The sequence below is a fragment of the Carassius gibelio genome, chromosome B23 (genome assembly GCF_023724105.1).
Source record: "Carassius gibelio isolate Cgi1373 ecotype wild population from Czech Republic chromosome B23, carGib1.2-hapl.c, whole genome shotgun sequence".
Lineage (NCBI taxonomy): Eukaryota > Metazoa > Chordata > Actinopteri > Cypriniformes > Cyprinidae > Carassius > Carassius gibelio.
In genome coordinates, this window is record NC_068418.1 from 16,223,640 (window position 1) to 16,511,997 (window position 288,358).

At 37.0% G+C, this 288,358-nt stretch overlaps 14 protein-coding genes and 1 long non-coding RNA gene across 31 annotated transcripts in view; 5 read left to right on the forward strand and 10 right to left on the reverse strand.

Moving 5' to 3' along the window:
• The window catches only part of agrn (agrin), a 242,698-nt gene extending 206,022 nt beyond the window's left edge, over nucleotides 1-36,676 (forward strand). For 6 of the 8 annotated variants that reach the window (XM_052593910.1, XM_052593918.1, XM_052593913.1 and 3 more), the window contains 19 exons: nucleotides 500-625; nucleotides 4,302-4,429; nucleotides 8,543-8,657; nucleotides 10,578-10,697; nucleotides 10,929-11,273; nucleotides 12,652-12,844; nucleotides 12,948-13,163; nucleotides 13,591-13,820; nucleotides 16,069-16,203; nucleotides 19,686-19,776; nucleotides 20,423-20,587; nucleotides 20,755-20,866; nucleotides 24,860-24,976; nucleotides 25,371-25,554; nucleotides 26,027-26,114; nucleotides 29,222-29,254; nucleotides 31,214-31,438; nucleotides 32,578-32,681; nucleotides 34,257-36,676. In XM_052593910.1, the coding sequence (XP_052449870.1) occupies nucleotides 500-625; nucleotides 4,302-4,429; nucleotides 8,543-8,657; nucleotides 10,578-10,697; nucleotides 10,929-11,273; nucleotides 12,652-12,844; nucleotides 12,948-13,163; nucleotides 13,591-13,820; nucleotides 16,069-16,203; nucleotides 19,686-19,776; nucleotides 20,423-20,587; nucleotides 20,755-20,866; nucleotides 24,860-24,976; nucleotides 25,371-25,554; nucleotides 26,027-26,114; nucleotides 29,222-29,254; nucleotides 31,214-31,438; nucleotides 32,578-32,681; nucleotides 34,257-34,414 (2,885 nt within the window). In that variant the 3' untranslated portion in view covers nucleotides 34,415-36,676. The remainder of the gene's footprint in view (nucleotides 1-499; nucleotides 626-4,301; nucleotides 4,430-8,542; nucleotides 8,658-10,577; nucleotides 10,698-10,928; nucleotides 11,274-12,651; nucleotides 12,845-12,947; nucleotides 13,164-13,590; nucleotides 13,821-16,068; nucleotides 16,204-19,685; nucleotides 19,777-20,422; nucleotides 20,588-20,754; nucleotides 20,867-24,859; nucleotides 24,977-25,370; nucleotides 25,555-26,026; nucleotides 26,115-29,221; nucleotides 29,255-31,213; nucleotides 31,439-32,577; nucleotides 32,682-34,256) is intronic. The other 2 variants (XM_052593914.1, XM_052593917.1) reach the window with 1 other exon arrangement.
• A 3,007-nt stretch (nucleotides 36,677-39,683) lies between these two features.
• On the forward strand, nucleotides 39,684-69,265 carry ptpn11b (protein tyrosine phosphatase non-receptor type 11b). Of its 5 annotated transcripts, XR_008182562.1 has the most exons (17): nucleotides 46,793-46,981; nucleotides 53,010-53,132; nucleotides 59,433-59,627; nucleotides 60,438-60,630; nucleotides 60,716-60,832; nucleotides 61,438-61,551; nucleotides 61,899-61,995; nucleotides 62,461-62,540; nucleotides 62,693-62,848; nucleotides 63,218-63,349; nucleotides 63,555-63,709; nucleotides 63,856-63,923; nucleotides 64,008-64,159; nucleotides 64,768-64,868; nucleotides 64,964-65,002; nucleotides 65,234-65,348; nucleotides 66,577-69,265. XR_008182562.1 is itself a non-coding variant. In XM_052593929.1 (16 exons), exons 1-15 carry the CDS (start codon nucleotides 39,837-39,839, stop codon nucleotides 65,313-65,315), a joined length of 1,779 nt encoding a protein of 592 aa, XP_052449889.1. In that variant the 5' UTR covers nucleotides 39,684-39,836; the 3' UTR covers nucleotides 65,316-65,348; nucleotides 66,577-69,265. The 5 variants fall into 5 exon arrangements, 4 of the variants coding, with proteins under 4 accessions (XP_052449889.1, XP_052449887.1, XP_052449888.1 ...); XM_052593929.1 differs by lacking the exons at nucleotides 46,793-46,981; nucleotides 64,964-65,002 and adding an exon at nucleotides 39,684-39,850; XM_052593927.1 differs by lacking the exon at nucleotides 64,964-65,002.
• A 540-nt stretch (nucleotides 69,266-69,805) lies between these two features.
• Nucleotides 69,806-73,993, reverse strand: LOC128011474 (RING finger protein 223). The gene is made up of 2 exons (XM_052593937.1): nucleotides 73,620-73,993; nucleotides 69,806-70,984 (listed from the first exon to the last, which is right to left on the reverse strand). The coding sequence occupies exon 2, from the start codon at nucleotides 70,938-70,940 to the stop codon at nucleotides 70,296-70,298; it is 645 nt and encodes a 214-aa protein (XP_052449897.1). The 5' UTR covers nucleotides 70,941-70,984; nucleotides 73,620-73,993; the 3' UTR covers nucleotides 69,806-70,295.
• A 36,478-nt stretch (nucleotides 73,994-110,471) lies between these two features.
• Nucleotides 110,472-113,659, forward strand: ttll10 (tubulin tyrosine ligase-like family, member 10). The gene is made up of 4 exons (XM_052593938.1): nucleotides 110,472-110,787; nucleotides 111,838-111,944; nucleotides 112,830-112,968; nucleotides 113,384-113,659. The coding sequence occupies exons 1-3, from the start codon at nucleotides 110,508-110,510 to the stop codon at nucleotides 112,941-112,943; spliced, it is 501 nt and encodes a 166-aa protein (XP_052449898.1). The 5' UTR covers nucleotides 110,472-110,507; the 3' UTR covers nucleotides 112,944-112,968; nucleotides 113,384-113,659.
• A 14,826-nt stretch (nucleotides 113,660-128,485) lies between these two features.
• On the forward strand, nucleotides 128,486-136,519 carry LOC128011472 (uncharacterized). Its single transcript, XM_052593934.1, has 12 exons — nucleotides 128,486-128,844; nucleotides 130,438-130,537; nucleotides 130,836-130,892; nucleotides 131,018-131,161; nucleotides 131,303-131,389; nucleotides 131,467-131,548; nucleotides 131,649-131,785; nucleotides 131,878-132,024; nucleotides 132,104-132,205; nucleotides 132,528-132,603; nucleotides 135,952-136,028; nucleotides 136,180-136,519. Exons 1-12 carry the CDS (start codon nucleotides 128,756-128,758, stop codon nucleotides 136,249-136,251), a joined length of 1,170 nt encoding a protein of 389 aa, XP_052449894.1. The 5' UTR covers nucleotides 128,486-128,755; the 3' UTR covers nucleotides 136,252-136,519.
• A 4,783-nt stretch (nucleotides 136,520-141,302) lies between these two features.
• On the reverse strand, nucleotides 141,303-163,131 carry arhgef19 (Rho guanine nucleotide exchange factor (GEF) 19). Of its 2 annotated transcripts, none has more exons than XM_052595231.1 (16): nucleotides 162,621-163,131; nucleotides 151,411-152,062; nucleotides 150,328-150,852; nucleotides 150,052-150,184; nucleotides 149,883-149,962; nucleotides 149,555-149,793; nucleotides 149,267-149,427; nucleotides 149,023-149,175; nucleotides 148,789-148,918; nucleotides 148,545-148,619; nucleotides 148,381-148,470; nucleotides 147,812-147,975; nucleotides 146,083-146,241; nucleotides 145,844-145,923; nucleotides 144,938-145,042; nucleotides 141,303-144,824 (listed from the first exon to the last, which is right to left on the reverse strand). In XM_052595231.1, the coding sequence occupies exons 2-16, from the start codon at nucleotides 152,039-152,041 to the stop codon at nucleotides 144,667-144,669; spliced, it is 2,883 nt and encodes a 960-aa protein (XP_052451191.1). In that variant the 5' UTR covers nucleotides 152,042-152,062; nucleotides 162,621-163,131; the 3' UTR covers nucleotides 141,303-144,666. The 2 variants fall into 2 exon arrangements, with proteins under 2 accessions (XP_052451191.1, XP_052451192.1); XM_052595232.1 differs by lacking the exon at nucleotides 162,621-163,131 and adding an exon at nucleotides 155,916-156,024.
• Nucleotides 163,132-164,674: 1,543 nt separating this feature from the next.
• On the reverse strand, nucleotides 164,675-179,932 carry ano11 (anoctamin 11). Its single transcript, XM_052593403.1, has 23 exons — nucleotides 179,514-179,932; nucleotides 177,350-177,467; nucleotides 177,071-177,264; nucleotides 176,877-176,984; nucleotides 176,631-176,767; nucleotides 176,463-176,520; nucleotides 175,777-175,887; nucleotides 175,497-175,662; nucleotides 175,139-175,229; nucleotides 174,497-174,593; nucleotides 174,126-174,269; nucleotides 171,940-172,077; nucleotides 171,710-171,808; nucleotides 171,470-171,572; nucleotides 171,084-171,195; nucleotides 170,932-170,986; nucleotides 170,223-170,320; nucleotides 169,275-169,411; nucleotides 168,625-168,830; nucleotides 168,209-168,351; nucleotides 167,845-167,935; nucleotides 167,125-167,256; nucleotides 164,675-165,854 (listed from the first exon to the last, which is right to left on the reverse strand). Exons 1-23 carry the CDS (start codon nucleotides 179,643-179,645, stop codon nucleotides 165,831-165,833), a joined length of 2,694 nt encoding a protein of 897 aa, XP_052449363.1. The 5' UTR covers nucleotides 179,646-179,932; the 3' UTR covers nucleotides 164,675-165,830.
• Nucleotides 179,933-181,567: 1,635 nt separating this feature from the next.
• plekhm2 (pleckstrin homology domain containing, family M (with RUN domain) member 2) lies at nucleotides 181,568-197,465 on the reverse strand. Of its 2 annotated transcripts, XM_052594811.1 has the most exons (20): nucleotides 197,334-197,465; nucleotides 196,360-196,466; nucleotides 196,154-196,263; nucleotides 195,667-195,766; nucleotides 195,458-195,545; nucleotides 194,778-194,952; nucleotides 194,281-194,340; nucleotides 192,831-193,101; nucleotides 191,832-192,593; nucleotides 191,660-191,729; nucleotides 190,060-190,150; nucleotides 189,906-189,970; nucleotides 189,743-189,831; nucleotides 189,524-189,656; nucleotides 184,916-185,106; nucleotides 184,767-184,832; nucleotides 184,502-184,661; nucleotides 183,868-184,047; nucleotides 183,636-183,752; nucleotides 181,568-183,172 (listed from the first exon to the last, which is right to left on the reverse strand). In XM_052594811.1, exons 1-20 carry the CDS (start codon nucleotides 197,391-197,393, stop codon nucleotides 183,035-183,037), a joined length of 3,033 nt encoding a protein of 1,010 aa, XP_052450771.1. In that variant the 5' UTR covers nucleotides 197,394-197,465; the 3' UTR covers nucleotides 181,568-183,034. The 2 variants fall into 2 exon arrangements, with proteins under 2 accessions (XP_052450771.1, XP_052450772.1); XM_052594812.1 differs by lacking the exon at nucleotides 194,281-194,340.
• Nucleotides 197,466-198,337: 872 nt separating this feature from the next.
• On the reverse strand, nucleotides 198,338-202,663 carry ddost (dolichyl-diphosphooligosaccharide--protein glycosyltransferase subunit (non-catalytic)). Its single transcript, XM_052595132.1, has 11 exons — nucleotides 202,396-202,663; nucleotides 202,079-202,189; nucleotides 201,904-201,990; nucleotides 201,714-201,817; nucleotides 200,978-201,072; nucleotides 200,800-200,893; nucleotides 200,564-200,712; nucleotides 200,226-200,373; nucleotides 199,971-200,091; nucleotides 198,969-199,075; nucleotides 198,338-198,879 (listed from the first exon to the last, which is right to left on the reverse strand). The coding sequence occupies exons 1-11, from the start codon at nucleotides 202,628-202,630 to the stop codon at nucleotides 198,730-198,732; spliced, it is 1,401 nt and encodes a 466-aa protein (XP_052451092.1). The 5' UTR covers nucleotides 202,631-202,663; the 3' UTR covers nucleotides 198,338-198,729.
• Nucleotides 202,664-203,911: 1,248 nt separating this feature from the next.
• Nucleotides 203,912-213,650, reverse strand: zbtb17 (zinc finger and BTB domain containing 17). 4 transcript variants are annotated; one of them, XM_052594736.1, is made up of 15 exons: nucleotides 213,500-213,650; nucleotides 211,979-212,233; nucleotides 211,476-211,637; nucleotides 211,025-211,369; nucleotides 210,851-210,940; nucleotides 210,542-210,762; nucleotides 208,615-208,757; nucleotides 208,154-208,454; nucleotides 207,244-207,331; nucleotides 207,050-207,166; nucleotides 206,852-206,972; nucleotides 206,012-206,142; nucleotides 205,668-205,937; nucleotides 205,437-205,526; nucleotides 203,912-204,797 (listed from the first exon to the last, which is right to left on the reverse strand). In XM_052594736.1, the coding sequence occupies exons 2-15, from the start codon at nucleotides 212,181-212,183 to the stop codon at nucleotides 204,451-204,453; spliced, it is 2,631 nt and encodes an 876-aa protein (XP_052450696.1). In that variant the 5' UTR covers nucleotides 212,184-212,233; nucleotides 213,500-213,650; the 3' UTR covers nucleotides 203,912-204,450. The 4 variants fall into 4 exon arrangements, with proteins under 4 accessions (XP_052450696.1, XP_052450695.1, XP_052450697.1 ...); XM_052594735.1 differs by having other exon boundaries at nucleotides 211,025-211,372; XM_052594737.1 differs by lacking the exon at nucleotides 213,500-213,650 and adding an exon at nucleotides 211,763-211,848 and having other exon boundaries at nucleotides 211,025-211,372; nucleotides 211,979-212,125.
• Nucleotides 213,651-214,674: 1,024 nt separating this feature from the next.
• Nucleotides 214,675-217,402, reverse strand: hspb7 (heat shock protein family, member 7 (cardiovascular)). Its single transcript, XM_052594739.1, has 3 exons — nucleotides 217,027-217,402; nucleotides 215,423-215,556; nucleotides 214,675-215,341 (listed from the first exon to the last, which is right to left on the reverse strand). Exons 1-3 carry the CDS (start codon nucleotides 217,193-217,195, stop codon nucleotides 215,162-215,164), a joined length of 483 nt encoding a protein of 160 aa, XP_052450699.1. The 5' UTR covers nucleotides 217,196-217,402; the 3' UTR covers nucleotides 214,675-215,161.
• A 4,589-nt stretch (nucleotides 217,403-221,991) lies between these two features.
• On the forward strand, nucleotides 221,992-229,593 carry clcnk (chloride channel K). Its single transcript, XM_052593252.1, has 20 exons — nucleotides 221,992-222,193; nucleotides 222,675-222,834; nucleotides 222,943-223,074; nucleotides 223,265-223,393; nucleotides 224,121-224,260; nucleotides 224,363-224,440; nucleotides 224,556-224,631; nucleotides 224,765-224,890; nucleotides 225,108-225,192; nucleotides 225,327-225,428; nucleotides 225,737-225,821; nucleotides 225,920-226,084; nucleotides 226,197-226,266; nucleotides 226,862-226,966; nucleotides 227,096-227,312; nucleotides 227,470-227,603; nucleotides 227,861-227,931; nucleotides 229,009-229,089; nucleotides 229,168-229,254; nucleotides 229,395-229,593. Exons 2-20 carry the CDS (start codon nucleotides 222,678-222,680, stop codon nucleotides 229,431-229,433), a joined length of 2,079 nt encoding a protein of 692 aa, XP_052449212.1. The 5' UTR covers nucleotides 221,992-222,193; nucleotides 222,675-222,677; the 3' UTR covers nucleotides 229,434-229,593.
• On the reverse strand, nucleotides 222,332-224,841 carry LOC128011132 (uncharacterized). The gene is made up of 3 exons (XR_008182472.1): nucleotides 224,534-224,841; nucleotides 223,270-223,417; nucleotides 222,332-222,536 (listed from the first exon to the last, which is right to left on the reverse strand). It is a non-coding gene; the product is annotated as an uncharacterized LOC128011132 (long non-coding RNA).
• A 464-nt stretch (nucleotides 229,594-230,057) lies between the features above and the next one.
• On the reverse strand, nucleotides 230,058-241,931 carry fam131c (family with sequence similarity 131 member C). The gene is made up of 6 exons (XM_052593253.1): nucleotides 241,764-241,931; nucleotides 238,511-238,581; nucleotides 238,205-238,295; nucleotides 236,492-236,713; nucleotides 235,139-235,237; nucleotides 230,058-232,009 (listed from the first exon to the last, which is right to left on the reverse strand). The coding sequence occupies exons 1-6, from the start codon at nucleotides 241,792-241,794 to the stop codon at nucleotides 231,750-231,752; spliced, it is 774 nt and encodes a 257-aa protein (XP_052449213.1). The 5' UTR covers nucleotides 241,795-241,931; the 3' UTR covers nucleotides 230,058-231,749.
• Nucleotides 241,932-251,965: 10,034 nt separating this feature from the next.
• epha2b (eph receptor A2 b) lies at nucleotides 251,966-277,471 on the reverse strand. The gene is made up of 17 exons (XM_052594462.1): nucleotides 277,305-277,471; nucleotides 276,615-276,682; nucleotides 274,777-275,425; nucleotides 263,643-263,798; nucleotides 263,162-263,497; nucleotides 262,120-262,244; nucleotides 261,830-262,016; nucleotides 260,895-260,994; nucleotides 260,379-260,434; nucleotides 260,169-260,294; nucleotides 259,229-259,414; nucleotides 258,455-258,516; nucleotides 258,103-258,312; nucleotides 257,787-257,936; nucleotides 257,512-257,705; nucleotides 256,962-257,117; nucleotides 251,966-253,753 (listed from the first exon to the last, which is right to left on the reverse strand). The coding sequence occupies exons 1-17, from the start codon at nucleotides 277,384-277,386 to the stop codon at nucleotides 253,645-253,647; spliced, it is 2,952 nt and encodes a 983-aa protein (XP_052450422.1). The 5' UTR covers nucleotides 277,387-277,471; the 3' UTR covers nucleotides 251,966-253,644.
• Between the last annotated feature and the right edge of the window lie 10,887 nt (nucleotides 277,472-288,358).

Here is a 288,358-nt window from a genome sequence, read left to right on the forward strand (position 1 = left end):
GATGCTTTCCAGCTCTACGCCAAAAGTCATTTTCCACCACTCACTACTTTCACACGCTGCCTCTCTCATACTCACAGAGCCCTCGAACATCTAACGGCTTTATGGCTTGTTTGGCAAGCAGGAGATATTTTGCTCTAACCCACAGTGCTAATCTTCTGTATATATCCTTGTAGGTGTGAGGTTGGCTCTATAACTAAGACAGTTTTTGCTATTGTTAGGATTTGACTAAATGTGAGTTTAAAAAGTAGGAATGCATCTAGAAAGATGTAAAAGTAATTTCGCAGCTACTCGCAGATTGTTTACTGCAAATCAAAGAGTCAACCATAGAGCTGTCTGCCTCTGTAATTATTTACACCATAATTTTCCTTCTCCACAACTTGACATGTTAATTCTTTTTGCAATTATACAAACATAGAGATATCAGCTTAAAGTAGTTGCTGCCTAGAAGCATCAAATTCTAGAAATCCTGCTTGTGTGACGTCTTCATCTCTCTCTTCAGGTACAACAGTAGCAACTACCACTCTTCCCACAGCCGAAGAACGGTCTTCCTGTGACAACACACCTTTCGGCTGCTGTCCTGATGGAAAGACGGCCGCTGTTAGCTCTGAGAATACAAACTGCCCCTGTAAGTTCCCGCCAGTCACTCTTAAATAACAGCACGGGTTCGTTTGTTAACTGTATGACTACCTCTATGACTAAGTCACCAACAGCAATTATTCTTTTTATTCTGGAAGACTGAGAGGATGATGAGGAGGAGGGGGCCAGAGTTGTTCATTAAACAGGGAAAACTACTGTCTATGAGCATGTATTATCTTAGACATGTCATATGGAGGTTGATTTTGTGTGCTCATGGATGTAGATTTTTTGTGTGCTTGGAAAAATAGTGAGTTGGCAGGTGACTTTATAATACATTGTTGAATTGAATTTTGTGTTCATTTACAGTATACATAGACTGTAGGTTTAATTTTAAGCAGCCATCACTTGAGTATTGAATGTTACTGTACATGATCCTTCATAAATCATTTGAATATGCTGATTTGGTGCTCAAGAAACATTATTATTAATGTTGAAAACAGTACTGCTGCTTAATATTTTTGTGGAAAACATAATTCTTTTTTTTTTTATAGCATTAACTTTTTTACGGATTAATTAATTTTGTTTTGACTTAACAGTTAATATTAATTATTTCTTTCCAAAAGGAAACAAACTTAAACACAGTTAATTTTTGGACCCTGTTTATGCCAGATCCAGGGGGAGCAGGTTCAGTGTCAGTAGCTGTAGCAAATGGATAAACCAATTCTCCAAAATGTGTTCTGACTGGCATTAGACCAGATGCGTCCCTACACACACAAACCTTTTTCTCGCACCAGCCCCATCTGTTTTATAAGAGCAGAAATTACACACAATGGAGACTAATCAATACAGGACAGACAGCCAGTAGCAGGCAGATGTTTGGTGCTCTCTGTATGGGAACACTAGGTCAAGTGCTCACGTCTCTTCTCATATCCATCAGCCAGGTCTCGTAACTCCCCACCATTTATTGGGGATGTGTCACAGCGGCCGGGAGCAAGGGCCCTAATCTCCATTGCGTTCAGTCTCTGCTGTCAGCTCGAGCTCTCCCCATGTCTCTCAAGCACTAAGGAGAACTCCCCCTCGTATCAAACTGTTTTATTGAAAGGCTGAAGACAGCGCAGTTTACCCCCTGCTGCCTGAATGCAATGTAATCTGTTTTTTTTTCAGCCCTCAGAATATAAATCAATTATCGATTTCTTTATTTATATATATGAACAAATCCTTGTTTAAAATATGTATTTCTTTGCATGTACAGTTCTGTGAGAAAGTTTGCATATGTCACACTTGAATGATTCAGATCATCAAAATAAATTAAATATTACACAAAGATAACCTGAGTAAATACAAAATGCAGTTTTGAAATAATGATTTCATTTATTAAGGGGAAAAAAGCTGTCCAAACCTGCCTGGCAGTATGTGAAAAAGTAATTGCCCCCTAAATCTAATAACTGGTTGTGCCACCCTTGTGCAACAACTGCAATGAGACGATTGGGATAATAACTGGCAATGAGTCTTTCACATCGCTGTGGAGGAATTTTGGCCCACTTATCTTTGCAGGATTGTTTTAATTCAGCAACATTGAAGGGTTTTCAGTTTTTTTTTTAACTGTTTAAGGTCATGCCACAGCATCTCAGTCGGATTTGACTTGGCTACTCAAAAACCTTAATTTTGTTTTTCTTGAGTCATTTAGAGGTGGACTTGCTGGTGTGTTTGGGATCATTGTCCTGCTGCATAACCCAAGTGTGCTTGAGCTTGAGGTCACAAACGGCCGGACATTGTCCTTCAGGATTTTCTGATAGAGTGCAGAATTCTTGGCTCCATTAGTTATGGGAAGTCGTCCAGGTCCTAAAGCTGCAAAGCAGCCGCAGAACATCACAGTGCCACCATAATGTTTGACTGTTGGTATGATGTTCTTTTTATGAAATGCTGTGTTGGTTTTACGCCAGATGTAATGGAGCACACACCTTCCAAAAGTTCAACATTTGTCACAATTGTCCACAGAATATTTGCCTAAAAGTATTGGGGATAATCAAGGGGAACCTTGGAACTCTCCCATGGATGCCGTTTTTGCCCAGTCTCTTTCTTATTATTGAATCATGAACACTGATCTTAATTTAGGCAAGTGAGGGCTGCAGTTCTTTAGACGTTTTTCTGGGTTCTTTTAGGACCTCCTTTATGAGTCTTCATTGCACTTTTGGAGTAATTTCGGTAGGCCAGCCACTCCTGGGAAGGTTCACCACTGTTCCAAGTTTTCTCCATTTGCGGATAATGGCTCTGAGCGTGGTTTGTTGGAGTCCCAAAGCCTTAGAAATAGCTTTATAACTCATTGCAGACGGATGCATGTCAACTATTTTGACATGTAAATAATTATTTAATAACTGCTTTTTGTATTTACTTCCAATATCTTTGTGTAATAAAAAAATCTGAATTTTCTATGTTTGACAAATATACAAAAAAAAAAAGAAAAAAACCTTAAGGGGACAAAAACCTTTTCACTGCACTGTATGTGTTTTTATATGTATATGTGTTTATTCTCCTCTGTTTCCTCTATGGACCAATTCTGAGCCTATGATTTAAACTTAGATGCCTCTGCCCTACCCCTCTGCATAAAATTTAAAATGTTAGTTAAGAATTAATTTAAATATCTTTAAATGTAAATTAAAATTATATAGCTCATTGTACAACAGGAAGCCATCTGGACTCTTTGTAACCAAAGATAAGGACAGTTTAATGACTAGACGCCAGAAACGATGGACTATAACCGTATTGTGGTGGAGAATTCAGGACTTTAATTTTAATCCACATCTAAAGCCCGATTTCTCCACATGTCTTTGCGCTCCATGGGAAATTCCTGTCCTCAGATGTTTCCGATTTAGAATCCGATCGCTGTTTCCCTCCATCTCTCTTCACATTCAAATCTCCCCCATTTGCTCCTTTTTAAAAGTCCCATCAGATACGAGGTGATGTGTGTCTGTGCAAAAAGACCCTTATCGTGCAGTTTTAACCAGCTTCTGTCACTCACCCGTTCCTGGGATTAGAAGACAATTACGGCTATCTTTCACGATAATCATACAAGTGCTTATCCCGGTCCCAGCCAAGCTGGAGCCTGGCCGGCATGATTGATTTGGGCAATTTGTTCAGCTGATTACATGCTGCACAGAACACAGCATCGGGCCCGCTCCCCGCTCTCCTTCAGTCGTTTATTCATTATTTATTTATTTCTGTCATGTAAAAACGGGCCTCTGATCCTCTCTCGCTCTTTCTGCTTATTAGTGTCAATGAGAAAGGTCAGCAATAATCTTAAAGGAATGTTTAATGATGACCTCGACACTAGTCGGGACATATGAAAGTGTCTTTTAACCTATTATCTGTGATATACTGTGTAATGTATGTGGTGTCGCTGTCTAACCGATCTCTCTCCACTCAGTCCTCCATGCCAGCTTTTGGGAAGAGTCTCGGTCTGGTAAACTCCAGTCCATCCTTCCTTCCAGACCTTTTCCCTTTATCCATATTCTCACATACTTCCCTATACCTCCACCTCCACTGCAAACAAATCTCTCTATCCTCACTCGATGAACCCCACGACTAACCTCACAGAAGCTCCATCACTAACTTACAGACAGCCATTGCACCAACCACAAGTGTTTGTAGCTAAGAGTGGACTGGCACTGTGTGTCATCGAAGTGTCTTTTATATAACCATACATGCTTCCCTGCATTGCCCCACAGCCACCATGCGTTTCAGTGGCTTCCTGCACCTGGATAAGGTAGAGGGTCAGGAGGTCTTCTACACGCCTGAGATGGAGGACCCCAAGTCAGAGCTGTTCGGCGAAACGGCCCGGAGCATCGAAAGCGCTGTGAGTTATACTGCTCAAACTTATGCTTGAGTTCACTTGCAGTTCATCTTTGAAAAGAAGTTCAGATTTTGGTTACAGTTTCATTTTTATAAAAAAGAAACTACAAAAAGTACATAAAGTTTATGCTGCTTTAGTGATGCTTTATTTTTCAGTTGTGTGGCAATAGCTTAGTTGTTTCAAAACACTGTAGCTGTTCTAAAAAGTTTGTGGAATAACTGACTTGATTGAAGATTAGCTTCTTGTTTATCACCCATTCTTTTCTTGTTCGCTTCAACCCTTTACGTCTCCATCTAGTCTCTTTTCTTTTCAAGATGGCCCCTTGGGAATTAATGTGGAATGCATTGTGATAATTGATGGAATTATCCAACGAAACAGGTTGAATATGCCTTTTGAAGAAATTTGTCTGGTGATCTGTTAGTGTCTGGAAAGCAGAGCAGTCTCAAAAATAAAATACAGACACTTGATTTTTTTTTTTTATGTTTGTGATCAACACGAATCCCATTTTAGAAACCAGCTCCAGATGCTAAATATAGTCTGCTAGCACTAGTCACGATACCAACATATCAGTAGCACATACCAATTCTAGTGAAATTTCTAGTGAATATTAGTTAAATATAAACAAATTTAATTAATTAAACATTTCTTTAAATTTTAAACGTTAAATTCAGTGACAGTTTAATTTTTTTCTTTTTTAACCCTCTGGGGACGGATTAGGCGGTACCGCCCAAAATGGCATACTTTTACAAATGTGTAGTTATCTCAAAAACTATTAATGCTAGAGAGATGCGGGTTTTTTTGCCGTCTTCCTCAGATTCCGCTGAAAACAGCGGTGTCCAGTTTGTATATTAAACACTTCCCTTATTGCGCAATACCACTGCGTAAACAGGCCAATGAAAACGATTGTGCTAGGCAGATTCAACACGCAACAGCCAATGGAAAAATTGCCGCTGGGAGGAGTCTTTTTCTAACCCAATCAGAGGAAGGTTATGTCTTCTAGCGATTCAGAGGACTCTGTAGCTCTGCTGTAGCCTTGTAAAAGCTGGCTGGACTAAAGTAAAAGACATGTAATCAATAAGCGTTCAGAGAATCAGCATTAGGGTGGAGAAAGCAGAACGCGATCGGAGTATTAGCGAGCACAAAGAGCTAAATTCGAGCGATCGGAGAATCAGCATCACGTGGAGAAAGCAGAAATTGATCGGAGTGTTAGCGAGCACAAAGAGATAAATTCGAGAGAGATACAGCATTATTACAGAATTGTTTTATCAAAATGGCAAGCAGTAAAAGATTTACGGCAGAACAAGCTCTGGAACAATTACTGGAAAGGCCTGGAGAGGCCTTGCTTTGCTCACTGGCATGCCTAGGACTGTTTTAAAAAAAAGTTAATTATTTAATTGTTCTTTACACATTTGATTAAACAATAACACATTTCTGTCAAGCAAAGAGTTTGAAAAAATATATTTTCTTTGTTCAAAAACTGTTCTATATTGTGTGTTTTTCAGTAATAAATGACAAAAATCTAATTTTCGTTTTTGAAATTCTCTAGTTTATTGTAAAATTTTTCACTCATACTTCCTTTATATAAACATATTGCATGCATGCTTATGGTAGCTTAGGGTCTTCTGAATCCATAGATACCAAACACAGGGTGTTTCATCTCCTTTACATATGATTTATAAGCCCAAATATAAAAATAGAGAAAACAGACCAAAAAGGGCTTAGTCCCAAAAATAAAAAAAAACGCCTAGGACTGTTTGTAAATAAAGTTAATTATTTAATTGATCTTTACACATTTGATTGAACATTAACCCATTTCTGTCAAGGAAAGAGTTTGAAAAATATATTTTTGGGTCAAAAACTTTTAACTATTGTTGTGTGATGTAGGATTTTCAGTAATAAATGACAAAAATCTCATTTTCGTCTTTGAAATTCTCTAGTTTATTGTAAAATTTTTCACTCATACTTCCTTTATAGACATATTGCATGCATGCTTATGGTAGCTTAGGGTCTTCTGAATCCATTGATGCCAAATACATGGTGGTCCATCCTCATTACATATGGTTTATAAGCCGAAATGTAAAAATAGAGAAAACGGACCAAAAAGGGCTTAGTCCCCTAAGGGTTAATATATATATTTTCAAATATCTATTTTTCTTGTTAATACTTTGCCAAAAACTACCCTTTGTTTTTCTTTGTTAAGGTACATTACAAAGACAAAAAAGCAGTAATGGAATATAGGAACAATACAAAAAAAAAAATATGTTAATTCAATTCAAGTTTATTTATTTTTTTGTATAGCGCTTTTTACAAAATAAATCGTTACAAAGCAACTTTACAGAAAATTATGTTTCTACAATATTTAGTAGTAGCTAGTAGTTTGTGCACATTTGACAGGATTTTAGAAAAAATAAAAATAATAATAATAATACAAGACGTAGTCAGCTAGACGATGAACTATCAATATTATTAATTAAGTTAATTAACTTACAGACAGCCATTGCACCAACCACAAGTGTTTGTAGCTAAGAGTGGACTGGCACTGTGTGTCATCGAAGTGTCTTTTATATAACTCAAATTAAGATAATTATAGTTAAAGTGAACAATTACAAAGAAGTTAGTTAAATAAACAAACATTTGGCTTGTGCTATTGATATTTATACGTTTAATATGTTAGTTTATTTTGGTTTAGCTTTATTTAATTTCCAAAAAGTGATTATTTATCATTTTAGTAGTATTTCTCAGTTTCAACACTGGCTGGTATCTTGGCCTCATCGCGCTAATGCTTTTGACATACTAATAGCCTAGCTTCCTTCACTGAGTTTTTCTTGCATTCTTCAGCTGACACTGCAAACTACCTGCCGGCATCTGCCGAATAAGCTGGCGATTTGTTCTCAGCTTGTTAACCCATTTTGGGTGTGTCTGGGAATGAAGGGCAGTACGGTAATGAGTTCCACTTATCACTCTAATGTTAGCTAGTGCTGTGACCGAGATTCCCGACAGGGACTAAGCGAGGATGTAATCAGCGTTTCTCTAAGACTGCTCTACCTGACACAGAAAGCTAATCCCCCATACTTCACTCTCTCGCTTGGTGAGGTCCAAATCTCAAATGGGGCCATGGGAGGTACAGAATGGCTTCACTTGCCTTGAGCATGTCCTAATCCCACTTCTTCATGATGTTCATGATGCCCCCAGGTTCAGTGGAGCACTCCCTCCCTTTCAAGCCTCGATATCTCCACCTTGTCTTTCCCTTCACTTAATTTCAACACCGTCCACTAAACTCTGTGTAAGCAGCTTCTGAGGATAAAGACCAGTTTCTGGGTCAGCGTTTCCATCCGACTATGCTGGGCAGCCTGGTTTTGTTGGGGGTCTCTCCAGTGAGGCCTGAAGGAAAAGAGTGAGCATCTCCTTTCATTTCTTGCCCAGCACGGAGCCAAAAGTACAATGAACTTGCACAGGGTCAGCCTAGAGGCAAAAGCTATTATGTCTGCGACAACTGTGTGCTTTTCCAAATTCAAGTGCAGCTGTGTATGAAAGGAGCGGAGAAGGAAAACACAAGGCCTTTGGGTGACTTGAATGGGGTACTGGATGGACCTCCTGCTGAGGCACTCTTACAGAATGTGCACACATTTCAGAAAATGCTATAACAACTCACAACGTAGTTTGTTTGTCGATTGAGGACATCCTAATTGGAAACCACGCTCTAGTTTTAAACAATTAGGTGCACTGAAATGAATTTGGTTTTGGTGAAATGGTCTTTGTATTCAGGGAACCAGCAGCGACTAATCTCGTCTTACTTTATTCCAAATCGGTGACAGAACTCTCCTACGTGTATCGATGTGGAAACCGAGCCGATTCTAAACAGTCAGCATTGTAATGTGACATTTACCGCTGACTTCGAAACATGTTCATGTAATTACTTCTGCGCTGTAGTTAAATGTCAATTTGTGCACAGAGACCCGATGGGGTTCACTAGAGTTTTTCCACTGACACACTTTCTCATCCTGTGAAGGAATTTGGTGTTAACAAGAACTGGATCAGCATATCGAGGTTATTACCAGTTCACACACTCTGTCTTTTTCCTCTGTCTTATTTTCTTTCTGCTTTTATTTTCTCTAGCTGAATGAGTTGTTCCGCAAGTCAGATGTCCAGAAAGACTTCCGGAGTGTCCGTGTGAAGAATCTGGCCCCCAGCAACTCCATAATTTCCTTTATCGAGGTTCACTTTATCCCAGGTAAAGTTACACCAAAGGTTTTTCTTAAAGATTGTTTACTCAAAAAGATCTGAATTGTGGCCAGTGATAATGTTTTATGTACACATGCTGTTTGTACCATTTTAGTGGCCAACTCACTATTACCAAATAATCTAACGCAGGTGTGCCAAATTTATCTTTTTTAGGGCAAAACTCAAAACAGAGTTTGGTTCCAACCCTGCTCCATCACACATACCTGTAGTTTTCAAATAGTCCTGAAGGACTTTATTAGCTGGATCAGGTGCTTTTACTTTCAAGCTAATCTCAGCAGGACTGTAGCTCTTTATGAACTGAGTTTGGCAGCCCTGATCTAACTGCTCAAACTCCCTCACAAAATTAACACTGAACACATCTTGTGTAACTGAGGACAGCTAGTGGCTGTGAAGAGGTGAAAACATGCCTGTCTCCCATGCCGGTTGATGTTGAACCCCATTCCAAGCAATGCGCATAGGACCAGTTACATTGGTGCCGTGACCCGGATGGTATTGAGGTTTAGGTGGGTGCGTGTTACAAAGGTCAGCTAGTAGGAAGTGTACAGAAAGCTCACTCACCTGTCCTCAAGAGGCACGTTTGTGACTGTTGCTAGAGACTGCTGTTCAGAGCATCCTTGTTAATGCAGCTTTCTCCCATGCCAATTGACACTGGTTCAAATCTTGCACTACAACTGGTAACACTTGACTTGAAAGTTTCAACTGAGCCATGTATAGCATGCTATGCCACAATAGTGCAGTACCACTACACAATCCAGGCTCTTTAAAATGCACATAAGTGTACTTAACTACAGTGTACATACAAGGACATATGCCCAATTATGATGCTTTTCTTCATCATTTGATCAACATTGATTAATAACAGTTGCCATTACAACAGACATCTCTTACATAAAATTACATTTACTGCCAAATTTCCATGAAAGTGCAACATTTAATAAAATTGAAAAAAAAAATAGCATAATTCGCATAGACAACGACAATGTGTTGCACTGACAAGAATATTTGTAACTTATTATAAATATTTCATTGCATTGATTAAACTGCATTGCATGTGCTTAGTGCTTATAGTGAAGACTTTTTTTGTGCTATAATAAGCTACAGTTTAGTGAATTTACGCCTCAATGTTCTTTATTATCTGTCTCCCCCAGTCGTTCTGTTTTTCGTTATCCTGTTTTTATTTACTTTCTTTTTTCAAGCTGCTTCTAATTTATTTCTAAAGCAGCTCTAGCACACAAAGCACACAGTCCGACTCATACCCTCCTCTCACATCAAAATTCCCCCAGTCTGCGCTCCTTTAGAAACGTGCCCGTGGCAAGAAATAAAAAGCACATAAAAACTCCCTTGTATGTTTGAAGAAAATAATAATTCAACACAGCAGAATGAGGCGTATAAGTTAAGTAAAAGAATCTCTGAAGATACGACTATCGTCTTTTCTGTCTGCCGGAGCGGTCAGAGAGCGTGGCCTTTTTAAGCGAGGTAATTTATCAACTAGGGCTTCTGAAAAGGTCCTTTATTTCAGTTTCCATCGCTTCTCATGCTTTTAAGACCCTGAGCATCAAACTAGCTGATAAAAATCTCCTTCGCTATTCTCTTTTTATTGGTCCTCTTCAGCGGCACAAGAGCACAATTCTAGCACAAACGCCTGTCATAAAGGTGGTCTGTGGTGGCCAGTAACAGGGCCATCTGTGGAAGCGTTATTAGAGTGTTTCATCCCAACATCCCTGAAATGCATGGTGGTTCAAGAACAGATTCTCCCAAGGGCCTATTACACGCAGGCTTTTCTGTATATATTTGCAGTATGTTATGTCAAGTGCAAGGGTGGTGGGGCTGGTTAGTGCCGGTTCTCCACACTCTGCTGTGCAATATGTTCACCTCTGGCTCTGTTTAATGTTGTGTTCTCGTGCTACAGAGACAAGGTTCAGTGTGGAGGATATTGAGGGGGCCCTTCTCAAACAGCTCAAGGCATCTAAAGACACTGGTATCGTTGTGAAGAAACCTGAGGAAGAAAACATCCGCATCACCACCTATGGTAACCTGCTTGAAATTGCTTTTCTGTCCTTTTTCTTTTACTCTCGCTGCCTTTTGTTAAATGTGATTGCTCTTCAAGTTGGCATTTGATAACCATGGGTGCCGCAGGACTCAAATATCTCAAAAAGATACAGCTTATTGAACATGAGACTGTATGTTTAATTTAAGAATTAAACATGTCTACCGTGACTAAGACCTGTTGACCTACTTTTTCCGTCTCCCAATTTTTTAGGTCTTTCAGCTGTTCCTTTCTTCACCACCACCACCACCACCACCGTAGCGTCAGTCACAACTCCCACCACCACTACGCTGTCTCCCACTTCTGCATTTACCACGCTCCGCCCAACCACCACCAGGCGGCCCTTCACCAGCCGCAGGACCACCACAGTTGCACCAGCCACCACCACTCCATCCAAGGCCCCCACAACCACAGTCTCCCTGAAGAACAGAGTGGCAGTCCACAGCAACAGGCCGTGTGACTCCCAGCCCTGCCGTCACGGTGGAACCTGCGAGGAGGAGGACAATGACTTCACCTGCATCTGCCCTGCAGGAAGAGGAGGAGCTGTGTGCGAGAAAGGTAAGGAGAACTACAAAAACGTAAAAAGAAAATGTGTGCATTGCAGGGACAACTGGGTAAAATCATAGCCAGGTCATATTTGAATGACCCCACAATCAACCGATTTGCATAATACAACAAAAACTAATTTTTAGGATCATTTAAGATTTATTTGTTGCATTATTATGTTATTTTCATGAAAATTAAAGACATTTTTCATATCCATTTTTTCTTTTACATCTCATTACTGCAATGTGTCTGGACAATTACATTTTGGTTTTTTTTTTCTGGATATTGTAATAATGTTCTCAGAGGTCATTTTTATTAAAATGCTTTAATACTGTATGTTGTTTTTAATCAACATAAAAGGCTGTACAACAAATTAATAAAATGTCTAATATATACTATGTTTTTAATTTAGATAAAATAAATATATACTTTTTTTGCATTATGCTAATTTGACTTGTTTTTTAGGAATTGTGTTTTATTATAATGAAAATAATATCATAATGCAGAAAAACTATCATTTCATTTGATTCTAATTATTTTCTTCAAGCAAAGTATTGCTTCCTATTTCTTATGATCTTTCTTTTGGTGTGAAATAAAAACCACAACAGAAGTCCACTTGAATATTTCAGATATGTTTGAATATTAATTATTTTTAATAATTGATTGCAATTAAATATGCATTTTTTTATAACTGTTGTTATTTTTTAGTAATATTTCGGCATATTTGAATCATATGTGGGAAGTATTCAATAAGGATTGAATTTAAAAGTGTAGCCCTGTGGTTACCCTGAAGAAATTTGAGCTCAATTCATTGTCTCCGTTGGTGGTATTGGGATATGAAACTACATTTTGCAGCTGTGTCAGGTTATAATTGACACTAATTACATCGATGAACTTTAGTAAGTATCAAACCGCTGTGAGGTGAAAAAAGCCACTAATTAAAGGCTTGTAAGCAGCCCTCAAACACTTCCTCTGATCAATGGGGCCATTAAAGAGTGATGAAGAGAGAAGGCTTCATCAGCCTTGCATTCTCCTGAGAAAAGGGTGAGAGACAGCCGAGAGAGAAAGAGAGAGAGGTGTTGATACATTTCTGAGCATGGGGATTCTCTGTCTGGAATGTAAATGTCTAACGGAAAAAGGTCCAGAGAGAACTACAGTACTCACCGTTGCAGGTCTATGTTTTTTCACACTATAGGGAATAAAGCAAACACAACATTAACTGCACATAACTGTATTGACAGGGGTATCTGCGTTATCTGAGGGAGACACGCTTAAGCAGACTTTTGTTTATCGCTCGATTAGTAAAGAGCAGACTGTTAAGGGATTGAAGGCCTGGTTGAGAGCCTCTGATGACCTGCTTTATCTGTCTTCTACCTTTTGCCCTTCTCAGTTATAAAGTACTTCATCCCATCCTTTGGTGGCAAGTCTTACCTGGCTTTCCAAACCATGAGGGCCTACCACACCGTGCGAATTGCCATGGAGTTCAGAGCTTCAGAAATGACAGGGATATTGCTGTATAATGGCCAAAAGGGCAAAAAGGACTTCTTGTCTCTGGCACTGGTTGAGGGACACGTGGAGCTCAGGTAAGTGACCCACATTTGTTATATACTCTAGGGATCAGAAATCAGATCTTATGACCATTACAGATCCATTAACTATTTAAAATTGTGATTTTCCTCCATGAAGGTTTAACACTGGTTCTGGGACGGCTTCAGTGATCAGTAACGTCCTGGTAAGACCGGGACGCTGGCATCAGCTCGTTGTAGTGCGTAACAGGCGAAATGCCATGCTGAGCGTGGACAATGAGCCGAGCGTCGAAGGACAAAGTCCCCCAGGAACAGATGGACTCAACTTGGACACAGATCTTTTCATAGGAGGAGTGCTTGAAGACATGATACCAGAGTAAGAGAAGCTCCAGAACGCCTCCAAATAACACTAACAAGAGCCTCTTTAGTCTTGTTAGAAGCCATAATGAAACAATATGGAGAATAATAACCTAAACCACTGACTGTCTGAGATTGTCTGCTCACGTTTGAAGAAACCTGCCAGAACAGCTAATAATGTACGACTTAATAAGATTGAGCAGAAATAGCCAAATCAAATTAGCATCAATCAGAGATGTTGTGAAACACCACTTGAGTTCTTGTGGGTCTAATTGAATGTTTTTCCATCTGTTCTCAGTCAGGCAGAGAGTGTCTTTTCTCAATTGAGAAGAAGACATCTTTGTTTTTTTAGTTAATCATTCCATGCTTTTTTTTTACATTTTCCGTGCCATTTACCAATTAAGACGAGTATTAAGGAACTGACAAGAACTGACTTGTTCTTGCAGTGTGAAGGAGAGGACGTCAGTTTCCACAGGCCTGGTGGGCTGCATCCGCATGCTGGATGTCAACAACTTGTTCTATAACCTGCAAGAGAATGGCGACAGCGTTTTGTATGGCTCAGGCGTGGGTGAGTGCGGCAACAATCCATGCATGCCGAACCCCTGCAAGAACGGAGCCTCCTGCCAGGTCAAAGAAGCCGAGATGTTCCACTGCAAATGTATCAATGGTTTCTCTGGTAAGTGCACCTTTTGACTTTAACATATTTTCTATGAACACTTTCACTGGTTATGCTAGTGTTGTCTCAAAAAACAGATTGCTGTTCCATTTGGCGCCAACAGTGATGCAGGAATGACAACCTTCACCTTTAACTATACACTACTGAATTATAAAAGGTTCTGCAGTCACTCTCTGTTGAGTTCTGAATATCTGGACTTGTCTGTATTGATGGAAAATTCAACAAGGCAGAGGATGCTTGTCTAATCAGTTTTTAGCCTTATGAGTATGTAAGAAAGATGAGTGTTTGCCCAATAGTATGAAGGCAGCAAGGACAAATGTGCAGCGAATACAAAAACAGTTCTGAATATACACACCATAGATAGAAAGTGAAACTATTATATAAAACAAAATCAAACATTATTCAGTGAATTCAGAGCAACTTTTGAAGCTCCAAACTTTTAAGCGAATCTGTCTCTCATCGACAGGCAGGGCTTTTCTTTTGTCTCTATTTATTTATTTTGAATAAATGTGTTTAAATTAAATAAAACCTAGCAATATATAAAACAAAGTGAAGCAATATCTTGGATCTCATTGGGCATTTTTTTTTTTTTTTTTTGTTCAAAGGCTAAATATATAATGTTACCAAAAATTATATAATGAATAATAAAAATAGTTTACAACATTACAGTTTTTATTGTATTTTTGAACGAATTAATGCAGCCTTGGTGAGCATAAAAAGAAGTCTTCTTTCAAAACATCAAGAAACCATACCAGCTGCAAACTTGTGAACGGTAGTATATATTCCACTGGTGTGCTTGGCCCTGTAATTACAGCTTGAAGCTGTGTGTTGGACTGTTTCTGGCTTTCTCCGGTATGCCCATCTTTGCTTTCTCACAGCATAAAGAACGGTAGGAATCATCCACACTGTAGAAGTTACTGTGTTCTCTTTGTTCACTTTGAAGAAGCTTTTTTCTCTCTCTCTCTCTCTCTCTCTCTCTCCATCTTGCAGTGTTGCTCCAGACATTTGAAATATTGCCCAGAGTAAATTGCTCTGTTGTTCTGCTCACACGCCTTTATTGAACAACCTTTATAATAATACAGTTCAATATCTTCCACTTTATTTCAGTGCTGCAGAATGGCTGCAATGAGGTGTGTAGGAAAATGAAGACCCTTTGAAGTAGAAGTGTACACAAAGAAATTGGCTAGAGGGATAAATATGTGGGATAACCTTTAATGTTTAAAGAGCAGGATTGTAAGTTGGAGGGTTGCCGCACTGTCTCCGTGATAGAGCGGCCTTATAGTGAGAGTAAAAGAGAGAGCCACCTAGCAGAGCGTCTCAGAACGCGGCGGGGGCTTTCATTACAGCAAGCAGCAGCTGCCGCCCATGGCGTGATCTCCTACTATGTTCTTTGTGATGATGGGAGTGTTCTGATGAGGCTAGAAGCACCGACCTGAAGGAGTTTCAGTCTCAAACCAGGAGGGCACACAAGCACACCATGTGGCATGGCAGCTTAATTTAAATTAAGTAAATAATTAAGTAATTCAATAATTCAAAATAGATTCCTATTAGAAAGCCTATACACTCTTAAAGACAAAACATATTTATTGCAATCTATGGTTCCAAGGAGAACATTAACATCCATGCAATCTTTCCATTGAACAAAAAGTTCTAAATAGTGGAAAAAAATGTCTTATTAAAAACATGTTTCACACTAAGAAAAAATTGTTAATTTAGGAACTGAAAGGTTCTTTTGGGAACCCAAAATTGTTCTTCTATTGTGTCATTGGGGAATGCCATTTTGTAAACTTTGTTTTTAAGAGCATGTTTAAGTGGAAATTCAAGTCAGCTCATTCAAAGGCAATCTTTGTAACACTTCTAGGCAGATCAAATTCAGACTGTTTGTCAAAATCATGTTTTAATAACATTTCATATTAGCAATAAAATGCGATAACAGTGGTATCATCAGTTTAGCTTCTTTAGCTCAAATCATACTTAAAAACTGATATTTATCGCAGTAATGCTATCTTTCAGCTAATGGCTAGTAAACAAACTCCATCAAAAAGGTGATTGCCTCTTTTTGATTTGTAAGGCAGTACTGATTGCCACCGTATTCATTTATCTTATTCATTTCAGATCATCTCTTCCTTCTTACACTGTGACTTAACTAGTCAGTTTGAATGAGGATTGACATTGAAGTTGTTTGATTTCTCCCCAAGTGGCTTCTTATCATCTTTTGTTTAACAAAAATATACATTTCTTTTAACAGGTCCAACCTGTGCTGACGCCCACAACCCTTGCGAGCCCAGTAAATGCCACCCGTTATCACGGTGCCAGGTCCTTCCAGAGGGAGGTTACAAATGTGAATGTCCAATGGGACGTGAAGGCAAGCACTGTGAAAAAGGTACAGTACTACATCATAGTAAAAGTACATTAAATGAGCGTATCGACTCTTCTGAGGACTGAAATAACTGCTACATCTCAGTTGTAATTTCAGTATTGATTTTTGTCAGGATCGGTTGGTCTGACTTGGATATTGGCGGTAGAATTATCAAAGGGGAAAAAAGGAAAAAAGGTTATGGTGGGGTGGTAAAAGTGAGATTCTCCAGTTGGCATCTCCAGTACTGTAAAATAGGTTCTACCAGCTAATATAATGGAGAGTCAGCATCTGGGAGGTGATTTAAAATTGTTTTCCTTATTACACTATGTCTGAGCTGCCATCCTGAACTGGAAGATCAAACAGATGGTGGGTTGAGGGGGGGTGGATTACTCTCCTATGGGAGCTGGACCCTAACCAGGGAAGAGATGCTTCGTTCTTTTGCCATTTCGAAGCTTTCATTAGCACTCTCACTCTGTTGCGTTTCCCTCTCTCACCTCATTAAAATTCCTACAGATGTTTTAGACTGCAAGCATTCGAAAAGGGGAAACCAAATGAAAGGTTTAGGAACACACATGTCCGCAGGTGTATTGGACACCACCTGTGGTGCAGAGGGAGTCCCGCCCTATGCATTAGGCCATGAACCAGTTAAATTAAGGTTATATTAGCCTATATAGTGCAATAGTGACTGCCCACTTTTTTCAGCTCCATTGGTTCTTAAAAAAAAACTTCAAAGGAATTTTAAAAATGTCTACATGAAAATGGGTGTTTTGGGGTGAACTGTTCCTTTAATGAGAAAAAGAAGGACTGGTGGAGATTTCTTACAGAATTATGGGTAATGTAGTCTCTCATAAGGATTCCTGGTGTTAAACAATACAAAATAAGTTGAAATACTTCGGGCTTATTCAACAAAAGCATGTAAAGTTTACTGACATAAAATCTTTATAAACTATTGTTAAAAATTCCCTATGAATAAAATGAAAAGGACTTTATCTTTTGGAACCTGATTGTCGCACATTATATGGTTTCTGTCTCATTTCTGTCGCCATTAAGTTTTTATTGATTGGTTTTAAACTTAATTTTCAGGACTATCAGGACTGTCTGTATCAGCGATACTATTTCAGTATTTTTATTAACAATATGATGTCACTATTAGTGGGCGGGCCAGTTTTTATCATTCACAAGGTACCCCAGGATTGTAGCATGTCATTGCTAGGGTTGGGAATCATTAGAAATTTTCCGGTTCCGATTCCGGTTCCGGTTCTGATTCCGGTTCCATTAAAATCATTAAACAATTATTAAGAAATAGTGGTAAGGAAAAATACACAATACTCAACTACTCAATGCTCAATACTGTTTATTACTTACTGTCAACTTAATTTAAAGGTTGGCAATGTCAAAATGCAACATATACTACAGTGTACAGATCTTCATAAGTAGGGTGGGGAAATCTTCTTGTTCAGCTTCTGGTTTCACTTAAATGAACTATGTTGCTGGAAGGTAGGAAGTAATGTTGAGTAAAGCTAGTCCATCAATCAGTATGTGTTCCTAAGCTGATTTTTTTTATACTATCAATAATATTTTGCTTTTCAAGCAGGAATAAGCTTGTTGGCCAAATAGTCCCTTGAGGGCTGAGACACTCGTTAATTTCCCTTAATTAATGAAATATAAACGGTTAAACTTACCATGTATACACACTCTCCATAAAGTCCCTATTTTACAAATTATAATGCAGTCAGGAGATGGTGTGATGCAATGAGTGGTTTCCACATTTTTAAACATTAAAAATGCATTAAAATAAACATTTTCTATCACTTTGTTTATCACTCTTGAAATGACCTGTACACTAAATAATCTAAACCTCATACTTGCATAACAATAGAAGTCTATTTATTTAGTGGTCCAAGTTGAAGCCAGTATGTATACAGTATGTATACAGTATGTATGACAATATGGGACAAATATAATGTAATTTAGTGGCAGCAGGTCTAGCACGCTGCTGTTAGATGTACAGTCAGACAAAACGATGTGCACAGTTATCAAAGGCGCGAGTGCACATACAGTAGTGGGAAACAATGTGTTCGGCAATTAAAGATGCGACAGCGCATTGAGTTTGTGGATGCGCGTCATTGGAATCAATGTGGTCAGTAATTAAAGAGGCAGGGAGGCATGTCTGTTATTCAGTTTGTGACATCCTTTACGTACGGGAAACGCCGAATATTCAGAACAATATTATTTCCAAAGAACAAAACTGAATAAGAACCGGTTTTCGGTTCCCATCCCTAGTCATTGCACACAAATGCAAGCACCTGTTCAACCCAGAACTGTCAAACGAGAGGCACTATAGAGTCACCTTTTCGTCTAAGAAAGTCTCCATTAGCGAGTGATTAAAATAAATTGAGGTGAACCAGAATCAATGAGTTGAGGACATCCATCAGGCAGAGTGTTTTTTATTTTATTTCTTGAATCAATGAGATGAGTAATTCTATCAGTCAGCTGCACATCATGATTAATGGGGAGTCAGTCGGGCAAAGTGTCCAGGCAGAGTGGCTCTCTCAGATAAGAGACTGTCCAGCCCCGTTTGGCTCTTCTGAAATGAGTCAGAAACAGGAGAGTGCTCCCTTCTGGATGAGGACAGAAGGTAAATACTGTACATGCAGCATGCTGAAAGAAGGAAATTTACATTACGTAACAGTCTAGTCAGGAACACTTGACTCAGGAGATACAATACGCTATTGTCTCTGAAGCACTGCAGTAATGCGTGATTCATTCATTAGCTGCCATTTGGAAATGAAGATTTTTATAATCAGTGAATAGTGTTTGAAAAATCAATGTGGTGTATTTCAGAGTAATAAATATGTTCTCCTAATATATAAGAAAAGTGTCCTAGTTTGATAAACAAATGCTTAATTCTAATGCTAATTTACAATACGTTTGTGCATTACAAAAGGGTCAATACTTTACAATTTATATTCTACTAGATTTGTGAAAGTGGATTGTTTAATATAAAAATTTTGTATTTTAGTTGAATATTTCAAAATAAATACTATAAATTGTTGTAGTTTTATGGAATACTTCTAAATAAACAGTTAAAAACAAAAAAGGACTGTTCAGTTGTCCTGTACTATTGGATGTTGCCAAGTCTTAAGCTGATTGCAGTACAGAAATAAAGGCATCGCCTTTGTCACTTTCCATTTTGACTCCTCACTTCCTTGGGGTGTCTGCAAGTGTTGTGTCTTGTTGTACAATAGCGAAGCTGCTGCTGTGTTAAACAATAGCTAATTAGCTTTTTAATCTCAGTCTACCCTTCCAGACTGAGCATGCGCTCATCCTGTGTAATTACTGCAGGATGCATGCTGGGCTGTAGGCAGCACTATGTGTTGATGGGTGTGAGTGTATGTGTGATCGGGTAAGCTATACGCTTTCACTGTCTGGTCTCATAATTGGAGGAACATCACAAACACATTAAGTGATCTGCAAAGCATAATGGACTTTTTCATATTTCTCAGTGTCAAACCAGGGAGGCGCCTACATTCCTTACTTTACTGGAGATTCTTTCCTGGAGCTCAAGGGCCTTCATCTCTATGGCCAGGATCTGAGGTATTGCATTACATACATTACATTATTTTTTGCATTTATTATTATGATGCACATGGTAGTGTTATATTAGTAGTGTTCTTCTGAATTGAGGACAAAGGACAAAGTCCTCTCCGTTTGTGTTTTTAATTCATTTATGTTAGTTATATTCAGCTGTGTTGTATATGAATAATATAATAATTATAATCATCATCTTCATCATAAAATTTATAATTTAATATATATTGTGTATTTGTTACTGTTACTAATTATTGTTGTTGATAATATTTTAACAGTTAGTAAACATCTTGTTAATAATACCTTTTTTTTCAGACTAAATATCTTATTAATAATGCTTTCTTCTTAGACCATTACTCTAAAAAAAATACTTGGTAAACACCACTGGTTTAATTATGCTCCATCTCACTCATTTTATTTCATGGTTCAAGTCATTTCAAGTTCATTTAGATTCGGACATGTTGAATTTGATTCAGAAATTATGTTCAGTTGGTTGAGCTGTTAACTCAGTAATTAGTCCATCCATTTTCACCAATTTTGATGCATATTTGCCGACTGAATGCGAACACTGTTTCTCACAATATTTTTGGGCCGTCTCAAGGAAGAAAACCTCTTTTATGTGTCAAATCAAGCTATCCTCATTTGTTCATAGGCAAAAGTTCAGCATGAGTGTGGTTCTGTTGGCCAATGACTCCAAAGGCATGATCTTCTACAACGGTCAAAAGACTGACGGCAAAGGAGATTTCATCTCTCTCTCCCTGAACGATGGTATCTTGGAGTTTAGATATGACCTGGGCAAAGGACCAGCTGTCATTAGGTAAACATCACTCTCTATAGTTATATTGAAATGGAATTCAATAAAAATTACTCGGCTGTGTTGTGTTCTGTTTCAATTTATCTAACTGTAGCTTTTGGGTTTATTTTCATATTGCTATTAAAAGGGGCAAATAAACAGTTCCTAATCTTTTTGTGTGTGTGCAACAGGAGTAAAGAAAAAATCAAGCTGAACGAATGGAGCACAGTGAATCTGGAGAGGGCCAGCAGAAAAGGAGAGATCAGCATTAATGGCAAAGACCCCGTCAGAGGAGAAGCGCCGGTATAGAAACCCTCTTACGCTTCTAATCCTGCCTTGTAAAGGCCAAAAACATCACTGTTCTTTAAAAGAACAAGTCAAACTAGCTGTTCCGTCCCTTTCCAGAAATTACTGTGATGGTAGTTCGATATACTGTATACAGTGGAGTCCAAAAGCAAAAATAGTTTTTGGACTGAAAATTGTAGAGCCCCGCACATGACATGCAAGAAAAAATAAATAAATTGTGCACACAATTTACTATTGCGTTCCCTCGAAATCAAGGGAACGAATTAGTAAATCGAAAAGTTTCATTCAGTTCATACAAAAGAAAGGCAAACAAATACCAAGTTCTAAACTTTTTTTCAAATAAACTTTTACTCAGACTGCCATGCTGAGAATGTCAACTGTGTTAAAATATATTAAACTAAGAGTGTAAGATACAAGCATTTTAAAAAGACTTTTAGACCCCACTGTCCAACATGGTATTGCATGATTACCATATTCATGTACTGACATTTCAGATAATGCTATGGTATTATCATGGTATATTTCAAAGGAACCATGATATTACCATGACGCTAATTGATATTGTCCGGGAAGTCATGCTTTGTTTGGTGCATCCTTTGAAGTTTAGTTGGCTGCTTTTCACGCAGGGTCTGGGGTGCATGTGTGGGAAGCTTTCGAAACTTCCCTCTTTTACATCCCGTACTTGTGGTCTTTTGTCTGTGGCCTCCGTTTGCTTTTAATTGCCATGTGGAAATGACTCTATCTGTTGTGCTACGGATTCGCACCCACTCAGATCAATCCCAGCAGCTTCGTGTCAAAGCCGAAGTACGACGGCAGAACAATGAGGCCATGTAATAATCTGGAAACTCTCTCATCCTCCAGTTATTCTAAATAGTGTAATTTGTGATTAGCTTCATGTAGTCTTACGCGTAGGCACTTAAGTGTGCCTTTTTTCGTCATTAAACCATCCTACGTATGATAATTGTGTTACATTTCAGCAGTAGAGTCTAGAAAATCTTATTAAAGCGAAAGCGTGAGAGGATGAGAGAGGGGAAAAAATGCGAAGAAACCAGAAGGGTCTTGTTCCAAAGGGGCTGTCTGCAGCGAAACCCCAAGAGAAATACTTTCCCATTGCCTCGATGGCCTCGGTCGTTCCACTAAACAGACTCTAACAACACCGCCGTATCACAAAGCAAATATAAATAATGCGGGTGCAGTAGTGTAAAACATAGCGCAACTTTAATGCCATTTCTGATTTACTCTGAACATTTGTTTCCGAGGCAGTGTACGCAAACATATATATTTATTTACGTGCGACCTGCATGCTAAGTGACTTGCTCGAGCTACGCGTGTGAATATTGTATTCCTCAGGCTTACCGTTTACTGCATGGGTTCTGTTCTGCATGTACTGACATTCTCTGTGTTTTCTACACTGGTAACATTTTTTTTCTTCCTTCCCCTGTGCTCTTTTTGTGTGCTGTCTGGATATAAGAAATCACGCAAGGTAATGACTGAAGTCTGAAATCGCTTTCTCGATTCAACATCCTCATTCCCACCAAAAGCAACTGTCCATTTCAGCTTCATTGTCCATTAGTCGAGATCTGGTAGAGGATCAAACGAAACGAAGGGGAGGCTTTTTTCCCCTCCTCTTCAAACCATTCCATATGCTGAAAGGAACGAGGCAGAGAGAGATTTGGCTTTCAACTCAGACCAGCTGGTATGGGGGCGACGAGGGAGAGAGTTATCATTTGACCACCATTGTTTCATCACCCTTCCAACAACAATGAAATGTCTTCATTAGTCTCGCGTGGGAGGGCCATTAAACCGCCTCACTGTGGATGTAGACTGTGAAAGAAATGCTGCTGGCGTGGGAGAGAAAGGGAGTGTTATCAAGAGAAGAAAGAGATGTGAGAGGAATAGCGCGTGGTACAGAGCTAGGAGTTGGACCCTTCATGGGCGTCAGAAAGATTTTTTTTTTTTTGTTTGTTTGTTTGAGGTGGTACCAATGACAGTCCTGGCTCACTTGCTGCTCTAGGCAACACAAGACATGACCAAAGAGAAAGACATTCTATAAATAAGTGCGAGACATGATAGTCTGGTGAGAGAGTTTCTTTTTAGAATCCAAGGCGACTTAGATGATCAGATGTGTAACTTTTGAACCCAAAACTTTTTAAACTTTCGAGTTAGGGTTAGAAGTCTTTTATGTTCCCCAGTGCTGCATTTATTTGATCAAAAATACAGTAAAAACAGTAATATTGTAAATTATGATAGCAATTTAAAATAACTCTATTCTATTTCTAATTGAATATAGTATTATAGCTAGTATTATAGCTACCAATTTAGGTCAACCAGTTACCAAGCAATGCTTCATTTTTTTCAGTCTGGTGTAAAAAGGTCGCATTAGCAATTAAAGAAAAAACACTTAAGCAAAACATGGTCAGGTCAAAGAGTCTGAATAATTTTGGTCCCAAATTTTTAGCAGGTTTATTGGTAGTCATTGTATGAAGAATTTTTGGGTATAATATGTCACTTTACTTACTTTTGCTATCCTCACTTACATAAATTAATAATAAGTTCTTGCTCCCACTAGTAAAAAAAAATATTTGTATAAGTGAAAAATGTCTTTACTGTTACTTTTGATCAATTTAATTCATTCTTGAAAAAAAAATTCTGACCCTAACCTTTTTTCTGACCCTAGTATATCATTAATAAAGATACATTTATATATTTTTTTAATTAATGTTTAATATTATTGGTGATTATATGACAGTTAGTGATGATTTTCATCAACTTTTTTTGTTTAAAACGAATGATTTGTGCAACTGTCTGCATTTCTGCCAATGTGTTTTAAACAAACACCTTTTTTTTTTTACCTACAACAATCGTGCAACTTAATTATCGAAGATACTCATTTTTCTTGGAAATTGCATTTCAGATTCTTGGCTCAGAAATCGGAGGGGGCACGTGCCAGTTTGAGTGGGCATGATGCTTCAAGGGCCCTTGGGGAAGCTTCCTAAATAACACCGGCAGTTAGCTATTCACTTCACCTGCTCAGTCTTAGCCTCAGTCTCAGCTCGTGTTGGCAGGGATCGGGAGAGTGAAAATGTCTCTCCCAGCCTGTGGCTGTCAGTGCATTGCAGCTTTGTGTCAAGACTTCTCATTGCACACGTCTCTGACCACATGAAACAGCAGCTGGGTGAAAACATTCCTGGCTATGCTGTCTTGGCCCAACCACATGCTTGGATTGGCCTCCGGGTCGGTAGCCAGAGCTTTTCAAGCCCTCGCCTGTATCCATACTTAGCTATTCTTCTTTTTATATCGCTGGAATGAGAGCTGGACCACACGTCAGAAATTAGCATTACTGTTGATGTCCCATCTTTTTTTTTTTCCCGGCAATTAACTTGCCTTTCCCCCAAGGCAATTATTGGCCTACATAAAATAAAGATTTTTAAGTAGAGCCTCATCCAGAAAAATCCCGCTGTAACCAAAGCGATTTTCACACAGGTTGGAGAAACGCTCATTTCATGGTCATCTGCGTTGTGAGCGATACACCAATTAGAGTTTACAGCTCAAGATTTTAAAGGTCCGAGGAACAATCAGGCATCCATTACATTATTTCATTTAAAAACCATCCATATCAATTGTCCTCATTTCAATCTCTGCAGTTTTCTCTCTCACTTTTTTCTTACTCTTTTCCTCCTGTCTTATACGTTAGAGTCATTTACCATTCAGGGAACTGAGCTTGAATCAATTATGGTTTTATAATACAACACTCACATTGATGTGGATAAGGATTAGGTGTAAAAGTTGAATCAATAAACCTGCTGATGTACAGTAAACATCAACTCTTATACTGATTGCTTTTACTGCAGTTGCTCTCCTAGATGACCCATAAAAATGTATAGCCATTTTGTTTGCATGAAAGGATGTGACTTTTATTAAGTCTGAAGTGCGAGTAGAGGATAAGGAACAGTTTGTGTGGTTTCTCACGCTCATCTTTGTGGTCTCCAGAATCAGCACACAGATCTTAATCTGAAGGAGTCGCTCTTTGTGGGCGGAGCCCCTGATTTCCGCAAAGTAGCCAGATCTGCTGCGATCAAAGATGGCTTCAAAGGGGCCATTCAGAAGGTAAGAGCTATTATAGATGCATTAAAGTCATGAATTCTCATTAACATACCATTTTACTTCAATCAACTGATATATTTTTGGAGAGAAACAGGATTTTCAGAGAGAATATATTTGAATTTACCCATTGGGAATAAAATGGATAGTAAAAAATGGATGTTACTTACTAGAATAATGCCAGAGCCAAATGTGGTTTGCTATATGTTTGGGCAACATTGTCCAATAGCCTGTTAGGCCTTAATGACATCAGAGGAAAAACAACATTGTTTCAGAAGAAGCATGAGTTACTATATTTGGGTACAAAATCACAAAGAGAACCCATTTTTCATGCTTTCTACTTTAAAATAGGAATACGTCTAAAAACATGCATTAAACATGAACATTTTTGACTCAATAGATTACTCTGATGGGAATTCCAATCCTGAAATCTGATAACGCCCTTCAATCCAGTGATGTGTCCATGTATCCCTACCACCCCTGCTCCAAAGATGTTTGTGAGAACGGAGGCCGCTGCAACCCTCTTTTGGACAACTACGAGTGTGTCTGCCGCCACGGATTCACTGGACATCACTGCCAGGATGGTTAGTGCCTTATTTCATCACTTTTTTAATGCAGAATCGTATTACCCAGTGCGGCCTCTCCTCCAACTCCCTCACACTCCTTTAAGGCAAGATTTGCATACATCTTTGCATACATCAACATGCGACTCTCTTAAAAGGAAACGCTCATGGCAGCTTTAGCCAATCATATGCTCCATATGTAGATTTAGCTAAATCCACACCTCCAAACTTCCACAAATAATACCAGCCATCGTCCTTCGTTCCATTTGTATGCTCGTCACAAACACACATTGGCACTGTTGCAAGAAACCCAAGAACTTGTGATCACCTCATTAACCTTGCTGGGCCCTACTGTTGTATTTTTAACCTTAATTAAGGCACACAAGCATTAAACCTGCGATATATCAGGCTTTCCTTCTTTGTTTTAATTAAACAGTGCTGTGTCTCACATCAATTGGTGTAATTTCATTCTGTCTTCTCTCCTCCCTTCCAGCAATAATCGAGAAATCCGCTGGGGACGCCGAGGCCATTGCGTTCGATGGTCATACATTCATTGAATATCACAATGGAGTCACCAAGAGGTAATGTCAATGGCCTCCCCGATGATCACGGTCCACCCTGAGCATCCCATCTCTATATTAGCAGTCAATGAGGGGTGATGACAAGCTAGATTACTCTGGCCCAATTTAAGGTCCAACGTGCTTCTTCGTTTTAGCTAAGGCTTTGATCTCATCAATTACCACTTCTACTGGCCTGTCTCTTTGGTTTCCCATGAACCCTGCCTGGTTCTAATTAGTGTAGCACCCGAAGGAGTCTCATGACTCCACTACGACGTACCACACTTATGCGCTGCAATGAACCTTCCTCCGCCATTACCGGGATCTCAAAACCACACATCTCAACTATCACACATATCCTAAAGCCCCATGGTTGGTCAAGTCTTGATAATTGCTTCCTTCTTCACTTATCAGATGATTTCTCTTCCTTTGGTTGGTCTGATGTGTCAGCGGGCCAGCAAGCGCCAATTACGTCAACATGTTCTTGGTTTCTAGGAGAAAGAATCCATTTATCACAAGTTTTATATATTCTATTGCAAAATCTATTCTAAAACATGATGAACAGCAGAACTATTTGACTAGATTAACTTTAAATTGTTTTTTTGAACAGATTCATTTACATGAGGCATCCATTTGAAATGAATCAGTCCTTCCAGTGCTACAGGGAATCTTTTTTTGACCTAGATGAACTGATTCACATGAGAGTCCGCATTAGAAAAATGTTTGTACAGCTGAGAAATGCAGCTCGTAGCACTTATTTCAAAACTAGTATTCTGAAAAGGGGTGAATCTCAAAGTGAGCCATACAGTTAGGCACTCATCTCTGATATGTGTTGTGTGTGTTTGTGTCAATCTGTCTGTCTCTATACACAGCTTTTGTTGTCTTTGCTCTTGTCTGTCTGTCTCATGTGAGTGTACTCTGTTGTCTTCTTTCTGCTCTCAAGCCAACTGACCAATGAGATCCCAGAGTAAGTAACCCGGATACATTCTGGGATGGATTTGATTAAGCGAAACTAACCTTTTTTAAGAAAACCATTGACTTACCCCAACATAAGACATTCGTTTTTTTCCTTGTATTCCCATTTACATAAGAATCAGGAAAAATACAGGGCTCATCTATTATACATAAATTTATATATTTTTCCAGGAAAGGTTGCATTTTCATCAGTTTCAGGAATGCATGCTTGGCATGAATGATGATGAGCATTGTGATACTCTGATAGATTCCCACAGGATTCATGCATGGAAATACCTAAACTGACTTTGGAAATATGTCTGCGTGTATTCTTGTGTTAAAAAAGAATGAGACCCCTTTTAACTGCAAGTATTATTTGACTTTTTAAAGCTTGATATACATCAATATTTAGTTGGTATTTACAGCTGGGTTTAAATGGCATTTTGCCGCCCCATTAGGGAAATGTTCAATCTGTTATAGTGTTCCTTTTAGTGATTCTTATTTTAAATTATTTGTTTCCTTCTGAATGTAATTAAGTGTCTAAGTGGCTGCACTGAGCCCTTAAAAAGCTGGCAGCTTGATTAAATGGAATTATGTTATGTATTATGCTCATGAAAAGTTCCTGCCCGGCTTTTAAGCCACGTCACTTTGTTTGTCAAATCGCTCCCAGTGATTTCTAATAATTGTGCCCAAGGATGAAAGCAAAAGTGGCACATTAATCAAGGATTTGTCTCTCAGAAAACTGGACGCAATTAAAGATGCTCTGTCCAGTAGAGAGAGCGAGCCACCGCTGACATCAATAACAGTTAGGGACAAGGCCCTCTTCATTGACTTTCACTCTTCTTGGGGTTTAATATGTGTCACTTCCTGTACAAATGAAGTGCCAGATTAAAATTAATCTCAACCAAGAAAGCTGACCGGCCCTTCAAAATGAGTGTCATCAATTTAGTTTGATCTGGTTTTGAACAGAGCCCTTAAAGTTAATGAATTCCTCAGAGGACGCCGGCATAGTGGCACCGTATCTCTGGGAGTAGAGTAATATTTCTGTTAGTATTTACTGTGCTCTTCATCTGTCTTTATTCTCTCTCTTTAGCTCAGCAGCCTTGGATCAATTTACCCATTTTAAACATTTAAGTGTCCTGTTCCTTAATGCCTTTTTTATATAATTGGTCTTTTGACAAAAATAAGTATCTTGTATTTAGCTTATTCAAAACTTAGTGAGTTATCTTGCTCCCTTCTTAGGAAGCATAATTACCCTCATTGAACTCTTTAAATGACCAATTTGTAATGCTTTACATAAGCAGAAAATCACATTATATAAATAGAATCTTGACTTGCAGTTGATTTTAGTAGAACTTGACATTAGCCTGTTGCTAAGCTAACAACACACTACTAGCCTAACAACATAAAAAACAACAAAGTCAAAGTATTTCTGATAGTTTTCAGTACTCAATGTAAATTGTCTAATCCATCATCTTGAGTTCTGTCCACTTCAAACATATAATGCTAATATTTTACCCTTAAACTGACTATGGGTTTTTTTTAAGTTATGTGTAGTAACTGTGTTTTTTTGTGTTTTGATTACCATTTGTATAACCACAGTTTTACTACAAATGCCATGGTTAAACTGGTTAGTGTAGCAAAAACATGGTTAATTTGGGGTTACCATAATTAAACAATAGTAACCATGGTTTTTTGGTTTTATTTGTAGTAAAACCATGGTTAACTTTCATGAGGGTAGCAAACCAAGTAATTGAGTGGACCTAAAAAGCCTTAAAATGCTGGCTCCATAGGCAGCTCACTGGGTTTTGGAATTTGCTCGAAAGCAACCAGTCTTTCAAACATATGCTCACTTAGTTGCTCTTTTTCTCACTTTCTTGCTCTCTTGACTGGTGGAGAATGATGGAATTGTTGATAAATTGCAGTAACTCAACCATGTGACAGCGCAGAACAATAAAACAGCATGTCAGTATACCACTGGTACCACAGATACAGTCTTCCAGTGTTATTTCTTTGCCTAGGCTGGCATAACAACTGAAAGACTAGAATAATTTAGTGAGGTCAGTCCATCTTCTTGGCGCAGGTCTTCTTGTCTGTATGTTATGCGATTCTTGTTCTTCCCCTCTGCCCTTTTGCGCTTATTGCATGCCTATCATTTCTTCCCTTGCTCCTCTAAGCCCTGAGTCACTGGAGAACCCATCTGACCAGAGGTGAGTCCCCTCTGCCTGAACTGTTTCCAATGGCATGCCGTCCTCCCACACTCAGCCACCTTGCAGAGGCCAAAGGCCAGGGCTTTTGTCAGGTAGCACGTCGCAGCTTGCACTCTGACATCATTTGTAATACACAAGCCTTGATAGAATATGTGGGGTTTTTCCATTTTCTATGCCGATTTTGGGGCAAAACATGCAGAATTCTGCATGATTACTTTTAATATATGACATGCTCTATCAGTTTGAGTTGTAAGTTGCAGTAAATGTACATGATTAAAAACCTAAAATCCTAGAAAGGAGTAGGTTTCCACAAGTTCCAATGTTAAGCAGCACAACTATTTTCAACATTAATGAATTCTTTGTGGACCTGCTAAGATGTTAGAAACAGGTACAGTATTTAATGACTATTCCCATGTGATCCACTGCCACCTATGGGTGAACAGCATACACCACGCTAATCACTTACATTATGAAGAAATGATGCACCACCCTATTACACAAGCTGCTGCTCTCAAGCAAAATACTCAAAAGAGATCCGTTTCTTTGTAAATGGAATCCAGCTTTAATGGGTTAAGCCCTACTTCTCTTTAGAATGTTCTAGATGCTTGAGATCCTAATGGGACGTGAGCAATAATGAGCTCAGCAGAGTGGTGTATAATCACAGTTAGCTGCCCTGATGCCATAGCTCTGGCCTAGGGCCGTGCGAAGGGAAGGCCTGTGGAGAGAGTCCAGTCAGCACAATACACGTGTCTCATCGGGAAAGAATTCAATTACAGCAAATCATTTTTCAGCTTTACGCCGTCACAGGCTCATCAACAGCATTAGCATAATGAAATTCTTGAAAGTCTTTTTAATCAAACTAATTAAGATATGTTATTTCCAATTCCAAAGTCGTAAGTATGGCTGCTAATATTGTGATTTGAAATTTGACTTGTCACTCAGGCAAAGCGTCTGTCTTCAGATGAATCGTTCCACGAGACAACACGTATTGTTGGACTGGACTCTTTCTACGTTATATTACTGAATAAAAACGAATGCACCTGCGGCTTATTTTTTCACTTTGATCGGAAACACAAATAAAAAACAATCTCACAAATAAACAACATCGCAGTTTGCACACCGTGGAGAAAGTGTTTCTTTTTGCCGCGACGTGGCGTAAAGATGCGAGCGCAGTCGCCATCTGCTTTCTTTTCTTCTGTGTATCGTGTCCGTTGTCTTGTTCCTCTCCGTTTTGTCTTTGTCTTGTCTGTGTCTTTTTTCGTGGTGTTGTCACTTGTCTTACTCCTGTTTACACGTTACCTGATTTAGAAAACAAGCCCCCACGCTCTCACTATTCTGTCTCGCAAATGGCTCTCTTGATGCCACGACTGCAGGTATACCACTGAGAACAAAGAAATTGTTGTAAAAATAGCCAGGTTTTTTTTTCTTCTGTGGTGTATCTGTCTGTACTTGCAAAAGGGGGCAGAACAGGAGGTGTGTTGGTTTCAGTCAGCTCCCCGATGACCTGAACAAATAGCTCACTCCGAGTGACTCTGTCCTCCCTGAGGACGGGCAGATGTCACCTTCTTTATGCCGCATCCGGGGAACCAGATCAAAACACACATTTGATGGCAGCTGATATGGGCATTCTTCCTTAGCGCTCCCTGCACAGGAAGAGAAAATCTAGACCTTGAAGGCAAAGTAGGAAGTGTTAACATGGAGATAACCTAAAGTGTGTCACACATACGCCCTTCCCCCATCAGCGTGGCCTAGTTGACCTAGTTTCAGTCTGCTCATTAGTTTATCAAACCCTCACTGGGTTTTTGACTGTATCCAAGTTATGTTTTCACCCATAATTCCATCACTGTTGTTGTTAAAGTAGCAGGTAAGTCAGGGCTTCATGCACGTCCTGCGGTTTACACGGCGTCTCTGAAACGGCAATGGATTTGTGATAGCATTTCCTGTCTCTCTTTGATCTAGTGAGAAGGCCCTGCTGGTGAATAAATTTGAACTGAGCATCAGGACTGAGGCTACTCACGGGCTGATTTTGTGGAGCGGCAAGGGATTGGAGCGATCCGATTACATCGCCCTCGCCATTGTGGACGGCCATGTGCAGATGACCTATGATCTTGGCTCCAAGCCTGTGGTGCTGCGCTCCTCTGTACGGGTCAACACCAACCGCTGGATACGAATTAAGGCCAGCAGGTAAAACTCTGAGAGTTATTCCATCATCGCCGCAGGTTTGACATAGAGTAGTTGCAGACATTTACTGGGCTCAAGAGAAAGGATTTTTACCTTGTGCTTGTCCTTTCAAGCTAGTATTTCAGATCTCTACTTGACCTGCCAACAGCTTTATTGTGTGTATATACAATATATATATATATATATATATATATATATATATATATATATATATATATATATATATATATATATATATATTCTAAAATTGGTCATTTAATTTCATGTTTGTGATTTAAATGTTTTTATTTAATATTTTTTATAAAACTATAAAAAAAAAATAGAGAATCATTCAGAAAAGTTGGTGTTGGTGGGAATTTTTTTAATGTTTTTGACAGTTTTCTTATTCTCACTAGGGCTGCATCTATTTGATCAAAAATACAGTAAAATTGTGAAATACTATTACAATTTACAACTTAATAATTTTCTGTTTTAATATATTTTAAAATCTAATTCTTGTGATGGCAAAGCTGATTTTTCAGCAGTTATTACTCATTACTCAGAAATAATTTTAATATACTGATTTGATTTCTTCTAAATGTCTAAATCTAAATGTTGAAAGCAGTTTCTGCTTAAACTTCAACAAAGCTTCATTTATAAACAATAATTTTACTTAGCTGACATATTTATGCAAGGCATGCAATTAATACAAATTTTGAAGTTTTGTCAACTTTCCCAAAACTCTGGCCATCCTTATGATTCAGCCCTTCTTTACAGTGTATATATATGACACGGTTTGCCATAGAACTGTTTGCTAGCAATGATGAACATTTATATTTATCGCAGTTTTGCCATAGAAATGTTTACTAGCAGTGGCAGTCATTCATATTTGCCTCAGGCGTGCCAGACAATTATGTTTACCACAAATTTGCTGTAGACATTTCCCATTGGTGGCATGTTATTCAAAGCGTGCTGCAGGTTTATGACTGCAAGTGAAACGCTGCAATCTTTTATTTTTTCACATTACTACAATTTCATTTGCCACAAATGTATTAAATATTAACCGCAGGCCAATCTTCCAGAAATGTGTAGAAACATCCAATTTTCAATGTTAATGCAGAGCTGTGACTCACTATCTTGCTGTACTTCTCTGCTCTCCACAGAGCGCTCCGAGACGGCTCACTGCAGGTTGGTAATGAGGCAGCTGTCACTGGGTCATCACCCTTGGCTGCCACGCAGCTGGACACAGACGGCGCTCTCTGGTTGGGTAAGTCTTTGCACAATCATAGCTAATTTACAAACTTTCTACGTACACCTGCTCCGACCCACCAAATATCAACAGTCCCCACTTAGCTTGTGATATCTAATTGGATCTTCCCCCACAGCGAGTGCTTTTGAAGAGCTGACCCCAGAGCATCTCTCAAAAACATCCACGTTAAAACACAATATTGCCTTGTTATGGTTAATCAATAATTCCAGGATGAGCTTTTACTGTAGGGTGTTTTAAAAAGTGTTTGCCTTCTCTTTCTCTTTTGACAAACCTATAAAGATTAAAAAGAAGGATTTATTCAATTTTAAGGATGCAAAATCTTCTTATAAGGTTTGTGTAAAGTATTTCAGCACAGGCCAGCCAGTATAACAGGTGCTGTGGATGCCCGGTGGCTAGAATACATTATCCTCAGACAGCCCGAACATCAAGAGCTCCCTCCGAAAATCCCTTCTTTCAAATGTCATTATTTATTTGCTTATTCAGATGTAATTCACTTGAAATTAGCCCTGTCAGTCCTCCCGTCGCTAAGCATACAATCCGATTAAAGGGGAAACATGCGGGGAGGCGAAAGGAAGAGAGAAACGTGAGTGAACTGCAACAGGGGAGACATTTTTCGCCGTGCTCAAAGAGCAAGAGACGGAGCTGGGTTTTCAACAGTGTCAGATCCCCGAGGGAGGCGAGCGTAACTCTCATTCGGAAAGCTGTCAGGGAACATCCCCAGAGCCTGGCCTCCCAAAAACACTGTTTGATCTTCTCACCTGTTCCTGAGTGTTGTGTCTCTATCTTTCTTTATTCTGACACCCCCACATTACACCTTCAGAGTCTCAGGCGTGATTAAGTTTTTAACAGTCTTCTACACAGGTTTTCCATAAGCCACAGACTGCTCATCGGCCTTTAATAATATATAGTGCTGTAGCTCGCCTGCGTGGCTGGTAATATCTCAGGTTACACAAAGATGTGCGTTTATAATATGGGTCATTAACATACATGGTTTTTAAAAAAAAAAGTAGAAATAGGTGTAATTGTACAGTTTTGTGATCTCTTGCTGAAAAAAAGGCATTTATTTGTATTTACTGTATGTTTCATGAAGTTTTAAATATTATAAATAATGGTCAAATATTTATATGTGTGTGTGTGTGTGATGCACGACATAAAATGTATGTCCACCAAATTAAAGTCATATAAGAAATAATAAAATATTATGCTAAATTGCTAAAGCTTTTCATTATACCATTTCATTCATGTAGACTTTTTTGATATCAGAATAGTCCAAAAATAACAAAATTAAATGATAATAATAATTCAGAAATTAAAATCATGCTTCTGATAGAAGACATGCATTTATGTAGGGAAAAAAGATCATCATCACCTTATATGCAATGTGATAGCATGCATTTCTGACAACCTCTTGAGTATGTTTTAAGTGATTGGATGGCTTTTTAAATCAATTGTATATACACTTGTACTTGAATCAGTTGAAATGGTTTCAGTCTGTCTATTGTGTGAACATGAAGTGCTGTGCAGTATATCATGTACACTTGATCTGATCTTGTCCATTCCTCTTGTCTTCAGGAGGTCTGGAGGAGCTGTCCATTACTCGCCGGTTGCCCAAGGCTTACAGCACAGGCTTTGTCGGCTGCGTGAAAGACGTGATAGTCGCAGGGGTGGAACTACATCTGGTTGAGGACGCCTTAAACAGTCCCAAAATTTTACACTGTTCTGCCAAATAGTCTGGCACCACGTTCCTCCCAACACCATGTCTACTGCTGTAATTATTTTTCTATTTTTTGTATGCTTTTCTTTGCCTTTTATATTGGAAAAATTACATCGTTTTAATTATAAATTAGTTTTTCAGTTCGTTTCTTTTTCTCCCCATCATTGCGTCCAAAAATAATCAAGTCACCAGTCAGCGAACCATGGTGTCACAAGACGAGCAAAAAGTCGCATTACATCTGTCCTCTTTCTATGACATACGACCGAACATGTACTTGCTCATTACTTGAACAGTGGCAGATGAGGCTGGTGCTGTTTGTGCCGTCTGGATTGCCTTTTCTCGGTGCCATAGCTAGCTGTCCAGCATTCACTATACATTCCTCTGAGCTGTTGCTGTGGTCCATTACTACATTTAATAGGGTCTATAACATGACATTCCGCTTTATCGACACGACAGCATCTGGTAAAATCACTGAGCAAGACCATGCATGATATTCCTCATTTATGATACCACTAACAAGGACGAAAGCTCGAAACTTGGCAGTACTGATAGTAGCTGACATAACATTTAGCATTCCTCAAAAATCACCATTGTTTTTTTTGTTTTTTTATGCAAACATCATTGACCTGTGAGATGTAATAAATAGTAACGAAATACATGAGACTGTGAATTTTGAAGATGCTATTTTTTGTTGCAATCATTCGTCTCATGTGTTGTGCATATCTAAAGAGCAATTACATATATATATAAATATACTATATGACCACTTGTTGCATGCATCTTTTAAAGTGTTGCGTTGATTTTGCCTTGGTTCTCTTGATCTTCATCATTCCATTTAGGGCAGAAATGTAGCTGACTACATTGCAATCTTGACATCTGATGATTCAAGTTGGGAGATTTTGAAATTTTATATATATATAGATCTGCTATTTGTCAATCTGGAATTCTTGTGTGTGCGTGCGTTGGGAAAAAATGGTTGTTGCAACAACTCAACATTGGGAGGCGCTGTAACACAGGAAGAGATGAGAGACTCAGAACACATCAGGGGGACAAAAACAGCATTTACATTCTTGGCATGTTCCATCATCGAACAAAAATCATGTATTCACGGCATTTTTTGTTTCTTTTTTTTTCTATCGTATATCAAATGAAAATGTCGCTTTAAAATGCTGCCAGCACTTGCTATAAAAAAGGGATGATGTATGTAGACCCCTTGCATCCTATGACTGTGGCCCCCATAACAAATGTTTATGTTCTACGGTAACCAGTGAAAATAGTAATGCATGGGTTTGTCAAGTCAAAATGGTTTTTGTAACCTGTTCCAAGACGAATGCAATGCTGTGGTGCTGTTTCGGTGTAAGAAATATGAGTTTGATACCAGATGCTTTGCAATATTCCACTACAAATATGCCTGTTCAGGGTAAAGCATCATCTCTTTTTTTTTTTTCTTTTTTTTTTTTTACAAACCCTGGAAAACGCAAGATCGTAATCATGTGATTTTTCAAGTGTAAATTTGTTACTGAGGTTTTGTTTTAGTATTATACACTGGAAGCGAGTCTGGGGAAAATCAATCATTTATGTGTCTAGGGTTTGATCAGACCGAGACCGGGAGCCCTTCATTACTGCACGAGCTGAATGGACCATCTGCCCCTTTTAGTATAGTGCCCTCACCTTCACTTTTCCAGCGGACTGGATTTTTGATCTCTTTTATATTAATGGGAGTTATTTTTTGACATCCTCCTCTAGTAGCTTTGCTCTCAAGGGACGAGGCTCACAGTGAGAACCGACCATGGAAATCTGCTGTGTGAATGGAAACTGAGAAATGCCTTAAATTCATACACCGTTCATGGGTGACAGAAGTTCATGTCCATATTGTTCTGTGCTCTCACCTTAGCCGGTATATTAGCCTCATTCCCATCATGTAAATGACTTCATAAATGTTAATAATTATATTAATAATGCTTATGAGAATTTCCAGAAGGCCTCGATAATAGTGGTTCTGGACTCTACAAAAAATACTATTTACTGTACAAATACTATTTTCAGTATCTTATTTATGTCTTAAAAGGATTCTCAGTCTGGCATTTGTAAACTAGTGTTTTGATTGAACTAGATCTGATGGGCAGTGCACAGAATGAGAGGCATGATGTTACCATTACTAACTTTATTACTTGTGTCTTGTGTTCAAACCACCATAAAATAAAATGTAAAACTGACCTGACTTTCTGTAACATTTACTCCTGAAAATGTCTGTGAATAAATCCCTCCAGTTCCCAAATGTTTCTAATCCAGTGTCTCCCTAGTGTTTAAAGTTTGGCAGTGGTAAAATGGTATAACTGCTTTCTATTTAAATACATTTTCAATTGAAATGTATTCCTCTGGTGACAAAACGGCTTTACTTTCCTTGCTGAATAAAAGTATTTATCTAACTATATATATATATATATGTATGTATGTATGTATGTATATACAGCATAGTTACATACAGTATATAACTATATGTATATAGTTATATATATTAAATGCACAGCCTTTTATGTCCGCAACATATGGAATGTTTCTGAAGTGTTTCTCACTCTTAAAAGTTCATAAGATTTTGGTATCTGTACTATTTATTGTTATAACATCAAAGTGTCCTGAAATAACACTAAGTAAGAAAATGTGATTGTGTTCTTACAGTAGTGTCTTAATTTATAAGACAGAGAGTGTATTATTCAGTTATGTAACAGTCATTCTCTTAAGGGGATATAAAATGTCATCAGACATGACAGGCTCTGGGTTGCCTGGAGACGTTAGAGAAATAGATCTTGTCAAAGAACTCTGGCGCTGGGGGTAAAAATGGTAACTGGAAAAAATCCATTGGATTTGTCTGAATAGGCAAAAGCATATGAATGATCCCTGCTAGACGAGCAGAGGGTTCCTTCAGTACACATGCTCACAGCAGTGCAATAAAGAGGCTTTTACTGCATGTAACAAGGCTTCAGCTGTCTGGCTACATCAGGGGATCTGTGGCTCCCATTGTTCCTCCTCATGGGGTTTTAGTTTGGACTGAAGAGTCCCCGGGCTGTAAGGTCAAGGGGTGTCTTGGAACAGAGCTTGTCTGCAGCACTGGCTCTTCCTTTAGTGAATGATTTCCTTGAGGGAAAATTCACACAAAAATGAAAATAGTTCCAAACTAAGTTAACCACGTCATTTTCAACAGCATAATCATCAACCACGTCTCGTTTTGTTACTAAATGCATACCAGTTTTGAATGAATCGTTAAGTGATTGAATCAGTGACTCACGCATGAATACAGTCACTTGTTTCATTCCAGTGTTTTTGAATGAATCAGCTGAGCAATTGATTCAATAAATATAGATTGTAATAATATATATTAAATAACTATAATTAACATATATAACGATATATTATGGAAGTCCATTTTCATTCAAAATGTTATGATAGTTTTTGTTAATATTTTAAAATAAATATTTTTCATTTAATATTTCTATTTTCATTTTATTGCAGATAACTGTTTTATGTCTATGTGATTTTATTAAGTTTTAGATGTCATTTATTTAGTTCTAGTTATTTTAGTATTTCAACTCAAACTAAACATGACTAATAAAATAAGTTTTATATTTTATGTTAGTTCAGTTAATGTTTATTTTCTATTACAGTACTGAATTTTTTTTTATCATAACTCTGATACTAATTATGATAAAAAGTCAAAATGCCAAGTTATAATTATGACGTACTGAGTGTTATTATGAAAGCAAAAGTTACAGTTCTGACCTAATATATCATATGACTTAAAAAGTTGAAATCTTGAGATGAGGATTATTAATTATTTACTATTAATTTGACTTTTTATGTCATATCTCATAATTCACCAAAGCATACTTTTTACTTAATAAACGTAATATATAATATATAACACATTATGAATATTGTAGTGTTATTGATGCTCCCCAATAGGCCTTCATATGGGTGAAAGGTATGAAAACTGTTGCACACTGTCCTCGAGTATGAAATTACTGACACTTTGTTTGCATTGGCTCCTATACTGCTTAGAGAATGCCCGGTCAGACTCTCTGTCTAAAGAGAGAAATCCATAGATAAAGACCTGCATTTCTGAAAATTGCATAACCACGTCCCTGGCAGATTAATCTTCCTTAGGGCCAGTGACGTCATGGCAGTCATGGCACTGCTGCAGTCCCCACAGCTGCCACCTTCAAATCACCCCAATGCAAATGGGTCAGGCCCAAATGGAAACTGCTGAAATGAAAGCAGAGACAACATTGCTGTTGTGTATCTTCTATCTCCTGACAGATATAGCAGCATTACAGCAAACAGAGTAATAATAAACACGCCTGGAAATTAAATAACAGGGATAATTTCAAGGAAGGAACTGCTAAAATAAGACTGGAGGAAAATAAATCAATGTATACATCACTTCATTATTTTTGGGCCTCTCAGAGGTGTGTTTAGCTCTAAATGTCTGACACCGCCGCCAGAGAATAATTCAGGTGCCAATAGGTCCTAAAACATCGCTTACATAAGATCACATTATAATATTTCATATGCAATATTCATATGTAACATTCTTAGTTTTCATATATTTGGTTTTATTTGTTTAGTACTTAAACTATGCAAAAAATAAAAATGTTCTGAAATCAAGTTTTTATAGTTTAGTTAATGTTTATTTTATACATTAAAGTTAATATTTATATTACAGTAATTTTTTATTAATAATAATAATTTTGTCATTAAGTCATAATTATGAGAGTAAAAATATGACATATTACATCGCATGAGTTGAAAGACAAAATAACAGTGACTTGATTTACCAATTAATTTATTTCATGGCAGAAATTGGTTTTCATTATATAATACATTGTTTTGTTAAGTGACCTACCAATTTTGAGAAACATTTTCCTGGACTGTAATTTTTTAATGTGTAATTATATTTAATTTTATTTTGTTAATTTTAAGAGCGCCATTTACCAATGTTTTACTTAAAGCAACAAAACTCCAGTTTTGGCTTCATGGAGTCAGCATATAGGCCTAGACCAAAGATAGATTATTATGATTTCACCTTTGTAGCTCGGTTACAAATGTTAAACCAAGGTAGTTAGAGCCCAACCCGTCCGGTCTTTATACACTGAGAAAATAAAATATTGTCGTTGTTATGTGCTGTCACATGGTCCTGGGCAATTGTACGAGCTTGATAATAACGGACTCGGTTTGAACCGTCTGGATAAAGTTTTTCCAGTCTTTGTGAGCGGTGTGTGAGTGAGAGGCGGAGAGAGTGAATGAGAGCTGGGCGCTGTGTGACGCCCCTCGCTCGCGCTCAGCTCTGCGGCAGTGACTCGGCGGAGGCAGAATCGGTTTATTACTCTTTCCCCCTCAGTCAGCTCATACACTTTTGACATCTGACAGCTCACAGGACCGCCATGACGTCTCGAAGGTAAGCTGAAGGCTACATTAAAACTGCAAGAGCGGGTGCTGAGTGTTACTGTTACTGTATTTACTGTATGAATGAATCGAGCACGACACGCAGCTCAATGAGTCGACTCGGTCTTTACTCCAGGATCCTGATCCTGTCTGGCCCATTGTACTGTTCGTTTAACGATTTTATACCATAGACTGTTTAGGTATAGTTTGTCTTATTTCCCCACCTTTTTTTATTTTTCCTTGATTTCAGTAGCATGTAGATTGTAGCCTGTGTCGCTCTCGCTACCGGATGCTGAATATGATTTATCAGCGTAAATTCACTGTAACAGTTCTCCCTCTAATGCAGTATTTAAACTGTGCTTTGTTAGTTTATTGAGTCGTTATATTAGAATACTTATGGTAATTACCTCCTACTTTATTTACTACGCCGTTGCTAAAATGATCACTTAAAACATTAAATACAGAGAATTGAGATAGTAGATTGAAAAAAATTGAGAAATGTGCACACAAGTTTTAATATAGTCATTATGTGGGCCAAATGTAGCTGCAAAAAAAATGTATTACTTTAAAATTTCACATTTGAAATTGTTTTCCTTGATTATCTTGTGACATGTTTCCCACTATTCACACTTTATCCCGGGTTAGTCATTATTTATAGATTTCACTCTGCATGTTTGAAACTTCGGGTTAACGTCCTTATTTGCATATATGAGGTCAGTCAAATTGATTGGACAAATACAGCAAGCGGTTTTAATAACTGCTTGTCTAATAATCTTTTAAAACACAACAAAACAACTGTGACTATTGTACAATGAACATTAATATTTAGTAAGATAAGCCCTGAGGCATTTTATAATTGTATGTTGGAGCAGAGTTTTAAATTTAGGCAGGGTTAGAAGTGAACAGGCCCTTTAGTCGGTGTCAAAAAGGCATTAATGCAAGGATGAGTGGGGTGTGATGCTGTTTTGTTTCCTAAAGTTTGACATATGATTTGTATTTCATTCTGAGTGTCATATCTGCATAAACAGAGATCTAGAGATTCCCTGGGTTAATGCACCTACACAAAGAGCTGAAGCACACATCAGTTATTGTGAGTTTGCACAGGTGGCCTTGGGTAAATAACATAGAGCACGGGAACAACACTCAGTGTTGCTTTAAGCTTGCATTATCTACTGTATGCACTAACCGTTAACACAATATGTTTCAGGATTCAGTGCTGGTTATGTCTTTACCGGCAGCTTTTATTTGTCTGAGTAATAGTCTGTGATACTTTGGCCTTTACTGTGCCTCTACATCATCTGTTATATAAATAGTAATACTGCAAACAATTACCATTGACTATTATTAGCATCATTAGATTATCATTACTGATGTCCTTCTCATCTCATTAAAGGAATAGTTCACTGTCATCCTTTACTCTTCCAGACTTGTATGACTGTTTCTTCAGTGGAGAGCAGAAAGAGATGGTAGGGAATGTCAGCCTTAGCATCTTTTTCCATTCAATGAAAGTAAATGTTGACTTAAACCTTCATCTGCTTTTGTGCATGTTACACTGAAGAAAAAAAGTCATGCAGGTTTAGAAGAACATGAGGGTGAGTAAATGTTGACATGTCCCTTTTAACTGGTGTGAAAACTGATTTCACTTAACAGTACATAACAGAGGACAATCTGTCTAATATGCAAAAGTGCAGGGACCTATACTGTGCATTTTGCTGATTTGCAGTTATCTGTGCTAAACAAACAGGAAACTGAAAAATTATTTAAATATAGGATTTACATATATTAAGCGTACAAATGTTTTATTGTTCACAAGAGGTTTTGCATAGAGGAGGCTAACAAAGTTACTTAGCTCGGTGTTCATGCATATTTAACATGTTGCCGTAAAGAACATTTATACTGCTAATAGTTTTGGAAAGACCTAAAGAGATGTATTTTTATTATCCTTAAGTAATGTGGAATCATTTTTCTTGGTCACTTATCCCACCTGATCCTTTTTTTTTTGGCTATTATTGTTATTTCTTTCTTTCTAGATCATAAAGCATCTTTTGTGTGCATGTGAGTAAGCGTGTACAGGAAAGAGGAAAAAGGAAGAGATGGCTCATTGCGTGGTTATTTTCGTGGGGTCATGAAAATATGGGGTCATGAATATTTTGGTTGCATGAAAATAGTCGGCAGTTGTAAAAATTTCCACACTTAGAGATTCACTCATGTTGAAAGGTTTGGTGTCAGTAAGATGTTTTTAATGTTTTTGAAAGAAGTCTCTTATGCCCACCTGAAGCAAAAATACAATAAAGACATTGTGAAACGGTATTTTTAATTTAAAGTATAAGTTTTCTGTAATTTAAAATGTGATTTATTCCTGTGATGCTACACTGAATTTTCAGCAGCTCTTCCCCAAGTTTCAGTGTCACATGATCCTTTAGAGATCGTTCTAATGATATACTGATTTTCTGCTCAAGAAACATTGTATCATCAATGTTAAAAACAGTTGTGCTGCTTACTGTAACATATTTGTTGTAACTGTGATACTTTTCCCCTAAAATTCTTTGATGAATAGAAATTCATTTGAACAGCATCTATTTGATATAGAAACTTTATTATTTTAATGCATCCATGCTAAATAAATGTATTAATTTCTTTCAACCAAACAGTATATCGGTATTTGGGGTCAGTATGTCTGACAGTTTCACTTGTCTGAAAGCAGAAGGGACAGGATCGGTGGTATAGTACTCAAAAAAGCTGCCTTCAGTGTGGTGAAATGAAATGAGATGAGAATTCCCCAAATTTCCAGGAATTCTGTTAGTTTTGACCAAAGATTTGCTAAGAATTATATATTTTTTTAATCACAGTCATCTATTTTTAAAATCGAAAGTGTGACATTTGCATAATTTGTGGGTATTTTACATCATGGATGGCTTTATGATTTTCATTTACCATTTTATAAATGAACCCTTAAAACCAGGCCAGCAGACTCACAGCATGCCTCTAAACCCACAGTATTTAGTATGTAAGGAATTATGTCTCATCAGATCAAATGAAGCGTAGATTATACAGATTAATGTCTCCATAATCATGATATAGTTATTGGAGATGGTGTGTTGAAGTATACAGATGTTGTGCATTTCTTTGTTCATATCATAAATCACCACCTTTTGTTATTTTTCTCCTAGACTCTCCTTTTAGGACGCAAAGCCAGGTCTTGATCCCAATCCAGGAGGCTATTTCTGTTGGAAGGGTTGTTATCAGCTGTCGAGAATTTGAATATGATCGTTGACGTTAGATTTTGTTTCACATGTCCTTGGGCTGGCTAACCCAGGGTGAGTTCAAAAATGGCAACATATTTCTCCCTCAAGGGGGGAGAGAGGCTGCTACCGCGTCTAGCCTTGAATGTAGCATTCTAGTTATGTGAACTGAATTGAATTGATTTGACCTTACACATATGTGCTTGGGGACTTGCGGTTAATCAGTTAACTTGGGGTTGGGGGTTAATAAATTAACACTTTCAGATTTGCTGGCATAATGTCCCGTAGCTATAACTGGGCGGGCGGCATCCATAGCATACAGTATATATTATATATATGACGGGCATCACATACAAAACTAAAGTTTTTGTTTAAATAATATATGTATGTGTTTATTATTATATGTAATACACACACATACAGCGTGTATATATATATATATATATATATATATATATATATATATATATATATATATATATATATTACATGTATATACATTTATATATTTATATTCTCAGATTTTATATTATACATAAACATATTTAATATATAAACATATGTATATATACATGTGTTTATATACATATATATATACACACACAGTATTCACACATATCATGTAAACAAAAACATTGATTTTGGATGTGATTAATCGTTTGACAGCACTTATTATATATATATATATATATATATATATATATATATATATATATATATATATATATATACACACACACACACACACACACATACGTATATACATATAGATTTGCTCCGGTAATGACCCATAACTGACTAGACGGCACCCATATACCCATATCTGACACTATGTATATCTCTACACACTACTGGTCAAAAAAGTTTGGAATAAGTTTGGAAAATATTATTTAAAATATTTTCTATTATGCTTACCATTGCTACATTTATTTGATCAAAAGTACAGTAAAACCAGTAATATGAATAAGTATTACTTTAAATGTTTCAACAGTATATTAAAATATTTTCAAATGAACTGTATTCATGTGATGACAAAGCTACAGTTTCATCAACTGTTATTACAGTGTGCAGTGTCACATGATCCTTCAGATATCATTCTCAAATTCTATTATCAGTTATTATCAGTTATAGGAATTTAATTAAAACATTTTTTTAGCAATGATGCATTAAATTGAACAGAAGTGACAATAAAGATATTTATAATGTTTAAAATAAAACAAAAACTACATATAAATAAAATTAAGCTGATGAACAGATGAAGTAAAATGAGGCAAACTACAAGGCCGTGTGTTTAAACTGACTCACCACGTCACCGCTAGACTGACATGTGGCAGCATAATCAGCTTTTCTAAAAATATCAGTAACGGTACCAAAATCCAGCCACAGGGACCTGTCTGCCCCCAATATAGACGCGAGAGGGTCTTTGAAGCTGATTTGGGGGTACTATATATATCACTTTTTGTCACCTAGCCTGCTTCTTTAAATAGCCAACAAATAGTGTTGAACTTGAGACATTATGTAAGAGCGAAGAAGCAGCTCACTGTGTGCACGTGGGTCTGTGTGTTTCCCGTCAGAACACTGCTGCAGCACTTTCCGCCTGATATCTCTCTCTCTCTGGCCCTCACTGTACAGCCCATTTGTGCCCCCGCATTATCATGAGCAAGAGGGTCTCTGGTGTCACTCAACAGTATGTGCCAATATGGATGTAACAACAGAGGATTGTGTGGCTATTCCTGTTTTAGATATTTTGAATCTTATTTGCACGTTGGTTTTATTATTACTAAAATTGTTACATTATTTTTTTAAACATTATTTATTTTATCGTATTTATTTATTTATATCAGGCTGCAAGCTACTAGACAACGGCTGTTAATTATTAAACCAGAGGAGAAAGTCATGCATTTATTTTATCTAAGAGGAAGCTGAAAGAACAGAAGCGCTCTTCCTTTGCATTCATTAATCTGACCATTATAACACTAATGGCCTCAGATTACATTTATAGTGTCCTTATGAGATTTTATAAGGTTTAAAGGGAAGTTGCAGGTCAATATTACTTCCATGATGAAGCATGAAAGAGAAGTGATAAGACTTAAAGCAGAAGCGTACCATTTTTTGACCTTAAAATAGTTTGTGCCCAAGTTAAAGATGTGGAGATGGCCAAAAGTGAGGAATTTGTACAGTAGGCTAATTCCTTGGAAGTCTAAACACTGACTCTTTGGCAGAAAACACTGGCATTTTTTTTTTTTTTTTTGAGCGTCCTGGCAGAGCAACATTGGCTCAAACAGTGAGCCTGAACTGTCTGTTTGTCCAACCAATGGCAGATGGCAGGGAAACATTTCAAAATGATTCTTTGCAATTAGGAAATGACACACTTGAGCTTTAACTAAAGCTTAAGGTTTAAACTCTAAACATGATATTGTGTCCAGCTCCGTTCTGGGGAAATCCGTTTTTTTTCCTGGCGATCAGTTTTGACCTAATTCTCTCCGTCCCATAGTGACTCATGCCAAAGTTTGTCTGTTATTAGAAAAAAGCTTTGTAAGCCAGAGCAGTACATTTTATTCAAATGCATACTCTGTCTCTTTTAAAATCAATTACTTCATTACTTGGCAAGCATTTTTCACTTATGCAACCTACAGTAGCTGTGCATACTGTTTGCATAAGCTGGCAAGTGCGCACTAAAAGTGCTTGAGCACAGGCACAAACCATTCTTCAAACTTCAACATGTTTAAAAAAGAAGTCACTGTTGTTTTAAAGTAGCATTATTTCATAATAAAAATATGTTTTTTTTAAACTTTGTTTTGTTTACCAGTAAAAATATTGAGCCATAAATAAAACACGATAACTTTACTTGAGAATCAAAATTGTGAGAGTTTGAATATGCTTGAATTATATTTATTTGTATTAGTCAATTGCTAATTAAATTAGCAAATGCATAATTCTTGTTACATTTTTTTAGATGTATGCATAAAACAAGAAAACAAGTTTCATACCATTTAGAATAATGTGTTGTAAGATAAGACTTTTTAGTTTTTTTTAGCTTTTATTAAAAAAAGGACATATTCAATTGGTAAAAAATTCCAAAAAATATTTGTATGATGTTACAAAATCTTTCTATTACAAATAAATGCTATTCACTTTATATATATATATATATATATATATATATATATATATATATATATATATATATATATATATATATATATATATATATATATACATATTCTAATACTGTAATTTGTAGAAAAAAAATACTTACTGTATTACTGTATAATGCTTGGTGAGCATAAAAACCTTCTTTCAAAAGCATAAAAACTTTTACTTATCCCAGAGTATATGTGTACCTTGTTTTTAAGTCCAAAATTCCTATTATCTGATGTCATAATATACAAATATGAAAATATCTATAGTTTGTCAGGATGCTTTAGTAACCAAGCTGCTTTGAATGTAATCTTGTTCTGTACAGCTTCATTATTTTTTTTTATTTTGCTGCCTTCAATGGTGAGTGCAGTGCTGTTTTTTCCAGAAGCTGCCATTCTCCATTTAAACCTAATGTTAGCACAGATAAAGATAAGGGGTGTAAGAGTGTGTCAGGCAGCATGGCAACGCTGCGTCACGTTCAGAGAGAGAGAGAGAGAGAGAGCACGAGGGGGGGGGGGGGGGGGGGGCTTGGGGCAGGAGGGATGGACAGTTGCTCAAAAGCTGATTGTACTGGCTGGCTTTCCTATCAGGGCAGCTCACATGCATCCAAATCCCAGATTAAACACCCCCCATCTCTCTTTCCAACCAGCAGCACTCCTACAAGTCCCTGCCCCCTCTCTTCCTCCTTGTGTAACTGTACTGAGCGTGGATTACCAAACTCTGAAGCAAAGCAGGGGCTCTGACAGCCTCCGAACAGAATGGTGAGGTAGGAACATGAGGCATTAGTTGCTGTTATCATTCTGTAACCAGACTATGCCGTTTTCATGGCCGAAATCACATGCAATAGCGCTGCACATTTCTTTCGGTGCTGCTGCTTGTGCAGGAGTGTGTGCGCACTTTGCCGGATGGTTTGTGGTTTGTTGTGGCTGTGTGTGTTGTCCTGGAGAGCTGCTGGGAGCTCACTGAGGCTTAGAAGTGACCTGGAGCTGTTTGTTCCTGAATGTCTGCGTCTGTACAGACCTGTTCCAGTAAAGGACCAGACGGTCTCCATCACTAGAGAAACACATCCAGCTGCTGTATTTTATTTTTTATTTTATTTATTTTTTGCTACATGCAATCTTTATTTTTTATTATCATGAAACTGGGAAGTTGTTGTCATCTGTTCCTATAGTTTCAGATAAAAAAAAATTGTCAAGAGCTGAGAGCAGTTTGGGGAACTGAAAAGAAGGTTAAGGGGTCAGACTAAGCCCACTATCATTGTTTTATGAAAATACATAAAAGCTTAGCTGGGATTAGTGTCACCTGCTGTTTAACAGAAAGCAAAATGAAGATTTCATACAGTATATGTATTTTCTGTTGATCCCTAAATCCCACAATTATCTACTAAGATGATTACCAAACATGGAGCAAACATAAGGAGCAGTATTTCTTCAATCAAATTTTATTTTATATATTTTATTTTATATTTTTTTCCATATCGTAATGAAGTACTTGAAGTCTCAGTTAAATATTCTAAAACGGAATATTCTGGTCTTTCGCTTTAATGTTTCAGAAATGATGTAGAGCCCATGTATTATCAGCTAATGTATGATGACATGTTTATCTATACCGCACAGACCTCGTTTTATGCTATATCTCTCTTTCAGTTCTTCATGGCATTTAGGGCATGTTTATAAAACAGGGCAATTTATAGATATTAAAATATCTCTTTTCTTGTATGCCCTTTACACTGTAAAAAAAAAGGTTGCCTGAATTGATCAGACATTCCCTCAAAACATAAACTCAAACAGGGTGGAAATAAATGCAATAAGATGTCCTTTTCTATATATAAATGTATTACTTTTTTTACGAGGAATATCATTGTGGTAATTTAATTTCATTGTGGTAAACTAAAACAGTTTCATTTCCAAAAACAAGAACTAATAAACATTTATAGACTGTGCACATTGTCTCACACACACACACACACAATACCAAAAAACATGACTAGTACTATTTTAATTTAAACATTCATATCTTGTCTTGTTGAATATTATACATATTTTAGCATAATTTATAAGTTATTTCAGGCATTTTACTTCCAAAGCCTTTTGTTCATTCAGTGTTTTACAGTATAGTTGTGGATTTTCTTATTGTTAAATATGTTAAATATTAATATATAATAAAATGTTTCCTTGTATATGGTATGGGAAATCATTTACGTGTTTTTACATTCTTTTCTTTTACAATACTTTCATTTGTGTACAAATTAGTTTCTAGGATATAGTTGCTTGGACTAGCTTTTCTGAAAGTCACTGTCAGGAGGAAAAGTGCTGACAGAAATGTCAATGAATTATTAATCCACATACATTTGAATATTTTTGCTTTAGTGGCAAACTCTACAAAAGACTGGGAAGTTAGAGACTATGCATAATGATGATGTGACAGGAGAGGAAAATATAGACCTTCTGACAAACATAGAATCATAAGCAGTGAGTCATGACGAGGAGTGATGGGGAGTGATTACTAATGCTCACAGGTAGCCTCCACGATAAGAGACAACGTCAAGGGTGCTACAACACTTCCTCTGCTGTGAAGAACTGGAGGAAGTGAGTGATGCTTACTTGCTTTGCATGGAAAGATGGAGGGAGAATAATGAGTTAGAGTTTAAACTCACAGTATCAGGGTAAGACGCATACAGTACTAACATCTGTTCATTAAGACCTCTGCTTTTCAATACAAGTTAATCTTTAGAAAATATGTGAGGCATTCTGTAGAACATTTTGACTTGTTTAAAGCAATACACAAGGATTAGGTTGAAAACTGTGCATTGTCACTTAATCTTAAATGTTTTTGTCATGCACGTTTGTTTATACATGCATAGGTTTTGTTTTTTGCCTAAATTTATATCTATAATATATGGGTCGTTCCATCTAAAGTGCTCCAAAATTACACACCAAATCAGCATATTAGAGTGATTTTTAAAGGATCATTTGGCACTGAAGACTGGAATAATTATGCAGAAAATTCTGTGATAAAGTAATCCATATGGAATAAATTACAAAAATAAATTACATTTTCAAATGTATTAAAAGTAGAGAATACTTTTCTATTATTATAATATTTCACAATAATACTCTTTTTGCTATATTTTCGATCAAAAAAATTCTGCCTTGGTGTGCAGAAGAGGCTTCTTGAAAATCTTTCTTACCCCAAACCTTTGAACAGTAATGTGTATATAATAGCAATCATACAATGTGGTCAGGATTTGCACAGTTCTGTCAAGATGAAAGTAAGGTACCCACGTGCGGTCACTTAAAGTGAGATTAAGAGATGGGGCCCCTAGCAGGCAACCACTCTTAGAAACAGCACACCCATAAAATTACTCCTGACCCCTGGACGGCCATTCACAAAGCCTTCTCACGTGAGGGAGCCGGTGTATGAACAGACTGGCTGACAGACAGCTGGGGCCCAACATCAGGCCAGATTACATATGACCCCCATCAACCCCGAAGGATTAGGAAATAACTTTTCAAACACTGCAATCATCACTGATTAGATCTAGCATTCGCCATGAAATTGGACACAAGTATACATACTGTATGCAGGGTTCCCACGGGTCCTTGAAATCCTTGAAAGCTTGTGAATCTGAAAAAAAAAATTCAAGGCCCTGGAAAGTTTTTGAAAATAAACATACATTGATGCAGGTCCTTGAAAGTGCTTGAATTTATTTTGTGCAAGAAGTTTTCTAAAAAAAAAAAAAAAAAGAAAAATCCATATTATTTCCTCTGGTCTGCTAATGTGTTATTTCACGGCCAATGCATAGAAGCTTGCTTGATTTACATTAGTGATGCACATTTACGTGTTACGTTAAGTGTTTCACGTGTGAGGTACTTTGTGTTTTACATTGCCATGACGTTAGAGTAACCATATTTCCTCTTTTTCCCGGACATGTCCTCTTTTTGCACTAAAAAAAATTCTGGATCGCCCAAAAATGTCAGGAATTCAGTTTTTACTTTCTACAGTCGCCAGTGCGTTTTTATATTAAAATGCTTTTTGTATTAAAATGCCGCTCCCACTAAATTTCTGAGCATTATTGCCTGCTCCCGTGATTTTTGTGTCCCTGCAAACATTCTAATATTGCATAATTTTCGAGCATCAGGGAGCCGCTATCAATACACAGAGTATTTAAATCTCTTCTGAATCAGCCATCTCTCTCTCCTCAACCCGTGATCAGTCAAATCTGACTCCTGCAGCTCGTGTTGAATGCAGGGTTGCCAAGTCCTCTTTTTTTCTCTCCTATGGCTGCATTTAAACTGTTAATGGGTTGATTTTCCCCGTGGATTAAAGGTTTGAAATGTTGCTTAATTAAATTTGACTAAAATGCTTGTATTGAAACATTTAGTATTTTGCATATGATAAAACTGTGCTAGATGTTAAGTTTTGTGAAGGAGGGCCACTGGTAGGAAGCTTTTTTTGCTGTGTTTATGATCAATATGCATAACAGTGACTGTAAAATATGTATTTTAGGTATGGAAATTACATATTTTCAGTTTTGATATTTGGGATATGGTCATTGCACTACTTTGGGCACTACTTTAACCCTATGGAGTCTAAGGGTATTTTTGGGGCCTGGAGTAGTTTTGTCATGCCCTGACATTTGTGCTTTTTTCAGTTAGTTATAAACATCTAAATGGCTAAAGTCTAATCTCACTGTAATCAGCACAAACTGGGCTATAACAATATGTGAGCAGCATGTATGTACATGATTGTGTTTTTGAGAAAAAAAAATGTTATGCGTTAAATTTTCTAAGACACTTTTTGTTGGTAAAAGTCATATGCGAGTAGGCGTCAACTATCATGAAAATCCTTGTGATTTACACCTGAGAAGACAAAGAAATAAAATATTTTTATTTTTTATAAAAATAAATCTAATTTTATGTTTGTAGTTTATTTAGAATATATTTAATTATCCCACAACATAATTTTATATTCACTTGTGAGTGCAGTTAAACAGTTTATCAGGAACAATCAAAGCTGACTTTCAAACTTAATTTTTTTGCATCATTACTCCAGTCACACAATCCTTCAGAAATCCTTTTAACAATCTGATTTTCTACAAAAAAAATATTATTATTATTATTGAATATTTTTTCAGTTTTTTTTGGTATAAATTGAAAGAACAGCATTGTTTGTTACATTTCTTGCAGTTACATGTATTTGTTTTTATTTATATTATTTACATCAAGTTTTTGAATGGTATAGTATTGGATATTGTTATTGAAACTTTATAATGTTTTACTTGATTACACATTTAGTCAGGAATAGTATAGTTTGGAAAAAGCATTAGTACAAGTATATAAATAAATAAAATGAGACTTACTCATGTTTTTTATCTCTGCTAAATAAAGTGCTTCTTTCTTTTTTTTTCTGAGGAAATCCAAATCTCAAATCCTGAGGTAATCCACATCGCATCTTTTTGTGGTGAATTATTTCTTATTCCTCTCATCGCGAAACAAAGAGTAAAAAAAAACAAATTGAACAGTCTCGCTGTATTGTCTTCTGTTGCGTGGTAGTATTCAAGCTGCGCGATTCAGTGAAACATTAGAATGTGAATAGCGTGTTCAGCGCGGGGGCGTGGTCACATTAGAAGATAATGAAGGGAGACGTGAAAAACGGACATTGCGTTGTTTCCATATGGATTACTTTATCACAGAATATTTGTTTTCGGCAGCACTTGTTTAAAAAGTAGTTTAAAAGTAGACATGTCAGGCTTTCTATAAATATCTCGGTTGCACTTTATTTTACAGTACGTGTACTAACATGTACTTATAGTGTACTTACAGTGTATTTATCTAAGAAAGTTCTGGTAACACAAGGTAACTACATGGGCTGAGTTAGGTTTAGGGGTAGGTTCAGGGTTAGTACCTAGTTATTACATAGTTATTGTAATTACTTTAATAAGTACATAGTATGTACATGAGGAACAGGACTGTAAAATAAAGTGCTACCGATATCTCTCTCATGTTTCTTCATTGAGTATTCACTGAGTTACAATTCATTTTAATAACGCGTTTTTAAATGAAGATCAGCACAGACAAGGACTACAGACAGCACACCTTGTTTGTTATCTTTATTTTATAAATGCACAAAGTTTTATTGTTATTTTGACTGTATACAAAAAAGTAGACCCTTTACAGATTCGATTGATGTACGATCAAAACTGAAAGTGTAATTTAAGTTATTTTTGGGGTTATCAGGAGAAAATGACTCATAACGCGTATACGCATTAATCGACTCGAAAGGGTTAACCACCAACCAAACACACCCCAGCTGCCTGCCCCAACCTACACCCACTGTCCTCTTTTTGGAAAACTAAAATATGATCAGCCTACATGCGTTCACGCATGCACAAAACTACTAGGATGGTATGTTTCACAGACACACCTGGAAATTAATGTTGAATTACTTATTAAGAGAATGTAAATCCATGAGGCAAGAAAAATTTCTGGTTACATGAGCCTAAGCTCTTTTAAATAAAATCCATGCAAAAGTTAATATTTTTTTTTTTTTAATTGAGATTTATACATCATTTGAAACTGAATAAATAAACTTTCCATCGATGTATGGTTTATTAGGATCGGACAATATTTGGCTGAGATACAACTATTTGAAAATTTTACCTCCCAGTGTATGTTTACAAGAAGTGTTCACTTATTTTTCTGAGTTTTGATCATGAGATGTTTTCTTAACTTTTAAGCATCAAGTCTTGATGTCTTTGCTGAGCATGTCATTTTACTTTCATTTCAGGTGGTTTCATCCCAACATCACTGGGATCGAGGCAGAACACCTGCTCCTGACACGGGGCGTCCATGGCAGCTTTCTAGCGAGACCCAGCAAGAGCAATCCAGGAGACTTCACTCTCTCTGTCAGGTCGGCATATTTACTGTCCTGTCGTGTACACTCCTCCACATCTGCCCCACTGCGCTTCTGCTCTTAAATTATGCTTTTTTTATCACTGGACTCTCATGTCGTTTGTGAAGTTGAGCATGAATTGCATCTCTCTTGTTAAATGTTTATCTGTGTGTTACTGATTTCATAGAAGTCTACTTGTTAGTCTAGCTGGCTGTTTCTATGCTTGGTAAAGCATTAAATTGCTTGTTTGTGTCACAGAATTCTATGTCAAGTCCATGTTTATTTCATGCAGTGAAAACTCAAGAGATTACTTTATAAAACACAAACACAATAGGGAATATTCACCATGCAATACAGTGCAATGTGTCAGAGCATATCGAGGATTACATCTGTATTTTTATTGGTTGAGATCAGTATTAGATGCTTAAACATGGATGACGATTATAGGCAGCACTTTCCCTCCCATTTTCTAGAACCTCTGGGCTTTTAAGTTACCCCTGGGCTGGTGCTTAAGGATAACAGTGTCAGCTTGTGGACAGGTCTTTGAGCCATTGCAACTGCTTGTCCGATGAGTTATTTAAGAGTTGATGGACAGGGAGAGAGAGAAAAGCAGGCTTTCAAAATAGCGTTAAGATGTGGAGGCCGTGGAGCCCCAGACCTGTTGTTTGTGGTTATGGTGGTAAGATCTCTCACCGTACAGTATCTAATGTTCTCCAGAACCCAGGCCACGTGGCTCAGCTCCACCACAAGCCTTTGGCGCTGGGGCCCAGCTGCCTGTAGACTGATTTATCTGGCCAGCTTTGAAGCGATGAGGTCAGCTTATTCTGATTAGGTAATAGTGAAGGCTGAAGATTAGTGTATTGATGGACATATGTTTTGTGCTTTTCAGCAGCATATTACTGGAATATACACAGACATAGCTCTGGTTCTAATTCATAATGCTGCTTTCGTAACTACTGGATCTTGAAACCTCTTGAGTGGACTATTTGGAATGCACTGCATAGGTCGCAACTCTGTGCGGCATTCAGATAATGCTCCACAACTCTCATTTGGGTTAATTACAGTTTGATGTCCGCAGACTTTGAGCTAATTTTATTTATATTTACCAGTATTAAATCCAATCACCCACCATCCTGGATTTTATTTATTTATGTATTTTTTAGAACTGTTGCAGCACATTCTAAAATTGCCAACAACTTAAAAAAACAAACAAACAAACAAAAAATTCAAACAATGAAATGGTATTATATTTGAAATTCCTCTTGCAGAATTCATGCAGAATTTATAAGATTTTTTGATTGAATTTTTTGATTTTTGCATAATATCTTATACTGTTTTTAGGCTTCATTCATATTTATAAAGAGATGTCCAAAAGTCGATTGCTTGATCTTTTTTTTAGTTTATTTTTTATTCACAGTGATTAACTCTATTGCAAAACCACCCATTTTTACTTTTATTTTACTTTTTGCTTTATAAAAGTGGTTTTACTATACTACTAGAGATGTTCCGATACCCTTTTTCTCTTCCCGATACCGATTCCGATACCTGGGCTCAGGGTATCGGCCGATACCGAGTACTGATCCGATACCTGGGTGTGTATCTGTATATACAGCTGTATATACTACTAGCCCTGTGTAAATTGCTAGAATTCTTTTTATGGTGTGCTTCAGACAGATCCCTCAATAAAACATGAACAAATACATGGTGAACTACTGTATTTATTACAGTATTTTTATTATCTAACATGAATTTGACAGTATTATTTATTTTCATATGCAAAAAAGAACTTCAAATGCAGCCAAAAATCTAACACCGCAAACTAAAAAAGGTATTTAAGTTTTACAATATAACTGTATAAAAAAACTGCAACAAATAAGTCTAGGAATATAAAAAAAGATCTATTAATCAGATAATCTCTTTACAACAAAACAAGTAAAAAACAAGCAACCATCTAGGCATAATTATTATTATTATAGAGACGTATTATTATTACTGTAGGCTACAACAGTAGCTTTATATATTGTCAATTTACTCATGTAAACCAAACATTTATTTTAATGGGCTGCCATGAAGATCTTTGAGTGTCTGTGTTTATGATATGACAGTATTCTCAAATGAAACGGTAAATTCTCATGAAGTGACGGTTTATGCGTTCGTGTCCTCATGACACACAGCAGAGACTACAAAACAGCGAGCTCTCGCGCATCTGTGCCAGTCACCCACAGAGATGTAGATTTTGCGGGAGTAATATTTAAAAAGTATTTTGCAGTTTAATATTCAAAGACACTAGTATATATTCGGCTACTGTCTGGAGCCCTGCGCTTTGACTTACACGGAAGCGACTGAACGCAGCTGCCGGTACTGAATATACTTGAGAGTCTGTAACTACCGGTACTACAGAGACATACTGCTAACCACTGATCTATAATATAGAAGCGGCTTCACTGTCTTTTGGCAGTTTAGAATGTGATGAGTGATCCAGTCATATATAGATAAGGGCTGCTAACGCGTTTTCATTTCTTCTTCGCTGCTCTAAACAGGGGTTGCTTGTGGCAACACAGCACAACTTCCTGTGTTTTCAATGCATTTTGAGCAGCGAAGAAGAACCGTGCAGCAGTTAGGCAAAGCTTGCGGTCATAACTAGGTATTTTTTAAGAAAATGGTATCGGATCGGTATATGGGTTCATGTACTCGCCGATGCCGATGCCAGAATTTGTTGTGGTATCGGAGATATTTCCGATACTAGTATCGGAATCGGAACAACTCTATATACTACATGCATAAATGTAATCAAAAATGTAATTTTAGGAAAAAAACTAAATTATCAAGAAACAGCTGAGATGACTGACCCATATTTATTACATGGCATGGCACATAGAAATACTTGATTATGATTGGTCAGCTGCATCATTCTGAATTTGAATGTTTTTGTACAATTACTGCTAGACATTATATTTGACTGTTGTCCAAATGACCAGTTCATTATGTGGTTTTATTTTTCTCTGTATTGTCGCATATAATATAAAAATGTATATTCATGTCAGAGTCCAAAATTTATTGAGGAATAATTACGAGTAGACTCCGTAAAGCAAATAAATACATAACATAATTTCAAATAACATTTCATAGCAAGTGTGTTTGGAATATAGTGAGCAAATCTGACGAAACAAAGAAGCACAAAATTGAGCTAATGCGTTAGTACACAAGTTATGCAGATATCAACTGTCTGCCTCTCAAGCCTAATGTAGGCAGATAAGACTGTAATTACAAAGTTAGGAGGAAAAGTCTTCCCTTAAAATGCGTTATGAGATAAAGGGAGGAGTCATATGGCCAAATGGACACCTAGGGACTCCATCGCATTATCTTCCCCTCCTCCATTCTGTTTCTCTTATCTGTCTCGCACCATTTTTCCTGAGTGGAAACTATTGCTCAGCGTCTGCTCTATTGTTAACCGTTAAGTAGCAGACAGAATGCTGGGAGCCGAGTCACTCCACTGCAGTGTAACATTCGATGTGTCCTGCCCAGGTGAAATGTGTCAGGCAATGTTTCCTGTCCAGCTGTTATGACTATCAGGCGAAAGGAAGTGACCCTCTGAAACTGTTTTCACATTCACGATGCACTACACTGAGTTCAACTTTCACTGTGACTGTTCATCTTGTAACAATCAATCCAGACCCAGTGTGATGAGAATGTGAACTGAAAATTAAAGTGAAAGTCTATGGAATTGTATAGCATTGTATTGTATAACCTGAGGCAGCCTTGGAGAAGATTGTTTTGCAGCCAAATGTCTCTTTCACAATCCACTGGTGGCAAATGCACGTTTGACAGTCTGAACACTGTTGTAATGTGAACACAACTGGTAATCCAATTCCTTTTATTTCATTTTGTCTCCAACCCAGCAGCACAAACATTGAAACATTTGAAGAATCACATGATTTTGTCTATTTTATTTATTTATTTTGGGAGCCTAATGTGAAAAATTGTCCACATATGTGCCTCCACAAGTAGTAGTTCTGGAGAACAAAAATATAAGACACTCATTTCATTCAATTTTACTTTCATTTGGCAATTGGTAAGTGTTATTTTTAGGCCCTGTGTGCAACACTTGATTGTGTTATGGAAGGGCATGTAATATGGTAGAAAAATAGCTTAACACCAATGCCGAATTCGTCTTTGAGTTTCTCTAATGAAGAAGAATCATCATAGACACAATCATGTTCTTCATTCGTAAGCATTTGTTGCTCTAGTGATTTTACAGTGACAGACTGCACCTTTAAGCGTGGACATGAAGAGGAGCTCAATAGCTGCATTGTGTTTCTCTCTTGGTTTCTGCAGAGGCTGGCTTTTTAGCAGGAAAATCAATGATGGACTCATGCTCGAAGATAAAATTAGTCAGCAGGCGTCCTTGAATCTGACTGTAGCCAGAGCTCAGTCATTGTACTCTGACTCTGAACATGTTACAGCCTCGTGCAAATGACTCAATCATATTCACACATTCCCAACATTTACATTTGACTTGAAGGAATCTGACAGGGTGCTATCAGCCTTTTATAAAAATACCAGAAGAACAGCAAGTTGGCAGTTACATTGACTATATTGTAATTATTGCACCTGCGTTATGCAGCACCAAATAAGAAAGAAAGTTGTGTTTCCTGATTTGCATATTTGATATCTATCAAATTCAGAAAGGAGTTCAGTTGTCTCCACAATTGTCCAGAGATGTCTCAATTCTAAAAATGATTCATAAAATATTTTTTTAAGTAATTGTCTGAATTTTATATTTAAAAAAATATATTTGTATTTCCTTTCATATTTAATTGACATATTTGTAAACTTCATTTAGATATAGTTTTCCAGTTTTTTAAATATTATATAATTTAATTTAATTTTAATTTATTTTGTATTCGTAGATTTATTATCATTATTATTATGAAAAACAACGGAAGTGTACAGTATGACTTTATTCTGATATTGATGTAGACAAATGTGTGTGTGTGATTGCATTAGTAGCCCGAGCGGACCCAGAGCACAGAGCCGCTCATCTGCTGCAGTCAGCAGCCATTAGCTCCGCACTGCTCTGCCTCCTCTGTTACCTCCATAATGCAATTACACAGTGGAGAGTGCAATTTCATGAGCCAGGCCTGTGATGGATAGAGCGATGAATTCCTAGAGAAAGCCAGAGAAATTAAATGGGAGAGGAATCATGGTCTCATATTAGATCGGTTGCTGTTTTTTAGCTTGATTTTGTTTTTCTGTAGTTTTATGTGTATATGTGTGTTTGTGTGTGTGTGTGAGAGAGCTTGATTGCTGTAGGTATGATGTGCTCACAAAGCGTTAAGTTGTGGTTTTGTGCCTGAGCACAGCTAATTATATCTATGCAGGTGTTCTTTTCTACTTTTTCCATATGCTGCCGTTTAAAGCTGCAGTGCAGTTTTTGACAGTTTTGATGATAGCATACCTGAAGTCTACTGACAGTCATTTTCCATCAAGTCTATTGTGTTTATAATTTTGGTTGCTCCAAAACACTTTGTTTTTTCCTTTTTAACTTTTTTCCCCCTCGCCAATTATCTAAGTTCACTTGTCTAAGCAGATAAGAATATCTTCAATCTCAGTGTCTTAGCATTTTTCTCAAATGTAAATTGGGCATCTTTACTGTCTGATTAATAAAAACGTTTTTTTTTATTTGGTTTTATTTCTTAATATCAGTTTTTGCAAAGATCCCTCAACGCCAAACCATAACTGTGTTCCCATTAACTTGTATTTTTCATTTAAAAGGAAATGAATATGATATTCACTGCAAAAGATCATGAGATTAATTGTGGTTAATTATTTTAACATTTTGTCAACCAAACAAAAGTTAAAAGAGAGAGAGAATCTGCACAGTATATACCACAAGACAAAATGCTCAAAAAGTTTTTTTTTTTTAATAATTACACATTGTTGTAGTTAAAAAATAATGATAATAATAATAAAACTAAAACACTTTACAAAAATTAATTTGCAATAACAGCTGCATATTTTACAGCTATTACAGCTATATTACAAAATTTCATTTTATGATGGCTATAAAATCAGTTATAATAGATGCTGTTATTAGTCACTATTTTATTAAAACCTCATTTATGTCTGCTAAAACTCGACCATTGTTGGATATTTCCCTCAGCATTTGCCCTGGTTTAAAGCGGGAGTTTTTAATGCCAACCTCCTAACTGTTATCTCTCTTTTCCATCTTTTCCTGTCTGTCGTCCTGTCTGTCATCCCTCATGTCCTCCCTTCCTGCATTTTCCCTGTTGTGTCCCATCTGTTTGTTCTGGGCAGGAGGAACGATGAGGTCACCCATATTAAAATCCAGAACTCAGGGGACTATTATGACCTGTACGGAGGGGAGAAGTTCGCCACGCTGGCTGAATTGGTCCAGTACTACACCGAGCAACACGACCTCCTTCGGGAACGCAATGGAGATGTTATCGAGCTGAAATACCCCCTCAACTGCAAAGACCCCACGTCTGAGAGGTACAGTAGCTCCAGATCCACCCGGAGCACATCAGTGTGGACAGACAAATTCCTGCCCCCTAGTGTTCAAACCCTGCAGAGGGCTGATCGTTAGAAAGGAAGAGTAGCAGACTGATGGCACAGCTAGACTGATTTCATGACTAACAGTTTGTTTAGTGCTGTGGAACAGGTCCTTACTTGATTCTGTTTGTGTCTGATGTGTATGCGTAAGAGGTCCAGTCTCATTTTAGTGAACTTTGTAACTTCCTTCACCTCAACATATTTGGGTTTGGTGTTTATATGGTGCAACGTCCTCTAGGTTGTGAAATCGAAGTAAAATATTTCATTGAAAAACATTGTATTTACATTCAAAGATGATATGTGGTTCGTTTTTGTGGTTTTTCCAGTTTATGAGCGAGTGCCTCCCACACATATCCTCATTTCATGACAGCTCAAGTCGTCTTTACATTTGCAAGGTCTCTACGAACACCCCCGCCTATTTTCTGACCACAAACTATAGGTTACACTATAGTTTCTATAGTGAAAGTAGGAAATGTGCATTGCAAGTAAAAAACGTGCGCATGTGTGGGGGCACTTGCATTACGATAAGGTTTGCATATGAAACATTGCAGGAAACATATGTGTTCAGATGCAGAGATTATGATTCTTGAGTTTTTAAATGTAGTTTTCAAAACACATCATTTATTCACGATTTCTGAACGATCATGTGCCACTGAAGACTGGAGTAGTGGCTGCTGACAATTCAGATTTGCCATTACAAGAAAGAATCATCTTAATGTTTGTGCCTCGTTGTGTTTTACCTGTTCTCAGGTGGTATCATGGACATCTCTCAGGGAGAGATGCTGAAAAGCTCCTGACGGAGAAAGGTAAATCCGGCAGCTTCCTGGTGAGAGAAAGCCAAAGTAAACCAGGAGACTTTGTGCTTTCTGTCCTCACTAATGAAGAAAAGCATGAAAATTTAGACCGCAAGACTAAAGTTACCCATGTCATGATCCGTTATCAGGTAAATATGGAATAAAACTTCAGCAGTTTCTCAAGAAAAGACAGCTCAGCCTTTCTATTGAGACATTTCTGATCTGTTTCACCAGGATGGAAAATATGATGTAGGAGGAGGGGAGAGGTTTGACACTTTGGCAGATTTAGTAGAGCATTATAAGAAAAACCCCATGGTCGAGAAGAGTGGAATTGTTGTACACCTTAAACAGGTGAGTAAATCAAGCCTAAAGGGAATATATATTTTCCACACAAACAGTGAATTCAAAAAACAAGTACATAACATAATACTTGGGGTCAGTATGCTTATTATTTATCTAACTTTCTATTCATCAAAAAATCCTGGAAAAAAACATGGTTTTTACAAAAATATTAAGCGGCACAACAGTTTTCAACACTGATAAATATTTCTTGAGCAGCATATTAGAATGATTTCTAAAAGATAATATGAATCTGAAGACATTAAAATATTATATCAATATATTAAAATAGCAAACAGTTATTTTAAATGGTAATATTTCATTATATAATAACAAATAAATCCAGCCTTGGTGAGCACAAGAGAATTCTGTCAAAACATCAAAAAACAACATTTTTGAAAAGTGTAAATATTTATTGCATAGTTTTTTTGTTTTTAAACCTAACAAATAACATTTCAGTATAAATATTTTGTTTTAAATGTTCAGCTTGTAGTGTTTTTTGCTTTAATCCTTTTAATTCATTGGCAGTCTTTTATCCCTCATAATTACATAATTACAATTATGAGTTCCTTTTTACATTTTCTTGTTGTTTTTATATTTCTTTCTCTATGTACAAGCCTTTCAATGCCACAAGGATAAATGCAGCAAACATTGAAAACAGGGTACGAGAATTAAATAAAGTGGCGGACAACTCAGAGAAACCCAAGCAAGGCTTCTGGGAAGAATTTGAGGTATTTCTGGCCATATTCATTCTTCTACTCATATTTTCTGTTCATCATGGGACGTGATGATTCAGTCCAGGTTTTCTTTCCGCTGCAGTACACTCATTAAACCTCAGAGGAGCGTATGATATGAGAGTTGTTTATAAAAAGACTCTGCTCACTGACCTCTTAAACTGCAGTTCCTGTTTGGCGGTAACTGTCCAGATTAATGGGACATTCCTGCAGGGGGTGCTGACTTAACACAACATCTCATTACACAGCAAACTTAGAACGGATACTTTCCAGGGTTCATTACTTGATACATGGAACCATGTTCCAATCTTACTTGCTTTATCTTGTCCCTCGTGGTTCTGTAGGTTTTACAGCAGCAAGAATGTAAACTCCTTTACCCCAGGAAAGAGGGGCAGAGACCAGAAAATAAAAACAAGAACAGATATAAGAACATTCTACCATGTGAGAAACTCTCTTTTCTGTACATTATTTGGCCCCACTTTATATTAGGTGGCCTTAACTACTATGCACTTACATAAAAAAATAAGTACAATGTACTTATTGTGTTCATATTGTATTGTAAAACACTTTTGCTGCTATTGAGGTGGGATAGGGGTAAGGTTAGGGAGAGGGTTGGAGGTATGGGTAAGTTTAAGGGTGGGTTAAGGTGTAAAGTATGGGTCAACAGTGTAATTATAAATGCAATTACAGAAATTAAATACAGATGTAATTACATGTAGGTTTTTTTTAAATATAAGTACAATGTAAAAACATGTATGTACACAATAAGTACATTGTACTAAATTATTAATTAAAATGTAAGTACGTAGTAGTTAAGGCCACTTAATATAAAGTGGGTCCCATTATTTTTTTTAGGTTTAATAATGGCAGCTGATCTGCTTTGATCATCATTTTTCTCTGTTGCAGTTGACACCACTCGAGTGCAAATCAAGGAGGCGGATGCTGACGTGCCAGGCTCCGATTACATCAATGCTAACTATATCCGAGTAATCCCCTCTCTTTGCTCGTAATACTTACATGTCAATCTAAATGTCCAGCTTTTGCTGGGTTACTGGAACTGTGATCAAAATTGTACACGCTGCATGTTCTTTATAATCCTGAGCATCATCTTTATCGTTGTTGTTTTTTTTTCATTTAGAGCATGAATGAAGAAGGTCGCCATATGGATGAAGGTAAAGTGTTCATCGCCACTCAGGGTTGCCTTCAGAACACCGTCCTAGACTTCTGGAAAATGGTGTACCAGGAAAACACTCATGTTATTGTGATGACAACCAAGGAGATGGAGAGAGGACGGGTGAGGTCCAGCACTGGATGAAACTATTTTATTTATTTTTGCTTTTTTTTTGTAGATTTGTCGGTTATAAGATTCAATTCACAAGATCAAAAAACGCACAGCGCGTATATTGCGAAATGCAAAAAAAAAAAAATTATTATTATATTGTCTTAATTTGTTCATGTAACATTTTTGCTTTATTAATTATTTAAAATAAAACAGGTGAAACATAAATGTAATAAAAATGTATATACGCATCAATGCTTAATTTGAGAAGTACTCCATTTTAAAATAACAACAAAATATTTAAATTCAGAACACCACTATTTAACTAAATGTACAACATAATTTTTCGGGAGGGGGACTAAAAACGTAAATTTATTTCTGTAGAATAAGTGTGTGCGGTACTGGCCGGACTTAAATTCAACAAAGGAGTTTGGGAAGGTGTGTGTGAAGAACATTGAGGAACACACAGCTCAGGACTACATACGGCGAGAGCTTGAAGTCACGCGTCTAGACAGGGTAAGATCACACACTTGTGACAGTTGAGATGACGGTACTGGAGGGAAGTCATGACCTTTGACCTTTTTGTTAATAGTAGCAGAGAACCTTCTACATCACTTTAGTGACGTGTTGCGGTACATTTGTGTACAAATGCAGTTAAGATGCAGTCTTTTTTCTTAATTTCGTTTAATCTAATGAGTTTTATTTTTCATCTGTAATAAAGAGAGAGTCTCCGAGGTGTATCTGGCACTATCAGTACCTGAGCTGGCCCGATCACGGTGTTCCCAATGAACCTGGAGGAGTCTTGAGCTTCCTGGAGCAAGTCAACAGAACCCAGAGCGCTATTCCAGAGAGTGGACCGATAGTTGTTCACTGCAGGTATAGCACACCTCACACAGTGTGGTTTTGAGAGTGCCATACTGATAAAGAATCGCTTAACTGAGTTGATTATATAAGATGTCAACATAGTTGTTTAAAAATATAACATTTCCCCCCATAATCTAAATTTCCATTTGTCATATCAGTGCAGGGATTGGAAGAACAGGCACAATTATTGTGATTGACATCCTTATCGACATCATAAACAGACAAGGTAACTGTTTTATACGAAATTATCTCTGCTATGAATGTCATGCCTTAATGATAAAAAATAACACAACTTAACTGACTCTCTAAGGGTTGGATTGTGACATCGACATCCCAAAGACCATCCAGAGAGTCCGCCAGCAACGATCCGGGATGGTTCAGACCGAGGCCCAGTACAAGTTCATCTACATGGCTGTTCAGCAATACATTGACACGGCTCAGAAGAGACTGGAAGAGGAGCAGGTGCTTACACACTTAATTTCACCTGATAATAATGTGACAAATTCACTGACGGAATGAAATCTCAAGGCTTCTTTTTGAGAAAACATTAAAACTTTTTTGTGCAACTTCTGCTTAAAATTAAGATTTCTCCATTGCTGTTTGATAGATAAAGTAAGCATATACACCACCATTCAAGATTTATGGGTCAGTAAGACTTTTTAAATCTCTTATGCCCACCAATCTGCATTAATTTATAAAAAAAATACAGTAATACTGTGAAATATTGGTGCAGTTTAAAATAAAAATGTTGTATTTGAATATATTTTGAAATGGAATTTATTTATGTGATGGCAACGCTGAATTTTTAGCATCTTTAGTGCCATATGATCCTTCAGAAATCATTCTAATATGCTGATTTGGTGCAAATCAACAACATTTCTTATTATTATCATTGGTGAATTGGTAGCTGCCTTATTTTTTTGTGGAAAGCATTAAAAAAAAATTAGGACTTTTTGTTGAATAGAAGGTTAAGTATTAAGTAATTTAAATGCATCAGTTTTATATTTTACATATTTATAATATTATTATTATTATTATTATTATTTATTTATTTTTTATTTTTTTTGCAGAGGAATAAAACAAAGGAGAGAGAGTACTCTAACATCAAGTACCCACAGATGTCAAATGCCAGAGCCAAGCCGAACATGAGCTCGTCTCGCTCTTCATCTGTGTAAGTGCTGGTTTCCTGTGTTGCACCCTAACACACACTTTTAAAAATGGCCCACACAGTTTTGTTACAGGAAAACATTAACTGAGTTTCTTTAGGTTAACTCTACTATCTCCTACACTTCCTCAATTCTAAAGGTATTTATTGCTAAGTGAATCATTTTCCGTCAAAAGGATTCTGACGCTGTTGTGAGTCAGGTTGAATAAAATTAACAAAATCTGCAACTTCATATAGTATACCAAGACATAAAATATGTTTCTATATAACTGTGTCAGTTTCGATTTTGTAGCATCCTAATCGAATGGATTCGAATAGTATTTCCATTCCTGTTTATTTCAGCAACATGCTTCTATTTAACTCTTCCACAGAATGAACGATGACTCTGGTGTTTATGAGAATTTGAACATCAAAAATCCAAAGGGCTCCACCAGCAGCAATACCAGGAGATAAGCCGTGTGGGCTGCTTTCTCAGGGACTCTGGGAGTATGTTTTTCCACCCTCGCTCTCACAGTGTTACACATTGCTGCAGCCATGCTTATGTGCACACACACACACACACACACACACACACCTGCATCAAGGCTGTTGGAGTAGAAAGACAGAAACAGAATGAGTAGGAGAAAGACAGTAAGGAACAGATGGGGGTGAGAGTTGTGTCTTTGTTGCAGCCCACCATCAGAAAAAGTATAATCTTACAGAACAGCTCTGTTTACCAAATGGCCTTGAAAATAACACCATACTTCAAAGAATATGCACAACTATCGATGTTTTCAAAGGTTAGCATACTTCTATAAACGAAGTAATACATCAAATAAAATCTATATAATAATATAGTAAAACAATAGTAAATTATAATAATATAAATTATAATAATAATAATTTAGTTTTTAATATAGTTTTAGTTTGTTTGTTTTAAATAAAATTATATAATTTCTGTTATTTTGACATTTCTATTCATCAAACAAATCCTTATAATAATAAATATTTCTTGAGCACTAAATCGGCATATTTGAAGGATTTCTGAATGATCATGTGTCACTGAAAACCGGAGTAATGATGCTGAAAATTGCAGAATTGCCAACACAGGAATTTATGACATTTTAAAATATATATTAAATGTGTTATTTTAAATTGTAATAATTTTTCACATTATTACTCTTTTTGCTGTATTTTTAATCAAATAAATGCAGCCATTACTTTTTTGTGACTGATGACTGTTGGGTATTTAAATAAGTACCTTTTTTTTAAATAGATTTTTACTTTGGTCCCACAATTCACAGGATTAGGAACTATTCATAATATTTATGTTATCTATGGCTTTGTTTACGCTGACAGCAAAAATCCAAATGTAGGCACAGAATGAAAAAAAATGAGTTAGTTATGGACTGAATAGTAAAGTCATATCTACATAGTCATATCTAAAACACTCACTTGTCCATAAAGTGGTCCGATCTTTCTCCTCTTTCCATACTGACAACTTGGCAATCAGCCTTTGTAAAAAAAAAAAAAGAAAAGTCATTTGCAATCTTGCTGACGTCTACATCATTAACTATAACAACCAGTGTACAGAAGATACACCAGATAATGACTCCACTGCCTGAACCAATGCATCAGATTTGACCATTTGCAAAAGAACCAAGACATATGAGTAAAAGTGGAACCCCTTATTTAAAGAATGCATCTCTAAATGTTCTCGTTCTTCCCTTTGCAGTTCCAGCAGAGGTACTGTGTAGAAGCACCTGATTACAGCACTGGGGAGTGGGGGGGCACCAGCAGCACCTACGCTGAGACGAAGCCCCCAGCCGCTCAGCTAGAGAATCCACCGAAATCTCCAACAGCTCTCTTCATTTCCTGACTGACTACGTCTGAGAAACTCACACTCCAAAACCAAGTGCCTCGACAGCAGCCGAAATTGTTCCCGCAAAGGACGTGTGACTTGGTGCTTTCTCCCCACTTCTAGTCTAACAAGCCTCTCTACACTGCACTAAGCTACATGATGGTTTGTACATGTGTGAAATATATATGAAATATGAATATTTACACTCAGTGACGTAACTTTGGATGAAGCTGCGCTCTTTCCATGCTGTCTATGGCTGTTTCCAGACCTTGCTTTGTCTACTGGATGTCGTCTACTGTAACCAAAGACCTTTGATATGTATCTCACAAGCAGTGGTTATTTGCGCTCTGCTGAGTGATGCTCGTGGCACGGTGTTATAAGAAGAAGAAAGTTACACCGTCCTGCCTCAAGGATCCCCTCTTTTCTTTTCAGAGCACATGGGAGGTGATTGGTCAAAGTTCGACCAATGATTTGGATACCTTATGTAAGTAGGTGTTTTAAATGGGCTGTTTTGGTACAGTGTGGTAGAATCTATACAGTATGTGCCAATTAGCAGCCTGTGCATCATATTCATAAGAGCTTCTGCTTTGATGCTTTTTTTTATTGAGCATTGCCTCCAGGCAAATGAACTGTTGGAGGAAGTCAAGTGCTACTGTCAATCAAAGGCTTATCAACCAATCAGGCTGCCTCTTCATCAGCGGGCTCCTCCCTTGTATGGCTATAGGCTTTATTGTTCTGAAAGCATCAGGTTAGCCTTTATAAGATAGGGTTTTGTTTGTTTGTTACTAGTCGTTTTGTTTCCAACTATGATTCCTTTAGTGCTATTTTATCGTGGGATATTTGTGAATGTGTTTATGAAATCTAGGCCTGGCATTTTTTTGGTATAATGCATTTTTGACTATATTATTCCACATTTTTCACCTAAAAGACACATTAAGCTCTTTTATCACATATAAACAGGGTATGTGTTTATTGCTGTGTTATAAATAGCCCGATAAAGCTCTTTACGTCAATAGCGGGTTGTGATTGCACCGAGGCCTTCGAATGAAAAACGTCAATTGAAAAACTTGGTGTTATTGAACATCTACAATGGAAGGGATACGTCAGGATGTCGAGCGAGCTGTGGACATGAGTGGCATTTCGCTGGAGACTTTAGCTAAAACGGAGACAGGCCAGATGGCCCACTGCTAAGATTAAAGAAATAGATTTGTTTAGGGCGAAAAAAGTAATTTAAAACATGGCCGTAATCCACACATAGCTATTATTAGGTGAGGTCAGCAGTGATGTCATAAGACGTTATACGTACACTACCAGGTCAGAAAGGGTTTATTTTTTGGTTAAGAAATTAATACTTTTATTCACCAGGGTTGCATTCATTTATCAAAAGTGATACTAAGATGTTTATTTGAAAAGTTTTCTATTTTAAATGCTGTTATGCTGAAAAATTAAGGAGCACAAACTTTTTTAACATTATGTGATGATTAAAAAATTTCTTGAGCAGCCTGGAATGTTTTCTGAAGCATCATGTGATACTGAAGACTGAAGTAATGGCTGCTGTGCAATTACATGAAGGAGGTCATATATGCAGCCTACAGTATGTCTGGTCAAATATTCAGCCTTGGTGAAAAAGCGTAAAAAAATCTTACAGACCGAAAACATAAAAGTAGTGTACATCTTGGCTTAGATAAAGCAGGGCATAATGTACAGTATGTGATTAATCAGCCTCTGACTGTGAATTTGGTGTTAGTTTCGGCCACATGAGGGGATCTGTGATGTCACGATCTGAAGGGCTACCGTACATGTTCAGAGGGAGGCCTGGGTCTGCTTTTTTTGCACTTGAATGGATGAGATGTTTGGGTTTTATACTAGAGAACCAGTTTGCCAGACCGTCCATGAAGTAAAAGCTATGTCACTGCATATGATAATCATTGTCCTTGGAATGACTGACTGGCTGATTGAATGAATTTGGGATTTATGTACCTGATCATGTGACATTAATGTACTACTGGCATCTGAAAGCTGTTTGTCTGCTGTTTAAATTGGTTTTATTTTTACCTCTGTAAAAATAGGTCAAAAATCGAATGGCATATTAAGACTTGAAATTCAATTTGAACTGCTGCAAGGTATAGTGTCTATGGCTGTCAGAATGTCCTTTTGTTTGGAGGTATATATATAATGGATATTTTTTGTTGATTTGCCATCAGTGTGGTGTTTTGCGTTATAGATCAGTTATTTCTTTTTTTTTTTTTTATTGGGTCAGTTGTTGATTTGTTGCAAACTGTACATTTCATTTGTTCGTTAATACATTGATGGAAATATTCACAGCCGTTTAGCATTTGACGATGTTAAAATGTTTTATTATTATTATTACTTCTACTATTATACAAAATATCAACAGTTATAAAGCTATCTGCTTGCATTATCACAGTTTTCAAGTCTTCTTTTTAAATTTACTTGAATACTGTATTGATGGGCTTTTATAATCTCAGTTGGTGATCAGTCGGTTTGATCTGAGTTGTGTCGTGCTGATTGTCCTTGTGTGATAAAGACTGTGTTCCCTATTGCACTGGTTCTGCCTCAAATGCCTTTTGCCCTGAAAGATAAAGCTGATGTTAAGACTTGCATCTCAAATAACAATACAGGACTAGTTACTGCATAATAAAGTATACACTGGGAACTTTCTACTAATTGTCTTTGACTCATTTCACCTTGCTCCAAACAAACATTTTATTTTTTTTACTTCATTCCCTCTTTATCAATTCCTTATCTCTTTAGGCTTTAATAACATGTTTTTTTTTTATTTATTTTTTTTATAAATACACCTGGAAGTAGGAAACTGATAATGCATCCCTAAGAAACACACACAGTGCAGGAGTTTACATTGGTGTGAGTGTTTTCAGAGCACTCGTCGCCGCAGGGTTTAGGTTTCAGGCGGTTATTCTTTGAGGCGTGTCCGTTTAACCGTCCCAGAGCAGGAAGTGATAAATTAGGGCCACGTGAACCTGTTTGCTTTTCCTTCCCTTTGTCTGAGTTATCAGCAATATCATGAATATTGCACCTATTAAAACTGAAAAATATTTCATGACACCATTCCTTGAACTTCCTCATGCGGTTCACAGCAACGATGATTTATTTTTTGTAAACAGGATACTCTTCATGAAATGTAATACAATCAGATAAAATATATACATCAATGTACAAGTAAATTGGATGGAGTTGCGGCCACATTTACTGTTTCTCATGGGCAAAGTCCAATCATTTCATTAGGACAATTTACAAGTTACTTTCAATGACATCATTACACTACAGACTGCAAATCTGCACCAGAACTTCCCTAATGTGTCTGCACTTTGTATCGGTTTTGCTTTTGTTTTGTAAAGATTTGTTTTGATCAATGTTGATCATCGATCAGTTTTGTCACGCTCCTTCACATGATCCCAATAACAGTTCTTCAGTCTTCACCACAGTCCAGCTGCATGCTTGCCTTTAGTCCTTTAGCACCCAGCAGGCTTTGCACAAAGGTATGGATGTAAACTGACACCATTCATCTTGATTTAGCAAGTCCAATATCCATCTAGACGTGTCTGTCTGACTTATACATTGACTGTAGTAGAAGAAGGTGTGGTCGTAGATATCTGCAAGTTCTGGGGCGCACAACGCATGGAGCCCGTCGTGACGATGCACTGCAGGGGCCACAGAATGATCCCCAGCAGCAGCATCATGAGGAATATAAAGAGAAGCAAACGCTTCCAATCCATCAGCCGTTCCAGAAGCCCAAGTCGCGGTCGAGTTTGGGAAGAAGAGATGGCGCTTTGTCCACTGGCCCCAATATCGACACAGATGCAGAATGCTGGCACGCCTGGAACACCTATTGGTTGTTGGTAGCACAGTCTATCCCCATCCAGCCACACAGGCTCCTCTTGCTGCTGGTGGACGGGCAGGCGACACAGCACCTCCTGGCTGGTGGTCAAAGCCGGAGGCCCCCTTTTTGGGATGGTAGTGGGCTGGCGGCAGAAGGGGCAGGAGATTTTAGAGTTTTGGGGGTCCATGGAGGTGGTCATAATGCGGGAGAGGCATTCGAGGCAGAAGGTGTGAGTGCAGTCCAACTGTTTTGGCGTTTTGAAGACGTTGTCGTAGGTGTTGAAGCAGATGGAGCACTCGGGATGAGAGCTCACCCTGTCCAGGTCTGTTTCTAGTGGGACCACCTGGGTATGCCACAACACATGGCTCGGCTCCATTTCCCAGGAATATGGCCTTCCACGCTCTTCCTCTTGTGGATTCACTGGAACAAGCAAGACAAACATCTCAAAATTGCTCCTAGATTAATTCCATAGGCTCTAATGCAAAACTAGGGCACAGCTTATGAAGCACACATTTACTGCCAGGGGATTTATGATTGTTTGCATGCGGACCGCACTGAGAATACACATTTGTATGGACATTACAGTGCAAACAGAAATGGGCCACAGAACAAGTCCAAGCAAGAAAGATGGATTATTCATCATGCCTTTGTATGATGCCCTTTAAAAAAAAAAAAACTAACTGGGACTTTGAGTTGGTCATCGGTTCGACACGGAAACTTGTTACAGTGTATATTCACTGTTACAAATTGTATTGTGTTGATTTGTTTCACACCATTTGCCCTGCTGCATTTCCTTGCTTTAGACCATACCCTCTTAAATATAAAGGTGAATAAATGGTTTTTGTAACCTTTTAATCAGTTTTATTGTTAATATTATTATTATTGCTGTTCTGTTCTTTGGAGTTTAGTTCCTAAAAGCTTTTCAGACCAATATACTGGTTTCTAAATATACTTGTGTTTTCTTAAGATGAGAAAAAACTTTAAAAACCTTGGAACCTTTTTTTTTTTCAAGAGTGTATAGGGTTCTTGATTTGCAATGTGGTTCTTTAGAGATCAAGCGTGTTTTTTAATGTTGCATTATTGGTTCCTCAGATTTTTTTTTATTTATAATTTTTTTTAGCTTTTTAAAACAGCAGTACATAGATATTTTTTCTGAAGAACTAAATAATAAAAAAGTTCTTAAAATGGTTTAGTAAAGAAGTGTCTTATCAATAGCCATTTTCTATTTTTTTTCTTTTCTTTTTTTGCTAGAGAATAAATGTTTGTAAGGCTCTGTGGCATTAAGCTGTAAAAACTTTTTGCTTCTTATTATAATCTACTTTAGGGATGTACAGAAGTTTAGTAAAGGTCAAACACCCGTGCTTACAATGTTAGTAAGACACAGACTGCTTTGTAGTCCTTTTTCTGCCAACGTCAGCACCACTGTCCTTCAAAAACCCTTTCAGCACACTAAGGCTCTCTAAAAGTCATCGCTCCACTAGTCTTGCCATTTGGAGCCAAGAAGAATTTTATCAACAAGGTGACTCTACATTGTATAATACAGTGAAGTATTTCACACAGCCCATCCTGAGCTTAATAATATGTGCTTCCAATCCAGCCTCTCTTTCAAGTGGTTTTGTGCCTGCACAGGTTCAGGTGGGGGTTTGGTTGAGAGCAGATGGCCTGTTCACAAACCCTGCAGGGCAGACCTATTTGTATGTGTGTGTGTGTGTGTGTGTGTGTTTCTTTCTGCATCCCTGCACTGCACAATGCTCCTGTTTGTTCTCCATTATATTGGTCTGGCTTTGGCATTCCTGGACAACAGGCCGGTGCCCAGGCAGCCAGTCTCTCAGCACTGTGTAAAACCCCCCAGACTCCGAGCCATGGCCTCGAGAGCACCTGCGGCCCGAGTCCTTTCTGTCTATCTCCTTTCATGATCTCCTCTTCAACGCAAAACTGTTTGACCACCATTAGTGCACGAGTTAATGGTTATTCATTAACTCAACCGCCTCCGTTGATCCCCAGGCAAAACAAACTAAGGGCTGACAATGTTCTTGACCTGATTCTCCTTCCCCTTGCACAGCAGGCCCTGATGATTGAACTTTCACATGGCACTCTTAAATCTACAGACCCTCTGTTTGATAACAAGAGCCATTAGGGAAGATAGGGAGGGGTTTAATTTGATTTAATGTCTAGGTGGAAGCCCAAGGACAAAACTGCAGTTAGCAAGCTAATGCACAGCCTATGTGCTTTTGTCTGGGAAAGGTCATAAACGGTTTAAGTGAAGCCCTGTTGACCCCTAGGTTTTGGTCTCTCTAATTTCATTTGCATGTCTGTTTTGACATCAGTACTGAAAATGACCCTGAGAAATTAACATTTGAAATGCATTTTTAATCTATTGATATATGCATTATACTTTAAACACTTAAACACTGCAAACATTTAAGTGTGCACAATATATTGCTACCACACTAGTCATCAGTCAATTTCTTTTAATATATATATTTATTAGTCTACATCGGATATGCAATTGCTCATGCACTTTAAAAATGCTAATAGTTTAATGGTAGACGTTTAAGACTCACACCTGATGTTTTTCGCAAAAATCTAATTGAATATCCATTTTCTGCAATGTGCATTATAATACTGAGATGCGTAAATTCGCTTGTATTTAAAGCTATTTGATTTTTTTTTTATTGTATTTATTTTTAATTTCAGATCCCTAACTTTTTTTTATTTTAGTCTGGTTTTATAATAAAAAAAATTTATTGTATTGTTATGCATTTTATGAACTGTACACTCTACCAGAACTCTGAGAACAATTTGTGTGCTCCACTTTGACTTGCAGTAACTTCACTTTGCTCTCCAATATTGTAAATCCTCCTCTACATCATTCTCCCGTCTTCTCAAACAAGATTAGAATCACACAATAGGCAGTTAAAGTTAACATCCCTTTGGGCATTGAGTAACCCATCCAGTTTTTCTTCACTTCAGTTCTATTTCCAAACGGCTGCCCTTCCGTATATCAGCCGAAGAACTGCCACATGTGGCCGACAACTACTGCACATGTTCTTACCTGTTCTGATAACTTGAGCTCTAGTTTTCTCCCTGTTCCAGTGTTCCCTCTTTTATCTTCTCATCACTTCGCCTCCCTAAGGACACAAATGCATTATCAGTACTGGAGCTGTCAGCAATCCTCTTGATAATGTAGTGTCCTCCTCTCAGGAGCCTGTTAAAAGTGGAGCTGAACGCAGGTGGGCTGCCTGTGCCTGCCGCGCTCCTTCTGAGTGTCTCCTGTCCACTCTCACCTGCCTCAATCTATCCACTCTCTTTCAGCACTCACTATGGAAATGACACTGATAGGCAGGAACAATAACACGGCCTTGAGGGAGTGCCAGAGACGGGGGAGGCGGAGGGTTGGGATGAAGGCAAGAATATTCATAGTGTAACATTTTCATTCTGTTCATCTGCACATTCTCTTTTTTTCTTTCTCTGTTGTTCAGTCTTCCACCGATCATTTCCCAGCATGCTGCATACTTTTATGTAATCTGATTGGTTTGTATCATCATTAGACTTCCAGGAATTTCAGAAATACCAAAACTTAGATACAATTCAGCAATTTACATTTTCATTTAGCATTTTATCTTTAGTAAACCGGCATGCCTTCATGTCTATAACTCGGGTTGCTCAGTAAAATATATCAATCTATTTGGTAAGTAGTTTTAAATGTTGGTCTAGTCAGAGAAAGCTAATATAACAGCAAAAGAAAGATTGTAGCCTTAGCGAGGGTTGACAAATGAATGGTTATATCCTAACATTGTCTCATTTTTATATGTGGGTTATCGTGATAATTATTATATGAACTCCTCTATAAGATATTGTATTCATGAACTGAGCTAGTGCTTCTTTATTTGAGTCTTTAAAGATTTTTGTTACTCGTTAGCATTAGATAAACAAACAATGCCAACCATAAAATCACAAGGTGTCATTTACTTTTACTGTGATTTGCCACTCTAGTTTTGGTCACATTGTTACGAGGAAGAAATGAAGAAATTAATAAAGCATCATTAAACTGAGTTAAACTGGCTTTATGACTTAATGAGATGGGAATATTTAGGAATACTTGCAACCGATGACTCTCTTGTACTGGTTATTGAGCAATACTATGGCAAAAAGAGCAGGTTGAGTTCATGTTTAGTCAGGCATGCCACATAATAAAACATTTAGTTTACACCATACGGAAGCCAGACAGCTGTCAATAACAAGCCAAACGCACAGAGAGCAAAAGAATAATCAATACATCAACTATCTGTTCATACTATCATGTGAGTCGATCCGTAGGAAGTAAACAGACAACGACAACAAAGTACTTAGAATGAGCCAAACTGATGGTAATCTGTTCATCTAATATAACCTAATCCCCAATATATCGAGTCCTCCACTTTCAGACTCTTGTCATTCCTCTGCATCTCATTCCGCAGGAATGTGGAGAATGCATGACCGATACTTCTCTGATGGACGCATGATCACACAACAATGCTTGCCCAATTACCTGTGAAACACTGATGGAGCTAAATAAAGGCTCCGTAGCTGACTTCAAATCAGTGGTGAGGAACATCAACGCCCTCTAATGCAAGAAAATCCATTTATTTCTCAGAATTGTTGGCAGTAACATCTTGTTGTTTAAATCTTCAGTCACCTGAAACCACCCATCTAAACTTGTTTCGGATTCAATCCTGTGTTTAATTATTACATCTCCTTCAAAAATCATTATGTATTTGCCTCCAAATTTAATTACATGATACAGGTGATGAGATATGATGCAGTTGCCTGGACCTGAATCTAAAAATAGTCTGAAAATAGCAATCAGCTGCTGTTAACATTCAGTGCACTTTTTTTTTTAATGAAACAAAAAAAAAAAACTCTCTCACTAATGAGGATAAATGATCCATTCCTTGTAGTCATTCATTTCACAATTTATTACCTAAATTAATTACACTTGTGAAATATTTCCCTTGGGGTTCAAAGTTAAGAGCTCTGTTCTCCAAATGTGTTTCAGTGAGTGAGAGCCAAGGTGCATGTTTGGCATGTCTTGTGATCCACTGATCCACATAATAATACAGTAGGCCAATCTCATAATGGAGAAAATGTTATATGGACCGCATGTGTCAACCACACAAACTCTGCTTTGGACTTGTTCTAACCAATCTAACTAATAACAGCATGTGGATCGACAACTTCAGAGTCGAGGGGGAGTGTGTGTTTGTGGACATTTGCATGATGTTTCTGAAACAGATTCTAGCCTGAGTCTTTACTGGAACAATAAAACAAACGGCTGTCACCCTGCCCCACACTATAACGGAAACTCCACATAATTATAGACGTCATTAAGATTTCCGTTGAGATGCCCTTGAGTTCCTGACAGCAGAGGACAGGTGGAACTGCTTTTATCATCAGCTCAGACCAGTGCCTCACTGGGATATTTACTAGAGATGGGGTTTAAATTGGATGTTATTAAAACACTTTCATAAAAAGTAGGCCAAGGTCAGGTTTAAAAAAAAATCATAACATGCTAGCTAGAAATCATAATTTATTGTGATATGCACTTTGACCTATATCTGGTGTATCTCATGGCCAATTAAGCCATAAATGTCTGTTTACTTCTAATCTGTAAGTATGTTGTTCATTTATTAATGTATGTCATTCTTATTTAAAGTTAAATAATTGTTTGGTCCACAAAGATTAAAGGGTTTGCACAGATTGGTCATAACCTGGAGGACTGATACACTGCATACAACCATACCATAAGTGTTCATTTTAAAGTAGTTATGTTTATTTTTTTAAACGTTTGTACTAACTAACTAGTGTTTTTGATGTGTGCATGTACAGTTTTTGGTCATACAGGTCATACCTACACCCCTCTGTTATGACTCTCCATATCCACATGTGCACCTGGAGCACTGTCAGCATTAACCAGCCTTACACCCAAAGCTCATTAACATAAACAAAACCATACTGGTCTGAGGTAAAAGGGCAGATTAAAGCAACACCTTTCTGCCATGAAGTTTTCTTCAACAGAAGGACCTCCAGATGGTATCCATTTCTGGCACAGATCTAAAACAACAAAGAAAGTACAGTTTTGTCAGTTTTGGAAAAATTCCCCCCAAACTGGTCTAGTAGCTAGACCTGCACAGGGACAGACACCACAAACACAGGTATGGCCTGTAAAGGGGTGGCATAACCTGAATATCTGGACTAGTAACCAAACGGTTGTGGGTTTTAAACCCTCTAATGGATGCCTTATTATCTATTGTATCCCAATGACTCTATGTTCCTGGGGAAAACTTTGATGAGTGGCCCTTTAAGAAGTGGACACAAGCAGAATTAGACAGAATTAATTTGTTTATGAAGGCAGATTTGGTACCCTTGATATTGATTTTCAATGCAAACCTGTTCAATAAAGGTTTTACTATCCCCAAAATGTACCATAAACAAGAAAACACACACACACACACACACACACATATATATATATATATATATATATATATATATATACAACACTCTGTATACTGTCAACCTTTTCAGTACATTTTAGTTTCTTTCAATTTTGCAGTTGCACATACAGGTGGGGTATTTACAGAGTGTCACTTTTTATCTAAATATTGCTCATAACACTGGTTCATTTATAACCCTTAGTCAGAAATCACTTTGCATAAAATATTCTTAAGTAGTAATGGAGACCTTTTTGTGTGAGCTGTGCACATCTTTCACAAGCTTTAATGCATGTTGAAATGTAAAGATTCCCCTCTCTTGCAGCTGAGCTGTGCTGACAATCCAGCTTACATTTACAGAAGTCTGGCTAACATCATAAATGCAGTGTTCAACCAGAGTGTTCAGAGAACATTCAAAAGCAACATTTCCATTATGTTTGATTATGAAATGATGCAATAGAGCATTCCCTTTATGCCTTCAAACACATTAAAAACTGGGTGTTTTGAACTTTCAGCGCACATTCAGAAATAACGTTTTCAAAACTTACTGGGAACATTAGTGAATCATTCTTAGAATATGTTTGCACATTACACAGGCCTAATTGTTTTTTTGTTTTTTTATGTTCAGTTTTCACAAGATCTCATACTGCCTGGTGCTACATTAAAGCCAGGCTCATGAAAACAAGATGAACCGGTTTGAGTGCAGGTGTCGTTCGGTCATCTCTGAAAAGAGCAATCCAGGGCTCTGGGAATTAGTTTAGCATCACTATCATGCATTAACCTGCCATGTAAATATTTTATATTTAATCAGATTATCACGTGACAAGAGGCCAACCATGTAAGGATAACCAAATTGTACAAAAATGTATCATCGTCCACAAGTCAGCAGTAAGATCGCCACCTCACCTGAGAGCACTAACAGAGCGCCCTCTTTCGGTGATGGAGCATTGATGCAGTCAAGGACTAACACTACTGTGCCATTTAAACGTATTCATAACTTTGATTTGACTGTAGCAGTTCGGGTTATTGTAATAAAGTAGTCTACTGGAAACTAATAGGCTATTTCGTTTCTACACGACTCTCTATATTTTTGAGAGGTTGTAATAATGTTCCGTTATCACGTTTGACTACTGGTCCTGAAAGAGTATTTGTCTGACTAATTTAGCTTTCCAATTAATATGAGAATTTTCAAATATTTCTGTAATCACAAACGCACTGAGAATGTGCTAAACACACATTCTCAAACAGAGGTAGCCTACAGTAGGTTTTAGGTAACCATAGCAACAGAAGGTGCGCTTTTTCAATGATCAGTGAATAGGACATCGACAAAACATAAGGTACATTGTCATTTAAACTTGACCTGTTTTATATATATATATATATATATATATATATATATATATATATATATATATATATATATATATATATATATATATATATATATATATATATATATATATATATATATATAATTTGTAGGATTTAAACTGCAGCAAAGACTATTAAAAACACTGTCCAACTTTTAAGTTATATGTGCTTTAATGTATTAACATTTTGGAAAGTTGGAGCCTCATAAAAACTCAAATCCTGTGAGTAAAGATTTGGTCTTCTCTAATGGATCTTATGTGTGTGTGTTTTTTTTTTTTTTTTTTTTTTTTTTTTAAAGTCAAAGAAATAGCTTATACAGTTATTCATTTTAACCTATTTATTTGTTTGTTTGTAAATGTAAATGTTTTTTTTTTTTTGTCTGAAACTGAGGTCTCTTTTTGGATAAGGCTAATGTTTTTGGAGTACCTTGATTGTCCAGAATGTTTTTTGTGACTTTAATTTCTTTAATATAGGCATATTATTTTTGGATTAAACTATTTTTGGAAAAACCCAAGTTTCTGCATAAACATACGGAGAAATTTACATTTCATAAATATAAATACATAAAAAGTAAACCCCACTGTAATGTCTTCAAGCAAGAATGTGGGTACACGCTATACGTACAATTTCAATGTCTATTAATATGAAAGTGATCAAAACACATTTAAAATATATTTGATATATTAGGAAAACAGAATATCACCTTAAAGCATCATTTAGAATTGTATTATTTAGAATTCTGAATACACAATATTTGAATTTATATATATATATATATATATATATATATATATATATATATATATATATATATAACATTTGATATTTGTGGTTGTTGGTGACATGCAGATACCAGACCTGGCAGATACTAAAGAGTCAATGTAACTGAAGTACACACTGTACATATTAGCTGTTATGCCAATAATTTCCCGAAGGAGGCGCTGTTGGTGAGTAAAGACAACGGCGCGAGGAGCTCGCCTCGAACAGGCTGATGGAGTGGCGTCATGTCCGCCCTGATTCACCCTCATCTGAAAAAGTCATCGAGACTCTGGTACAGTAAACCATCTGGTACACAAGTCATCTGATGCCTGTACCAGCCCTCAGTTATGTGAGTCACAGCATTCAAAGTGTTGATATGCATACACAAATCTTATTTAGCATTAGAGTAAAATAAATAAACAAATACTAAACCCTGCAGCAGCACTTGATGAATGAGACCAGAGATCTCTAAATGTCACCGAAGTGGATCGAATGGTCATAAAGTTCTAGGATTGTTTTCAAATGTGATTTGCTTGTGAGTTAGGGTGATGTTAGGAAAAAAAAAAAAACTTTTGTGACAGATACGTTAATATAACCTCCATATAAGTCCAACCTCCATTTAAGTCATAGGAATACTTTGATTCTATTAGGTGCATAACATTTAAAGGCTAAAAGAAAAGGTACATTCTCATGGACCATTTATTTACTCATGATTGTAGGTTTAAATCTGCATGCCCAATGTATAAGGGAAAGTGCAGGGCTTTTGTACTTATTTTTATTATTATTATTATTATTATTATTATTATATATATATATATATTTTAAGTTGTAGTACTGGCTAACTTGAGGCCTAGATGAAACATTGTTGTTTGTAGGGCACAGTTTTGTAGTTTTCATATAGCCCTGGGGCTCAAACTTAGACCTAATATATTTTTTTAATTAACCAAGCAAACTTGCAGTAAACTTGACGGATCACCCTGCATTTTTATTGCATGGAAATGAGCCTCTTTGACATTTTGTTCCACTGAATAAAAGTCATATAGAGTTTCAGGCCACATGAGGGAGGATGGATTGCAGAATTTATAGTATCGAGCAAATTATCTACGGGAGTTGTGACTATATTAAACTGCCTAAATGTAGATGTGTAAATGAGTGATTTTTGCCACAGGCTTTATGAAAACATTTTCTAATTAGCCTAATTAATGATAGACGATTTTGTTGTTGATGTTGTAAGTTGTATTGAAATCCAAATGCATCAGAAACATTTGAAAGATCATATTGCTTCTGGAAAAGTGGTTGTTTTAGATTCTGTGATTAGTAATTCAGCTGTACTATAATTTGTCTCTGAGATAAATAATATAGTCCTTCAGTGACCAAAAAGTAATTTATATGATTCTCAATATCAGATCATTAAATAACTGCATTCAAACTAATTATAAAAGAATGAGGAAAATGTTGTTTAAAATAGTTTTCAACAATGCTTAAGATCCCACACTGCAGGTTAGTGCTGGCACTGCTTGATATGTCATGTCTGCAGGCTTCTAATAAGTCCAGTTTAACATGGTTTAATGGTGTTGTGTAGTAGTCACTCGTGTTTGTGTGTGCATTGCTCAATAGAGCGAGCCAGAGAGGCCTGGTTTCCATAGCACAGAACCGACTGATGCAATGACTCTTGCTGTCTGAAAGCCCTTTTGGGATTGACTCCCAGGACGGGTGCTTATTTTATCTTCTGCTGCTCTCCCCTGATATGTCACTCCATTGTTTCCATGTACTGTGCAGAGTGCCACTTATGTCATGATGCTGAATGTAAAAGAAATATGAATTTGTGAGGGCTGTGTTTTATCCCTGAAGTAAAGTGGAACTGAAGCTTATTGCCATTCACATAAGGCAGAAATCTCCCTCGACTGCTCAAACACCTGTTCAACATCATATGGATTTTGTGGTAAATCTGGGGTAGGTGTTTTCTTTACCTCAGTGTACACTATAATTGAGCAGTGTACACTATAATTGAGATGTCCTCCTATGGACCATCTGTGCTGTTGTACTGATGCAGATGGGCCTCGTTAACTCGGTCCACTAATAATCACATTCTAAATGAGTCTGTAGATTAGGAGCCATTCGGGGAATCAAGCAGAAGCTCGGAGCAATCTGTGGTCGGCATTGCCGTTAATTTTTTATTGTTGCCTCACAGACCTGGTACATATTAGCGGCGTGAGTAAGAAAAAAAAAAAAAATATTATATATATATATATATATATATATATATATATATATATATATATATATATATATATATATATATATATATATAAATAAATACCTCTGATTCTCAACTGGGTTGTAGGTCTGTTCAGCAGGTAAAAATAATGTAAAATGCAACTATGTGACAAGATATATATATATATCTTCACGTATATATACAGTGCCACTTAAAAGTTTGTGTACCCCTTGCAGAATCTGTGAAAGTGTGAGTAATTTTAACAAAATAAGAGAGATCATACAAAATGCATGTACTATCTTTAGTAAGGACATTTGAGGGACTCAAACACAGCTATTAAAAAAGGTTCAAACATTCAATGATGCTCCAGAAGTAAATACTATGCATTAAGAGTAGAAGAGAATAGAATGAAGATGTCCTAATGTTTCTTATTTTGTAGAAATATATATATATATTCCATTTAGTACTGCACTTCAGAAGCAACAGAAGATACTTGCATGTTTCCCGGATAACAAATTAAGTACAATTTACCTTGACCTTTAAATTCCAAAAGTTTTCGCAGGCAGTTTAACTGTTAAGAACAAACAAGGGATTCATGAACAACCATCACAAAACAAAACCATTGTGGATCATCCAGGAAACCACACACAGTATTAAGAACCAAAGATTCACAAACTTTTGAATGAGGTTAATTTTTGTCTTGTAAACTAAATGTAAACATATTTTATGTTAAATATCTTACTCAGGACTGTAAATAAAAAATAACATGTATTTTGTATGATCACTCTTATTTTGTTAAAATGACTCACATTTTCACAGATTCTGCAAGGGGTTAACAAACTTTCAAGTGGCACTGTATATACATTCCCATGAATTTAAGGTGTAAGGAAATATGTGACCCTGGAGCACAGTGTTAAGTCACTGTGGTATATTTTAGCAATAGCCAAAAAAAAAAACATTGAATGGGTCAAAATTATAGATTTTTCTTTTATGCCAAAAATCATTAGGATATTAAGTAAAGATCATGTTCCGTGAAGATATTTTGTACATTTCCTACTGTAAGTATATCAAAACTTAATTTTTGAATTTTCAAATAGTTGTATCTCCCAAATATTGTTTGATCCTAATAAACCATACATCAATTGAAAGCTTATTTATTATATATAATTGACACTTAAGACTAAGTATTACTTCTGTATGGTTGATGAGTCATTAAACATTTCTTAAAAATGGCACAAATATTTTTTTAAACCATATTAAATTAAGAAGAATCCAGAAATACATTTCTGAAAACTTGTCTCATGTTTTAAACAATTTATTTTCCCCTTTTTTTCTCATGGACACTCTTATGTTACTTTTTGTATAATATTAATAATGCTAATAATGCAATTAAATTTAATTTATATTAATAGTTTTTATGTATATTATTATTTATTATTATTTATATTTATTTTATTATTTATAACTAGGGATGCACGATAATATCGGCACAACATCGGTATCGGCCGATAAAAGCTTAAAATGACCATTATCGGTATCGGCCGATATGAATATTTCTGCCGATGAGCCAAACCGATATTCTCCAAGTGAAATAATTGACCTGTTTTTCAGATGTGAATGTCTGTCTACATTTGTAAAATAATAAATTTATGGTAGAATCAGTACAGAAGAGATACATGGATTTCTCTTCAGTAAAATTAAAGTTTAAATATATCAGTATATATTTGTAAATATTTCAGTATATATTTGTATATATATCGATATCGGTATCGGCATCGGCCAAAATTATTTAGAAAATATCGGCATATCGAATATCGGCCAAAATCCAATATCGTGCATCCCTATTTATAACATTTTTAATTGTATTTATTTTAACTTTGTTTTCTCTTTTATGATAAATTATAGTGGTGCTGCATTGCGAACTACTGCTCTAACATCTGATAGTCAGGGCTGTGTTAGTGGCAGGGAAGCCAAACAGTCATGAGCAGGTGGTACAGATATATGACCTTGGTTGTCAGTGCAAGTACACTCCTGTACATGGAGCTAGTGCTCTGTTCTGTTGAAGCGAGCTTTGCATGTTGGTTTGGTTACACACAGGGAATCAGAAAAGCATCAGTCAGGCAAAGACAGCTCAGACCAAACACCCTGCACTTAGACAACCTATGCAAATGTTTTTGAATAGGAAAATAAAAGCGCAAGCTCTACTCCTGATAAAGTTTGCCTAAGTCTTTCACTTTCTGACCTAATTCCTGTCTAACTTTGAGTTTTAGTGTGCATTTTTGGGAGGTACTGGAAGTAACACACTTAGAAAGAAAAGAATAAATAACTAGACATTTAATCTTATTCTCCCTTTTTTTTTTTTTGCCCACAGTATGTGTTTGACTCTGACTACGCTAATGGTTTTATGCAGATAATTGGTGAAATAAGGGCATTTTTTTATACTAAATGACCACACAAAAGTGATTTGCTTGTGATGCAAATGTTAACTGAAGATTTGTTGAGGCTTATGCATCAGGAAGACACACACACACACACACATACACGTCCGAGGGAAATATTTGAATTTTAACAAGCGAATGGGAAATGCAGTTGGGGGATGGCTGGGCCACCTCTGGGCGTGAGTCTTGCATGTCACCTGTTGACATATGACCCCAGTGTTTACTTTGTCAATGATTTCTCGACATTTCTTCCTTTTTTAAAGACATAAATTGGTATAGGCGACTATTTCCAGTGATAACAAAAGGCTGATATTGATGCATGTAGTGTATTTTTAAATCAAAATAGTTTTTACTTCAGATTCATACGGATACTGAGCCTGATAAATGTTGATTTGGTACAGTCTTTGGGCGAGCTCAGGGCTTCTCTGAGCCTTGTGTGTGAAGCTAATGACAGAGTTATGGAGTAGAGTCTACCACACCGCAGCAGTTTGTGTCTCTATAGACTTTGAAGTGTGTGGTGTGTGTGTTTCTGTGCCTCAGGATACTGCGTCTGTCTCGCCCTACAGATGAATAGGACCTAAGCCCTGTGCAGTCAGCAGCTGCTTCCTTTGAACACACGGAAACAAAAAGGCTCTAAATCTGCTCTGCCTCTTTCATCTGAGTATTTGATACTCGTCTTCCTCACCTTACCACCATTCAGTGTAACCCACCCCCACCCCTTGACACGGAGGTGTTCAGAGTCACTGCGTGTATTTCATTGTGTAATTCCGATTTATTTTACTTTTATTGAATGTGTATGTGCAGCTAAAGAAAACGGTTTTCTTTTTTCTAAATGTCTGCAAAGTTTCTTCTGAAAGTTTTTGTTTTGGAAGAAAAGATTTTTACTTCATTTCTGCAGATTTGACCCAAAATACTTAAAATATTTTTCATATTTTCCAGTTTAAATGGGGTAAAAGGTTATAAATTCTTCACATACTTCTCTATTATATATATATATATATATATATATATATATATATATAGAGAGAGAGAGAGAGAGAGAGAGGGAGAGAGAGAGAGAGAGAGAGAGATAGATATATATATATATATATATATATATATATATATATATATATATATATATATATATAGATATAGATATAGATATATATACATTTTTTATTTTATTTTTTTCAATATAAAGAAACTGCATCCTACATCCTTTTATGTCCTTTAACACCTCCCCTCAGCTGGTGACCTCAGACTCAGGGAGGGGAATTAGTTCAAAACTAAAAATAGTACAAAAAAAGAAGCTTGTGTGATAACCTAAGTGGTGCATCCTGGGTGAGCCTGGCACATTCCTGCTCAGCAAGGGCAATTAGGAATTTTCAGGGCAGGATTCCTTGGCCGCGTGCAGCAGGGGCCCAGCTCTGTACCAGGCAAAGGTTTCCACCAAACTATTCTTGCATAACCTCCGGTGATAACACTCGTGCATTCTTCAAACCAGCCACCCTAGACGAACAACATCATTTCCCCCGCTTGAGTCCACGTGCACATGTGGTACACCCTCTTGTACAGAGAGTAGATATGTTGGCTGAGTAGAAAACGGTTAACATGTTCAGAAATTTCAGAGCAGTCACCATATAGCTTTCTGGATTTTTATGTACTGTATGTATTTTTGTAGTACATTGTGGTGAAGTATCATGCGGCTAATGATCCAAGCTTGGAAGGCCTTGAGTTGGAGGGTTCTGGAGTTTCTTCTGAGGTAGGTCACCTGGGGTTAAGATTTAGAAAGTTCTCGAGGTGCTCAACAATATGGTAGTGCTTCATCTTTTTGGTGTCAATATAGCTGTCTGTGGTTATCTACTTTATTGTATTGCTTTTTGTTTCATATTAGCAACCTTAAATCTTAAATTATTCTTAAATCTTAAATTTAAGTGAATCTTAAATTATTAAATGCCTAGAAATAGTTTTCTTCTGGTTGGTATTATCTCATTATTTATGCATATGTTTGAAAAATGTAAAATGTTAATTTGACCCTGAAGTTGGAAAATTTTATATAGAAAAATGGTTTTAGTTTATTAGTTTTAATAATGTAGAATGAATAAATCCAGTGGAATAGCCTACATTGTGTAAATAAATTCTACTGCTTATGTAAATGTAGTTTTTCATAGCCATAAACTGGGATTTTATGGTGCTGTCACGATATTCTTACACCTTGAGAACTTGCACCTGCCTGTGCTTTGCATCTGAACAGGTCATGTTGTTTTTGCTCACAGGTGTTGATGAACCTGGACCAGAATGTCCTTTTAAACTTTTGTCTACGTGGTGTCTTTCTGCATTTAGGATCCTTTCCCTTGTAAAAATGTTTATTCCATTGTACAGACATCTGGTCATCTCTCTTTTTATTTTCAGATGCCCTTTTATGTTTCTTTTCAGTACTGCCACAGTCCGTGCAATCTAGGGGTTGCACAGACTAATCCACTAGTCGACTTCAATGCTCTGCCATGACGCTTTAAGCTTGATGTCGACTAGTCGCTGGTCCTATAGAGGGCGTAACAGGATAATAAATATTTGAAGGACTTCACACCAAATTTACGCTCCATTTCCAAACAGTTAAAATGACAAATAAATGTATACTCCGATAGCTCCACAAGACGTGTGATTATATTACTGGATGCTCAATATTGAACAGGAGAATGTACATTCTAAACAGCTTATTGTACAGGTAAATTAATCGCCGTTCTAATCGAATGCGCTGCTGCACTGTAACGCACACACATAGGCTACAGACAGTAGCTCGTACATCATGAACAGAATAATTGTGCGCGGAAATGTACTGTCAACACTGTTCAATGATTTTTCAATAAAATAGCTTAGAAAACTAAAAAGTTTAAGCATATATTTCTTAATAACTAAATCCCACAGCGTTACTACAACTGGAGAGATTCTGCCATGTAGAAATAATTCACACATGCAATCGCTCTCACTAATTCATTCATATAAATGTAATCTTTACTGTGCTACTTTATCTACTTCTGATTCTTAACGAGCAGAAATCTGTTAGAAATAAAACGACCCTAAGGCAAAAGAACATATACAAAAAATAGCTCTTATAGGAGTAGGAATATGCCAGTATAAAATGTTCCTATTGCGATTAATTGCTAATGCTATTATCACATATACGGTATTATAACAGTATTTTAATTTAGTTTAAAAAAGTGGTCATAATACAATATAACAGGTTAAATAACTTTTTTCTTATAACAAAAATAACTGAACATTTAAATACAATAAAGCAATACATAAAAATATAGAAAGTTTTACACAGCTTAAAGTGCAAAAGAACTATGAAGACCAATCAGTATCACTTTACAATAAGATCTCATTGGTTAACCATTAACATTCAATGAGCAATAGCTACATTTGCTACAGAAGTTATTAATCTTTGTTAAAGCAAATACAAATCTTAGTTCATGATAGCTCATTAAATAACACAGCTGCAACTTTCAAATTTAACAAAGTATTATTAAATATTGGAATACCTAAGATTTAATAAATGTTCAGAAGAATTTTTCCATTGGCTGTTTATGTTAACTAATGAATTAACTAATGTCAACTAATTAAGCCCTAATATAAAGTGTGAATTAAAAATAAAAAATAAAAACACTTTCAAACAATATCTAGGTCATGTTGTAGTCCAGATTAAAATGGGAAAAAAAACGTTTGAAAATAAATAGCCTATTAAGTCTAAATATTTAAGCACTCTGTGATAAACACCATAGTGAATCCACAATTGAATGGCAATTTAAAATTGTTTAAATATATTTTAGAAAGTAGCATAGCTGCTTTATCTATGGGGTTTCCAGGGTAAAGGGCTGCATTTTCTGCAGTTTAGCGCCATCTGTTGTCAGAGAGTGAATGTACTTTCATTCATCGCATCTCTCACTTGTTCCCCCATGCTTCTCATGCACTTGTTTACATCAGAGCGGTACACGAGTCTTTCAAGCAGCATACAGCTGTGTTTGGCATTTTGACCAGTTGATGGGAAAATGATTCTTAAAATGCATTCCAATTTCGGAATAATTAGTAATATATAATTATTCACTGTATTTAGAAGTATCCACGATAACAATATCATGCATATCCTTTACCGTGATATATTGCATTACCGAATACCGGCACATGTGTATATAGGAGCAATAGCCATGCATGCTTTTCTGTGTCCTATGCCATAGCTGTGCATAAGGGGTTTATCACAGCTCCAGAATTATTTGTTCATTAATGATGTCATCAGCGAGTCGACTTTGACTTGACTTTCATCATATAAAAGTCAACTTTAAAAAATCAGAAGTCGGTCAACCCCTAGTGCAATCCCAGCATAACATAGTCATGCCATCATAATTTTTACATTCAGAAATGTGAAACTTGATTAAAACTGATAGTAGCATTTCTTTGATCTGATTTTTGACATGATGTATACGTAGGTATAGGGATGTTGCTGGTCTGGCACGTTGGGGTGGGTGTGTGTGTATCATTAGATTATATGCTGTGCTATTGTGATAATAGTTCAAATATCCTCATCCACATACAGCTGCTTGCTCATATGGAGAGTTTAAAAGCTAAAAGCTATGTCAACAACATGTAGGCACACCTTGTAAAGGTGGTCATGGCAGGGTTGTTCAACGGGAATTTGCTGTGTTGTTAGTGAAGATTAAATTTGATCAGTGTACCAAGTCTATATTACTGTCATTAAAAACACAGTCTCAATCCTTGTGGTTTGGTTCCATAACACTGAGCCATAAAACTGCACGCAAAGCATTCTGATAAAACATTAATTAACCAATAACTGCATTGTGGATTGTTTGGATCATACTGCATTACTTGGAAATTAGATTGTTCAATTGTTTTAAATTGCAAAAAAAAAAAAAAAAAAAAAATTATGTCAAGCACTCTAGTTTTCTAAAATATCTAAGGTTTAAAGGTGCTGAAGAAGCTTGAATTTCTCTCTCTTTTGCTTTTTGTTGCATAAGCAGACTCTTTATTGACAGACTGGCCTGCTGGGCTGTATTTGTACAGCAATAAAACTACCCAGCCCTCTGATAGTGCTGTGTTATTAACATGGGCAAATGTGCTGCAGTGTAGCTCTCCCGTAGAGACAGTATTTGGAGAATGGTGTCAGATGGTGCTTAGAGCATTGGACTTTGATTCCTCACCATTCACCAAAAAAAAAAAAAAAAAAAAAGATTTGCATGATGTAAAGCAGGTGAACATAAAGTATGCCGTTTGGAAAATATACTTAAGAAAAGTGATAAAAATGATTTTGGTGAAGTAAATACTGTATTAAAAAAAACAAACGTAATTTCTACATTAAATCATTTAGTTCAGGCAAGAATTAAAAAAAAGAGTAACATCTATATTATTAGTACTCAATTTAAGCTTGTAGAAATTAAATTTGAACTTATAAGTATATTTTATTTTGAATTGTTTGTTGTGTTTTTTTTAAAGTACATATCAAAGTTATGTTCCTGTTTTTCCCATCATGCACTCTGGCATGAATAATTAAAAATGTTAAATTTTTCACTGTTTTCGAGTTGCATTTACACTGTTTCATGGTTGCTTTCGAAGTTAGGTTTAGTAACTTACTACTTTCTGACATCTGGAGTTCATTTTGTACTCTAAATGACCCATTAACACTCAAACAGTATCTACTGATTGTTACTGTCACTGTGTATGGTGTACAAAGTATTGTGGTCTCTGTGTTCATTTGGGTAATAATTACTTACAATGTACTTATTGTGTTCATTTTGTATTGTAAAACACTTTTGCTGCTATTGAGGTGGGATGGGGTAAGGTCAGGGAGAGGGTTGGAGGTATGGGTAAGTTTAAGGGTGGGTTAAGGTGCAAAGTATGGGTCAACAGTGTAATTATAAATGTAATTACAGAAATTAAATACAGATGTAATTACATATGTAGTTTTTTTTTATATAAGTACAATGTAATAACATGTATGTACACAATAAGTACATTGTACTAAATTATTAATTAAAATGTAAGTACATAGTAGTTAAGGCCACTTAATATAAAGTGGGTCCATAACAAGTTGTCTGCTTGTTTAATTATGTTTATAAGTGAGCCACATGTCATAATAGCATGTTTATTTCACTGCTACTAAGTAAAGTTTATAATCCATAAATGAAACCAGAATGTACTTGAGATTTGCAGATTTAACTTAAAATAATAAAGTAGAAATTAACTCTAACTGGCCATGTTAAATTAACTTATTTTCTTTGATAATTTTAGCATACTTAAGTAGATTTTACTTAATTCAGTACTTAAATTGTAAACTTGCAAAATAAAAATTAAGTAAATCTTACTTATAGTTTTTTCAGTGAACAGCATGAGAAGAACTTTGAATCTTTGCTTGTTTTTTTGTGTTTTCTGTGGATGAATACACTATTGGTAATATTTCTTTTTTGTGTGTGTGTGTGTGTGTGTGTGTGTGTGTGTGTGTACATAACTCATACAGAATGTATAACTTACTGCTGGAGAAAAAGTACTTTGCACTAATTCCACTTCATATTTTCAGTTAATTAGTCAAATAGGCACTGCACTGACGTCCATCTTTCATTTGCTAAAGCTATTTCTGTGTGGACAACTCAAGTTCAGAGACATCCGTGCTAATTGGTTGCTCACCCATTTCCACTGAATTTTCAAAGTTTCTTTCCTAGATCACATCTATAAATCACTTTTAATTGGGCCCTTCGGTTCCCTGCTCTTTTGAACTGTCTTAATCACAGGCGATAAAGGGCTGGTTGAGCTGTATGAATTTCCTACACATGAAAATGACTCATCCGGTATTCTTTTTAAAAACCCGAGGCATGCTTTAGCTTTGCAGTTGTATAATCCGTATGTAAATCAAGTTTGCCTTGGAGAGATTGTGTATGTTACATTCATCACATACACATAAGAGTCAAAGGCACTCCCCTGCGATTTGATTCATCAGTGACTCATGCTGAGATTCATAATAACAGTCATTTATACAACAGATTTGGAGGCTGATCTGAATGGCATCAGAAAATTGTGGGAAAATCTGATTCGCCATCTGTCTGTAATGGGAATCCATGTGTCAGGAGTTGTTTCTCACTGCTGTGAATATTGCTATCACCCGGAGGAAAGCGGCAGCACCTCTTGGGATTTCCCTCCACGCTCTGAGATCCAGCCCTGATTAAAGAGATCACCTTTTGCGATGCCATACAAATTCTGTTCGCAGAAAAATTATAAAGCCATGCTACATACTCCTGAAAATATCTAAGGGGTTTTATGAACAAGGATGCCTTCAAGATACTCATCACTTTCATTTGGAGACTGTTTCTTGACACCTGCCTTAGTGTGGATTAATGATGTTCTCTCAAGTTTTCACAATTTCTGGTACTTGAAATCCTTCGAAATCGCATTTTGCCATTTTATTCTCAACTTTGAAATGTCTCTGAGCTTCTTTTGATCTGGGTAGGATTGATGAAACATAACTGTGGCCCGTACATCCAGCTCCCTCCGTGGTAACGGGTCCGGAGGGGCCTGTGGATGATTCTGTCTCCCCATGATCAGAGCTCCCTGTGGGCAGACAGTCTCGCAAACAGATCTTGCATCATTATCAGCCCTTCTGTTGCTCTTCCATCTGTGCCCACAAGCTCTTTTCAAGTTGAAACAAAGGATAAAGGAACATGGACGTTTTTGTGACATTGACATTCACATAGCATGAACCCTGAAATCCGATTGATCCCTTATCATTATAAAAATGGAGACCTACACGCAGGATCAATGGGCTCTGATGTTGCCCACAACGTTCTGTGATAATGTAATAAGCAAACACTCTCTTAAAAGGATTGTGCCTGCAGGTGTGTAATAGTAGGAGTTGTTTTAATGGTTGCTTGTAGCATCGGCTCCTGAAAAGCATATATTGCCTGACAATGCAGTCTGTGTCTAAAAGCTGAGCGAGCAGACGAGGCTTTTAGCCGAAACAATGGAAGAAGAGACCTGTGGGACAACAGCCAGCCTCGTTTTCCAAACAAACTCCTTCGCTCTTGTTTTTCCCTCATTATGTTAGTTGACATAAAACAGGCCCAGCACAGGTGTGTTTGATGGTCTGTTGAGGGTCATACCAGGAAAGAGAGGTTTTTTGTTGGATGTGTGTGTGCAGAGTCAATATAATATGGACTAGGGTTGCTTTGAATCTAAATGGGATTTTTTTTGATCTGATATTGATTTGACATTAACCAGTGCATTGCAGTTGTAAAAGATAGCCTGGACTGTTTGTTTTGTCTTGTGTGTTTGAGTCTAAAGACAAATTCTGCATTATTGTGGCATCGTCTGGTAAATAAACCCAAAATAACTTAGGTTGGTATGTTGTTTTTTTACTGTTTTTGAAAAAAGTATTTTATCTTCACCAAGGCTGCAATTATTAGATCTAAAATACAGTTAAAATAGTAATATTGCGAGGAATTTTATATTTTAGTGTATTGTAAAATGTGAATGATTCCTGTGTTGCCCGACTGAATTTTCAGCAGCCATTATTTACATCTTCAGTGTCACATGATCCTTCAGAAATTTGGTGATCAAGATACATTTCAACTCTGAAAACAATTTTGCTGCTTCACAATTTTGTGGAAACCCTACCATGATATTTTTTAGAGGATTCTTTCATGATTACAATGTTCAAAAGCCCTTTTTCTTTCTTAGTATTATTGTAACATAATAAATGCAATTATATTCACTTTTGATTAATTTAATGCATTGATTAAATTATTGGAAAAACATTGAACTTTTGTATACTATGGTTTCTTACAACTGAGGGAACAATAGTTGCTCATTGTGTGTGTGTGTGTGTGACAGATTTGTCTTTTATGCTTCTTACCGCCATTCACACATCAGGACAAAAATGACATTACATTTGTGATATCAGATGCTTGCTATATTTAAACAGTTATGCTGGAAGTCTGCTAATTTTCTGTTTCAATAAACTGTCAACTTAAACTTGTGAACCAATTTTGATGAATATCCATTTGGATGGAGAGAAGTGCTTCCGTTTCTGTTTCATCTGTCTAAAATTACAACATTTCTTTTGAAACGTTGATCACAAACACAACGAAATGAGGCAGAATAATTGCATCAGCTCCTTCAGAAATTTCTGTTTGCCTCAAACACTTTTGACTGCAGACTTCTTGTGTCACTGCATCATAGCCTTGTACATGCTCAACTAACAATTTATGTGAAAGAGTTGAATAAACTAATGCTGATGTTAATGATAAACTCTCATGCCCTTTTTCCTGAAATATTTGTAGTCATTTTGTCAGTCCTGAATTATCAAGCAGGGGCCAGTTTGATGTGTTAACTACTGTAGTGTGTTGTGGTGAAACGGACAGTGCATCATTAATTGGTAGGTCTGACTCTTTTCCCTTCACCTATGGCAACTTCTCCTCGGGGACACACAGACGGACTCGGTGACACACATGCACTACACCCACGGTCCCCAGAGGCCAATTACCCAATGAAGGTAATGCTTGGCAAGTCAGAGCAAGGCTGTGGTTGCTTATTCGTTTATGCCTTCCCTCAAAACCTCCATCCCGTGGTGAATTTCCACAGGTGAAGAAGCTTTTCAAAATGCAGGAAGGGAAGTTATAGAGATTTGTGACATTATGGTAGGTTTTGTTTTCATAGCAGTTTTATATTATGAACTGTGTAAAAAAAAAAAAAAAAAAAAAAAAAAAAGATTTAGTGAACAAGAGTCCATCTGGACTAAGCTCTCATTTCCTGCTAAGACAACACACACAACTCTATAATTACACAGGAGTTGGTCTGACCAAAAACAAAAGCAAAGCAAATAGAGCGAGAGACACAAAGAGATAAAAACATACAACAGGTGTTGATAGACATGGACTGGTAAAATACACAATCACTTTGCAGCACTGCGCTTTTTCATATTATTAGTTTTATTCATGCTACTTTTTTGGTTTTTGACATTTATTATTTATAAAGACTCATAAAGTGCACTGAAAAGGATTGGCAGGATAGACAAATGATGCGAGCCAGACTCAAACTCGCAACACAGCGCCTTAGGTTAATGTACTGTATCCCAAAACATAGCAGTTACCACAAGTACCTTTGCACAAAGGAATTTATATGGAAAATTTCGAAGGTCATCTAAAGACTGGGATTTAGCTGAAATGTATTTTTTCAAAAATCAGATGCTTTAAACATTTGAAAATATTCGAATACTCACTGTTTCAAAAATATAGCCAAAAGACATTAACAGTATGTATGCTAACATGATTTAGCTTAACCATAACCTCCAGGTTTTTTATTTTATTTAATTGTTTTTGATTGATTGAGTTTAGCTTGTACCCATGTTATTTTAGTATTATTCCTTTTACAACTTTTTTATTTTATTTTTATTATTTTTTTGGAATTAGCTTTTATTTTTATATTTTCGGTTTTAATTTGAATTTAAGTTCTTTTGTCATTTTTTAAATTTTTATATATATATTTCTGTTTAGGTATACTAATTTCAGTTACCATGCCAATTACAATTTTAGTAGCCTGATACATTTTTCATGTAATATTTATTTTTTATATTATTTATTTATTAGTAAAGAATAACAAAATGATGTTCAGTTGTCGTGAACATGGAATGTTTGATTTGTATAAATGAGATATTCAAGTTGTATCAAGAGAATGAAAGAAGTTAATCCAAGTGAGTCATTTGTTTGCCTCCAGTGAGGAGTGACTCATCCCCAGTGTTCGTTCTGGTTCCCAAATGCAAACCAATATGGAAAACAGCACATGACTATTCATTTACATTGTTTATTTTCATCTGTTGTCGATCAGGCACAGAACATGTGTAAGTAAATAAGTGAATGTGCTTCTGCCAATGCTTACGTTTTACTATGAGAAGTTATTGACGAGCAGTTGAAAAAGATATGAAATAGTGGCATAGATGAACATACAGTATCATCGTGATTGCTCTCTTCTTGTCGAAGGGCAGGGCCTGCAGCCTGCTGCATGGATCTCTTGCAAAGGGAGCTGATGTCTGTCCCCTCCACTAGCCTTGCGTGACAGCCAGGGCTGATATCTATCTCTACCCAAATGAGTTTTGGTTGTACCTGGCCAGTTCACTCTCAAACCTCATTTGGAATGCAAATGAAAGAATGCTAAACAAAGCAAACCTTTTAGACAGGACAATTTCCTTCAAGTCATACCGGGGGGGGGGGGGGGGGGGGGTCTTTGCCACTGGACAGCCAGGGGAGAGAAGCACTGAGCAGTCGGCCGCTTAATGGATATGGCCCTTTGTCCCCATTTATCTTAGTGCAGCACTTCTCTGCTCCACTGATCAAGAAATACTGTATCAAACGGAACATCGTATGGGAATCAATGAGTAACTAGTTACATTGAATCTATTTTCTTTCAGTGAATTACTGGTAACAGTACTTTGAATTTGTAGTTGCATCTAAAATATATATGATTCACTATTTATATTTTGCATGTAGCTTGGCATGTTCATTTTAGTTTCTTTTTAATATACAGTGAAAACTAAAAGTCTAAGACCACTATTAAAAATGCTTATATTTATTTTAGTTATTTATTTATTTATTTTTTAAGTTTAATGCAATTTAGAATTATAGATCATATTGTCAATATAGCAATTGGAGTGAAAATGTTACATTCAATGTCAGATTTTCTTTATTTATTTTTTATTCTACAAGTGCAGATCCTAATGATCATGTTCTCCTGCATGATTTATGAATGATCGAAATAGCATCTTTCACTTGTGCAATAGTGCAGATTCTTAAATATGTCATAAAATTAACCGCATTGTGTTCCTCACAAGTAAAAGTTTTATGCTTTTAGTTCTAGTTAGGATTGGTCTTACGAGATTAATGTGTCCTTGATGGCAAAGGTGGCAGGTCAACATGGTCCACACCTTGAAGTATCGGGTTATCATGGGAAAAACCTCAGACTTTTGTTCCGGCATGATGCTCACAGACAATCAGTGATGGCTGAGGAGTCACTTGCCCATTAAACCCCCTTAACAACATCATTAAGATGTGCTCCTTTGTGCCCCTGACAGTTCCTATGTCGGTAATGTTCTCATTATCCATTATATGATTACCTGAAAGACAGGTCGGCTCATAGTCATGCAACTGATCGTGTAGGTCATGATAATATAATATCTAGTGTTTTTAGCTTTGCTTGTGTTTTTTATATAAACAAGTTTATTATTTAGTTTTTATTATTTTTAAGTTTATTATGTGCATTAGGTAAATAAATGTTAGTTTGCACAGTTGAAAATTTCCTACTAACTTCCCAAAAATCACAATAACGCTAAATGCTATGAATTCTGAAGAATGGGCCCATATTAGCCCAATACGATATCTTTTCCTGACGTTCTTTGACAGTTTGTTAGACATAGGATTAGTATCAAGTCAGTCTGTATTGTTTAAACTAATCCAGCTATTACGCTGGGCCCCAGTGTGTAGTCAGGCCCACCAGCCTGCAGTAGACGGTGGATTAGAGCAGATGCCTCAAGGCCTGATGACATACAGCCACAACCCTGAGTTTACCTGGGTCCCCTCGGCTCACAATGTCTAACTCGTTGTCTTTGTGCTTTATATGACAGAGGTTACAGTTCAGATGGGTGTGGGAATATGAAACGAGCAAAGGGCACTTGCTTCTTAGTTTTACTTCTGTGATTGTACAGGCCATGTTTTCATATTTGTAATTTCTCCCTGGTTTTTTTGAATCAGGTGTGTCTGTTTTAGAGTAGACATGAATGGAGTATTTCTGTTGAAATAGGAAAAGAAGGTGCAATCATGCAAAACTGGAGATGACATCATAAACAAAAAGCAGGTTGGGCGGGGGCAGGTGGTAGGAGAGGGCTCTCCGGGGCGGGACTGACCTATCATGGAGTTTGGGACACACCTGCAAGCGCTAGAGGCTAAGGAGATTGGCTGTGGCATGAAAATTACACCTGTGGGAGTGGAGGGGGCCTGTTACATGTAAAGCAAGCTCTTTACAAATTCTGTCTCTCTTCTCAAAGAGGTTAAACAGGTAGCATCACCTCGAGCTCCCGGCAACGAGCGTCTTTGTGGAGACAAAGACTCGTTCGTTTCTACGCCCAGCGTTATGTTGGGAATCCAATTTCCTATCTAAAGATGGTCTCCTTCCTGGCTTTCGGGTTGCAAAAATCTAAAGGGCGTCTAAAGCGGCGAAACTGACGCAGCGTGGTGTGTCTGGTATCTAGTGGATGGGTTCGAGGACGGAACGGGTAACTTTTTTCCTTCTCAAATTATTCATGTCTTTTTGTATCGCATGGTTTGCACGAGTTTATGTTTGCGCTCGTTGTACCCACCCTTAGTTTTGTTCCTGTTTGCTAACAGACCATGTCATGTTAGCCACATAGTGGTATTTACAGTTTGTACAGTACCAAGTAAAGAACTCATAGGTGACACGGGAACAGGAAGGGGTTGTTTTTTTAAAGTTGGTTGGGGCTCTGATAATCTGTATCATATTCCAATCCATTTAAATAGAAAAGAAAAAGGGAACACAATAGACACAAACCGTCATTCCTTGACTGGATAGACCAGTTTGGGCAGGTAGAGGCAAACCGCCAGACTTCTCATAGGGGATAAAGAGGGGGCTTAGGAGCCCTCTCTACTTTTGTGAAAATACAGCATTAGAAGAACGCTCGCTGATGTCTAATGACTGACAAGAAGGCCTTTGTTGATATAGAAGGGTGTTGTGAATTATTTTTCTAATTATTAAAAATATTTTCATATTTTGAAGTGGAAAAATAGCAGCATTTAGTTTGTATTTTCTTCATTCTATAAGCATGTGAAGATTCATGGTATTTTGCTCACCTGACTGTTTGTAGTAAGACTTGTCTTTGCGTGTTTTTTGGCATGATTTCAGAGGAAGCGAGATGATGATTGCTGTTTTGTCGGCTTCTGATGCGAAACGCAAACAAGTGTCTATTAGCTTATACACACTATGCTGTCGTCTGCTCTTTTATCCTTCTTTTTTTATAGTCACGATCGCTGCTTTAGATTAATAATAACTTCTTCTTTTGACGTGACAGTCTAGATATCGAATCTGAAGGCAGGCTTATGTCATCTTTCATTTCTTTATTGCTGATAAATGACTTGTCTGCAATGGAAAGAAAATGTCGGCTAGGCTGCACAATGGATGCACAGTGAGGTGGAGGGTTTTGATTGGTGGGTGGAGGAAAATGAGTCCGTTTCATTCCCTCGTCTGAATGAGTCGTTTGTCACAGTTCTATAACCCAGCCGAAGCATTATGAGAGTTAAGCTCTCCCCCGGACAATGTGGAAAGGTAACAGATCTCCATGTTTGGAGGCCGATGAAGCCTTTATCACAGAGCCGTTAGTGCTGGAAGCGGGCAGGGGTTCGTGCCGTAGTATTTGTTCCTCCGTGTGAGAGAAGAAAATGGCGTATTAATTACCATGCATGGGTGAGAGGTCACGGAAGTGCGGCACATTGAACTTGTGTACTTAAGAGCAGCAATCTGGCTCAGTGCACATTAAGCGTGTTCATGTAACACGTTCTATAAGCAGCTTTGCATTTTTTTTTTCTTTTCAGTTTTATTTAATTTACATTTTTTCATTTTAAAACATTTAATTTAGTTAAAAAAATAAATTTAGCATAATTATTCTGAAATATTAAAAGGGATTCTCTGGAAACTCTGGAAAAAATAATGCCACAAATGCTGCGTATGCAAATAACCCATATCCACTTCCTATTCCTATCAGGAAAAATTATTTTGAGCAAGCAAATATACTAGTTTTGCATGACCTCAGGGTGAATTTAAACTCAGAAACCAGGGAAAATATCGACTACTTATTTCCTATATGTAGGAAACAACACATCCATTTAAACCTGAAGCACAATTAGAGTCCTCCTAGCAAGGCCCGCCTTTAAGTAAGGTTTAGGGTTTCCTCGTCTTTGTTCTTCACAAACTATTGATTAAGGCCAAGCCTAGTTTACCCCTCAGGTTGTCCATTTCAGCATGGAGTCACATTCCAACCAGGAGGGCAGGGTTACCTGATCACACCTCACTCTCAACCCAGAGACCCGTGCAGACAGCCAGGAAAGGTTAAACCTGCACCTGACGGCAGCTGAAATGTGAGGGAAAGAGAGAGAAAAACAGAACAGGGGAGACCTATTCTAACAGACGGACATTGACGATAGACGAGAACCCTCAAGTATGTGCTTAAAACATTTTTCTGCTTCTGACTTGTTCTTGTTTTCTTCTCTTCCTCTTTTTCTTTCTTTCTCAGAAGGCCTGCTGCACTGGTTTATAATGCTGATGATTAACCAAATAGAGGCTGCGGTCTGGGAGAGCAGGTCTGCTTGGGCTTTTAATTTCATGGGTCCTGACTGAGCAAGGGGAAGCAGAAGCCTTTTCAAGCACTTGCTGGAAATTTGAGAATTTTTTTGTCTTTATTTCCACCCTTACTTGCTTTTTTTGTTATTTTACCAGGGTCCCTTTCATGACGGTAAGGTTACAGGCGCTCTATCTCTCTACCCTTACGTTTGCACTCTCTTTCTCTCTTTCCCTCCCATTCTCTCTTCTTCTGCTCCCTCTAACAACTCTCCTCATTCCTCATTTTCTCACGAGATCTATAAATTCAGTTCTTTGTCACTTTTTTTGCTTGTGGGAATTGTTTTAAAGAATTAGCATGATTTTGAGTTTGTTTTTCCCACTTAAGGCATTTGATAATTATCATCGTAACAACTACTACTACTACACATTCGCTCAAAAAGTCTGATCTACTTTTATTTCATCATTAAAATCAGGTCATTGAGTAATTTGACCAGTTCTCTCCAATATTTAGCCATTATGCTAACATTTGTGAAAAAATATTCGACTGTCAGTGTGCCAAAGATGGATTTTCTCACTTTGTGCACTGCAGACGTTACTCAGTAAACAGGAAGGACTTTCTCAATGCCGAATTTGGTCGCAGGTCAGTCTGGAATAACATTCCTACACGCTGTTATCACCACACAATGCGTCAACTATTATTAGCATCCATTAACCCTTCCCACACTCGCAGTAATACCGTTTCTCTCACACTTACTAAGACACCTGGGATTTTTGGTTTGTGAGGATGAGCGAATCTTTCGATGCCACCCAGCAAGGCCTTTGTTGCTTTCAGAACCAAAGGGGTTGGGTTTGAGGGGCGCCGTTTAGCAGAAATGCATATTTTGTTGTCTCAACATTATATTGTTAAGGGCAAACAGCCCTCCCAGCCTGGCCATGATGTAAAATCAGACCAGTCAGAACAGGTTTGGGCAATTATTAACTGTCTCTGTGGCCCACTCTGCACCTCAGATGCAGTTTTCAAACGAACAAAGCCATGTGCAGTACTAGCTCTACCTGTTTTTAAGCAGGTTATTTTGCTGGCATACCCTTTGTCTGGGACAGTTGGCAGACTGAGTCAGAGCCCTGTTGATTCTAAGTGTAGTTTCTGTGGTTGACTCCCCAAATGATGCCGTTACCAATCCAACTTTAAACAAGGAATTAGTCGTTTTTAATTCTGTTAGTACTAAGTTCCAGCAATGTGTTTTAGTGTTGCACTTGATATATTTCACCACACTAAGATTATCCCTGCTTATCAAGAATGATTTGGGTAGTCTTCTCCATCTTACGAGGCAGCATTGGATTTCATTATTTTCTCTAATACTGCCTGGTAATGATGATGATGGCTGTCCTCGAACGTCAGATCCAGATCTTTCTGTGTCAGTGTCCTGGAAATATCAACCCTCTCCGCTGGCGCTTAGCAGTCATCTTACCTGACAGTGCTGGACTGTGTATCTGTTTTCTAACACTGTCTGGTAACGATGTTTGTTGGGTGACCTCATTGCTTCATGGGTAAGTCCTCATGTTGGTTCACTCAAGTGTGTAATGTCATAATGCTAGTCTACTTGCAACTTACTGTACATGTCCTCTTATGTGATATGATATGGGAAAGACTCTACCATGCTGTTGTCATGGTAGCAATTCTTATCACCCATTGCTTTGACAGCAATTGTTTTGTCTTTGTTTCCACCGTTGGGATGAGAAAGCCACATCAGAGCGTGTGTTTGTTTGGCAATTAGGTAAATAGTGAATGCATAAGCCATGTTTCCACAGAAACCACAACGGCCTCTCTGCACTTCCTGATGTAGTCTAGAACTGACGTAGGATATACCTTTATATGTGACGGGAAACCATTTAGAAAACAATGTGGTAGTAGTTCGAAAGTTCATAATTGTGACATGCTGCTTTAGATGAAAGCCTTTAGAAATTATCTGAGAAGAGACTCGAAGGGCTTTGTTTCTTTCATGTCCTTGTCCCATTTTGTGTTTCAGACGTCTGAACCCCACCCAGCCTTAGTTAAAGAATACCAGTCGGTTGACTGTTAAACCAGACCTGCTGAAAGTTCCTTGTCCCCTCCCCCTCTTATGTTCAGTGTGGCTTTTGTGATAGCAGGTGAGCTGTGATTGGTCCAGCTCGTTTTACCTGCGTGGCACATCCTGCAACTGACACATGAGCTCATCATAACCCTCCTGTTAAAAATAGACATAATGACATCCTCAACTCCTCCTCTTCCCATTTTCCCCCTCCGTCTTTTATCCCTGACTATATATTTTCCCACAGAAAACCATATTGGCAGATGTCCATGTTAAACATGTCATTTTAGCAGTAGATTATCTTTATGATAGCAGGTCTTTGATGCTATTTTTTATGAGCTTTACCTGATTTAACATGTGAATCTGAATAATTATGTCCTTTGCCACTTGTGAATTTATTTAGGAAACAAAAAATACTGTTTTTTTATTTATGTTATAACTTAAAGCATGATGTGTGGGTTGAAGCAATGATTGTAAAGTCATTTAGGCACTGAATGTTTGTTTAAGGTGGGTGAATTGAACCACACCCATGTTTGCTCATATGGGGTAATTTTTTATTCTTTGCTTGTGTATGAAATGGACTCATTTGTCACTCACCATCTCCCTTTATTTTATTGCCCACATTTACATAACCACGTAATCTAGGTCCCTTTTGAAATCCTAGCAGGTTCATTTTTTGGCTGTGAACTCAAACCTCAGCAAATGTTTGCTCTGAACAAAATAGTTTTATGGCATAAACCAAACAGCACATTTTTCAGATGATTTTAATTTGGTGAGTCATTCATTTCCTCTTTATCAGGTGTGAGGTCACTGAGCCAGGCCTGTTGATGGGCGTCTTACCAGACATGGTTAGATCTAATAATTTGTGTCTAATACTGTCTGGTAATGCCGTCCGTTACATGCTAATGTCCTCTCAACCAACCGAATGAAAGAAGAACTTCAGTGTGTTTGATAGAAGGATATAGAAAATGTCATTTTCCTATCAACATATTCAAATCAAGCTCCTGTCATGCTAACTTTTATCAAGAAAGGTGTCATTAGGATGCAAACGTCGGCTATAACTCCCAACAGTGTTCACTTATGTTGTTATTGGGTCGTATTTTTATATGTATAGAGAAACTGTGAATCCTGCACTGGAAGATTGATATTTTGCAATTCTCTTCCATGTGTTATGAGTCAAAGTTTCTGCAAAAAACCCGCAAGAAAAGTAATTTGGCCTTGGCAAGAAAGACATCTGGGACATGCACTTGTATGTATATTTTATGTTTTTGCACACTGTATTTTGTTTCAAGGAATTACATCATAATTCTTCTGGTTGCACTTTATTTTACAGTACGTGTACTAACATGTACTTATAGTGTACTTACAGTGAATTTATCTAAGAAAGTTCTGGTAATACAAGGTAACTACATGGGCTGAGTTAGGTTTAGGGGTAGGTTCAGGGTTAGTACCTAGTTATTACATAGTTATTGTAATTACTATAATAAGTACATAGTATGTACATGAGGAACAGGACTGTAAAATAAAGTGCTACCATTCTTCTGATATGTACTGAAAAATGAGGCCTCTACAATATGCACATTAATACACAGAGTCTATTCGGGTCCCAAGTAAAAAGCTAGATCAGAAATGGGCACGATAAAAGGATTTTTGTCACATGCTGATTACCCAACACTACGATCCTCCATTGTTACCATGGTAACTAAATTTCACATGGAAAAAAACCCCACAGGGTTCACTTTGTAGCAGTATGTTTTGAATAGTTTCTCTCCAACTAACTGCTGATTTGCAAATATGCGGATTGGAGCAACGAAAGTGAACATAACATAAATTGTGGCGCTTGAAAGGTGCAGACTTTAACTGAGTGTGTCTGAGACATTTCTTTCGATTGTATCGGGTCAGTCAGGCATGTTTTCAGCGGTCAGGTAAGGTGTATGTTAATGGCTGTCAGTAAATCTGGCCTGGTCATTGTGTTCATGTGACTCCTCGGTGGGTCGACCGGAATGCCTGGCCTCAGAGCAAAGCAAGATCCAGTTACATGTGAACAGAGCTCCTTTTTAACTACCTCAATTTGCCCTGTTCTGCCAGGACCTCATTGTGTTGCTGTGGAAAGCACACTGCCAGTGAGGCCCCTGTCATAGTGAGGTGCAAGGACAGCAGGACAATGATACATAAAAGAGCTTTCTACCTTTATGTACTCAAACGCAAACTGCTGTGAATGGTCATATGAATGATTCATTTGAAGTTGAAATGTAAAATGGCACAATGGCTCAATAAAGTTCTGATACAAAACCTACACAATGGCCCTTTATTTGACGTTTCTGTTATCTCTGAAATATTAAGTCTGTCACAGAGGGTTTTGTCTGCAGCTATAATGCAGCATTTGGCACCCTACTTTAAACTATAGCATAGAAGGACCTTTAAATCTCTTTTGTCAATGGTTGGAGTAGATTTAAAGAAACTATAAGTAACCATGTTTAGGATTACAAAGGATCTTTTATTCATTTTCTGAATGTACATTTCTAATGTTTAGGTAACGAAGTCTCTTATACCACAAAGATTGCATTTATTTGATCAAAAATACAGTTAAAACGGTAATCCTGTGAAATAGTGTTACAAGTTAAAACTGTTTTGTTTTTGTGTATTTATCTTAAAATGTTATTTATTCTATACAGGAGCCATTATTTCAGGTTTAGTGTCACATGATCCTTCAGAAATTATACTAATAAGCTGATCTGATGCATTAGAGACGTTTTTTATTATCTACTCTCAAAACAAAAATTATTCAGTCATTTAAGCAAGCATAGCAAAATAAAATAAACTGTGAAATATTGTACCCAAAAATTCTTCATACAGTGGACTAACAGTAAAATTGATAAAAATTTGGGAGCAAATATTATTCATACACTTTGACCTGACCATGTTTTGCTTAAGTTTATTTCTTTAATTGCTAATGTGACCTTTTTACACCGCAGACTGAACACCATTGTAAGCATTGCTACGGCTGGCCCAACAAAGTATTGATAAAATAATAAATAATAATAAATAATAAAAATAATAAATAATGAATAATGTCATACAAACAGTTTTCTGGATAATTTTTGGTTGATTGTAATCCATTACATATCTTTCTATCAAAGTTATCTGACATTATCAAGTTCTTCTCATATTTTATCAATATTTTCTAAACTATAGTGAATAAACTGTTATAATATGAGAAATGTTTATCTAATTTAAATTTTGGTATGTTGAAAACAGTTTTTTTTTGCAGTTATTTTTGCAGTTCAATATATGTTATATATTACTGCCATTTTTGGTGAATCAAATGTATTTGTGCGGAATAAGATATTAATTTAGTTCGTGTGCCAGGTGTTTTCCAATGATCATAGTTTAAGTTACCCCTTCAGAACCATTACTTCTATGATACATTACATCAGAACATCAGATAAAAAAAATTAGGTCAATTATAAAATCGACTTAATGTTTTTGAGCATTAAAATGAGTTGAATAAGTTGAAGTGAAGGCAGCAGAAGAGCTTTCCATCGCGTGACATCACAAGAGAATTCCACATTGCCGGAAACACGGTGGAGAATTCCAGCACTGGTCTGTGCTTGCTCAGATGTAGTCAAACTAGATTCCAACCAACAGAGGGTGAGGTTAACCTAGGATTGCTTATGAAGTAGAACAGGCTGTCAAGATGAACACGTGTTTAAACGGCTGTGACATAGCTTTAGGCTGGATAAGAAGTAGTCATACTGATAGGGAACTCCCCTTTTAGTTTGCAAAGGGTTTTAATCACAACTCCTAACCACAGTTTCTTGATTATTGAGGACATTCTTAGCAATTGCAAACAAATTAAGATAATCCTTAGTGATACTTTTTTTGTATCTGTAACTGAATTTATAAGTGCCTCGTATTCCTTATCTCATTAATGCTCCTCCTTGTACAAAATAACCACGTCACCCCTCATTTACTTCACTAATACGCCGGTTGATCAAGTTCTGATGACTGAGAAACAAGTCATTGTTGGCATAACACGATGACATCACTCTTTCACCAACTGTTAAGGGCATAACAATGCATTGTTTCTCCTGTCCAGTCCTCCACACTCTTCTCTTTTCCACTCCTCATGTCTCAAAATAACGGTGAGTTTTAGAAGGATTTTAAAAAAAGTGCACAATGGTTTACTGTATGTAAACGATTCAGTACTTCCTGGTTGGTGGCAATGATGAGGAATAGGTCAGTCCTCCAAAAACAAATATACAGTCTCTCTCTCTCTCTCTCTCTCTCTCTCTCTCTCTCACACACACACACACACACGCACATGTACATACTCATAAGCAGATGGTGAGCCAGGGGAGTTACATGGCTGTAAAACAAACCTGTTTTCTTTGTCCCCCTACACAGCACTCTGTACACAGCGTCTATCAGATTGCAGCCTACTGGCAAGGTGTGGCTGAAACCAGCAATGTACTAACATAACTACATGAAGCTACTGCATTAAGAGCTTGTTGCCTGAAGTAAAAGACAGTTGAAAACATATTTACGGGATACAAAATGTAATGTCTATTTCTTTACTTTATACAATGAAATAGTTTGTATGCGTTTATAAAGAATTAGGAAATATAATTTTTTATTCACTGACCCTCATAATGAGAACGTATTCTGCTAATAAGTATAACTATATATTTCTTGAACTGAGTGTAGTCAGTTCTTCCCTCCAGGAGTTCTTGATCACACTGGATCAATTGAGCAAGACCTAGCAGAAACTATTGGAAGCCGTGAAACGTCAAATGAGTGTCAGGAGTGGGATTACAGTTAACTGCCACTGGTGTCTGGGTGTGTCTGCCAAAGTTGGTTGTTTTAAAGAACAGTCATTTTCGCACTTTCTGGGAGGCACCCTGAAATGTGCAGTATGCTTAGCACGTCTAAATATAAAACATTAATAAATCTTTATCTGCATTCGCAGGATCTAAGTATGCACAATAAGGTTAACATCTCTGTCCCTGCTGCAAACTCAAATTTTAACCTGGAAATAAAAAGTTTTTAGAATTTTAAAACTATATATAATCATTACACATTATTACTTAAGAAAATGTTAATAATTACAAAGGAGTTTACATCTGAATATTTTCACACACATATAGATGTGATTGATTTCTTTCCCAAATGTCATTGCTTTAAAATATGAGACGCCATTGATTCAGGAGTTTAGGACACATGCTTAACTTGTTTCCTATTTCATATGCTTTATGTTTTAAGATGAACTATTTTCTTTGTTAGATGCCAGTGTTTCCTGTCACAGATATGCAAAGATTTCAAAAACAGTATCATAGCTACAGTATTAATATATGTTATGATTTAAATCTGTATTTAACCTTAGAATCATCTCAAAGTAAAAAGAGGTGTTAAAGTCTGATTTTGTGGTGACTGTGCTTTAAAATTAAATTAAATTAATACAATCCTAATTCAAGCAAAGAAGGGTTCTGAAAGTCTGACAGCAAAGAGTGTTGAGTACTGTAAGGTTAAACCTGCCTGCTTTAAATCTTTCAAAATGATTAACAGTTGAAAACATTCATTAGAAATTTAGAAAAGTTATCAGATGTAGTCATTTAAATTTAATTTAATAAGTATGTGTAATAATTACTTTACTTTTTACATTTTAAATATTAATTGTAGTAGTAATAGTAATCTGTAATCTAATACATTTCCCTTCCCAAAACTGATGCCAATAATATGTTTTTAAAGCTAAAACTGTATTAAATTAGAGAAAAGTTAAAAAGCAAACACTTGATTAGAATGTAAATGAAGATCTGCATGTTTAGCGTCTTTCTAAGAGTAATTGCATAGAGACAGGTGTGTTTGGGTTTGATATTTATTGAAGGTTTGTTCTTTGTTTGATGGTTTACCTTTGTGCTTTGCTCATGACAACACAACCCTGAAGAAAAAAAAAACATGAAGAGATGAATAAGCCTTTATACAAGCCAAGAAATGAATTTCACTGCCTATGAATTTTTTATAGGACACCCATGCATGTTGAAATTAAGATATTTGATGATACAGAACAAAATAAGAAAAGAAGAACCAGTAAGGATTGAGTGTGTTTTGTTTTAACCCGCAATAAATCGAATTTCCCCATGGCTAATATGTTTTTACAACTAATTAAACACAATAGCTTAAGAGAGATAAAACAAACGGCATCCATGTGCCCAATTCATTACATTCTCACATTACTGTAATGCCAAAACAGTGATCTGCAGGACAATTAATAATGAATGGTGTTAGGTTGGAAACGCTGGGAATCATTTCTTGGAGTGATTCTTTTGTTCTGAGATTCTAGCCTTTAGCTGCTAAGACACCTGTTTCCTAGGTAACAAGCAGTTGTTTACATTGGCCTGGCTAGTTTGGTGAGCATTGAATTAGCATGCTCCAAAAGTCTAGCTACATGGACTGAATAAACTGTAACCAATGATAGACTGCCATATCGTACAAATACGGCTGGTTTAGTTGTTCCCAGAGGAGACAGGAACTTTTAAAAAGAGAAACGGACAAATAAACAAATTTTTTGTGACCTCCAAAATCAGTGTAAGTTTAATACAATTTGTATTTCCTAAATTGATAGTTGCTGTTTAGCTAATCTCATTCTTCCTGGTTTTGAATAGTTACGGTCCTCCGTAAATTCTCTCTGAATGACTAGTTCATCTAGTCTATGCTGTTTAAAACTCCTCATATGAGTGTTTGCATGTTTAATTCACTTTAGACAGTTTTTTGCAAGAATGTTAGGAGTCCGTGGTATAAACTGATCGCTGCGAGACGCTGGTGGGGCCTCCGCCAGGTTGCCAGATCCAGCTATTATTAACATCTTTGGACTTACCTTTGAGTGAGTGAGTGACGTGACATTCAGCCAAGTATGGTGACCCATACTCAGAATTCGTGCTCTGCATTTAACCCATCCAAAGTGTACACACACAGGAGTGAACACACATCCGGAGCAGTGGGCAGCACATTTATGCTGCGGCGCCCGGGGAGCAGTTGGGGGTTCGGTGCCTTGTTCAAGGACACCTAAGTCATGGTATTGAGGGTGGAGAGAGCACTGTACATGCACTCCCCCCACCCACAATTCCTGCCAGCCCGAGACTCGAACTCACAGCCCTTCAATTGCGAGTCTGACTCTCTAACCACACTGAAAAAAATGTTATGTTGAATTTACTTAATTTTATTACGTCAAGGGGTTGCAGGAAATAAATTTATCTAAATCCAGATATATTTTTTAAGTTGAGTGAACTTATATTTTATAAGTTGAGTTTACTTATATTTTATAAATTGGTTGTACTTACATTTTATACATTCAGTTTATTAATCTCTTTCAGTAGTTTCAGATTAATTATATTCATAATTTTAGCTAAACTATTTTGAGTAGAATTTTCTCGAATTAATTGTGCAACCAAATCAATTTAATCATTTAATTTCTACATATTAAAATTAATTTTAATCCATTATTTTTTTTATCTATTGTATCTTTCAATAATATCCAGACAAATAAAGCAAATCCAATATTTTCAACTCTAACTTTATTTTTCTTTTCCAAGAGATTTTTGCTCTCCCAAACAAGAGTGTCTGTAATGTAACTCAATTTTCACCATTTCTCAGAGACCTCAATACATGGTACACCACACACAATGACGGTAACAATCAGTGAATAGTGTTTGAGTATAAATGGGTCATTTTGAGTAGAAAATGAACTTCAGGCGTCACAAAAATGAATGTCACTAAAAGTAACATCAAAAGTAACCATAAAACTGTGTAAATACAACTCGAAAACTGTGAAAAGTTTAACATTTTCAATTATTCATGCCCCAGTGCATGATGGGAAATACACTGAAAAAAATGATTCATTTAATTTACTTAAAAAAATTAATTAAATATAGCTAAAATAAATTGATTGCAACCACTTACCATAATTTTTTTAAGTAAATTCAATGAATCATACCATCATAATCATAATTTGTTTAAAACCAACTAATAATTATTAATTAAAATCAAAAACTAAATTTAAATGGATTAAACTAGCAAAATTTAATTATGCTTAATTTAATTGGGGCCATAATAATTTTTTTCAGTGCATTAGGCCATGACTTCCCCTTTGCTAAGTTAGGCCTACTTAATTTGATACATAAGAAAGTTAATAAAGCAATTCATATTATATATTGCATATTTACTGTATGTATTGCAATTTAGGGCTAGCGATATCTTTATCTTATCTTATTTCCAAAAGATTATAACTAATGTTGGTTTATTTTTTTAAAAAAAAAATTTTCGTTTTTGATTTTTATTTTTACATTTTTTACGTAACATAGCAATATCAGGCACTTAAACTGACTATCAAAAGTAATCAAAAAAGCCGGACAGGACAACACTTGCGGTAAGGAAAATGGAAAAAGAAACATTTACACGTTTTGTATCATCAACTCTTATCAAAAAAGTAGCGTCTGACACTAGTACACAGATCTGTAGAACAATAACAAAAACTAGACATGAAGAAGCCTATGCGATTTAATTCAGAATAGCAGTTCCATTTTCACAAAATCATGCAAAAAAAAAAACTTAATAAAAGCACTGGACAAACTGGACAATGGTTATTAATGAATGCCATAGGCTAACAGTAATATTTATTATTACATGAATAATAATCAGAATGTAAAATTATCCAACCTTACCTATAGTAAATTATACATTTATTTTTGATGTAATAAATATGGTATAATTTAACAATGTTCATCTCTCTAAAACAGAGAAGACATCTTTCACAAACATCTATGTCTGTCTTGTTTAAACTGTTAGTGTATATAATGAGTTGTGTTTGTAGGGGTTATTATAGCACAATTCTTAACCCCACCCCAGACCTCAAAGTAATGTGTACAGTGTACTATTTTGTCTTTAATCATGCATTTTAAATTGTAATCATTTACCATAAATCCAATGTATTATTTGTTTAAAATGTGTGCTAGAGCTCAGATAATTGTTTTGATACTGCAGTTTCAAGGTTATTTTCTCAAGCAACTCCCCTGTTTTATTGTAGGCACCACAATAAAAACCAAGCTGTAATGTAGCCATGCATACCTGATGTTGCTTTTTTTCTGGATCACTGGCTTTACAGTGGTCAGTCGGGCACTGCTGCTGGAAAATCTGTTTTTTTTTTTTTTTCTGTATATCTGGGCTGTTTGGTGGGGAGTGACTGTGATGTCATGTGAGAGCAGGGTTGAGCCCCGTCAGCACGGAGAAGAGCCAGGTGCTGGACAGAGACAGGACACACCGCATGTCCGTGGAGACTCACAGCAGACGATGTACGACCCGGGCCAATCAGACGAAGAGGAGAAGGCCAGTCTGCTGAATGCTGGGGTCAAGGTTATGGTGCTACAACATGTGAATGAAGCTGAAATGGAGAAGGAGAAGATCAAGGAGACACAGAGGAGGAGGCGGGTCACTCACAGAGTAAAACATACAGGGGGAGCCCTGCCAGGTGTGTAAGAGTGCCTGTGTTGTGGATGGGGAGACAATCATGGACTCTGTACTGTAGTATAAAAGTGTATAGGGATGAGAAAATGAGAAAGGCACAGCAATGAAAAAAGGTGTCCATTTATTAGGGGATAGGCTTATTAGTGAGTATTTGAATGATCTGAATTTCAATTGAATTGAATTGATTACAATTTTTTTATTCAATTATTATTATTATTATTATTATTATGTTGGTAAATATTATTATTGTTTTGTTGTTACGTTTGTAGAATATCTTGTTTAAGAAAAAAATTGATACTTCTGTTTAATAACTGATATAAAATCTATTTGAATATATTGTAGTATTGGTAGTATCGATATGTTTTAAAGCTAAAATGCCACAGTAATTGTAGAATGATTTTAATTCTGTAAGAGTTAAGTGTAGTCGGGCGTGCACTCATGGATCAGGAAGAGGAGGTGAGAGTAATTAAACACCTTCTCAGATCAGGTGTCTCCCACAACTACAACTTCAGTCTGCCCTAGCCAACTCAAGTAACGACATTCATCATTTTTGTAAGGATCATTACCAATTTTTCAACCAATTTTGTCTCAATATATAATTATTTGTATGTATTAAGAAAGTGAAGTTTACTTTTTATTTCTTGTGTGTACATGATCAGTAAGTGTCTCACTTGTTGAGAGGCACAGAGACAAGTGGCCTTAAGATGCAAAGGGCTCTGGACCCTTCTTCTACATTGGGGGAAGCAATGGGGCCTCCAAAACAAACTTTTGTTCTTGTGGTGGGATGTTGATCATTTTTTTAACATTATGATTTGTAATGTTTTATAATTGTTGACACACTGCAGTTTTGGTTAGATTTTAATTTAGATTTTAAAGTATAATATATATATATATATAAAGTATAAATAGATTCCTAACTTTGGAAATAAACACAGTACTGCATCTAATGAATGCAAAATTGATGTGGCCTTCAGGAATATGCAATGGTAAATCCAGCATGTGGATCCGCAAGCCCGCAGATCTTAACCAAGGCCATGTTATTTTTCTTCTGCAGACACCAGAAGACACAACTGCATACAGAGAACGACTGCAGAACACAAAAGAGCAGCAGTCCAACAGGAAGTCACCTTTCAATTTGCCACAAGCTCGGACTGTTCAGCAGTGAGTAAAGCTGACAATTTCAAAAGGTCACATACTCCAATTATATGTAATCATGCTGTGAATCATGCTTACAGTGTCCTATAATCCTGTCGAATCCATGTCCAATTAATCAAAAAGATGTCTATTATTATAAACTTTTCAATCAGAAATCAGTCAGCATTACAAAATACAGTAGCTATGCCACAGAGCAAGCCAACAGGCATCTCCGGCTCTGCAGTGATCAGATCATGAGCGAGTTTCTGCAAAACTACAAAGATTTTCCTTTTAATTTTGAGGATGTTAGAACAGCTTGGCAAGCAATTCACAGAAATCGACAGTATCAAAGAGTACACAAAATTAACACGACAATTAGTAAAAAAAAAAAAACTAAATACTAGTTAAATTAATACTAATTAATAATAAAAAAATATTAGCAAATTTTTATATAATGATAATATTTATTAAATATAAAATTAATATATTACTAAATAATAATATTTAACATATAATTTTTTTATTAAAATTCCTGATAAACATTCATGTTAAATTAATTTAAATAGGCTACATATATATACTGTATATATAATCAGTACTAAAGATTTTTTTTTTTTCTGTGCTCTTCTCACTCTTTAAGGTACATAAAAAATATTTGCTTCTAAAAGGCCAGCAATTTTATTTGCTTCATATTGTCTAATCGCTTGCACCTTGCCATACATTGTGTTTTTTGTCATGGTTACATTCAATTGACATGTAACCTTTATGACCCAAACTCAGACAATATTACAGCCCACCTGACCAATCAAGTAAGTTAATATATATATACATATATATATATATATATATATATATATAGCTTTTATATATTTCTTTTTTCAGGCTGTAAGATATTACAATTTCTTGTTTCAGTACAAGCTGAAGAAAAATCCTGTCCACGGCCTACTAAAAGAGGAGACCGTTTGGTCCATGGATCGCTTCAATACATACATTAATGAGACGCATGCTACCGAAGAGTCTGACTAAAGATTAGGCTCTAGGTCCTTTTGCAGTGAGTTTGAGAACTATTTTAATTATGTAAATAATTTGTATAGGTTTATATGATAAGTTAAAATCAATAGTAATTAACTGATAATCTCTGTAAATCTGACTTAGTAGGGATGTCTACATGTATCTTTTAAAGTAATAACTGCATGTAGATTTATTCACATTGCTTGAAAGGATGCAGCTGTACTGTTGTCATGGTAACAATGGTTTTGGGCGTATATGAAATATTAAAAGCAAAGCTCATCAAATATATTGAGAAGGATGAAATTGAACAGGAAAATAAAAATGTGCTAAATGAAGGGCAGCATTTTATTTTGGAGCTTGAAACATACCAATTTTCTTTTTTTTTGACAGGCAAATGTCAACTCTTAAACAGATCAATAATCTGCATCCTAACCAAATGTTTTGTCATTCTGCAGAAAAGGATGCAGCACATCATCATCATGTGCTTTCAAGCTGTCACAGCCAAGCTGGACTGCAAACGTGGTTACTTTGACCTAATTGGTTGTGACTTCTTTATTGATGAGGATTTCAAGGAGAGACACAAAAGAGTGTTTATAAGAAGTGTATTTGAAGCCCCGAAAGGCTTACAGAGTCAGACACAGCAGATTAGTTTCAGAATTATCCTCTGAATGCAGTAAGATGCATTACAAATAGAAAGTCTTTATTTATCTCTTCTGTAATCTCCTTAGTTTCTTCAAGACAATTATGATACCGTTTTCTACTGCTGGCATGATTCTCTGCAAACATGATGTTCAGAGGCCGGTTGTCCCCTATGGAGCATCCTAAATTCAATCCCTGCCAAGCAGTTTCCAGGCAACCTGAGTACTGTCAGGGTAAACATGCGTCCCCAGGCCAGGAACATTCTGGTCTCTAGGTTACCAGACCATTATGGATTCGCACATAACAACCAACAACATTTACATTGTACAGCATTAACTAGATGATACTTGACACATCAAACTATAATAGTGCTTCACGAGTCTTGCATTAGAAATATTCAGTACTTGACATCCTTCTTCACTGAAATGTGAAATGTCATCTCGTCATGTGTTTACACTGTCATCTCCACAGGAACAGCAAAAATTAGTATGATAAACATATTTATAATTTAGGCAATATGTATACGTGATTAGCCTAGGGTAAAATAAACAGCAATTTGAATAGGGTAAGACTGCCATCTGCTGGCGAAAGTCAGTTTTTTTTTGTTTTTTTTTTTTTGCTGATACTTATATACAGTAGAAACGAATTCTCAAAGTTTTGAATAGTAATGTTTATTGTAACAATTTACATTTTATCAAATAATCATTGGGAAAAGTGAAGTGACATCTCAGAATTTGTGCTCTGCATTTAACCCATCCAAAGTGAACTAGAACAACTAGACTTCCGACTCAGGAGAAAACAATTAATCAAATACACTAAACAGAGTTATACTACAGCCAGATTTGAGACAGCATTCCTAAATTATCAGTACACAATACTCAGTTGACAGGCAATTGTAACTTAATCTCCACCTTCAATACCACGACTTAGGGGCCCTTGAGCAAGGCATCGAACCCCCAACTGCTCCCCGGGCGCCGCAGCATAAATGGCTGCCCACTGCTCCGGGTGTGTGTTCACAGTGTGTGTGTGTGTTCACTGCTCTGTGTGTGTGCACTTCGGATGGGTTAAATGCAGAGCACAAATTCTGAGTATGGGTCACCATACTTGGCTGAATGTCACGTCACTTTTTTTTTTTTTTAATAAAAAGAAAAAGAAACACAAAACAGAGTTTGTGAAAGTAAACTACACTGTTACGTGTTAGAACGTAATTGTGGTGTTAAAAGTGTTAACCTGTGAGCAGTGTGTATTTTCTTGTGTGTCTCTCTCTCTCTCTTTCGCTCCCTGCTCATTAGAGCAACAGGTGCAGCTGCTAAGTGGGCGCAGCTGAAGCATGTCAACGTGTGGATATAAGCAGTGAGGATTGTCTGTTTGTCGAGCTCACCCTCCTGCTTCCTTGGTGTAGATCGTGTGTGGAAGACTGCTGCTTAAAAGATCGGTGTTGTGCTAACCCCGAGAGAGCTGTGCTGTGTCCCGGTTCATGTAAAACTCCTGGTGAGGAGTTAGAACTGGTAGTGGTATTAGGCCGGTAATTGTATTGTCAAACTAACCATTGTTTGTTTAAAATAACCTGTGAGAGAGGTTTTTTTGGCCTTTTTATTTCCTTTATAATTTTCTCCTGTTTAATGGTCAGAAAGGGAGGTAAGGATTTGTATTTTATTTATTGTTTAATTCCAGGGAAGAGGACTTAAAACTTAGTTAGAAAACTCCCTTTTGTTTATTGTTTTGGCCATTTTGAAGCCCTCTCAGCTTAAGTTATTTCTCGAGTCTCATCCCAATGTAAACAAATAAATACCACTTTTCTTGACTTCTGGGTTGTGTGCCGGCGTGTTTGTGGAAGCAGGAGATTGAACTCCGGGCGGCACCCCTTTTCTTTGGTGTCGCTCTCGATGTGCGTGCATGTGGCATGTAACATAATGGGGGCTCGTCTTTAAATTCATAATTCTTCGATTACGGAAACAAAGGGAAAACCTCAAAGTCGGTGAGTAAGAATCTAATCTTACCATATATCAAAAATATTTTTGGTGGGGGAGGAAATATGGAGAGTGAGGTTGAAGCCTTTATTAGCTCTCCGTCTGTAGAGCAGTTAGATCGTTTTCAAAAAAAAGAGTTACTGCAAATTGCGGAGAGTCTTAAAATATCAGTTTCATCTTCGGCATTAAAAGCTGATGTCAGAAAAGAAATCCTGTCGGAGATGATTTCTCTTGGTAGGTTGCCTAAAGAATCTGTACCACCTGCACGTGAGTTTGATCCTGAGGTGGCACTAAAATTAAAAGAATTAGACTTGCAAATTAAGCGTCAAGAACATGAGACACGTTTGCTAGGGTTACGTGAACTAGAACTTGTTCGTTTAACGAAGCAGGAGGAACGTGCGCAGCCTGTTGTTGAGCCACAGGGGGGCCATGGGTTAAGTCAGTTTGATCCTACTCGTTACATGAAGCTTGTTCCCCAGTTTAGGGAAACGGAAGTAGATGCCTACTTTACAGCTTTTGAGAGGGTAGCTGGAAAACTGTGCTGGCCTAAAGATATGTGGGCGGTGATGTTACAGAGTAGCTTCGTGGGCAAAGCACAAGAGGTTTGCTCTGCTTTGCCCATTGAAGACTCTCTTGATTACGATGAAGTCAAAACAGCGGTTCTTAGAGCGTATGAACTCGTGCCAGAGGCGTACAGGCAGAAGTTCAGAAGTCATACGAAGACGTCTAGACAGACCTTTGTAGAATTCGCGCATGATAAAAAGGCAATGTTAGAGAAGTGGTGTATTGCGTCGGATGCTACAACGTTTGAACGCCTACAGGAATTAATATTATTGGAGGACTTCAAGGGTTGCCTCCCTGAAAATTTGGTGTTACATCTAAATGAACAGAAGGTTTCTACTTTGTCTGAAGCTGCAGTATTTGCTGATGAGTACGTGTTGACTCACCGTACTGTTTTTGCCTCGCCCTGTCCTAGTCAAAACATTAGAGCGTATACTGAGCGGAATTCTGCAGGTGTGCGTTCCCCAAAGTCTGATTCTCGTGCGAGAGTGCCTGGGGGAAGTATGTTTAGACCCACCGATTCAAAACGCGTGTGCTTCTTCTGTCTTGATCCCAGTCATTTAATTGCAGACTGCAAGGCGTGGAAGCAAAAGAATGTGGCTGCTAAAGCTAAAGGAGTTGCACATTTAGTACTTGAACCACAGGTAGGAATGGCTGAGACTTTTTCACCTGGAACGGAGTTGTTTAAACCTTTCCTGATGAATGGTTCAGTTTCTATTTCTCCTGGAGACACGGCAAAACCTATTTCCATTCTGCGCGACACTGGTGCCGCCCACTCGTTTATTCTTGAAAACGTACTTCCACTATCTGCAGACACTTACACAGGGACTGATATATTGGTCCGTGGAATTGAGCTAGGGTGCATTAAAGTTCCTGTTCATTCTGTGTTCCTGAAGTCCGAGCTAGTCACTAGCTTAGTAAACGTGGGAGTATGCGTTAAGCTACCAGTTGAAGGTGTCAATTTCATCTTAGGGAACGATCTGGCCGGAGGCAATGTTTTCCCTTTTCCGTTAGTGTCTGAGTGTCCTACGAGAGATTCAGATGTGCTGGCTGTTTCTCCTCCTTTATTTCCAGCGTGTGCGGTAACGCGTGCACAGTCACAAAAATTTGCAGACACCGTTGATCTGTCTGACTCTTTTCTACTAAGTTCGAAACCAACAGAGTTGTCGTTGTCGGTGAATGACGATGTGTTTGAGACAAGCTCTGATGAGTGTAATCAAAGGCAAACTGCTACTATAGGACGAAAGCAGCTTAGTGCCGCACAAAAGTCAGACTCTACTTTGTCGCGCTGTATTGAATCCGCCGTAAAATCCAAAGATGAACTTGCTCATGTGAGGATGGGATATTATTGGGACGGGGAGGTATTAAGGCGCAAGTGGCTTCCAATATCTGGGGACAAGACTGACTTAGACCATGCCGACCAAATTGTTGTGCCAACCTGTTATCGTCCTGTAGTGCTCGAATTGGCTCACGATCACCAAATGGCAGGCCACTTTGGAGTCAATAAAACCTATAAGCGTGTTACAAAATATTTTTATTGGCCCGGAATAAAAGCCTGTGTCGTGAAATATTGCCGGTCCTGTCATGCGTGTCAGATTGCAGGAAAACCTAACCAGATTGTGCACCCTGCGCCCCTACACCCAATTCCTGTGGTGGGGGAGCCGTTCGAAAGATTAATACTAGACTGTGTTGGCCCGCTCCCGAAATCGAAAAGCGGACATCAGTATGTTCTCACGCTGATGTGTGCAACCACTCGGTTTCCCGAGGCGGTCCCTCTTCGTAATATAAAAGCAAAGACTATTGCGAAAGAACTAATCAAATTCTGCTCTCTTTTTGGCTTACCTCGAGTAATTCAAACAGACCGTGGAACTAACTTTACATCGAAGCTTTTCAAGCAGGTGCTAAATAGAATTTCGGTGTCGCATCAGATGTCCAGTGCCTATCATCCGGAGTCTCAGGGAGCGTTGGAGCGGTTCCATCAAACGCTCAAAACCATGTTGCGTATCTACTGCATTGAGGAGGGAAAAGACTGGGCTGACAGTTTGCCCTTGTTACTTTTCGCTGTACGAGAAACCGTGCAAGACTCTCTAGGCTTCAGCCCAGCGCAGTTAGTGTTTGGACACTCCATTCGTGGCCCCCTCAGGCTTCTTAGTGAGCAAATGCTTGAGGAAGAGGTTGCACTTGTGCCAGTGGTTGAGTATGTTGATACTCTCCGTAAGAGGTTGAACCGCGCTTGTGTTCTCGCCAAGTCTAATCTAGCAGGTTCACAGGATGTTATGAAAGATTACTACGATCGCAAAAGTGTTGTCCGTTCGTTTGCTCCGGGTGAGTCGGTGCTGGCATTATTACCAGTTCCTGGGTCTCCTTTGCAATCCCGATTTACTGGTCCTTACGTTGTTGAGAAAAAACTGAGTGAAACTAACTATGTACTGAGAACACCAGATCGTAGGAAGAAAATGCGAATGTGTCACATTAATATGCTGAAGCCGTATCATGCTAGAGATCAAGTTGTAGCATCAGTTAAGGACGTGACGTTGGTGGCTCCTGTTCTCCAGAACTCCGTCGAGGATGAAGTTGGAGTAAATATTCCAGGGCTGGGCGAAAGCTTGCAAAACTCGAACGTGCTCAACAATTTGCGTACCTTTCTTGGTCACTTACCAGATTACCAAAGAAAAAATATTACAGCATTGATTGACAGTTTTCCCAGTATTTTCTCTGATCTCCCGTCTTGTACTGATGTGTTGTTCCATGACATTGACGTTGGAGATGCGGCTCCTATTAAACAACATCCGTATAGAGTTAATCCTTATAAGCGTGGTATCATGAAAACTGAGGTTGAATACATGTTACGAAACAGTTTAGCAAAACCAAGTCAAAGCGCGTGGAGTTCGCCCTGCCTGTTGGTTCCTAAAAGTGATTCATCATTTCGATTCTGTACGGACTTCCGAAAGGTTAATTCAGTTACTAAACCTGACTGTTTTCCCCTTCCAAGAATAGATGATTGCATTGATAGAGTCGGACCAGCAAAGTTTGTTTCGAAGCTTGACCTGCTGAAGGGCTACTGGCAGGTGCCCCTTACTCCGCGCGCTTCTGAAATCTCAGCATTTGTCACACCAGACTACTTCTGTCAATATTCCGTGATGGCCTTCGGTATGCGGAACGCCCCGTCCACGTTCCAACGCCTAATGCAGTTGGTACTGCGTGATGTACAGAATTGTACTGCTTACCTTGATGATATTGTTGTGTATTCTTCCACGTGGGAAGAACATGTTGAATCATTACGTGAGGTATTCTCCCGACTAGCTGGTGCATCACTAACTGTGAACCTGACAAAATGCGAATTCGCCAAAGCCTACGTCACCTATCTTGGTAAACGTGTGGGTCAAGGTCAGGTTTGCCCAATAGATGCCAAGGTAGTGGCCATAACTGAATTTCCTACACCCACAAATAAACGCGAGTTACGCCGCTTCATCGGAATGGCTGGTTATTACCGGGGGTTTTGTCGCAATTTTGCCACTCTTATTGCACCCCTAACTGACCTTCTCCGACCGACATCAGGTTTTAATTGGACTCCTAATTGTGAACGTGCTTTCTCTGGAACGAAAGACCTTTTGTGTAATGCCCCAGTCCTGGCCGCCCCTGACTTTGAACGGCCTTTCCAACTGGAGGTTGACGCGAGTATGGTAGGGGCAGGAGCTGTTCTTCTGCAGACGTCAGAAATGAACATCAAGAAACCTGTGTGTTATTTCTCGAAAAAGTTTAATCGCTGTCAATACAAGTATAGCACTATTGAAAAAGAGGCTCTCGCATTATTAATGGCATTGAAACATTTCGAGGTTTATCTGGGTGGGTCCACGTTCCCTGTCAAAGTTTTTACGGACCATAATCCGTTGGTTTTTCTCAATCGCATGTACAATTCAAACCAACGCTTAATGCGTTGGTCCCTTGCTCTTCAGGAGTTTAATTTGGAGATTGTCCATAAGTGCGGTACTGAAAATCTGATTGCTGATGCGCTATCCAGAGCGCACACTGCTGAAAATGCAGAGTAAGATAAAAGATCAATGTGATGTGGCCATTAATCTTTTGGGGAGGGGAGGAGTGTTACGTGTTAGAACGTAATTGTGGTGTTAAAAGTGTTAACCTGTGAGCAGTGTGTATTTTCTTGTGTGTCTCTCTCTCTCTCTTTCGCTCCCTGCTCATTAGAGCAACAGGTGCAGCTGCTAAGTGGGCGCAGCTGAAGCATGTCAACGTGTGGATATAAGCAGTGAGGATTGTCTGTTTGTCGAGCTCACCCTCCTGCTTCCTTGGTGTAGATCGTGTGTGGAAGACTGCTGCTTAAAAGATCGGTGTTGTGCTAACCCCGAGAGAGCTGTGCTGTGTCCCGGTTCATGTAAAACTCCTGGTGAGGAGTTAGAACTGGTAGTGGTATTAGGCCGGTAATTGTATTGTCAAACTAACCATTGTTTGTTTAAAATAACCTGTGAGAGAGGTTTTTTTGGCCTTTTTATTTCCTTTATAATTTTCTCCTGTTTAATGGTCAGAAAGGGAGGTAAGGATTTGTATTTTATTTATTGTTTAATTCCAGGGAAGAGGACTTAAAACTTAGTTAGAAAACTCCCTTTTGTTTATTGTTTTGGCCATTTTGAAGCCCTCTCAGCTTAAGTTATTTCTCGAGTCTCATCCCAATGTAAACAAATAAATACCACTTTTCTTGACTTCTGGGTTGTGTGCCGGCGTGTTTGTGGAAGCAGGAGATTGAACTCCGGGCGGCACCCCTTTTCTTTGGTGTCGCTCTCGATGTGCGTGCATGTGGCATGTAACATGAATAACCAAAAATCAAACTGTGCAAGAAACAAATCAATAAAGAAAACATACAATAAACAAAAATCATACAATGGCACAACTAAACAAACTAAATAAACAATATAAAAGGACAAACTCCAAAACCAAAGAAACCAGACCAACACACTTACACAAAGCTGGTAATTCTTGGACTGGGTGGATAGATTTAAATGTGATTCTAAATGAGATGGAACCTTGTAGTTTGTTTGAATAATGCATGTGTGTGAAAGCTGTGAAAATGTGTCAGCACTTGATAAAATGAGGTGTGACAACAATATGACACCCTTTCATTTCAGACCTTACTTTTGAAATCTTCAATAAGTCTTGTTGTTGACTGAAACTGTTGCCGCTAAACAGTCAAACAGATTTTCTATTGCTTTATAGTGGTGAGACTGTGGCGATAACCAAAAAGAGGCACAAAACCACCAGGCCTTCCTCAATCCTTCACCAAAAGAGCAGCTCCACCCACATTAACCCCAAAAAACTGTAGCCAATACAACACAAACAGGGAAATCAACCAATAGGGCCAGCAAATATTCTGAAACTCAAGCCAAATGTCCCGTCCCTTCCACCGTCATCCTCTCTTTCTCTGCTTTGACCAATACCAACCCACTTCAGCAGACTGTGGAGTTACCAATGAAAGCACCTTCACATAGTTCCCAGAAGCTGCTGATATCCAAAGCTCAAGAGACACATCAGCCTCAACCATTTCAGTCCAAACCCCTCGTTCTCATGTTGAGCTTCAGCAAGTGCACCTGGCAACATCTTGCAGTGATATACAACCTCAACATGCTTCCACAACCAGTAAGAATTGCTATCAGGTCATTGTCTACACCAGCCCGGAGCAAAGGCTTAAACTCCACACAAAGACTTGGAGCTCAAGGCTGCCAGACAGACAAAATGGACCACATGAGCTGCAACCTAAAAACATCCAAGATTCATTTGGCTGAGCCATACTCCATCCACACTGTGGGCACAGTAATGAAAGAGAACAAAGAAAAGGAACAGGAAGATGATGGATGATTGATGACAAATATAGTCCAATTGTTATTATAAGGGCTTTTTCTGCTTCTGCTTATGACTAATGTTGTTCCTCATCAACAGAAGCATAATTTCCATTCAAATGGATGCTCCTTCAAAGTTAACATTTTATTCATTTTAGGTTTAACATGACTTTCAAAAAAAAAAAAATATTTTATGTTTATTAGTAAAAAAGAAAAAAAGAAAAAATTAAAATGTTATATATATATATATATATATATATATATATATATATATATATATATATATATATATATATATATATATTATTTGCATGTCACCCTCTTGTATATCTTAATAACGTCCAATTGATTCACAACTTTTTCATCCATTGTGTACTCATGTTGATCAAAACTTTACCAAATGAGTTTAGCTTGGTTTCTTACAAAGGATGCATTTTTCTTTAAACAAACAGTCACTAATATTGTGTAAAATACTATGCATATAATGTGTGTGGGTGGTTGTGTGTGTGTGAGTGTAGTGCCTTGTAAAAGTATTCATATACTTTAATTTTTTTTCCAGATTTTTTTATGTTGCTAGCTCATGTTAAACTGCTTTTTTTCCAAAAAAAAAAAAAAAAAAAAGAAAGGATTTAGTAGTTAGCTGAAGCACTCTTTTTAGGTATGAGGCAACAAGCTTTGCACATCAGCATTTGCCAGTTATTTGTCATTCTTCTCTTCACCTCTTCACCTCTCAAGCTCTGTCAGGTCGGATGGGGGCAGATGCAAATTTTCAGGTTTCTCCAGAAATATTTGAATTGGGTTCAGTCCCAGGCTGTGGCTGGGCCAAACAAGGACATTCACAGAGTTGTTTATAAGCCACTCTTGCTATGTGCTTAGGGTCATTGTCCTGTTACAAGGTGAACCTTCTTCCCAGTCTGAGGTTTTGAATGCTCTGGACCAGGTTTTCATTAAGGCTATCTAGATATGTTGGTGCCCAGAGCTTTTCTTCTACTTAGATGAGTCTCTCAGTCCCTGCCGCCGAAAAACAGCCCAACAACATGAGGCTGCTACCAGCACACTTTACTCTTGGAATGGTATTCTGCAAGTGATGAGCAGTGCCTGGTTTCCTTCTAACATAATGCTTAGAATTAGGTTAATGCTTAAGTTCATAAGACCAGAGAATCTTGTTTCTCACAGTCACAGGTTCCTTTAGGTGCATTTTTGCAAATGCCAAGTGTGTTTTTATGTATCTTCACTGAGGAGAGCATTGAGTCTTGACCCTTGCCACACGGCCATCATTCCTGGATCAGCGGAGAATTTGAGTGATGTTTGTCCTTCTGTAGGTTTCTCCTATCTCCACATATGATCATGGAGCTCAACTAGAGTGACTATCAGGTTCTTGGTCACCACACTAACCAAAGCCCTTCTCCATCAGTTGCTCAGTTTGGCTTGGAGGCCAGCTCTAGGAAGAGTCCTGGTTGTTTCAAACTTCTTCAATTAAGGGTAATGGAGACTACATGCTTTTTTGATTATTTGATCATTTTTTTAAGTTTCCATAATATTTAGATTGGTGTTCATTAATTTTTTTATATTTTGTATGGCATTTAATTGCATTTGTGTTATGGTAATCAAGGTTTTTTTATTTTGACGGTCATTGGCGTGAGCGAGTACACGCCAAACATTTCAGTATGGAAGGAGACCCAAACGCACAGGGTCGTGGTATTAAAGATTTACTTTTTGCAAGAAATTAAAAGGATTTTGCTCCTGGGTTAAATGGACAAAAAGGTATAATTAGACTTCTTGTTACCTGTTATGAATCTGAATCAGAATGAGCTTTATTGCTAGTTTATTAGGGGTGTAACGGTATGCAAAAATCACAGTTCGGTAAGTACCTTGGTTTTAAAGTCACGGTTCGGTTCATTTTCGGTACAGTAAGGGAAAGAAATGCAAACATTAAACTGCAGGTTGTTTATTACTATAAACTTTTTTAACAATTTGTTTACACTTTTTTATACTTTTTAATAAAATATCTATAAAATAAAAAAAGAATAAGAAATAAAATACTGCTGCAAAGTTCTCCACTAAATAAAATACTCTCAGTCTCAAACCAATATCATATAATAAAATATAAATAAATAACTATGATTACAGTACAGCATTACCAATCCCAGCTTGTAGGCCTGCTCATATTTAAAAAATATATATAACTTTTCCAAAGTGTAAAGTGCAGCATCAACAGTTTCAGAGTTTTTAGACCTGCTCAGATTTCGTTATTGAGTTGGAACGATCGGAATTAAGAGCAAAGGTCTGTTTAAATGCCGACAGGAGCTGCGTTTGAATTACAATAGTTTTTTTTCCAAGTTGTAGGGATGTTCACACTCGCGTGATGCCTTTTGAAAACCTTAGGCCGGTGACACACTGGCATATTGCACCTGTCAAACATAGTCTATTTTGCCGTCAATACTGTTGACATTGTCCTTTATCAGTAAGCTTTATATTTATGCTCAACTTGAAGTATAGATATTGTTGTCGTGAAGACAAGATCCTGGTCTGTCGGCGGTCTCCCTCTATGTCACCTACAGTAGCGCCAGCACCGCGTCAGGCACGATTCTGGTGTGTAAAAGACACAGAAAACGCGAAGCAGCCGTCACGCAACTGACACGCAGCAGAAATGCCACGCTCACGCCACGCAGCCAGTGTGTCGCCGGCATTAGAATCAGCTGCAGGGTGGGTTTGCGCTGAACGCGGAGACTTCCGCCACTTAATATGTTCGTTTGGAAAAAAATGAACCTATGTTCCGCACACAAAATATTGCATTCGGTCATTCGGTACACAGGTGCAACGTACCGAAAGCCCTGTACCGAAATGATCAGGTACGAATACATGTAATGTTACACCCCTACAGTTTAAACATACAAGGAATTTGTTTCCATTACAGAAGCTTCTGCATTGCAACCGAATGACTGCAACAGAACAAAAACACATATGAAAAATAAAATAAGTAATAACAATATTCAAATTGACAAATGTATGTGCAGGTATATTACAATAGACAGTTTTGTATGTACAGGTATATTATGTGCAAATTTGAAATGTAGACTCATTCCCAATTCTACCCCAACCCCTTTCCCCTACCCCTCAGTTTTGCGCTTTCACATAGTCTCGCATAGCCAGACCTTCAGACTGATGGCTGAAGGTCTGGAATCTATTGCAGCTTTCATCGGCCAAGGCTTTGAAGCTGTTTGACCAAGATGTCAAACAACCAATCACAGTTTGTTTTGTTCAGCATCATGTTTCGGGGCATGGAAATGTAGCCACTTTTGTGTCCCATATGCAACAGACATTTAGCCAACGGTCCATGAGCATTATGTCTGAGGTTGAGACTAGCATTCATGTGAAAGGGTAGGGGTGTCTCGATTCTTTTTTTAGTTGGAGGGGTAGGGGTAGGGGAAGGCCCAGACAGCCCTTCAAATTAAGATTTTTCAGGACCACACTTCAAACGAAGAGGTATGAATTATCTCGGCAACATGGCTGCCAGAGCAAACAAAAAGACACGCAAATGTAAGCTTTTTTGCCATTAATAAAGATTTTAACAAAGAGTTATCATTTCTTTTATGTTACATTCAACCGTGAGTTCATATTAACGGTCATTTTACTCCAAGAAGAGTCCAGACTATCCTTTGTAGTCAGATTTGTTAGCTGAGCTGAAGCAGACAGTTATTGAAGTGCATAGGACGGATTCATTTATGGCAGAGTAGAACTGTTTCAGTAGCTCCTTTGGCAGGTTAAACTTCCTCAGCTGGCAGAAGTACAACCTCTGCTGGGCCTTTTTAACAGTGGTCTATGTGTATGTCCCACTTCAGGTCCTAGAGATAGTGGTGCCCACGAACCTGAATGACTCCACTGCAGTCACAGTGCTGTCGATGATGGTGAGTGAGGGGAGTGCAGGGTGGGTTTCTCCTGAAGTCCATGGTCATCTCCAGTGTTTTGAGTGTGTTAATCATCAGATTGTTCAGACTCTACCAGACAGCCAGCCAGCTTCTTAACCTCCTGTCTGTAGGCAGATTCGCCACCTTCTTGAATTAGGCCGATGAGTGTGGTGTCGTCTGCAAACTTTAGGAGCTTGACAGAGGGGTCTTTAGATGTGCAGTTGTTGGGGTAGAGGGAGAAGAGCAGTGGGGGGAGAAAACAACCCCGAGGAGCTCCAGTGCTGATTATACGGGTGGTGGATTTTTCCCAGCCTCACTAGCTGCTGCCTGTCTGTCAGGAAGATTGTGATCCACTGACAGATGAAGGTGGGCATGGAGAGCTGAGTTAGTTTGGGCAGGAGGAGTGTTGGGATGGTGGCATTGAAAGCCGAGTTGAAATCCACAAACAGGATCCTCACATAAGACCCTGGTCTGTCTAGATGTTGCAGAACATAATGCAGTCCAATGTTGACTGCATCACCCATAGACCTGTTTGCTCTGTAGGCAAATTGAAGAGGCTCCAGCAAGGGTCCAGTAATGTCCTTCAGGTGGGTCAGCACCAGTTTTTCAAATGACTTGGTATGACTCAAATGAAATGGTATTTTTGGATTTCTTTGGGATGGGGAAGATGGTGGACTGTTTGAAGCATAAAGAGACTTCGCACAGCTCCAGTGATCTGTTAAAGATCTGTGTGAAGATGGGGGTCAGCTGTCAGCACAGGATTTCAGACAGACTGGTGTAACGCCCATCCTGTTCAAAATTGCGACAAGACGTCATACTTAATAATATAGAATGTAGTTCTTAATATGGTGTAATATCTAATTTGTATTCCCTACCACTAGTTAAGTCAAGTCACCTTTGTTTATATAGCGCTTTAAACAAAACAGATTGTGTCAAAACAACTGAACAACATTCATTAGGAAAACAGTGAATCAATAATGTAAAATGACAATTACAGTCAGTTCATCATTGAATTCTGTGATGTCATCATGCAGCTCAGTTCAGTTTAAATAGTATCTGTGCAATCATTTGCAATCAAGTCAACGATATTGCGGTAAATTAAGTGACCCCAACTTAGCAAGCCAGAGGAGACAATGGCAAGGAATAAAAACTCTATTGGTGCCAGAATGGAGACAAAACCTTGGGAGAAACCAGGCTCAGTAATGGGGCCAGTTCTCCTCTGACCAGATGAAACAAGCAGTTCAATACGGTGATCTTATGTGACCAGCATGCAAATAAAGTGTTGGAATCACCAGTTGAAGAGTCTTTCCTTTTATTAAGCCAGGGAGCTACAGAAAGAGCTTGCCATCATCGATCCTTGGTGCTGCTTCAAGGGACGTATAGTTGGTAAAAGAACTTTATTGTCAGCGCGCTTGTCAGGGATAGTGTGATTGCTCTCTATACAGACTAAAATTAAAGCAAATTCTTAATGGATGGATACAGGTATACAGGCAGCATATGGACTGAACTAATGGACTACTCAAAGAAAGAGAACCATTCCAAATTGTTTGGTGGATCGCCAAAGAGAAAGAAATGAAACTGATTTCTGGTATATCGTGTGTGATTTAAAGGCAATGTACATTTCTGCGTATGCAGTTCACCTGCTTATGGACTGAAATATATCACATGAATCAGTGTCACATTTAAGAGTTAATGCTTCAGTGTATGTAGTTAAAGTGAATCTGTTAAACGTATGTTGTCAGATTAATCTGATGAATGTGAATAGTGTTGTGTATTTTGGTGAATTGCAAATTCAAAATCAGACGTAGTTTCAAAGTAGTAAAATAGGAACGTTGATAGCACACAGATAGAAACTCAAAGTGAAAATACACTCCGTTCAAAACATGCACCTGTTCCTACTAAACAGTCGTGCTGCTTAATATTTTATGTAAACCGTGGGACTATGGTTTATTTTTTATTTATTTTCTTTCAGGAATCTCTGATGAATACACTCCTCAAACGAACTTTTACACATGACACATTAACATTTATTTTGAAATATAACTTTTTGTAGCATTGGTCAGTTTAATATCCTTGTTTATAAAGGTATTTCATAAAAAAATTAAATAAAAAGTTATTTTTGGGGGGGCGGGGTACATTATGTCTTATCTCATAACTGATAATCATATATGATGCTTCTGCTCTTCACCATCAATTGTTTTTTCACCAGTTTACCATAACTTCTTCAAAGAAGTGATTTAATGTTCTCTTTGAGTGAAGTTCAGACAATCACTTGGGTTTTTTGTGTGTTGTGCTGCAACCACAGGACACTCCTTCTTCCTCCATCTGTGGCACATGCGACAAAACAAACACCATGCAGATTAGACCTCTATACTCTCTAACATGCTCCATACCAGTAAACACACATTGTCTCCAAACTCACCTGTGGATTTTTTTTATTGTTGTGACTATTTTTTGCCTACTCTTGTGTGTTGACTTCATTAGACATAATCATCTTAAGTGGGATTTGCTTTATTGATTCTGCTTTCATCACCTATGTGTAAAATCAAAGCCGAAAGCAAAACATTCAGTGCTTTCAAGTTCCCTCGCAGATGAAACTGAGTGAAGTGAGGAAGTTGTGTTGGCTGCTGCTGCGTCACCACTAATACCAACAGGAAGGAATCGTGCAGTATTTATGTGTAACTGCTGGGCTCGAAAGTTTCATACAACTCTCTTGCTCCTCTTCATTCACTCGACTCTGTCGGCTTCAATCCAGTGTCTTTTCCAATGTCGGGCTTCTGTGCAACTCATTCTTGAACCCTGCTTATCGGGGTGTGGGGTGTGTGGGGGTAACCAGATGGCCCTCAGTGTGTAGTTTAGAGGAGACGTGTTTGTGGAAAGGAGAGGTAAGGTGTAGACAAGCTATGGGATGCTGCAGTGTGACCCAGAGGCATACAGGGACTGATGAAGTGGGCCCAGAAGAGATCGAACTCCTGGAAATCGACAATGCAGGGTAAGAGTTTCTTTGCAAATGCAGTTTAGTTGGAACCATGCTCTTGGGCAGGCAGAATATACTTAGCAGAACTTCCTTCTTTCAGAGAGTTAGGTAATGTTAAATAACATTTTGAAAACCACAAGAGATTTTAAAAGAAATGAGTAGGATAGTTGTTCATAATCATGTGTGTGTTAAAACAGAAGTGGCTATCCATTAGCATTGTCAATGCTTGTTGGGTTTATTTTTTAGTGTATTTTAAGACTAATGGTGTTTAAAGTGAGAAAACATGTGACGGTTTCGGTTTCAACCAAGTTATTTCTAGAAAATGACACCTTTTTCAGCATAAACTCTTCTGCTTCAATTTCATCCATCTGAAATGTATCTGATGTTAAACATCTGTGTGAACTGTGTGAAACATCTTGAGCTTCTTGTGTAAGTCTGAGTTGTTTTATACCCCTCACAATAGTGGTGTTTACCATGGATGGGCAGCAGACTTGCAGCTTGAGATATCATTAGACCCTCTAACACACCAAATGAGGCAGAACTAATGCAACTAGTATAGCTAATTAAAGGAGCCAAGTGTGTTTGAGCAGTCTGGTGTCTTACTCTGGGCTGGAAGCCTCAATCCTCTCATTAGGTGACTATGTAGGGATTAGAGTGGGAGTTAATCAGAGCTCATAAGCTTTATGTGGCCAAACTAGCAGAAAAAATACAGGGATCAGACAACGGCCTATCTGTGGAAATAAAGTTTGTTAATATGCATTGGGGTGAAAACATTGCCTGTTTAGAGTAATAATAAAGTTAAAGCACTTATTTAAGTGGGAAGTGGTCTTGCAATATAGCTGTTGAAGTGTTTTGTGGGTGTATTTTATAGAGTCGAGCACATTAAGGGTCAGATGGCGGGTGTCTGCTTGTCATTCACCACCCACAGTAAACTGCTTATGTCTGGGCACTTCCCCAGCAAGCAGCGTGGGTAAAAGCAGTGGGAACAGAGGGTCTGGGAATGAAATAAGCAGCATTTAGGGAACAAGCCTCATAAAATATTTGTCAAAGTGCACTTTTTAATAACTGCAATGGCTTCATGCTGACTATAGGGGTGATAATTTGTTATATGTGGTATCCAGATTATATTGGGATTACCTTCATGTTTTTTGTTTGTTTTTTTTACTAATGGAAAACTAAACTCATGCTAAAATATAGATTACTAAGGCTGTCACATAAAGGAGATTTTTTTCACATGATCTGAACCTTAAAAATCAACAATATATATATATATTACATTTTACCACATGAAGCTAATATATACAACTATTTAATAATTTATAATGAAATAAAGTAAAAATTAAATAAATCATTGTTCCGTGTAACTTCAATGTTAAAAAAAAAATCAAACCAAACCTAAAGCATGCTTAACCTTAAAGTTAATTAAGATTCACTTGCAAAACAACCAAACATGATTCTTGCATGGAACAGCCATGACCAAAATTCTGTCCCAATAAATCTATCACACAGTGCAGATTGCACAACAATTTGCATTCCATTTTTTTAATCCTCATCTGTTATGATGCAAGATAAAGTGATTTGACAGTGTTTAGCCATCTGCTGTTTCAGAATTTGGAGTCTTGCTGAAAGCAGGCTCCAATTTTATACAAGGAATGGCACAGAAGAAGGTCCTCATCGCTGTCCTTCTGTGAAGCACCCAAAGCAGGAGGTAAGCCAGTAAACAGGAAGTAACAAAGGGTGTAGCTATGTTTCCACAAAAGACATTAACACAGACAAATAGAAAACAAAGCAAAGTACACAGTGGCCACAAAAGAAAAAAAAATTGACACTTAAAAATCAAAATATCAAACCGACTGGCATTAGCTTGAAAGAAAATATCATCGTTGGTGTAAAGATGCCACTTGATTTTAGATTTTGTTTAATGAAGTAACATTGTGGGATGTTTAGCTTAAGTGCATTAAAGTATCAAAATAAAAAAGTAATGGGTTTATCTGCATCTGTGTAAGGACCCAGATCCTGTCTCTGTTACTGTGAAGGACACAACAAAACACAACAACTCACAAGTATGTCTTTATCAGTTTAAAAAATGAACTAATAATGATAAATACAATGATCTTCTGTGCATTTATCAACATTACATGCTCTTCATATAACAAAGTCAAGTGATATTTGTATTTCTGTTTGTCAGCTGGTGCTTTGGAGCTTGAAGAAAAAGGAGCTCCATCATAGGCTATACACTCAGCCTATCAGAGAATGGGAAGGACAGGCACCACACACCTACGGAGACATTATCCATTCATCTTCAGTGTATTTACACACTGGAGACACAAAGGTAACAATTCAACAATTATACTACACCATACATGTGCAAATCTGCCACTGACTTTTGAAAAAGATTTTACTCAATGTTTGGTGCCAAATTAATATTTTGAATGTGCATGTCCATCTTAATGCATATTAATTTTATTTGCAGACTATGAATGAAAGATATCTGGTTTTATTTTCCTTCCATTTGTTAATCCTCGATTTGGACAGCTCTAATAAAGATTTTATTTATGAGGTAAGATTCTTATAAGTATTATCAAATATTTAATGGCATGAGCTATACTCTAAACTGACATCTGTGTTTTGTCGCAGGGCATTCTTCCTCTCTCAGCCATTCAGGTGCATCTGATCTCACAGCAGGACACCAGTTCTCCACATATGTTTGAGATTAGCGGTAAGAGCAAAATAAATCACTTCATTAAACCTGAATATGAAAATTTGGAGGTCACTTAATATTTGGATTATAGTACACCTGTATTTGTGATATACTCTAGGGCCTATGGTGGACTCAAAGATCTTCGTTTGTGCTACTGCTGCTGAAACAAAAGCCTGGATGGAGAACATCGAGGACAGGAGATGCAAATCCCTAAAGCAACAGCTGAGCCCATCCCATAGTGCTCTCTCATACCTGGTAGATCTTATTTAATACAGAAATATATATCCTATATAGGATCTAACTCATAAAAAAAAAATTGCTTCTACATTTTATTTTCACTGTTACAGGTGCCATGTAATGAAAACTGGAAGAGGGAGGAGCTTAAAAGGTACTTACTGCGGTCTCCCATCTTGCAATGGGAGGGGACGCCCATTCAGCACATGGGCTATCCCAGATACCTTTCACTGGTGCACATCAGCAACGTATACACACAGGTAAGATTACAGAGTAGAAATAGATTGTGGTGTCCATGCAATTCAGCATGGCACTAAATTGACCTCTTTCAAACAACAGGACCGGCGTTTGCACGGGCCTCAGGATCGTTTGCTTGTGCTCTTCCCATGTGACCTCCTCATTCTGTCTCTGGACTGTCATCGTGTACGTGTGAAATATGAAGTAAGCTAATTTTGCTGACTAAACAATAAGCTCTACAGAATACTGCATTATCAGCAGCCATTGAAATGTATTTGGCAGCCTCAGTTGGTGAACCCTATTTGATTGAAAAATAAACGTAGTTAAAAAGTCAAAAAAGTGCTGACAGTGGAGTTTAAACATACTGTTCCTTTAAAAATAGAGTGGGTAACTTTCCTTTATCATGTACATCTATAATGAAAGACATTCTGACCAGAATCATGATCATTTGACCTCCATTTAAGTGACAATAAACTGTTTATACAACATCAAAGCACTTACTGAGTTTTATTGTTTTATACTAAAGGGCCGTCTGCCACTGAAGAGTATTAAAGCAATGGAAAGATCTGCATTACCTGGCAGATTGGAGTTTGAACTCACAGGTACAGTATATATGTTTCTGAACAGCTATATTTTTGCAAAACTACCCTTGTTAAAAGAAGTGTGCTTAATTGTATTTAATCAGCACTTGTAGTGTACGTAAAATCTATATTTTTAAGTATATATATAAAAAAATACATTAAGATAATCCAATTCTGTAAAACACAGTGCACTTTGAAATAGTCAAACGAAATGTTTAACATTAAAAAATGTTTTAAATCAAGTTTTAATCTTGTTGAGCTTTAAAGAAGTTTGATGTGTTGCCTGACATACTAAAGCATTCGAATATGTTTTGCAAGACTTTGCTATTTCAGTTACTCTACTTAAAAATTTCAAGTTAAATTCAATGTGTTACTTATATGTTTGTTACATTTACTAGCAAATTCTGAGTGAAATATTGTTTTAACACCAAAAAAAAAAAAAAAAAAAACACTCTTAAGTTCAGATAATTGCAATTTACTTGCTGTTACGTGACTTAAAACGTTATGGAGCTTGAACTTGGTATATTAAAATTAGTATATAATTTCTGTATCACTGCATAATAAACACTCTTTTTAAAAGTATGCTACCTCTTTTTCACAAGGAAACACTTGGACATAACTGTAATTTGTATATAAATTAATATGTATAAAACCAAATGAAAAATATAGCTGCAAGCAGCAATTACAGGTCCAAAAACTCCAGTGGCAAAATTAGGAGTTAAGCATGGCATGGAGCAACAAACCACATGTAACAAGTAATAAAAGCAATTTTAGGATGATTGTAATTGAAATGGCTGAAAAATCATAAATTCAACCTCTAGTAATATGATTTAATGGCTTATCACTTTTGACCAATAGGTGGCGCTGTAATCAAATCATCTCAGTCTGTTCTGTGTGATGTGACAATGGCAGACAAAGTTTATTGTCATTATGTCAAAGCTTCACAAAGATATAGTCTCAGACTCATTTTGGCACCATATCTAAAATTTCTAACGGTGCTGTACAAAAACGGTTTTGTCAATCGACACGAAATGCATAACTTTTTCTCAGCACAGTCTGGAGATGACCTGACTCGATTTTGGTGAAAATTGGACCAACAATTTAGAAAAGGAGGAGTTAGAAAAAGTAGGATTTTAACATAAATCAAAATGGTGGACAGGGAGTTCACATTCCTCTGCGAAAATTGGTATGTTGTCAGCACAGTCCAAGGAATATTTTGAGACTAGTTTCATTTCAGTAGCCTAATGCAATCAAAAGTTATTAGTATTTTTGGAAATTTCATAATCAAAGGTTAACGAATGATTTATTACTCTTGGCCAATAGGTGACACTGTTACCAAATTGATGTGCCACGGTCAGCGTGAAGTGGCAATGCCACATGCAAAGTTTGGTGTAAATATGTCCAACCTTTGCAGAGATACAGCCTCAGATGCAGTTTGGCATCTTCCCAGCAAATTCGTTCATGCACTAAACGAAAAACGTCTCGTGTATCAACACGGAATCCATAAATTTTTGCCAGCTTGGTCTGAAGATGATCCAAGACAAATTTGGTGAAAATCGGATCAACGATCTAAGAGAAGTGTGAAAAAGTATGTTGTCAACATGAATCAAAATGGTGGACAGGAAGTTTAGCCAATATTGGTAAAATTGGTGTCGGTGTTCTCATCATGATCCAAGGAATCTATCAACATCAGTCTGATGACAATAGGTTAATGTAAGAAAGAGTGTTATTAACATTTTTTAAAATTTCATCATAATTTTTGACCACAAGTTGGCGGTGCCCCCAAACTTTTTGAGTACCATGAGGGTATTTTGTAATTAGTTTTTTAACGATACGCTAATGCATTCATAAAATACAGCATGTTAGAACATCATTCAAAATGGCCGACACCCAAATTTGTTGACATTGGAAAACGGGGTATCATTAGATTCTGCATGATGCACCAAATCTAAAGAGACCAGTTGTGATTTTTGGCCAAAGCATTCAGAAGTTATGAGCAAAAATATGAATTTTTTACATCTCCTGACCACTAGGAAGCACAGCGCCGAAACATTGCAGGTAGTCTCAGTTCATGCTTGATATAACACACACCAAGTTTGGTCTCAATAGGCCAAACCGTTGCAGAGATATAGCCTAACGTCCACTTTTGCATGCTTTTCGTGGAATTCATTCATGTGCTATTCGAAAGCGGTATGACTAATCAACTTGAATTCCATAACTTTTTCCCAACGTGGTCTGAAGATGATCTGGTTAAATTTTTGTGACAATCGGTTCAATGGCCTAGGATGAGTTCGAAAAAGTAGTTTTTATGAACAATTGAAAATAGCGAAAAAAATAATCTTTATCTTTTTTTAATTTTGGTGTCTTTTCGACTCGGCATGAGTCAAGCAATCAGAGGAAAAAAATCTTGATCTTAATTTTGTCGTTTACGGTTCAGTTATTAGCATAAAAATTGTGAAAGTTTAGACGTGGTGGCACTAGAGAGTTTGAGATAGAGACTCCAAATTTGCTATGGTAACTTTTCCCACTGCCCTCTATCAGTGTGCCAAATTTCACAACTTTCTGGCAAAGAGGTTCTATGGGCTGCCATAGACTTGCGGCAAAAGAAAAAATCACCTTCGGTGCTTGGACTCTAATGAATGGAGCCAGTATTTCTAACCACAGACCTTCGTAGGGGGACAGAAAAATATTCCCTTCTGTTTTGACCAGCACATTTAGCTATAGATCGTCACTTTGTGGTAACGTTTTAACCACGTGCTGCACTTCAGTGGTGGATGTGGTAATGGTCTCTACTTTTGCACTTACCTGTGCTATTATTTTCTGCCATATGAGTCATTTCACTATTAATTATCATGAGAACCAAGAAATTACTATTGCGTAACACCAAACCAATGGGCTTACTCATTAGTTTTGCTACCTCAATAGTATGCTGAGGTATTTTAGGATGTACTATATTATGATGTATTGATCTTTTATATACCCCAAGAAAGCCAAATTTAGATACATTTCATGTTTTGAGATAAGAGTCACAAATCAAGTGATCTTTGGTAGTCATACAGAAGCTTGTGACTCAGCTTCAGAATAGAGTCATGTGATGATAGGAATGTAAATGACCTCTCAGACTGGATTCTCTGTACGTTCCTCTTATCACTTGAATTTTGTTGGAATGGTTAAAGAGTCAATTAATTTGAAATGGCACCAAGTTATAGTAAATTACCTTTAAAGACACTTTTTTATATAAAAAATATGCTAATTATGATTTATATCGCTTCATAGCTTTTGTGCACCATGCTGTACCAACTTTCAACATCAAGTGTGTTTTCTAAACTGTTGTAATCTTCAAGCTGATTAAAATGATGTGTTTTCCAGGTGAACTGATGGAGCCTCTGCTTGTCTCCTGTACTTACCCTGAGGACTATCAAAGCTGGATCTTCCAGTTACAACAGGCAAGACTTCAGTCGTTGTATTTTAGCTAATGATCATTACAGCGAAACAAATAACTTAAGTGTTTGCCACAGATTAAAGGACATAAATGGGCCTACATCCTAATTATTACTGATACAATACATTTAAAATATTTTTTTCCATCTCCCACAGCCTGATAAAGTGGGAGATTCATTGCCACATCACACCCCTCCACCTCTGATACCGAAGAAGCGCAGAAGCTGAGGATACGGATGGAAATTAAAATGGCTGTGAACTATTGTGCCCAATGAAAGCTGCTGATGACGAATGAACATTTTACTGTTGCATTTTACTCCTAAGAAACAAATCTCTTCACTGCTTGTGAAGAAGTATCTTCAATAGCTAGGAAACTTTAAAACAGGTTTAGACAGTAATAAAGTCTGCTAAAAATCTGTTTTGAAGTGGGGAGTATAAATGTAAAAAATGAATATAAATGTTTAAAAGTGATGTTATAAATGGTTTTAATTAGTAATTAATTCCAGGGTCTCATATCTCTGAGCTGTCTTCTTTTTTTCTTCAAAGACATCAAACAATCTTTGAATGATTCATGAGTAATTGGTAATGACTTAGTTTTAGACAATTGGACAGAACAGATAGAGAGGGTAACTAATCCTTTAATACACTAGTTTCTCATGCTCTCTGTCACCCCTTTTCTTTATTTAGCCTATGGGTTTGCCTCTTATTTTCAGGACAGTAGAAGGCAGGCATTTAACAAAGTTCACATGAATGGCTACTTTAAAACGTTGATCCTGACAATAGGCTATGTATGAATTCGCCCCATACACATAATATCGTGCACAATTTATGGAAACAGAGATTTTTATTGGTATCGGAAACGATAACGCTCACAATCTAGAGCACTGTAGGGTATTAAACCCCATAATGCACCGCAAGAACGAGTATACATGTTCTCTTCACTTAGTGTGAGATCACGCCTAATAAATTCCCGCGTCTTTCCAGGAGATGGCGTCCGTCCATCACAGCGAAATCATACAGGTGTGTGTGTGTCTTTCAATTAATTGTTAAATCGTTTACACGGTTTATACAAGCTAGTTTCCATGACATTTATATATCACTTTGTTTCTACAGTTGCACTATGTGAACTACTGGTGGACTAATAAGGAATATGCAAAGTCTTGCAGCCTCCCCTTATGAAAATTAACCATATTACAGAACACACACACACACACCACAAATTAACCTTAGTTTTGTGCTTAGTTTTCGTAGGGTATCATAGTATGATGAAAAAAAAGTTCAACAGAATGGGTTATCAACCCTTCGATATTCCTCGTCAAGCCAAGTGAGTGTTGTTACCATAGACTGCCCGGGGACGCTTTCTGTGTATTTGCATGTTACTGTCAGCGGAGGGCAGTGGTGTTGAGTACAGTATGTACCACAGTCTATCATGGTATGTACAATCAGAAAAGAAAGGGCACAAAATCCCCTATTCATTAAAATGGCCTCATACCACATGACATGCATCGCAGCAGGGTACAATAGGTATGTAAATCATTGCGTCTGTTCTGCTTTTAAGGATTCTGTATTGTTCTGGCATCTTGTGGTGTTCGATTTAATGGAACAGTATAAGAAGATAAGGAAACAAAACATACCTGCATTTAGCAATTAGATAGCCACAATGAACCCTTATTTTGTCTATAAGCTAACATGGCACTCAGAGAGATGCAGAGTGAACAACAGCATAGGTACATCTTCAGCGTCACCCCAGGCAGGACTTAAACTTTTAACCTTCTGACTACTAGCCAAAATATGTACCCGCTCCAGACACTGCTGTGGTGTGTTGCCAACTGCTGTTGTAATTCAAAAAGACAGATTCAAATAGAATTAAAAATGGTGAACATGCAATATGCCAGAAATATGGTTATCATGCAAATAATCCAAAGGCTGCAGAGTTATGAATTTGGGCCTTTTATGATCAGCTCTAAAGCAGATATCCTAAGGACAGAGTAGCATTGCAAATTATGAAATTTCATTTCAATACACTAACCCATTGAGAAGATTCCACCTTATTTCCCTTTAGCCACTGGCCCTGGTATAGTGTTATATCCAAAAATGCCCCTTAAGACTCAAAAATCCATTCAATAACTTTCATATGGTTTAGTCTGAAGATTGTCTAGTAACTTTGCTGAAGATCGGACATTGGACTCATAAGAGTAGCATTATTATTATTAGTTTTTTTTTTTTTGGATATAGGTCATTTACATTTTCTTCTTCAGGCTAGCAGGGCAAAGTCAGCATGACATGAAAATCTATTTTCTAAATGCATCTTATTTATCTATTGTCAACCATTCACTCATATGACAGTCTTTCTGGTGAGGTTTGATGCACTTCATTTAGTCTGCTTTAACCCCGTCCATTTCTTAGACTACAAGCTCACATTAATATCTCCCTGCATCCAATCAACAGCCAACAAACCAAGTCTCGCCCTATATATTATATACAATATATTTAGCAACTGAAACAGTAGTAACATACACACACACACACACATTGTTATAATGACATAGGTATGACACAGGTATTACAATGAGGAGGTGGTTTATGAGGACATTTTTAGTGTCCCCGTAATTCAAAACGCTTATAAATCATACAGAATTAGTTATTTTGAAAATCCAAAAATGCACAAAGTTTCCTGTGAGGGTTAAGGTTTAGGTTTAGGGTTGGGGTAGGGCAATAGAAAATACAGTTTTCAGGGGCGATTCTAAGATTTTGATTTTAGGGGGGCTCAGCCCCCAATAAGGGTATGATTAAAAAATATTATTTTACTATTAGGGTAGGGTTGTATACTACTCCATTGTATTCCCTGTATTTCATATATGGGAGTAGGAGTACTGACTGAGCCATATATAACACTGTAAAAAAAACTAATACAGTTTTTTAGATGTGACCAGTCACTGGAAAATTTTGAATTGGGAATGTAGATATTTTTTTTTATTTTTATTTTTTTTACAATAAAGACTTCCTGATTCAGTATTAGGACATTCATGTTTATCCTTTGATGATACCACTGCTTTTTCTTATGAAATGTACGTGGAAATTGGCAGAAAATTAAAACAACATAAGGGTTCAATGACTGCAATGAATCTTGGGAACACAGTGGTATTGTGTGTGTGTGTGTGAGGCTGTCTGTTCTATTCTCACCTGACTGTTGCTCATTTGCAGACCTACTCCCGCACAACAACAAAAATGTTGTATATCCATCTACAATGAAATATAAATTATATTATTATTATTATTATTATTATTATTATTATTATTATTATTATTATTATTATTAATTTTTAGCTTTTTAGCCTTTATAATCAACAATACGGTTGGTTATACATCAAGTCAGCCCCTGAACATTTATTTCATTTCCAATCATTTAACTAACCAGCTAATATTCATTAAGAATATAGACAAAACATGTATTAATGTAATTGTCTATTGGCAATATGTTTAATCTGTTCTATATTTATTTATATTTATTAAAAATAACATCATTATCAATTTGCCACTTCTATAAATCAATTACTTAAAAAAAAAAAAAAAAAAAAAAAATCACAGATCCCTTTACTCTTACTCTAATATATGTATCATGATACACTAATGATTAATTATTACTTAATACAAAATTATGTTTAATAATAGAAAACAAAATAACTCCACATGATGTTTCTCTCGCTGTGCCATTTAGTACTTTCAGACAATGATGTGTGTCGTTAATAATTTATTTTGCATGGCTGCATAATGTAATGCCGAAATACACAATAATATGTTTTCAATTTCAAAAAGTAAATTAAAATAAATCATGATCGTTTTCTAAAGTATGTTTTCATGGGTGTTAATCGCTTCATTTTTGTTGGAAGAAAAAACATCTGTCACACTGTGATAAAGGCTGAAAGTGAAAGCAGCGAAGACGTACTGGTATTGGATGCGAGAACACACACACCACACGCACACACACACGCGCACACACACACACCTTGTACTCTCTGATGTTCGCTCTGCTCGGCGCCCCTGTGGATTGAAAAACGCGCTGAATCCATGCAGACTCAGATCAGGGGAGGAGCCGGAACTTGATGCAGCTTGCCACCGTCTCAAATGAGTTTTTAAAGGGGACTGAAGCGATCACTAATTAATTAATCAAATAATTTTTTAGGGGGGCTGGGCATAAGTTTAGGGGGGCTGAAGCCCCCCTAAAAAGGGCCTAGCGACGCCCGTTTGTACAGAATAAAAGCCATTACGCCTATGGAGAGTCCCCATAAATCACATATATCAACGTGTGTGTGTGTGTGTGTGTGTGTGTGTGTGTGTGTGTTGTTTCAGTAGTGACAAAAGAGTACACATAATAATTTTGGGGGAAATTAATAAAATCTTTGTACGGTTATGCAAATTTTAAATATTTTAGTATGTTTTAGTATTGTTTTGAATGCTACTTAAAATTCTGCAATGTTATGTGGTGGCTACCAAAACATTAGTCACAACCAAAAATGTGCTGTGACTACCGATACATGGGATGTGTGTTTGGTTCAGTTATATATATTCAAACTAATGAATCCTTAACTTTGAAATCAGTATGATCAACTTTTTGCCTTTTACAAATAAAGATTTGATTCAAAATACGACAAATCTCATAATTTGACATATTGTTAAAATTGTAATTGTTACCGATATACCTTTTAACTTTTTACTGTGTTTCAGTATTTGTGTGTGTGTGTGTGTGTGTGTGTTTGCACGCTACTACTGTTTCAGTTGCTAAAGGGGCTAGATAGATACAGTAGCTAATAATTGTTGCAAACTTGTACTACTTTGCTACTAAAACTGTAAGTACAGTGCATTATTTAAAATCGATACTAAATGTTTCACTATTATAAATGCCTTTAATTAGAAATGCATTCCTGGGCCTCTGCACCCTGTCTCAAATCTGTCTCTAACTGCGGCTTCTTTTCTGCAGCCTTTCACCCCTGATTTACAGCAGTTGGAAACCATTCAAGGTTCTTAGAACAGCTGTGACAAAGAAACTATTCTGTTTATCTGCTACCCAACTGCTTTATTGCCCTATGGGATATGAGGTGAGCCTGGAATAAAACTGATGTTTATGAGGCATGCTTTGTTGTAGCTGTGTGCATACGTGGCTGGGAATCATGGTTACAGTAAGGTTAACTTTACACACAAATGAAAAGCTCAGCTTTTTTTCTTTTCTCTTTTTTTTTTTACTTTTTTTGGTATTGGTCTCATACAGACCCTTGAGACACTTTCAGCTAGAATATATGAATTTATTTATTTATTTACAAAGTCACCATAAAGGATTATATTTCAGATGTGATTTAACATGCTCATGATATCAGTACTCCACAAAGAAACTGGCCAAAAAATCTGCTTTACCAAAACAACAAATACACAAACAGGAGTATCACTGACATAAATAATGCTCATTATTTGAAAACACTTCTTGTTATTATGCCAGTACTCTACAGAAGACCAGTGGCATAAACTAATATTTATTTTGCAACAGCAACATCTTTTTAAAAAAATCCAAAATTTGGTTCCAATTTTTTAATAGTAAAAGCGAGCGTTTATCTTTACTGTGTGGCTGTTCAGTGAATCTGCTAACAAGACATCGCACTTTATTTACCCCAAGTCAGAGAGAGGTCCTTATAGACTTTTAGAGTGAAATGGCTGCTATACCACCTAAAACTAACCCATTTAATTTGGATCTTGTTATTTTGCTAAACAATTTAACAGCTGACATATCCAGATTTCATCCACCCACATTGAGCCTAGGACAGCTGTATTTTGATATTGTTCATCTATAGACTGTCAGAAAGCGCAGCACACTACATGCAGTAACAACATATGCATTTCTTTGCAAGCGAGCCATAGAAAGTAACCAAAGTAATATCGCTTGAAGAGCTAGGGATACTTAAATCCTGAAGTGCAAAACTCTTAATTGATCTATCGGTAAGCCCCTCCCCTTGAACACAGAGGAGCCAATGGCAGTCGAGTATCAGATGCAGAACTCAGACATCTTTAGGTTTCAGCACCATAGAGAAACATTGAAAGATCCGAAGCTCGCATTGGTTTAATGGTGTTTATGCTACAAAAATTAGAAAACAATGTGCCTGTGGCACTTGTAACACTTATTCCAGGTATCCTGAGAGGATGGGCAACAGAATTTATTACATTTTCTAAACCCAAACAAAACAAAGCAAAAATGTCCATAAGCATTCAACAACAATCCCAATGAAGAAAAAGCTTTCATTTTCTTTTTGTCATACACTCATTAAGATACAATTTTCAGCTGCTCAAGCAGAACATTAATGTCATCTTGTACTTCAGCAAGGTATCTCTGGTTAAAACTAGCTAACAGTTAAGTTAGTGAATCCATGCTAACGTACACGTCTAAATAATAAACTATTCTCATATTATGTACAGTGTACATGAGGCTTCTCCCGCTTGCATTGTGATCTGTAAACCCTTGCTTCGAGTTATCCAGTGTCCATGGAATATTTAATTCCCAGTTGAATGGTGGTCCTTTTGTGTTTAAATTGTCCAGAAACATAGTGGGACAAGGTTTTCACAATGACAGGTGTCATTGTAAGACAGTGAGCAACTCTGTTTGTATGTCCGAGGGAGCAACAATAACTGAGGGGGTGGGGCTTACCGATAGATTGGAGGACTAGTAGCATCAGATAAGGTAGAAATCAATAATTCATTAAAATGAAAATAGATATGTAAAACAATTTTTTTAAATCATTTGTAAAATTTAATTTATACATTATTTTATCTTAATATTCAACCATGATTTTAATTATTAAATATTTTAAATACATTGGTAAAACTTTGCAAAGTGATTTATTTACACTATTATTTTCAGTTTAATAAATTAATAGATTTTTTCATGTGGTACTTTTTGTCCTCCATAAATGCAATGCATAGTTTAGATTTTTACAGCATACCTTAATAGAGCTAAAATGTTAGCCAAGGAATATTCACACAAATTTGCAGTGATGTACAAATTTACTCTGGATTGTTAAAGAAGATGCAAGATGCTTTAAAGTGTTAGTTCACCCAAAAATGGGTGTGTTTTACTCACCCTCAAAGCATCCTTGGTATTTGTGACTTTCTTCTTTAAGACAAATCCAATCGGAGCTATACTGAAATATTTCCTGGCCCCTTCAAACCTCCCAAGTGGGTGTTGGTTATCAACAGTTCAGGGGTCTCATTTATAAACGTTGCGTACGTACAAAATAGGCATAGAAATTGCATATGCAATTTTGTATGCACATATTGGGATTTATAAAAAATAAACTTGGCATAAATATGTACGCACCTTACGGACATTCTAGACCACGCACTCTACTACTTTTTCCTGGCGTGAGAAAAGTAATGGAGTAAGGAACGTTTTTAAAATCTGTTTTCATTTCAGTATACACATTTACATTAAATATTCCACTCTCATTAATGGAGATAAGCCCTGAAAATACATAAAGTCATTATGCAGAAGTTAAACAAAAATTATATGAATTTAGACATATTTAGTGGATGTGCTTGATCACTTTTCCTGTTTCACACTGTTTTAATGACAGCGAGGAGTGCTAAAGATGCACAACAATTCATCTAAACTAAACTGCAGATCTCATTCTATGCAAAAATATTTTAGTGAGAACAACGATCGATGACGTGGACTTACTTCGATATTATGGGGGACACTGCTGGATTCAGTCATTGAATGTTCCATTGTCCGGTTTGAATGGGTCCAACGATAATAGCTTACTGTACAACCGCAGCTGCCACAGAGGTGTTGATGTCGTGTGAAGTTAACTCTACAACATTATGAAAAATACCACTGTATCTGAAGGATACAACAAGAAAATGGAAATTTGCATGTTTTCTTTTTAAAATAGGCTACTTTGTCAGTGACTCGCAGAGTCAGACAATTCTATTTACACTGCAATAAATATAGGCTAAAAACTAAAAGATGTTCACCTTATCAGTAAAACTGGATAAATTAAATGTTACTTTAATTGTTTAAAACAATTTAAATACTACTCGGCCAGTGGAAAGGAATGAGACAAACTATATTCTAAAATATTTATCTGACAACTATTTTAAACAGTTTTGTTTTTAGATTTTTTTGCAATAAAAATTGCGTATGGCACAAATAGCATTTATAGTCCATATCCCCTTTTATGGTGTTAAATATGATGTCACGTGGATGGGAATATGCATAGAAATTATATGCAGATGAGGTTATGCATAGTAAAACTAGGCATTGTTAGCTCCATATATGGTGATTTAGGGGAGGAATTGGGGTGGAGAAGCACCCAGGGGGTGAATAAAGGCATCCTGTAGCGAATCCATGTTTTTCTGTATGATAAATATCGATATTTAGAATGTAATAAAAACTTTTTAGCCCTAAGGTTTACCCCCATTGAAAGGCTTGGAGGTGCCAGGACAATTATTAATATAACTCTGATTGGATGATCATGATGATTGTGTGAAAGAAGAAAGTCACATACACCTATGATGCTTTTTAGGGTGAGTAAAACAAAGGCTAATTTTCACTTTTGGGTGAACTAACCCTTTAAGTAAAACAATGTTCCATACTTCAAGGTCTCAGAGAGTCTCTCCCTCTAGTTTTTGTGAGACACATTTAATGCGAATGTTTTCACGGAGGTTTCGCAAACGAGCACTGCGGCTTGTGATCTCCTCCACATAAGTTTTGGGGAACCAGCCCCGCTCTCCATCCGACAACCGGATCCCCTCTACCCACCCTGTGAATTGAAAACATAAAGCGTCATTTATCTCTTATTTGCAATCCTCCAGCTTCTCTTTTTCAAAGGAAAAAACTGAATGTAGCCAGAGGTAGGGAAGTTATTTTCCTTACCATCACTTGTAATTGTTACAGCTTGGAGGATTTCTGCCTTCTCCAGCGTTAACTCATCATGCTCCTGAGACTGGTAGCTCTTGATGCACTGGACTTGAGATCGATCTATACAGTTAAATGCAGACATTAAGTTTAAATATTTTGGTCACACTTTATTTTAAGGTCCAGTTCTCGAAACAAGTAACTATTTTTTGCCTCAAACTCCTAACTGGCTGCTTATTACTAGTTAGTAATGTAGTTGTTAAGTTTAGGTATTGTGTAAGATTAGGGATGTAAAATATGGTCATGCAGAATATTTGCTTTTGGTAAGATTAGGGATGTAAAATATGGTCATGCAGAATATTTGCTTTTTAAGTACTAATTAATTATAACGCCCAATATGTTAATAATAGGCATGCTAATAAGCAACTTGTTAATAGTTAGAATTGGTATATATATAAAAAAACATCTTGTTCAACAGAAAGCATATGGTTGTACAGGTTTGGAAAAACATGATAGTGAGTAAATGATGAGAAAATTTCCAATTTTGTGTGAACTAATCCTTTTTGAGAGTTTTTTTTTTTTTTTTTTTTTTTTTTTGAGGTACTTAGTTCACAAGTAAACAGGATATTCTTGAGCAGAACTGTATAATCCACTTTTTTTCAATGTTATGTCAGTGAAATAACTGATGACTTTGTATGTTAGGCCGAACAGTCCAAACTGCTTATTTTAACATTGCCAAACTTTTGACTTTCATCATAAAGTATCTGAACAATCTGGTACACACTGCAGCCTTACTTGGTGATTATCCATCTAATGCAACCAGCCACAATTCACTTTCTACATACCATTTAAATAACAGCTTTAACTTTTAAATGTAGATAAATCTGAAATGCATGACAGGAGTGAGACAAAGAAATTACACACCATCATTCTCATTGGTCTGCTCAATAGCTGTCTTTGGATCGGAGGGAAACATGGCTGTTATCCACCTCTGTTTGCTGCTCCTACATATAAAACAAAATGTTCTTGACTCCGTTTTAAACTTAATTTTATTCATCCTGTAAGGACATATTTCCTGGTGTGCCTCAATTTCTAGGAACGCTCAGATCTATTTTTCAGTGATTTTGGATGTTAATTTTTGAGAATGATGTGAATGTACTCACTCTGTGGGTGACTTGAGCAGAATCTGGTGTTTTAACTGTTGGCCCTCACATAACTGCAGATAGAAGATGAAGCCTGAGATTCCCTGAAGTTTCTGGCTTAGATCTTTCACCTTGAGGTCCTCAATCTTTGCATGTACAAACACCATAAATTTCCACGTGCTGTGACAGGGTAGAAAGGGGACAGATTTTGTAGCAGAGTAATATCATCTAAACAAGGTTTTTAGCTGGTTTTGCTTCAGAATCCAGATACTGCATTGGACATTAAAGGGTTAGTTCACCCAAAAATGAAAATTAGACTGTGTTTTACATACCCCCGATGCATCCTAGTTGTATAAACTTATAAACTATTAATAAGCAGCAAATTAGGAATTAATTCAGGCAAAAGTCATAGTTAATGGTTAGTTAATAGTGAGAATTGGACCTTAAAATAAAGTGTGACCAAAAATTGTTCTGGCTATTCCAAGCTATTTCATTGCAGTCAGTGGGTGTTTCAGTTGAACAGTCCATAAGTCGTCAAATAAAGCTTGCGCATTCATAATAAAATGTGCCGCAGACAGCTCTAAGGGATGAATAAAGGCCTCCTCTAGCAAATCCATGAGATTTTGAATTTTCCATATATCATACCTGATTAAAAAAAAAAAAAATTCTCACTTATGCTAACTGTCATACACTGAAACAGTTCCGGCAGATGACGTAAAACATGATTAGTGACGAATGCGGAGATAGAACAAAACGAAATGCCAGTCATGAATTAGAAATACAATCTGAGGATTTGTAAAGAAAAATGTTGGAGGATTTCAATATAAACCAATAGGAGACTGGGTTTTCTTTGCTAAAGTAAAGAAACTTTGCTTCATTTGCTCCTATAAACAAACTCGCAAATAGCATGTCTCAGAGGAGCACTCTCTGCACATATTACATACTGCGTGTGAGCTTTATTTGACAACATGTGGACAGTTCAACTGCAACACCCACTGACTGCAATGACAGAGCTTGGAATAGCCAGGATCATTTTTATCCTGGCTGTTGACTGGGTTTTTTCTAGGCTTGATGGGGTGCAGTCTAACATGTGTTCATGCTTCGTAAAAAAAAAACAAAAAAAAAAACATTATTTTCCACATAATTTACCTTTATTCCATACTGATATGTACCTTCTCTGACAGACGCCTCGATTATATTTTTATGAAGCCCCTTACTCAGAAATACGTGATGGGCTGAGATTGGTCAGCTGGCTCAGTGTGTTGTGATTCACTTAACCACCTCTTGAACATGTCTGAACATCCCGGCCCCCTAGTTTTCTCTTCCTCTTCTCTAAAGCAGCACAGCATGGCCTTGCCCCCTTTGTTCCCGGGTGTGGGGTTTATCTGGGTTTGTCACATAACGGACCTGGGAAGAAGCTCGCTGTAATCCTTTACCTGCTGTTTTTTGTAGTCATTAAACTACAAAATTTTAAAAAGATGATATCTCCATTTGCATTTAACTCTCAGAGCTGCAACTTTGCAGATATTGATTATGCCCAAACAGCCACATTACACACTAACTGACGTTAAAAAAGGTAAATTGCAATCAACCATCCCTTTAATATAACTCCAACTGGATTCGTCTGAAAGAAGAAAGTCATTCACTTCGTGGGTGAGTAAAACACAAGCTAATTTAATTTTTGGGTGTACTAACACTTTAAAGGGCACATTTGTTAATTTTATCTGTCTTCCTTTCCCATTAGACTTACTCCTTCCTCCGGGACAGCAGAAGACAGTCATTAAACAGGTGAAGGTACACAGGCCGAGTGGTAAGTTTAAACTTGGACCCAGAAATACTCAAGTTCTGCGTGTCCACTTCTAGCAGTTCACCATGTTTGACCAACCAACGAGACTGGGAGATGAGAGGAAAAATCTAAAATAAAAGAAAACAAACACATAAACTGACTAGCCAGTAATATGAAAACATTTTATTCAAACTGATTTCTGAATGCAACTTCCGAAAGCAATTAATTATTTTGTATACTTGATAACAATTGTAAGTAAAGTTGTTAATTAAATTTAGTCATGTGATATTTATTGTGTGACATTTAGACCCTCAAAATGCACCTTTGGACAGACAAATGTTTATGGACAGAACTAAGTAGTCGACAACAAAAAAATCCCCTATTGGTCGCATCATACTTTGCGAATGGCACAAAATGAGCCAGTGCTGCCACTTGCACCTCAATAAAAAAAAAAAAAATTGGTTCATGATGCCCCTACATGATATACAGTTCAGTAGATAAGTAAACATTAAAATTAATGCTAAATGTTATACCTTCCCCTCGAAGTGAATTTTCTTGTTTAGATGAATTAGTTCTTCCATCCTCTTCATGGACTGCACGCTGGAGTTACATTCCTTTATTATCTAGTGAAACAGACCAGATTAAGTTTTCATTTTCATTTATACTCCAATACATGGTCCTCTCTTACTTTACTCACCTTTTTGAGCTCATTAAGTGCTTTGGTGGCAGTGTCCTCATCTCGTGATCCAGGCATTGTTCTCTTTAGGATATTCTATAATGGACACAGTTCATTACCACAAGATAGTTTCATTGATTAACTTTGTAAGCCTGGCTCTAAAGCTTGATAAGAGTTTTCAACTTTTAAGATAGCTGTGCAAAATTTAAAAGATAGAGACTGTGCCCTCTATCACTATCACATTTGGATGTGCATGATGAAATACCTCCACTAGCATTTTGAGGCGTGTGATCCTTTGAAAAGGAAGGATAAGGAATGATGTAAGAGGCAGCCTCTGGCATATTGGGTCCTCTTCCAGGCGGGCAAGAATTCCAGGGAAACGGGGATTCTCTTGCCTAAGAAAACACCAAAAAAGCAAATTAATAAACCTCTTTAACAGCAATAATGCAATAATAGTTATGCTTGTTAAATAGCAGCTTTACAGTAAAAGACTGCTTACAATAGCCGCTGGTAGGTCTGTTCCTGATAGGCTTGATTGGTGACGTAAGGCAGATAAACCCTCCGCAGTGCAGGACAGTGGTCAAGAACAATGTCACACACATCAAAACGCAGAATGTCTCCTTCTAACCTGTGCTCCAAATCTTGAAGAAATCTGTGGACAAGAGGAGAATTGAAATAGGGATAGCTTGCATCTCTGAAGAAGGCTTACTCTTTCAAAAATAATTTAGTTATTCTTTATTCACCTCTCACTGACTTCTTTTACATCAGGCAGTTTGGAGAAGAGCCACTGCCTCTCCTGTGTCCCAAGACACTCACACAGCTCAGGAGATATCATGAAATGGTCAACTGCAATAGACAAGCTGCGTATGTATGAGGCCTCTGACGTCACCAACTCAAACTTGGCCTGAAATGAGAAAACAATTCAAGATAAAATGAATTGTTTCTTTCTCAGCAAAATGTGTTGGTTGATAAAACCCACCCCCCCAAAAAAAATAACAAATAAAAACAGACTTTCTGAATCTTGGAGTCACCTCCTGTAGTTTACGCTCTTCATTGCTGAAGTTGTCAAGTTGTCCACTGGAACGAACATCAGGAATATCTTGCCAAAGGGAAAAGGCGGAGCCTCGAGATGAGCGGAATGAACTGGATGGAGACAGGTTGCCAGTGGACACAGAGTCTCCTCTTTCCTCATCGGTTCCTGGCTCCGCCCCCTGCTGCCTTTGTATATCTCTGTTTATAGCAACGTCACTGTATTCCTGATACAAGATTACTGGGAGAGAGGAAGAGAAAACTGGTAAATAATACTATATATATGTACAGTATATATCAAATTCCAGATTTATTCTATTTTGGACTTACAGTTTGGCAAGAAGCGTGACAGGCGTTTAGAGCTACTAGGAGGACTCTCTCCATCCTCATCAATGGAAACCTTTCTCATACTGAAAAAAAAACAGTAGAAATGTTAAATGTTAATATGTTAACGGTTATATTCTACTGCTTTTGATCTTTATCTGAGTTTTAGAGCCACCTTTGCTTGGAACTTCTCCTTTGCTGTGGCAGATTACAGTCAGCAGAGGGCAGAGGTGGTGCAGACCCCACTGGACAATGTGGTGCACTGTCACTTGATCCCCCTGAGAAGCGATGTCTGGAGCTGGGTTTGTCTACAAACAGACAAGGGAGGGAGAAAGTATACAAAAGGAATAGAGCTGAAAATATAGCACTGGAGTGTGATAATGACATCACAAGGAAAAACTTTCACAATAAAGTCTTTCATTAGGCTAATCAGTCATGATGAGTCACTTACAGTCTGAGCTGAGGTTTCCAGACAGGTGGCGGTCCCGGGAGGCCACACGAGCAGAAAGAGACTTGCCTAGCTTAAGGGTAAAAGAGTTTTTCCTCTGGGAGAGTTGAAGACGAGAAATTAGCTCAGAGGCAGAGAAGCGCCGGCGCTCGTTGTCTGCTGAGCGAGAACGGGACAGAGGCAGCGAGGTCCCACTGTTAAAGGCAGGGTCTTTCAGAGTCCCGCAGTCCTCCAGGCCCAACCTCTGCCTCCCCCCATCATTCACACCCCCCTCCAATCTGGCACCCTCCTGAAGGGGATCTAAGAAAGGTTTTGGAGTCGTCGGTAAGGAAAGAAGAGAAAGGTCCTCATCTTCCCCTGGGAGAGAGCTGGAACTACTGGATGTGGGTATGGTAGAACCCACCATTCCAAGGCCTCCTTCTACGAATGATTCGAAGGATGTTGGAAGCATGTAATCACACTCCACACCTGGGCTACTGAGAGACCCATCATTCATAGTGTCTGGAGAGTACACCCTCATCTTACGCCCTATTAGAATCAGAATAAGAATCAGAATTAGCTTTATTGCAAGGTATTTTTACACGTATGAGGGATTTTTTTTTATTTATTTTTTTTGTGACAGAAGCTCCACTGTGCCACAGAATGACAGTGACAAGAAAGGACACAGATAATAAAAATAATAATATAAAAATAGTCAAAATACAAAAAGCAAAACAAAAGATAATATAGACAATTATTTACTAGGCATATTGAGTGGAACCATCCACTTGTAAATTCATCTCTAGTTTTAACAGACAAAATCACTTTAGTACTGTAGGTCCCAGCCTTTGTGGGAGACCTGTTAGCAGCACAGATTTTGGACGTCTGCCTTATCATATAAACATGTTTCAATTCATCAACCTTTTATTAGAGACTCCCACATCCTAAATGTGTACTGTATTTAGGAGCCTCCAGAGACCAGCTGAATAATCTATCAGAAAGCTCTTGCACAGTTTTGAGAGGTGAAAGTAACCCTGCACTATAACAAACTATTTGTTGTTTAAAGCAGGAATGTAGGAACAAGACTTAAATGAGAGAAGCACTTACTTATGGACTTCTCCTTTATAGATCCCAAAGATGTGCGTCTTTGAGGGCGAAATGGGTCAGAACTCTGAAACTCCAAGGGGGAAGAAGGGGAGCTCTGCTGTTGAGGCTCCAAAGAGTTCCTGTTCTCGGGTACATATGTAGAGGACAGAGGCAGAAACAAGTCTCGAGAACGGAGTCCCTTAACTCCTGGTTCAGGTTTTTCATAAACTGTTTCAGGTGAGGAAGTAATGGGTGTCCACGTTGGATCATGAACCCCTTCCACATTATTGCTATCCTTGGTCAAATAATTGTCCAGCGTTGTGTCTGTACTCCCATTATTGGCAAAATCAGATGGACTGCTTCCATTGCATCTGACAGGCTTGGAGCAAAGAGAGGAACAGTTTTCCGGTGTGCATGATTGGACACCATTAACGCTTGACTGTTGAAGATCAATGAAGGCCAACGTCTCTTGCTGACACACAGCAATGTGTTGATGCTGTTGCAGGAGAGGCCTACTTTCCCGAGAGTCACTTAGAGCCTGGGTCTCGACTGAGCCTGGGAACCACATGTCAGAGCTCTCGACTCTGCAATGGAACGCTTGGAGGTGAGGCTGGAAATCAAGGAGAGGAGAGAATCCATAGCCGGGGAGCATGGCTTAGGAGGCACATGCACACTGCAAAGAAATTGGGAAACAAAAATATTAAGAAAAAAAATGTAAGGTATTATAACTACTGTCTTGACAGATGCTGCATCTCCAAATTTGAGCATAGTGGATTAGATCCCTCTAGGCAATGTTTTTGATGTGCCAGCACAGATTTATGCACAGTAAAGCTTGGCTCATCGCTGCAGTTCTTAGTGGATTTGGTGTTCCACTGGGTAAAGTTAAGTGTCTCTGAACAGGCTCTGCTCTTCCCCCCGTGGCAGACTTGGCTCAGTCGCTGCCGCTGCATCTTCCTGTTCTAATTAAAGAGCGCAGCATGCAGCCCTCATCCTCTATACTTATCTACATCATTTACAGCTGGATCCCTTACTCAAAACTGCTGCTGTAGTGCAGCTTCTGCATGAAGATGTCAAGGCAGTCACATGAGGACACTTCAGCCTCTCCAACTATGATAATGGGCAAGTGTCTAGTCTTGCTTGCAGCTTATACCTGAGATGGAATGCTTCATGAAAAAGACCCTGACTGAAAAGGTCATCTTGGAAAAGTTTTTTTTCTTTTTTTCATACATATTTCCCATGTTTCCAAACAGCTCTCTATTTACCTAAACAAATCTGGGTCATGGGAGAAGCAACGCTTATTAGTATTCAGTGTCTTGCCTTGAGGGACAGGCAAGCCTGAGATAGCTTGAGCTATGACATTTCCTGGGCTATTAAAGCAATGAAGGCTTAGCAAACTGTCAGTGCTGATGACCCACGTCTGCCTTATTCACTGACCCATAAATTAAAGAGAGAGATTTTCTAAACTTGGAGATAAAATCTACCCAAGGATGCTAGTTGGTTTGCCCCTGGGTGCCTTAGACTACCTTACATACAAGTTATGTGTAAACATATCATCAACCAAAAAATATAATGTAAAACTGAATAAATCATTGTTTAATATGATAGTTTTGAAACAATATATTGTTAATCTTCGAAACACTCAAACAATATCTGTAGTACATCTTTTTTTGTGAGAGAGAGGACACAAAAAGTCTCGCCCATCTCGATTTCTCTTTTAGGCTGAATGTAAACGCAGCTAAATCCAACTGCATGACATGATCCACAAGCAAACATACTCACAAAAACACAATCTGACCCTCTGTACTGATAAAACCTATACCCACATCTGAACAGCAAACACTGCACAAATGGTTACCTTTTCCCTACTCTAAACAAAGGTCTCTTTATTTCTCCAGATAGAGAATACTATTAGGTGCACAGGTCATGTGAGATTTAAGGAACGAATCTGGATTCTTTACATGCAAACACAGAAATAAAAACCAGTTTTTCAGTTAGTATTCTTTATTTAATGTCTTCGTAATATGTTATTAAAATATAATTACTTTATTTAATTCTCTGAAATGACTTTTCTTTTCTGCTCATGTATTGGACAATGTATGCAAATATCCAAAGAGCTATCAAGGCAATGCTTTAACAAACTAACATTTGCCCTATGGTATTTCCTCACTAAAATATCCCATGTCACTAGAAATATGTCAAATAATGCCATCAAAACTTGGGAAACATTGTAAAATATAACTGTAAAACCCTTTATTGTGCTACACAAATTAAATGTACTGTACAAATAGCAGGAGTAATATTGTGAATGCTGTGCGTAGCTATTACTATAAAACAAATTGAATAATACACTATATTACAGCCCATTACTATACAGTTATTCCATACATTCAGATTGATGTCTTTCCCATTTTACAATTTTTTGTAAAATCCACCATGTAATTTCCCATGTTCTCAACATGTTATTTCCTTATGTTTTGGTCTTTGTTGTATACATTCTCCCTGTAATTTTGGAGGGTTCCTGGAAGTCAGGGCGTCAACAAATCAAATGAATAGAAAACTGCCATCTTCTCCACCGAGCTACAGTATATGATTAAAGAAAACAATGCTGCAAAAGCACATGGAAGCGGATAACAACCACATGAATCCATAAATATGTACATATTCATCAATGTCAGCGATAACAATGAGAACAATTTTTTTTGCATTTGAAAAAAAGCAAAAGGTTTTTTTTTTTTTCATAGGGTATAGGTGTCACTAAGTCACATTAAGTCCTCTTATAAAATACATTTTTATTAATAACTATATACAATGTCACAATGAAAATACCAAAAAGACCACAATAACCTTTTCCCCTTTAATTTCTAGTTTTTTTTTTTTTTTTTTTTTTTTTTTTTCTTGTTTGAGCTAGGGTTTAACAGTGTGGTGTCATAGGCTTATGTTTGTATGTTATATTGCCCTGAAGCAGGCTGACACCGTTGGTCTAATTGGCCTGTGACAGAGAGATCCAGGGTGTATCATGGCATCTGTCTTTCACACTCAAAAGATGTCAGCTCATTTTCAGCTGCTGTATCTTGATAGTAATATCAAAAGGGGTATAAAAATGTTTTGACATGATTAGTCAAATATTACAGAGATAGCTCACTGAATAATTAATATTGTGAATTTATTTACTTATTACTTCATCAAAACAAGTTGATCATTTTGGTCAAGAGTTTGGATTTTCCAAACCTAAATGTTTTGTTGATGAATTGTTGTTTTGAAAAGTATGGAAAAGTACTATGTAACAGTTATTCAAATAGTCTCTATTTATGTTCCACGGAGAATGAACACAATACAGATTTAGTACAATATGATGACTAAATAATGAAATAATTTTCACTTTCAACTGAACTGGATCTTTAATAATTTCCTGGCTTGACGTGGCTTTAATATACAGCACTTTTATTGTAAAAGGTTAATACTTAACTTTTAAAGCTGCTAGTCAGACTGTGGACCTAATTCTAAACAGCTCTGTTTGCTTCCCCAATACGGTCTAATTTGACTGTTTAATTTTCTTTAACAAATGTGTCCATAAGAAAGTAATCCATTATATTTAAAGTATTTTTCTACAAAAAAAAAAATCGAATTATAGATCTATGTATGGAATCATTAAAATTCTGATGGGGTGGGTGAGGACATCTAGAGGTGAAGAACACTTCTTTGTTTGTGTTTGGTGTGGGGCCTGATCCCTCAAAGTGCCCGAGGCCTTCCTCCAACTACTCCATCAAGACAGACACCAAAATCCCTTTTTACGTTCCCAAAGCATTGACATTGCCCTCAACCCTCTCTCCAACCCAGCAAAGAGAGAAGCCCATTGGTGTAACAATGCATGCTTTAAGGTATTACTCTAACAAGCTGAGCTTCTTTAGACCACCTTGAACCCCACGGTCTCATCTTAAAGAAAAATGTGACCACTTCTTTAGGACATCTGTGCACTCACCTTCTTTCAACATTAATACCTCCCATACTAGACACACCTAGTCAAATACAGGAGCTTTATGTACACAAGCACTAGTGCTGAGTGTGGAAACAAAGAACTATTATTACATTGATTTTGTTCTGATTGAATAATGCATCTGTAGGATATTTAAGCATGTACCACACTGCTTCACATTAAAGTCCAGCATAGGTTTGGTTAGGCACTGGCAAATCTCTTTTAAGGTTTAATTATAGACACGTATGGTTTTTATGCATTACTTATTAATGTTCATTTAAAAGAAAAGTATTTACAAGAGGGCCTTTACATCAGTTTACTGATCAACAAATAACCCAAGAAGCATCAACAAGGAAAAGAGGGGAAAAAAGTATTCAAAAAAATAAAAAAAAAGCTAATTTCATTAATAAAAGTGCTTATAATCAAGCAAAATCAAATTGACCCAAACAAATGCATGTTCTTTGTGTTATTGTGAGCAATTCCTTAGTGCATGTTAGTCCAAAGACAAAATAGTTTGTTGTCTTTATCATTAAATCGAAACATATTAACTTACTCTTCTTCTGAAAATAGTTTGCTTGTCCATCGGCGTTAGTATTTAGGCATTGTTTTAGCTAACTCACATTGTGTCTGTCTCCATTCTGATGTGTAACGCCTATGTTTGAAGATCCAATCAATTCCCAGTGGATAAAATCAAGTCCCGCCCTACAGTTCACACTTGGAAATACATCAGATTATGAAAGTAAAATGAGTTGCAAACATCTCTTTGTCAGGTCATGGTATCATGATTTACAACTTAAATTGACATATGACATTCACTAGCCCTGCTTATGTTTTATAAGATTTATACAGCTCAATCTGTTCTTTAATGTGCCTGTAAATTTGTCACATTTCAAAGATGACCTACTTTCACCGTTCCATTCACGTCACACTGATTCACACTTAACTTCCTGTTTTCTTTCACACACTGTTCGGGAGGTGAACCAAGCCAGGCGAACGCTCCCCCTCCCTCTGCTTTATTATATCGACAGGTAAAGACTAGTATCTCAGAGAGGCTTGTTTTGAAATGTGATCGCAACAATGCTTTCACTTTGAGAATGACCATGCAGCAGGCTGAAATCTGTGTGTGTGACATTTTAATACGCCGATATAACCATTTTAATGCAAAAGTGGTGCAGTGTAATAGTCCTATAAACAGTCATTGTAATAACTAAAATAAAATATAGTTAATGCATGAATATTATACAAAATAAGGAAAAATTAAGGTTCATTTAATATTCTAAAAACAAAAACTGTGTGCTATACTATATTTTATTTAAATATATTTTTTTGTTTAACTTTAAACTTCAATTTAAAAAAACATTGGAAATTACCACATAATACCTGCATTGCTGGTACTTCTTAAGCTTTTCTCTGACAGATTGTATTCAGGTCAATCTATGTAATAAATCACACACAAATTGTTTTATTCACATTGGGTCCAAGCCAGTCTGAAAAAGCCTGCAGGCTACGTAACTAAACAGGTGTGCACAGAGCAGAGCCCAAAAAAAAAAAAAAAAAGTCTTTTACACATACCTGTAGGGCTTGGCTTTTTAGGATCACTTTTCATAGACAAACACAAACATGTGCAACACACAAAAAAAGGAAATAAGAAAACATTTACACCTGCACTGACATACATTTGTACAAGAATAATGTACAAAAAAAAAAAAATCAAGATATCCATACTTCCTTTCATTCTTTTATTCTTTCATCCTTTCAAGAATTTATTAGATTTTATAGACAAATGTTCCTGTTTTAAAACCATAAAAAGTTCCTTCAAATTACAAATAAAAAGTGCTAGTGCCTTCCAACACATTACAACAATCATAACCTGTTTCTTTCATATCTTATATCTTGAAATCCAATGGCCTTTTGTAAAAGCAAAATGAGGACACTATAAAAATGGTTAACCATTAAGCCTTTTGTGAGCCAAAGAAAAGCAAGTTCATTATCATGGTCGACCCCCACTCCCAATAAAGATCACTGACACTTTCCACATTCCCCAAATAACTGCGCTTCTGTCATTCCACTTAAATTGCCCAGTAAGCTGTACCAGAGTACAAACAAAGAGTCTGGTCTGTCTGAGCTCACGAAACAAGAACAGGCCTTATTTGTGTGTCTGCATCCTATCTGTGCTGACCATTGGGGGAGGCACTAATAGCGTGCAGTCACACAAACAAGGTCTGTTCTTATTACTCCCCAAACCTCCTCCGTCACCATCTGTTCATTCTGCAGGTGAGCCCTTTAAGGCCAGTCAGACTAACAGGGTTGAGTGAAGGGGCTTTAGACACCCATTCTACCCCGAGTGGCCCTGTTGACCTGAATTCAGCAAGCTAAACGAGTGTAAGTGAGGAGAGAAAATATTTGCACGCGAAGAACAAGGACACGGAATATTGTTGGGTGTGGCATGGCGTCCTTTTCCACAGACCGAAACTCTGGTACATGTAGGTGCAGATATAGAATCAGCCTGTTGCCTCCAACTGACAGGTGATGGGGCAGGTGCTTCATACACAAGACAGACCATGGGAGGAGTTAGAGAGCACTTTATGGAATAAAATGAACTGCAAAGTCTCAGAAATTGCATGCATTGCATTTAAGTCAAATGATACAAAACTATTTCTGACATGACAGTGACAAAAAGTACCATGGTTGTATCATGATAATTGAATACAATCGAATCCATGGAACCGAATTATTACCATATTTATATAACATGGCATGGGGATCAATGGCATAAAAGAATGATAAAGTAAAAATGGCTCTAAAAATGTTATGGTGTGTAACCAATAAAAGAAAAAGTAAATTTATGACCAAGTAAAAAGCATATTTTGGTTACACATTGAACACAAATGAGTGTATCATAATTATTATTATTTAAAAATATCTACTTACAGTGTATACAAGGAATCATTTTTTTTAAGGTATTATTATTATTTTCTATTTAAATATAATTTGTAATTTGTGGTGCCAGTGTTTTGCTTTGGTCGACAAATAAATGAATTAATAACTAAACTAAATACATTAATAATGATGATAAATAAATTCTAACTATGCATTTACAAAATAAATGTTAAACATTGTAACAAATTTTATATCTATACATTTTACATATAAATACACACACACACACATACACACACACACATTTATATATATATATATATATATATATATATATATATATATATATATATATATATATATATATAAATGCATATATATATATATATATATATATATAAATGCATATATGCATAAATATACACACACACACAGACGCAAAACTAAGAAACAACCATTTTACTTTCATAATCAGATCAGAAATCTAATAAATGTAATTTTTTTCATTTGACTTTTTCCTTTGATAAAATACCCACTTATATCATCCTGACATTTATTTACATTAATTTTAATTCAGAAATTACAAACATCCTCATCATAGATGTGTACTCACAATGTATTTCTGAATCAATTAATTTATCTGACACAAAAATGACATCTTATCATTGACCATTGAGTAAAAAAACAGTGTATTTTCCTTGAACACATGCCAGTTCAGTTCCCGTGCCATCTATTGCTCTCTCCAGTCTGTTCTTATCTCTACCAGCATGAGCTGCTGAGAACTAAGAGAATGCAATGAGTCATATAAACACACAGACTGGCACAGCCATGCTGGTGGAGCTGCACACCGCAGGATACGATAGACATTCCAAGGGTCTGACCGCCCCCACTGTGTCTCTGATCTTCATATCTGCCAACATGTTAACTAAAGCAAAGCACCATCAAACCACACCCTGTGGGATCCATCCATGCTCAAACACACATCCTAAAATCTCCCCCTCTTACAAATCCACTGTCTTCACTGATCTTTAATCAGTGGAGATGAAGAATGCAAAAATCACCTGATCTCACTCCATTCAAAAATAACCCATATTCGAGGGACATAATCACTCTAATATTAAAAGGATATCTCTTACACATCCAATGGCGTTACGAAACAAATCCAGGCAATGGTTTCTGAGGCTATACAGGAAGTGAATGAATAAGGCAGGGAGTTTTGTGACATGATACTTTCTTTTGTTTTCCCCATATCCTCATGTGGGCATTCACTCATGACTCATGTTAAGAAGATTTCGTAGTTTCCAGGCAAATGACCTAAACTTGGACGTTATGAAGCCAGTTTAAGCTTTTTAATAATTTTGTCTGGGCAGCCGGGATAATTGCTATTCCCGCACAGCAGTCTAGAGGAGAACATAAAGCCTTCCATCAGACAGGTGCTAGGTCATAAAGAGGACGTCGCACCCTCCCGCTCAGAAAGAAAAGAAAACACTCTCCAAAACACATGCTCCACACATGGCATTGTATTTAGATTTTTATTTTTTTTATTTATTTTATAACTTTTTACTCTTTTACTGCATATCAACAATAATCTCATTTGTCCAGGCATGCAGTCACCTGCCCCTCACATCAACAGAAGCTCACGCATGCACACTTACCATCTCTGCTCCCTGCAGCAGTAGAATATTCAGGGCTCATATCCTGCTCAATCTTTCGCACTATTATGCACGCAACATTAAGTAGTTTGCAAGCAATCAGCATGGCCATATTTGCATCTGATTTGATGTCTGTTAGGAGGGCTGGAGGGCAGTGTTTCTGCTTGCTCTACCAGGATTTTATAAACTGGACCAAATCCCAGGCGTATCATGAGATTTGTCTATGCAGGTGATGAGTGGCAAATCAAAACATTATCCTTCATGCATGAGCATCTGTTCAAGCAAGAAAAAAGTGTCTGGCAGTACAACCCAGCAGGGCAGATAAAAATGATAATAATTCGTTTAGTGACCTTAAACATTCACTGTTTCACCCAGTAAACAAGACGACGCAAGATTACAAAGTAGAGAACTAATAGTAGGTAAAATAAAGCTTTAGCCACTTCTTTAAACCGCTAACATCAGGAAAAAAATCTGAGACCACTAGTGACAATGTATTAATTAAAAATGATAATAATAATACTAATTTTGATATAGTCAAAATACAAACATATGTACAGGTGCATCCGAAAATTTTTTTTTTAATTTTCATATATTCGAGATTAATTTCAAGTAAAGTATCATTTAAAAAGTTAGTTTGGTTTAATTTTGATAATTAGAGCTTACAGCTCAAATGAAAGTATCTCAAAATATTAGAATATTTACATTTGAGTTTCATTAAATGACCATCTGTACAGTGTAAATTTGAGGTAACTTGTTATTTGAAACCAGTATATTGGGGAATAATGTCAATGGTCTTGAAGACAATAAGTGTCACCCTACACAAAAGGGGTAAGTCACAGAAGGTCATGGAGTTTGTGCTAAAGGAGCCCCGACCAAGTACAGGTATGTGCATAAATTAACATACTTTAAAAGGTGCCATAGAAATCACTTTTATAAGGTGTTTGAACACAGTTGCGTGGCCACAGTGTGTGAAAACAATTCACCTGTAATAGTAAAAATTCACCCATTCATTGTTTTATAATCCCAATAAATCATAAACAGTCTCTCCACATGAGCAGTTCCAGACTATGACGACATACTCGGTAATAATGTGTAAGCTGCAGTCCGCCATTATGGTTTCGTGCTGTAGCTGCTGAAGGTACAATGTCAGCGCCAAAGAGCCATTAAAAGTGTTGTGTGTTGGGATGCACCAATGAACATAGGAGTCTCCATAGGCCGCTGAGGAGAGGGTGGTCACATTTAATTTTCAAAGTATATGTCCTGGAAAAAAACGGAAAAGTCCTTTTCATTTGAGCTAAGATTTTACACCGGGCTACCTCACAAAGCGTTCTTGTAGCTCATGTGGTACAGCATTGCGTTAGCAAACGCAAGGTTGAGGATTTGAATCCCAAGGAACACATGTTAGGAGAAAATTGTTAGCCTGAATGCAATTTAAGTCGCTTTAGATAAAAGCGTCTGTTAAAAGAATTCATTTAATTTAATTTAAATGAAGGTCAGTTCAAGCTAGAGTTGTGCAAAGATTGCTTCTGAAAGAGGGATCAGTACCAGCGCTTCATGCACAAATCTCCAGACTTCAGACAATGTAAGCATCATGCATCATTTTGTTTTGCCTATTTGTGAGGCTAATGTTTCTAAAGCTACCATTGTCTCTGCTTGTTTTCACTAATGCTGCCTTCACATGCTACCAAAATGGGTGTAAATAGGAATGTGGTAATTAAAAATTGCATTTGGAAGGAATGTGAGGTCGGTAACATGGTCACCACCAGTTAACCGTAAAACCGGTGGTATGACAAGAGCATGATCTCTTGAAGCTCCACACTTGTCTGAAAAGGGAGGTGGGAACACCAGCTCATTTTCATTTAAGGGGACACAAAAAAAATAAAAAATTTTGCATTACCTTAAAAAGTGGGGTTTTCTACAAGATATAAAAATTAATCTGTGGGGTATTTTGAGAAAATTTCACATACACAATCTGGGGACACCAGGAAACCATTTAAAATGTTGTATCAATGCATCATATGGCACCTTTAAATAACTTTTCTGTTTTGCAAATCCTTTTTTTATTATTATTGATTTTAGGAGATACTGGATTTTTGACTTTCATGAGCTGTAAGCTCTGATCATCAAAAAAAAAATCTTTTTAAATGTTTAACTTTACATGTAATGAACCTAGAATATATGAAAGTTTCACTTTTTTTTAAATGTTACATAAAAATAAAATAAAAACTTTCACAATATTCTAATTTTTTGAGGAGCAGTATAAAATTGAAACATAATGTTTCATTTAAATGTGTTTCATTTACTAGGAATATTTGCATGTGAACAACAATTTGATTGAGCTTGGATTAAAAAACTGATATGAATTTCATACTTTCTTAATATGACAGCAGCTCACAGTACACAGATTCTTGAGCTTCAGTGGCAGCAAGCAAGAACATCAGACTGTACAAATTAGTTCACATGATCAGTGCTACAAATGTACTTGATAAGTGACCTATAAATCTGAATCTGAAATGTTTCTTCTTCATTGCATTGTTTCTTTGTTTTCAAAATCCTAAAACCTTTCATTTATTTCCTAGAGGAAATTAGATTCTGAATCCAAGACTTTAAATGTGGTCTCAGACTGCTGTTTCTGTGCACAGTGCAACACAAAATACAGTCTTTCCCCAAAACATCATCTAAAATGCAACAGATCTCTAGATTTAGAAAGGAAAAAAAAACAGTACCTCATTTGTATCAGTGGACTGTGGGCAGGATAGGGTCCAACTCCAGTGTGCACTTCCAAGTCATCCAGGTGTTGTAGTGTCCATGACTGCCTTGTGTTCCTCTCGGTTACTTTGTTTCCCCTCAGCTGCACTCAAACTCAAGCAACAATGCTGCAGCTTGAGCCCAGATGATCCGAGTGTTCTCTTCAATCCCCTTCACACACAAAAATGCAGTTGACAGCTACTCTAACTAACAGATTTCTCCTTCATATTGTTCCCTTTTCCTCATATTTCCCCCTCTCTCCAGCAACAAAGGAAGATAGACATTTGTCCTGCTCTCTCGCGCTGTCTCTGGCTCCCTCGTACTTTTATTTATGGTTTTATTTCTAACACCTGCCAGCAGAGGAAAAAGAGAGAGGCACAAGCTGTCGTCTGGTTCAGAGGAGAGTCCTTCTCACCAATGAGGGAGAACGAGCATGAGTGTGTGTGTGGGTCTGGATTCCTGTGTGTCAACAGCAGTACTTTGCAAGTGGATAGCAGGCGGTCGGTTAGGAGGGTTAGTTTGGTGGGGGCGTGAGATAGAGGGTGGGAAGAAGACTGAATATCCATGCATGCGAGTGTGTGCATGTGTGTGTGTATAATTAGGTAAGTATCAGTTTGAAGATAGCAAGTAGCCGAGAGGGCATGCCGAAACTCACTCAGATATGCTCTTTAAAACTTCTTTAGCTCCTCTCCCTTTTACACACCTCATTTATTCACTTTAGAAGAACTGAAAGAGTCGTTTATCAAGCAAGCACGTGTGTGAAAGTCTAGAAGATCAGCAAAAAAAAAAAAAAAAAGAAAAGAAAAGAGAAAGAAAAAGAAAACTCATTGAACTGTTTGGTAAACAAAACCTATTCATGTTAATCTCCGGGCCGATTATTTATGCGTTTGCACTGAGAAATGAGTTTCTTCAAGAGTGGAAGCACATTAAAGAGCTTTGGTTTTGTGGGTCTCTGCTGCAGGTGATGAAGAACATGGAGTCTGTTAGTAATTAATAAGCAAAAGGGCTGCTGTCCACGTTGCATACTTTAGTAGCTTGACATGTACCAACCAACCCTTCCTGCAGGCTGAACAGCATAGGAACGCACAGCAATCATAACAATCAAAAAAATGAAGTAGAGAAGAAGGAGAGAGAGAGAAAAAAAGTCAAAGAGCCTGAGGCAATGGAGATTCTTTTTCGGTTTTTGAGTGGGTGGGGTTAGGGACAAATCATTATCAGAACACCTGTCTGCTTCTGACTTTAATAAATCAGAGTTGCTTGATCCATTCCACTGAAGAACTGGTGGAAGTCGGGCGCATTTTTGGTTGGTGAAGGGTTTCATAAGGTTGCTCGCACAAAGCTTGATGGTTTGATCAAATTAAATGGAATGTGAGAACCAGAGATTTTCTGCAGAAAGTAGAGCTGAAAAGTGGGGCAGAAGTTGCCTACATGGACGTGTTAACCAAAGATTAAGGATCTGAAGCCTTTGCCAGCTGGCATTGGCTCTCAGCTCTGGAACACAGAGCTTCAGTGGCTTAGCATTAGTGATGTCTTGTTCACCTTTCTAACTTGTTCAAGCACATCATTTTTGGTCTTGTTCAAGCTTACCATTTTTGGACAATATGCAATTGTTCGACAGGACAAGCGTAACTAGGAATTAAAAAGTTTAGTTTTTAATTATTCAAAAATCACATTCTGTGATCAATTACATTCTGTGTTCCAGACCCAACCATTTTTTTTTCTTCTATGGGATAATAATGGAGATGTTTGGAAGAATGTTCAAGCTACTGTTTTCCATACAATAAAAGTGAATGGCGACCACAAAACGGTGACCACAAAATTTTCAGTGACTCATGATTTACATTTCACTATGTTTATTACATAACCTATATGGCTTAAGGAGTAGAGCTGCACAATTAAATAAACTGCTAAATAAATATATGCACTATGCATTTCAGAGTGCAGCACGGCACTGAGCAGCTCATTTTCTAGTGATTTTAGTGGCTTGTTTTGCAGGAAATGCTGATCTACTCAAACTCTTTTACAAGCGCTGCATTTAGCTTGCTTATGATGTGCATTTAGGAATGCAACATGTACCAACCATCTTTCTAAATGTGTAATTAGAAGGACTCAGGCTCAAGACATGGTCGTACTGATAATTGCCTCTTTATTTCTCTCTCTTCCAAATTGTGCAACCCTACAAACAAGCACCGCAAACTGTTTTTTTTTTTTTTTTAAGGTTGCAATTATTATTTATTTGATCAGAAATTACATTTACACAGAATAAATAAATGAATGGATGGATGGATGGACGGACGGATGGACGGATGGATGGATGGACGGACAGATAGACATAATACAGTCCTATCAAAATCAGAAGATATGAAATATAATATACGGGTATTATGTACCACTTATTATCCTTTTTAACAGTGCTTATTTGAGGCTTGACAGTCCTTGATCATCCTCCACTTTCATTATTCAAAAGAGACCAGTGGTAACATCAGTTAACACATCTCATTTTGTGTTCCAAAGAGCAAAGGAAGACATTTATCTGCAATGACATGAGTTTTTTTAAACTTTTGGCTAAACTGTCCTTTTAAATCCTGTCCTCCAGCATGTAAACACTTCAATGGTTTTTGAACGGTTATTGAAACTAGCTTTATTTTTAAACATAATTCCTTAAACAGCCTGGAGATAGACATGACAAATGCAAATATATTAAGGTATTATTCAGAGAAGCACTTCACACTAACACAATGTAGAATGGGCTTCTTGATGTCTTTCACAATTTTCCTTTTGTCAGTAGTACAAATATATACTTTAGTATTAATGTAGAAAAGCAAACCTCCCTGTCCTCCCAGTAAATCCGAACAGGAATATATCATTTATCAGAAGGGCAGAGAGAGTGAGATGTGTAGGTGATCACATGTCTTAGTATAGTTGGAGCCAGAGGAAGTCATACAGTATGTAAACAGCCGTTTGTTAAAGTAAAGTAGAGGTGGTAGTGTACAATTTTGGCATAGACCTCTACATTTTGAAATGCATGCTCACACACACTCAATCAACCAGCACAAAACCAAGCCAAGTTTCAAGTCCAAGTGCATTTTTTTTAAACAAGTCCCTATTGGATCATTTCTAAAGGGTGTAAATTGTTTTCTTAGCGACTGTGCCCCCTTCTGGAGAAGCCCCTGCTCTGCAGGTCAGTCTCATGTAGCGAGGCGCTTCGCTTGCTACAGGGAGAAAAGCAGAGAAATAAAAAGAAAAAAGAAAGAAGTACATTGTTTAGAGGCATACTCAATTACTCACAAAATTGTATTAAAATGATGGTTCACCCTAAATTTACCCTTAAGTTTTTCCAAACATGTATGAGTTTCTTTCTTCTGCTGACCACAGACGAAAGTATTATGAAGAATGTTAGTAACCAGATGCTTGATGGTAGTCACTCACTTGCATTTTTTTTCCCCATACTATGAAAGTCATTGGGTACCAGCAACTGTTTGGTTAACAGCATTCTTCAGAATAGTTCTTTTTTTTTTTTTTGTCCTCAACAGAACAAAGAAACTATTTCTATTAGTTGTAGAATGATGAGAGTAAATGATGACAAGCATGTTTAATTATAAAAACATTTTAATTATACTTTTTAAATACTTTTAAAATCTATATTTAGAAGCAGGTCTGTTTCTAAACTATTGAAAATGAGTACAATTTTAAGTACAAAAAAGGACAAAATAAAAAACATAATACCCTAGAACACGGCCATGCACAAACATTGAAATCCTGGCAATATTCAGAATTATGTTTTTTCAGTGGCAGACCCTTAAACTTTTACATTTGGTTCCCCATAACCTTGAATATTCTATTACTTCACAGTTCAGAATCGAGTCCGCATAGCCAAATATAAACTCTGACCTTAAAGAAGCAGAAGCAGAAGCAGAACATAACCCTAACACATATTTTCCAGGAAAGTGGGTTGAAAAATGTTTTGATCTTTTTCCATCCTCTACTCTACAGAATATGTGAAGTACATAAACCAGGGCAGTAAAAAAAAAAAAAAAAAAAAAGTACCGGTAATTCCAAGGTTTTTGCTCCACTTTTACTAGAGTGCTAGAACTATGTCACACATTCATTTCATTTTTTTTTTTTTATTAGATTTTATTAGATTTAAAAAATAAAAGAACACAACAGCCAAGCAGAAAAGCTTATTGGCGATGCCAATATTTGAAAAATGACAATTATCGGCCGATATATCGGCCCTGGTGAAATATCGGTCGACCACTAGCTGTAAATCAACAAACTGTTCTGCTGCCTGAGAAGTCTGTCTGAAATTCATTTTCTGAGGTACTATTGTGTGCAAGCAGGCAACAAGGCCAATTTTTAAATCGCAGCCTCAGTCTCTGAGCTCTCTAGTGTGAGAGGTAATGAGAAGCATGGCTCACAGTGAGTGGGCACTGAAGGTTGTGGACATCACTATGTGCACTAACATCACCTAAAGCTACTCACCAGCAGGGCCTCCTGGTTATCAGCCAAAGCCTGTTTAGCCAGGTAACGCTCCCGCTTGATCTTCAGCTCCAAGGACTCAGGGATGTCGGGAACCATCCAGTCGATGACACGCAGGACGAAGAACACCACATGCTGAGGATGAGTACACACACTTTATTAAAGATGACCACAGAATAGAAATAATTATTAGATAATAATAAAGACACCGAAAACAGCTAGGTCATTATACAGAAAACCTAAATTGCCATCAAAGCATTTTTACTATCGTAATTGAAGACATTTCTGGGTAGAGCATGATATTCAGAAAATGATGGTGATATTTATATGGCTTAAAGCACTTTTCTCCACTTCACTTATTAATGCTTTTTATTCGTTAATTTACAAATGGATTTTTTATTTTTATTTACCATTTAAAAAGATCTATTTTTATATAATTATATACATTGTCAATTAGTTCATGTATTGTTTTTTTCCCTTGTGTGTGTGTGAGATGCTCTTTACTGTCAAATGTGTTTGTAGAATGTAATATCTGTTTATTTAATTAAAAAATAACTAAAACGCTGGAACTTTAATGAAAATCTGACATTATCAGCTTAGACCAAATGGGGTTCATTTTGATTTCATGTTGAATTTTAATTGGTCACAGTGTACACTGGGAAGCTCAAATTCAAGACAGAATATGACTGTGATGTGGTTTGCAGGAAAAAGATCAATGATTACCTCAAAGGCAATGATAAAGCCCAGTCTTACAGCCAGAAGCTCCCAATACACCAGCGTGTATTTTCCATCTTCATCCCGAAATGCTTTATATCTGACAATAAGAAAAAAAAAGACCACAAGAGAAGAAAATCGAACAGTGCTGACAGCTACTATTTTACAGTTCACTGCTTTGATTAACAATTTTCCCCTCTACTGCAAAACTATACAACAGCCAGGACACTCCTGAGAAACAAGATAATACAATAATACAAAATACAATAAAGTTTTTTTTTTTTTTATCGTGAAATAAGAGGAAAAACATATTTTTTGCAGTTTTACATTGCAAAACTGATATATTCAGATTTTCCAGCATTAACAATGTTACCTGCACACAGTATGACTGGAGTAGTTATAACTGGGTGGAGAGTAAGCCAGCGTGAAGTTGACATAACCATGCAGGTCATTGTTAAACTTGTACTGGTACAACAGGCGAGGCAAAAAATCGGAGGTAAATGCAATGAGGAAAGCCTGAGGGAAAGATGTTAAAAATAATGTTGGATTGGTGTAACGTCACAAGACAAGTCATTTATGTATGTCACAAAACAAAAATGACCAATATCATACTAAATGTGCGGTTACATTAACTGTTACTCTGTGAAATTCAGCAAGCCATCTGTGTAAGCTGTGCTTCATACATCACTATTGACATTGGAGTATTTTTTACTGCAAAACGTAACCTAGATTTTGCTGATTTGATATCTGAAGTATCAAAAAATATTATTTTTTTTTGTAGGTGCTCACATTGACTATGACAGACACGTGGGACAGTGCCTCCAGTATGATGAACCACACACCGATGTGCTGGGCTCGCTCCGCCACGGGTCTCCGGTATTCACACACAAACTTATAAGCGTCCAGCCTCACTTCCACCCAGTTATTCAGCAGGGCAAAGAGAGGAGCCAGAGGAAAGGCCGCCACAAATATGGTGATGAAGCCAAACTGCAGGACTGGCAGCAATGGAGATCAATTAGTGTAAGTTTATTACAAGCATAGCAAGAGCGCCTGTACAGAAATGTAACACATATTTAAAGTTTATAAGAAGTTGCATTATACGGTAGGTAAAAATATGATACATTAGCAGAAATGACTATGACGAGAAATTCACTATTGTAAATACTACTGTTGAAAAGTTTTGGTTTCTAACTAACCCCAAACTTTTGACTAGTCGTCTACTTATTTTTATATAACGACCTGGGCTGTTAGAAATGTTTTTTATTTGTCATGTCTTGTCTTGTCTAGTACATCAAGTGAGCCAGGACTGCCACTGGTGCCCCTCAAGAAATGAGGTCCATGATGTTCCAGCGTCAGTAGCTACACATTTTTTAACAAACATGGAACAAAAAAAACAAAACAAAAATCACATTAAAAAAGGATCATTATTATAATCTTACCAATCTCCAGATACTCATCAAAAAGCCCCTCACATGGAATCAACTCATAGTCTTGCTCCCAGCGCTTGGGCTGCTCTGCCTTCTGGGCCTTTTTCACAGACGATAAGGCGCGTTTCTGTCTCCAAGCCTTTATTTTACTGAAAAGCAGAAAGAGGGCAAAGAGAGAGTGAGACAACCAAAGCAATAGACCCTGTGTTCTGTTGATGATGATGATGATGATGATGATGATGATGGCTCTTCTGAGACTATTTCTAGCTCTGAAATAGAACTGTGCTCATTTGGAAGATCCAGTTTTGCCTGAGTTTAACTCTGGGGATGCATAATTGATAAGGGAGTGCTAAAAGCTTCTCCTCTGTGACATTTATTCTGCTAAACCGCTAGAACTGCTGCCTTAAGTGAGAGACATGCTGCAGTACTGGCAGTGATACAGTCATCTGTCTGCTCATTGCACCCTACAGTGATATCTGCAGGCAAATCAATATACAAAACAGTCTAAAAGTCAGTAAAAACAGCTATTCTTGCTCACATTTATGCACTTTTATTATTGTACAGCTGCATGAAAGCACACAGCCCATCTATGATTGTAGAGACTGCTATTGTTTTATAAATAAAATATTTTCTATCCTTTACCCATAAATCCAACCCTCACAGAAATGTGTTGCGGTTTAAGATGTTCATTAGAATGTTTATTAATTATTCAATATGTTTTCCACAATGTAGGCTAAGCCGGACCCACACATACACCTCCACAGAAGAGTGCTGTGCCAACCCTGCAGCACAGACCTAACACTGCTGACTTGCTTTTCTCAGAGGACCAAATCAAATCATTTTGATTCTGCAGTGTTGAGACTTAAGACGTTTTCTAGTTTGGTTTGCTCTACAATATAAGAAGCTTTTACGTGCAGCTCCAATGAATATCACTAGTCAGGCTCTGAGGGAGAAACGTACGGGATGACAAACTCCTGAACGTTGTTGATAAGTTGTTTTCCCACCATGATGATGCAGAGCTGCTCAGCCAGTTCTATCAGACAACCTCCTGGTCCACACTGCAACCACACATGCACAATCATTAATCTTTTTGAAATAAATATCTTATAATCACAGAGGCTGCATTTATTTAGTTAGATATCTAATGTTAAACCATTTTGAGAAATATTAGAATTTAAAACACCTGTTTTCTATTTACATATATTTTAAATGCAATTTATTCCTGTGATGCAAAGCTGGATTTTCAGCAGCCATTACTTCAGTCTTCAGTGTCACATGATCCCTCAGAAATCATTCTAATAATCTGATTTGGTGCTCAAGAAACATTTCTTGTTATTGTCAATGCTGAAGATGAATAGACAGTCCAAATACACATCATTCATTGCAAATTACTGTAACTTTTGCACAATTTAATGCCTTAAGGTATTATTTTCTTCAAAAGGAAATATTACTGACACTAAATGTCTCAAAGGCAGTGTAGCCTACATTATAAGAAAAATACTTCTGTTTTGAAAAAGCTACAAATACAGTGCAACCTATTGTGGATGTTTAGCATTTATTATTACAAGGCTGTTTTGAACACATGACTCTGATTTGTGATCTTTTTACAAAATATTGTTAAGTAATGAACGCTAGTCTATAATCATAAAACTGAAGGCAAAGCACTCACATCCTCGTTCCGCATCCCGAACAGTGTGCCATAATGACCAGGATAGCCCACAAATCTGCAATAAAAACAATAGAAATGCACTGAAAGCTTTGAATTTTTGGAAAATTATGGCACAAAATGCTTCGGTCTGGTAGGCTAATTTAAAAGGTTACCTGCCCTTGAAGAAGGCTACATAGAAGGGCGACGAGTAAAAGTTGACAAACTGGAAGATGAAGACTTTGAATGTAAAGGCATCTTCATATTGTGTCTGTGTTCTGTGCATTTCTGCAGGGAAAAATATTTCAGGAAGAGCCTTATTTGGGGAAACAAGATAAATTAGATTTATTTGACGGCATGTATGTGTCTCAAAGCTTTACTGTAACTGCCATGGAAAATAGGACTAAGGTCTAGAGTCCTAATGGCTTATTGATTCTCAAAGCAAGTGTGGATGGGCAGGTTCATTACCCCGAGCCACATAAAATGGCAACACTGGCCTGATTTGATTTAAAGCCCTGAGCATGTGTTGCTTTATGGGGTCTGATGTGTGCAGAAAGCTTACCCCATTTAGTGAGCTGTTCTGCTAGTGCTGTGTAGACCTGCCCCATCAGCAAGATCAAAGCCAGGTTCACCAAAGTGCTAGAGATATTGGCAATATTCCCAGCCTGGAAGGAAAAAAAACGTGTGTGCGGAGTGGATTCAGACTTCAAGAGCTACTGCAGGTAAGGAGGAGATTAATGAAATGGTGCAGTACGTTAAGTTTCTTATATTTTAATTGAATGCAGATCGACGGGGTGCCCACCTGAGTACGCAGAACAGAACTCCCAGTTTCAAACATCATTACGCTCACTATACTGCGGTATATGATCACTGTGACCAAGAAGATCATCACTACACACAGCTGGGAAAAAAAGGTTGAGAGATAGAGGAACAATTATGGGTGGCAATTATGACATATTATCTCCCCTCTAACAGGCGAATTAAAATTTTGTAGCTCCATTAAACCTCTGACAACTCCAGTGGGGTTCTCACCATTATAATAATGACCATAGAGCCAGTCAGCATGCGGGAAATCCGGGCATTTTCAGGAAAGTGGGGTTCCTTTACTCCTGTCACTGGGTTTTCTTCCATTGCAGGGGCCATCGCAGCAAACTCAGGACGTGGTGGTTCCTGCTCATTAAAAAAAATGAGATGCTCATGCCATCACACTGCTCCATGTTTCACAGATGATGTTGTATGCTTTGGATCATGAGCTGTTCCAAGCTTTCTCCATACTTTTTCCTTTCTGTCATTTTGGTACAGGTTGATCTTAATTTCAGGCATGCAAAGAATGCTTTCCCAGAAGTGTTCTGGCCTTTCTAGATATTTTTTTTTGGCAAAGTCTAATCTGGCCTTGTTTGCACCTTTTGGTGAACCCTCTGCATTTGTTCTTGTGAAGTCTTCTTTTGACTGTAGACTGATAGAGACACACCTACTTCCTGGAGCGTGTTCTTCACTTGGCTGAATGTTGTGAAAGGATTTTTCTTTACCATGGAGAGAATTCTCCGATCATCCACCAAATCTAAGCTGACAGAGCGTGTTAAAATTGTAAAAGATTTGAATAAGACAGTTACCTACTGGACCGAAAAAAAAGTACAAAGAATCTCTTGGATTACAATTTGCATGTAGACGGATGTACTGTTACTTCCTCTACAGTCAAACATCCGGGTGTTATATTAGACAACAACTTGTCTTTTGAAAATCAGATTTCCCAAGTTACAAAAACAGCATTCTTCAATCTTAGAAACATTGTCACACCATGTTAGCCGTTTCTGTTGCAAAAAAAACTTGTTCACTTCATGCATTCATTACCTCTAAACTGGACTATTGTAATGCACTTCTAGGTGGTTGTCCTGCATCTTCAGTAAACAAGCTACAAGTACTCCAAAAAGTAGTCCAAAATGCAGCGGCTAGAGCCTTTACAAGGTTAAGAAAATATGATCATATTACACCAATTTCACATTCTCTGCACTGGCTACCTATTAAGTTCCATATCAATTACAATATGTTATTACTTACTTAATGGTTTAGTTCCTGCGTACCTAACTAGTCTTCTACCATGCTACAATCCATTGTGTTCCCTAAAGTCACAAAGCTCTGAACTTTTGATAGTTCCTAAGATAGTAAAGTCCACTAGAGGAGGAAGAGATTTTTCACATTTGGCTCCCAAACTCTGAAATAGCCTTCCTGATAACGTAAGAGTTCAAACATGCTCTCTGTTAAAATTATTGCTGTTAATAGTGTTCATTGTCTATCTGCATCATTAACTGAATTTTACTGTACATTTTTGCCATATGTACATCAATTTGACAGTCACCACTGATAGGCTACTACAAAATATATTGTAGAAACTTAATTTTCTGTAAAGCTGCTTTGCAACAATTTGTACTGTGAAAAGAGCTATACAAATAAACTTGAACTGAATTGTTGTCCTCGGTGGAAGTCCATGCCTTTTTATGTTGCTGAGCTCACCAGTGCATGCTTTTTTCTGTGAAAGAATGTACCACACTGTTGATTTGGCCACTCCAAATGTTCCTGCGATCTCTCTATTGTTTTTTGTTTTTTTGAAGCCTAACAATTGTCCGTTTCACTTGTATGGATCGATCCTATATCTGAATGATGTGGGTTCACAGCAACAGCTCCCAAATGCAAATGGCACACTTAGAATCAACTCCAGAACCTTTACCTGCTTAACAGATGTAGAAATAACAAAAGAATAGCCCACATCTGTCCATGAAAGCTTTTGAGTCAACTGTTCAATTACTTATGATCCCATGAAAACATATTAAAGTATTAAAATATATATGGACTTTATTTACTAACTGTATACAGGTGCATCTCAATTAATAAGATTGTCGTGGAAAAGATCATTTATTTCAGTAATTCAACTCGAATTGTGAAACCCGTTTATTAAATAAACTCCGTGCACACAGACTGAAGTAGTTCTAAGTCTTTGGTTCTTTTAATTGTGATGATTTGGCTCACATTTAACAAAAACCCACCAATTCACTATCTCAACAAATTAGAATACTTCAGAAGACCAATAAAAAATTTAATAAACTATGTAAAAAATAATGCATTTTTTTAAACGAAGCATTAATATGTTAGACTGCACCCCATAAACACAATAATAAAATAAAGTAAAGTCAAACGCCCATTTAAGAAAATGCAAGTCAAACCTCCTCTTCATGGAAATCCATGCAGTCCCAGTGATGAGCGAGAGTGGCATTCTTGCGTTTCCAGTATTCTAGGAACGTGACGGCCCACAAAGACATGAACACACTGAAGAAGACCGTGCCAGGATGATCAAACAGATAACCCACCTATAGAAGAGTTTCAATTAACCACAACCGATACAAAATCATTGACCATGCTACATTAAAAGAATTATGACATAAAACAACTTTACATAATAAAGTCAGTATAATGGAGTCGTACTGTACTCAGATCTTCATAAACTACTATACACAAACACATCCAATGCTATAATATTGTGTCTTTCACATACAGTACACAACTCAAACGAAGGTTTTTAGCCAGAGATGATTACCTTGGCCATGGGACAGATGTCTGATATATTCCAGGGTTTACAGGTTTCACAGAGAGGACACATTAGATAAAGACCTCCACTCTCGCAGATTTCCTTCCTGTAGATGGCAAATGGAAACAGGCAACAATGGCACAGCTAAAATGGAAGCATGAAAACATAAAAACTAAAACAGCCTCTGTTTTTGAAGTATGCTGTCCTGGTGAAATTGTGCTGATCAAACGTAAGACAATATTAGAAATCTGGTAGGAATGTAGTAAGAGAGTGGTTACAAGAAGCAATAGTTCTATGTTAAGATCCACAGATCAAGGGAGTGTACAGATGAATGTGTCTAGCACATATACACACACATACAGTGCTATTAATTTAGTATCACTTTACGGTCTCTTGCTCTCTGATTCTCATTATCTTGCTTGCTTATTCTGAGGTGTAAACTGCAGCAAATATTTCCAACTCATCGCTATTAGTCCCTCAAGTACATGCGGTCAACAGTTGCTATAGTAACAAATAAAGGTCCATTGATATTACATTATTTCTGATAGCAGCGAAATAGCTTAGAGGAACACTAAATGTGCGAGTCATGTAGAGAAGAAAGAAGTTCAGTGCTGCAACTGAAACAAAATCGATAATATGGGAGACACCTACGCTGGGGTATTGGATCCCATTGTCAAAATACCCGAAACAAAGACGCATGTCCCAACCAATGCAGCAGGTAAAAGCCAGGCTGTATAAAATCCTGAAAACAGTGGGAATTTGGTCATTATTTGTTATAATAGTGACAGTGATTTGTTATAATTGACAGTACTTGTGGTTTGTGACACTAGCCATGCCTAGGGAATGGATTTCAAAACATATTTCATATAATTGTATTTAATTTAATAACAAATATATTAATTTATTAATAACAAATATATAAAAATAATAAGAAAATAAAAAATATTAATGTATAAAAATATGCGTGACACATACGCAAATATCAATAGGACCTATGGTGCCTACTCACCCAACCATGCAAAATAAAGCGCAATCTTCTCTCCAAAGTATTCACGGATGTGATCCAGAGGCTGGTACTTATACCATTTTAACCAGTTGGACCAATAGTGATACAGTACCTGCCTCTTGTTCAACTGATCGGGCTGCACTTCACAACCTGGGAGCTCAAATGGACCCTTTAAAAAAGAGAAAAGCTGACAGTGTATGAAGTTGTACTTCTAATAAGACATACATGTTTTAAGTGCATTGCTGTACTTCTAATAAGACACGTTTGGTGTCTTGTGCCTAACCTCATGCAGAGGGAATGCACCCGTAAAAGCCCCCTCATTCAGAAGACGAGCGACTCCAACTTCTGCACGCTTCCTCCTGCCATACACGGTCCTTGCTAAGATTTCATACACCTGCAATGAGAACAGGTGTAAGCAACTATCATACACTTATTCCATCACACACACTACCATTCAAAACTTTTAAGATTTTTAATTAATCAACACTTTCTTACATAAAAGATACATTACATTTATCAAGTCACAATAAAGACATTTACATATATAAAAAAAAAATTTTTAATAAAAGCTGCACATTCTATTCATCAAAGGTTTCCTCAAAAATATTAAAGTGCCACAACAACTTTTCAACACTGATATAATACAAAGAAATGTTACTAGAGCATCAAATCAGCATATTAGAATGATTTTTGAAGGATCATGTGACACTGAAGCCTGAAGTAACGGCTGCTGAAAATTCAGATTTGTGATCACATGAATAAATTAAATGCAATAAGAAATTATAAAAAAATAAAAATGTTATTTTGAACAAAGGCATGCAGCCTTGGTGAGCAAAAGAGATTTATTTAAAAAAAAAATCTTACTGACCCAAATCTTTTGAATGTTACTGTATGTAATCATTTATTAAACTATTGCAACTATGTGATACCGAATTCTGCTTTTCTCAGGGCTGTCTAAAGCACACTCACAATGCGGTGTCTTTGTGTGTTGGTGAAGTAGTTTTCACGGTCATCAGAGCCCAGAAACCTGAAAGTCAAAGTAAATAGCTATTTTTACACATCTGTTTCTACAAGGAGTTGATCATCTTGTACACTTCTATATTTAAAAAAAAAAAAAAAAAAAAAAAATAGCCTAACTTTTCCATTTTGGACTTGCGGAAGGCACATGTGTAGTAGTCCACAGGACGGTTGGGGACTGAGTCTTTCATGATGTTCGGCACCCAGAGCTTCTGAAGAACTTGAGCAGAAGTGTTGAAGTCTGGGTGCGGCTGTGCCTTTCAATAAACATATACAAATCATTTTAGGGCTCAATGCAATTGATTGTGTTATTTCAAGCCCTCTGTATTTGCACTGGGGAGGTGAACACAAAAACGTGTCTCTTACCTGCAGAGGTGCTCTAAGACATAACTCCTCAGCGTAGAACACCAACACATCCCATGGAGCATGGAGCTTCAGATAGTGTATAGCCTTTTTTACACTGGATGATTCCTCCTGATAACAAAGAGAAAGGCATTAGAAGCAATACGGTAAGTACTATAAATGGCACTGCACTGAGAAAATTAACCTAATAGCTTAACCTTTTCCATCAACAGTCCCGCACTCTGGAGGTTCTGGATGAATCTGTCCCTCCATCGGGCCAGCTGAGCTTTTCTTCTCTCTGACCTGCTCTCCTCCTGTGCTGCTTCTACTGCCTCCCCTGCAGCCTCCCCTTGTGACTGCCCCCGACTTCGACGCTTTCGACGTACCTTCACCTCCCACACCAGCACAAAGTCTGGGGCAAGAACGAATAGGCTTAATATTACTACTTGGGCAGCAACGCGGTTGGCTTATTTACAGCGTTTTAATCAAGCCATCACCTATTTTTGTTTGGCCGTCTCTGAAATAGTTGCCTGAGGGGTAGACAGGTGGGCTTGAAGTCCGCTCACAGTGAACATATATGGGGTCATCATCCTCATCATTAGCAGCAGTATTCAACTGTTAAGACAACATGAATAGGTCTTATACAGGAATAGTTCTCACAAAATTTTGGAAAATGTACTCACCCTCAGAGACCACCCCAATATGCAGACGAGTTATTTGTTCATCGAAACAGATTTTGAGAAACTAAATATTCCCTCCTCACCACTGGTGAGTCACCAATGGATCCTCTGCAGTGAATGGGTGCCGTAAGAATGAGTTCACTTCAAACAGCTGATAAAAACCTAAAAATAATCCACGAGTAATTTGCATGGCTCTTGTATACCAACTACGTCTTGTGAAGAAAAAAGATGCATGTTTGTTGAAACAAATCCACAACTTTTTTTTTTTTTTTGCTAATGGTCAGAGCAGCTCATTTTCATTTAAAGTGGACAAACACAAGTTATGGACTACTAATTATGGACTTATGGACTAATATGTGATGCTTACTTTTTTGTTTGCACACGAAGCGCTGGTATTGATCCCTTTTTTAGAAGCAATCTTTGCACAATTCCAGCTGAACTGACCTTTGTTTTTTGAGGCAGTCGATGTTAGTATAATGCTAGTATAGCAAAGTGGTCTATGGAGACTCCTATGTTTGTTGGTGCATCCCAACACACAACACTTTTAATGGCTCTTTGGCGCTGACATTGTACGTCCAGCAGCTACAGCAAGAAACCATAATGGCAGAAGTGCAGCATCTCACTCAGGGCTGTGTATGTGCTAACAGTGCAGAGAGCATCAAAAATGGGCGGGACTTTCCCTGATTATGTCGTCATAGTCTGGAACTGCTCGTGTGGAGAGACTGTTTATGATTTATTGGGATTATAAAACAATGAGTGAGTGGATTTTCACCATTATAGGCTGGTTGTTTTCACACACTGCGGCCACACAACTGTGTTCAAACACCTTAGAAAAGTGATTTTGGCATTCTATGGCACCTTTAAAGATGAATTTGCTTATTACGAACGTAGATTTTTGCTTCACAATTAACTATTGTTAATTAATATTTTTATCAGTTTTTTTAAACTCTCATTCTGATGTTTCATTCCTCCAAATCTGCTGAAAAAAAACCCTAAGCTGGTTGGCTGGTTTTAACTGGTTTAAAGCTGGAAGTAGCTTGTTTTAGCTGGTCTCTCAGCCTGGCAGAGTTAGTTTTAACTGGTTGTTGAAGAAGTGGTCAATGCCCCTTAGAACCACCCTGTAAACCAGCTAGGACAACTGTTTTTTTGTTTTATTATTATTAATAAACAAAATCATCTACATCTTGGTTATCCAGAGGTTGATTAAATTTTCAGCAAGTGTATTTTTTTGGTTTAAACTTACTTGTGTGGAGAATCGATAGTGGGAGTGGAAAATCAGGGTTAGTGTGGTTTCAGGCAGCATTAAATATTTGATTAATTTTCAAATCAACCTTCAGTATAAAGTGTATTCGGACTGGAAATAACATCAGTGACTGGAAGTTACATCAGGGATGTTAACCATTGGTGTAATGCAAAAAGAATGAATCAAAGTAATGAAATGAATGAGTGTTTTTGAAGGAACAGGTTGAGTGAATGATTTAAATGACTCATTAATAAAGGCTGTCACTTGTTACCACCTACTGGAAAAATCTCCACCACTAATGCACAGATTGAAAGTCTGTCTAGAATGCACAAACACAGACAAGATACAGTGAGAAGTCTAGCAGTTGGGCTGCTGCTCGGCCAATCAAATTCAAGGACTGGAAGTTGGGAACTGTTGTAAATGACCATTTGACAAAAATTACAACTATACTGGGTTTTATTGAAGACAGGTAAAAACATTTAAGGATTAAACCCAATAGTTAAATATAATTAATGCATCCTTAAGAAATATGTCTAAATTTCTGCATTAACATAACAAACCACCAGGTTGCCTAATCAGCAAAGTCATGTGCTAATTTTAGCACACAGCCAAACACCTCTGCAAGGAGTTAAACGATGTTGCTACACACAGCAACTAGAACTCGTTTTGATGAACAAATATATCTCATAAAGTATGCATCAGTACATAATCCCATACAACACATATCAGTACACTCACATATCTGGGAGGGATGAAGCCCCCATTTTGCAAGCTTCCATAGCTGTCTGGACCATGAGTCTCGCCGCTGTAGTCCAGATCCAGAAGAACCTCCCGATCCATCAGCACCTCAGGGTTCCTCTTCTTCAGCATGACAATCAGACACAGTCAGAATCAAACGCTGAGGTGGAGCTAGAAGAGACTATGTCTTTTAACTCACATTCAGAGCCTCAGTACAACTGATCTATGTATACAGTCCCACTTTCCAGTCCAGGTACTCCTGCAGAACATCAGCATCCAATAAATTATGCATATAAATTACATTTGAGATAAAAGTATGAGTGCATTCCCCCAAAGAAGAGCTGCAGGAGATGAGACAGAGGAAATGCACTAAGTGCCTCTATAAATGGATGAGAGAACACAAGCGCAGAAGTAGGTCTGCAGCATCTCTGCACACTCTCTCTCTCTCTCGCTCGCTCATTCACTGCATCCCTCTCCTCTCCTCTCCTCAGCACTCTAGAGGGACACTTACCGTAAATCCTCTGGCATACGAGCCTCTCCTTTCATTTTCAGCATGGAAAAACATATGTAAATACACTTTACAACAAGAATGCATACATCCTGTTTCCTGTTAAAAACACATGCAAAATGCAGTATCAATTATAGGAAGACAATTATTTAAATCATTATTCATCTGATACTCAAAAAGAGATGATCACATTTTTAATGCATGATTCCACATAAATCCGGACTCCGATACAATTTAGATGCACTAAAATTGTGCGTTTTAGAAGGAGCATATATCTTAATGCCTAAAAAGGTACACATCTACTAGAAGGACCATCACAGTGCAAAACCTTTCAGTGCAAAGAAGTAAAAGGTTGCACGGGGTAATGAAACATTGCTACCTTAAAGTTAGGATTGAACAAATTGGCTGAGTCAGAGGAATGACGCTTTTCATTGGTTTATTTGCTGTCCCATTATTTGCATTGGGTATATTTATGTCTTGCACTAATCATTAGCACTTAACAGCAATTAAACTCTGCCATTAGCAATTTGAATGGTATTTGCAGACTTCTGGGTCAGTCTTAAGTGCTGCATGCTTGGCTGAGAGCCACAGCTACTCAAGTGCAAGAGGTTCAAGAGACATACAAACATTTAGAGTTCAAATAATTGGCACGGTGTCAATAAAATTCTCTCTGTATATGTACCATGTGATCCTCTTGCTTGATATTTCCCCCATCCCCCCAATCTCTGTGGTGCGTTAATATTTTACTGCGGCAGTGCAGACAGAGAGGGGAGAGAAATAAAGAGAAGGGGTTGGGCAGTTAAAGTGACAGGGAGGAGGGTCTGAGCACCTTCTGTCCATTGAGTACAGCGGCAAGGATGACTGGAAAAGCAGTAATGCCACCTAAAGGGAGAAATTCACCACTATATATTAGGAAAGCAAGAAGATAAATGGAAATGTGGGCCCAAATTATACAGAATGATTTTTATATCAAAACATTTTTTGTTTTCCCATTATCACTGGTTCTGCAGGTCTATCTAAATGTTTCTGCACATGCAATGAAAGTAGCACTACATATTTTAGGGTTTCCTTAGAAAGAGGTCGAGGAAAAAAAAATCACTGTGAAACAAGCTGGAATTTGGATACCTTCATATTGTGAAATAAATAACCTACTTAGGTTGTTTAGTCTGTAGGACTTGATCAAATGTTTCTGCATGTGGAAAACAAACTATACAATAAACTACAAGAGGACTTTTAGTTCTTTAGCACTGATTTGTTCAGTTTTGGTCTGGTATAGGTTTGGATCAACATAAGGGTGAGTAAATGACAAAGTTTTATTTTGCAGTGAACTATCCCTTTAACATCCATTTTAAAGGGTCTGTTTAAATGCCAATGTTTGGATTGTTTGCATTATTTTAGAGTTTATTCTTATTTCTCTGAACCTATTGTTCTAGTATACAATATTCCGTTTTTAAAAGATTCACAGTTAATGACCACAGGTTGTCACTACAAAATGCAATGTCACTACAAATGCAAATATTAGGTATCGATTCATGCTTTTTCACCATTTTTAAAAAAAAAAGTCATTTTTATTTATATATTTGTCATCATGTCATGACATCATCCAAAGTGTACATGCAGCATTTAGTGTATCTGAGACATTAGAGTATTAGTAACTGACTACTGTAGGTCACTCCATTAAAAAAAACACAACAACAAAAAAACATAAAAGCACGTTTCAATTGTTAATGAACAACTGTATTCCATCATTGTCCAGTAATGTATTGTTTAAAATCACTGTTGACTGAAACAAACTTCAACATACCTGAGATTCTGCTTCCATTTATCACAGTCGTTCACAGATCCACATTACTCAAGTCTGCTTTCTTTAAAACCACTCTACATTCTTAAAACACTGGAAATGGTATATTATACCATTGAGTGAGGAACTGGGAATGGATTTGATCTTTAAGCTAAAATACAGTTGATCAGTGTTTAAAAAAAAAAAAAGAAAAGAAAAAAAAAAAAAGCTGATAACACCTTTTGAAGAGTTTGACATGAAATTAATGCCTGATTGCCTTGCATTCACAAAAAAAAAAAAAAAAATTCAAAATCAAACCATTTTGACTGCTTATGCATGATCGGAAATCATTTTAATGCTAAAAAATGAAAAACCCTCAAACCTATCTTTAAAAAAAAAAAAAAAAAAATTAAAAATAAAGTTAAAAATGTGCAATTCTGAACCTTGTGCAATTCTGCTGTAATCAACTCCTTCATTTCTAAACTGTCATTTTAGTTGCAAAGGCCTTAATATATTCAACTAATGATAATTTAGAATTGCGTGACCCTATTACAGTATCTCAATCTCAATGATTCCAGTCTAATATAACAACAGCGATTACATGCTGGTACCGTACCATCACTGTTAGCAGTGCTGACTGATATTAGATGTGTAAATTAAGCCTGGTCCAATTCCCCTTTTTCTCTCTCTGTCTGTTTTGAATGTCTGTGCCAAGCTGCCATGCAAACCATTAATGTCAACTAGTTATCTTAAAGCAGCCAGCTAATACCAATGGTGTAAACATAACTAGAATTCTCTTTCGCAAGTGCTCACAAAGCAGTTTGTACCTCTTTATATAGTACAAGCATGTACAGTATCTGTCCACAGACTTTGTACAAGGAGGGAAGGTTTTGAGTTATTACTATGTATTTACACTCTATATATTCTGATCGCATGTAATGCAAGAGAACTCTTAGATCTCAGTCTTTTTGATTTCCTGCTGCAGACCTCCACTTGTAAAAGCCAAAGCCTTAATCATAACTCCTTAAATATTTCTGCAAGGCAAGTGTAAGAAAGTCAGGCCTCATTACTGGTAGATAAAAATAATATGAGCCCATGTTATTCAATATCGCCTCTGGCCTGGAGAGCTCACAGAGTCTGCTTATTCCCACTTAAACAGTAGGTTTGCTGGTGAGCTGACTTCTCCATGCTGTCTTGTTTAATCCTGGGCTCACTGTAGTGATGGACAGGTCATCAGCACCATGGCTCTCTCTCTGATCGACCTCGGTGTAGGCTGTCACTCCTCTGCCATGCACTCTTCATCAGCTCCAGCGCTTCCCTACATCTCTTCTGCACTGGCGGGTCTGACACCGGCTTACGAGGTAGGCTTACCTGGACACACATATGATGAAATTCATACTGTAGATCAATTGAATAAATAAATAAATATTGATAAGACCGTCTGTAAGATGTTTCTTATGCTCACCAAGGTTGCAATTATTTGATCAAGAATACAGTAAAAACAGGAATGTTGCTAAATTAAAATTTTAAATACATTTTAAATCCTTTGATAGGATTAGCAGCCATTTAGCAGTAATTTATGCGCCACATGATCTTTGTGAAATCATTCTAATATACTAATTTAATGATTTTTTATTTTTAGCACACTAAACTGACTTTTATTAAAAATCCACTATGGGAATAAAGTTCAACAAAAGTGTCTGCTCAAACATTCGATTAGAGTGGCACTTAAGTACAGAAAACAAAGATGATGAGCCTCCTATGCTACATACTAAATTACAGATGTAATTTAAAAAAAAAAAAAAAAAAAAAAAACAAAGAAGTGTTTTCTTGCCTGGTAAACAGCAGCCCAAGCTTGACTCAATTCTGCTAGTAGGCGATCCCGCTCCTCACATCCGCTAAAATACAAAACCCAGGGTGGAAGAAACTGAGCACGATCTTCCGCAAATTCCTGCAGACAGAACGGGTGATTAGTGTACTTGTTTAAAAGAGAGAAAAAAAACTTTAAACAGCAAAAATCTGTTTCCAGAGACATCTGATGCACAACGATCTGAATGAACTCTTACAATGACACAGTATTCTTTATCATCTTCCAGGCCAACAGCTGTGACATCGTTTAGATCAGCTGCTCCTAGAGAACGGAAAAAACTGGTCTGGCAATCCTGGTGACATGTGAGCAACTTCCTGTCTGTGAGTACAAGGCAACACGGAATACAGGGTGCAGGAGCTACTCCCTGTGGAATAATCTGAGAAACACAAACACACAATAGTGGTCAACATCTGGGAAACATTCTGGTTAATTCTGGACAGGCTGTACTAAGAAAACATCTACGACATCCACTATAGGCTGGAATACAATAGACATTATTACTCAGATTTCTTGCCCCTTTTTACAGTCTAGAAGAGTCAATGCTAGTTTCTGGAAGTCAGAGCTAGTATTTCAGCCATAAAATGCAAATGACATGTCTGGAACTGATGAGGAACAACAACACATTGTCATGTGGTAACTCTTAAAGCATTTAAAATGCAAACTCCCACATTTTGCTCAAACACCACCAGCTCAGAAAAAAAGAAAGTAGATTTGAATGGAAAGTTTGATGCATTTAATCACACTTCCTAAAAATTGCAGGGATCTGGTCTAAAAATGCTTTGTAAGAACTTGCATAAAAAAATGCTAAAGTGTGTAAAATTGCAGCTCACCCCTTTAGAAACAGATTGGCAGAGCAACTGCATCCAGTCGGCCATTTCCAGTTCATTTTCTGCACTGAGCTCTAATGGAGGACGTTCTGTCAGAATCACTTGAAAAGCATGAGGCTTCTCTGAGCTGTTTGACCGCCTACAGCCTCCACAGTGCCCTCCCCTAGAACATAAATGCAATCACATTCAAATATAGTAAATGTTTGGGCATCTTTCAAACTGAAAAGCACATTTACATTAAGTTTATAAAGGTCAAATCTAATCTTACCCCATGGTAACAGACATCAAAGGTGTAACATCAGTCCTCTCTGCATACTGATACAGGATGCCGTTGCTGCAACGGAAGAACATGTGATTTAGATTCAGGACATAAACAGCTAGCTGTTGAATAGCTTAAAGAACCAAACCCTTTTTTACCTGAGAACCAAGTAACAGCTTTTCCACACTTCCTTCCCCAAATAAGTGCTCCCAGCGCGGTACAACAGTGCCCCCTCTTTAGCGCTACTGGATTCTCTGGAGCCGGACGGAGATGTTGGTGAAGCCACCACTGCATCCATTGGGTCCTCCCAGTGAACCAGAGAATACAGGCGGATGCTTAACTCGGATAACTACATGAATACATTTAGCACAAGGTCAGCAGGACAGATCTGCGTTAGACAACAGTATAAAAATCAGACCCTTTCTTTCAGAACATGCTACACAACTCCTTGTTCAAGTTCTTGTTCTGTTTAGACTGGACTATTGCTATGCTCTCTTTGCAGGTCTTTCAGCCAGTTATAAACATCTACAACTAAATCCAGAATGTGGCTGCAAGATTAATCTTTAACGAGCCGAAAAGAAATGCACGTCACACATCTGTTCATCAATTTGCATTGGCTACCAATATCTGCTTTACAATTCAAGGCATTGATGTTTGTCTGCAAACCCACCAGTGGATCTGCACCCCTTTTGTATGTAAATTCACTACTTCAGACTTATGTGTCCTCCAGACACTTGCGCTCTGTGAGTGAACCACTTTCACTGACTTTCATCTTAACTGTTCCCTGCTGGTGGAAGGACTAGCCCAACTCAGAGCAGATGAGTCTTAGCCATCTTCAAGAAACAGCTAAAAACACATCTCTTCCATCTAGACTTGACCTTCTAACACTAGCACTCTTCCATTTCTATTTGATTTACTCGTTTTCTTTTTATTAAATTTTACCGCTCACACTTGCTTTTCTAATCCATCTACTTGCTTTCTTTTTCATTATTATGAAATGATTAACCCCTAAAACTCACTTTCTCTATTCTTCAGGGTATATACAGCAATCCTTAAGTTAAATTTACTACTTTTTAATACCTTTTTTTACTACCTTCAGAATTTTTTTTTAAACCATCACGACACTGAATTGCAAGTGTTAATCAGCGACCTTTCTATTATTTACACAGATTTTGACATATATAACATACAAAAAAGAATAGATTTAGAGTAAATAACTTCGTAAATAAAACTTAGTAAATAAAATAAAAAAAACTACATAAAATTTGCAATGGAGAGAATGTATAGTTCCAGCACACTGGCTGGCATTAATTGAAAGTTGATGCATTACAAACGGGCATCTTCTATGAACTGTTGCGGATTCTATGAACTGTTGCGGATTCAAAAACTGCGCCACGAATTTGCGGCAGTGGTGGTGGAGGTGCAGCCGCGCAGACAGCTGAGATTGGTAGAATTAACTGCTCTCTCCGAGCACGCATTCCATTTTTATGTTTAGTGGATTTTGTATGCGACCGAAGTGCGTTAGCTCCCATCCAGTTGACATTGATGTTTTTTTTACACACCGAACAATAAGGCTTCCTGTTAGTGTTGTCACGGTACCAAAATTTCAATATTCGGTACCGATAGCCATGAAAATCCACGGTTCTCTGTACCAATTTCGGTACCAAAGCAAAACACAAAAATATGCTAATTAAATGTTTTTTTACTTTTTACACTAAAAATAAAACCAATGCCATTCTTTATACTTATTGTGTTTAAAGTTTTTCTACAAGTTATATAATTATGAAAAACAGTAAACAAGTTTCACCCAAATTTAATTTGTCTTTTAATTTATGAAATTTAAACATTTTATTTTTGGTAAATAAAGGGGATTTGCTATTAAAATTAAAACATGGAAGAAATACTGTGATTTATTTCTTCAAAAAATAAAGTTTTTTAATTTTTTTTCAACAGTAGTAGCAGTATCACATACATTTTACTAAATAATAGTAATATTTCTAGCACAATGCCCTTACGTAAAAATTTACTTTTAGGGGTAATGAATGCATATTTGTCATTTTAACTGAACTTAAGACTGGTGGTGATGCTTAAGATATTTTTGGTCATCGAGGGTTTCTGTAACAAAATAGTAATAGATCAAATTAATTATTATTAAAAGATAATACTACTACTAATTCTACTATCATACTAATGTATATACAATGCACTATGAATTGATGAGCTGCTGGGTTCATGAATATTAATCACGTTGTCAGCGTTCGGTCAAACTGATTTGCTGAAATCAAAACAGGGACGGTACTAAATCAGCGCCAGCCAATGAAATTGCCATTTGCACATTAGCTCCACCCACTACCAGAGAAACCGGTATGTCTTCTGCTTGTTCGAAAATGAATATGAATAATTCTAAATGAACTCCGTTATTTTGACAGGAGAAGACAACAAAGAATAGTTCACATATAGCGTGTCGATTCAGCGTGGTAAGACTCTCGCTCTCTCTCTCTTTGCATGTGTGAGAAACAGCGCTATCAGTAAGTCTATTAGAAAACTTGCATTTGCCCATGAAGACGACGATGGTTGTCCAGTCTTTGAAGATATGCCTTGAAGCAAGTCTAAAATAAAACGGAAGCCAGCAACTTCTGTTGAGCGCGCAGTGTTCTGAGATGATGCTGAACGACCACTGAATATGACGTCAGCATCAAACATACGTTGAGACGGAGACGAAAGATCTTTGATTATCTGCCCAGATATGCTAAAGCCCATATTTAAACGAACTGACGCGAACGCAGATAGAATTTCAATCAGAATAGGACACCTGATAGTCTGAAAAAATAATACCTAATTTGGAAAAAAATAATACCTCTGAGACCACATTTAACACTTTTAATGGCCTTAAATTTGACTATTTTGATTTATCACTTTTTAATACTTTTTAAAACCCCGCGGACACCCTGTTCTTTTTTATCTATTCTTTTGACTTGTTTGCTTTTTATTTTAAAAAATGCTGACATTCTTTAATTTTTTTCTATGCAATCAACTTGTTTTCTGTTTATTTATTTAAAAAACAAATTGACTATCTTTAGCTTTCTCTATTCTTTTTCTATTTTATCTACAGGTTTTCTTTTTATTTATTAAAAAAAGCAACCTTGCTGCGTGTACGATGTTAGACTAACCAAGCATCACAGCACTTGCATATTGCTCTTTTGTTTTGATTTGTAAGTCGTTTTGGACAAGTGTCTGCAAAATGACTAAATGTAATGTATATGTAAGTCCTAGCATGCGTATTTAATTTACTATTTGATGCACCAAGTACTTTTGAAATGTCTTTCTTTCAAAGACAGGTCGGTTGAACAGAAACAAAGACTTTTTTTTTCCATCAAAGGGTTAATATACTGCATAAGAATAATAATTCCATAAGCACTTTGCCTACTTTAAAAATCATATGTGTTCACAAAATTTGCTATAATTATGAAAAAGCTACTTGTTTTTCTTATTTTATTGTATAGTTACTGAGGGGGGGAAATATATATATTTTATATATTTACTATATAAAGATTTTTCATTTATATATATATATATATATATATATATATATATATATATATATATATATATATATATATATATATATATATATATATATATATATATATTAGGGCCGGGACTCGATTAAAAAAATTAATCTAATTAATTAGAGGCTTTGTAATTAATTAATCGAAATTAATCGCATTTTAATCGCATATAAATATTTGACCTGAGAACAGTGAGAAGTAATTTTTTTTCACATGGATTTATAGTATACCATTGAATAATGACTGAATACATAAGCTTAAGCAACAAAATATTGTTTATTTTTGTTCAACCAAGTCTAGCAGACCAGTGCAATTTTTGCCATGAAGTGTATCAATAGCATATTTAGAAACAATTTAGAAATAGTACATTTCAGAAGCTTATAGGTGCTGGAACCTTCTGTAAAGTGTTTTTTTTAAGTAAAACACAATACTGTCGATTACATTCAGAACATTAGAAACACTGACTATTAGAAAACATCTCTCTGTTGCTTCAGAGGACATAACATACTAAGTCCAACTCTCAATAACCTTGGCCAAAACAACAAAGAGTTCAACATAAACTGTTGCACCAACAAAATAATACATAGTTCAACATAAAATGTAAAGTCCACGCTAGCTGCTATATGTTTTGCGTTTAGGTGATACTTGAGGCTCGATGTGCTGCTGCGGTGATATCAAAGAGTATAGATAATCTTTGGTGATATGCGAACGCTAGTTGGTGCTTCAGTATAATCGGTCCCCCCGAAACTCATCCAGTGAGAAACGTTCCGCGGTGCAAAAATAAGTTATTAAAAATACGGGAATTTTTTTTCTGTAATTAATTAATCTTAGTTAATGCGTTATTTTTTGTGTAATTAATTAATCTCAATTAACGCGTTAAAGTCCCGGCCCTAATATATATATATATATATATATATATATATATATATATATATATATATATATATATATATATATATATATATATAAAATATACTTCATATAAATTGGAAACTATTAATTTTAAGCCATTCTGCATCCCCCTTGGAAGACCCCCTGGTTGAGAGCCACTGGTCTAAACTGTATGATTGTTGTAAATGGTTTAATTGTAAATGCTTTTCAGAAAGAGTCAGCATGAAGAACCAAGATTATCAAAGTGAGCCACTGTCTGCCAGACTCTCATTAATTATTTAGGGTGATAGATCTCCCCTTATTTACCTCACACTGAGTCTCTTGGCATACAAACTTAGAAAGAGCCAATTTCTCCATGGTAGCGTCAGTTAGAACTGAGGGGAAGGGAGGCTCCCTACAGCCATTTTCCAAGGCCGCCTTCAGGACATTCAGAAACCAGCTGAGGAGAGAACATGAACAGATCCTCTTCAAAGACATGCATACAAATCAATCTCATGGGGATACACTTTAATTTAAAAAACTTACACAGTCAGAGATGAGTCGGCTGTGTCCAAAAGGAACTGCCGTCTTCTGTTAGTGCACACCAGAGTGATAGTCTGCTGGTGAAGTCCAACCTAAGGCACAAACAAGGGCTCTAATCTTTGCAGCATGTCAAACTGATTGTTTAGGCTTCAGGTGGTTTACTCACAGAGATGTAGTCCAGCTCATTATAAGATACCGCCTCCTCAACACTATAAGGCTTCTCCGCTGCCCCTGAAAATCAATGGGACACAACAAATGCAAACAAGCACTTTTGCAGATGTATAAACAATGTCCTGCTCTTCCACTGAAGGTTTGCTGACCTTTTCGCAAGAGGTAAATGTAACAGTCCGTCAACAGCAGAAACAGAGGCTCCAAATCTCCTTCCATGTGGCCTGTGCTCATTCTCACCATCTGAAATGAAAATGCACAAATGCAAAACAATCAATAGGATAGCACCAGTTTTCAGCTTTACATTTCTCTAGAATATTTGTGTTATTCACATTGCACATTGAACTGCAATAACATCATGTTTAACAACAGGTAATTACAACTGCTTTGAAATACATGCACAGCATTGTACATGACATGTACACTACAACTGAAAGTTTTTGGGTCAGTAAAATTTTCTTTTGTTTTTCCAGATAGGATGCATTAAGATCATGGAAAGTGATAGCAAAGACATCAATAACATTACAAAATATTTCTCTTTAAAGGTGCTATAGAATGCAAAAAATCACTTTTATATGGTGTTTGAACACAGTTGTGTGGCTGCAGTGTAAAAACAACCAGCCTATAATGGTAAAAGTCCACTAACTCAATGTTTTATAATGAAAAAAAAATCATAAACAGTCTCTCCACACGAGCAGTTCCAGACTATGACGACATAGCCTGTGAAAGTCATGCCCATTTGTGATGATCTCTGCACTGTTAGCACATACACAACCCTGAGTGAAAAGCTGAGGTCCACCATTACGTTTTTTTCCTGTAGCTGCTGGAGGTAATGTCAGCGCCAAAGACTTCTGAGGACACGGTGGTTAAATTTAATTTTCGAAGGAAATGTCCCGAAAAAATAAATGTTTATGCTACCATTTTATACCAGACACGACTACCTCACAAACGAGGGTTAGGTTAGTGCTGGAATTGTGCAAAGATTGCTTCTGAAAGTGGGATCAATACCAACGCTTTGTGCGCAAACGTCCAGACTCAAAAGTAAGCATCATGCATCATATTTTGTTTTTCCAATAGAGCTTCTTGAATCTCTGTGAGGCTATTGTTGCTAAAGCTTCCATTGTCTCTGCCTGTTAGCACTAAATTAGAATGATTGTGAATAGGAATGTGTTAGTTAAAAATAGCATTTGGAAGCAATATGTGACGTCAGTAACATGGTCACCGTAACACACACGAGAGCATGAGCTCTTGAAGCTGCGCACATGTCTGAGAAGGGAACAGGGTTGCCACAACAAAACCCTCCCGCGGACAAGAAAATCAACTTATGGCAAAAGAGTTAAAGTAGCCATATTCTGCGGGAAAACCACAGACTTGGCAACATTGGAAAGGAGGCGGGGGCAGCAGCTCATTTTCATTTAAAGGAGACATACACATAAACAGAGCATTTTTGCTAAAAATTGAAATTTCAGGAAGCTATAAAAATTATCTGTGGGGTATTTTGAGATATAACTTTGCATACACCCCTGGGGACATGCGAGAACAATTTAAAATATTGTATTAATGCGTTCAATGGCACCTCTAAAAATGCAATCTCTATTAATTAAAGAATTCTGTTAAAAATAAACAAATAAAACATCTCCACAGTCTCCAAACAAATATGGGGTTGAGTATCTTGCACTAGTACACTGCAACATGGACACAACGTAAACAAAAAGTTTCATTCAGTGATGTTAAATCTTAAATCTGTTTCACCTTAAAGAGCTGTTCTTCATTCTCCCTGAAAACGTGAATCATGAGCAGCAGAAGGTGATTGTTATCCACCCTGTATAACATACAAAAAACAAATACCTTAACCTCATAATAAATCACTTTGAATGTAATCAGAGAGAGATTCTAGCTCTATCGACACAATATACAATCTCACTTAAACTCTGCAGCATGGGAGCACTGTGCTGCATGGTCTTTATCCTCCTCCTGCTGCTTTTCTTCTTCTTTACTACATTCCTCCTCAGCTGACGTCTCTAAGGGGATGGAGGGATCCTGCCCTGTAGCTTGTTTCTCTGCTTCTCCCAAATCTTCATCGCCAACAGGAACATCCTGTGACTCGCCATTCCCTGCAGAGTCATTGTGCCCACCACACGAGGCAGCAGGGTCTGGACTCTGTGAGGTAAAGCAGTAGAAGTCCGCAGGTGGAAGGGGGGCCTGCAAGAAGCTACGACTTGGGTCTGGAGGTTTACCGCCCGAGTCCTCTCGAAAGGGCCGCTGATGGGGCGGTCCATCTTGACTAGTGCAAGTTCCATCCTCTCCCTCCTCACCTTCACTCCTCTGCCAGTGCTCTCCATCCAGAGGACCGTTCAGTCTGTCCATGACATCACGCAGGGGTTCACCCACACTGTCCATGGAAGTGTCTGTCATTTCAGGAAGCCTCAGCCCTGCCTCCGGGTCTTCATCTTCTCCTTCTGGCCTCCCATTGCTTGCAGACTCGGAGTCTGGACCATTTGACCTCTCCAGATGACCCCGACTGTCCAGATTACTGTTATTGACTACAATGTCTCTCTCAACTACAATCTGAAGGCATTCCTCAGTGTCAGCCGTGTCTGGAGAGATGACATTCTGTTCGCTGCTCACAGAGTCTGTCGACCCTCTTCCCCGTCGTTTCTTACCAGGCCTTCTGCGCCTTGCCATTCTGTAACACAAACCAAACAGAAAAATTAATTCATCCATCAAAAGTTAAAAACTATTTAGCATTATTTTTTAAATGCTGTTGTCTACAGCCTTTGGGAAGTTGACCTACAAACCAAAACAGAAGAATTGTAATGCACACACAAACAAAAAAGTTCTACATTTTATTTTAACTAATAATGTGTGATGATTGATATGCTACTCCAATCCTAAAGCATTAGATCTAATGCTCAAGACACACCTAATGACTTCCAGCTCAGTGTTGGTGATCTCAGCATCCGCTAATGTTGTGGAAGCATGACGGCTAGCCATGTGCACTGGGGTGACGTCAGCTGAAGTGTTAGTGTCTGAGTCCTCATTGAAGGGATTGTGCCGAAACGTAGGGCTTCGTGACAGAGATGTGGTTCTGATGGTTCCTGCAGTGGCCCTCACTACAACACTATCACTGACAACAGTCTGAGGGTCTGATCCGGAGGAGCGGGGCCCGCTGACTGGATCGGTCAAGTCTCCCTCTGTCAGAAAATAAGAGCAAGAAGGGAAAACCCCTTAGACATGCAGGTATTAGGAGCTCATTGTAGAAGTATTAGACAGATACTGAATCATGACAAAAGCACAGCGACATTCAACAAACATAAGCGGTTTTGAAACACACACACTAAGCTTCCTAACAACTTCCATCTCATTATTTTATGCGTCTAAAATACTGGCAAATAATCGAAAAAACAGGGCAGTCTCAATTTCCCCTTTTTGCCTTCTAATTGCCTCTAAATATCTGAACATCAGTTTCCAAGCATTTAGTTTTGTAATGCATATCCAGAAATGAAATTTATATATATGAAATTATATATAAATGCATTTTAAAACCCTGTAGGACAACTTTTTGCCTAACATTTTTATGGAAAACATGACATTTTTAAGGACTCTTTGAAGAATAGAAACCTTCTGTAACAATATGTAAATCTTTGTCACTATTAATCAATTTAATACTTTCTTGCTGAATAAAAGTGTTCATTTCTTATAAACAAATCTTAGAGACATCAAATTTTTAAGGAGTAGTACATACATACACATATATATATATATATATATATATATATATCCACACATGTGACAATAATGCTATTTTGAAGACAGAAGCATATGCAATGGTTCTGACTATTCCAGCTGTTTTTTTTAAAAAGTTAATTCATTAAAATTTAAATTAATCTATAAAGTTATTACATGACTTTTGTCAGCCCTACAGAGAATACTTTTATATCATTCAAGCAAAAATAGGTCTATATTTTAAAGACTCTTTATTAGTCATCCTTTAATAAATATTAGGTGAGAAATATTTGCCACTGGATGTAAAGCTTTGAAAACAAACATGCAATCCAGCTGCCCCACCAGCGCAGGAAACACAATCAGACAACAAACAGCAAGTTCCAGCTGCATCAGGCACTGTGTACGTTTTTAGTATCATCCCATGCAAACCCTGCATTAGCAGAGGGTTTGGTTCGGTTCAGTCTAATACAGACCATAGTCACTAGTAACTCATCACAAGCACACTGCCTATGAGAGCTTCTGTGCATGAAAAAACAAACATACACTGAGTGAAATGGCCATGCGATGCAGGTTAGTAGGTTTGTACCGATGGATCGGTTGGGGTTACAAATGTTAAATTGGGGAGGGGGGAAATAACCATGTCCCACCTTCCCAGTCTGCACTTGGCAATGACTGCAACACAGGGAAGATGTCACCAAAATCATAATCTAAAAAAAGGAGAAATAAGATCATCAATAGGCAGGAAAGAATGATGAAGTGAATGAAAGAAGAACAGAAACTGAAAGAGATATAAAGTGAATGTGAAACTTGGCATATGTGGAACTAATAGATAATAACAACTAAAAGAGCCATTGTGACATAATGAGCAGTGAGATGTGTCACTGAATGAAATGAAAGCATTGATGTATGATCATGAATTCTGAACACTTAGTGTCATTATCTTTTAGATAAACAAAGAATCTTTAACAAAGAATACAGCCATCTAGCTACAGAATAATCAATGATATCAAGTTAAATATGCCAATTTGAAAAAGAAAGTAGAAAAGTGAAATATATAAACGTGAAAATAACAACCAGAAGCTGGAATAGTAATAGACAGAGAAATGGAGGAATAAAAACGGTGAACTAAAGCCAAGCAGCTCACCTTCACTGGATGGGGCAATAGCGCTGTCGTCCCACTCAAGGTTAGTGGAGGTGAGGGATGTGAAAGAGTGCAGAGACAGGCTATCAGAGCTTGGCAACCTCTCCTCAAAATCCAACAGATTGTGGGGTTTGTAGTATTCTGGCATGTAAGGAGCAACATCCAGATATGGGACATCCTGTCACAAATGAAAAAATAAACAATTAGACAATGGAAATATTTAAGTCCTCAGTTAAGGAAGATATCGAATAGTATAAAATGAAGTAATGGAAGAGCAGTATTTTTATATTTTAAATGACTAGTTGATATAAATAACTTTGCTAAGTCTATATTGCTCTCAATACTCCATCTATAACCATTAAATAGTTTTGCTAGATACTTTATAATTATTATACAGACATAATTATTAATGCCTTACATTGAGAGACAACATGGGATATTCATACCTATGTGTTAAGAATTTTTAAATCACATAGCAGAGCTATTTAAATCAACTCCTGAGGGCAATATTGACTAAAACAACTTTTTGACCAGTCAGAGCACCTTAATAACACACTTTCTCATCTTTGAAACAGCTTGTAAAAAGAAATCAGTAGTTTGGCACTAAGATATGTCCTGTATGAGAGACACATCAGGTCTAAGAAACACAATTCTAGACAGGAGAAATCAATGAAGAGTCTTACCAATTCCAGGTCGAAGCGAATGAACTCCAGGCCAGAGACAAGCGTAAGAAACAGTGTGAGATGGTCATGACTGCAAACCAGCGCATTTCTGTAAAGGAGGGAACCGTTTTCACACATCACATAAATCAGATGACTGCTGTAAGGAAGCTACTTTCTGTGGTCTGAAACCACAGAAGAACAACAATATCTATTATTTCGAAGTCACTCACTTGTAATAGTATTTCTGGAGCAGTCCCTGATTCTCCTGAAAGAGTCGGAGGTAGCTTTCTAAAGAACTTTCACTGAGTGCTAAGTAGAGCCAGGCACGACCTGTGGAACAACATTAGGTGAAAAAGTCCACACAGTGCCACAATATTCAGCATCTGAATATATCTTCATATAAATCTCATATATCTTCAGCTAATACTTCATATTTCAAAAGTTTGAAGTCAGTAAGATGTTTCTTATCATCAATGCTAAAAACAGTTGTGCTGCTTAATATTTTTGCTGAATCTGTGATATAACCTTTTCAAGATTATTTGATAAATGGAAAGTTAAAAAAATACAGCACTTATTTGAAATTTTAATTTTTGTAACGTTATAAATATATTTACTTGAATATCTTACTGTCTCTAAAACTTCTGAATGGTACTGCACTTTTCAACAATTGTAAAGCACATCAACAAGTCATCATAGATGGCAAAGGTTTGATCTTACTTCTGCCAAGATTGGTAGCTATGTGCTGAAGCTCATCAATCTGTCGGACGGCCTCTCGTCTTGTGAAGTGTAATACGAGTACCCAGTAACCCGATGAGATATCCTGCAGCCTTCAAGATGTATAGAAAAGAGAAGATTGTTAACCCTACAAATGTCTACTTAAAACGAGTTTCAGTTTTGAAAAGCTCTGGTGCAGTCTGTCTAACCCATAAAGCAGAGCATGATCCAGGTGTTCACACAGCCGCTGAAGAACCCGGTCGTGATTCCTGATGGCTGGCGTCTCATCCTCACAGGCAGCAAAATAACTCTGCAACTGCGGATTAATGAAAAATGTGAGAAAGCAACCACTTGGACGTGAATGAGAAATGTATGTCCTATCTGATAAATTTCTGACGTGCACACAGCCATGACATTCCAAGCAATCCTTTTCATTCTACTCCAGCAACCTCTGATGAGAAATTAATTTTCTTTTTAGAAAGAGTTATGTGGTGCACTGATGAAAGCAGAGCTTTTTGGTAAGTCCATCTCAAAACCATGAGAACATACTAATGCCAAGCACCTGATTAGCTCAAATCTGAAACAAGGGTGTGCAAGCTGCTAATATTCAGAATAACGCTCAGAAAAAGACAGCTCAAAAAAGAAAAAAGAAAGAAAGAACAAGCTTTCTGATGTTGCAAAACAGCAAAGATTCAGTCACTGCAGAACAAAAAGACCATACAAAGACAGATGTCCTGGGATGGCCCCATAAAATAAGAAGTAAGCTCTGTTTCCCCTATTTATAGGATCTCGTTTAATAACAAGACTTGTTTACAGGGGCACCATGTCGCTGTTTGATGTGTTCATGATGCTGTAAACGGTGTTTACTTGACTCACGCCTAAAATGAGTTTTCTTTTGCATGGTATTTTACTAATAAACAGGTATCAACTACGCTATGAGTACCAAATATAACCTATAATAACTCACTATAGTATTATCACTTTGTATTTATTCAATCTTGACTTATAAGGAAACACTGGATGTTATTTCTTAAGATGTCAAGGCGTTTGTCTTCAAAACAGCAGGAGGGGGGAGGCCCAACTATTTTGATAGCGTAAACCGCAAAAACCTCAAACTATCCGTGAAATTATAAACTAGAGAAGGTTGCTACACACCCTCGCTGCATGTATAGAGGTTTCTTACCTTCTTGACGGAGAGAGAGATGTTTTCGAGGATCCGGTCTTTGACTTTGAGTTGATCCATGTCTGGCCGTGCTCTCTCAGCGGATGTCAGCTGACGCGCGCTCCCGACTCGCGTTTGTGTTCACAGGCCACGAGCTGTTTAGTGATGACGTCAATTTGTAGGCCAGCCCTGTATTCGCCATGGGTTTCGAGATGCTATTGTGGGTTTCCGCAATAAGCTCTGTGGTTAACATTTTCTCAAAGAAACTTTCAAGTTTAGTTTAAAAACATGAATTATAAACTGTCATAGTTCAAACTTTATTTTGGAAAAAGCAGTCTGTTTTAAGAAAGCAAGCTGCTAGTAAGTCCCTACGTAAGGACTACAACTGATGTGGTTGAATTCTACGTCATTCGTCTGCGTCCAAATTACGCATTATACACTTTTATTTATTTTACTGTCTATGATTATACACTGTGCACTTATACACCACGTACTTATTCACAGTACTCAACCATGTAGATTATGAATTATTTATATACGGTTATTTTGTAATTTATAAATCAGAGTCTGATAGCCCCTTCAGTGCGACAGGTAAGTGCATGAGGTGTCCAAAATTCCTCACTTCGTTTGTCTTTCGGTTATTTAAATGCAATATCCGGGTATTTTAAATGCACTTTTTCTTTTTGGAATTTTCAGTGAACCCTACACGCATTATACTACAAAACGACATAGAATAGTGCGGAAGTGCGCGATTTGGGACGCACCTTTTGTTTTGAACGAATAAAAATAAAAATCACTGTCTTGAACGTTCGTTATTGCGTTAATAAAACAAGTATTAAAAATACAACAAAAATATATAGATTAAATGACAAACGTTATTCTATTCTGTGTTAAATCTACATTTAACAGGTGGCCTTCAAGAAACTTAGTTCTGTATAAACTACATTTACAACGGCTAAAAGCATCATGAATAAAATCGGACATTTTCAAATTTGATGCAACTGAATAACAAAGAGGACAAAAGGTTTAGTGGTGGAATGTTAAAACTTTACTGTTTTCATGTATTTCAACCACATTTTGAGAATCCATTCCTCTTTTTACAAATGGTAAATTTCAAAATGAAATTTTCATAGCAAGAGCCAAAACATCAGTGCATGTATCATAAAAACCAATTCAATTTGCATTTTGTACAAATAAAAAATGACGCATGTCCCAAATCACTTTAAATGACCAGTTGGCAAACCAGAAAACCAAAACATATTGTTAAACTACTCAACCCCCTTAAAAAAAAAAAAAAAACAACCTCCAACTTACCAAACAGACCCCATACCATCATATTTCTATTTCTGACAGCCAGAGGTCTAAACACCATTTTTGTTTTTACATTTTCTTGCACTCCTGCTCACTAATTCTCATTTTAATCAGACTTCTCTTTTTCTCTCATATGTAGAAAGACGACACTGAAAACAAAGAGTCCTGCCATCATAGAGAAGGCACTGGCATAATATGGAAAGGCAGAGGGGATGAAGCGCTCATATTGGGTATGCTGCAAGGGGCGGACAGAAACCTGTGGAATAACAAAAGAATCAGTAAATATATCAAGAATCTGGAATTTTTGGAGCAAGAGTAAGTTTTACAATAAATTCTGAATATGACCTGGGTTGAAGAGTACAGGTGTGTGTAGCCAAGTCTGTTGTAGTCAACTTTGAACTGGAAAACTCCATAAACATCTGGAAGCTTGAACTGTACACTGTATTTTCCACCTAAGCAACCAGCAGTCACATGTTTTAGTTGCATACATTATTATTAACATACACCACCATTCAAAGGTTTAAAGGGGTCATATGATGCGCTTTACATTTTTCCTTTCACTCAGGAGTGTTACAAGCTCTTGGTGCATAAAGATCTTTAAAGTTACAAAGACTAAAGTCTAAAATCCAAAGAGATATTGTTTATCACAGTAAAGACTCTGCCCACGCCCCCCTAAAACGAATGATTCAAACTTGCCCCACATGTCTATGTCAGTATGTGGAATTATTTGCTTAATGCCGCCCAATTGTTCACACAAAGAAAGAAGCCGTGGTTTCAGTAACCGCAGTTAGTGTTGAAGCTGCCATGTCAGGGAGATGCTGCGTGTATCTAGGAGAAAGCAAATTAACTTTATTTTGTCTGACAAAGAACAAAATCTAATAGAAACAGAACAGCCATGCATTTTATGGATGACTGTTTCATGAACCTAGGAGAGGAGGTAATTCTGACTTTGCTCAACAATCTGGCGCTTCTGAATCAGCTACTGTAAGTATGTTTTGTTATTCATTGAAGTATTTGCTATTGACTGTTCAAATGTGGAGTTTTGTGCATCACGCAAGTAACGGTGTACTGCATACACATATGAGCTTCATCACGGTGTCTGTCACACAACTCCGTTCCCTCTTTCGAGCTTGAACTGATGGTAAAACTAAGGACATTATTAACTGTCTTTACATTTATTTTGAAAGATAATGCTCGCGATTATGGAAAGGTGCGTTACATTTCCGACGAGTGCTTCCGTCCAGTGATTAGCCAATCATCCTTGCTGAACACTGACCCCAAACCTTTGAACAGTAGCATGAATGCATTTGAGAACTTATGTTAATTAAACAGAACATAATAACACACCATTTTTCTTGAGGTAGGTTCTAACAAATGGATCAATTCTGACAAATTCCAGCTGAATGTCATCTCCATCAAAAGGCACCCACTTTCCACCAGACAACATCTCAATCACAATGCTGTATTCCTGTAGGGACAATCCAAGCAGGAGTAGTTAGCCAAAAAAAACTAACCAAGACATTCTTCAGAATAGTCACAAATCACATGTTAACAGTTAAATTGATTAAAATGCCTGTATAAATAATATATGCAATGTCTCACCACAAGGTCCGTGATGGTGTAGGCAGCAGGGGGAGTGCTCTCTCCAACTGGATGATGGGTAACAGCCCCAACCCTCAGAACACCAGCCTCCTTAAACACCCAGCGAGACAGGGCCTCAGCCAGCTCCTGGTTACCGGTCTGTTCATACCTAAGAAGAATATAAAACATCATGCATCAAACCATCTCTGAACAAATAGAGAGTATATATTTCATCATGTCAATGTTAGTTTTGTAAATGACCTAACTTCACAGCTGATCAAGCATAAAAGAATCCATATGATTTCAGCCTAATACCACAATGCATTTTTGATGTCTGAATACACAGTTACAAAACAGACCTCTTTGACCCAGGGGCAGCCTTCTGCACAGGGGAGTTGAAAAAAGCATCACTGAAGAAGTGCAGTGACCCGCTGAAAACCACACGTGCATTGTTTCTTGCCTGGAGACCGGCGATCAGGAGGGTGTTCTTTCCAACTGCATGAGGATACTAGAAAGCAAGATGGAGATTGAGGTGAATGTGAATTAATTAGACCAAAACAACACATTGGTACATTGAAAGCTTTGAAATATTTACCTGCGTGACGGGGCGATCTGGGAAGTAGGAGTAAGAGGTGGAAGATCCTGTCAGAATGTCCAGCACCAGAGAGTTATCTGGATCAGCCACCATGCTGAAAAAGCAAGGCAATTCCTAATTTGTTAAACAATAAATTTTTCAAAAGAAGCACAGATCAGGGTGTCAAGAGCCCACTTACCCAACACCTTTGAACAGGACCGGTTTATCAGTGGGCTTGCCAACTATAGTCGGGGCTTTAAGAAGATTCTCTGGGTCTGCAACAATCAGGGTGTGCTGTAAAAAAAAAAAGAACACAAAGACAACTTAAATGCACCTGACCAAGCTTCAAACAATTATTTGAAATGGTGTAAATGTACAGAGAATGTTTTAAAAACACAAGTTGTAGAAGAATATAAAACACTATATGGATTCAACATGAAATGGAAATTCATTTTGAGGTCAAGTTCATCTATTGTTATTTGCTATTATTTATACTCTTATATAAAAGGATATTTCAGTCAAAAATTAGTTTCTTTGTTCTGTTAAACCCAAATAAAGGTGTGTTGAAGAATGTTGGTAACAACAGCTGCTGGCTATTTTTTCTATGCTACGGAAGTCAATGGCTAATATTCCAACAGCAACTATTTGGTTACCAATATTCTTCAAAATATCATATTTTGTGTTCAACAGAATAAACAAACAAATACAGGTTTGGAACAACGAAAGGGTGAATAAGTTATGACCTTTTTTTCCATTTTTGAACTCTCTTTAAGGATTACTGGCAACAAATAAGTTTATAATTATTCTTCTTTGTGCTCTTATTTATTACAAACAGTTTCTGCTCCTTTAGATTCTGCCCCTTTCTTAATATTGCTCACATTCAGATCTGCATCCATCCAAATCAACAACCATTTTTTCCTCCATCCATTACTTACCTCACCAGGATCAGAAACGTCATAGTTATGGTGATCAATAACAGCAGTTTTCTCCTCATCAAATTCAATCCCACATTCACTGCCTAGCTCTCTCAGAGGATCACCTGCCAGAGTCAAAGTCATTGTGATATTATTAATGTCAACAGGCCAATACGTGTGCACTTGAGCAAAAAACCAATACTACACTCACCAATATCAGAGCTGGCAGCAACGAGAACATTTCCTCCACCATCAATGAAGGCTGTAATGGTCTCTACATTGATGTTGCCCCCAAAATCTGTTCCATTGGAAACATGTAAATGTGGATATTCAAACATAAGATGGCAGCATGACATGAAATCTGTGTTAAGTATAACAAGACTCACCTTCCACTGATGGAGAGAAAATGATGAGATGGTCATAGAGGAATTGGCCATACTTGATCAAAGAGAGACCAGGATCATCAGCAGTTTTGAAGGCAAGGTCAAACCCACGATCTGAGAACAAGAATGTAATATTTACAAAGAATCATGCAATACCTTTCTGTGTCTGTGCAGGTCTGTATGTGCAATCAGATTCACACATACACTCAAAGTGCATCTTCTATACATATGAAGTATGAACATATTAAGGACGTTTTCAGATGCTAATGTAATAATTTAAACTGTTTTCATAAGAAAATATCAGATTAGGTATAGCTCACCTGCTAAACTGCGGAAGAAGATTGAATGAGTGTCTCTGATGTTGGGATTGTCCAGCAGAACGAGAGTCTTTCCGTCTCCTAAAACTGCCTGCAACATTAACGCCACGGATAAAACAAACAGAGCGCTTCTGCTGAACACACCAGACGACGCGGGGACCATTGTAGCAACTCGTCTTTTGCAGGTTAATGTTGCAGGAGTCGCGGTGTCCCTCATTGACAAGCAACCCATCGCCATTTTCCTCCTTTGGACAACGTCAGCGCTAACGCGGATGTGAACTCTGACCCAGAGCAGCAGCCAATCGCGTGCTGCCTCATGAACTCATGAATATTATAATGAGACAGACCTAATTAGATAAATATAATTAATGTGATTTAATGTAATTTAATTTTAATAGAATTTATTCTAGTGAATCGATTATTTGTATAGATACATTTGCACGAAAAAAAGTTTTTATGTACAGATATCTTTCCATCCGCTGTTTTAAACGACCAGCAGGGGTCAGTGCAACACAACTAACTGCTTTTCAGAGCGCTAGCCTAGTCTGTATGGCAAATTTAGTCCAATTATGTGTATGTGTGTGTGTGTGTGTATATAACTTTGATACACATACATAATTTATACATTTATATATAATTTATACATTTATACATATATATAATTGTATTATATATATATATATGTGTGTGTGTGTGTGTGTGTGTGTGTGTGTGTGTTGGTTATTAAAAACTATTCAATTTAATTGTATAAGTATAATAAGTACAATTGTATTTTATTATTATATTTGTTTCCTAAAAAGATTGAAAAAGAATGTAATTTGCCCATTTTCTTTCCTTTGTTGTTATTTCTAAAGCTTCACGAGCTATAAAAACAAGTCAAACTCGTTTTGAAGCTGATGTTTGGTCATAAATTAGCTAGCAACTTGAAAACAGCACATGAAAGTGCAGCGTGCATTACTGTCTCTGGAAGCCCATTACTGAACTAAACAAGACTTTCAATCTACAAAGCACCCTTTCCTCTGATACCTGCTGTCCATCTCAAACTGAATTGAACAGAAATTGTTATATGGCTCAAGTGCTGTTTCAAAACTGATAGTAATGTTTTGTCTCAGTGCATTAAAAAAATAAAAAAATACATTTTCTATTACATTAGGGTAAACAACCAGTAGCCTTGTTTTCCTGGCAATAATACACATTTATTCCAGTGACCAAAAATTACACAAAAATCAAAAGAACTAAAAGATTTATTACCAAACTAACTGCAGACTTTAAGGTGCTTTTAAGCACTGAGTGTGGCTTAAGTTATTTTGAAAAGTCACTATTGTATGCAGGCATGATACTATATTAATTGTCAGTTCAATAAACAGAACAGAACTGGACCAAAATGACCTGGAACACTTCTTGCAGTACTAATTTAAATAAGAGAATTGTTCTGACAATGAAAGCTGTGATATTCAGAAACAGGAACTTGCTTGCAACACATTCATCTAAAGGAGTAAAAATGAGTTATGCTAAAACAGAGCATTTAAAAGTGTTTATTGTGAGTTCTTCGCCTTCTACATGTCATGAAAATGATAAGCATACAGTTCAAATCAGCAGTTTAATGTAGTTTATGTTTATGTCAAGCAGTATTAAGCTCAAACAGAAAATGATTAAACTCCACAAACAAAAGAATCACTAATAAATCAATAAATAACAGTTCAGTACTGTGGTTGATTTGTGGAAAACTGAAACTTGTAGGACAGTCACATGTTTCATTAGCTTCAGTAACAGAGAATACATGATCTGGCATTGGACATATACATGGAGACACTAGAATTAAAAAGTATGAAAAACCGCATACAAATTAGTTTGTTTTTTATCATATTTAATTACTTTTTTTCTTATCATATTTATTTAAATGTAACTTTATACAATGTAGTATTAATATGCTGTACACATATTGTGCTGCGGTTTGTGATATGACATCTATCTAGTAGAGTGTGTTTTTACTGTAGCATGTTAGAGACAGCAGTCTGAACTCCATCCGTTGGATCAATTCAGGTCAAAAACTCTTCACTATTCTTGGCTTTCAGACTTCACTTTTCCAGACCCTTCCTCTCTCTCTGCCTGTGTACTGGTCTCCTCCTCTGCCCCCTCACTTTGAGGTTCTGGCTGAGCTAGAGCTCCTTCTCCTTCCTCCCCGTCCTCCTCCCGTGTCCGGAACAAGAGCTCGCCTCCCTGGATGACCTGCTCGGTGGTTTGCCACGTCCCGTCACCTGCATATTGCTGATAAAAGTCCGAATCTGCCTGAAACATGACCAGGGCTTGGGCAGTGTGAATGCGCACATGCTGGGCGAGGGAACTGGCGTCCAAGAACTTCTCTCCGCATGAGTCACATGCATACAAGATCTGGGTGTTGGGATCTGAAGGAATAGAGCAGCACAATGTTTCAGCTTCAATATGATACAGTATGATCGGTCACACTTTACTTTGAGGTCCAGTTCTCGCTCTTAACAAACCATTAACTATTACTTTTGCCTCAATAAACTCATAATTGGCTGCTTATTAATAGTTAGTAAGGTAGCTGTTAAGGGTTGTAATTAGGGATGTAGAATATGGTCATGCAGAATATAAGTACTAAAAAAGAATCAGTATGTGAACGACAATAGACTTGCTAAAAAGGATCAAGGACCCTAAAAACTGGAGCAGTGGCACACAGGAATCAGTTACACTTAAAAATGCATTTCTTTTGTTATTATATCTAATAATACATTTTAACAATGTAATATTACAATTTTACTGTATGTTTAATCCAGTATATGCAGCCTTGATGAATATGAGACTTCGACTAAACCTTTGATCGATACACACAATTAAATGTAGCTGTAGTACATATACCTTGTTATTAAAACAACATACTATTCATATAATTTAAATAATTTATATGATTATTATTTATAATAATGTTATATATTTATTTTGTATTATTATTATTATGCTTATAATACCAGTCAATTAATAAATTATGATATAGTATATAAACTACTGTATATATTACTCACCTGCTTCTTGTACTTTCTCCACTGCTTTGGTGATCTCTGCTTTCAGTGCCTCGGTTTCATCAGCAGATACAGAGGTTGCCACTGGTACCACTATAGGACAACAAAAAATATCAGGAGAGCATCCAAACTCCATTAGAGTCACTTTTAGATTTATATCTAATATAATAGAATATAATAGAATATCCTTTCTACGAGGTGTAATAACTCATCTGTTTTGTCCTATTCTCTCACCTGTGAGCTGTGCTACAGCACTGGCAGCTAGAGCCTCTGTGGCTAAAGTCACGATGTCATCTGTAGTGACCGTGACGATGTTGACCTCATTATTGAGCTCTGAGTCCGATGTGGAGTCCTGCAGCAGTTTCTCCTCTCCCTCGTCCTCCTCAGCCACCACCAGTCTCTTCATGCCCGCCTTCCCCTGGTGCACCGTCTTCACATGGGAGCGCAGATTGTCCACACGGTTGAATCCTCTACCACACTTATCGCACAGGAACGGTTTCTCTCCTGTAAACAGGACGTCATTAGAAGCACATAAACGGAGAGATACAGAAGAAAAAGCAGAAAATGTTGCATCTTACCTGTGTGAATGATGATATGTTTTGAGAGATCTCCCACGTTGACAAACGCTTTGTTACAGGTGTGGCACTTGTGTGGTCGGATATTGTCATGATGACGGATGTGATTGGCCAGCTGGCTGGACTGGACAAACCTTTGAAGTGTGATAGTTGAAATATACTTTAACGGAGTGTCTATTTACACTTAGTGCATAATACTCTAACTCCGCCCACTAAGGTGTGATTCAGCTAGTAAACACTGCAAAAAGACAACTGATAATCGTAAAATGTGTGACGTATTCATTTTGACATAATCGACCTGGGTTCGAATGCACCTTTTTGCTGAACTTTTTTCTCTCTTTTCAAATTTTCAAATCACATCAGAAAAGCATAAATTTTCAATTAAAATTAAGAATATAATCAAAAATTTCAAATAAAGTATCAGGTGGGGTTAAGATAGGTGTAGGGAGGGCTTTATTGTGCCAATAAGGTGACATTCATTTAATAATTTAAATTAAAATTACAATTTACACTCAGTAAGTTAATATTATATACTGTTTTACAATGTACTACAATACTGAGGTGCAGATAACTGCCATTATTTGCAATAAGTAGTCAAATTTTAACAGTCTAAATAGAATCTATAGCTATTTGCACTTAGTGTTAATAGCATATCACAAAAAAATGCTGCTATTTGCACTTAGTGTAAATAGCATCTTTCGCTAAGAAAATATGCTATATTCACTTAGTGTAAATAGCCTATATTGCTATTTACACTTAGTGCAAATAACCACTGCCATACTTTTATTATATATGGTGACATAATAAATCTAAACGAAATCATTCATGCAATTTCTCAGTTACCTTTTCCCACAGCGGTCACACACATAAGGTTTCTCCCCAGTGTGTTGGCGAACATGAGCTATGAGTGAACTGGCCTGCGTGAAGCCTTTTCCACAAATTAGACACAGACAGGGCTTTTCTCCTAAAACAATAAGATAGACAAGGTCAAAAAAAACTTTAAAAGCTAAGGGTGGCTGAGGACGTGAGAAAGGCTCAGACCTGTGTGGATGCGCACGTGTCTCTGCAAGGCCCCAGGGTCAGCAAATGCTCTCTGGCAGTGCATACAGACGAAAGGCTTCTCACCGCTGTGCACACGCAGGTGTCTCTTCAGATTGCCTGTGAACAGACCATGGAGGCACATTAAAATTGCTATTTATATATTGCCACACCCTGTCTCAGTGTGTAAATCTCACCTGAGGTGGTGAACTGTTTCCCACACTCCTTACACTTAAGTGGCCCATCTGCAATATGGATCTTCAGATGTGCTTTCAGGTTTCCCAACTAAAAAAAAAAGTTGTTTGCATTCGTAATGCCCAATAAAAAAGTGTTGTGTTATACGTTTATAGCTATGGCTAAAATGTTATGTCAATAAAAATGTATAATCTATAAATCTTGTCTGCATGATATTATATTATAACATTCTGTTGTGATGCTTACAATTATATTAATAAACTTGTAAAAATATATAAAAAATGTATTATTTTAAATATAATTTGTATTATTTATAATTTTTGAAGTATTTATAAATACACATATAATTTGTGTACATATAGATATAGATAACATATAGAGAGAGACACACACATTTACACAGTATAGTACAATATATATATATTGCTTAAAATTATATTACTAAACTATTATGTAAATATTCATTACTGTTCAAAGGATTTTGGACTGGTTTTAAAGGATATAGTCTCTAATGCCCACGATGGATAAATGTATTGATGATTACAAATACAGTAAAAACTGTCATGTGGTGCAATATAATTAAGATTTAAAATAACGGTTTTCTATTTTAATGTATTTGAAAATGTGTTTTATTCCTGTGATGTATAATATTTATGTGGAAACTTTAATATATATTTTCAGGATTGTTGAGATGAATTGAACGTTAAAAAGAAAAGCATTTAGCCCTATTTGGAAAATAAAATCTATATAAATTATTTTTGAAACATTACAAATGTCTTTACTGTCACTTTTGATCAATTTAGTGTGCCCTTGCTGATTAAAAGTATTATTTTCTTTCAAAACTAGTGTAATGTTGATATATGTATGTATGTACGTATGTAATTACATTTATAAAAACAATAAATCCCCCACCTGGTTGAATTTCTTGTCACAGTATTGACATTTGTGACCTTTGTCTGTGTCGTGGGTCTCTAGATGTCGCATCTTGGCGGTGGGGTCAGAAAAGGCTCGTTCGCAGTAGTCACAGTGGTAGGGTTTTTCTCCACTGTGCACCAACTGATGCCGCTTCAGGTTTCCAGAAGTGGTGAAGAGCTTCCCACAATCTTCACAGCTGTATCGCGCCTCATCTGTGTGTCGCTTCCTGTGCAGGTTTAGCAGACTGATTTGCCGGTAACTCTTTCCACACGTGGAACAACAATATGGTTTTAGAGGACTGGAGAATCAGAAATATATAGTGTGAGGAAAACTGCACATCGTGAATGTTTCTACACATTGAAGCTTTTGTGGAAATATTTTTTTTTCTATATTATTTCTTATTGCTGACAAGTCATATGTGGCTGTAGAGAAAAAGCATGAGACTCTATAATGCTCACCTATGTGTTTTCTCATGTGCTTTGCAGGCAGCTGGGTCTGAGAAGGCTTTATTACAGTCTCTGCAACTAAATGGCTTCTCACCAGTGTGAATGCGCATGTGGCGTTTAAAGTTCCCTGTGTGTGTAAACTTCTTCCCACAGTCCTACAAGAATCAGATTAAATTAAGAATGGTCCAAAGAAAAACAAGTTTTTGTTTACATAATGTGTGTGTACTGTGTATATTTATTATGTATATATAAATGCACAGATATACATGTATAAATTTAAGAAAAATATGTTTATATATTACATTTATTTATTTTTGATATAAATTATATGAATATAAATATATACTTATACAGGTGCATCTCAATAAATTAGAATGTCGTGGAAAAGTTCAGTTATTTCAGTAATGTATTAAATAAATTCAGAGCACACAGACTAAGTAGTTTAAGTCTTTGGTCCTTTTAATTGTGATGGATTTGGCTCACATTTAACAAAAACCCAATCTCAACAAATTAGAATACTTCATAAGACCAATAAAAAAATTTTTTTAATTGTTGGCCTTCTGGAAAGTATGTTCATTAACTGTACATGTACTCAATACTTGGTAGGGGCTCCTTTTGCTTTAATTACTGCCTCAATTCAGCGTGGCATGGAGGTGATCAGTTTGTGGCGCTGCTGAGGTGGTTTGGAAGTCCAGGTTTCTTTGACAGTGGCCTTCAGCTCATCTGCATTTTTTGGTCTCTTGTTTCTCATTTTCCTCTTAACAGTATCCCATAGATTCTGTATGGGGTCCAGGTCTGGTGAGTTTGCTGGCCAGTCAAGCATACCAACAGCATTGTCATTAAACCAACTTTTGGTGCTTTTGGCAGTGTGGGCAAATACTTGCCAAATACGTCTGGAAAATGAAATTAGCATCTTCAAAAAGCTGGTCAGCAGAACGAAGCATGCATGAAGTGCCCCAAAATTTATTAATAAACGGGTGTAGTGACTTTGGTTTTCAAAAAACACAATGGATCAACACTAGCAGATGACATTGCACCCCAAATCATCACAGACTGTGGAAACTTAACACTGGACTTCAAGAAACTTGGGCTATGAGCTTCTCCACCCTTCCCCCAGACTCTAGGACCTTGGTTTCCAAATGAAATACAAAACTTGCTCTCATCTAAAAAGTGGACTTTTAGACCACTGGGCAACAGTCCAGTTCTTCTTCTCCATAACCCAGGTAAGACACCTCTGATGTTGTCTGTGGTTCAGTAAATTCCTTGACACATCTGTGTGTGGTGGCTATTGATGCCCTGAAGTCTGGAGGAAGACTGGAGAGGCACAGAATCCAAGCTGCTTGAAGCCAAGTCAATGTTGATTGGGGTGCCATGACGTCTTCTGGTGTTTTGTGTTTTATCAAATACAAAGTCAATGCAGTCATCTACCAGTAGATTTTGGAGCACTTTATGTTTCCATCTACTGTCAAGCTTCATGGAGATGCCGATTTCCTTTTCCAGCATGATTTAGCTCCTGCCCACAGTGCCAAAACCACTTCCAAGTGGTTTGCTGACCATGATATGACTGTGCTTGATTGTGCAGCCAACATGCCCGACCTGCACCCCAAATTGAATCTATGGGATATATTCAAGAGAAAGAGGAGAAACAGTCGAGCCGAGTTGAAGGCTCAGTAGGTGCCTCAGCAGTGCCACAGGCTGATCGCTTCCATGCCACACATCACTGATGATGGAGTTTGTGCTAAAGGAGCCCCGACCAAGTATGTGCATAAATTAACATACTTTAAAGGACTTGAACTTTTCTGTTTTGCAAATCCTGTTTTGATTGACATTTTAGATACTAGATTTTTGACTTTCATGAGCTGTAAGCTCTAATATATACAGTACATATTATAGAATATACATAAGACAATAAGGATTACAAAATTGAAGAATCCCTCACCTCACATTTGTGTGTGATGGAGCCATACGCTCTGGACTCACTTCTCTCAGCCAAAAGTGCGGACTTCTTCCCATGCGAACCTGATGTTTCTTCATCCTGTGTGTCCATCTGCTCTCCTGCTTCTTCCTCCTCCTCTGTTTCTCCTTCATCCTCTTCATCCTCCTCTTCTAACATGTTCTCCACGCTCTCAGCTTTTGACATACTTTCCTCAGCGTCACCAACTTTTAGCAAAAATTTTAACAGTTATGTAAACCTTAACATAAATATGTGAGGTAAATGTACACCATAGTTATATCCTACAGAAATTACCTTCTGTGGATGTGTGACAAGCTGCATATTTTGACTTGCTTCTCCTTGTGCTAACATATGACCGTTTTGCTGCCGCCCTCTGAGAGACTTCTGTAGGAGCGGTAAAGTGTCACACAAGTTTTAAAAGACGGTTAACATTTGAAAAAGCATTAAGAGTAGAGAATGGAGACTAACTGGGAGTGTAGTCAGCATCAGAAGGATCATCTTGGTAAAGTGGAATCTCTTTTGTGGCTCTTTCCTCCTCTGTTTCATTCTTGGAATCCACAACACCAGCCTTTTTTTGTCTCGTTTTGGATGGCCCACTAATTTTGCCGACAGCTCTCGAAATCTTTGTGCTTTGCTTCTCAGTCGTGTCACTTGCAGCCTCCTGGGTTTCTGTTGTCTCTGACTGTACAGGAGCTTCCTTGTTTTCACAAACTGCATTCTGAGTCACTGAATGATTCTCCTGCTCTTCCTGGGAACTGGAATCCTCTGGTTTTCTCACAGATCGCAGCTGTTCCTCCACCGGCTCGGTCACTACTACTTCACATGAACACAAATGAGAAATGGTGGTGTGAAAGACCTGTTACTCCAGTAGCGTCTTGAACTAACGGCTTATGAAATAAAAATGAAAGTCAACACTAACCAGGCTTAGATGATGCAGGGACAGTCAAGGACTGAAAAGCAGAACAAGCATTGACGATTTCCTGCATCTGAAGGAAAGTAGCTACAGCAAGAACGTCCTCTATGTTCTGAGGGTTTAAATTCAATTTTGCGGTGTACATAAACTCAAGGACCAGCTCAAGACCTGAAAAAAAATGAATCTATTAAACAAAGGCGGAAAACAACCAAAAATAGAGATGTTAACATGTAATTACATAGAATTAAGCATAAAATATCAAAAGGATAGTTCTTGCAAAAATAACTACTTACTTGACCCCATGTAGTTTCAAAGCATAACATGATATATTTTAAGAAATGTTTCAGTGTTTTGATTCCCAGAGTTCTTCAAATATTTTCTTTTGCACTCCGCAAAAAGAAAGAAATGCATTTGAAATCACATGAGGGTTAGTAAATGGTGACAGAATTTACATTTTTAGGTTGGATTAACCCCTTTAATCAAAGTAATCAGTAAGAATGCAAGGCTACCTGCAGCATTGCTGATATCAAGATGAACAACATCTTTCTGGTCCAAAAAGAGTGTGCGGAAGTAAGCACTACATGCTGCCAGCACAGCCTTGTGGGCCTTGAAGTCTACTCCATCCACCACAAAAGTGCAGTCACAAAGAAGACCCAACTGACGTTGTTCATTAAGCTGCCCAAGAACCTTCCCACTGTGCCAAGGAAAGTCCATAACTGATGGAGTGGACTACGGTGCTTTAGGCTTTAGGCAACAGTATCCTCCTGAACATAAAAAGAGAAGAAAAAAAATCACTGTTGTTGCTATTCCTTTTGAGGCTCACAAATCAAAATGTCCCAGTTTGCAAACCAATTGGGATAAACCAGGGTCTTCGTCTGGTCAACACTGTCCCGAATCCACTCTTAGAATATTTATTTTTAGTTACAATTTAGTAATATATATGTGTGTGTGTGTGTGTGTGTGTGTGTGTGTGTGTGTGTGTGTGTGTGTAGTTTTCATATTTTAATGCATTAAATTAATTAAATTAATTAATGCATTAAGTTAAACAAAGTGGAAAAGCAACTTGACATAAAAAAATAAGTTTAAATTTTTTCTTGTATTTTAAACAATTAAATTAAAGGAATGAAATAGTTTTAGTATTTAATTTATATTTTTATTTAACTACAACAACCCTGCCACTGATCTGAATATAAGGGGAATGTTTCCTCCTCAGCATCTATAGTGATTATAGCCATATAATTCAACATCTTTGTACTTTTCCAAGCAATTTCACAATTTTAAGTACTAAAACGAAAGATTTTCTTCTTGTTCTTTTATGTACATCTAATCAAAACTGTACTGCTGTGTAGTCTATATAAACAAAGACGTATTTATCCCTTCTTATAGTACAATTATTGAAGTCAATTGTCTTGCAATATTGTCTTTGTATTTGAATAAAATCTACTCACTTCAACAGAATTATCTAAGATATAATCTACAGTACAAATGAATCCATTCATGGTGCATTATTCTCATAATGATTCAGTGCATGAACATTGCCAGACATTAATCATCCGACAGACTTCATTATTTAACGTTACTTCAAATTAACAAACATAATTATGTAACTGTAATGTCTGCGTGTGTTTCTGTGCGACATTTAAACGTTTCTCTCGAGCTCGCTCGGGACATTTTGTCCAGCATTTAAATTTAATCTATCATTATCAGCCCGATGCGAGTCGAGCACAATGCTGTCTGATTGTCTGGCATTAGCGAGTAAATTTGACAAGTGATTTGAAGAGCAACTGCGCAATTCCCCACAAGAATTGTGTGACGATGTTGCGGATTGATTATGAGCCCTCTCTCTGATTCTCAGCTCCGGGATTAATTCAGTTTGCCTGGCCCTGCAGCTGGATCAAGATGGCGCTAACAGAGGCGTGCTATAATGCAGCCTCTTGTTTGCTTATTTTAGCGTGCGTTCGTTTGGGGAGTTAGCCGGATAGTAGTCCTAAATACAATCGGAAAATTGCGTCTTGTTTGATGTTCTTTACCTCGTATAACGGACCAGTTTCTAGGCTTCAGCTGATCCGTCCAATCGAATGTTTCGGTGATCGATCTCAGTGCTCAGCCTCGACGCGCCGCCATCTTCTGCTCTCTGATCGATTGATAATGGCCGAGCGAATAACTGGACGTTAAGCTCAACTGCGCATGCGCGAATTTTTCCTGTATTATTATTCTTTTTTAAACCACATTACGGCGACCTTTAGCTGTTATTAAATGCACACTAATCATAATACCAGAGTGAGGAAGTATTTATAAAATAAAACACATGGGTTATGAATTGGGTAATCATTAATGCATTTTAAACCCTATCATGAGTTACATAATAAAATATGGTTTCAAAAGATATATGCAAATCCAACGGGGCATTTTTTGTGTACATTTTAGTCATTAACTAAACCTTCAGTGAACCATTATGTAGCTTTGAGCAAAAATGGCAGGCCTGTTTTAGCTTATGAAAGTCATTATGTTCCCAATTTTCCATCAAATCACATCTGTAATAGGCCTAAAACTCACGTAATGGTCATATAATACACACTTTGTAAGTGTAAGTGATGGAAAACAGTGTTTAAACCAGCTGGTTTTCTTGTCTTGGCTAGTGTGCTATTTTGGTTTGAAAGGGGTTTAGACATTTTCAGCTGATTAAACTTTGAGATAGCTGAAAAGACTGTAAAGAAATAATGGCTTAATATGTATAGCATATGCTTATTTGCATACATTTGTAGGTGATACAACACATTGACAGGTTGATGGATCACATAAAGCACAGAAATAGTAGATGATGAGACTGAATAATAACAGCCAACTCTATTTCTAGAAGATGAACACGAGTCACAGTACCTGTCATTTGCTCATGGTGTCCCATGTAATGGAAGAGGACAAGACCCAAATCATTGACTCACAAGCTCAAAATAGTGTTCAGAACACTCAACACAACATAGTTTTACAGTTAGAAAATGTACCTTTTGAGAACAATATCAATCAGTTCAATGAATAGGTTTCTCTTCTGATTGTTTGTCATACAACAAACTCTAAATGTCTTACTAAAAAGCAAAAAAAGTTTGAGGGGAAAAGTTAACTTCTCGTTCTGATTTCATGACAGCAGCACTCAAGCTACATTAACTTCACACATTTGTAAAAAGCCTGATGATCATGTTCGCCAGGATGATTTAAATGAGTTTTAATGGAAGCAAGAACATCTGAGCATGTGCAGAAAGAGTCACGTCACAAGTCAATCTTAACAAATCTGATTGCTTTTAGTGACAGAAATAGTGCCGAATTTAAACATTTCTTATTCATTAATTACCAAATAACAAAATCTCTTATTCAAAGACATACATTTTCTTTCATAATTTCATAAAATGTTATGTTTCATTATAGATTTAAATTGTATTTTGAATCACTTATGTTCATTGTGGTCTCAGACTTTGGACCCCACTGTATATTGTAAGGTGATATATATTTAGCAGGGAAATTATGTTAGCAGTGCATTTGTCTTAAATGTGTCGGATACATGTGACAGGATTAAATTCCACCCAAGTCTTAATGAAAAGTAATTAGAGAAGGTCATGGAGGAATGACAAAGCAGGACTAAGTAACTATCATCAAGGTCATTTATCACAGGAAAACAGATACAGCAGGAGAGGAAAGATCTAAATTTTGATCTCTGTGCGGAACGTCTGTGCGTGCTCCAGTTTTGCAGTGTTTCTCTGTGCTTTTATAGTGAGAGTCCCATCAGCCCCCAAACTTGACTTCACTGAAGTGGGGTCTACATCCTCTGGTAGCTGGCATTTATGGGTAAAAGTGTTCATCACTGTTCCATCAGTAGCAAGCTGTTAAATAAATAATGCATACATAAGGGAATGAATGATATTCTATTCATTTGTATTATGCCGAGGCCCATGTCTGTTTACCTTTTCAGCATGAACTTCAATCTGATTGTTTGAGGTGGTGACTATCACATCCTCAGGAGAGAAGTCTTGGACATCCACTGTGAACTGGTATGTGTCTCCCAGAGTCTTGATGTTTCCAGCTGTCCCTGTTCTGTCTAAAAAAAAAAAAATCAATCTGATATTATCATATGGTGCACAATAAGGATCACTGCCGGCTCTCTCTCTCTCTCTCTCTACTTCATACAAACACAACTGGTGTCTACTTGTATCTCAATTTTATACTGAGTGTAAAAAACTGATGTTTAGGATTTAAATATTAATTGGCCAATTACTGTTAAGTATTGCTTTGTTGTTGCTAGGCAGATTGTTTCATAGCCAACATTGTAAAGGTTTGGTCACATGTACAATTGTTTGGCAAATTTTCATGGGCCAAATTCAATCATTTCAATACAAATCCACTCAAGCTGTAATTTTGCAATGGTGAAAGATTCCCCCACACAGATTCCACCATGGGTTCAAGTTGGCATTGCATTTGCCAGGGTTACTAACAAAAAGCTGCTTGGTTGGAAAGTGATTTTCTTTGTCAATGTCAGCTGTGCTTCATACATTGATTCACTACATTAGTGACAATAGACAATGTACTAATGTTACCGTGCCTTAATGGTCTCCAGATTAAATAGCGGAAACATCAAATAACATACAGTCAAGCATATAAAATTGGATCAGATCAAATCAAAATTCCAGCTCCATGTTTCCCCCTTCATTTTTTGGACAACTAAGGACATTTATGCTATATTTAAATGCAATTAATGTTAATTAAACTATATTGAAAGTAATAATCTTTTGGGTATTCCTTACTTAATCTAAATTTTCATTTTTTGATGAATAGAAAGATCCTAAGATCAGCATTTAGGTTTGTTAAATTCAAACTATGTCACAAAACAGAAAAACTGATTGTCACAACATAAAATATTTCTCATTAGAAAGTTCATTAAAGTGTTCATTAAATCTCATGCATATTAAATCTCATTCATATACTCTCAGTTACATTACAAAAGCACCATTATGCTACAAATAAGCATTCCAGTGCATTAATATCCCTTTCTAATTATGTGTGAAAATTCGCCTTGGTGAATCTCAGACCAGCACTTCATATCCATATATATTACGCTCAGCAACAGACTGCCCTTGCACTGTTGAGTCATTCCCCAACAGTGAAGTCACCGCATTGGCTCTGTCCCAAAGCATTCCCTGTGTTACCCTCTCTCTGCCCCCCAGGTGCCCTTGTATATCTGTTGTGTTTTACACACACTTCGACACATACAAAGATGCAACTGTGAATATACTGTAATATACATCTGTCTTCACATACACATTACACACAGACAAACAGTCAAATGTCTCATGCAGTCTTGAAATTCATAAGTAAATGTTCAGGCCTCGTGTAGTTACACACTGTAAAGTCAGTATCCACTATTTTATCTACATAAAACTAGAATGTGAATGTAAACAATAAATTTTTATTCAGATTAAAGACAAATAACATTTTTAATTAGTTAAAGCAGTTTATTTCAATTTAGGCTATAAAGGTCAATAAAGAAATGGAACCAGGATTAAGAACTCACTTGGAAATCCCAAAGCATCTTTTGGACACATGAAAGATCCAAAGTCCTCAGCGAAGAGTCCCCGGCTCTTCTCCATGTATGGGTTTGTTGAGGTTGAGGATGAAGATGAGGAGGATTTCTGGTGGAAACTGCGCTCCGATCGATAGGCAGAGGAGTTGGTCGCACTCATTAGTGTTAAGACAGTTTCTTTTCCTCGAGTTGATATCCAGTCAGAGCTTTGAAGGGATACAGTGGGCACTGAGTTAATAAATGAAGTAGTTTTATGCCGTCCTTATTCAAAACACTGTATGAATCCACTCTTAAGCCTCAGAACCTTTCTCACTCTTTCTATTAGCGGTGTCTCTCTGGTGTGGCTATTGTCTGTCTGACTGACTGTCTTTTATATGGTGGGTCTAGCTTGAGAGTTTTTTTTACTTCTATGTGTGTGTGTGTGTGTGTGTGTTAATTGTGGGATGACAGTGTGCTATAATTATCGTGTGAGGGAGAGTGGCTCTGTGATCGGAAAAGTTTTGTGTGATGAGGGCTTGATGTTGAGAAAGGGGCTCTGACAAAGACTCAAAGATAGGAGAGGGAGAGAGATACGGAGGGAGACGGGGTGGGGGGGGGAGGGTTGAGTCAACAGCTGGCATTCCAGACACTCGCTCCCTGAAATAGCCATTCCCTTCCTCTCTCGTTCTGTGTTCTCTCCATCCATTTCTCTCCCGCAGTTTGCTGTGATTTGCAAACGCACTCTCGCAAGACGGGTCTGAAGCTGTCAATCAAAAAATTACAGTCAACACATGGACTGCGGGTGTTCATCATCTCTGCGTAAACAACAGTTTTGAGACAGAGGGTTAACAGAAAGATGGAAGGAATGTTGAAGAGAGCGTGAAGTTGAGGGACAGATGACGTTAGGAAAATGGATTAGGAGGCATTTGTTTCGGAGCAGAGTTGCTAATAATAGACAATCTGATGCTGGTTTACAAGAAATTGCATGTATTTTTGCCATTAATTCTCACATGGTAAAAGCTAATATTTTTAGATTTTCTTTAACTATTTGGTTAACAACGTCATCTTTTGTATTCTGCAGAAGATAGTTGGTCACACAGGTTTTAAATGACATGAGGGTGAGTAAATTACAACAGTATTTTCATTGTTGGGTAAACTGTAATTTTTTTATTTCATAACTGCAATTAAGGCATTAAGTATTTTCACGTTTCTTTGGAGCCTCTGTGTTGTCCAGAATGACAAATCTAGTGGCCTCTCATGGCATGTAATCAAACAATATCCTATCACATTCAAGACTTTCATAGATTGTCTAAATCCAGCCAAAAAAACGTTAAACATTAACTCCTACAGCTTGCGTCGCCAACAAAGCTTTTCTAATTTGATTCTGTGCTGGAGAGAGAAAGAAAGAGAGAGAGATAGAGAGAGAGCAAGAGAAAGAGAGAGAGCATTTAATCAGTCAACAGTATCATTGCGACTAGCACAGTTTGTCCACAGTCTTAATGTGAGCTCACTTCAGAAAGTTCACTTGATATCCTCCCAAGTATTCAGCTTGTCTATGGATGTCACTGGACAGCCCTCAGGGTACGGTTTTGTAACAGCATGAATAAACACAAGGGATCATGGAGATGCATGGCCCAAAATTTGGCTTTAATATGTTTGTATATAATAATAATTTCTTGCACAATATTGTGCAGTATTATTACAATTTAAAATAACTATTTTCATCCAGTCTTCAGTGTCACATGATCCTTCAGAAATCATTCTAATATGGTGATTTGATGCTCAATTATTATTGGTGCTCATTAAAGGATTAAATAACATTTTAAAATATACTGAAATAGAAAACAGATATTTAAACTCAATTTTTTTTCTTACAGTATTACTGATTTACTGCATTGTGGTCAAATAAATGCACCCTTGGTGAGCAGCAAAAAAAATCATAATTATTACAAACCTGTATATATGATATTCATGCAACTTTAACCAAAGGTAAAGAAGCCAAAGCTTTCACTGACTTTTAAGTACATGTTCATATATTACTTTGGGTACTTTATGCATGTTGAAAACACTTTTTATTAAATAAAAACAGGTCCTTTGCTTGAAAATGGCCCACGATCCCTTGCAATATATGTAAACATACATGGAAGCTCAGAGAGAGAGAGTTTGTGTTGTGTTACACTGTTTGTGATTCTGTCAGCTGCTGATCATTACATAATATTGGATTATCATTGTTGCTCAGTGTAAATGGCTTGTTTGGCTAGGACTGAGGGACAGGAGTACAAGAGCGACAAACAATGCAGTTATAAATACACAAAACTGAGTCTCAAATTATAGTACCAAAACAAATCATACAATAATAAAGGCTGAGATGAGAATGAAAATGCATTTAAATAGCCTTGTGGCATCCACACGCCTTATTCAATATAATTTGTTTTGTTAGTTTTTTTGCATTCTATAAAAACCACTGGCGTCTGGACCCATCTGAGAAAACAATTGGAAATTGACAGGGAGACTGAACTGAATGCAGGATGACAGAGGGTAGCCGCTCATCAGTCATGGCGGGAGGGAAGGATTATTATTGTGACATTTCACACATATTCAGCCTGTGATCCAGTCACTCCTCATGGAGTAACAGATTGGATCTGTCAGCGGGGCCAAAACAATTCCAAAATCATCAATAATCAATTCCAATAATTACATAAGCTGAAATTTCACCTTTTGTCATACAGTGAAGTTTGTGCCACAAAATGATAAATGCTTGAGAAAAGAATCTAAAACCAAAGGATATGAAATCAATAATACAAGTTATATATTACTTTGTGTTTTTGGAGTGCAGAGAAAGTGGCTCCATCATAATTAAAGCATTAGCCCATGTGAGCCCTCAGCTAAATTAGTCAATAGTGAAATTATATGAGCATGTGCAACAGTAATGACTTTATCACTTGCCTTTGTGTGTAAACAAAAAGGAAATGAATAATGCATCTTGCTGTTTGTTTGAAAAGACTAATTTATCATCTGAGTTGCAGATCACCGTGAATATGAATTAAATTTCAGAGGGCAGGGTAACCCTTTATCATACCGTTGAGTTGTAAGTCATTTTTTAAGTGATTTGTTAATGATGAACTAATAATTTACAAAATTATTGTAAAGCTTTCTGCAAGTGTAAACTTTACATTATGACTAGATTCCACACACTCCTCACAGGACACAAGTCTGTGCTGATGAGAAAAACTGTTTAACACTGTTTTAACACTGACTTTAAGTCATTTACATGTTTATTCCCTTGACAGCAAATAATTTATTATTCTTTTTAAAAATAGATTTAGCATATAATGTGATATATTTCCAGATATTATATCACTTGATCCTTAAAGTTAATTTCAACCCACTGAGTTGACATGACTTGTATAAGACATACAACAGTATATTAATACACACACACACACACACTATATATAAATATATATATATATATATATATATATATATATATATATATATATATATATATATATATATATATATATATATATATATATATATATATTTGTTCTAAGTAAATGCTTTTGTTCTTATTTACCATCATATGTTTTCATATATGAAATGCTGACAAAAAAGAATTAACTGAGTGTTTCAATAAAGCTATTACATATAAAAGAATATAGTGCGTTTCTATAATTCAATGCTATACATACATATAATCAGAATCAGAATCAGAAGGAGCTTTATTGCCAAGTATGCTTACGCATACAAGGAATTTGTTTTAGTGACATAAGCTTCCAGTACACAGAGACAACAACACACAGAAAAAAAATAATAATAATAATAAAAAATATATATATATAAAAAATGATTTACAAATTGGCAAATAAATAAGTGTATAAACAATTGTGCTATAAATGATAATGGAATAGGATTGAGTGAGATGCAGGAATGTTCTAGGATGGAGGGTTAACAAATAAATATAAGGATATTGCACGTTTATAAGCATAAGTAGGGAACATTTAACTGTTCATGAGGTATATATATATATATATATATATATATATATATATATTATATATATATATATATATATATTTATTTATTTATTTATATGTATGTATAGCATTGAATTATAGTAACGCACTATATTCTTTTATATGTAATAGCTTTATTGAAACACTCAGTTAATTCTTTTTTGACAGCATTTCATATATGAAAACATGTGATGGTAAATAAGAACAAAAGCATTTACTTTATATATATATATATATATATATATATGTGTGTGTGTGTGTGTGTGTGTGTGTGTGTGTGTTAATACATAGTCCATACATGTATTGCAGTATATATATAGAAAAATAAAAGCACTATTTTACCATAAATGGAAATGCATTATTTCATATAATTCATTATATTTTTTCAGTTTTGTAAGGGATAAAATAGCATTGAGATACTGCTTTTGTTAAATACAGGACCCAAATTATGCATTATTATTTTTATTGTCTGAAACAGCTTAATGGAATGCACTGTTGCATGATGAAATTATAATATTAAGCATTTCCATCACAGCACTGTGTGATTTGATCTGTGTGAAATGAGGAAGCTTCATTGAAGATGAAGGATTGTGTGCGACATTGAGTCAAGTGAATAATTTGTGTGGTGTGTGTGTGATTGCTTTCACCTTGAACGGAGGTTAATGCAGTGTGAATCAAAGTGTTCATACAGAGACCATATAAGGAGGTAATCACATTCTAAATTTTGCAACACGTGAGAAAAGCTTGGTACACTTTCTAATAAATGCTTCTCTTTTCACCTGTTAAGAAATATCGCCAGGGCTTATTAAAGTGTGCGAGGGTTATAACAGTCCTGATGACAACTCTAAAGGTCAGTCGGGTTCTTCCACTTCCTGCTCTCTCTGCCTTAACAACAAAGATTCATAACACATCGCAGGTCATTTCATTAAATACCTGATTAAAAGTTCCAAAAGGCCACAACTTTCTTTGTCTCAATGGCATTTGTGAATAATATGAATTTCACATCGTTCCAATTCAGTGGGTGCCCAGAGGCGAGCAGGAGAGGACATGCACCATAAATAAGTTAAAGCTTAATTTTTCTTTCAAGCTACATCTGGTAACGCCAGAGCTGATTCTGACCTCAACGGTCTTTCATGTGGAATGAGTCAACTGGCTGAAAGGTGAGCTCTCTTTAAAGTGTATTTTTCATTTTTCAAATGACTTTGGGTTGCCATTAAATCATTCGGAATATTTCGGAGTGTCTGTTTTCTCATTTTTAAGAATAATGTGCAGTCAGTTGGACATTACAGTATCCTGCTTCTTACATGGCAACTCACTGACAAATGTGTGGACGTGAAACAATGATTATTATTTTAGTATTTTAGCTCTGCTATAATTGTACTTTTAATAAGAGTTTGTGGATTAATAGCACAGTGAGTGGTTGTCATACAGCGTTGCCATATCACTTTATTTTAGCTTTTACTCACCATCGAGTTGTTCCAAACCAGTTTGAGTTTCTTTCTTCTGTTGAGAAAAAAAAAGATATCAATGAAGAATGATGGTAAACAAACAGTTGGATATCAATCAACTGTTCGGTCACCAATATTCATCAAAATATCTCCTTTTAAAAATTTCATTAAGAGCTCACATGTTGCATTTTAGACAATGGATGAGACTTGTGTAAATGTAAAGCGTCTTGAAGAAAATGAAGAACAGAGCATCGATGAAGATAAGACAGACCAAGAAAAGGCAGAGGAAAAGCTAATCAGCTCTAATAGGCGTTCATGGAAACCATGGCAAGAATCGCGGTCACGAATCAGAGGTGAGGTGGATCATTTCCTCCAGCATCAATGAGCTCACTTTATCAAGCCTCAGTGCTTTAAACTCTTAATTATCCTCTTTTATTTTATATTATTTTTCATTTGGGCAGAGTGTGTGCTGTATGTGAAGAAGGTTCTGGTGTCTTTTGCTAGCATGGAGTGGTACTGTTATGCCCTGTTAGGGATCATCACCGCTCTAATGAGCTTCTTCATGGATATGACTGTAGCCAAGCTGCTGAATGGTGAGCGGTTCCACCATGTCACTCAAAAATGATTCGTACACAATTCAAGTTTGGCAGTTAACTGTTTGAGCACTGAAGCATTCTAGCAGCTGAGTGGGGCAAGGTCTTTCAAAAACAGACCTGACCTTAGACGCTTCTTACAATTATCGCACATTGTTAAACCTCAGCCCGTGTCCTTATCTCTTATTAGCTCACCAATGGCTGTACAGATGTCTGAAGGGTCACCACCTGCTGCAGTTCCTCTGCTGGACGCTTTACCCAGCCTGTCTTTGTGCTCTGTCCACCAGCTTCGCCCACAGCATCTGTCCATTCTCTGCAGGTCAGCTAGATATTCATTTGTACACTGTATAAAAAAAATGGGGGCATCAGTTTGCATGTTACTATTATTGTATTTTCCATAATTATTTTAAGTAAATATATTCACTGAATTGAAATGGTTAAATTGCAGTTAGGCCTACCTTATATATATATTGGTTAAAAATAATTATTATATGATGTGCTGTAAATAATCCAAAAACTGTAATATATATATATATTAATAATAATAATAATAATAATAATGAAATAAGATCGATAGATGGAAGTGATTTCAACCACTATGTTTTAAATATACAAATACAGTATGTATATATATATATATATATATATATATATATATATATATATATATATATATATATATATGTATATATATATGTATATGTATATATATATGTATATGTATATATATATATGTATGTATATATATGTATATGTATATGTATATATATATGTGTGTGTATATATATATATATATATATGTATATGTATATGTATATGTATATATATATGTGTATATATATATATATATTCCACTTGGCTCAAAAAAACAGTTCTTAATGGACATGACGCTTCTGCTGCTAAAGATTTATTAACAGCACTAAAGACGATTGCTTTGGATTACACTGAAGCTATTAAAAAAAGACATGTTTAATCATAAATGAGGAGTATTTCTAGAGAAGGGCTGTCTGGTGCATCTGCCATGCATAATGTGTTTGACCCCTCAGGCTCTGGTGTTCCTGAGGCGAGGGCTATTCTCTTAGGGGTGGACATGCCAGATTACCTGTCCCTCTCCAATCTCTTCGCTAAACTGTTTGGCCTGATATGCACACTAGCTTCGGGCAGCACAGTGTTTCTCGGCAAAGTGGTAAGAAACCTATCTTACATGCAAATGAGAATGTGGAGCTTATGGATAAATGGACGTTCTGAGTATATTGACCTTTTGCAATACAATTTATCATCTCAATAGGGTCCATTTGTCCATTTATCTATCATGGTGGGTGCGTTCATGAGTCGCCTGCATGTTTCCTGCCGTGGTGGAAAACAGGTAGCTGACCAGCGCTTTAATACATGAACCACGCAGCCCACTTGCGTTTTCCATTAAGAGAACCAAATTGAAATTGTATATAAGGCTACTGACGCTCATGGCTCCGTTCATCCAGAGAGCGGCTAAAGGAGAAATGCTGGTTGTGGCGTCAGCGGTGGGTGTCGCGAGCTGTTTTGGGGCTCCAATCAGCGGTGAGTTAACGTCACTGTGGTCCGTGTTATCCTTTAGTAGAAAACAAACACAAAGTTATTACTGAATCCCATCAGTCTATCAGTCTGTCAATTGACGTTTCCCTGTTAATTTATCTCTGTTTCATTGTCACAGGTGTTCTGTTCAGTATAGAAGTGATGGGGACTCATTATTCAGTCAGAAATTATTGTCCCTGCTTCTTTGCAGCGGCTTGCGGCGCGATCACTTTCAGACTGCTTTCCGTCTGTAGTTCAGATCAAGGTGAGAGGTGTACTCTACCTACAGCGCCCCCTAACGGATGCTTTTGATATCTTCATAGTAATCTCATCCACCACAGAGCTCTAAGGCCATCAGATAGTCTTGTGGGATGCTATGAATTTGATTTAGATATGATTGAACTGAAAGTATCATACCACATTAATGTAATCTGGTTTCATTTAAAATGATATATGAGGGAACTGATTCAATATGTCCACAGAAACCATCCAGGCCCTGTTTAAAACCAGCTTTTCTTCTGATCTTCCCTACCAGCCATTTGAAATATTTATTTTCGCTCTGCTCGGGTAAGTTCTCATGTTGGTGATGGACAATAGTGAATTAAATACCGCTTGCTCATATCTGTTACTTCAGGGGTTGGATTATATTGTTAGCATTCACGAAGCAGTAATTGTTCTGATTATCTTTTCCTCTGATTCAGGCTGTTCTGCAGCATTCTCAGCTGTATTTATTTACTCTGTCATCGCTGGGCTCTGCGTTTTGTCAAAACAAACAAACCCATCAGCAGACTTCTGGCAACAGAGTGAGATGAAAGATTTATTCCCACAGACTGGAAATCATGTTGAACAATTGGAAAGACTTTCTTTTTAGTTTAATAGAATTCAGTTCAGAATAGCAATGTGTAACTTTAAATATTCATGTCTTCATTCATAAAATATTAATTTCTAGGTTCACATTAGGTTTTTAGTCCTAGATTTGTAACATGGTCTCAGCTTTATGGACACCGCTGTATGTTGACAGCAGATGTTTGTCTTTTGATTGGACGCCTGGAGATATTTGTTGTGATCTAACCCAGAGCTGCCTCTTGCTTGTATTCGTAATCTTATCCAGAAAGTCACTTTATTCAGCCATAGTGGCATTTCTCCTCGCCTGCTTTACGTTTTATCACTCGGCGGGACATTTCATAGCTGCTGAGGTGAGGATAGGTCTTTTTATAGAACATTGGCAGTATATCAGACTTATCTGCGCACTGTTTATGAATTTACTTTCAAATTCTCCTTGTTTTTTTAACAGCTCACAATGAAGCAGCTACTTACCTCACTATTAGATGGCACTTCCTGGTACAGTGTTTCCCAGAATGCATCTGCCCTGCAAGAACCTCAGAGAACATTCTGGCAGGCATGGAACCCACCTGGCAAAAGTTACTTCCAAACACTAGGGCTTTTCATTACTGCGAAGGTGAAATAAAATGAGTATTACGTTTAAAGTTGCAAATAAGTAGCAATACATAAACTTCTTGTTCAAGAGTTTAATAAATTCTCATAAGCTGATTTCATGATTTCTCTGTAAGGTTGGGCTGTTGGTCGTGGCTTGTACTTTGCCTTTACCTGCTGGCTATTTCATGCCAGTATTTGTTTATGGTAGGTAATTAGGTCATCATATCATGTGATTTACATCATACTATATGCAAACAAACAAACAAACAAACAAATTTATAATAGTAATTAAAATGCAAATGCAAAATGCAAAGTCATTATTATGATTTGTTGTAAAATAAATGTGTTGTAAATAAAATATGATACAACACTGAAACAAATAAATAGCAAATTTAGAAAAATTAAATAAAAATTAAAAAATAAAAATGTAGAAAAAAAAACATTTTATAAACCATGTATTTGAAAAATCAAATAATGTTTTTTTTTTAGAAAATAAAAACTAGATAATGTACAAAATAAAAATAAGTCAAATTAAATAACTAATAACAAAATATAACAATTCAAGTAACTCATTTAAATAATATAAATGAAACAAATAAATGACACAAAATGAAATAAAATCCTTTGTTCTGCTAAATATCTTCAGCCATCTACACTCAATGGTAGTTGCCAAAATATGATTATAATAGCTTATAATGCATTATTTTAAATAGTAGTTTAACCAAATGTAGTTTTCGGTGAATCCAGACCAAATGGTATTTGAAAAAAGCCCCATTGAATCAGCATTTTTCTGATTTAGGTGCTGCAGTGGGGCGTTTGGTAGGCGAGGTCTCGGCCTATCTGCTCTCAGATGGAATCTCATCAGCAGAGAGCTTGATAAACCCGGGTGGTTATGCGCTAGCAGGTAAACAAACATATTACCCTGTCAACTTTCTGATGGGGGATAATCAACACTGCAGGCTCACAGAGACGATAAGGCCTGTCTAAATGTACTGATGGGGTCATATTTTGCTGTGCATGTATGTGTGTACAGGAGCAGCTGCCTTCTCAGGTGCTGTGACACACACTCTCTCTCCTGCACTACTGGCTCTGGAAATGACCGGCCAGTGCTCTCACGCCGTGCCCGCTCTGATTGCCACGCTGGTATCCAACGCTGTGGCTCGGGCAAAGCACCGTCCATCTTTCTACGATGGCATATCCCTTATTAAGCAGCTCCCACACTTGCCATCTCTCATCCGCGCTTGTCCAAAGTGAGTTAACCTCTACTCGTCTGCCTTCAGGCTCCACCGTGTTATGACTTTAAATTAAACTGCATTTTTCTTGAGATGGGATTTCTCTCTGAGGGGAGAAATCAAGGCTGCCATGGCTGGATAGTAAACAGTTTTTACCATGAACGCTCTCCTACAGGTTGGCCAATGTTCAGATCAAGCAGTTTGTGATTCCAGCTGGAGTTGTTCTGGAGAGAACAGAGACACTGGCGAGTCTGAAGCACATCCTAAACGAAAGCGCAGACAATGAATTTCCTGTGGTGGACTCTCACGGTGAGTCAAACGAATAACAGCAGCTCAACGACACAATTGCACCACTTTGACTTTAATGGCACCTTGTTGCTTGACAGAAGAGAGTGAAAGCCAACGAAATGTGTGCCAATAAAGCATATGATTGTGTGCTGATAAGTAGTAACACTCAAGATAATGTTCCAGTACAGTACAATGATGGTGCTATTGAATGAAATGAGTCTGACAGTCTGAGGCTCTGTCTCTTTGCCATGTCTTTTACTCTTTCTCTTATCTCCCAGACTCCCCTATTCTTCTGGGTACAATCAACAAATCACAGCTGCGGGAGCATCTGCATCAGCATAGAAATGAGGTAATTGAACTCATAATGTGCTAACATTAAAGTCATAACAAGAATTGTGCAAAGTTATTGAAAAAATTATAAAAATAACGATCAACATTGTTGACCATTGTGTAGAGTTTAACTGATTTTTAATGTCTCGCACAGACTGCAGTGTTTTTTCGAATGACTCTGCAAATATGTTTTGCAAACACAAAGACAAGTTCATTGGTGTTTTGGACCCCATCGGCATTATATAGGCCATAAACACTTGTAGCAATCTCTAAAATATCTTTAGAAGAAAGTAAGTAAGTCTAGAATGATGTGAAAGTAAAAGATGACAGAATTTTCAGTTTGGGGTAAACTTCTAAAACATCATCCCATAGAAACACATTCTTTCGTAATGTAACTAAGTAGTGAGACATGCCATAAGGTTCACCCTCATGTCATTCCAAACTCATAAGATCTTCGTTAATCTTCGGAACACAAATTTTGATATTTTTGATGAAATCCAAGAGCTTTCTGACCCTGCACAGACAGCAACGCAAGGCTCAGAAATGCAGTGAGGACATTGTTAAAATAGTCCACCTGACATCATTGGTTCAATTGTAATGTTATGAAGCTACAAGAATAGTTTTTTTGAATACGACTTTATTCAACATTTTCAATTGTAATGAATGACAGTATTTAGATTTTTGGATTAGTACGCGGGGTAATCAAGGTTCACATATGAAACTATAATTAAAAATTAAAAAATAAAGCAAAACTGCGACTGAACTTATCAGTATTTTACAGGGAAAAGCATGAGGGCAAGTAAAATGATGATCAAATTGTCAGGAAAATCAACTGAAGAATATGAGACTATTTTAAAAGCATGACATTTTTATTTATCCAGTAATTTTGGTAACACCTTACAATAAAGTTATTTTGAACAGTGAACTCTTCTGTTTTTCTTAACTAACATTAACAAAGTTGAATAAATGCTATGAAAAATCTGCTGAACATTGTTAGTTATTGAAGTATCTAATGTTATCTAATGAAACCATATTAAGAATCTTAAAACACCAACGTTTCTGCTTCTCGTCATCACTAAATCTTTTTTTCTTGTAGGATTTATGTAAACAGCTAGAGGAAGTATGTAATGTTCAACCTGTGCGGCTTCATCTGACACCAGAAAGCACTGTAAAGCAGGTGCAGTGAGAATAAATGATAACTCATTCACTTCACATTATGTGTATGTTTAATGTGTGTTTGTGTGTGTTCTGTCAGGCTCATTGCATCATGAGTGCCACGGGTGAGCAGCGTCTGTTTATAACGGAGAGTGGGCGGCTGTGTGGCGTCATCACATGGAAAGAGGTGATAAGAGCAGTCTGCACAAGGACAAACTTGTACACACACATACAACCATACACAAAACAAATACTGATGGATACACCGCTCACACTAACTATCTGTATGTTTAGGATGTTCTTATGACCCCTTCATTTTTCTTTCAGATGAAGAAAATAATCGAAGAGATGGCGAAGGAAGTCTGATGAATGGACAATTAACTCAGACGTCAGAATCACACACCTAGGACAGGCATCAATCTGTGCTTGCCATTTTGATTAACATTTGATCTACTGGTGATTTAACTTGGATCATTATGTGAATAATTATTCATAGTGGAATAATAAAGTCATCTTTTGAAATGAAGCAGCAGAGTACAACAAGGGATGAACTGTCTCCAATGTAAAATAGTTTATTTGTTCTAATCTTTATAACAAAAATAGCAAAACCACCACCAGGACACTTTGCTGAACATCGGTTTATTTTAGGATTCACTAATCTACCTTAAAATGTAGTTTTAAATGTTTTTTAAAATGGAGATTTACGGGGCTACTGGAATTTTTATTTAACAGTGATTTTATCATTAGTGTTCCACAAGTGAAATGATAATACAGTATTTGTGACCTAGGACCACAAAACTAGTGATAAGGGTCAATTTTTTTAAATTGAGAGTTATACATCATTTGAAAGCTGAATAAATAGGCTTTACATTGGTGTATAGTTTGTTAGCATAGGACAATACTGTATTTGGCTGAGAAATTTGAGTGTGTAAAAACATCGAAATATTAAGGAAATCACTTGAATTGGTCCTGAAGTTGGGATTCGAACTCAGGACACTCAGCACACTGCCCCCAAAGGCTATTGGCACCGACCTTCTGATGGACTTTTTCCCATCAACACTTTTATATCTTCATGGATTTCAATCAAAACAAACTTCTTTCTGATAAAAATAGAAATCAGATAAATGAGCCTGTATAATAAGATATACATGTCTAAAGTTTAAATGAAAAGAGACATCTGTTTGTAACCTTGTTTGTTTTATGAAAGAACAGAATAAAGGCTTCAGTAATAAATTACCTTTGTTTAATTTCTCAACCATCCCAATTCGGTTCTTTTCTCAGTTTTTCGGTCACTATTCCTTGTGCTTTTTTCTAAGAAAAGGTTTTATAAGAATTCATTTGAATTCACGGATCGTTCCTTAATATATTGTATTGACATTGAATTCCAGTTACAAACACAATTTCAATTCTGCTCATCGCCCCAGAGCCTCTATCAACACAATTAAAACCTACTTCAAACCCTCCTCTGAAGCACCAAAAGCAGTCACACACATTATCTGACACCACACGAGGATGTACACTTCTATTAAAAGACCCTGCAGGAGCTGGATATTGATAACACTTGACCATTCCACCTCCCAAAAGCCTCCTCTCTCGCCCTCTCCTTCTTCTGCATTTACTATAATCCCCTCTGTCGCTGATTTCTCTCTTCTACTTCATCCCTCGCTATCTCTCTCTTCTCTTTTCTTTGTCAGTGGAGTGTGAATAGGGATAATTACGGAGAAAAGGCAGACGATTGTTATTCCAGCTCAGACACACGCAAAAGCACACAAGAATCTTCTTGTTAGCAAGTGGTTTCTGCCGCAATAGATCTTTTAAAGAGTAAATCATCGTTTTTCACATACAAAAGATTGCACAAAATGGTTGACACAATCTTTAACACAATGGATGCAAGTTACCTGTGGTAATACTTTTTTAAGTTCTACATATACATGGACTTATAAATCTGTGGCAGTTGTGACCATACCCACCTTTTTTTTATAATATTGTCAATATTGTGCACTTCAGCTTTGAGGATAAATTTAGTCATTTGCTGTGTTTAGACGTTTTATACTCAAAATCCCCATGGAAACATTTGGCAATATGAAAAATCGTTCAAATCTCCACCTCACTGTCCCAAGTAATATCTGCGGCTTTGCTCAAAGGCATAAGTCACTTTCACCCTCTAGAGTCCTCACAAAAGAATCCTATTCATCTCTGTAGTCCCATTGAGTCATTCTTAGTGGAAATGCACCAGGAAAATCTCTGTCTGTGGAGATGAAAGCGTGTTTTCTTTTGGCTCTTTCTTCTTCAGTCTATAGAGCTAATAGGCCTCCGAATATTTGTCAAAGGCTGCTGCAAATATCTACAAACACTCAGTGGAAGGTGAAAGGGCATTGATCACCCCTCTGTCAATGTATATTTTTAGATGCATTCATATGCGATGACCTTTTACCTAAATGTAATTGGTCTGACTCTGTTAACATAAAGTTCAATCTCCCTCATCATTGCAAAAAGGCAACATGATATGGACATAACATGTCGGCATGTACAACGATCCCCACGTTCAAATAGCTCAGCTGTGGCTATTACATACTTTAACGGTAAAGCAATAACCACAGACGTCACCTCATATGCTTCTCAGTGAACACAAATGACTGATGAAAACCCATTTTTTTTCGTTCCACTGTCATCATCAAAAGTTCAGTTATAAAAAACCTCATCCTCCGACAGGGAGATGCTGTCTGCGTGTCGCAGGGACGCTTCCATCGGCGAGATCCTCTGCTCCTGCGGTGGACGCTGTGTGTCCAGCGGAGAACGAGAATGACTGGGGGAATGAGACTGAGGAGGAAGAGAAGGTGCCAGAGAGCTGGTGTCATCAGGGTGCAGTCTGTACAGGTGCTGAGGAACACCCAGACTCCCTCCGTCCAACAGGAAGTGAGAAATATAGAGTCCCTCGGGGTCTGTCAAGACATCGTCGTCATTGTGAGTGAAAGCAGAGATTAAAAAGACCTCAAGCACACACATCTCCTAGAATGATATTTGTAGAATAAATGAATAAGCCCATTAAATCCCAACTCAATATAGAGCTCAGATCTGCTCGATCCATGAGTCACCGTGTACCAGACACATTCAGACATTTCTGTTTTGCAGTCATTTATTCATGAGCCTGGCTGAAAGATTCATCAGTTCCAGAGTAAAATGTTTTTTGCACCTGGCTAAACAGGTCAGTAGTCTGTGCTTACGCACACACAGTCTATCATCATCTTGTTATGAAATAACAGCATTTTTATAAATGCTGGGACAGTGAGAGATGAATCAGGTGGTCAGAATGTACTGTGCTACTTTTATTGAACGGATGTGAATATAAATATAAAATAAATTGGATAATATATAATTATATATGGTTAAGGAAGTTGTGAGATCTTCAAAAAGACTATTTCCATTTACAGGTTTTGCTAGTGGACTCCAATAGCCAGTATACTTCCACACGGACCAGCTAACATAGCTAAAACACTTAGTTAGGGCCCTATGATTTCAGCTGTGCATTAAAAGCAGACTGAATCACGAAATCCAGTCGTAAAAATGGAATTTACTGTATAACGCAGAATGTCATGGAATTTGCAATTTTTTTGATGGATAAATTAAACTAGTGTCTGAATATTAAGCTGCAAAATACCATTTAGATATGAATCCTACATGTTCTGCATGTCTCTGTTACTACACTCACTGAAGTGTGCATGATGCTTGCAGTGTTTTCTGCTTCTGCCGCCTCAACATATGAACACATGGTCATGATCTCCAGAACTGCTCTGAGAGTCATTTTGTAAGCATTTTTCAGCTTCTTTTGAGAAAAACGATCTGCATATCATATAAACAGAGAATCGTAAAGGTCTTCATAACAAAATAGAAGTTTGGTTTAACTTGAAGAAACTGTGACAGAAATATATTACTTAATGTAATGATAGCTTCTAATAATACAATTATTAAAACATTATTTTTAAGGAACATTTACCAGAAAAATTAGTTACCAGAATTTATTAACCAGAAAAAATTAAAAACAACAGTATTTCTGAAAAAAAAAATATTAATAATTTTTACATTAATTTATATATTTATATACAGTATTGTTCAAAATAATAGCAGTACAATGTGACTAACCAGAATAATCAAGGTTTTTAGTATATTTTTTATTGCTACGTGGCAAACAAGTTACCAGTAGGTTCAGTAGATTGTCAGAAAACAAACAAGACCCAGCATTCATGATATGCACGCTCTTAAGGCTGTGCAATTGGGCAATTAGTTGAAAGGGGTGTGTTCAAAAAAATAGCAGTGTCTACCTTTGACTGTACAAACTCAAAACTATTTTGTACAAACATTTTTTTTTTCTGGGATTTAGCAATCCTGTGAATCACTAAACTAATATTTAGTTGTATGACCACAGTTTTTTAAAACTGCTTGACATCTGTGTGGCATGGAGTCAACCAACTTGTGGCACCTCTCAGCTGTCATTCCACTCCATGATTCTTTAACAACATTCCACAATTCATTCACATTTCTTGGTTTTGCTTCAGAAACAGCATTTTTGATATCACCCCACAAGTTCTCAATTGGATTAAGGTCTGGAGATTGGGCTGGCCATTCCATAACATTAATTTTGTTGGTTTGGAACCAAGACTTTGCCCGTTTACTAGTGTGTTTTGGGTCATTGTCTTGTTGAAACAACCATTTCAAGGGCATGTCCTCTTCAGCATAGGGCAACATGACCTCTTCAAGTATTTTAACATATGCAAACTGATCCATGATCCCTGGTATGCGATAAATAGGCCCAACACCATAGTAGGAGAAACATGCCCATATCATGATGCTTGCACCTCCATGCTTCACTGTCTTCACTGTGTACTGTGGCTTGAATTCAGAGTTTGGGGGTCGTCTCACAAACTGCCTGTGGCCCTTGGACCCAAAAAGAAAAATTTTACTCATCAGTCCACAAAATGTTCCTCCATTTCTCTTTAGGCCAGTTGATGTGTTCTTTGGCAAATTGTAACCTCTTCTGCACATGCCTTTTTTTTAACAGAGGGACTTTGCGGGGGATTCTTGAAAATAGATTAGCTTCACACAGACGTCTTCTAACTGTCACAGTACTTACAGGTAACTCCAGACTGTCTTTGATCATCCTGGAGGTGATCATTGGCTGAGCCTTTGCCATTCTGGTTATTCTTCTATCCATTTTGATGGTTGTCTTCCGTTTTCTTCCACGTCTCTCTGGTTTTGCTTTCCATTTTAAGGCATTTGGAGATCATTTTAGCTGAACAGCCTATCATTTTTTGCACCTCTTTATAGGTTTTCCCCTCTCTAATCAACTTTTTAATCAAAGTACGCTGTTCTTCTGAACAATGTCTTGAACGACCCATTTTCCTCAGCTTTCAAATGCATGTTCAACAAGTGTTGGCTTCATCCTTAAATAGGGGCCACCTGATTCACACCTGTTTCTTCACAAAATTGATGACCTCAGTGATTGAATGCCACACTGCTATTTTTTTGAACACACCCCTTTCAACTAATTCAACTAATTGCCCAATTGCACAGCCTTAAGAGCGTGCATATCATGAATGCTGGGTCTCATTTGTTTTCTGAGAATCTACTGAACCTACTGGTAACTTGATTGCCACGTAGCAATATAAAAATATACGAAAAACCTTGATTATTCTGGTTAGTCACATTGTACTGCTATTATTTTGAACAATACTGTAAAATAAATATAAATAAATAACTATAATAATTATATAAATAACTTAAATTATTTAGAGATGCTTTTGGTGATGTTTTTTTAATAAAACCATTAAAATGGAATCCAGAAAATTAACTCAACACATAATTTGGTAAAAAAAAAGAAAAAAAAAAGGAAAATATATTTCACTGGGCCTTGAAATTTTATTTTTATTAAACTTTTAAAAATACAAAATTTTTGATTAATATAATTTCTTATAACCGTTACGTTTACACTCTAAAAAAAAAAAGAGGGTTCTTTAGCATTCATTGAACCTTTCCATTGCAATCTTTATAGGAGAAAATAACAGTGGAATTATTACCTTGTACTGGAATTGAACTGCCTATAGCTTTATTTTCAACATCCTGGGACGACCAGGCATTCATCGCTGCCTCAGCCAGAGCAAACTGCTCCGCCACACCTGTGAGAGGAAGAAAGAGATCGCATATACATAGAGGTCCAGAAAGACACAACAGAATTGTCCATAAGAAAAATATGCACTTAAATCAACTGTTTTTTATTACTTATGTCATATGAAGGAACTTATAACATTTAAATATGAATATTCATGACAATTACCAAGACCAAAAGTGGTATTTCACACCTATCTATCTGCTCAATGAAAATGAAAATTTGCTCAAAATTTATTCACCCTCAAGCCATCTGAGATGTAGATTAATTGTTTCTTCATCATAACAGATTTGAAAAAAATTAGCATTAAATAACTTAACCCCAACAATGGATCCTCTGCAGTGAATGGGTGCCATCAGAATGAGAGTCCAAACAGCTGATAAAAGCATCATAATAATCCACAAGTAATTAACAGGACTTCAGTCAATCAGTTAATGTGTCGTGAAGTGAAAAGCTGCATGTTTGTTGCATATTTCTCTCCCAATTTAAGCAAGACAACTTTTTTATTTGAGAAAGTATTATAATGAATAGAGGACTTGTATTTTAGCTAGAAGCAACAGTTTAAAGTTAAAAACAATAATTATTAAAAAAAAATGTATTCCAAAATGCAGCCTTTCACTTCATAATATGTTAAATGGTGGACTGGAGTCATACTTGTGGACTATTGTGATTCTTTTATCAGCTGTTAATTCAGACGGCACCCATTCACTGCAGAGGGTGATTATATTTTCAGCAAATTTTTACTTTAAGGTAATTAAAAAACAGAAATCCTTCAGAATAAGATTTGAAATTCAAATAGTAGCAGTTTTTGCCATAACAAAGTCACAGAGTCAATGCCAGGGCAATGTTATGTGATTGTTAAAGTGTTTTTAAAATGTCGCTGTGTGGTTGCTAGGTGGTTGTTTACTGCTACAAGTTAAAAAAGACCACCCCAGTGACACTGTCATATTGTAAGGGATGATATCTGATGTGTTTGATCTGACATGTAGTCAATATCCGGTATATCTACATTGGTTGCTATAGTACTGACATGAACATCAACACATCTCAATGAGACATTCATGAAGAGCTATTAGTGTGGAAAGAACGAATGGAAAACCCCTGCATTTGTTCATGTCCATCATGCTGAACTCATGAGGCACATTAAAAAACATAGGTAAGGTATTACTGCAAGGTATTACTGCAGTAATACTTATTATGCAGGGCTGAAGAGATTAGTTTAAACCTGGGTATTTAAAGGTTAACTATATAAATGCTGTCTCACCCGCAGCAAATCGCGCTTCTTTGATTTCATCAGTGAGGTGGGAATAGAGCTGCTCGTCCTCCTGCACACTTCCCAGTCCTCCACCATCTCTCGTCCAGCCACACCAGCCTCCTCCAGACGTCGCTTCCCCTCCCCAACTCTTCCACTCAATCAGGTGGGCGACTCGGCCCTGGGCCATCGCTGTGGGCTTAGTGATGTGGTCTTTAATAGTGGCCAGCAGTCCTGAGGAGATCAGAGGGATTAGCATGAGCGCAAATCAAATGACATAAAAGAAATGAAAAGGAGGAAGAGGGTGAAGAGGTGATGCTAAAAAGGGACAAAAGTGAGAACGGATAAATCGTAGAGCTTATTCTCTCAAAAGTCATCAAAAACCAAACAGCCTTTTAGGATTAGTGTCTGAAAGCAGGGACCAGAAGACATTTTCAATGGTTACACTTTAGGGCCCCATTGCATTTTTTTTTTCAAAGCAATAGAGGCACAAATACCATGTTTTGAGAAATATTAGCTATGTGAAAGGAACAGTAATGTAACAGCCTAGCGTAAAAACTGCATTTTTCCTCTTAAAATCATTATTGTGGCCTGCAACACCTCAGAGGTCTTCACATTTACAATTGTGTCCATCAACTAATATCATAAAAGAATGCCATTTTCATTTTGTTTTAATATATTGCTAGGAGCTACAGGTACAAATTTCATTTTGCTTGTATGTGCTATTTTGATTGTGTCGGTAGCCATGGATTTATGAAACAACAAACACTATGGTTTCAGCTAAATATTTTCTTTACTGTTCTACTGAAGAGAACAATGTCATCTTGGATGGCCTGTTGGTAATTCAATTATCAGCATTTTTTGGGGGGAGTGAACTATAAGAACTACAAAGAAACATTTGGTCTCAAGCTGGATTTGCCTGATATACAGTAAGGTTAATTTTTTTTATCCTTTTTTGTAAGCATGTGTTTATTTATTTATTTGTTTAAAGTTTATATTTTAATATTTAAGGCAATATTTTAATATTTATTGTAAATTACAAAACTATAAACATGTTTTAAACTTTATTTAGACATGCCCCAATTTTTGTTAAACAAACTATTGTACTTTTTGTGCCCAATGCACTAGGGGAAAAGTGAAAAAAAAGAAACATTTCTACATAGACAAACGTGGTGCCTAATTTCCATTCAAGTCCTTTCAAACCTATTACTGGAAGTAGCAATAATTTGCATTCCCCATGACACGTGTTTTATAAATTAATCCTCCTAATAGCGTTTTTTCCCCAAAGCAGTTAGTTTCTAGATTTTTAATTTTTTGCAGTCAATCAGAGATTTGTGGTTCTTTTTGCCTCATTATACATATTCATCAGCGGGTGACTGCATTTATAATTAGACTGAAATTATAAAAAATGTTCTTTGGAAAAGCTTAAAGACCCATAAAACATTATTAGTGTCTGTAATTAACTCTCTGAAAAGAGTGGGCCTGGAGAAATTGAGCAAAAAAAAACGTCAGGAAAGGAAACAGGTGGCTAAAGAGGCACTAGAGAAGGAGAGAGAGAGATTGTTCATAAATGAGAGATATGCAGGCAGAAGGAAATTACATTAGCAAGCTTCTGTAAAGGTCGACTGCTCTTTTGATTCAGACGAATGATTCTGAACGCTAGCAAAAACCTAGCAAAACAACACACAGTGTGACAGTGCCTAACATGCGCTCCTTGCTCCTCACCCAGCAGGGAAGATGTAGCCAATTCTCCAATGTCATACCCGCTGCTGCTCCTTTTATCTGACATGCTGCCATTGTAGGGCTGATGGTTACCCTAAAATAACATGACAAGACAGGAAACACAAGCCAAAGTAACATACCAAATGAAACCTTTCAGAAATCACATTTACAAGTGAATCACATGTGCTAATTACACCTAACAAGACACTTTTACCAGATCTTACACATTCAGAGTGTGAAAGCACTCCCATGTATCATTTATACATCTTCATATACACTTCCACTTTAGATTTTTCTGACAAAACACACCTTAAAGATGGGCTGTCCTTCAGCGTCTGAGTTAAGCTCTTCCATTGGGTGTTGCTGGCCACTCTGCAGCTCTAAAGAGACAAAATATGTTGCTGTTAATTGCAAACAACTGTTTATATACTTTTTTTATATTTACAGTGTGTGTGTGTGTGTGTGTGTGTGTGTGTTCATGTAGCAGTTTGATCTGGAGTGGATGGACGGGACTCACTACTGTTTCCATAGCAACAAGAGATTGTCTTGACAACACCTCCCTGGGGATCCCCAATGTTCGAGAGCACACTTTCGTCACTGGCCGCATCTCATTGAGGTTAGACCTCAAAGAGGACAGCTAATCTCAGACTGTGGAGCTTCGGGCTCCCGCCAGCATGTTATTCACTAACAGGTATCAGCTGACAATGCGTGACCTTTACAGTGTCACACCTTGTCCGTGTCTCCCCCTCTACATCCCACCTCCCATTCATCACTGTGAAACTCCATCAGTCTCGTGTATGCATTATACATCTGCTTTGACCCTGGCATTTCACTCCAAGCTCCGCATTAGCTAAAGAGCCCTGGACTTTCAAACCCCCACAGAACTCAGACAGACAAACACTACCCTCCGCTCCCTGGGATTTACAAATCATCCACTTCATCGGTGCCATTTCCGTGGAGGACACCTTGAGGATGAAATTTAACTTCTCAGAATTAGCTGTGCTACTCCAGCATCAACAACTGGTTCTGTTTGGCTTGTGAATTTAGCGACAAATAACTAAAATAAATCCCTTAGTCATTATGTAAGATATAATGTACAGAGATACTCACATAATCTGTATATATGTGGACATTAAATATTGATTTGAGAAGTATTTTATAGTCACTAGGCAAGTGTTGATGAACAGCCATTATCACAAAATAAACCTGACAGAGTTTAATAATATACAGCCACTTAACAAATCAATAAATACGTGGACATAAAATATTAATATGAGAATTGTTTTCATTTTAATCGTCATTATGTAGGTGATAGAGCCATTATCGCTAATCAAACTGGACCGAGTTTAATACAATGTCACACTTTATTTTAAGGTCCAATTCTCACTATTACCAAACCATTTACTATGCTTTTTTTTCTCCCTCAGTACACTACAAATTTTCTGCTTATTAATAGTAATTACGGTAGTTGTGAAGTGTATTGGGTAATATTATGGGTGTAGTATATGGTCATGCAGAATATGTGTTTTATAATTACTAATTAACAGCCAATATTTTAATAATAGGCATGCTATTAAGCAACTAGTTAACCGTGAGAATTGGTCCCTAAACTAAATTGGTAGCTAATACACTTATGACAAGGATAGGCCTACTCACCAAATGAACAATTGCGTTGACATGAAATGTGGATATGATAATTATTTTATTGCCATTTAATACACATCTACATCTTTATTTAAACATCTATTCACAATATAAGTAAATTAGTGGACATGAAATATTAATTTGAGAATCATTTCATGAATATTTTAAAGTCATATTAATGTATAATATAGGTGCATCCCAGTTGGTGTACTTATGCAATATTCTGTGCCATTTTTTTTTTTGTAGTGCGAGTAGTGTGTTCACACTTAAAATGTTCAAATAGAAAAAGTGCACTTTAAATACCAGGATGATGCACTAAAGTCAAACTTAAAGGGGTCATATGATGCAATTTAAATTTTTCCTTTCTCTTTGGAGTGCTACAAGCTCTTGGTGCATAAAGAAGATCTGTGAAGTTGCAAAGACTAAAGTCTCAAATCCAAAGAGATATTCTTTATCGAAGTAAAGTCAACAAAGCCCTCCTAAAACTGCTCATTCAAACAAGCCCCCACATGCCTATGACACAATGTGGGAAGATTTGCATAACACCGTCCAAATGTTCATGCAAAGAAAGAAGGGTGTAACTTTTATTCTCGCTGTTGCTGGCGGCGCCATGTTGTGGAGACACTGTGTGTTTCATTGTGAAAGCGAAACTACTTTGTTTGGCCTTCCAAAAGAGGACACTTTGAGGTATTCAGCCAATCACAATGCACTGGATAGCTGGCCAATCAGAGCACACCTCGTTTTTCCGAATGATAAGCTTTGTAAAAATCAACGCGTTTCAGAAAGACAGGGCATAGAGGAGAAATAATCATTTACATTATGTGGAAAATATCTATATTTTTTAAACCTTAAACCATATAAACACATTGCATTACTCAAAATACACAAATTAATTTTCTTTTTAGCAACGTCATATTATCCCTTTAAAAAAATGTGCACTCAAGTGTTGCAGCTGTCAAGCAGAAGGAGAGGTGCTATCTGATGAAAGACAAAATAACCTTACATAATTCTTACACTACACGGCTGATTACAAAGTGCACAAGTACATAGTGTATAAGGGCATACTGTATAGTGTGTTATTTGGGATGCAGCTATTGATAGCAGTTATTAAACACACATACACACACACACACAAATGTACACACTTAATACACTGCTACTCAGAAAATTATTATAAAAAACGTGGAATGAAATACTGATTGAGAATGATTTTATAATCATACCTGTATAGTATGTGTGTGTAATTATCAACTACCTATCTATCTATCTATCTATCTATCTATCTATCTATCTATCTATCTATCTATCTATCTATCTATCTATCTATCTATCTATCTATTTATATGTGTGTGTGTGTGTGTGTGTGTGTGTGTGTGTGTGTGTGTGTGTCACACACACACACACACACACACACACAAACACACAGATATTTAAATTACTTTACATTTCTATATGTTTTAAATTAATGTTGGAACACTCCAATTGCGGGGCAGGATCCGACTGATATACAGCGTTGCCATGGACAACGGTGAATATTAGGAAATATCGGACCACTGGGAGGCATGATTGACCAATCAGAATCAAGTATCAAAAAGCTGTGTAATATTTAATCCCAGTGCAGTATGTAAGCATCAGTATAAAAAAATAAAATAAAAATGTAAAAATTGCAAACAATATAACAAATGAATTCATATAGACTGCACTTATTTCACTCACTCACAACTCCATGTGTTCCATTTTGCATTATATGTGAATAAGCTGTGATTTTTATCACATTCATGCATTACGTAAATGCTTGAGATAAGCAGACAGGTGGATAGACAGATAAGAGTGAAGACCGGATGGACCAACAGGTGGGTTGATGGACGCAGGACGGACAAAGACAGACAAACTCAGATACAATCAGAAAGAGACTGACCTTGGTGACCTTTGCAGAGGCAGGAGCCCATGTTCCACAGCTAAGCAGTTATCTGTTCACCATGCTGACTGAGAGTGGGGCGACAGGGAAAAATTACCAACAGGGAGGGAGAGATGAGTGCGTGTTTGGTAGAACAGGATCTGAAACAAGCAGAGAGAGCCAACTGGATGATAGATGTGGAGAAAAGAGAGAAAGAAAAAGATTGATCCAGGATGAGGGGAAAGGGACCTGGTGTCCATCTGGTACAGTGAAGCACTGTTTCTCAAGTAGGGATGGAAGTGAGGAGAGGGAAAGAGAGAGAAGTGGGGGAAACAGTCCCTCCCATCCTCTCCTCTCTTCTCCTCCCCCTTCTGCTCTCATTTTCTCTCTCAGACCCAACTTTCACACCATCTACATACTGAAATCACTACCTTTTATTGGGGTTACATTAAAAACTAAAACCTAAACAAGCTAATTTAGGCATCAAAATATTACAATGTACAATATAAAAATGAATATTAATTTTGTGATTGGATGAAGATTACACTTATCACTGTTGATAAATGATTAGTGTTTTTAAAAATCTATTTGAAGTGAGTATTAAAATAGGGGAAATTAGCTTAATTCAATGTCTAATATCAGCCAGTATGCAACGTGGCACTGATATATAATTTAGACAGCAAAACATTGAACCAACCAACATTTTAATTCATTACAAATTCTCATTTGAACGTGTTGCTTAAAAATAAAAAACTGTAGGTTTTTATTGCATGTGAAATCATTGGTGCTACTGACAAACTTCCTTGTATTGATGAAACTAGACAATAAACGAGTATAAATAAATAATCTACATGTAGTAGACTGTAAGTCAATAGACTGATATAATAATGAATACAATGTAATACAAAGGTGTGTTTATGATAAGATCTGTTCAGGTAAGGTTCTGCAAAGAAGCTGAAATTTCCAGAAAAGCAGAAAAGAATAATGGCTTTCCATAACTACTGTACGTAATGATTGTAGCTTTCTACTGCCCTCCAGTGTCACGAAGATAGAGTTGCATGCAGAAGCATTCTTTCATTCATCCATTCATTCCTCTTTAAGCAATTAATGTATTAAACATATTTGTCATGTGATTCTGGGGGGTCAATGATTCACTGTAGATCTTGAGCTGATGATCTCAGCATAGACTTTTACATTTTTATGGTGCTGCTCTCATGACTAAATAATGTTTTTCTATTTTACTCTGACATGTACTCAGTACTCTTCATCCAGTCTCTCCGTCTGTCTTCATGCAAGACAGACATCACAGTCAATAAATACAGAACTGGAATGTGTCTTTATGTGTGTGGATCATTTAGACAGTAAAAATTGGCAAACAACCTACATTTGAATTAATTACCGATTCTCGTTTGAACAAGTAGCTAAATCTGGGTAAACACAAAAACAGTTTGGTTTGTACTGCATGTGAATCACCTAAAAAAAACTAGAAAAAAACTAAACTGAATTAACTGCAAAGTTCAACTTTATTTTAGACCCTTTGCGGGTTTTTACTGATATCATAACGTTTTTGTAAATTCAGTCTTTTTGAAAGCTTAAATGTTGAACTAAACAAAGAGTGTGTGTTGCTCATTTCTGTGCACGGGTTCAGTTAAAATCTTAAAAGGAAAATGTCCCGTGGCTTTTATTTTTGCACTCTCACTCAATTTTTTCCATGTCTTAGAGCATGCATTGACACATGTCTAAACTTGTGGCTTCAGAAAGAAATTCTTTTCACTCTCTTTGTCTCATGTCACCTGTAATCCTCTAAGCAAACATTGTTCAAATTGTTTTTTACTGACATCACCCCATGTCATATTCACTGCATATGGGAAAGCCTGCTTCCTTTTTAACAACCCTGCATGTATTAGAGAGCCTCAAATAAGGTGAACAATTATAATAAACAATGCAACTATAACTTAATTTGCTCACCTTACCCCAGTATAATTATTTTGCTGATGTACGCTTCTTTGGTAGGGCTTGCTCAAAGCCAGAGGAAGACCATATTTTATCTTGAGGAAAGTCTGCCACCTTGTGGGAATCAAATGCACATGCACTGTGCACATAAGTTTTCATGAGGGTTTTCCCACATAAATAGTACTTGATTTAAGTGAATTTTGGTTCATATATTTCTATGTGAAGATACTAAAGATTTACACTAATTGCACCATGTCAAAAAGGTTTTTTTTCTGTCGCTCTCTGAGGTTGCACATGTGTCTGTGACATCTGCGGGCACATAAATTTCCATTGTGCATTTAACTATCCATTTACAATTCCCACAGATTTCCCTGCTCTTTCACACCAGCTCTATATATTTCATCACATCATCACAGCATGGAAAAACTATGAAACATATAATTACCATATAACTTAGAAATGTTAAGGTGGATTTCACTCCTTTTTCAGTCTCAGTAAGCAAAAATTATAATGAAAGTTTTTTTTAAACACACACACAGACACATATATATATATGCGTATATAAAACCCTGAAACAAAACAACAACAAAAAAACCAAAGCCTCAAATAGTCACTAAACAGGTTCATTGGGGGAACGTTGTTTGTGAGGATTGCATGTTTTTGTATGTTTTGTTTGGCGCTTGGAGATTTGCTAATATAATCTTGCCGATGACACACTGAGAAGTGAATGATGAATTATAATTAGAGAACAGGGCACAGCAAACGTATGTGTGCGGCTGTGTGTAGCCTAACTGAACATCTGACTGAGCACTTAATCCACGCTTGTGCGCTTCATCAGTTTAATTGCAGATCCTGGGCTCCACAGGGTCTTCTCTACAACTTCCACTCACCTCCACCGTCATCTGCCGCATTTTGTTTTCTGATTATCTCTCCCAAGTAATCAGATTTATTATGAATAATTAATCATAACACAAGACACCGTAACGGTCTGAAAAAGATTGATACAAATGAATGACGACAGCACACTGAAATCAGTCAAAGGCACAGTTTTAATGATGTATGAGTGAAAACTCAATCCAACTATTGTTGTTGTTCATTTGAGATTTAATTAGAAAATTAAGGGCCTTTTTCTGGAGATGACTTCAGCTGTTCAGTACTTTAAGATTTAAAGTTCAGCAATTGCATTGTGGTGTTTCAGTGAATAGTAATTAGCAAATAATTAATCATTATGAAATCAGTTTGCTGTCGACCGGTCAGATTTGTAAATTGAAGATTTATATATTGTTATTGTAAACGAATATTGGGCGAAGGATTTCAGGCAACTTGTTCTCTCCTTTTTAAACAGTTCTTGGTTCTTAAATAATAGCTTCATTACTAAAGTATAAATGTGCTTTGCGGTATAAAAAAAAAGAAGCATATTCTGTTATGAAAAGCAATGTTTTGTTCCCGTGGGACTTGTCAGTTTGGAGTCCTTCAGAACAACAACTCAACACCACCGATTTTATTTTTGGCTGCTGACTTTGGAGGTCTTTGGCTGAGTGTTTTTCTCTTTTCAGTCTCCATACAGTTTACATACTTCTGTCACCATAAATAACATAACTAAAGCAATAATCCATTTTATGAGTTGTCTGTGTTTATTCCCCTGAGAGGCTGGACTGAACGCTTTACTCAGTGGCCTGGGACGGAAGGTTAACTCCTTTAAGAAGAGATGCAATCAGGGGATGTTTTCAAAATGTCTAAATATTTGCTGCAGTCTAGCTTTAATTAAAAAAGAGTATATTTTAAAAAGACCACATTAAACAAAATAATAGTAATTTGACTGTAATTTAGATTTTTTTTTTTGTCATTAAAGTGATAGTTCACCCGAAAAATGAGAATATCCTGTCATTATTTACTCACCCTAATCTTGTTCCAAACCTTTCTGACCAAATAGTGACCAAACCATTTTGGTTCCCATTGATTTATATTGTAAGCACAAAAAAAAAAAAAAGTCTCAAATTACTTCTATGTTCCACAAAACAAAGTTTCGGAACAAATATAGGTTTGGAACAAAAAGAGGGTGAATAAATTATGACAATTTTCTATCCTTTTAATCTGCTTGCAACAAAATAATAAACGCAACACAAGCCCTGGAAACTACAGAGAACAGGTGACATGAGCAAAAAATATATCTTATATTAGGATTATAATTAATGATTAAGCCACCGCAAAGTCTTCCAGAGTTTTGAGTCATCTGAGGACAACAATTGTGTACAAAATAAAAGGCCTATAATGACAATTAAAGAAGCTGTTAGACAAGACCAGTTTTTCTATTTATGAGCATGTTAAAACATGTACAATTTATGTCACAAAAATTCATCAACAGCCTTGCATTGTGACAGCAGGGGATTTCCAATGCAGCGAAAAAAAACACATTTCCTTCTGTAATAAATCTCCACAAACCCATAAATTCAATGTCATTTTGTTCAAAGTATTGTATTTTCCATACGCCAGAAGTCATTACTGATCAAGATCTCACACATTTACAGCTTGAATCCATTGGCACTCAAAAGAAACCCGATCTGCTCTTCCTGTCCAGTGTTTTTTGGCGCTGTAAAGACCCATCCCTGTGCTCCACAGCAGCAGCTCAGCAGGTTCACTACTGTTGACTCCCTCCCACTGTCTGCTGTTCTCACACTTCAGACAAAGATAATCTCACCCGCCTCACCTGCTGCTGCCAGCAAATCCTCACAGACCCCCCACTTGTTGCTGTCAAAGACAAAACCCTCCACATTCTTCATCTGCTCCAAAGAAAATTCTGAATGCTGGATTCACAGATATGATCTGCTTGTGGCATTTCTTGTCATTTCTACTGATGCTGAACACTTTAGAGGTTTGCTCCAGTGCTTGCAAATGCCTGTCAGGAAGAGAAGAAGCAGAGGAAGGATCTAGTTTCCAGTTCATTCCTGTTTCTTGGCTAATACCGCTAACCTAAACTGTTTTTACTGCAGTAAATCTTCTACTGAAACATAAGAAAACTTGAACTTGACAAATCTCATTTGCAAGGGTTTGAATGCTTCAGGATAAATGTGTTGATGCACCACAAAAATTTAGCTCATGAGGCCCATATATGCAAGAATCGTGATCATAGTGTCAGCACAAGAAACCCTGTGTATTTTCGTTGAACAAAAGTGTAATTGTGTCGACCAATGCCATTTCACAATAAAAACAGAAGTACGATGTGAAGATAGTGATATCACATGTGTCTCATGACAAGAAGTTGAGGATTTGTATCATCCTGAAGGGGTTTGCTTTACAATGACAGACAAACTGCACAATTATACAATTCTGAATATTCATTTTTGTTTTAATTATATGCATGTTTGAGAACTAAAGAGGTCTTAAGTGCTATGAGAGAAGTCAAACCAGTTGAGTTTAGATTTTATGTCAGTGGCAATGTTTAAATATGCAGTTTAGTAGTCAGTTTTAAGTAGCATTAGCAACGTGCAAAAGTGCTCTGTTGATACTGAACAGTTTAACAAACATTTATTAAATAGTTACGAACTTACATAGACACAGTGTTGCCAATTACTGTGTATTTTTTTCCACCAGGGAAATTTTTTTTTTCAAATGAATCCAAAACAGATTCAGTTGTTGCCTTTTCACGCAAAACAAACAGTGGCGGTGTGTGGTTCTTGATTGAATCAATGTTTTGAAAGAATCGGTTCAGTAGGTGATTCAATTTGCTGATATTCCACTGAGTGAATAAATGTTTTGAACGAAGCGGTTAAAAATGATTCAAAGATTCACTCATACTCACTTGCTTCATTCCTGAATAAATCTGTGTTTTTGGAAAAAATCAGTGTAGCCTACTGCCACCTACTGCTGTAAGGATGTAACCAGCTAAAAAAGACAAACGCTGCGTCCCTATGTGCATACTATCTGCCCTTAATAGTATTGAAAATTACTAACATAACATAAAACGTAGGATGGATAGTATACACATTGGGAAGCAGGCAAACTATGACATTTTGGAACCTAAAATGAATCAGTCTGTTTGACCAATCAGAATCAAGTATTACAGAGTGCCATGTAATAATGTCTCTCTATAATAAGTAGATGAACACTTTGAGTAACACAGCCTGATAAAATAAACATTTAAATGCTGCTGAAAACATTCTGTTTGCCAACAGAATTATGTTGCTATGTTAGATCTCTTGCTAAAATCACTTTATATGACTAAGGGGTGACAAATAAAAACAATTCAGTTTACAACGCAGAATGATGGCGCTGATTCTCAGTTGTCTTTAAGTTGTCCTTTGTTTGAAGTCCCCTCTTGCAGCAGGCCAGCAGCATACATCTGCAACACCATATTCAAGGCTCAGCTAAAAGGAAATTGCTTTAATCCAGAATTGGGCTGAAGCAATTTCCCCGGCCCCTTCCTTAAGCAGTGCCAGATACAGAGACCACCTCAGCAGAGGCTCATGCAGGGGATGAATAGCAGACCTCAGTGTCCTCGGGGCATGTTAACTCTCGTTCCATATGCAGCCTAATTGGTTTAATTACTGTAATTATCTGCTGGGGTTCACATTGTGCAGGCAGGAACGATTAATGGCTTCAAGAACACATGCAGACAGGAGCCGAAGAGAAGGGAACTGCTGAAGAATGCCAGCAGAAAGAGGGTCGATAAAGTTTGAAAGGACTGTCATGGCCACTCAGGGACAAGGCAAAACAGATCTAATTGAAAGAATACTACAGAGAACCGAAAAATGGAGCTTGTGTTGTCGAGCGGGTAATTACGCGACCTATAAACGTACAACAACACAGAGAAACTTCACAGGAAGCAATCATGCTAGTTTTGTGCCGTTTGCAGCTGTCTTCTTTAAAGCGTAACAGGGGAAACAAAGGGAAAAAGTTCATATTTCATTGTCAAGCTGTCTGGGTCTGAAAGAAGCGTATTTAAGGCATACTGATAGATGAGTTACAGTCTAGTAAGCATAATTAACCAAACTACACTTCCCTGCACATTGTAAAAACGCAGATAAGCTGTGTTAAAGATAAACATATCAAGGACACTTTAATCTCAAAGCAACAGTTGTTTAGGCACTGTAACTAATTTATGCATGTCACAACTGCTAAACAGTTAAATCTATTTCCATAGAGTTGTCATCAAAAACCCTAACATTTTTAGGGTAGAAGAAAAGTTTTGCCAAATACATGCACTGGCCGTTGTCCTCGAATATAATAAACATTCAAAGGTGTTTTTAATTGAGCTGAGAACAAACATTGTGGCCTTTGTATATAACTAGGTGTGAAAAAAAAACTCAAATTCTTCCCAGTCCACTTTTTTTTTTTTTTTACACGTTACACATGTTTACACTGTGTGCTGAAAAAATTCACATAAAAGCAAGGTGTTGTCACACTGTAATGAAGACGTACATAACTTAAACCAGTGGTTCTCAATTGGTGGGTCACAACCCAAAAATGGGCCACTTGTACTTAAATACTTAAATAATGAAACAACATTATTGTGAATAATTAAAACAGCAACATAAATAGCCTTCTCAATCAGTATTTTGTAACTGTTTTACTAGGAAAATTAAGAAAATAGATGGTTGAATGAAAAGTTTTCATAAATGTGGTTTTGTTCTGACTACAATCTGTTTTGTGCGGTAAATTATTGGCCGAGCACTGCAGAAAACATGAAACCATCTAAATTAAAAAGTCATTTAAAAACCAAGAACGTTCATTTTTCCAGTTCAGCCTATGAAATGGTAATCATTTTGTACATTGTTGGGTTTATGCAGTCCAGTGTTAATACATTGTAATGTTTGATTTGAAAGCACTAAGTTCACTTTTGAGTTTTAGTTCCCCACCAATGCTAAATCTTTGCCCTTAAACGACTTCATGGACCATTTAGTTGAGCGTTAGTTACCAAAAACACTAAATATGAAGAGAAAAAGAGATGGTGAGTTTGTGGTAGCAAAGCCTAAAAACGTGGAGAAGTCATGAAGACAAACAGAATGACTTGAAAAGGAGAAAGAGAATAAGGATAAGTGAGGAGCGAGTGAGAAACAGAGAGAAAAACTGAGGGACAAAGACCAATATAGCCCCAAATTGGAGGATGTGTTTTTTGGTCAGAAACCCATCCCTAAAATTAGTCAGGGATGTAAATTCCACAGCGCTTCTGGCTTTGTATGTTCAGATGAAAAAGAGGATGATGGAAAAGACAAGAAATAAATATAAAAGGGAGAACTCATACTTGAAGTGTATAATGATGATTTTTACAATGGGATTCTTTAAAGAGTGGGGACATTTTCAAAGCCGCTGTAAAGAAAGCGGAAACCTAAAAATTAAAGCCACAGGCTTCACACAAGACATTTCACTATTACGGTTAAACCATAAAGCATAAAGCACAGTCCTGCCTTTAACACAGTCCTCACCTATACTATTGTAGCCTGTAATTTTAGCTTAATGCACATATAGTGGAAAATGTACCTTCCATAATCCACATTCTGAGACATTTCTGCTCATAGTTAAGAATGGTCCTGTTTACCGGTACATGCTAATTGGCATATTAGTGCTTTCAAAATGTCTTCCCCTCACTTTCACATCAACCTGACTGATTTTCACTTCTTTTCCACTGGTTTTCCTTTGTATTTTCTTTACAGACAATAATTGCTATTCACAACATTTACTTTTACAATTTGAAACAGACCTATTTCCAAGTGAAATAGGATAATCGTTGAGAGAAAAAAAAGTTGGGAGTGACTTGTTTTGCTCATTAGCATGGAGGTCAGCGTGACTGTGTTTTAAATGTGAACTCGCAAAACTTTGCGCTGCAGTCTGTACTAAATTCAATAGACAAAAACGTGCACGGCAAAATAATGACAAGCAGTCTTTATAATTAAGTTATCGTCGCAGACAGTTCATTAACAAACAAATGACTCGTCTGAGTCATATGGATTCTTTTTTAGTGAATGAAAAACACTCTGCGTGAGTAGTGCAGCCTGTTCCCAAACTAATTCCCCTTATGAACCGGTTGTTTAAATGCATGGTTCAAAAGAGGAGTTCACTGAACTGAATCCCTCGGCGCGGTTAATGAATTAACATCTGACTTGCTAAACTGCACGTGATTACTCAGTATGTTTGTATGTAAATCTAAGTTTTGTGTATGCTTCAATAGCCTTGGCCACTGTGGGGGGAAGGAAACAGTGCTTTACACAGTGGCGGAGCCAGGATGTTTTCATAGGGGTGGCCAGAAATCTTCAATGTAAAAATATGTTTGATTATAATGTACTGGACTGTTTTAGTGCCTAAAACACAACTGAGTACAATTAATTTCTACTTATCTCTAATTGAGATATTTGTATGTTAGATCAAAGTTATACTGAGTGAATATGACAATTTTTATTCCTCACCTCCAGGTATTTTAATAAAGGGGCTGACTATAGCTTTATTGCTCATTCAGCTTCTCAAAACTCCCAAATGCTAGCTCTCCAACATTGCATACTTATGGATGAGACATGCACATAGTGATAAAAATTTGAAAAAGGCCGAAAGTTAACAGTAGACATAAATGTATATTATTATTATTATTATTAATATAACTTTTACAGCATATACACTGACACACGCGGCACATATAATGTAAAACTAAAATACATAGTTCCAGGCCACGTGTGCACAATGCTACCTCGACAATGACAGACATACAGACCTCATGCAGGTCAAAGAAACGGATATTGGACCTTTTGTTTCCCTGCTCTACCTGTCTGACTTCCATGATGGCATTTCATTCTTTAGCCAGCTTCTCCTGTCCGATTATTTTCGTATATAAATATTTACATTCCAACCATGACATTTTCCACCTTATCAAAAGGGTGCATTAGTGGCATTGTTACCTGCATCACTCAACAGCAGCTGATAAATTCAATACTCTGGGCGCCAGACAAAAGCCTCTCTTAATTTGGCTTCAGTGAGACTGCAGTTATGGACAGGAGGGGCTAAATTGAGAACAAAGTAAATTGTCTTGCACGGTTTATAAGGTTCAGTGGCTTCTGTCATAGTTTACAGATGGACTCTGAACCAGCAACTAATTAAATAGGGGCTGCTTTGACCAATTAGATAATGCAGTCATGCAGAACTTCTGGCATCCTTGAGTACATCAGAGCTGTATCGACTTGCTCACTACAGCAGTGCTTGGTGCATTACAATGAAGCAGCAACTTCATTTCTATTCTATTATGCCTTTTTATTGTTTACGAAACAAGTAAAGAAATCAATGTGACATTGAAGATACAAAGATTTTATTGTGACTGAAAGACACACTTCCATTACAAATAAATCCCAATTCAGTGTCATTAAAACAATAAATAAAGTAAAAAATAAATAGACTATTAAATAAAATACAAAACAATTGGCCCAATCAAACTGTATTTTGTTTGGAAATATGTATGTTTGCACTGATCTTTTCTAATTCCAATGTTCAGAAAAGGGTCAGAACCAAGATAAGGTGATCAAAAATGACAAATTTCCCTTTTCGAAAAAGTCCTGCAGTTTGCCAGTTTCAACGTCCCAATTAACGAAAGATATGAAACACAATATCAACTGCAAACAAAAACTAAATATGTCATTTCTAAGCAAGGAAGAACCCATCTGCATTTAACATCTAGAAATAATCAGAATATAGTGTAATTAACAAGGAACTGCGATCTCCATTAAGACTTAAGGACATTATGTAGCTGTTTCTCTCCTCTGTAAAAAAAAGAAAAAAAAAGAAAAGAAAAACAAAAACTTTAACATGGAGAAAGACTTTTTTTTTATACAAGAGGCTTATCTACCCGCCATGTGAAATCATATTGAATTCCTATAAGTCAGATGAAATAATCACAAAAGTCGCAGCATTTCATCCCAGCATGTCTTGGATCAGTTAATCATAAACCAGATCTGCAAATTCACAGCTCCAGGCGACTTTAATCTGCTGATACAGAATGAATAACAGACTTTGGAATATCATCCACCGGATCGCATTTTCCCCATTCGATTTAGTCCGACAATCAGTTCCAGAACAGTTTTTTTCTTCTTAACCCATTTCCATTTTGTCATTCCGCTCACTCTTTGTTCCCTTCGATCCTTAACGTCATCAGTGCCTTAACCTTTCATAACGATAAGGGATGAGACAGCTGTGGAGATTTCTGATTTAAGTGCTATTTCATGGGGGTGCCTCCTCTCTTCTTGTTTGCAGAGAAAACACAGGATTTAAGGAACGCCTCGCCGCTCTGTTTCATCTAAACCAGAGACTTTCGACTTGATGGTCCAAAGCATATAGCGCTGAGAGTGCAATTGTAAAGAAATGTCATCGTGCGAGACATCAAATCATGACCAACTCAAGCATGATAGAAACCAGAGAGCATTACAATCACCTTGATCTCAGCAGAACATCGTTAAGTCTTACGTTAAACCCATAACCACGTTTCCGGTACAGAAAGACCTGTGGGTCTGGTTTTCTCTCGTATTGCTGGAACGTTCAGTCAAGTACAGAGCAATACGGTGCCAACAGAATTGGAGGAGCAACATGATATCTGAGCGTAAAGTGAGATCTAACTAGCATTGATCGCTCTCCGGCGAAAATTAATCATGCATATGAAACTAAACAAAAAATTGAAAAACGAAACTAAAGAAATGACTATACCTTCTCTAAAAAATAAACGTATGCTTAAGGTAAAAATATATGTAATATACATGGTTTGATGCATACATCAATAGCTTTTTGAATGTTTTACACTTCCTCCATTTTTGATAAGTACACCAAATGCTACTGGTCTCCACAGCGGTGAGAGTCCTTCTCGCTAGACTGGAGGGTTATGGCCAGGTCAAGGGCTGTCCCTGCAGTCCAATCCCGAGGCAGCTGAGAGTTTATTCAGTCCACGGCCAAAGGGTCGGTCCCTTCAGTGCATTTTAAAGACCGTTCACACTGCAAACACACTCAGGGTGCTCGTCTGGTCCTTAAGCCCCAAGATGCTGTAGGCAATCCTCTTCAGATGGCCCGGCAGACGGACGCCGATGTTACGAATATCCCTGGGAAACAGAACAGAAAGGGTGTGTGAGAACTGGAGGGCAGGGGTATTAAGGTTTTGACATTTTTATTTTGTTTATATTTTTATTTATCATTCTGTCTTCTCCGATTATTTTTTTGTTAGTTCTTACAGTTTTTGTTTGAACACACACAGTTTTATAATACAACATGTATCCGAAACTAAAATGAATTTATGTCCATATTCATTTTATTTTTGTTTATTTTAGCTTGGGAGCCATTAATATGTATTTTAGTTTCAGTTTAGCCAAGTGATTCCTTGTTTTTTTTTTACCTTTATTTTACCAGGAAAAGCACATTGAGATTAAAAATCTCTTTTACAAGAGCATCCCGGCCAAGATTGTGAGTTTATTTGTTTACAAAATGTTTATTTTTTAGTTTCTCTTTTAACTTAGTCTTAGTTTTGATTTAAATTTAGCAATGTTAGATTGAAGTGCTTTTTGAAGTTTAATAATAAGAGTTAAAGTTTTTTTTTATATGCCATTTAAAACTAAACAACAATGAAGTTACGTCCATTTTCATTTTATTTTAGTATTTGTTCAGTTTTAGCTTTGCAGAGTTATGTTTAATGTTTATGTTATATGTACAGTTATGTTAAATTTTTGTTTTGTTTTCAACTTCTTTGCAGTTTAATTGTTTGTAAGATTTTTTTTGTTTGTTTTAGAGGAGTGGATGCATGTATCTAAAACTAAAACGTGGCATAAATTAATTTTAAATTATTACAATTATTTCACTTATTATTTCAGTTTATAGATTTATTTAGAGAACATTTATTATTTAGTGTCTCTTTTCGTTTCAAAACTTCTCACAGTTTTTTGTAGTCTTAATTTATTATTTTAGTTTTGCCTTGCAAATCAATTTTTATTTATTTATTTTTTACTACACAATGTAACTAATTTTCCATTTTCACTTGATTTTAATTAGTGTCTTTGGAATAAAAAAAAAATATATATAAAAAATTGTCTATTAGGTTAGTTCACAGTTTTTTATTTTTAATTGCTTTTAATACATATATTTTATTTTAGTTTTGTTTTTATTACATTTTATATCAAATATATAATATATTAATATTAATATTTCTTAGTCTTTGCTTTAGTTTCCATCAAAGATACTAACACTGTGGGAGGATGCTTGAAAATTATACATAATCCTGTCTCGCAAAAAGTAATTTTGAGGAGGCGTTTGAAAGATAGCATGTTATCAGAGTCCTAATTACATTTTTAATTAGCGCCTTGTTGATTTAACAAGGATTCCCTTCACCCGCCATGAATCAGAGCTGGCCGGCACAGGCAGCGGAGGACTTGTAAATAGTTTCTGGTTTTAAAGAGTGCTACCAGATGACACCAGATGGAACAGCCGGCCATAAAATAAAAGACAAACACATCAAAGACATTTCTGGTCCTCCACACAAAGTTCAGCGAGCTTCTAGGCTAAAAACACCCACGGGAGCAGAGCCAGAGGTCTTGGAGCTGCGCTGTTCCTACACTCCCAACCCCTTCATCAGTCAAACTGCCTCCTCCGTGAGGTCCAGCACTGTCATCTTTACCTCCACCTCTACATCAGCTCTCTCCTTCACCATCCCTACACTCTTTCATGTCATGGCCCGACTTTTAAGTCCAATCGTGTTGATGTGAGGGGGAGCAGCCGCACAGCCTCATAGCCCCAGCAGGCAGAAACAGTGGTTCCTGGCTACAGTGAAAGCACAGGCCTTGACTAGCGCTGTTGGGAATGGGAGGGATGAGAGAGTCTCCCGAAACAGTGGGAGGAAGGGAGGGATGGCAGAAGAGGGGAGGGGGAACAGCATGCCACAATTCACCACATCCAGTCTATTCTTTCTCTACTGCCACAATGATTTCCGCTCAAACTTGAATCAACGAATAGCATTTGAAGGTGCTTGCTGAGATGCTGCTGAAAGGTTTTCACGTTTTTTAAGTAAATTGTTACTGCTTGACTCGATTAAAAGTCTTACGGAGGTTAAATCGTTATTACAATTTATGTGGTTTCCGAGCTCGCCAGATACAGTGAATCAAAAATGGTCTGCGGTTGTGCGAGATTATCCTTGCAACCGTAGCATAAATTTAAGCCACATTCAATTACCGGATCCCTAAAACAAAAACATGGAACATATTTATATGTTCTAGGAATTATTAAAAGTTAAAAGATACCATCTTATTTAAATGCGATCTTGTCCTGACCAATCAGCCTCAGTGTAGGCTGTAGGCCACAGGAAAGGAAGCTCTCCAAACACCCTGAATTCCTTCACAAATTCCCAGAACTCTCAAATTGTGTTCATCTGGAGCCGTTTTATTCAAACGACTATTTAACATCATGTCAGAATACTAATTTTGTATTATGTAAGAGGGAAAATTGAAGGAAGTTTAATAAATGGGATACTATATGTCTAAACAGTGCCATTTTCTTTAAAATGTGAAATTAGAATACTATAAGAGAAATTACTTTTTTTTTAAATGTGAGAATAGTGTTATGTCATAGTGGTCATAATAACAACAATAATAATAATACATGCAAATATACAAATATACAAATTTTTTATATTTGAATAGTGAGATAATAACAATAATAATAATAATAATAATAATAATAATAATAATAATACAACTATTTTGTTTATATAATTTTTATTTGATAATTATTATTGTTTTTGTTCTTATAATAATTTGTTAATAATTGGTTACATTTATATAGCGCTTTTCTGGGTAGTCAAAGTGCTTAACATGGAAGTTATAATAAATATTTTTTATTTTTATTTTCATTATAAGAACTATTCTTTGAACAGACATTTATCTGTACATGGTGGAGACATTTCTTCAAAACAGCTCATTTATTTATTAATATATGTAATTTTTTTAATGTTTTACAAAATAATAAAGACATTTGCAGTCTTTGTATGGCAGAAACACAATTAATGGTATAACAACAGAACAAGTAAAAAACTTTTTATGACTCCAGTCTATATATATTTAGAGACTAAATTTGAGGGAATTAACTATAGAAAAAATCCATTTACTAAAAACCCCAGTCATATCCTGATGTAATGTTTATCTGGACAGCAGGATGTGACACAACAAGTTCTGGAGAAATGGACTTCGGACAGTTGGCGTGATCTCATCTGATTGCTCACAGCCATTCTTCCCTTGTATTGCGTGCTAAAGGGAAATTTGTGTTACTCACTCGCTCTTCATCTGCAGCACCTGCTCCATGCTGACGATTCCGGCCATGCTGAAGTTTTCACTGTACTGGCTCATCTTGATGGACTCCAGCCACTCGGCCACAGACCTGAAGGGAGAGCCATCTGAGCCGCTGGTGCTGGGAAGCCGAATGGAAACTCTGACAAAGACAGAGACAGAACACAAATACATTCAACAAACCACACAGCCAGACCTTTTTTTGCCTTTCCCTTATTGTAATTATTGGGTGGGAAAGAGACACACCGCGAGAGAAAAAAAAAACCTGTCTGTTCAGTTCGAGAATCTGATAAAGATACAAAACTGTCAGATTTGTCCCTCTTGCACGCCTATAATGTGATAAACATCTGAAGATGCCAAACCATTCAGCAGCACCACTGGTACGTGGTTGCATGTCTTAACTTTACCAAGGAATGACTTTGTTCGAAAAAAATTGTGTAATAGACGGTGCATGCCTCAACTTCTCTCTGCCGTTCACGCCTTGTGCGGCTTCGTAAGAGCCTTTTAAGAATTCAAAGTATGTGTTGAGCGCTTACCGAGGGTCAAAATCTGCAATGGCCTTCAGAGAATCTGGACTCTTGAGGAGTTTGTCTAGTATGCTGACAATGTCGCCAAAGCGGGGCCGTTTGGAGCGATCTTGCAGCCAGCACTGTAACATCAGCTGATAGACAGCAGAGGGGCAGTCCATTGGAGCAGGAAGGCGGAAAGCCTCATTAATGGCCTTCATTACCTAGAGAGACAAAAGTAGGCAGATAAGACGGAAGATCCTTTGAGACAAACAGCAGGGTTATTGTTCATAGCCAGTCCGTACCTCATGGTTACTCATGTCCCAATAGGGCCTCTCTCCAAAGGCCATGACCTCCCACATGACAATGCCAAAACTCCACACATCACTTGCTGACGTGAATTTCCTGTAAGCTATGGCCTCCGGAGCAGTCCAGCGAATAGGAATTTTACCTCCCTGTTAAAAAATAAATAAATAAAAAAAACATATAAACAAGTGTCGGCAATATCTTGTAATTTCCAAAAATCCTGAAATAATGACCAGGTTGTAGTGCTGGTAAAATAAAGACATCTGGAGTTAAAAGCAGCTTGTAACCACACATTTATTTGCTATGTGAACTTACGCTGGTGGTGTAGGTTCCTTCAGGCTCGTCCTCCAAAACACGTGACAAACCAAAGTCAGACACCTTGCACTCCAGGTTGCTGTTGACCAAGATGTTTCTGGCAGCCAGATCCCTGTGTACATAGCTCATGTCTGAGAGATATTTCATTCCGGCCGCAATGCCACGGAGCATACCAACCAACTGGAAGGATGACATCTCGCCATCATGGTCCTGTAAAGAAGTACGAGTTTTATTTCCAAATCACACAAGGGAATTCTTGAGGAAATGATTCGCAATGTTATATCACTTTGAAGGTATGGCAGTATCATCTGTCATCATTTTTCTGCCTCAGTGATGAATGTGACAAACGTACCTTCAGGTATTTGTCAAGAGCTCCGTTTTCCATGTACTCAGTCACAATCATGGCATGCTTGACTGAAAAGAAACAGACAAAGACACAAAGCAGCTTTACAAAACCAAAAGTGAAAACAAACATAAGTCCTTAGTAAATATTTTCTGAGGATAAAAATTACGTAACAACAAAAACTTTTCTGAATAGTTATTTAATGCAACACTTTTACGTTACAATAAATTACTTTTTTTGATAACAATAAACACACACATACACATATATAGCATGTTTTTATTTGAAGTAACATATATTTATTACTAATAATTTATTACTATACATTTTATAGAAATATTTGCATATTAATACTATAAAATCTTAAAATAATAAAGTGTATACAAAATAATTACAAATTATAATAAAAAGTATGTGTGTGTATATATATATGCACTTTTTATACATACTATAATATTAAACAAATTTTATAATTCATTCTTTAGTTTATTGAATTAAACAAGGCATACTGTATATACGATTGTGTGTGTGTGAGTGTGTGTATTATATATATATATATATATATATATATATATATATATATATATATATATATATATATATATATATTTTTTTTTTTTTTTTTTTTTTTTTTTAAGGGCTAATTTAATTATAATGATATACTGTAATTATGCACTTGACAACTTAATCATAAATCACATTATTATCTAATGAATAATCTTTTTTTTTTAATGCAAATTTATTCTAAAACTAGATGTAGCCTACACTTGATAGGGCACTCACATTTGGTGACCACCCCCTCCAGTCGGATGATGTTCTGATGTGAGAACTGTCCCATGATGCTGGCCTCACCGAGGAAGTCCTGCCTCTGTTTCTCTGTGTATCCTGGCTTCAGTGTCTTTATTGCTACCGCTGTTTCCTTCCGCCCGGGAGCTTTCAGAATTCCTCGATACACCTCTCCAAACTCACCTACAGCACAGAGACACAATCCACCCAGAGTGAGAGGCATACAGGCATCAGATAATCATCACACCAAATGACAACACTTGACATATAGGGGTTATTTAAAAACATGAAGGGGGTGCTTTGAAATGATAACCAGCATGCATCTGGCCAAGGAGAAGCCTATGAACATTACTGAGTGGATTCATGGGAGGGGGTCAGAAAGGGCATGAGAATCAGTGTACAACAAGCAGACAAAAAGTGAACAAGGGCCACATCCATGTGGGCGGCTTGAGAGAGGAAGCGCGACCACGGCGCACTGATCTTCTCATTTAAATTTGACGTTTGATATATAGCCTATAAACACTTTAGGACTTAGGTCTAATTTAGCGGTTGTATGTTTTATTTTTAAGTCATGATTAATTAACTCAGGTTTTTTTATAGCAGCACTCCTCCATGTGGGATATGAAAAAAACCTCCAGAGCGGGTTAAGAAAACAACACTAATTCACTTTGAATGACATTGGGAGGGAAACAGACGTCTCTGGAGGGAAAGACTTACTACACTAAAAATATTCCAGCTCTAACATGTAAAGCTCAAATCAGACAATTTCCAATGTGCGCCTTGTTTAAGCTGTCACTCCAATGAACTGTAAAAAAAAAGCTGTCATTTTCAATGAACTGTAACATAACTTCAAATCAACGATGTTGAAGCTCCTTCCCCCAGAAAGCTTTCAAAACAGCCCCACAGCGGCTTGTCAAACTGCCGTAGATGTACTAACCTGCTCCGATGACTTTCTGCTTTGTGACGTGACTCGGATGGATCTCGCTGGCGAACTTGAGCACCGCCGTGTTGGGGTCTTCATACGTGTGAGGATCAACATAGGTCTTCAACGGCTTCAACTGGTCTGCATCGAAGAGAATTCAGGGAGAATTTAAGAGGAGGGCTTGTAAAAGAAGAAAGCCACCAAATGAAATCCAATGCCACTAACCTGGGCTGGAGAAATAGGTGTCCTCTGGTCCTTGTCTGGTGTGAGAATTTCTTCGCCTGCAGAAGAAAAACAACTCAATGAGCAAACCCACGGATTTCTTTTCAGACTTTGAGTTTTAAAAGTGGCTAGCGCTGGACCGGCTCCATTCAGTCGAGGAGTGCTTCAAAAAAAAGTGGTCTGTGTTTGCCAAGTGGTGACAGGGGCCTGGGTTATCACTCAGGTCGCCTTCACAGAGCCGCTCCAATCCCATCGCCTCTTATCTTACACAATATGCCTCTCTGATTCATCTCCTTTCAAACACGCCTCTTGTTAAGATACACTTAGTGAGCAGTCAGCGGACAGTCAGCGAATTGATTCTTCCTCAAAAGTGCTAAGGAGCCGTTTCAGTAAGAGTGTGAGAGCGGTGAAAAGGAAACACTGAATGGATTTTTAAGGAGAAAGAAAAGGAACGGCTTGAAGGAGTGACTGGGGGAGAGGTACAAAGCCGGGTGTGTGCGTTAAGTGCTTGTTGCTAACCGTTTTCGCAGAAGCAGGACCACTACCACGATGAAAAGCATGACGCCTCCTCCGATCGCGGCCCCGAGGATCACTGCTGTGTTTCCTGTTTTTTGAGGAACTGGGAAAACAACAACAAAGCAGCCAAGCAAATGAGTCATTGAAGAATAAAACCCACTCAATTACATAAATGAGCAAAGAAACATTATCTGTCACTTAGTTTTATCCTGCACTTCAAGTATTATCTTTGTAAGAAAAGTGTTTTTGGCCACTAGCTTACATGTACACATTACATGTGTGCTGGCATGTGTGTAAAAATACTGGCTCTGATTGAGTACCATGAAACAAACGACTCTGCCTTAGCCAATCATAATCGCTTTTCTCATTATGAACCCACCTCCTCACTAGCTGTGTGAGCCAGGGGTGCGTTCGGATTATACAGTTTATTCAATCAATGAATAGTAACGCCCGCATTTAATGTCCAGTAATGTTAACGGCATTGTAACGACGGGAAAAGTAATTCGTTAGATTACCCCATTACTGAAAAAATAACATCGTTACGTTCTTTTAAATGGCGTTATTCCAAACACTGTTAAAGCCCCAAGCACAGTTCTTTTGTCTGTGTTGGTGTATTGCATTTTTTTGTCCTTTATCGCATTTATCCCTTTTTTAAATAGCCTATAGCAAGTAGTTACGTTATAGCCAGGAACTTGATTTGTTGGTGGTATTGGGGGGCGGGACTTTCTCATTCTGGAGAAAATTTGATTGGGCTGTGTACAGATATCTTTGTGGTGCAGAAAGAGTCATCAGTATTTTGGTTTATTTTTCACTAAGAAAAAGGCTGTATGTTTTTAACAGTTAACTTTGTCAGTGTTAAGGTATGTGAACACAAAAATGGCCTCAAATCCATAAAAATACAATTTTGATTTCATAAAAAAAAAATTCACTTTGTTCACCTTCCGGGAGCGTCGAAAACTCGTGTTCCAAGCTGTAGATGCCTGGGTTTCCTTCTGGACTGAGAGCTTGAACTTTAAACAAGTAGACGGTGGAAGGAGACAGATCACTGATCTGAACCAAGTTCTTTTCCAGCACCAGCACAGTGTAGGTAGTGACCTTTCCATTGGCTATCTCCTCATCATTTTCCTGTAGACATGACAATGAAAGGAAGATGATGAAATGGAGAATAACATCATGGATTGAAGATTTGGAGTTGCTTATTAAGACTGAAATGGATATTGTAACTGACCTTTTTGCGATACATTAGTTCATAACGTGTGCCAACTGGCTTGGAACGGTGAGAAACAGACCACTGAAGCGACAGGCTGGTGGAGCTCCTGTCCACAAGATGCATCGCAGTCACTTTTAGGGGATCTGGGGGTAAAATAACAGTTAAGTTTGAGTCTCTGATGTATATGAGCTTGTTTATATTGTACACCCAAAACTTTTAAATCTGATCTTTAGGACTATGTGCAAATAGTGAATGTCACGTGGTTCGCTTTAGTGAGGGGAAAATTGAGTGTAATTGGAAACAGTCCCAGTAAACTGTGCACTTCCAGTGACGTTAGGAAAAAAAACCTGAAATTCGATCGGACTGGAGTCACCGTACAGATTATAATTCACAAAATATCAGATTTTAATCGGATTTCAAACCACAAATAGATGTGGTTTGAATAAGGTTTTTTGCTGTTTAATACTACAAAAACTAAAACTTTCAGATTTCTGCTGCATATGTAAACCTTAATTAAAGCCTACTACTTTGATTTTTAAAATATATTTTTTTTATTGTTTTCATTTTCCAAAGAAAAATGTAGACAATTATATGAAAGAACAGTTCAAATTGAGATGAAAATGAGAGTAATAATGTCTGTATATCAAAAAAAAAATTAAGTTTGGGTTGATACTATTATTATTTTTTTTTTGTTTTAAAGAAGCTTTATTCTCATCGAGGCTGCAATTATGGAATCAAAATCTACATGAAAAAGCATTAGTATTGTGGAATATTATTACAGTTTAAATAACCGTTTTCTATTTTAATATATTCTAAAATGTAATTTATTTCTGTGATGGCAAAACTGAACTTTCAGAAGTCATTACCTTCAGTGATCCTTTAGAAATACATACTTTTATAAATTACAGTAAAAATGTTTTACTGTTACATCTGATGAATTTAATGCATAAAAATAACTGTATTCATTTATAAATAAATGCACATTTGTAAAAAAAAAACTGAATTTTTCAACCAGTTAGTAAATTTGCTTTCTCCTGCTATGATCAGTTAGAGCACCGACCTGGATTATCTAAAGTAGTGTTGATGCTGATGGTGGCTCTCTTATTGCTGAACTGGGACACTCCGCTCCGTGCCTCCACGGTGAAGGTGTAGTTCAAATGCGGCTCCAGTTCGCTCACAGTGACTCTGGTCTCCTTCAGGTCATTGTTGCTTGGATCTAAACGCACTTTCTCACCACAAGGCTGACATGCCCTCCCCTCACACCGCTCGCAAACCACAATGTATGTGATATCACTGCGCCCGCCGGTGTCTGCAGGGGGCCTCCATGACAACTGAAGCCTGCCCATTGACATCTGAGCTGGACTAGCCACCAGATTCTGAGGAGCGGAGGGTAAACCTGAGCAGACAAAGAGCAGACAAGCCTTTTATTTACCCATTCACCTGTACTGGTTTAGATAATCCCTACAGAAAAGAGTGGCAGAGAAAGGATATTGTATGGAAATACAAAATGACAGGTGAGATGTAGAGAAGCAGCTTCTCACCAGAGCAAGCAACTGTTTTAGGGTCCTCAGGTGCTCGATAAAAGCCGTCCTTGCAGGTGCAGCTGGTGGCGCCCGGACCCGAGGCCTGGGTGTTTTTTGGACAGGGCTTGCAGGCCTCACTGGACACTGAAGATTTGAAGAAGCCAGACTGACATTCTGCAACAACAAAAAAAGCACATGTATGATGACTTGGATGAGGATGAGAGCAAATTGTGCAATTAAACTGCTCACAGCTCGCGTTATGTACTGTACATGTCAAGTGATCATCTAAGTATGAACAGTAAATTAACCTCCTTTGAAGATGATTTTTTTTCTTTTCTCTACAGCTTTGTTTTTGTGCAAGAGTGCACAAGGTTGACAGAGCAAGACTAAGCACACTCCTACTCATCCTGTGTGAACCATCCCCCCCATTCTCTACAAACAGGACCAGTCATCCCACATTCCAGCACGGTACCTCTGCTTTCAAAACTCCACCGCGAGAGAAAACAGAACAGAACGCATAAAACCAACAGACAGGATGAATGCTGCATCTAACAAAGAATTCAATAAAGAAGAAGAATGTTGTTGTCAACCAAGTCTAGTGGATATTATACATTCAGACACGTATACGTATTATATATTACATGATATTATTCATACAGTGATTATTACATTATATTAGACATACAGTGGTTACAAAGTCTTTGGACCACTAAGTCACACTTAAAATACAAGAATGGCTTTGACTTATATAACAACATATTACATAATGTAGCATTTACTTGCAGCAGCACAATGACTTCACAAGATTTCAGTTTTACATGATAAATGTACTGTAGAAAATTAAGTATTTGGACAGGCTGAGGTTGTCAAACATCAGAGAGACATGTCCATAGTTAATGTGAGGAACTACGCCTGTGGTTACTTTAGTTAAATTGGACAGAATGGACACCTGTGTAAACTTGAGGGGAAATGACATCATACATAACCTAAAAATCACCTTGTGATCAGTTGGTTAAATGTCATAAAAGGTTTCAAATGTAAAGTCATACAAGTAAGAACTCTGATCGAAATCTGGGGCCACAAAACGTGTAATAAAATAAAGGGATAGTAAAAAGAATGTGGGTGATTTACAACCACGTCCTAAAAATAAAAACCAAAAAAAGGATTTGCAAATATGTATGACTTTTCAGGGTCACATCAAATTTAGCTGATTAATTAAATTGAGAAAACAAAGCATAACATTAGTCAATCATATTTGGTGAATGTACAAACAGGAAGAAAAGGGAAGGTGTCCTCAGAATCTGACTAGAAACATTCCAACATGCCCAGCTCATGTCCTTCCGCTGTCCAGACTCTCATTCACAATCCACCACCACCCTATGCACACACAAACACCCACCGCTTCCGTTTTCAATCTGGCTCTTTCATTTCTTGGAGCAGCCACATTTATTTACTTTCACAATGAAGCTGTGATATCTGATTTTCAGCTTCAGGTGCAAGTTTTATCAGTCAAGCGACAAGCTCAGACACACGCAAGGCTTAGATTATTGGTGGCAATATTACACTTACACCTACACCATGTGTCTGATCAGGTGAAATATCTGTATTTGTGTGCTGAAATACCGCCAGAGGCAATTTCAGTATTAGGACGCTTTGAAGAAGAGCGAAACATATACTTGTGATGAGGAAGTCTATCAGTATCAGACGCCATGCAGCAGCTTTTGCAGTCTCTCCACATTTTTGTCTTCCTTTTTTTTATTATTTCCATTTAAAATGAAATTTTAGAACTATTTTAATACCTTAGTGTAAAATAAGCTGAAGATATATATTATAATAATTGTAATATATATTTGTTTATATTATAATAAAATATTATCTCTGAAATTATTTCATTTAAAAATTTTTTTTTTGCTTATAATCATTATTTATAATCACATTAGAAAATAATGTAGATTATAAGCTAAAGAAAAAACAAATATACTATTATAATAAACACAAATAAAAAGTGGCTAAAAATGAGCAAATACTTTTTGCTGTCGTTGTATTTCTGTAGCACAGTGGTCACATACCAAATCATTGTTTCTGTTTTCTAATGGTTTGTTATCTGAAGATTTGCCAAACAGTTATAATTACAGAGCAGGGTTCTTCCTCCTTCCTGAATGCTTTGTATCAATTGAGGCCTTGTTTTGGGTTGAGCCACTTGCTCTCCCTCACAGGATGGGGGTTAACGGTGGTATACATTACCTCTAATATTTGAGAGCATGCATTCTCTTATTTCAAAAGAAAACTCGCAGCATGAAAAGAATTCAGCGTGGCAGTGAAGATCGAGCCAATGTGTTATTTATTTCTTCTTTTAAGTTGACTCCTCATCTTGTTTCTGTGCCAGCTGTTGTGGAGACTTTACTGCAACTCATTAACGCGCCCCTCTGCGGAGGTGGGGATAGTGTGGGAGACTGGGGGACTGAGGGAGAGACAGAGAGAGGGATAACGAGTCCTGGTGGGATTTGAAAGGAAAGGGGGGAGAAAGGGAAGAAAAAGAATCGTCCTATTCACGGCGAAGGGGGCCAAACAGCTGCTGCTGCGAACCCTGTTTCATATCGCCCCCCTCTCGGCTCTCCACTCGTAATCTCCAGATTCTTAAGTCCCCTCGCTCGCCACATTGCCACATGTGAGCATCTTGCACAGCATTCGGCAGCCCATTCAGTCCGGACAACAGGCGCAGAATGCCATTCGGGGCAGTGAGTGAGAAAACACTTGTTTCGAATAGTGTAGATGCCACATGACGCGTTAATACGCTGGCTGGCTTCTTAACAGCCACGGACAAAAACCTGATGGCGTTTGGAGGGCTGCTTTAATCCTTTTATGCAAAAACTTTACAAAAGACTCCAATCTTATTCAAAACCTTTGTGTGTAAGGAATCAGATCCACAAAACTTTTCAAGCCACAATGAAAAAAATGTGATTTGAAAAATCTTCGCTCAGAAATTGCTAGGAAATATAATATAATATACTTTGTGGAGGTTGTGTTTTTCAAAATAATGCATATATTAATGTATTAATAATTTTTTTTTACTATTAATACTATTTATTTTGTATTTTCTAAATTCACTTAGGCGAAACAACATTGATTTGACGTAAAAAGAAACTTTAAACTACAACAGATCATTTTTGTCAAAAAAAAAATAGTTTTTTTTTCTGCAATAAAAAAAAACATTTAAATAAATACGAGGACAAAGCACTGAATCAAATGTGAAATTTTTATGTATAAATACTGAACGAGTATTGTTATTTGTATGTATGTATATATATATATATATATATATATATACATATATATATACGTATATATATATATATATATAATCTGTTTTATTTAGATTTTAGAAAAATTATTTTAGACGTCAATACACAATTTAATTCTAAAGCTACTGTGGTGTTTTTAGCCAAAAGTGATCACTTTCCAAAATGCCGCAGGAATGTGGTTTAGGTCAAGGGGCTTTGTCTTCGCATTTTGGACACAACAGGAAGCAGGAAGCGCAAGGCTGACGCGTAGCTTCCTTCCTAAGGCAGCCAATCAAAGCATGCATGGACAGAGGAGGTGAATGTTAGACACACTCTGGATAGAAGAAACTGGCTCATTCACCAGAATCGTAGCGAGAGGTCAGAGGCGAACAACGACTTATGGCTTTTGAGGAACGTTGATTACATTTATGTAATACAAACTTCCCAGCAGAGATGCAGAGATGTGTCGGCCGTCTTTCAAGGGCCCCGTCTCACTATCTGGCACCGAGAACCCAGGCCATAAGAGCCTCTGAGTGACTGTTTGTTTATTGTGAGAGTAGCTGGATCTGGCTCACCAATGACCTACTGGGGTCTGTGAGCCGTGTGGGTTGAGTGGAGCAGTCAGAGCGAAGACTGATGAGAGGGTGACGTTAATGGACGGATGTATGGATGGATGGGTCGACAGAGAAGGGGAAGGAGGCCTGAATGAATGAGTGTTTACATGGCGGCGGGACAGCGCGAACCCCTCCAGGACAAGAGTTTGACGGGTTGGTTTCGAATGAGAAAAAGGAAAGAAAAACAAAAGGCCTAGTCATTTAAACCTAGGCACGGAGGGGCTTCTTACATGTAGCCCTAGGCAGAGTTGAGTTAAAGTGTGCTGCTCCGCCAGGTGTTGATGGCCAAGTAAAACAAACACCAGAGCAGAGTGAGTGCGGACAGCGGCCAGGGGCTAGTTTCACAGGGGAAGAGGTTAAATTCAGACAGAGAGCCACTGAGAAAATAAAACATGCACGCATAAGAAAATTAGTGATCGACCGATATTGGTTTTTTATAACCGATACCGATACCGATTATTTGTATGTTTATGTACCCGATCACCGATATGCAGAACCGATATTTATTTACTGTTATACTTCTGTTTCTGACAATTATTACAACACAAATGAGCTGAAAAAAAAACATTTTATTTATAACAATCACTCCCCCCTTGCATACAAAAAAAAAAAAAACATTATATTTATACACAAATAAATAGAGGGGTCTGAGTCCAAAAAATTTAAGCGCACTGTTACTAAGTGTCTTTGTTTTAAAATAAAAGCTTTGATGAGGTAAAAAAAATAAAAACAGGTAAATAAATAAAGCACAAAAATGATTCTAACATATTGGTGGGGGCGGGAGGGCTATTTAGGAGTGCATAGCCATTTACTCCCAGCTAAGCAGAACTAGGTTTTAGTGTAGAAAACAGAGTCTTTCAGCATTCTGCCCTGTAAGCCTGCTTCCTTCAAAAGTTTCATTCAGTGGCATTGCTTGAGGCTTCCTGATCATCAACCCAGTCAGGTGCTGAGAAATATGAACGAACTTTTTTTCCCGAGACTATATAAAGTTAAACAGCACTTGTCAGTTGGCATTTTATGATCTAGATTCAATCTAACGTTAGATCATGAAATGCCAACTGACAAAGTGCTGTTTGACTATAATTTAATCAACCGCGATCGCGCATGGAGATAATAATTAATTTCCACAAAGCGGTAGGCTATATTTATATGTGTATTAGCGAAATAATTGTTATGTAGTAAATGATAATATAATCTAGGGTGTTTAAACAAGATAATATTGTCAAAAGTTTCATTCAGTCGCCGTGCTTAAGCCTCCAGATCATCCGTCAGTTGCTAAGCAATATGAACGAACTTTCTCTTCTAGACTAATGGTGAGCAAATACAACAGATAGAGAATTAAATTCAACGCTTTTATTTTTTTAACATGCACTCATTCATGTCTGTTTTATTTAATTCATGTAAAGATACGTCTTTATTGGGGCAGGATGAATTACACTACGTGACTCAATGAGTTCGTCTCAATTGTTTAGAAACAAGCTGCATAAATTAACTATATCAGGAATTTATGTCTCAGATCTCATTTGTGCATGTCTGTTATGTTAAATAAAGTTGATTAATTAAAGCAAACCAAGTAGAACATATATTTACCTGTCCACTGAGTTGTTGTTGACTGATCTCCTCAGACACCCGGGCTGCAATGGCGGAAATCTCAAAACGGCCACAAGATGGCGCCGTAAATCGGCGAATCCGATATTACAAAACCGATACCCGATTATGGAAAAATGCTTAAATATCGGGAAAAATATCGGTAAACAGATACATCGGTCGATCACTAAAGAAAATGAAGATTAAGATAGCATGGTGCAATCATAAACATTGGTTTTCTGCGGCCTACAAGGAGGTGAAGACATCTTTACTACTCAGCTATATGCGCTGATAGCACTAACTAATCTTTATACAAACATATATCAAATTAAGTTTATATATTTAATTATATTTATTTTTGTTAGTTAAATACTGTATACACATACACACAGATATATATATATCTGTATATATATAATATATATATATATATATATATATATATATATATATATATATATATATATATATATAATATTTGTTATATTATTATAAATATACAAATATATATTCAAAAGTATAATAAATATATAAACATTATTTATAATATTATTTATAATATCTAAAGTTATTTTTTACTCTGCTGTGGTGTTTATATACTCGCTCGTCATCAACACCTGGTAAAGCAGCACACTTCAAGTAATATGAATTAGATTCATTGTTTAATGTTTAATACACAAATAAACACTTTTAAAGGTATGAACAATAAAAATAGATTAAATCAGGTTTCCGCCTATAGTAGGGATTTTTAATTTATCATATCATTCAGGAGTCAATATTGAAAATGTATGGTTCGATATTGTTTTGTTGAATAAAATATGAAATAATGAATTAAACTTCAGATTTTCATTTTTTGCTAGTGTTTCGATATCAGTTCATCCCTTAATGTTCTTAAAAGTTGCCAACAAAAATGCATTTTCCACAGAAAATATCTCTGAATGGTCATTGAAGTGGTTCTTATGGTCAGACGTTACGGGACAAAGCCAGAGATGAGAGTGTGTTTGTATGTATGGGGTGGGGGGGGGGGGTGCAGTGGTAACATGAAGCCAGCAGGGAGGGAATGATCTCTAGGTGTGGTGAGAGCATTAGTGCAAAGGATTATCAGCCCAATGGAACAGTTGTAAGAGAATTACATTTACGCTTTACAATTCCACTCACTCTTTCATCTAGTCGTTAACAGACACAAGAAATGCTCTAATCCCCCTCTTTTCACACTTTCCACTCTTTCTAAAGGAAAGAGGGCAAGAGGAAAGAGAAGATGACAGCACACAAAAGGACTCAAACACTGAGACTCATCCAGAAGATTTGTTAATTAAGAAAAGAGTTAACTAAGAAACCTAAAAATACTGCAAAAAAACTAATCTCGCAACTGAATGGGCACAAACAAGGCTCTGGTTTGTTTTCGCACTGACCCAAACAAAACATCAGCCCATTGTCCAATCTTTGAGATGGCAACACAGATGGGAAAAGTCTGGTTAAGGCCAAAACTGTTAAGCAAAGGCATAAACAAAATTCTTTAATGAGTGGGAAATGAATAAGTGAATGAAGCCAATGATCGAGAGCAACAATAGAAAACCCTGAGCGGACGAGTTGGAGGGTCACTGAGGATTAGCAGGCCTCCGGTTTCCGCTATAGCTTGTCCTGTTTCAGGGGACGCAGAGCTGACATGGAGGCAGGAAACTGCTGATCTCACATACTAGCGGCACAATACACTCAGCACATGCACACAATCCTAAAGTTAACTCCTCTCATGTAAAAGCCACAGTGTATATAGAGCATCAAACCTAAATATTCCACCCCATTGGTGGACCAACTATATATGTCACCGGACTCAAAAAAGTACCAAATTATATACGCGAAAATGGCAGCATTGTACGTGACCAATTACGAATTCGCTCACCTCCTCCTACATGGTCAACGCAAACATCTTGAATTCCAGTGAGCATATTTAATTTGTATGTTTTAGCAGTCATTATCCTGAAATGATCAGAACAACCATGTCATCCACTCTTGTTTCGTTTGATGTTGGCACATAAGGTTGACAGAGGATCAAAGCGTCAAACAAACCCATTTGAAAGTGCTCCTCATTATCTAAACTTGCCCAGGCAAATGGTACTGCAGTGGAAAGAACCGGCAATGAGTTGTTGTGGTTGACTGCTAGTTGAGTAAGATTAAAAATCCCATAGGTGGAGATAAATGGTTTCTGTGGCTTAATAGGTACACAGGAATTAAAAAAGGAAAAAGAAGAGGGCATTAGCATCACATAAAGCAGAGAATAATTACACCTCAGGGTACAGATTATCACTGCTTTTATCAACCCTGTTCTGATGGAATACTGCTGAACTATATTTAGTGCAAATTTTAAGTTTGCGCAATTGCTCATATTTTAGCGGAACATTTCATTTTTTACTTTTGTTTACTCGTAGCCCAGCAAACTCCGATATCTCACTTTCAGCGGATTTCTGTATTCCGCTGCTGCGCTGTAACCCAACGGCTCGAGGTATTTCGAGTGCTCTTTCTCAAGCAAGGAATTCCAAAATTTCACAACCTTTTGACCGTACACGTACATGTACGTGACTCAGAGCTAACGTTTATTTAAAATGCTTTTGCATGTAAACTAGGGATGGCCTAAAAGCATCTATTTGTCTCTGGGAGACAGATGGGGATAAGCAAAGTGGTTTATTTACAAGACACCATTTGAAATCTCCCAGAAGAGCTTCAACAGTGTTTGCAGGGGCCGTGTGAAAGTGGATGTTTAAACATTTAATACATGTCACTTCCAAGACCTGGAGTCAAGGCCAAAAATAACATATTGTCATTGGAACAGCCAATAACAATAAATATAAACCATGCCTAGTTGGTTTAATTTGGGAAAACTCTAGGGATCACGATCCGTTTGAGAAAGGGTATAAAGGTGGGACACTAAGAACAAGAAAACAAGAAAGCAAGCAAGAAAAGAAAAGACTAGAGTAACAGGAAAGGAAGAAGATCCATCCAAAACCAGTACTTATGGCTCTAAAGGACACACACCCAAGTCAATTACTACCCAGCCAGTCACTCACCACACATTATACACACAAAACTTTAACTTGCTCACCCATAACTCAGGGCTTAACATGTTCCAGTGCAGGAAAAGCCTTGTTTACAGTAAAGCACAAGGATTTTTCTACTGAAATTGAATGCAACTATGAAAGATTCAAGACCATCCGGCTTCATCAGTGTCTTGTTTTTCCTATAGATCAACAATATGGAGGCCAACAGCACTTTGAAACATTCCAGAAACTATAGCTGTCCAACTCTGGCAACCTCGGTTTACTGTGAGTGACAGGGTGTGGGCATGAATTCCTAGTGCAGTCTAGCATAGGTCAGGCAATATGTCTTTGTGTGGTCAACAAAGGTATGCGCTCTTTTATTCATTATGACTGAGAAAGGGTGTGTTTTATTAGTGGAAAACTGTGTCAGTGTCAATACTGATTAAACCACAGTGCCGTGTGCATGTCAGATATTTATATTGTTAAGAACTCTCACCACCAGAGGACAGTTTGCCATCCTTTTTAATAGAATCGAACGGTTGTCTGACCCCACCCACGCATTTACCCATAGTCCCCTGATATGGCTATTTGACAATGATTGACTTTAATCAACAGTAGATCCATCAACATGGGTCAGCTCTGTCCTGGAGCACTCCTCAGGGAATTCCTCAGGCCGGCAGTAGTTGGGAAGGCTCCTTAATAAACCTAGCAGGAATGCATCAGCCGAGTGAAAGAGGTGCTGGCGGGGGGGTCTGCGAAGGGGGGTCTGTCTCCGAACACAGCACTACATTGTTCTGCTACCTTTACATTCCATTCTCCACCTTTCCACTACAATCTCCTCCCTCTCCAAACTCTGACACTTTATCTTTTCCCATTCTAAACCACCTGTTCGCACAATTCCTGGACTATAAAACAAGGAATGTGTGCGAACCAAAAAAATGCATGCACACGAGCTTTGCAACTGTAATGTGTAACTGCTACAATTAAGAAATCGTAACCCAGATGACCTGTTTGAAAACTTTTCTACCATTTGAGTTTCACTCGCCTGCATTTTACCTGTCCCTGCATGTGGCTGAATTGTGGAAATATGTTAAAGTGTTAAGGTTAGAGGACGTTTAAAACGGAATTATTCTAATCAAGTCCCAACACGCCAGTGCTCTCATTTCCACAGTCACAAAGCACTTTAGGACTGTCACATGGCTGATCTTGCTCTGGTGTGGCAGAGATAAGAACACAAGAAGAGAAAAAAAACAGGTGACTGTGACATACGCCTAATAAAAAGAGAAATTGTCACATACTCAATGCGAGATTTAAAGCTGTCATTGAAAGGCTGCCTAAAGCACAATAGGTTTGCAAAAGTCGTTGACGTCTGAACTTGTGTTTTAAAGAATGCTGGGGGTTATGGGAGTCAAACGCACAGTGAAAAAGAGCAAACAGGTTCCAAAGCACTTGAAATTTTAAAAGTGACAGCATGAACAAAATGGCTGATGAGCAACTTAAAATGTGTAAAATACAGTGTCTAGAAAGTACACTACATTTTACAGAGTTATAAAGAACAAAAATTCTCTCTCTCACATATATATATATATATATATATATATATATATATATATATATATATATATATATATCTGTATAAATAGGCAAATATTATTACAACAAGCAACTTAAAAAGTGAAAAATATAGAGTGTGAAAAGTATTGTACAGCTATGTTTTCATCCAAAGATTCTAATTAAACGTATGCGCAAAACTGGAATGTTGCATAAAACATATGGGAATAAAGCACTGTTTCCAACTGATGAGTCAAAGAGAACAAAATTTTCAGTTCCTGGTAAACTGAGGCACTAAATATCACTAAGAATATAGGAGAAGCCACTAGAATATAATAATTTTCATATATTACATAAATTACTTGCACCTCAAAGTGAGCAGATGAAACAATAAACGCTGTCAATGCTGTCGGAGGTGGATGCTGCTGTTTTGGAACCCAATCTTGTAAGATAGTGATAAAGAAATACTTTGATGACAGACTTTGCTCAGGCATTTCCAAATGACCAAAACAACATAAAAATACTGTGAACGAGATCGGTCCTCTGCTGGTAAAGTTATCCCATCTCATACCGCTAAGTCCCATGACTTTTTCAATGCATATGGAGGAATTTATTCGGTAAATGTGTTTCCAAATGTGTTTTTTTCTTATCGGATAGAAAGTTTATGATACAGGAAAATGTGCACGTATGTTTTATTTATGCGCATCTTGGCATTTCTATCCTGTGTTTTTTTATGCTACGTTCCAAAATGCACATAAAAATATGGTAACGCAGCTATTGCATAAAATGATAGCCATTAAAAAAATATATACTATTAAAACTTCTTATAGTATATACAGTGCTGACAAATAGCCACAAGCATGTATGGTAAGGATAAGGATAGACAAATCTTACAATAATACAAAACATTTTTGTAAAATAATACAGTAATTTATATAATGATATACTACAACTGAAATGCTAATCACAATCTATGTGGAAGTCTAGTCAATATTCAAATTCCTGACCCAAGCCAGAAAATCTTAAGTGACAACAGCTGGTGCTGGACTCAGCCTGCGGAAACCAAACAAAGAAACTTATGTCTTACCTTGGCATGCATCGTTCATGGCTTCGAACCCGGGTCTGCACTGGCACTGGCTCACAGGTACCACCCATTCCCCATCAGTTGTGCAGTAAATGCGAGGTAGATCCTCACTTACAGCGTTTGAGATGCAAGTTCCAGCCACCTCCCGTAGGGCTTGATTCTCTCCCCCTGCCACAGTCTCAGGGAACATTGCCAAGCTCTTCACTGTTGCTGGACATGTTTTATAGTAAACCCTGACAGAGTAGATGGCGATGCAGGCGCCAATGTCCTGGAAGGCCAAGTAGAAGCCCTTGTGAGAAAGATTATCCACTACTTTTGTCTCAGTGTTCATCTTCATCTCCCCAAGGCTGGATATTTCATCTGGAGCAATGGTGGCAACTTTGCGGAACAGGCCTTTGCGGAAGGAAGTTCCAATGTCCGCGTCGGCCTCATAGGCGTACAAGTTAAAGGTCTCCTTGCACGTAACTGAGTCTGCATTGAAAGAGTTGCAATCACGGACTACAAATCGCAGATCCACGAAGACCCGAGAGGCGGTGGGGTGGCGCTGGATGAATGTAGTACGAAGCCAGTTGTCTTGTTCTCGTTCCTCCACGTTACATATATAATAGTTATACAACAGAGAGCCGTTCACAGCCCGCTGGCCTATCTCCCACTGCAATTTGAAATTAAAAAATGGATGTTAGCAAGAAAGTCAAAACCAAGATTGTGGAAAAAAAAAAAATTCTAAGAAAAGATGCCAGCAAATGCTGAGGACAGAAATAACACGAAATGTCCTGACCATGGAATTTTAAGTAGTAGTGAGGATGCTGGTCAATTACCCACCAACTTCTGGCAAGGAACAATGCAGCAGTCTTTCTACTGCATGACTGATGTAATGTGCTGTAACATATCTGTTCACATGCTGCGTGCATGTGTGTTCTTAGCTCTAATTTCATGTGCACCATGATATTAATTACAGGAGGGGTGCATTGTTTTGTTAGTGTGTGGCATGGCAATAAAACGGTCCCTACAACAAATGCTTCCATATAAAAGGAACTATTTGGTTTAAAGCATTATATACATTTAAAAGACAGTGAACTCTTTAAATAAACAGCAGCTTATTAGAGTTCAGTTAACTTTCTATAAAGTTGAACATGCTGACACCCTGTTTACATTCTTAATTTATCAACTTTTTCCATGAGAGTCTGAAGGAAAATGCTTTAGGTTTAATTATTTTGCGTGCATTTGCTTTTTTCCACGTTTTAAGGTATTGTGGGAAGGAAACTTAACAAGTCTGTACATGCAATCCCAGATCATCCCCTGCTGGAAAACCCAGTAGCTTTTTTGGAACATGGTTTTAAAATACACTAGCTCTAACCTTGTCGACCAGCTACTGTATCATTCCTTAATACACAGCTTGACTACCCGAAGAAACTATGACCAGTAGGCTACGGTTCGTTGCTGGTCCAAATTGGTCTATAGTTGTTATAAACCTCTTACTATTTTATAAAGCACATCATTTTGATTCCACAACCAGTTACGCTTCTAAATCCTAGTTAACATTATAGCTTCAGCTCGCGTCACAAAAGCACCATATGCGCCAACCTTTAAAAGCTAATTACACCCTCAGTTTTACAGTCGCTAACACAGGGCTTTAAAATCGCACAAGACTACAAGTGTTCAGCAGGCAAAGTATGTGCAATCCCTTTAAACTTTTCCAGGAACGTTTTGAGGGTAAAGTCTGAATTATACGTGTCCAATAAGTAAAAACCTGTTCATTCAAAAATTACATACAAACGAAAAGAAATACAGCCCATATAACTGAAGGTCGTTACGGTAGAAGTAGGCTACTGTAAACTCACCCCGTGCTCAACAGGCGATGTCAACCAACCCAACTCTGCTCCCGAAGCCACCATATCCAGCAGCACCTCTGTGACAATAACACAAAAATATAATAGATTAAAAAAAAATGTTGTCAGGATACACGGCAGCAGTAATTGATAAAACAACAATAACGTAAATACATTCAGGAATACTACTAGAAACAAACGTGAAAATCATGTCTGCTGCTACTGTTAGCCTACCAATTCAATATATATATATATATATAACGTTATATATATCTTAACAAAAAAATTGGTTGCTACTTTCACTTTTCGCTTATAAAGTTACTTCACTAGAAAGTTTTGCGTTCGCGTGAGTTTGCCTAACGTTAGATAAATGCGACATGATATTTAGAAATAAAACAGCCTATTAAAGGCATATACCATATTTTAAACAATTTCAACTATTCGAGGTAACATATTCAAACTTACAATTAAGTTGTACGCACAAACTTGCACCGGACCGACGTGGCTATTAAATATAAAAAAAAATTTCTCACACAGGTTGATTTTAAACTATGCCAAACATTGCAACAATGCAAATAATTTCCATAGAGACGTTTAGGTGGCTCTACACTGCACAGTACAACGCTTTAAAATAGTTTAAACCATGTGTGCGGGAACCTGCGTGAGACCTTTAGAATGTTTGAAAGAATAAATTCAACGTACCTTCCTTTTTCTGAAGAGAAATAAATACAAAGTTCATAAATACATTGACAAACAAAATACGCTTAATCCGTCTGCAGTCCATGGTGTGTTCGGAGTGGACAGTGATGTTGGCTGCTCCACGCTCAGTCCAGTTGCTGCTCCAGTTGCGCTCTCGACAGACTCGGTAGATACGCGGAGCTTCACGAGCCCCGCCCGCTGGAATGTGAAGGAGGTGGTCATGGGCATTGACATGTATGAGTTCCGCGCTGGGACCCCGCCCCTGACCTTTCGTTCTTACCTGTCAAATTTACAGTAGGCTAGAACAAATTTGTAACTTTTAAGATATAAAATGGATGTATCTGGCCTTTAAACGTTTTTTTTTTCCTATCCATGTCAAAGATCCTGATTTTCTCAGCAGCCTAACAATTAAAACCATACAACAAATTCTATCATTTTTTATTTTATTATACTTTGAAATTATATCCAGTGCATTGTAGAAATAAACAATTAAAGTACTGTTTTTTAAATGTATTTTCATTTATGTTTCTTGCATAAAGGGATAGTTCACCCAAAAATGAAAATTATGTCATTAATGACTCACTCTCATGTCATTCCAAACGCGTAAGATCTCCGTTCAGCTTTGGAATACAGCTTAAGATATTTTAGATTAAGTCTGAGAGCTTTCTGTCCCTCTATTGAAAATATATGTATGGTATACTGTCCATTTCCAGAAAGGTAATAAAAACATCTTCAAAGTAGTCCATCATGTGACATCAGAGGGTCAGTTAGAATTTGTTGAAGCATCGAAAATAAATTTTGGTCCAAAAATAACAAAAACTATGACTTTACTCAGCATTGTCTTCTCTTCCAGGTCTGTTGTGAGGACGTTAACTGCAGTGTAGTGATATCCGGATTGCGAACAAATCATTCAATTTAACCGGTTCTTCCTGAACCAGTTCACCAAATCAAACTGAATCGTTTGAAAAGGTTTGCGTCTCCAGTAAGCAATAATCCACAAATGACTTAAACTGTGAACTTTTTTAACGTGGCTGACACTCCCTCTGAGTTAAAATAAACCAATATCCCAGAATATGAACTGCTGTGAAGAAAGAACTGAAGATGAACACCGAGCCGAGCCAGATAACGAATGAACGATTGACTCGTTCTCGAGTCAAGAACCGTTTCCGTCAGACGTGTCCGATTCGAGAACCGAGGAGCAGATGATACTGCGCATGTGTGATTCAGCGTGAAGCAGACTGATACACAGAGCGTCTGAACCGAACTGATCCTTTTTTGTGATTGATTCTGAACTGATTCTGTGCTCATGTTATGAGCCCAGGTAAACCGAAGGCTTGAATCAAGAGCAATCATCGCCAATGACGCCATTACGTCGAGCGCTAAATAACCGGTGAACCGTTTTCTTTAACCGGTTTATTGAATCAAACTGTCTGAAAGAACCGAACTTCCCATCATTCTTGGTGATCAGAAAACCAATGCAACTGGTTCTTGACTCGAGAACGAGTCAATCGTTCATTCGTTATCTGGCTCGGCTCAGTTTTCATCTTCAGTTCTTTCTTCACAGCAGTTCATATTCCGGGATATTGGTTTAATTTTTAACTCAGAGGGAATGTCAGCCACGTTAAAAAAAATCACAGTTTAAGTAATTTGTGGATTAATGCTTACTGGAGACGCAAACCTTTTCAAACGATTCAGTTCGATTTGGTGAACTGGTTCAAGAAGATCTGGTAACATCGAGTGATTCGTTCATGAACCGGATATCATACTTCAACGCGCTCACAACAGACACAGAAGAGAAGACAATGCTGAATAAAGTCATAGTTTTTGTTATTTTTGGACCAAAATGTATTTTTGATGCTTCAAAATATTCTAACTGACCCTCTGATGTCACATGGACTACTTTGATGATGTTTTTCTTACCTTTCTGGAAATGGACAGTAGACCGTAAACACAATTTCAATGGAGGGACAGAGACCTCTCAGACTTAATCTAAAATATCTTAAACTGTGTTCCGAAGATGATTGGAGATCTTACTGGTTTGGAACGACATGAGACTTTAAAATAAAATAAAATAAAATAATTTTTAACTTATCTAAATAGGCTTCTTTTTTCCTTTTTTTGCTAAATATCTAAACCTAATATATATAATATGTATATAAGAAAAATGAAAACGTAATTTAAAAATTCTCAATATGTTGCCTTAAATTAAAATGCTAATGAAAAATTGCAATAATTATTTTTTATAATAAAGAAAATTATAATATCATAATATCAATCACACTAAAATACAAAATTGTATATTCATTTTATGTTTATTGATAAAGAAAATTAGTATAATCAAAGATGCTGTTTTGTTGGAAATTGTAAGCAGAATTGGTAAGAGCTTGAGTACAATACTTAAATCATGACAAAAGCTTCCCATAGCAACTCTAAGGAATTTAGGAGTCAAGCTCCCTGTGTTTGAGACCCCTACTTAGCTGCCCCACTGACAGCCACACAGTGGAGTCACCAATAAAAAGTGCACAAGTAAAGGATTAATTCGACAGAGAGCATTTTACGACAGTCAGCCCACTTTCAGTTCATTTAGGCAAAAAAAAAGCAACAAATGGCTTTAATAGGGGAATATTTTTTTGTACGTAACTTATATATTATTTTCAAAATTACTCAAACTCTTAAATAGAGATTTGTCAAACCATCTTTCTAACTGAAATGTACTACCAAAATGCTGAATATTATGTGCAACCACTATTTGTTGAGTGCTGCATTGCACTGCTCTTGTCATAAATCAACTTTCCACACCTCTGACAACACCATATCCACAAAATCTTTCACACCAGGAGCTGCTCCCAGCATTTCAGAGATTTTTTTGGTTAACAATGCCATCTCCTTAACTTCCCAAACCTCTATTCTCACCTCACACCCTTTTTTTCACACATGCATATGAACTTAAAAAGATGGATTTGAAAAGAAATGTACCATTAAAAAGTAGCTACTCTTGCACAAACATTATTCTTTATAGATTTTACAATACATTTTGGACTATAATTATTTGTATTGCATTTTAAGGCCTTTGCTTAAAAATTCACATTATTTACTGTAAATGATGAGATCAGTATTCTTATTTTGTATTCTCTGAGAGTAAAGTTTGTGCTTCCATGAAAGCAATTTGAGATTATAAAATGTAAAGCACTTGAAGTACACTAGTTACCAAGGTGGCAATAACATCATAAATCTTGAAACGTTAAGTCATGAATGACGAAGAGTGGGTTGAAAGTGTGGGGGAAGTTGTGAAGCTGGTGCTGTTGAAGGACAGGTGGTAGTCCACTCAAACAGCAGGTCTTTTGTTACTTAGCCCATCAACATACAGCAGCAAGTGTTGCTCAAAGACGCATGTGTGAGCTAATGTATATCTCAATCACCTCTGTGGAAACACTGGGGCTTCCTGCTCTTAAAGGGACAGTTCACCCAAAAATGACAAATCTGCAATCATTTACTCACCCTAATGTCATTTCAAACCTGCAGGACTTCCTTTCCTTTGGAGAAAACAAAAGAACTTCATTTTTATGAAAAAAAAAAACCCACTTCTTTTTGAAGAATGAGGGTGTGTAAATTGTCAGAATCGTTATTTTGGGGTTAAATATCCCTTTGAAGATCGGCTAATGTTGTATAAATCATGGACAGAGTTATTATTGTTAACTAAAACTAAAATCCTAACAATTTTACTTGAAATACAACAAATGTTACTATAAAAATTAAATATAAAGCAGAATAAAAACGTATTTCAGCTATTAGACAAGGTAAACTTTCAAGATTTTGTTTAAAATTGATAAAAGTACAACGAAAATACATGAAACATGAAATAAAAGGCATTTAAAAATATAGTAAAATTTTTAATAAAATGAAAAAACTATTTGCACAAATGTACAATTTAATAATAACAATAATAAGTACTAATGGCATAAATATGACGAAGACAACAAAATTACTAAACGTTTACGAAAAACTAAATAACAATAGAAAAAATGTAATAAATAATAAAAAAATATTAATGGAAAAATTATGATATGCTGTAATAGTATATCAATCATGCTGAAACAACATTGTCAGGGATATCTTAATTATAAAGGGAAATGTTTAATGAATATTCCACTGAAACGGTCAATGAACAGGGTGTGAATTTTATATGGCTTTCAGTTTGTTATGGTAACGATTGTATCGGTATTGACACACTGTGTGTCATCACATGATAAGAGTCATTAGTAGGTAAATTCACAAGCCAGGTCAAAAGTTCAAGAAGATGACTTTTGTTGCGACACAAAGTGCTTGGTAGAATATTTACTCGAGTATTTAGATCACAGACTATGGGCCACAATTCTGAAAGACGCTCAGAGCAGAAGACCACACACAGCTGAGCCACATGAAGGGGCTTAAACAGGGGTTCCGCTTGGGAACCATCACCACAGAACGTTTATGAAGAGACTTCAGCGATAACATATACGTAATCATAAAACAGGAAATTTGAATGAGGACAACTTAGAAGGGCACTAAACATTAGGTGTGGTCACTTTACAAAAGACAGAATAAGTTAGAGAGAGAGATTAATGATTAGTCTATGTTTGTTTGGCTGAATTGGAGTGGGACGTCACTAGTATCTATAGCTCACATACAGCCAACACTTGAAATGTCATTTCAGCATCTCGGTTGAGCTGCACTGTAGACTCTACCGTATGTGGTTGCAGATGGAGATAATGATGGGAATAGAGGAGATGCCACTGTGGCCCTAACCCTAAAATTACTGCAAGACTGTGTGGTCGGTAGAAAGAGACATAAAGAGAAATTCCACTCCACTGACTGATTTTCCGACGCTTCAGCATCTCTGAAATGCAGGCCGTTCTGTTGATTTGGATAAAGGGGGCTGGAGATGGGGTCTTCTTTCCTTTTCCCTTTGCATCACAACTTCTCCATGGATCATATGTTTATTTTTATAGACAGAGAGTCCCAACAGAGTAATCAAGAAAATAAAATGATTATCACTAGCACATTGAGGAAATCAGCTGAAATTAAAGCTATAAACCATGAGAGATTGTGCATTACAGTGATTTTACACAAAACAGAGTACCTCTTAACCATAAAACTCCCTTAACCATAATAAAAAAGAAAAGAAAATCACTCAAACACAGGCTCATGTGGCTTGTTTAAAAAATGGTGGTAACAACACTACATAACAAACACTAGTGTTCAATAAAGAGCTGCACAGTACCTAGTGTAAAATAAATATACTAAAACGTATTGAAATACATCTATTTCATGTTAAGTGCACTAAAAATATATTTACATATTACATGTACTTAGAAATACCCTGCAATTGTACTTCTGGTATATTAAACCGGTGTTCTTAAAGTCTGCTAAATTGGAACAACTAATTTTGCCATTTTAATTGTGCAGAAGTAAGGCTGAAGTCCAACTAAAGATATGCTGAAGTATATTTCATTGTGCTAAAGTGGAACTATGAATTATCTTGCATTTAAAGACCGATATTATTCAATGATGCTATATTCCTCATCAAAAGTGGCAATAAAACACATTTAGGCTTAACATTAAGAACTGTGCACATAGTAGTACTCTAGGTTAAGTTTAATTATAATTTTAATATTATTTTATGTCTCGAGCAATATGTCAGTAAATATGTTAACAGATTTGAACTATACTTAGTATGACATAAATGTATTTTTAATATATTATTTTTTATATATTACTAGAGGTGTTTACAAGTAAAATAACTTATATATATTTATATATATAAAAAGCTGGAATATCCAGAATGTGTTTGCAGTTGCCAAGCAAAGCAGCAATCTGGTGAATTAAAGGTACTGTAGGGAACTTTTGTAAAAAAATATTTTTTACATATTTATTAAACCTGTCATTATGTCCTGACAGTAGAATATGAGACAGATAATCTGTGAAAAAAATCAAGCTCCTCTGGCTCCTCCCAGTGGTCCTATTGCCATTTGCAGAAACTCCATCGCTCCCGGTAAAAAATAACCAATCAGAACAGCGGTCCGTAACTTTGTTTGTGTTCAAAATGTAGAAAAATGTATATAATAAGCGAGTACACCATGAATCCATTTTCCAAACCGTGTTTTTGGCTTGTCCTGAATCACTAGGGTGCACCTATAATAAGTGTTTATATTCGGACTATTTTAGATTGCTTCGGGGGTACCGCGGCGGAGTAACCCAGTACCTTTGTGATTCTTCATAGACATAAACAGAGAGAAGTAGTTCCGGCTACGATGTTCTTCCGCAAGACTCAAGCAGTTCTGTTTATTAACCGCTAGAGCGTCAAAAGTTCCCTACCGCAGCTTTTTTTAAGAGATACACACTGAACATATTTTACCAACTTATAAATAAAATAAATATTGGGCTATGTTTAAATCAAAGTGTTACTTGTGATTCCCTTTCCTTCCTTGTTTTCTACTAAGAAAAAAAAAAATGAAAAATTAAATTCTGTCATCATTTACTAACTTCCAATCCTCTAGGATAATTTTTTCTTCTGTGGAATACACATTTATTTATTTATTTTTTTTTTTTTTTTTACATACATAGATATCAACCAAAATGGTTTGGTTATAAAATATGGTTTAGTTTTTAAAATATCTTCTTTTATGTTTCACAGAAGAAAGTATGTCATGCTGGTTTGGAACGACATGAAGGTGAGGGAATGACCAAAGAATTTTCATTTTGGGGTGAACTATCCCCATATATATATATATATTTCCCAACTTTGAATAATTCTTTGAATAATTCTTCTCCAATGAACTCCACGCTGAACCGAGAGTCAGAAAAATGCATTTATATTTCACAATACAGTACAGTTACAGCAGATGGATAACCTGATGCAACATTCCTGTGGATTACAGCAATTTAAATTTTTGCACTTGGTATCATAAATCTCATTTATCATTTCACTGACACACCCCAACACAAACAGACCAAAGAACCGAGGCCGGCGGGGAAACGAGCAGCCACTGTTAGCCGGCCAATCATGTGATCATCAGACTACATAAAGCAGCGCACATATTCACTTCAATGAATAAATGTTCTCTGGGCACCAAGGGCCTTTAGAACAACATTCCAATGCTCTGACTTGGAACACAACAATATACCTCCTGTTTAATTAGATATGCTCAAGGCTCAGTTAACACAAGACCAGCAGAAGGGATGTTCTAGATGTTCACTGGAGGTGAATGACCTTGTCACTGGGGAATTCATCCTCCAACAAACGTATCTCTTCGAGGAAACTGTATGTGCGTGAGACAAATAGCGTTTACTTCACTCGGACAGAGTTGGCATAATTCACATCATGGCTTACTTACTGTATAAATGCCAGTCTCGTTTGAATTGCCACCTGTTGATTCAGTGCCCACGACCCACCCAACATTGAGTGTGTTCAGTCATGCGTCATATCAGATGAGCCTGGCAGCAGGAAGAGATAGAAAGGCAAATAATATGTACGGGTTTGTGTGTCCTAACTGCGTGATTGAATTCTGAGCGAGACTGTTTGTGTGCACTTGTGGTTGGCTAATGGGTTACGGCTTCACTGCTCTGTATTAAGTGAGCAGACGGCAATAAGGCACCTGTTCCAGCAGTCTGAGCCCTAGGAGGTTAACATTGGTTTATTGAAGTAGGCATTAGGAACGTTAGGCATGTCACCCCCCCACAACCAGCTGACTGACTGGCCCTTACTTCCTCCCTCGCCCTACAAAGGGGCCACAGCCAAGAGAAAGTGAAAAGCAGCTGTGTAAATTACTGACGGAGGGGGAAGCTCATGGTATCACATAAGGAAAAGGAGGAAAGAGGAGGATCAAAGTGGAGATTAGTCAAAAACGAGATAAAAAAAGGATTACAACAGATGGAAATGTGTTATTCGTTTGATAAGAATGAGGGACACTAAATTTTGGAGGTAGCAGCTCAAGAATGATTTATTGCATGGTTATGTAGGTCATGGAAGTTTCATTATCAGTGGAAAGATAACAATCGAAACCAACGAGGAACAGTTTGGGTGCAGCAAAGAACAGTGTGTCGTGCAAGAAGCTGAAACAAAAACTGACAATAACCACCAAAATCTCAATGTGAATACTTTTTTTTCTGGGATGGTTTTAAGTGTCAGTGTTGTTTAAATAAAAGATATAAAGAACAATAAAGAAAAGGAAAAGACTTTTAAAAATCATGTTTAAAACAGAATGCAAGGATTTTAGAAATTTGTTCTTTGTATTTACACTGGTTTCATATGGCTTTGAAAATGTTTGATACCATTTTCAAGAAAAATCTAATTGAATGATTCTAAAATATGTCATGTGTAGTAACCATCAAACAAAAAATATGATTTTATTTGACCTTGAATTCATGTACTACTGAGTCATAAGTACACAACAGGAAAAACTTTTTTTTTCTTCAAAAAGGTTAAAACTATTTTTGTTTTACAAATATCATGAATTCAAAAATTCCTAATTTTTAGGGAGTCACCTCACATGACATTCCCAAGATAATTTATATATATATATATATATATATATATATATATATATATATATATATATATATATATATATATTTAAAACATATTTATCATCATTGAATGATCTGCATTTTAAAATAAAGGTTAAAGTTGAATAAATTAAATAAGTAGTACAAAAAATTTAAATAAGCTGACCTTAAAACTAGTCCCAAATAAATAAATAAATAAATTCACTGACCAAAAAAGTCAGATGACGTTGACAGCTGGGCAGGCTTGTGAAAGCAAGCTCCTCTATTTTGACAGGCAAATAGTGGTTTGGAATTGAAGGCTGCAAATCATTTCTTCATTTGCTGACAGATGTCACATCTTACACGCTGCTGTGAATCTGTGACCCATCATGTTCTCATGGGGGGCTATAAGTGAGGTACGAGAACATGCTTGTACTTGCTGGCCTGACTTAAACACCACCCTCAGAATGATTCACCAGATGACAGCAGCCCTCTTCAGTTTAAGCACATTGGCACATGGTGACCATTTAAAGATGCAGACGCTCTCTTTCCAAACCCCCTCCCAACAAGTACACACAAACATCCACAGGTGAACAAAAAAACATGGTTTACTAAAACCATTAAACACTAATAAAGCACACCTCAATACTGTTTGAATCAGTATTCTATTCATTTCTCTTGAATTACTAGTTTGAACAGTCCCACAGTGTCCACATTCTCTCCACTCAGCTCTATTGTGAATATCGGTTTTGATGATTCACATTTCTGAATGAATTAAAAACGTCTCAACTGTATTTTACCGAACTGTATCTCAATAAACAGGATTAGTATGCATACTGTCCAATGTATGGAGCTGAAGAGAGCATGTCATATTACAGAAACTTATGAGTGCTTTAGGCAATGGTACGGTACATGTGACGGTTAAATCTGTGCCAGTCCAGCACTCCTCTACTGCATCTCTCTTCCTCTTTTTCATGCCCTGTTTCTCTCTCAGCTCCGTCTGCTTGCTCCTACATGTCACTGAAGTTCCACCTTAACCACAAATAAATCAGGTCTGTTGGTAGGGTGTGTGTGAGAGACTTCCAACAGGCAGGAACAACTTATGCAATCCGAAATGTTGCATTGTCGTCCTGCATATGATTCTTTCAAGACCACACATGCCCACTGCACCCGAACAGCAAGTGCCATTTTAAAGAGGATTTCTAATTCTCATGTTATTTATTGCTTTTCATTTCTGTTTTAAAATGTTTATTTTTATTTCAATCAATTAACTGCTGCATACACATCCGGGGTGGTTCCTCCAAGGAGGCAAGGGAGGCGGTGCTCCCTCAAAAAATTGGGTGAGAAAAAAAATAGTACAAAAACAATGCAAATATTACAAAACATGACATTAAAAAGTGAATAAATCATTAATTTTTCTAGCTATGTTTACAGTTTATTATAATGTTTGTTAACATTTTGTGTCAGCATTAGACCTATTTCTGAATGAAATAATTAAATCTGACTTATTATATGCGACTTATGTTTTTTTTTCTTTAAAAAAAAACCACAGTATTTTATAGGCGTAACATATTTTAACCATGCAGCAAACTTTTTTAAATATTTTGATAAATTACTGAAAATAAATAAATAAATAACTTTTTAAACTGCTTAACTGATTGTATTGAACAGTCAAAATTCTTAACGGACAGTCAACGGTTAACCGGTTAAATAGAGAAATCCCTACTGTGATTGGTTCATGCGTTAAATCCCGCCTCTTCTGTTTGTGTCCTTCCGCATTCACAAATTAGTCTAAAATGAACAATATAATGGCGTTAAAGGGAAGACTAATTAAAAAAAGTAAGTTAATAACTCAAACATGGATAGAAAAACTTTGTTATGTCAAAATAAGACTACATAATCTGAGATTACATAATATGTGGGTGTTTTTAATGAGTAATCGGCTTTTATGTGTGTGTTTATTTTGTCCTCTAGTTGGGTAATGAGCAGTTTTAAATAACCTTTGACATTTACCTTACCCTAAATGACATTTTTGATTATTTTTAACTGTTTTGGTCTGTTTGCTGCTGTCAAGACACCTGTTAATAATATACAAATTCAACAATACCCAGATATTGTTAATTTTCTTGCAAAAAGGTTGACAAAAATAATAATAATGCTTGACAGTGTATTTCATGAAATTCACTCCCTTTAAGCTAAACATCCAGTCAGCCAAATACGCCTACACCAGTCTTACTGTCAAACGCTCTGAATAATACATCCTTGCTGGGACTGCATCTATCTTATGTTGTTTCAACAATTTCAACAAGTCAGAAAAAGCTTACTGTCTGGCTTGTGGATTTTTCTTTTTTGAACTTGGTGTAATCCAGTGACTACAATGGATTAATTTCACAGGGCAACAGATATGCCCAAACGCTACCTCATCCAAAACCCAGGCATTGTGGGAGTTCTGGGTTTGTCGAATCCTTGCATGTTTTAAACTAAACACAAACAGCACACACAGAGAACATTGTGTGATTTAGTTAAAGTAATAT

Excerpts from the sequence above, each read along its gene's own strand:
- arhgef19 (XM_052595231.1), bottom strand. The coding sequence starts at position 152,041 with ATGCTCCCCGGCTATGGATTCTCTCCTCTCCTTGATTTCCAGCCTCAC. Across the intron at positions 145,924-146,082 it reads CTGCTCAAGTCACCCACAGA|GAGCAGCAAACAGAGGTGGA; the intron begins GTGAGTACATTC and ends TTTTATATGTAG. Across the intron at positions 145,043-145,843 it reads GCAGACCAATGAGAATGATG|ATCGATCTCAAGTCCAGTGC; the intron begins GTGTGTAATTTC and ends TTAACTGTATAG.
- zbtb17 (XM_052594735.1), bottom strand. The coding sequence starts at position 212,183 with ATGGACTTTCCTTGGCACAGTGGGAAGGTTCTTGGGCAGCTTAATGAA. Across the intron at positions 205,938-206,011 it reads ACATATCATCATTCACACAG|GAGAGAAACCGTTCCTGTGC; the intron begins GTAAGATGCAAC and ends TCCTGTTTACAG. Across the intron at positions 205,527-205,667 it reads TGCTGTAGCACAGCTCACAG|TGGTACCAGTGGCAACCTCT; the intron begins GTGAGAGAATAG and ends GTTGTCCTATAG.
- ano11 (XM_052593403.1), bottom strand. The coding sequence starts at position 179,645 with ATGCTGAAGAAGAGGAACCCTGAGGTGCTGATGGATCGGGAGGTTCTT. Across the intron at positions 177,468-179,513 it reads GCTTCATCCCTCCCAGATAT|TTGAATACTGCTGCTAATGA; the intron begins GTGAGTGTACTG and ends TTGTCTTAACAG. Across the intron at positions 175,888-176,462 it reads ACACACAAAGACACCGCATT|GTGTATGAAATCTTAGCAAG; the intron begins GTGAGTGTGCTT and ends TTCTCATTGCAG.
- ddost (XM_052595132.1), bottom strand. The coding sequence starts at position 202,630 with ATGGCGATGGGTTGCTTGTCAATGAGGGACACCGCGACTCCTGCAACA. Across the intron at positions 201,818-201,903 it reads TGCTGCCAGCTCTGATATTG|GTGATCCTCTGAGAGAGCTA; the intron begins GTGAGTGTAGTA and ends TGACTCTGGCAG. Across the intron at positions 200,713-200,799 it reads CAGATCGCCCCGTCACGCAG|TATCCTCATGCAGTTGGAAA; the intron begins GTAAATATTTCA and ends CTTGCTTTCTAG.
- hspb7 (XM_052594739.1), bottom strand. The coding sequence starts at position 217,195 with ATGAGTGCGACCAACTCCTCTGCCTATCGATCGGAGCGCAGTTTCCAC. Across the intron at positions 215,557-217,026 it reads AGATGCTTTGGGATTTCCAA|ACAGAACAGGGACAGCTGGA; the intron begins GTGAGTTCTTAA and ends TTTTTTTTTTAG. Across the intron at positions 215,342-215,422 it reads TTGAAGTTCATGCTGAAAAG|CTTGCTACTGATGGAACAGT; the intron begins GTAAACAGACAT and ends TTTATTTAACAG.
- plekhm2 (XM_052594811.1), bottom strand. The coding sequence starts at position 197,393 with ATGGATCAACTCAAAGTCAAAGACCGGATCCTCGAAAACATCTCTCTC. Across the intron at positions 196,467-197,333 it reads TCTCTCTCTCCGTCAAGAAG|TTGCAGAGTTATTTTGCTGC; the intron begins GTAAGAAACCTC and ends ATTAATCCGCAG. Across the intron at positions 194,953-195,457 it reads TTCGCTTCGACCTGGAATTG|GATGTCCCATATCTGGATGT; the intron begins GTAAGACTCTTC and ends CATTTGTGACAG.
- clcnk (XM_052593252.1), top strand. The coding sequence starts at position 222,678 with ATGGATGAGACTTGTGTAAATGTAAAGCGTCTTGAAGAAAATGAAGAA. Across the intron at positions 224,261-224,362 it reads CAGTGTTTCTCGGCAAAGTG|GGTCCATTTGTCCATTTATC; the intron begins GTAAGAAACCTA and ends TCATCTCAATAG. Across the intron at positions 225,193-225,326 it reads TTTATTTTCGCTCTGCTCGG|GCTGTTCTGCAGCATTCTCA; the intron begins GTAAGTTCTCAT and ends CCTCTGATTCAG.
- fam131c (XM_052593253.1), bottom strand. The coding sequence starts at position 241,794 with ATGGGCTCCTGCCTCTGCAAAGGTCACCAAG. Across the intron at positions 238,582-241,763 it reads CCTCTGCAAAGGTCACCAAG|AGCTGCAGAGTGGCCAGCAA; the intron begins GTCAGTCTCTTT and ends TTGTCTCTTTAG. Across the intron at positions 238,296-238,510 it reads AAGGACAGCCCATCTTTAAG|GGTAACCATCAGCCCTACAA; the intron begins GTGTGTTTTGTC and ends ATGTTATTTTAG.
- epha2b (XM_052594462.1), bottom strand. The coding sequence starts at position 277,386 with ATGGACTGCAGACGGATTAAGCGTATTTTGTTTGTCAATGTATTTATG. Across the intron at positions 260,435-260,894 it reads GTCCTGCTTCTGCGAAAACG|GCGAAGAAATTCTCACACCA; the intron begins GTTAGCAACAAG and ends TTTCTTCTGCAG. Across the intron at positions 257,937-258,102 it reads AAGGAACCTACACCACCAGC|GGAGGTAAAATTCCTATTCG; the intron begins GTAAGTTCACAT and ends ATTTTTTAACAG.
- LOC128011474 (XM_052593937.1), bottom strand. The coding sequence starts at position 70,940 with ATGGAGCCGAGCCATGTGTTGTGGCATACCCAGGTGGTCCCACTAGAA.
- ptpn11b (XM_052593927.1), top strand. The coding sequence starts at position 46,821 with ATGCATCCAAATCCCAGATTAAACACCCCCCATCTCTCTTTCCAACCA. Across the intron at positions 60,833-61,437 it reads TTGTTGTACACCTTAAACAG|CCTTTCAATGCCACAAGGAT; the intron begins GTGAGTAAATCA and ends TCTATGTACAAG. Across the intron at positions 62,849-63,217 it reads AGGAGATGGAGAGAGGACGG|AATAAGTGTGTGCGGTACTG; the intron begins GTGAGGTCCAGC and ends TTATTTCTGTAG.
- LOC128011472 (XM_052593934.1), top strand. The coding sequence starts at position 128,756 with ATGGGATGCTGCAGTGTGACCCAGAGGCATACAGGGACTGATGAAGTG. Across the intron at positions 131,549-131,648 it reads ACATATGTTTGAGATTAGCG|GGCCTATGGTGGACTCAAAG; the intron begins GTAAGAGCAAAA and ends GATATACTCTAG. Across the intron at positions 132,025-132,103 it reads TCAGCAACGTATACACACAG|GACCGGCGTTTGCACGGGCC; the intron begins GTAAGATTACAG and ends TTCAAACAACAG.
- ttll10 (XM_052593938.1), top strand. The coding sequence starts at position 110,508 with ATGTCATGTGAGAGCAGGGTTGAGCCCCGTCAGCACGGAGAAGAGCCA. Across the intron at positions 110,788-111,837 it reads TACAGGGGGAGCCCTGCCAG|ACACCAGAAGACACAACTGC; the intron begins GTGTGTAAGAGT and ends TTTCTTCTGCAG. Across the intron at positions 111,945-112,829 it reads CAAGCTCGGACTGTTCAGCA|TACAAGCTGAAGAAAAATCC; the intron begins GTGAGTAAAGCT and ends TTCTTGTTTCAG.